Source organism: Choloepus didactylus, chromosome 4, assembly GCF_015220235.1.
Source record: "Choloepus didactylus isolate mChoDid1 chromosome 4, mChoDid1.pri, whole genome shotgun sequence".
NCBI lineage: Eukaryota > Metazoa > Chordata > Mammalia > Pilosa > Megalonychidae > Choloepus > Choloepus didactylus.
The window spans coordinates 56332265-56620504 of NC_051310.1; the positions used below are offsets into that span (position 1 = coordinate 56332265).

Below are 288240 nucleotides of genomic sequence, written 5' to 3' on the forward strand. Positions count from 1 at the left end.
TGCTAGAAGCCCAAAGTCAAGTTGTGGTTCAGGATGGTTTCTCCTGGGGTGACTTTTCTTGGTTAGGGTTCTTAAAACCTGTCTTTTGAATAGATATATATTTGGTTCTGTAGGAAAAATAAAGAAGGACATGAAATAAAGAAAAAAGAGACAAGGAAAAAAATCAGAGGAAGAAAATCTTCTGGATTGGTCTCCAAAGTACTCTCTGTTTTCTGATTGCTACATTTGCAGCCCAATGCTCCATCCCTTACAGTTAATGTTTAATGAAAATCTGCCTATACCTTTTAAAAAAGTAGGTAAATGGTGGCAACCACAAAATTACTTTTAAATATGTGCTCTTACGGCTTCTGAACATTTAAAAATGCATGTGTGACACCAACGTCAATAAGCATTATTTATAATAGTGCTGCAGCTCAAGAGTGAGTCCTTGCTCAATGCACACTGGAGTCAATTAAGTGACATCAGGATTTTGAGAAGAGAAAAGTTTATTTAGCAAAGGCTAGCCTCGTGAAGAAAGGAGGGCAGTCCTCAAATCTGTCTTCCTGAGTTGAAAGTGCTTAGGGTTTTTATGGGGTTAAACAAAAAGAAACATAGGGTTGTGAGGGAGTTTGGGTTGGCATATTTTGACTAGCTGTTTATGAATCCTCTGAGAGGGAGATTACAGTGCAATAGTGGGGAACATGGTAGATGGGCATCAAGTTGACTCAGGTGTCACATGACTAGAAAGTGAAGTTTCTAGCAGGTGGAGTTTTACCGGAGCAGACATCATTAGGTTATGGGGAGGCTTATGGGGAGTTGAAGGGAATATCTGGTCTTAAGAATTGGGGTGGTCAGTTCTGGGCTGACTCATGTAATCATTAAGGGGGCTATGTCTGAGGGCATCTGACTTCAGGTATGCAAAATAAGATGAGGGGATATAAGTGGGGCCAGTTATGAGTTGACTTGTTACTGTCTAGTTACTGGTTAAAGATCATGCAGTTACAAAACATAGCATCAGCATCAAAGAAACAAGGCATCCGGGTTACAGTTCAGTGAATTACAACAGTTACAGATAATTGCTTCTGGCTACGTCAGAAAGTTAGAAAGCGTTTAGATAATGATTCAGTAACTGTAATTATATTTGTTAGCTCTCGGTTACAGTTGCCAAAAGGTGGAAGCAACACAAATATCCCTCAACAGATGAACAGATAAACAAAATATAGTATACACATGCAATGAAATATTATTCAGCCTTAAAAAGGGATGGAGCTCTCACACGGATGAACCTTGAAGACATCATGTTGAATGAAATACGCCAGACACAAAAGGACAAATATTGTGTGATTTCATTCATATCAAATCCCTAGGATGTGCAAATTCATGGAGACAGAAATTGGTTATGGGCTTCGAGGGGTGGGGCAGAGGGGGAAAGAAGAATAGGAAGTTAAGGTGTAGCATTTCTGTTTGGAGTGATGGAAAATTTTTGGTAATGGATGGTGGGGATGGTAGCACAACATCGTGAATGTAATTAACACCACTGAATCGTATACTTAAAAGTGGATAAAATGGGAAATGTTATGTTCTATATATGTTACCACAATAAAAATAAATTTTTAAAAATAACATTTGTATGCACAGCTGCCATCATGGAATACACCTTGTGGCTGAAACCACTTTAAAATGAGGTCCTTTTGGTATTTCATTAACTACAACCATTTGGAAGAATGCAAGATGGACAGTGTCACAGACAGTACCACCAGGTTCCAGGGCAGTGTCATAAGAGACCATAAAGGTTAAAATAATAGTGGTTCTATTTTAAAGTGGGGAAATGGAGTCACAAAATAATTAAATAATTTTTCCAAAATTAAACTGAAAAAAAAAAATTGGTAGCAGAGTTAAAATGGAATCCTGGTCTCCACATGCTTATCATCTAGTCCTTTTCTCATTTAACTACTACAGAGTATCTTTTTTCTGCCACAATAAATAATATAAGCTCTCTTTTCTCCTGAAATGAAAAAGAGAGAGTTCATTCTGGGGACCAGACAGGGTGGCTATGGCTTTTTAATACTGCCCCTCAGTCCTGTGAGCTCTGATTACATTATTTTACATGCTGAGTTAAATAATTGGAGTTGCCTAGCTCCCGATCATTTGTTTGCCAGCTATAATGAGTGTCACTGTTTTAAGGGAATGACTGAAGGAGCAAAAAAAAAAAAGGGCAGTGAGCACCAGCAAACAAGGAATCCTATTCAGAGAATGTGAAGAATGAAAGGTCATGCTTGCCCAGCCTCCCAGGCACACCCCCACACTCCCACCCATCCCCATACCTACATGCTCATAAATTGCAAATTGCATTCATATCTCAACGCTTCAACCTTGCAAGCTGTGTCAGTAGTTAGAATGCTGGTAACAACAAAGCCCCTATCTCGAGTTTCCCATTTACCAGCCTAATCTTTGGGCAAGCTGCTTTATCTTTCTAACTGCAGTTTCTTCATCTGTAAAGGGAAGGGATCTAAGAGGACTTTGGTGGTTCCATCAGCTGTGACACTCTGTTGTTCATATTAGGCACATTGTTAGAGATAATCTAATGAAAGCCAACCATGGTCACCCAGGGATCCGAGTGAGGAACCAACCCATGAGCTACAGGGTGTTATTTTATGTATTTGGAAGGAAGAGGGAGGTCTCTACTAAAAAACAGACTCTATGTTTGCACTTAAAATCTTAAAATTTAATAGTGGCTCTAACACATGAGATTAGGAACAGGATACCAATAAAGGAGTGTAGGTATGATACTTATATTTTTATGTATTGTATAAAGGTAGGGTTTTTTGTTGTTGTTGTTGTTTAAACAGTGAGGCTAAAGCTGTAATTTATTTTTTGTGGTTTGATTCCTTTTTTTTAATTAGAGAAGTTGTAGGTTTACAGAAAAATCATGCCTAAAATATATAGTTCCCATATACCTCACCTATTATTAACACCTTGCATTACTGTGGTACATTTGTTACAACTGATGAAAGAGTATTATTACCATTGTATCATTAGCTATAGTCCATGCTTTACATAAGTCCTACGGGTTTTTTTTTTTTAATTTATTTTTATTCTAGTAACATATATATAACCTAAAATTTCCCCTTTTCACCACATTCAAATGTGCAATTCATTGCTGTTAATTACATTCACAATGTTGTGCTACCATCTCCACCATCCATTACCAAAACTTTTCCACAACTCCAAATATAAAGATAGGTTTTGATGTTTGAGAATTCATTAAAATATCTAGGGAATCTTCTGTGTATTAGATACATATAGAGTGCTTGAAAAAGAACAAGACACAACCCTCAAGGTGATCCAAATTTGCTAAGGGGTAATGGAGAGTAGAAGGTAGAAGGTGCCATCCATGAGGAATGCAGCCAGGGCTGGGAGAACCAGAGGAGGCTTGGCTAATTCCACCGGGGGTGAGTGGCCAAGGAAGGGGACCTGGAGCCTGAAAAGCAGGTAGGAGTTAGTCATGTAGAAAGGAGGTCAAGAATCCAAGGCTGAGGAAACACAATAGGCTAAGGAACACAGGCTAGAGATAGTGGCTGCAAATGGTTCAGAAAGGCTAGATCAGGGTCTGGGGGTGGGAAGGGATAAGAGAGGAGGCTGGAGAGGAGATATACCCCCTAGCAAAGCTCTGGGCCACCTGGAGGGTATTGAGAAGGGAGAGGACATGATCGTGTTTACATTATAGAATGTTCTGGTAGCAGAGGTGTGTGGAGGGAGGATGGGAGGTAAAATAGGGGATGCAAGAAGAAAGTGTCCTGGTAGTGGTGACATAACTGATATTAAAATAAAGAGTCTCTGTCCATTATGAGGAGGCAGCCTAAGGCAAGGATGGGCAAACAATCCTGCCCCACCCGCCTGGTTTGTACTAGCCCCTAGCTAAGAAGTTTCTACATCTCCAAACAGCTGAAAAATTAAAAGAAGAAAAATATTTCATGGCACATGAAAACTACATGAAATTCAAATTCCTGTGTCCATAGATACAGTTTTATTGGAACCCAGCCCCACCCATTTGTTTATTGCTGTCAACAGTTACTTTAGTGCTCGGATGACAGAGTTGAGTAGTTGAAATAGACCATCTGGCTGACGAAGCCAAAAATACTTCCTACCTGACCCTTTATAGCAGAAGAAGGCAGACCTTGGGCCTTAGGCTTCAAGATGAAAGGAAAGAGTGTAAGCCCCTCCAGGATAGGGCTGCTGTTTGCTCATCCCTAAATTCCCAGCATCCACCCCAGGCATACACCTAAGCGCTCAAAGATTGTCAAATGGAAACTTGAGGACCAGGTGAAAAGGATCATAAAATCATGACCATCTGGGTTAACCAAGTAGCCAACCCTGGCAGGATGATCTTCAGATCAGAGAAGGGCCCAGCGACCCCCTCCCCCAAATATTCTACCACCTTTGGTAGGGCAGGGGGGGAGGGGAAAGACACAGAAGTACAAGGTGTGGGTGGTTCAAAAAGACTTATTTTTTTCATTCTTTTAAAAAAATACTTATGAAGCACCTACTAATTGCTAGAACTGGGCTAGCACAGCAGTGATCTTCTCCTAGAGTTCCTTTTTCTTTTTTCCTCCAATTCATTTCCACATGGGCTCTGGGGTAATTTTTCTGACACATGGGAGAGAGAAGCTCCATGCCTTACGTTTCAATCTCTCCACCTCTCCCCTATCCAGAAAAATCCAAACTCCTGACCATAGCATAACGACCTTCTTCAACCACCTCTTGCCAAATTCTCTTTCTGTGCCACACTGTGAGCACACACCTATTTTCAGTTTCCCAGTCAGGCCAGGCTATTTCATGCCTTGAAGACTGTCTGCAATGTGGCCTTTTCCCACCCTCCTGAACATCTACCCATTCATCACAATACAGCTCAAGTGTCACTAGGTATGGGGTTGGCAGGAGTGGAGATAATACATGGGAATGGGACCTACAGACACAATGGCCCATAAGGGCACATAGGAAGCCTGGCTGCCCAGGTATGAGAAAGATTGAGTCCAAAGTTCCTGTTTGTTAGGGGCAAAAAGGATGTGGCAGGCTCAGAGGTGAGGTTGGGACTCAGGGTTTGAGTTGTTTTTAGGCTTTCAGACGCTATTGATTTTACTAGAGCTAGGGTTCTTAAATTTTGATGTCCATGAGAATCACCTGGGAGCTTATTAAAAATGCAGGTATCTAACTACCCACCAACTAGATTGGCTAAAATTTAAAGGACTGATAATAACAAGAGTTGGTGAGGATATGAAGTAACCAGTAACCAGAACTCTCAAACATTGTTAGTGGGAATACAAAATGGTATAACCATTTTGGAAACCATCTGGTGGTTTCTTACAAAGTTACACATACATGTACCATATGACCCAGCAATCCCACCCAGAGTTTTACACAGTTGTTTATAGCAACTTTATTCTTTTTCAAAAAAATTTTATTGTGGTAACATATATACAACATAACATTTCCCATTTTAGCCACTTTCAAGTATACAATTCAGTGCTGTTAATTACATCCACAATGTTGTGCTACCATCACCACCATCCATTCCCAAAGCTTTTCTATCACCCCAAATAGAAATACTGTACCCATTAAGCATTAACTCCCCTGGTAACCTGTAATCTACCTTCTGTCTCTATCAATTTGCATAATCTAGTTATTTCATAATCTTTATTCTTAATAGCTAAAATTTGGGAACAATCCAAATGTCCATCAAAAACTGAATAGATAATAAAATTGTGGTATAGCCACACAATGGAATGCTACTCAAAAATTAAAATAAATGAATTCACGATACATGCAACAAAATGGGGGAGTCTCAAAACACTATGCTGAGAGAAATAATCCAGACACAAAATAATATATACTGTTTGATTCCCTTTTTATGCAATTCTAGAAAAGGCACTAACTATAGTGACAGCAGATCACTGGATTCCTGGCACCAGGGATTGGGGGAGCACGGAGTGAAAAGTTCACGAGGAAACATTTTGAGTGATGGAAATATTCTTGGTTCTGGTGGTGCTTACCAAGGTTGTATTCTTTCATCAAAACCAATGGAACTTTGCACTTAAAATGGGTACATTTTATTGTATGTAACTTATACCTCAATTTTGCAATACCCTGACCCAGCAACAAAATTCCTGAATTAAAATCTCTATAGGCTGGGGCCAGTTTGTCTAACCAATGATTTCAATATGCAGATGGTTCCGCTTTGCACTAAGGTCTGAGAACCACCTCACTACCATTTTACCTGGCAGGCTGAAAATACAGCAGCCATCACTCCCTTCAACTCTATAGTCCCTGGCTTTTGGAGAGGAGTAGTGCTGTCAGTCTCTCAGAAGAGACTTCGTTAAACTACAAGGACCTCTGTAAAGTCATGCAGGCCACTTCTCTGCCGCTGGGCAAAATCAGACACAAATCTGTTCTGTCGGAGACAATGGTACCACATCCCCCTTGAAATGGGCTTTCGTGGGCTCAACACTTGGAATCCTCAGCATGGGCCATCTTCAAATCGCAGCCCAAAGCCCAGTCTCCCAAAAGTGGGCATACAAGTCCTTCCCATCCCAAAACTTTCATCTGAGTCAAGTAATAAATACTGCAATCTCGTCTGATTTCCAAAAGCATTAGTTTCTGAAGTTAGGTTATTTACATCTCTACTCACCCCTCCATGGGAATTAAAATAGTTATATATCACACATACATGCAACTATACTTTGAAAGAGAGCCTCAATTAATGTTAGTCTATAGAAAGTTACCATTTTTAACTAAATTAAATATGCCATTCTAGGAAAGGATGAGTAATTCTGTATCTGTGATGTTTCTCAAAGTGGGTTCAGGAGTTAAGAATATAATGCAATACAGGACACTACCGAGTATAAAATGCTACTTTATGTCAGTAACTGGCATTCTGGGATGTTTATACCTGTTTCAGTTGTGTAAGAGAATTCACTAGATGTTTAACATGCTGCAATTTGGAAAGCAACGCATGATGGGTTAAATTAAATTACCATCCAAACACTGCTATGACCAAGGGTAGACATGGATATTATGTTGTATTCAGTGGTGGAAATCTCACCCACCTGGAGGCTTACTGCCTTGTCTTGAGCAGACTGCTGCCTCCTCAGGCATCTGCATGAATGGAGCAGATCGCTGATAAAATACTGATAGTGTCACAAAATAATTGCTGCATAAATAACAGTTTTAATTACATCTCCTGACAACGTCAAAGAAAATTCAATACCTAAGCCAGAGAGACTTTAACAGGATTATTAAGAAGATTGTTTTTGTTACTGCTGCTTTTATTTTTATGCCTTTAAAACAATATGTTCCATTTTGAAGCAGCCTGATTCTATAGAACCATTCTTGATCAGTAACTAGTACTCCAGGTTGCTTAAGCCTGTTTCATTTGTGTGAAATCTCTTACCAGATGTTTAGCATGTTGTAATTTCATTAAGAGAACCACGAGTGGACAATGTAAGACAAGATTACATGTGCTACATAAACCTCAGAAAAATGAATGATGGAGCAAAGTATCCATCATTCCTGTGTATCTAGCACAGGAACAAAAAGAGAAAGGCTTTGGTGCCTCCAGAAAGCAGGTGAGAATATTTGTCACATCCTAGCAACAATGTCTGGAGTTGGGAATGAAAGAGATTTTCCTGTAGTAACAGGTGACAGCGGAGGTGGTAGTGGCGGCATTTATAGTGGATACTCTCTGTCATGATAGTGTATGCCTCAGAGAGTCAACCTGAAGAAGATTGAAAGAATAGACACGAAATCCTTACTACAATTCTTGGGGCATTGTAAGTGCTTAATTAAGGGTAACTATCACCATCATCATCTTCTTCATCATCAACCCCATTTTAGAAATGGGAAAACTGAAGATCAGAGAGACTCAGTAACTTGACTAGTAGGCATTCATAGAGTAGTAGTAGGTTGTAGAATAGTAAGTGGTTGATCAGGATTCAAACTCACATCTGAGTGACTCCAAATCCATGCCTTTAAACAATCCCCAGAATCTTCTTGATATGTAGCTGTAGGAACATGCTGAGAAAATTATTTCTCTCAATACAGAATTGCTCCCCTTGGTGCAGGTTTCTGAAGCAACTCAGAGGTCTATATTTATCTATTGCTAGGTCTTGAATTAGGGCACTAGAGCTGGGTGAAGAGGGTTCACAGGCTGATGTGTGCATGGGAGTGAGTGTGACAGGCTAAGGGAATGGCTTTGTAAGTCTTTATTGGAAGTACCTGGACTCCTGCACCTTCCCACACCTCCTGTTCTGAATCAGACTGAGCTCTCACAGGTACATAGGTAGAACACACTGACATCTGGGTAGTTGGGATTTGTCCCATCAGATATAGTGAATTTAGGATACACATTTAAGTCTTTTCTAATGAGATCTTTCAAATTTTTTCCCAAGAAAACACTCAGATGTCTAAAGTCAAGTATAAATAATAAGGTATTTTTTCACAAGGAAAGACATTTCAGCCCTGAGTGATGAAATCACTTACCTTGTCTATAGCTGAGGACACACATCCACCTATCCTCAGAAAATACTGCAGAAACCAGAAACCAAAAATGTTCATGGCCAGCATTAAGATAGGTTCTGTTGCTAGGGTACCCACTGATCCATAAATAGATAAGGACTCCACAAAATATTATTAATAAAGTTGATATGTTTTTGGTTGACTGGCCAACTATGGCTGCCTTCAAAGTCATTAAACTTCAGACCAGGCTCAAGATTTATTAAGAGATCTTGCTGCCTGATAGTATGTGTAGTGATGTTCTTACAGCAGTTGCTGTTATCGTATTCAGCCACTGGGTAAATTTCCAAAAACCAAGGTTTTGAGGAAAACCGAAATCAAGTTCAATATAATTCAACTATAACCAAAATGTAATAAGAAGCAAAATAGAAATCCCAGATACCATGATTTCCTCATAGACAATTATACATAATTGCCATTAAAGAATTGCTCTAGGAACCCAGGAATCCACAGAAGGAAATTGTTTTGCTTTATATGAGAGCACTATTGATTCTTTTTCATCATCATCATCATCATCATCACCATGAACATTTATTTACCATTTGCTATGCAAATGAGGCACTAGGTATAATGGCCATATTTCATTTTACAGTGAGGTTCCTGAGGTTTAAAGTAAGTAACTTACCCATGTTTACATACTTAACAAATGGTAAAGCTGGTATTCACCTAAAGCCATCTATTTCAGCGTCCATGTGCTCACTGAATTGCCAGGCATTGTGCTCAGAACTTTTCATGAATTTGATTCTCACAGAAGTCCTGTGAGGTAAGTTTCATTGTGTATTGGGCCCAAACTTTGTGTGGTTTCTCAGCATCCCTAGAATCCACCTGAGCCCCTGGGTCTGCATGGCTCTTACACTACACAGGCTGTGCCCTCCCATTTCCCTTGCTTCCCCTCCACTTCCACACTGGGAGAGAATACCACACTGCAGAATATTGGATCCAGATTCCTGAGCAGTCACCAAGGGGCTAGATGATGCAACCCAGAAGTTGGGGAGGAGTTAGTTGCCAACAAAGTAAATGTTGACCAAGGAGAGATATTCAATATATTCAATAGGAGGGAATTGAGCAAACATATTCCTTCTCCATTCTCCCCTCCATGAACTGCTCCAAGGTGTGGTTTCTCATTGCAAACTTTCTAGTGAATACGCCTGTTGAACAACTTGTTGTAAAGTGGTGGCCAGCACAGTAAGACATGGCATCACATTTTTTTTCTCATCTTTCCTTGCCTCATTTCCCTTTACCCTCATGACCCTGGGTTTGCACTTGTCAAAGAAAGCTTCAGCACCTGAATCCTTACCTTGGGCTTTGTTTTCTAGAGGTCTAGGGCTGACCCAGACCCTAAGAAGACCCAGACCCCTAAGAAGTATTATCCCAATTTCACCTCTAAAAAACTGGGGTCGAGGAAGACGAGGTAACATAACCACAAAGGCAGAACCCATTTTGAACTCATTCTGGCAAAGCCAATCCATTTCTGGTGTTTTGCATTCTGGCAGCATTAGCAAACTAGGACAGGTAGTGATCCCTGAAGAACAACTGTGGCAGTAGGGAAGTGAAATAGGGAAGGGAGAAAGTCAATACAGAGGGTCTTGATGACAGGATTATCCCTGTGAGCACCTGTGGCTCAATTCCCCTGGGGCCCCTCTGAGAAGGCATGTGGAACACACCTCAGCATCCCTGCGTTGCAGGACAGAGTCAGGGGCATTATCTGCCAACTTGCTTCCCCCACTGCCCAGGGGTCTGAACTCCTCTTCACTTCCATATTACACTTGGAAGGGGCTGGGGGGTACGGGAGAAACCCCTCAGGCAGAGAGAATGGAGCTGCAGTTGCTTGAGGGGCATTCTGGTTTGCTAATGCTGCCTTTTCGCCAAACACCAGAAATGGAATGGCTTCTATAAAGGGGGTTTATTTGGTTACAAAGTTATAATCTTAAGGCCTTGAAGTATCCAAGGTAAGTCATCAATAATTGGGTACCTTCACTGGAGGATGGCCAGTGGCGTACAGAAAACCTCTGTTAGCTGGGAAGGCACATGGCTGGTGACTGCTCCAGAGTTCTGGTTTCAAAACGGCTTTCACCCAGGACGTTCCTCTCTAGGCTGCAGCTCCTCAAAAATGTGACTCTTAGTTGCTCTTGGGGCATCTGACCTCTCTTAGCTTCTCCAGAGCAAAAGTCTGCTTTCAAAGGCCATCTCCAAAATGTTGCTCTCTCAGTTCCTGTGCATTCTTCAAAGTGTCCCTCTTGGCTGTAGCAAGCTTGCTCCTTCTGTGTGAGCTTATATAGTGCTCCAGTAAACTAATCAAGGCCTGTGCCAAATGGGTAGGGCCACACCTCCATGGATCCATGGAAATAATCCAGAGTTATCACCTATAGTTGGGTGGGTCGCATCTCCATGGAAACACTCAAAGAATTAAAATCTAATCAACACTAATACTTCTGCCCACACAAGATTACATCAAAGATAATGGCATTTTGGGGACATGATACATTCAAACTGGCACAAGGAGGTAAGCTGTTGGTGAACAGGAAACAGTCCTGCAGTTACAGGTGGACTCAGGTGGGCCCAGGACATAAGGAGCAGGACACCACAGTGGGCTTCAACTCTCTCTTTCAACTCTCACCTCTTTCTTCTCAAATATGCTTCAAAAGTTATTGAAAATGTTACCTTACAAAAGAATCTCACTTCTGGCCCTTGCTAGTCATGTAACCAAAGGCTGGGGTAACCACTGTGGTCTCAAATCCTTTACTTTAAAATGGAGGGGGGCATAGTACCCATGTCACATGGCTTTGCAGGGAACTAAATATGAAAAACATATGTAAAGCACTTAGCACGGCACCCAATACAGGACTCAATACAATGTTGGCCATTATTATTAGTTTCATTTCCTCTTATTTGTGTTTATTTTCTAAGAAAAAATAGTATGAGACTGTGAATTTTTAGGCCTCGGTTTTGGCCCTACCTCTGCTAGTAGCTAGTTGTGTGATCTTGAGAGACTCACTTAATGTTTCTAAGCTTCAATTCTTTCATTTGTTAAATAAGGGGCTTAGAATAAGTACCTTAAAAAAAAAAAAAAGAGTGTTTTTAGTTGAGGAATCCTGAATTCAAAGCCAAACACCCAAAATGTCAAAGTATGGAAGCTAGAAATCCCAGGTGGAAATGGGGCCTGGGAGTTCTACCTGTTTTTCTTAGACTCCCTCTGTGGGGACTTGGGGGAGCCCCTGGGCGCTGAGGAACACAACTTTAAAATCAATGGACTGGAGGACTCTTGGTACTGAATTTCTTAAATCTATTTCAATTATAAGTAGCAGAATAATATGAGCTTGCTCAAGCAGAAAACGGGAATATATTGACTTGTGAAATGAAAAAAGAAAAAACCTTGGGATATTGGCTTCTTCATGGCTGGATCTAGGGGCCAAGCAGTGCCACCTGAACCTCAAATCTCTGCACCCCTCCACTCCACACCCTTCTGTGTTGGCCCCACTCAGACAGGCCCTACCCATCTCACCTGGTGGTAAGAAAACCCCCAGTAGCTCTCAATCTACCTCTTTTTAGGAGCACTGAGCCAGGCTCTGATTGCTCAAATAAGGATGACACAGGCTCATGTCTGAACCAGTCACTGCAGTAACTGTGGAGTCATTGGCTTCCATCACAGATCCACTCTGGATTGAGAGGAAATAGGGGAAGTATCACCAAAGGAAAAAAGGGGGCTGTTGCCAGAGGAAGGAGAGATGGCTATTATGTGGCTAAAATAGTCAATGTCCGTGGCAGATCTTGCCCTCCTCCAACATCTCAACACATCAGCTCTACTGACTCCTTTTTGTCTTCTGGATGTTATGGCAACTTCTGGATCTCACCATCCAGTCTGTATTGTTTCACCATCCAGTCTGTATCCTACATTGCTGTCACACCCACATCCCTTAACCGATGAACTAATCTGTCCATGACTACAGGAGACACTCTGTGTCCAGACTCAGCTGAATTCTGTGGGAAAAGCAAGAGAATTCTGAGACTGAACTCTTAACTCTCTTGGAGTTTACCATCTAGCTGGGTAGAAGGACAGAACTACCCTGTTTATCCATACACAGTACAAGTTCATAAACGGAGAGTTCAGTGACAAAAAGTTCCAGAAAGAATGAAATGATGGTCAAACCGAACTAGACGAAATGTAAGAAGGATAAATGTAAGGTCCTATATTTAGGTCCAGGAGCACAAGGAAGCCACTGAGGGTTTTTAACTAGAGAAGTGATATGGTTACAGCTGCATTTTAGGAAGAATCATTCCACAGGGAAAGATGGGAATGTGGGGAACTGGTTGCAAATCCATTGCAATAAGGATAAACATGAGGTTACAAGAGCTAGACCTAAGATGACACTAGTAGAAATGAAAAGCAGATTGACATAAATGGGAACAAGGAGGGGATAAAGCAGAGCAAGTTGAAAAAGAGAAAGCTGTCAATAGTAACTCTGAAGACTCTAAGCTAGAAGACTGTGGAATGTTGGCATTAAAATTAAGGCTAGAGGAAGGAACACTGGGAGGTTGAGAGCAAGGATGGAAATAAACTCTGCTTTAGACATGGCATGTTAGAGATACTGGAAAGTTATGCAGGCGTTCATCCTCAAAGGGCAGTTGAAAATTCAGTTCAGGGTCAGGGAAGAGAAGTTCAAGGGTAGATAGAGATTAGGGAGTCACTCTCCCAGAGGTGAAAGCAGAAGAGATTAATGCCATTCACCTATCAAAACAGCAGAGCATGGAAGAAGAAACCCAGACCTTGGCTCCTCCATTTGTGGCTGAGTGACCTTGCCCTCAATCTCCTCCTTCATAAATCAGGGTTGATAAAAACAAATGCCTCGTTGACTGTAGACCCAGAGTCCACACCGTAGGCTCTCCTCTTCACACATCCTATCACGAGAAGTTCTGATCCGTCATTCTGGGTTGCTTCACTGCCAGAAAATGATTTAGTCGCATTAAATGCTCCTTGGCCCCTCCAGGGGACCCGACGCATATGGGCGCCCATTTTTATTTCGGCTAGACCACAGCAGATATGACTTGTGCATAACATACTTCACACAGCATCTAAAAATCTATCATTTTCAACCCTCACGCACTCCCCATTGCCTACTGACCCCTGCCCCAGGGAGCACTTTGAACACATTGCAAAAGACTTCCTTCTTCCACTTGGCCAAATCTCTACCAATTCTATTTTTGAACCTGTTAAAGATTTCTAGGCATTTTATTCTTCAGCTCTCTGTCTTAACATTCCCAAAATGCATGTTCTATCCATTGTTTCTGCCCAGAAGTAGGAGAATGAATTCTCATTGTTCCCTCTATCATTAGGACAGAGCATCCATTCTGCAGGCTTTTCTCACATTAGAATTTGAAACCAAGAGATAAGTTATTTGGGCAGAAACATTTCCTTCTACTGCATAGCAGTGGGCTGGTTTCCAAGCAAGGCCCAAGGGCTCATCTCCAAATGGCAGATGGTAAATAACTGGCCTTGTATAAGTAACTCAACCTGATGATTACATCTAATAATTCCAGATTTGATCCTGGAGTCTCTGCCAGTGCTGAGAGAAATCCTACTGCCCCATTTTCAATTATGAAGCTTCCTTGGCAGTAAGTATGTTTTACTTTTTAGAAAGTGTGAATGTATATAGGTATATGTGCATATATGTGTATATATGTATATGTTATGGTGTACTGTCCCACAAAAACTGGCATTAACTCTTGCTGGTTCATACATATTGCTCCTAATAAATTATCTTTATTATTTTTATGTATGTCCAGGCTCTGCAGCCAAACTATCAATCGTTGGAAGAGAAGTGGCACTTCCTGACATAAAATGATCATCATAATATATTTACTATTTACTAATCTTTATTACGTGACAGATACTGAAATTACTCTTCATTTTCACAGAAATCCCTTGAGGCATGTATTATCAACCTCAAATTACAAATAAGAAAAGTTAGTAACAGGCTCAGTGCTGAAGAGTAGGGAAGGGTGGGCTGGGAATTTGAATTTGGGACTCTTTTCTATCTCCATTATCCTTATCTCTCCAGCACCTAATATAATGCCTACTGTAGTTGGGGATCAAAAACTGTTTGCTAAATGAACAAATGAGCTAGTGACTCCAAAACCCACACCCTTAGCCTCCATGTTAGGCTGGATCAATCTATAGCCACACTAAAAAGCACAATGCCCTGGATATTGCCTATGCCCGCTTGATGTAAGTGATTTAAAATTATACAAAATTAAGAGTTGTCTTAAAAAAACGTAGCACCAACAGAACAATATCCACAAAGTTACACAAATAGAGGGGATCAATGAATGGAGAATCCCTTTGCTGCAACCTGGCCCATTTTTTTTTTCCATTCATTTTATTGAGATATATTTGCACACCATGCAGTCATACAAAACAAATCATACATTCGAGTGTTTACAGTACCATTACATAATTGTGCATTCATCACTAAAATCAATCCCTGACACCTTCATTACCACACACACAAAAATAACAAGAATAATAATTGAAGTGAAAAAGAGCAATTAAAATAAAAAAGAACACTGGATGCCTTTGTTTGTTTGTTTGTTTTTTTCCTTCCCCCATTTTTCTACTCATCCATGCATAAACTAGACAAAGGGGAGTGTGATCCATATGGCTTTCCCAATCACATTGTCACCCCTCATAAGCTACATTTTTATACAGTCGTCTTCAAGATTCATGAGTTCTAGGTTGTAGTTTGATAGTTTCAGGTATTGTCCTAGTTTGCTAATGCTGCAGAATGCAAAACACCAGAGATGGATAGGCTTTCATAAAATGGGGGTTTATTTCACTACACAATTACAGTCTTAAGGCCACAAAGCGTCCAAGGTAACACATCAGCAATCGGGTACCCTCACCGGAGGATGGCCAATGGCCTCCGGAAAACCTCTGTTAGCTAGGAAGGCAGCTGGCATCTGCTCCAAAGCTCCGGCCTCAAAACGGCTTTCTCCCAGGACGTTCCTTTCTAGCAAGCTTGATTCTCTTCAAAACATCACTCCCAGCTGCACCCTCTTCCCTCCGAGTCAGCTCATTTATATAGCTCCACCGATAAGGGCCCACCCTGAATGGGCGGGGCCATGCCTCCATGGGAACATCTCATCAAAATTATCTCCCACAGCTGGGTGGGGCACACTCCAAGCAAATCTAACCAGCACCAAAACTTCTGCCCCACACAAGACTACAAAGATAATGGCATTTGGGGGACACAATACACTCAAACCGGCACAGGTATTTACTGCTAGTTATTCCAATTCATCAGAACCTAAAAAGGGTTGCCTATATTGTGCGTAAGAGTGCCCACCAGAGTGACCTCTTGGCTCCTTTTGGAATCTCTCTGCCACTGAAGCTTATTTCATTTCCTTTCACATCCCCCTTTGGGTCAAGAAGATGTTCTCCATCCCATGATGCCAGGTCTAGATTCCTCCCCAGGAGTCATATTGCACATTGCCAGGGAGATTCACTCCCCTGGGTGTCTGACCCCATGTAAGGGGGAGTGGCGCATTTTTATAACCATCATCGATCACCACTATTCATCAGCAAGTCACACCTACCCACGCACTGGACAAAAGAAACCGATCACCTTGGCTTTGGACTGTCAATTTTCTCTGAGATATGGCCTCAGAGAATTGAAACAAATTTGCAGAGGATTTACTGTGAGCAAGGTCAGGTGCTAGATCCTGGGGTTGAGCTCCCACCTGCCCACTCACAGTCTGGGTTCTGGTGTATCTTCCTACAACGTCTGGGATGCATCACTACTCCTTTCCTTCCCTGGGATGTTAGTGATGACCCAATAGATGTTTATACACACTCAATCCACCTGGCGTATTCCATGATGTTACAAAGCTAACGAAGATGCAAATTGTGGATACTTGTCTTGTGGCTACTGCTCTCTGCTACCCAGATTTGTGCCAGCTTTTCTCCCTGGTTAATTTAAATGTCCACAGGCAAAGGATGTCCATTCAAACTTGGATTTTATTCCTCCCTCCCCCTTTTTAGATAGTTACATCGTTTAACTTCTCTCTCCTTCTAACAAGTGAATTTTTCTTTCTATTATAGGTTATCTCCTGAGTTCATTGTGGAGCCCATTTTAACTCCTGCTTTCACTTATGAGGTATTCATTCGCAGTGAATTGCTATCCTGTCAGTTACGCTGCTCGGCTCCTGGCATGGGAATTGCATTTCCTTAATGGCTTTATTCCTCTAAACATATTCTTTTTAGAGGTCTCCATTATCCTCCAGTCCTTGGAGGGAACCACCAGCAATTGCAGAATAGGGCGCTTTGCTGCCAAGAGGCTTGAGAAACAAATCTGAAATATTTTAAAACTAAAAGAGTTCCTGAACTGATGTGTGTCCTGGATTGACTGCTACTGGGCACCGAGCGCCAAACGCAACACAGAACAACAATTATTCTTCCCGGCAGTCAGGTTGCCAAATGAGTTTTTTCTGCACTTAAAAATGGACAGACATTTGCAGTAATTGAATGAAATAATGTACAATAATTTAAAATATTGTTCATTCAGAGAGGGATTAGGCTTTAATTAAGTTGTGTCATTTAATATACCATCCAGCAGATACTGTAATTGGTTTCTTTAGTGGAGAACACAGTAATATCTAAGCTTTACTGAAGTGATAATGATACTAATTTAGCCCACTGGATACATAAACAGCTTGGCTGCCTCTGCCACCCCCGGTGAACGAGAAGCAAGCTTTGATCGTGACATTGGCACAACTCTTAATCAGTCATGTCTTTCTGAAATAAAATTACTATTCATCTAGACTAAACAAACCCTGTTTACATTAAACAGGTACGATATCAGAGATTTTTAGGGGTATTAAGCTGTTCATTTCTATGGATACAAAAAGGTAGGGTTATCTACCAAGCAGTTATGAAATTACATTTCATTTAGGTAGGAAGAAAGGTATTTATTATTGTTTTAAACCTGGCATAAATGCAAAATAGCACTCACCAGTTGGATCAGAGAGAGCAGACAACTTTCTGGCACAGTAACAGTTGCATATTTTAACTCCTATCTTCTTTTGGTCATTTACAAGGACTTTTTCATTTCCAAGCTTAGCTCCTGTTTCCTCATTGCTCATTCCTGAAATGTGATACAAGAAGGCTCTCTTCTCATCAAGGCATCCTACTTGATAATTCTGAACAAAGCCAGAAAGATGGTGGCGGTAGCGGGCAAGAATTTAACTGAATTTAAAAGAAAAAAAAATTACCTTCTAAGGTCTAATGTCCCAGACAAATTACAAAGTAACCAGAGATTAGATTAAATTCCTTTACTAAATTCTTTGTTTTCAAAAACGTATGCACTGCCCCTAAGGATGGAAAACTTTCATTTCCCTGTTTGCAAATGACCAGCAACATATTTATTTTGGAAAAGAGTGGAATCATTGATTATAGCAAAAAGCTGGCTGGGTCATGATATCATCAAAACAGGCTTGCTCTCTCACTGGTTAGGGGCACAGAACTGGCAATCACAGGATCGTGGGCCTGGGGTGTAGCTCCACCTTGTAAAGACAAGCCAAAGGGTTATCAGGGATTTGTTATAGCCGTTGAGAACTCCTCCCTGCCCCATCAGGACCTAGGGAACATTCCCCAGGCTGGTCCCATAATGATGGGAAATGTGACTGGGTACATGGGAATGAATTGTTCTGCTTCCTATTTGTAAATGACATTCTGAAAACTAAAATAGGGATACTCCCTGCAAATTGCAGAGAGCTGACACTCAAGGGAGAATGGGAATCCAGAGCTAAAGAAAGGCTGCATGGGGCCTTACAGAGGGCAAACCTCATGCCAACCTGACCTCACACCAAAATATACCTCTCGAGAGCCACCACGGTCACTGACGTTCAGCATGAGGAGACTATCCGGACTCCTGTTCTCCTTGGGGTTTCTTCCTTGTGAAGCAAAATGCACTTGCTGTGGTGAAGAAAAACCACAAAAATGCTACTGTGCTTTGGCCAATTGGGCCTCTGCTCTGCTCCCCCGGGCTGTCTTCAACCCAGGGCCACACAGTTCCCCCTGGGCCCCCGACCTTCTAACGGCCAAATCCACTGACTGCTTTCAGAAACTGGCCCTTCTTGACCTTTCTGGAACAATCTGAATGGTTAAATCCTCCATCCTTGACTGCTCTTCTCTTCCTTAGGCTAGACTCTTCTTCCTCTTTGACTGCTAGAGTGATTGTTCTAGTATGTGAATATGCTCCAGTTACTCCCCTGTCTAAATCTTTCATTGCCTTCTAGCTCCCACAGGATAAAAAGCAAACTCCATGGCATGGCATACAAAAGCCTTCAAAGATGGCCTCAAACCTCCTGTCTCTTCTTGCCTCATTTCTGGCATCTTCCTCACGGATACCTTTCTATCTATCTCTCCCCAGACACACAGCCACACTCTCAGACACACACATGCCACATACATGTGCTGAAACGAGCTAAGGTGAGGTCCCCAAATATTTAGTCAGACTGTCCTTCATGTTCCCACTGAGCTTTCTACATTTCTCAACCATCACAATTTTTATTTTGTGCTTTGATTACCTGGATGGGAGTCACATCAACCAAAAATTAGGTTTTCCAGGCCAGGGGACGTATCTGAGCACAGAGTAGGCACTCCAGAAATGTTTGCGGGATGAAGGAAGAGAATGTGGAAAGTGGCCATGTGAGCATGGAGAGCTGGATTTCACTCAGAATACCCCTGCTCTCCCCCTTTCTCAGGGCAGGCATTTTCATACCTTCCAGCTCCAGGCTGGAGTATTTAGAATTCTGTCTCCTGGGTTCCTGCAGTCACCCAACAGTCACAAACAGGCGAAGACTTATTTGGTACCTCATCCACAGCCAACTTCCAGCCTCCCTCAGACAGCTCCGGAGACTAATGAACACAGGGATAAAGAAGGCTGTTCTAATCTAATCAAAGGGCTGCTTCAGAGGGCTTCGTTTCCCCAGATTCTCTGCATTCTCCTGCCCACTCCCTTAGACACCCACCAGGAAATCACAGCAGCATCACAAGCCTGCAGGATAAACCTGCCGGGATTACAGCCATTCCCCACCGTTGAGCAAACCACCTCTCCAAATGCCCATCCATTTTGCATTAAACACAGTGCATCAAATTAAAAATAAAACTTGAGTTGTTTGTTTAGTTAATGGGTTTCCCAGGCCTGAGGTTGAGACCAGACCACTGATGCGTCTCTTCAAGAACAGCAACTGGTTTTGCTGCTTGCTGCAGACACTGTTTAGCTATTATGTGGCACATGAAGCACTTTTATTCATTCTTAAATCTAATGTCCAATTAACTGAGAAAGGAGATTCATTAAATAATTTAAACTAGATCCAAATTAAAGGGCAGTTTTCTTGGTCACATTTGCAAAGAAGTTTAATTCGACAGAAAGAAGTAATCATTATTTTAAGCCCATGATGGTTTGGGATGCTTTTCAGTAGAAGTAATTTTGAATAGATTCCATTTATATTGCCTTTCTCTAGGCAACACCTACTAAAATTTACTGTATAGTCACATACAATATTTTCTCCTTGATAATTTTTTTTTGTTTCTTTTTTAAGCTTAATTCTTTGAAAAATTGCATGAGTTTTGGTCATAATTATACTTTCAGCTTTTCCTTGAGAGGACCTGTTAGACTAGAAGATGAGTCATATATATTGCCAGGATGCTAGGAAAAAAAAAACAAAAACATGAGTACCATCTAGAAAACTGGACTGTTGTAGGCATCATTCATGTCAGTTTATTCTTAGCAGAGCTGGGAAGAGAACTCAGAATGTTTGACTTCTACTCCAGTGTGTTTCCACCTCACCTGCTTAATGTTGTGCCAGAAAGCCCTCAAGCCCAGAGCTGAGTCACAGGAAATGCAGTTGAAAAGTTTTCAGCTGATTCACCAGCTATCTGCAGGATGCGTTGTGTTAGGGAATACAGAGGGAGCAAATGAATTCACCATTCCTGAACACTCTTCTTTAAGTTTTCATGAAGTTCTAGATGCCAATAGAAAATGCGGGAATATTACAGAAATCCTATAAGGATTTCCCTCAAGTCCAAGACTTGACCCAGGCCACTAGGACTTCTAGAACAACTTCTACCCACATATTCCACTATTCCCTTGCTCAAATGGTAGGTCCAAAGACCTACCCCTCTGGTGGGCCTTCCCTCAGATGACCTTAGACTGAAGTACACTCTCTCTGGGCCTAAGGAAGTGTTCCTATAAGCAGTCCTTTCCCAGATGCACTTTCCCAAACAGACTTCTGGGCCTTGAATTTGCCTTTTTCTCTCTTCAGTCAGTTTAAAACTACTACTACTACTACTATAAATCAAAACACTTATTTCCAGTTGTCCTCTTGGTGTTAAGCAGATAATTAGCACAGCCCTCCTCTCCCTCCAGTTACCAGTCAGGCCAGAAAGACAGAGCAGGCGTGGAGCCTTCAAGCAATCAGGCCCCCTCTTCGTGACACTCCACGCTACTCCCACTGCTGGTTTCCAGCGGCTCTTCCTCTAGTGGGTTGCCGGCAGCATTTTTTAGCTGCTGTTTCTAGTGGGGGTCTCCCATCAATGACAGTACGTTCCACCCATCCTGCCTTCCACCCCCAGCTTATCACTCAGGAAATTTCCAGCTGCTTCAGCCAGTGGCTCTTGCGAAAGCTCTGGCTTCTCTCACCTCTTTGAACAAGTCTGTAACCTCCTAGAAGCTCAACAGCTCCATTTACAGTCCCAGCATCACGTCTAGAGAGTGGCCCTTCAAAGTGTGCACTCAGAACCTTCTAGAAATAGCTACAAAGCTGTACAACCCTTTCAACAAACATTAAGTGAAAAAATTACATTTATAAAGAGGGATATAGCTATACAATCTCTCTATATGCATTAGATTTTTTTTTTCATTTTTACAATAATCATATAAAGTAGTTGGTATTTTACAGATGAAGATCATGACCCAAAAAAGCCCCAAGTTCTTCCTGAGTTCTTTTGCCCTCACTTTCACTTTTGAAAGGCAAAAGGAGACCTAATTTTTACTCTGCTCCTGTCATGTCTATGCCCCCAAACCATCCATGGTTCCCCATTTTTCACAGAATAAAGTCTTAAATCCTTAACCAATGTCACAAGGCCATCCGTAATATGGTTAAAGCCTTCTTTTACAATTTTGTCTCTCTTCCCCTCTATATGCATGCTTTAACAAACCAAAGTGAATTACTAATGCTGCACAGTTACCCAGTTCTATAGAAACCACATGATGCTGGGGGAAAAGCACCAGCTTTAGATACAGACAGATTTATTCAGATAGACAACTCTGCCATTAACCAGCTGGTTGAGGATGAGAAGGTAATTTAAGCTCTTTAATCATCAGTTTTTAAAATCAGTTCATCCATTCAAAAAATATTTACTGATGAACAAATAGACATGGTCCTTGCTGTTCTGGAACTTGTCCTCTAGAGGGTTACAGTGAAGGGATGGGAGCTCAACCTTGGTGCTGGTCATGGGAGAGGGGGACAGTCAGAAGGGAGGTGCAGTGGGGAACTGAAAGACATTCTAGTGACTGCAGTATAGAGCTGAGATGGGAGAACAGTCAGAGATAAGACTGGAGAGGGAAGTAGAGACCTGATCATGAAGGCTCTTCAAGGTTTCCTCAGGAATTTGGACTTTATTCTAAAGGAAATGAAGAGCAATTATAGGGTTTTAATAAAGAGAAGAGCATGGCCAGACTTGCACTCTAAAATGATCTCTCTGGCTGTTGTGCAGGGAATGGATTGGATGAGGATGGGGTGGGAGGACTAGATCAGAAGCACAAGTCCAGCTAGGAGGTGGGTGCATTTGTGCATGAGTGACGGTGGTGGCTGGACCAAGGCAGTGGTAGTAAGGGTGCAGGAATGTGGATGCATTCTGGAGCTGTTTAGAGGGTGGAATCAACAAGGCTCAGTGAAGCTGAGGGACAGAGGAAAAGAGGTCAAAAATTTTAACTTGTTCATAATACAAGCTTGGGCAACAGAGTAGATAGTGGTGGTATTTACTCAGACAGACACATTGGAGGAGAGGGGAAAGAAAAGGAGGTGATGAATTCAGCTTGAAATTTTTGAGTCCTGATGTGCTTGTGGGACAAACAGTAAAACCACCCAATAGGGAGCTTATAAAAATTAAATGAGATGTCATAGGCAAAATTCCTGGCACCTAGTGGGTACCCCCAAACTTAGTTTCGTTTCTCTTCCTCAAGCCATTTCCTTTGCCTGGAATCCACTCCCATTCATTTCCACAATTTCAGAGCCAACCCATATTGCAAAGCCTAGCTCAAAAGTCACCTTCTCCATGAAGCCTCCTCTGACCTTCTCAGGTAGAGGCTTTCCATGTTCTACCTCCCAGACCATGTGTGCTGCCTTGGATTGTAGTTATTTATACCTGTGTCATTGATCCTATAGCTATGGACATTTCATTAATGATAGGACCTATGCCTGATTGACCTGCCTCTCCTATATTTACATGTATTAATAAATAATGTAATTATTTCCATATTAATAAATTAATACTATTTAAGACATGTATAATATAAAAAACATTACAATATACTGCATGTAATATCAGTATAATATAGTAAAATATAATATTGTTTATGTAAGAATTCGGAAAGCCAATACATTCACTAGTGAATGAATACAAATATTTTACCAGCACCATTTCTCTCCCAAAGACAGAAAAGAGTGGTAGAGGAAAAATCTAAGGGTTCTGAATAAAAGTGACTTGAATAAATAGCTCTTTCACTTCCTGTATCTGTGCCTGTAAATGTATTAATGAATATGTTGAACCTTAGTTTCTTTATCCAGAAAATGGTAATAAAAATACCTGTCTCTCAAGGCGATCTTGAGAATAGATGAAATATAGTAAGCAAGCATCCAGTACAGTATCTGGCACTTGATCAATACATTCTGACTCCTTCCCATCTCCTATCTATAGCATTTACAAAATGTCAAGAAGGAATGGTGAAATAGACCCCAGCAATAAGATAATTTTTATATAGTTTTTAACTTTTCAGATATCCATTTTGCATTCTTGTTCATAATACAAATTTCTGGAATACAAATTTTCTGCCGTTGTTATTAAGGCTTTGTATTTCATTAGCCTGTTGCCATTTTTCATTACATTGTATGCCTTGCTTTCAATTACATTGTCATCTCTGCAAATCTGTACACTGTAATACTTACACATTGTAAATAAGAGCCCTTGCTTTGATCAGAGTCTGACAGAAATCACTGGTAAAAAGTTGAGCTGCCCATTGTCTAAAGTACCTTATAAGAATGGGAGATAATGAAGTAGAAAATAGAACTATTGACTGAGTACAACCACAGAAGTCAGAAAGCCATCCTATCTAATCATGACTTAAAAGTAATAGCAAAATGTTTCAGAGTGGACATTTAAAAACACAAAGGCTCAAAGATGAAGATTAATTTGAAAACGTCTACATTTGAGGATAAAAGGGCTCAGCTTCTAGTCACTAATATCCAATTATATTTTATGTTTTTTGGGATCAAACACATAATTAAAAACTTATCTGGCAACTGATGATGGCATAAAAGCACTTACTTATATTAGACCATATTAAGAGGTGTTTAAAAAAAAGCTTAAAATGAAAACAGGAATTTTGACCATGAAAGAAAAACAGACACATCATTTATGAGTTTTCCCTGTGTGTGTTATGAAAAGGCAAGATGATTCATTTTCCATGTAAAACATCCTTGAGATTGAGAAGATAGTTACTTGCAGCATTTCCTGTATCTTCTCTGAGTAATCAGTCATGGCACAGAATTTGGAACTTGGCAGCTGCCTTCCAAGTGGATCAACATCCACGTGTATCTCCTCCTGTCCAAACAGATTTAGTACGAAGTCAGAAGGGGAGATCACAGGTACTATTATAGGTGTGCAGAGTGGCATTCCATGCCCTGAGGTTTAAAGCTTGCCTCTGCCCTTGCTGTGTAAGTTGAGGAGACTATGACTTTTCTTCTCCTTGTGAGTATTACACAATCCAATATATGGCCCAGTGTACATCTCACACTAATGAAAGCTCTCATTGACTGAGAGAGTATGAACTGTGATCTTGCTGAAACCATCAGGAAACCCTATCAGAGGAGAAAAGCTCTAGAAATTGTCTTTAGCCCAAGGTCGGCCCATTCCATGTTCACGCCTTGTTCTTTCAGCTCCCCTTTGCGGTCTCAGTCTGCTTGGGGCTGAGCCCACTTGGGTCATGACTCTTGAAGAAGGTCTGGTGTTTTAACGCTGCTATTTCTAAAGAAACATCTTACGTTCTTAGAGGACAAGGTCCATGTCCTCACCTACTATGCACTCATCAATGTTCTTTCAATAAAGATAATTTAAAAGCTCACACCTATTTCTGGGGTAATTTAAGATAGATTTTCAGGAGTCTGGAGAGGAGCATAACTGAGCTTCTATTGGCAATCATCTTTTATCCCCATTTCCCCGTGACTGTCAGCTCCTTGCCTCAGTGGGTAGAAAGTTGGTTTAGGGTGCCGTTGGGGATATGGAACCTCCTCTCAGTCATTGTCTGTTTTCCCTTCAGGGTTCTGCACAAAGACGTTGAGGAGCTAACTGACCTTCAGCCCCATCCAGGCCACAGCTCCCAGCAGCAGAAGGCTCACCGGAGCCTGGGTTCACAGTTACTGTGTGGGCAAAGGAAGAGCAACCCGGGCAGGTAGCCATCTCTCTCCACCTTAGATGTTGTCACTTCCATAGGCCAAGCCGAACTTGTGGGGCTCTTGGACAGCCAACACTGTTGCCAACTTAATTTTAACTCCAAAATTAAGGTTGATGGTTTACAGACATCTTTAAACCTGGACAAGAAATAAAAGTTAGAATTTTCTGAAGAAGAAAGAATCACAGGTTTGGAAAAGGACTAAAAGATACACTGTCCAATCACATGTCTTCCATGTACCTGCCTGGAGTTAAGAATCTACCCTGGGTTCAGGGATTGAGAAATGGAAAGCTTTCTGCAGGACCCCAGCACCATCAAAGTTCATTTTTCAACTGTTCATTGAATGCCAACTCTGAGCTCAAAAAAATAATTAAAAAAACTTTATTAGACTGTCTGTCTAAAATTTTTTATGAAGGAACTTCAGCCCTTTGCTACTCTGGATAGATAATAGAATTTCAAAACCAGAAGGAACTCAAATCCCTCTTTTTATGGGTGAGGAAATGGAGTCCAGGGGACTTAATGTCACAAAAATGTATGTGACAGAACTAAGACTCAAACTCAGGTCTCATGGTTCACAGCCCAGCACTCATCAGCTTTTTCATAGCCTTCTAGGTAGGGTGTGCTTTCATGACCATGATTTATTCCTCATAAAGATACACTGAAACACCCAAATATTATTTTTCATCAATCAATAAGTATTTATGGAGTACCCACTCAGGGCCACATGGTAACTTCTGTGGACTCTGGACACTTCTGCCTTTGTGGGCCCCTTCCTCCATTAAAAAAAGGTTAAAAATTATTTTAGATGGCATTGATATAAAGATGAATGTATTAATATTATAAATCAAAACATTTTCTTTGACCTGAAAGTTCATTTTTTTTTCTTCTGCTTTTAAAGGAGATTAAAATATTTTCATGGGCCCCAAAAACTATTGTGGACCCTGAGAACTGGGCCTTCTGTGCTAATGGATAAGTTGGCTCTGCACCCCCTGAACACAAGGCACAGAACTCACTCCTGGAAAGGAGATGGGAGAAGGAATCGAGACAGTTGGAGAGAGAGGGATAAATGCACTTTGTTCCATGAGTAAGAGATCCTCTTCAGACACAGCAAAGACTGACATTTACCAAAATAGGAACTGTAGTAGTCGCAGGTTATTTTCTACCCCAATGTCTCTCCACCAAGAAAACCCACACACATGCGTTTTGCCTAAGCTCAATTGCTCAACCATTTCTACTAGGCAACCATTCCAGAGGCTGCGCCCACAGCTCATCTTCAGCAGGGTGATATCTTCTCTCACTCCATCATCAGGTAGATGATTAGTGTCATCTTTCTTAATAAAAAGCCATTGTTAGAAGCTGTCTCCACTAAATACTCTTGACATCACTTCCTTTGATAGAACTTAAAAGTTATAAAATATTTAAGCCGCAAGGTGTGATAGAGCATTTATTATGCTGGGTCATTTATTCAGCCCTCTCTCCCGGTATGCGACAAGATGCTGAAGGCTAGTCCTGCCCCTGCTCCTCTTGAAGCATGAGTGAGGACAAATGTCTCCTCATCAGGAACACTATTTTGTTACCAATATTGGTTTTTAAAATAATTGCTAGATGGAAAAGTGTCGTCACTAATGATAACCATGAAAATAAACTGCCCTTCAATTATGCCAATAGCTGGCTCTCTATCCTCTGATTTTTTTTGCCAGGCTGTAGTCTCTTTACACCAGTAGCCAACTACCTTATTTGACTGAGCCCCTCATAAGCCAAGAAAAAAAGAAAAAACTGTACAGGCCACTTAACACCACCAAACCCCCTCTTCAGTGGAGAAAGAACTGGATGGCCACACACATTGGACAGAAGCATAATAGAAACCATAAGCTAACTGTGCAGTGTTATACAAAAAGAGCTACAAAAACTAGCTGGTTAATACTAGGAGAACAGCAGGGAAAAACCATAACCATTCCAGACAACAACACCCATTCTTTATAAGGACACATTCCTTATTAACATTTTCAAGAATTCCAATGGTCTATAGGAACTTTTCAAAACAATCAAGACATTTTAGTAAATAACTGTTATGCCATTATCAATTCTCCTCTTGTGCTTATTTATGAATATTAAATTTCAGTGAGCCTTAATAATTCCTTTTATAGATTACCAGACAGAAGTCATTAATAGTAAGTAAAAAGGAAAATCTATAAAATTATGCATCATTTGCATGTATGTTCCAAAGGGAAGACTTGTACTTCGGAATTGGTTCTCAGCTCACACTTAAGAGCTACCAGGAGACTGTGCTTGGTGAAATATTGCTTTATTGAGTCATACCTTTCACATATGAGGTGCTCAAGAAAACATAAACGCTTGATTCTAAAAATTTCCATTATGCCCTCTATCCCCTTTCTTTTAAATGGGATCATAAATCATTATCTTTCTAAGACATGTTTCCTTGATATGATGTAGAGTCCAGGAGCCAGAATACTGAATCCAGATCCCTTGTTATTTAAAAGTGTCTTCCAGAAACACCCACAACTCTTTTGTAGGCAGATAAAATTAAATTTTAAAAATAAATTTTAAAAAATGAGTGGTTGAAGGCTTTGAGACATCAGATCAAAAATGGAAAATGTGGAGTAAAATGCAAGCATGTAATTAGGTGGCGGCACATGTCCTGACAGATGATTCCAGAGAAAAAGCCAAACAAAGCCTGCCATATGTTCAGCTTTCCATGTCAACCACTATAGACAGAGATCTGTACAGAATATTCTATAGCATATGTTTAGTCGGTATGTTTGTTCTACTCAACTTGTTGCCAAGATCCAAATGCTTAAAATAATTAACCTTTGCCACCTCTTTGGAAAGCTTTACATTGCATTCCAAAAGTGATACTTTACCCTGCCATCCTTAGAGAAAGTACCCCACCAAAATTCACCAATGATGTAGGTTTATTTACCTATGGAATTCAATCTCAGCATGTATGTTTACAAATCTCTTTTTTCTAGAATGCTATTCAGGTGATTGTACAAATAAATGCCAAACATTTACTAGTTTTCAACCATTTAGAAATATATATAAGAAATAATATTAATGAAACAAGCATGTTACTCAATATTAAGTTGCTATTTGTAGGCATGTGTTTTTCTAAATTAATTGTTTTATTGAACACTGGCTAAGTACCTACTGTGGTAGATGCTGCATATAAAATACATAAATCTGACACATTCTCTGCTTAAAAGAATTTTTAACCTAATGGTGGAAACAGACCTACAAAGATCTATTGCTATAACAAAAGGTAAATGTGGGGGTGTAATGGGTTTGTACTGTGTAAACTCAGCTAAGCTGGACCTATGTTTCTCAGAACGCCCTTCTCTGCACAATTCCAGGTTAGCATGGGACACAAGAGCTGTTTTATGTGAGATTTGGAAGGCAGAATGAAATAGCCACATTCTTATTACTCAGAGGGTTAAAGCAGGGCAAGAGACGCCATGACATTTCACGAATGTTGTTGCTTATTTGCTGGCTTACCTGGTTAGTGTGGGGTAGCAGCCAGGTCCACAGTGACTCCAGCTCCTGCTGGATCTTCCTGCAGCTTCTCTGACTCCTGGGCCATATACACATTAAGAATTATGACAAAGTGCACCAGCTTCTCTTGAAGGACACCTGCATTGTCAAAATCGGAGATTTGGAGGTGGTGAAAGACCAACATGGGTTCCAGTTCATCCTTGTAGGTTCCATTCCTCCCAAGTTCCAATTGGTCCTTCCTTCCCATCTTCCTTTTCCAACTGCCTGCTCTGAAAGCAGAAACAACAACCTCCCCTAGACTGTTTAACCAACTGGCCAGCTTCCACAATTGTATAAAGTCAAATCCCTATAATAAATCATATGTATCCTAGTGGTTCTGCCAGGAAGTGTTAAGAAATGTTTCTTACCCAGATAGCATTTCAAAGATGAAGAGGATTTCCCCAGTATAGAAAGCAGGGTAAGGACCCTCTGGGTATGAGGATGAGTGGATGCAAAGACTCAAAGACATTCAAGAGCATCATATGTTAAGGATACAGTGAACACCATATTTGTGGGAAAGGATCCTGAGAGAGAGGAGATGAAAAAGGGAGGCTGAGGTAGGTCTTAAAGACTTGTGGACCATGCTAAGAAGTTAGAATGAAATCCAGTAGTCAATCAGGGACCCTGAAATGATTTTAAGTAAGGGTGTGTGTGTGTGTGTGTGTGTACTGCACACATGTATGCATATGCATGTGTTTTTGTATGTGTAAAATGATCAGACTTACATTTGAAAGCTAACTCTGACACTCATGTGAAGGATGAGTTAGAAGGGATAGGACAAGTGTAGAATCAGGGAGCTTGGTTAGGAGCCTGTAGCAAAACCATTTAACAGAAAATAAGGGATAGTGGAAGTTGAGAAGAGTCATCTATCCTGAAGAGTCTATAATTTTATTTTGCATAAACAATTATATAAGACAAATTCAATCATCAAGCAGAAGCTGAGGAACAACCTTCTAAAACTGTCCCTCTTCACTTAGAACTACATCACACTGACCCCAAGTACCAGTTAAGAACCCTCAAGGTGAAAACATCAAGATACCTAAACTGGCCTAAACTACAAAGCAATTTAATACGAGGTTCAAAGATTAGTGAGGACTTGACCCAGAGGCTCAATACTGCCACCAAAATTTGGTATCTTTGGTCTCTCTGCTCTGTCAAAAGAAAGTTAAAACACACACATGAAACAACAAAGCCAACAAACAACTTTAAATGTATTTACTATGTCTTATCCTTGTTACCAGCAAGAATCAGAACTACACAATTCCTTCACTACAGGCAGCAGGAAATATCTCTCCCTATTACCAAACACTAGTCACCCCAAACCAATTGCTGTGGCAGTGAGGATGAGATTATACTCACTGACTAATGACATTTCATTTGGGGTGGAATCAGTGCCAACAGACAAAGGAAAAAAAAAAAAAAGGATTCTGTTAGAAATGAAAATAGGAGAGTAGCAAATCAACTGCCAATATCCATTATGCTCTGGTTTAGTATTAATTAGTCTACAGCCCAAGTTCTAGATCTGTCCTCTTCCTTTTTGTGTTCTGCTACTAAGCAAATGGATAACACGGTTTTCTTTTCTCAACTCTGAACTTTCCTTATTCTCCATTATATATAAGCACAAGCCTCATGTCTCAGTTGAGTTGTAAGCTAATTGAAGATATGGGCCTTGTCATATTATTGTATTACCTAAAACTGGTATATGTTGAGCACTTAATAAATGCTTTCTAACTGGAATTGGAATCATGGCGATGAAGACCATATCTGTATAATACCATAATGCTGGCATTTATCCTATTACTTCTGTCCATTTTTGCTCATGTAATTTGAAGCTCTATTATTAAACAATACACATTTATGCTTACTATGTTTTTCTGAGGAACTGACCCTTTTATCATTTGGAAGTCTTCCTTTATGTCTATTTTTTTCTGATATTATTATTACCTCTCCTGCCTTCTTAAATTTCTTATTTGCATGGTATGACTGTTTTCCAGTCACTCTCAACCTATCTTATTTTTATTTTTAAAGTGCAACTCTTATAGACAGCGTATAGTTGTGTCTTGCTTTTTAATATCCATTTTGATTATCTCTGCCTTAAAATTGAAGTATTTTCTCCTTGTGAATATGAACAAGTTAGGATGGTCACTGCTTAGACACCCCTGAAGATCAAGAAAGTGATTAAAAGAGAGAAAGGGATAACAACAGACAAGATAGGATTTAACAAAGGATTAAGAATACTTAATCTTTATATAAATATTTTTTAGATGCTCAGGTATTAGAATAGCTAGAAGGAAATAACTGAAATGGTGGAACTGTAACTCATAACATTCTTTGAAATTTTCTCTGTACCTACTTATTAAATCGTACTTTAAAAGTTATCTCTATTATGTATATATGTTAAATTTATAATAAAGCATTTAAAAAATTTTTAAAAATTGAAGTGTTTAATCTGTTAGTATTTAACATAATTATTCATATGTTTGCATTTAGGTTTACCTTTTTTTATTTGTTTCCTATTTGTACCACCTGATTTTTGCTCTTCTGTTCTCTTTTTCCTGAATCCATTTGACTTATTTTAACATGTTTAGAATTCCATTTTAATTAATTTATTGGTACTTTAACTATCTACTTCACATTATTTGTTACTGTTTTCCATAGTGATTACAGTATACTGCATCAATTTTTCAATAGACTAAGAGATATTGGGTATCAGTGTGCATAAAACATGGGAACTTTGCAACTGTGTAGTTCCATTTACCCTACGATCCCTCAATCCCAGTCCCACTGTCCTTTATGCTATAGTTTTCATATAAATTCCATCTACCTATATTATAAACCCTACAGAAAATGTTATAATATTTGCTTTAAACAGTGCTCTTTATTGTAAAGAAATTAAGGGGAAAATTAGTCTGTTATCGTTACCCATGTATTCATTATTTTAAGTATCCTTCATTCCTTCCTGAAGATCCAAATTTCCCTCGTTTCTTTTCCTTTCATCTATAACAGTTTTTGAAGTGCAGCGCTGCTGATAATGAATTTTCTTAGTTTTCTTTTATCTTCAAATAGCTTTAACTCATATCCATTCTAGAAGAATATTTGCATTGGATGAAAAATTGGGGGTTGATGTGTTCCCTCCCCTCCCCTCCCCTCCCCTCCCCTCCTCTCCCCTCCCCTCCCTTCCCCTTCCCCTTTAGCATGCTAAAGATATTCCACTGTCTTCTGACCTCTGTTGTTTCAGACTAGAAGTCTGCAGTCATTTAACTGATTATTTTCCTGTTTCTTCGACTTTTAACTAAGATGTGTCTAAAAATCCTGTTTGGGGGTCATTGGGCTTCTTGAATCTGTAAATTTATGTCTTTCACCAATTTTGAGATATATTTGGCTATTATTTCTTCAAACATTTTTTTTCTGCCCAATTTCCTTCTCTTTTCCTTCTGGGACTGCAATTACCCATATATAGGCCCCAAGCTATTTTCCCATATCCCTAAGGCTCTGGTCTTTCTTCTTTTCAATCTGTCTTCTCTTTTTTCTTTGAGATTCAAGTTTACTGACTTTTCTCTGCCATCTCTATTCTGCTATTAAGCCTATCCAGTAATATTTTTGTTTTGTTTTAGATATTATATTTTTCAGTTTTAGAGTTTTCATTTGATTTTTAAAATACATTTTGCATTTCTAGACTGGGTTTTCCTATCTCATTTATTACAAGCATATTTTCGACTATGTCATTAAACATAGCTATGAACATTGAACATAGCTCCTTATCTAAGAAGTCCAACACCTAGACCATCTCAGGGTAGGTATTCATTGATTATCTTTTTCTTTTCTTGTGTCTGGGTCACACTTCATATATAGAGTAATTCTAGACATTGAAAATGTTATGTTTGGAGGCTTTGGATTCTGTTATATGTTTCAGAAGAATGTTGATTTTTTTTTGTTTTAGAAAGCAATGAGCTTTGCCAACTCTGTCTCACCTGGAGCAGGTATCTGGTCAAATCTCGGCATAGTTATTTTAGCTTAATCTGCAAACTGCTTTGAGTATGCCTCACACATTCATGGTTTAGAGACATGAATATAATTTTTCACACAAAATTTAGGTTTTCATTCTTTGCTTCTCTCCTTTCTAGAATTCCACCTCATTATCCAGTGGCTGTGACTGTCTTGGGCTCTGTCTTCTGCTTTGACAGTATAGAAAGACAGCAGATTTTCTATCAGAGTTTTAGCCATCTTACACCATGCTGCAACTCAGGCCTATCTTCGGAGTAAAGCTTAAAACACCGGAACACTCAACCTATGCCAGTCCTTTCTCCCTCTTTTGATTTCCTTGAAAAACTTCAGGTAGATGATTTTTAATTTGTCCAGAATTTATAGCTATTGGCTGCAGGAGAGTCAGTCTGTTAAGAGCTTGCTCTGGCATACCAGAAGTGGAACACTGATATAATCATAAAATACTAATATGGCCATAAAACAACAGCAAAAATAACAGCAAATGCAGTTTTCTTTATTTATTTGGAGGGACAAGGGTATTATAGTTATTGGTGTGGTGGTCTTTGTAAAGCAAAACAATATTTTAAATATTTATCTTTTTCTCTACATGAGTTGATCCTTCTCTTCCTATTTATTTAAACGGATCTTTAGTCCACTCTTCAGGGAAGTATATGCCTTTCTATTTTTGATCTCATCTTTCACCTGAAAGTTTATTGAAGGATGTGTAAAAATGAAACATGGGGCAACCTGTTAGGAAAATTACTTGCTACTCTGGCTCACATAATAGATTTTCATTGAATATGTTCGTTCCAACAGCCTTATCATTATTTCTGAAATTTCTTTAAGATTGCCACACAATCACATTTCCCTTTGGAGTCACAAAAAAATCAGAATGAAATCATACCTAGCTGAGTGTGCAATTTAAAAAGACTTGAGAGCAAAACTATTTTAAATGGAGCACAGAAGAGCGTAAACCTGCAAAATAGTCTCCTATGAGATCATCTTAATTTTTAAATCTGAATATCAGAATAGCAGCCAGGGCCTCATAAGGCACAGCAGCTTTTTGTGTTTTACTGTGATTTTTACCTCTGATCATGAAATTCCTTACTGAAAGTCATTCTTCTCAGCATCAGCTTCTCCTCTACTGTTTTATCCAACAGAGAAAAATCTTGAAAAACTTCTGACCAGTTAGGAAGGAAATATATCCTCAGGCTGATACCCAAACCATTTATAAGCATCCTCAGTGCTATTAAAAACCTCTGGAGAACTAAAGACTCTTACGTGTGGCACCTTAAAAGTGACAAAATGTTTTCTCGCACATAATGAAGACTTCAAAGGAAAGGAGATCGGGAAGTCTGGTGGTTCTCTGGTAGGCAGAATACACATTCGCTGTCATTACTTTATTCTCATGCAAGCACACTTGGTTGAAAACATGTAGTTCACAGCAAAGCTGACATCTGGAAAGACGGCTGCCATCTGCACTTTTACTCTTACCCTCTCAGATCCAGCAATAAAACCCCAAGAGAAGTGCAAACTTTCAGTTACTCCAGGAAAAAATAAGGATAAAAAACAAGACAAAATATCAAAGCCTCTGATTTAGTCACAGACGCAAGGTTTGAGCTGTCTTTCCTGATTCTTTGTAAGAAGTCCAGATCTTATGAATGCTCTTGCATGTGCAAAGCCCACACAGACACACACATCTCAATTCAGGGCAATTAAGTTACAATAACGTATGCTCACAGGCCCACAATTCAGACCTCATTGCAGTTTTCAACAGAAAGGCACAAAAAAGCTATATATAAGTGGGGATATGCCAAGGAAACTAGAACAGACATCCTGCATGTCAGGTCTTTGAGACAAAACTCAGCCCCAAAAGTTATTCTTCTATTTGGTAGAGTTTTACCTGTATCATGGAGGTTGAATTCTTTTTAACTTACATTGAGTAAAACTGCTTTTTTTATTGTGATAGCCTATCAGAATCTCTTTCTTTTTAAAAGTAGCTTTATTGAGGCAATACACCATTGTGATTCAATTTTAGAACACTTCATCAACTCCAACATTTCCTCCTATTTCGCAGTCAATTCCCACTCCATCCCCAGCCCTAGGCAATCACAGAACCGTTTTCTGTCTCTATAGATTCGTTTTTTCTGGAAATTTCATATAAAGAGAAGCATACAATATGTGCTTTTTTATGTCTGGCTTAATTCACTTAGCATAATGTTTTTGAGTTTCATTCACATTGTAGCATGTATCTTCAGTTTGTTGCCCTTATTTTGTATGGATACATCATATTTTGTTATTCTTTCACTGTTGATGAGCATTTAGATTGTTTTCATTTTTTGTTATCAATATTCATGTGTAAGTCTTTGAACACGTTTTCATTTCTCCTGGATAAATACCTAGAAATGGAATTTCTGAATCATATGGTATATAAACTTTTCCAAAATGCCTGTACCATTTTACATTTCTATCAGCAATGTCAGAGGGGTCCATTTTTTCCATATCCTTGACAATGCTTGGTATTGTCAGTATTGTTTATTAAAGCCATTGTAGTAGGTGTACAGTGATATCTTGTGGTATTCATCTGCATTCTCTAATGACTAATAATGTTGAACATCTTTTCATTTATTAACCATTTGTATATCTTCTTTGGTGAAATGTCTGTTCACTCTTTTGCCCATTTGTAAAATTGGACTGTTTGTCTTCTTATTATTGAGTAGTAGTAGTTCTTTTTATATACTGGATACAAATCCTTTAATGATATAGTCTGTGGCTTATCTTCTAAAGAGTATCTTTTGATGAGCAAACATTTCTAATTTTGATGAAGTCTTTATTAACTTCCTGTGGCTGCCATAACAATTCCCACAAACTTGGTGTATTAAAACACAAAAATTTATTCTCTCACAGTTCTGGAGACCAGGAGTTCAAGTTCAGTTTCACTGAACTGAAATCGAGATGTCAGCAGGACTGAGCACCTTCTGGAGGCTCTAGGGAGAATCTGTGGTGGATGCCAGCATTCCTTGGCTTGGAGCCGCATCACTCCAGTGTCTGCCTTTGTATCATCTTCTCCTCTTTTGTCTGTCTATTCTCCCTCTGACTCTCTCTTACAAGGATCCTTGTGATAGCATTTAGGATCCACCTGGAAAGATCATTTTTTCCAAATAAGATCACATTCACAGGTTCCAGGGATTTGATGAGGGTATCTTTTGGGGGGCATTTTGTAGCCTATGTCAAATTTATCAATAGTTTATGGATTGTGCTTTTGGTGTCATAGTTAAGAAATCTTTGCCTACACAAGGTCACAAGATTTTCTCCTATGTTTTTCTCTAGGAATTTTAAGGTTTTAATTCTTTCATTGAGGTCTGTGAACCATTTTGAGTTGGTTTTTGTATATGGTAAAAAGAAAGGGTCTAAATTCTTTTTTTTTTTTTTCTTTGCATATGGGTATCCGATGTCCTTGCTCCATTCTTTTCAAAATGACTGTTGTTTTTTTTTTAATTCCTTGGTATCTATGTTAAAAATCAATTGACCATAAATGTAATGGTTTATTTCTGGAATTTCTATTCTGTTCTATTGACCTATATGTTGATCTTTATGCTAACCCCACACCACCTTGATTACTGTAGCATTAAAATTATATTTTTTAAATTTGGTAGTGTAAGTCTACTTACTTTGTTCTTTTGCAAATTTGTTTTGGCTAGTCTACATCCTTTATATAGTCAAATACATTTTAGGATCAACTTCTTAATAATTTTATAAAAATTTGTTGCGATACTGATAAGAGATTTCATTGACTGTATAGATCAATTTGGGAAGAATTGATATCTTAACAATACTGAATTTTCCTATCTGTGTACATGGAAGTTCTCTCCATTTATTTAGTTTCTTGGTTTTCAGTATATAGACCTTATACTTCTTTTGTTAAAGTATTAATATTTTTATGCAATTATGAATGAAATTATTTCTTTAATCTCAAATTCAGATTGTTTACTCCAAGTATGTAAAATACAACTGATTATTCATGTTAGTCTTAAATCCTGGAAACTTGCCAAACTCTTTTATTAGTTCTACTAGCTTTTTGTAGAAATTTTGGGACTTTCTACATACAAGATCATGTTATTGGTGAATAAAGAGAGTTTTACTTCTTCTTTTTGAATTCATTTGTCTCTGATTTCTTTTTCTTGACCTATTGCACTGTCTAGAACCTCCAACATGATGCAGAATAGAAATAGTGAGACAAGACATCCTTGCCTCATTCCTGTTCTGTGGGAGAAAGCATTCAGTCTTTCACTATTAAGCATTATACTAGCTGTGTGTTTCTCATAGGTATACCTTTTCAGGTTAAAGAAGTTAGAATCTCTCTTGAAACAAAAAAGTTCAGACATCAGGATAAGGACAGGATAAAACACAAAACAAAGTGGGGTCTCTAAGGAATCTAGAGGATCATGACTGGTGGGAACCAGCAGAGACTGCGGGCTGATGACTCTGAGTGGTAAAACGAGATGGTATCAGGTACTGCTCTTTTCTCTCCCTTAGGTACATGAGTAGGGGTGAGTCATCACGGAGCTCCCAGTCTAGGAGTCCCTTTCCAGGATAGCTTCTAGGGCTGGTGGCATTACCTGCAGACTCCAGAGCCATGGCTATATGGGATGCACAGAAGAAAGGTTAACAGAGAAGACAGTTGGCTTATCAAGTGGGGAAAGTCTTAAATACTAGTGGATGGAATTACTGTGGAATGCAGGTTTGAGTGAGCCAATAACATCATGCACTTTCATATGCCACCTCAGGAGCTGCTTGGTTAATGCAATATGTCCTTTATTAATTTCCTATATCCTTCACTACCTCACACCTGGGAAATGCCAAGGAAAGCTTAACCGTCCTGTGGAAATTCCCTCTGGAATCAGATGGAATTTAGGAAAAATGTCCTGACACTGGGAGCATCAAAGCAGTATAGTATCATGGAGCATTTGGAAAAATAGGTTGGAATCTGAGGTTTTGCATACCTTCAGCTGTGGAAGCTTTGTCCAACTTCCCTATTCAGAAGTGTCCTTCATACCAGAGATAAGATGGATAGAAAAGATGGATTGAAAAGGTAAGCTGAACAGGAAAAAATGCATTGCCAATATTAGCCCACTAGCCTGCAACTTGATTTAAAAAAGTGATCCTATCCCAGGCGTTTTGAAGAAAAGATTCTTTTCTTTATGGTTTTTCTATATGGTTTTCTATATGCTGTTATATTAAATACAATTCTGATTACTTAAAGTCAGCCATGGAGAAAAGGAGATCCTTTTCCAATTTGTGGTATCAAAATATAGATTTCTAAAGTAATTTCCTCTCATATGTAAAGAACCATTGGCAAAGATTTCTGGATCCCAAAATAGAAAGTTTAGGATCTGATGGTTCCAATAGAGAATAATTCTAAGCTTATCAGAAGGCTCATCTTAGACATAAATCATTCAAAAGGCACTTTCAAAAACTTGTGAAGCCTGCATCCACTTGAAACTTGCCTTTGATCTTTATTTTCTTCTATAATTCAAAATTACTCTAAGTCATATTTTCAGTGTCTTCCTCCCCTTCTTTCTCCTCTCTCTTCCTCTACCACGCTGACTCCAGTACACCCATACAGCATGCTATTAGGAATATTAGGTTTAGTCATCACAATCTATCAAAGTTTATCAATAGTCACATTCTATCAATAGTTAATGGGCTTAAATTTTTTTAAACCTATGCTTCAAAGGGAGATAATTTGCTTCAGTACTTCTTCCCAAACACATTCAAAGATACTTTAAATGTACAGGAACAAAGTAGGGTACAGATAAATTGACAATAAGTACATGTTGCTCTAAGAAAGTCAAGAAAATCAGATGGAAAGATAATCACTGCTCCAAAGAGATCTACTGGGACTCAAAAGAACAGGTGGATCTGTGTGTCCTGAATAAAAACTCTCCCGAAGAGCTATGGGATGTAAAATACTTCTACCACTAAATGGTTGAGTGTTAGAACCCCAAGGTTGGAAAGGCTCTGGAGCTCATTTAGTCCAATCTCCTACCCAGAGCATCTAGTACATCCCTTATAGACAAGCAATAATAATGATACTAATAAAGGTTAACACTTATGTGGAACTTACTGTGTGCTTTACAATATTTATTTATTCAATCCTCATCCTAATCTTGTAAGGTAGGTAGTATTATGATCCCCATTTTATAAATGGGGAAAACTGAAAACGAGAGGCATAGAAAACCATCCAACCTCTGCTTGAGCTTTCATTGCTTTACAGTTCCATTATAGAAGGGCTCTGCCAGATGAAAAGTTCCCCTTATGAAATTTAATCCTAAAGTTTCCTCTCTAACAATGCCAGTTCATTTTCATTTAATCTGAGCTATGTTTCTTCCTCCCAAATAATAAGAATTCCCAACCCAAACTCAGCAAGCGCTTTCAGTCCACTGTCCTTCCTGCACGAAGGCAGTTGTGATGGTTGGGTTCATGTGTCAACTTGGCTAGGTGGCCTAGCTGTCTGGTCAAGCGGGCACTGGCCTGACGATTGCTGTGAGGCTATTTGAGGCTGGTTAATAAACCAACGGGCTGGTTTGTCGGATCATCAGTCAATTGACTGCAGCTGACTGATGACTCATCAAGGGGCGTGCTTCCACAGTGAGAGAATGCAGTTGGCTGGATTTGGTCCGGGTGATCAGTTGGAGGCTTATAAGCCGGACGGTTAGAGAAACCTTCACTTCTTCTTCAGCTGCTCAGTGAAGCTTTTCCTGGGGAGCTCGTCGAAGTTGCCAGTTCGTTTCCTGAGGAGTTCGTCAAAGTTGTCGGTTCGTTTCCCGAGGAGTTCGTCGGACGTCTTCCTTGGAGTTGACAGCTTGTTGACGGCTCTGCAGAATTTGGACTCGTGCACTCCTGCAGTTGCTTGAGTCACTTTTACAATCTGATAATAAGAGACATCTCTCATTGATTCTGTTTCCAAGGAGAACCCTAACTAATACAACAGTGTTTTCCGGAAAACATCCCTTGGCATCACTCTAAAGGTTATTGCCTGAATTACAAATTTACCTTTGCCCTTTGCTTCAAGAAAGGCCCCAATGACCACATTGCTTCTTCCTAGAGTCCTGGAGTTCTGGGCAAGCAATAATTAAGGTCTCATTAACAAGCAGGCAGTGTTTCTGTTGTCCTGGGGACGGCACTCAATAAGCATGCGATGCTGCGAACCTCCCCAGTTTCCACTTACCTCTGATACTCATTTCCTTGCTAACTGGAGAGGCTGTACAGCCATGCTAATGAGCTGCTGGACGATGGCATTTTTTTTGCTCTCAGGAGAAAAGCCACAATGTAGCAGCAAGAATGGGAGCCTTGGGAAGCTCAGGTCAGCACTTCTGTGAGACTGAGCTCCAAAAATTCTCAAAATACCACTCATCAGGGAGATGGGAGACGGACTTAGACGCAAATCCCTCCTGGTGCTGAACACATCCATTAATTAGCATTCAGAGAAATAAAGAAAAATGAAGATTTAAAGGTCGCCACATTAGCATTTTACCCCCATTTCTGAATAGCTGTTTGCGTATACTAATTTTCTGTCCATTCCTTCTGTTAATCACCATCTCTTAGGAGAATTTGGCCAGAGCAGATTAACAGGCATGTTTCTTGATGACAATATTTTCCTCTGTAAATAATAATAAAAGAAAGCACTGTTTATTTTTTCAACTTTAACATTTTCATGTAAATGAGAGTCATGAAAGCAATTAAACTTTTTAGCTCCCACTGGAAAAAGCCCAGACAGATTTTTTTTATTTCTCTACAAACCAGGATCAAGGCCAGGCGTTTATTTATTTCTTATTTATTTATTTAAACACCAAGATCTGGCCAGTTATGATTTTTTCCCCCTAGAAATATCTCTTTTTACAAAAGACCATTCGTTTCAGACTTTTCATATATGAGCGGAGGAGTAGTCATCACAATCTTTCAACTGGAAACACAATATACATTATTTAGATTTTAAGTCTGTCAGAGTCAATAAGAAAGTTCTGGTTTCAGTGGCTTCTGGTCATCACACCATATCATCCCCCTCATTTCCCACAACTTGCAATAACTTCAAAGCCCTTTCCTCAAAAGCACTCCCTTCCTGTGAATATGTGTCATCATTTTGGTTGTTCTCACACTGTCCTGCTCCCCAAGAACCAAGAGGCAATGGGTCCCTGGAGGACAAGTTACACAGCAGGGCCTGAAAATTCCCACAAACTCACAGAAGCAAGAATGGCGTAGGTTTCCTTCCAGAGGTCTTCAGATAGCCTTAGGCTGCTTCTCTACCCCTCATGGGAAACATTTTACACCATTGTGGAAAGACATTCTCAGAGAAAGTCTGTCCCAGGCATTTTCCTTGCAAGGAGAACTCTCAGAGTCTGAGGGGCTGAGGGACAGGGACACTAAACATTAGGACCAGCAAGAGCAGCCTTTAGCTTCTTTACGGTAAGCAGCAAAGCATATGTTTTTACCTCACATTCACGTTGTGTTTCTTTAGAAGCACATGCTCACATACACTGAGTACAGAACGTTTCTAAAGCTGATGGAAAGAGGAGTTAATGCCCCAATGTTTCTCCTCTGCAGTCTTTTGTTTTTCTCAGCAAGCAGTCAAAAATCATTTTAAACCAGCAGCTGTTAAAGTCATATGGGAAAGTTGTTGCCATTTTCAGATAATTTCTTATGCACAAGAGAAGAAAATGTCGGAACAAGGAGAAGAATGGATGCTTCTCACAGGCGTCAACCTGAAAGGCATGAGTCAGTCTTCCCGAGGCTTGGCCAGCACCGCCTCCCCACCCACAAATCGGCATCACCTATTTAATGCCAAGGTTTATTATTGTCCTGACCATGAGAGCATTATTGATTCACCAGTTTCCATAGGCCAAAGTGATACCCAGCAAACTCTATTACTACAAATATAATAAAAGCAAGAAACTGGCTTCTCTTGTTAGTAAGTTTCAAGTTTTATTGAACCCATCACTTTTGTCTAATGGTACACATCCAGGAACAATCAATCTCAAAACGTGCTTGAAAGAAAAATCAAATACATGTTTTTTAGAATTCATAAGCCAGTCAGTTCTTCTCTGCTGAGAGGAAGGTGTGAACAAAGCATTACATTTTGACCATACATCAGCTCCAGAGGGCACACAGCCCCACTTACAGTTTAAAATAGAGAAGTTTAGGATCCAACAGAGAGTGGGAACGACTACATCACTGTGGGAAAAAGGTTTCAAGAATGTCTAGGAAAGGGGCTGTACAATTGGCCAACGGTCATTTAAGAGCAGAGTAATACACCATACATGACTCTAACCCAGCCTAGCTCCCTAATGGCCACAGACCTGCCGGCAATGGGATTCTTACTTGGAAGAGAGAAGACAGTACCTGGAGGGGCATTTAAGGACACCTGAATATACTCAACCCAATAGCAGAAGAAAGAATCTTAGCCACTGGCCGTGGCTCAATTTCCTTGGTCAAAAGATACATTTACACCAAGAATTATATACAGGACAGGCCGTCACTTAACTGAACCATATCTATGAATAAATAGGACAGGATTCATAAAATGTTTGAGCAGGAAAATTACAGTTGGCAAACTGATGCCTCTAATCTTTGCATGGTACTCTGAGCCTTACTTGACAGAAGGTTCCATGACCAGATGCCAGCAGTGGGTCCTCTGAGGTCCTGAGAAACCCAACCTTCCCCAGACCTAATCCACTTGTGAGTATAGCTTGGGTGGAAATAGCAGTGATATCTAGCGTGTCACTGGCTCTTGTCCACTCCCCTGCAAAATGCCTCCAACCACTTCCAGAAGTTCTCGGGCTGGGCACTGCACTCACTCTGCCCAGAGCTGCCACTCCACCAGACTGTTGCTGCCACTCCACTGCACCGCTACCAGCACCCTGACCCTCCAGCATGCCACAGCTGTTGGGTGGTTTATGGCAAAGTGAGGAAAAACTGTCCCCTCCCTTCTCAATGATATTTGCTAAAGCCTCACTTTTTTTAAATTTCAATTTTATTGAGATATATTCACAAACTGTACAATCATCCACAGTGTACAATCAACTGTTCACCATACCATTACATAGTTGTGTATTCATCACCACAATCAATTTTTGAACATTTTCATTACTACACAAAATAAAATAAGAATAAAAATTAAAGTAAAAAGAACACCCACAACATCCCATACCCCCCCATCCCTCCCAGTTATTCATTTACTTTTTGTCCTCATTTTTCTACTCATCTGTCCATACACTGGATAAAGGGAGTGGGAGCCACAAGGTTTTCACAATCACACAGTCACAGAGTGTAAGCTACATAGTTACACAATTGTCTTCAAGAATCAGTCAATTTCAGGTATTTCCTTCTAGCTATTCTAGTACACTAAAAACTAAAAAGGGATTTCTGTATAAAGCATAAGAATAACCTCTAGAATGACCTCTCGACTCCATTTGAAATCTCTCAGCCACTGAAACTACTTTGTTTCATTTCTCTCCCCACTTTTGGCAAAGAAGATTTTCTCAATCCCATGATGTCAGGTCAGGCTCTTCCCCGGGAATCATGTCCCACGTTGCCAGGGAGACTTAAACCCCTGGGAGTCATGTCCCACGTAGGGGAGGGCAATGAGTTTACCTGCTGAGTGGGCATAGAGAGAGAGGCCACATCCGAGCAACAAAAAAGGTTCTCTGGGGGTGACTCTTAGGCACAATTATAAGTAGGCTTAGTCTCTCCTTTGCAGTAACAAGTTTCATAAGGGCAAGCCCCAAGATCAAAGCCTTGGCCTTCCAAATTGGTAGCCCCCAATGCTTGTGAGAATATCAGTAATTCCCCAGGTGGGGAAGTTTACTATTTCCACATTTTCCCCCAGTCCCTTCCCCCAAGGGGTAAAGCCTCACTTTTGATATTCCAATATTTCTAGTCTTTAGCAGAACTGCTTTTTGGGGGGTTCTAACCAAACCTTCTGTCTGCTTAGGTTCCAGGGGATGTCAGAATCCAGCAACAGACAATACCTCATCCTTAGAGTCACTGCACCCCTCCAATGACTAAGGCTCTGCTACTGGTCAATTCAGCATCCTCCCTCCTTGTTTCCTTAGGACTAGCCCTCTCCCAGGGAGCTCCTTAGCCCACATGCACATCGCATCATCCCACAGGTAGCCAGTCTTGCCCAGATAAATGGGAACACCAATAGTGGGCAGAAATCAGGGAGGAGCAGTGACCCCTCTTATCTTTGTATAGGAAAACTATCCCACCTCCTCACAGAGGAGGTCTCACAGGGACATGAAGCTCTGGTCAACATACAACACGGAATCTTTTCTCTATTTGTTTTTCTCATCTGACCTAACACACCTATTACTGTCAGAGCGGCACTAATAGAAGCAGTAGATTTCTAGTTCCAGAGATGGTGCACAGTTTGGAATCATAAATTTGAAAGCTCCCTTAACTCTCCTAAAGGCAAGGATGAAATCAGAGTTTGGACGGTAGAATGCAGGGAAAGAATTTCCATCTTTTCTGTGGGTATTTCAAGTCCTTCCGTCACCTCTCAGGTTCACCTGCTTGCAGGGGCCACTCAGGAATTTGCTGAGCAAAGCAGAATTCTATTTCATTTCCCCTGCAGAGAGGAAGAGGGAGAAGGGAGAGGAATAAAAATGATTCTTGTTTATCTTATCCCAACGTCAGTCCTGAAACAAATCCACAATTCTCATCTCTACTAAAACAAGACCAACCTCTCTGTCAGAGCAGGCCTTTGCATCTTGCTTCAAGTTGGAAGATTGAATGCCCAGAACAGTCCTTGGTGACTGTTGACAAACACTAACTGAACATCTTTTCCATACTTTGAGTTGGTGGTTAAAGTAGAAAACAAATATTGTATATTTCACAAGGATTCTAGGTTTCAGAAGTATCCTTTAGCATTTATCTCACCTACACCAGGCTAGTAGATGACAGGAATTTTTCTTTCTACTTTCAAAAGAGAAAATATGGAGCCACTTACTCGCACCCTCACTCACTTGCTCACTCTTCCATTCATCCAACCATTTATCCATCCATCCTTATTCCTTCCATCTCAGATCTGAATTACATCCATCTTTCTACCTGAGTATTACAAAGAAGTGCCAAAATCACAACACAAGCAAAAGAAGGTTGAAGGTTACAATCTTTCTCCCTATCCTATCCTTTATCATCTCTTATCAGTCAGGATTCAACCAGGAAAACAGAACCACTGGGAGATAATATATTAAGAGACTTCTCGGCAGGAATTGGCTTATGTGTTTAAGGGGCTTGGTGAGGCAAGTCCAAAATCCACAGGGCAGGCCATCGGGAAAGGCATGCTGGGACTCTCAGGCACTGGGTAAATCTGCAGTCAACTGGCAGAATTTCTTCTTCAGAGGAGCCTCAGCTGTGCTCTTAAAGCCTTTCAACTGATTGAGTCTGACCCACCCAGATTATCTATAGTAATCTCACTCACTTAAAAATCAACTGAGTATGGACTCTAATCACATCTACAAAACGCCTTCATAGCAACATCTTGGTTAGTGTTCGACTGAATAACTGGAGACTATAAGCTAGCTAAGTCAACAAATAAAAAAGACCATGACACCATCTACAAAACACTATAAACCCACTGGTCTTAGTTTCCTCAGGCCATTCACTGTCCTCTTTACTCCACTTCAGTCATTAAGCATTACAATTATACTTTGGACCACATGATTATTGGCAATTGCTCACATTTTAAGATCTGGACATGTGGAATGTCTCTGCTAGCATTTAACGTTTCCTACCCCTCACTCCTAGCAAGAGTGACCTCCATGTTAATCACGTCCCAACCCTGAACCCCATTCCCATTCCACATGCCTCTGGTCCACCAATACCCTTTTGCTCAAACTTGCCTCCCTACTCAACCTGGATCACATTCTGCCTGCTCAATGATGCTTGGGAATCCCGGTCTGACACTTCTTCCTGACACCTGTCTTTTCAACAACCCCTGCTGAGAAACACCCATTATTTTCTCTCTCCTCCCCTCCCTTTACTTCCCCTTTTTCTTCTTTTTTTTCCCTCTTCCTCCTCCTCTTCTCTTTTTCTCCTTCTTCTTTTCTTCCTCCTCCTCCCCTTCTCAATCTCTCTTATAGTCTATTGAGGTATCTTAGAAAGTCATTGGATGAGGTCAATGATTGATGCCACAATAAATTCATACTCTCTATCCTAAGCCAGGCTTCCGCAGCTTCTTGGGTTTTTACTTACCTCCAACCGATTCCCTCCATCATTCCTCTAATATAGTAAATCCTTTCCACCCCAGTCTTCCTTCTCTGAAGATGGCCTGGTGTCCTAATGGACTGAGCTGTATGACATGAACTTTCATCCCTTTGCCTTCCACTTCTACATACCTCTGTATCTTCCCTGACTCTTTGCCTCTTCCCTCCCATTACAGAGATGTTTCTTTCATTCTCCTTTCTGAGGCTAACTCCTCTACCAGTATTAGCTATCCTAAGCCTCCTGCCTCTTCTTGAAGATTGTTTCTCATTTTATTAGCCTTCTCTTTTATATTTCAAGTTTTCTTTCTCACCATTGCTTTTCTCTCCCATCATTAAAAACATGTGCAGTATTATTCTGTTCTAAAACAAAACTTAACAAGGAAAATCCCTCTCAATATCCACACTTCTTCCTCAAATTAATCCTCTTATCAGTTGCCTTCCTTTTCCTCCCAGTATCCTTGAAGAGCCCACCTTGCCCACTTTCATTGCACCCCTGACTCCTGACTCCTCACTATAGAAATCATTCCTTGGAATATCAGCGACTTACCCATCACCAAATTCAATGGCTTTTTTGCAACATTGGATTATTAAACAAACCTTTCTCAGCTTCCAAGACCTTGCAATTTCCTGGTTCTTTTCTGTCTCTATTGACCACTCCTTTTCTGTCTCCTCTTACTAATGGTTCTCCTTTGCTGCATGTTTACAGATTATATGTTTCTGTCTCTCAAACTGGTATTCATATCCCTGGGGCATCACTGTGATACAGTAAGAGGATGTGCAGACAGGAAAACCAGGGTGCATCTAACTGGAGAAAATACATTAAAAAATATAATAACAAGGATACTTTATGGAGGATGCAAAACTCGCTATAAAGTTTAACATGAAACTTCAAGACTTCCAAGAAATAGTACATATGCTTTTTAGAAAGCTGCTGTAAGCCATGCTCTCCAGACCCCAGAGGTAAGTCACTCACTGTCCTCTGCTCCCCAGAGTGTTTTGGTGATAAATTTCAGAAATGCTGAACACATTTGTCTTATTTTAACCTCATGGCAAATCCATTATTAGGATGATACTATTGCTCAGATTTGCAGGCCAGGAAGCTGAGGGTAGGGTAAGTTACTTTATTGACTTGTGGTTTCACTTATCTAGTGCTACACAACAAACCAACCCATACTTAGTGGTTTGAAACAACAACCAATTTGTTAGTTAAGACAATTCTGGGGGTGGAGTGGGACACAGCGGGACAGTTCTTTTGCTGACTTCACTTGGGATTTCTCATGAAGCAGCCGTCAGCTGGTGGACAGAGATGAAACGTCTTAGATGGCTCCTTGCTGGGAACAGCTAAAATGCTGGGCTCAGCTGGCATGTGGGGGTCTCTCTCTCTCTCCATGTATCATTTCAGGGCCTCGCCCTCTCTATATGGGCAGGGTAAATGAACTTCTTACCTGGACAAAGTCTCAGGGCTCCCCAAAGAGCAAAGCCTTCTTAAGGTTTGACTCCAGAACTGGCACAGTATCATGTCTACCATATTCTATTGATTAAAGCAAGTCATGGGCTTAGGCCAGGTTCAAAGGGAGGAAAGCACAGTTCATTGGGCCGCCAACGTGACCAACTACACTTGTCTAGGTGAGGAAGCTGGGACTTGGACCCAGTTCTTTAACTCTGAATCTTTGACTCTTGTGCTTGTTCCACTGTCCTCCTTGTTGCTAATTCTATCCCTACCAGGTGTTTCCCAAGGTTCTGTCCCCTGCCTCTTTCTGTCCACTCACTCTTCCTTGGTAACCACATCCCATTTCAGGAATTCAGCAGCTTATTGTGTGGGAATGAGCTGCATACATTTTCTCTTTGATTCTCCCATTTCAGCGGGAGAATTTTGTAATTGTATTCGTTTTCTAGGGCTACCAAAACAAAGTACCACAAACTAAGTGGCTCACACAGCAGAAATGTATTCTCTTACGTTTCTGGAGGTTATAAGACCCAAACCAAGGTGTATAGAGCAGGACCATGCTCTCTCTGAAGGCTCTAGGAGAGCACCCTTCCCTGCCTCTTCCTGAGTTCTTGCTGTGACCAGCAGTCCTTGGTATTTGTCCTAGTTTCCCGGCTGCAATCACAAATATCACTCAATGGGTTGGTGTAAACAATGAGAAATTATTGACTCACGGTTTTGAGGTTAGAAGTCCAAAATCAAGGCATCAGCAAGACTATGTTTTCTATGTGAGGAGTATGGCAATCTGGGGCTGCCTCTGACAATCTTTGGGTTCCTTGGATGTCCTCTCCTTTCTCTTCTGGTTTACACTGACTTCCAGCCTCCTGCTCCTCCCATGACTTTCTCTTCATAAAGCCTCCAATAATGGGATTAAAGCCTATCCTCATCCAGTTGGGCCACACTGTAACTAGAAATAACATCTTCAAGAGGTCCTATTTACAGTGGGTTCACACCCACAAGAATGGACTAAGATTAAGAAGATGTTTTATTTTGTTCTATTTTTCTGGGTTACATAGTTTAATCTACCACAGCATTCCTTGGCTTGTGGCTCCGAAGCTTGAGTCTCTGCCTTCTACCATCACATTGTTCTCTGCTATGTGTCTCTTCTCCCTTTCTTATAAGGACAGTAGTCATACTGGGTTAAAGGCCCACCCTACTCCAGTATGACCTCATCTTAACTGTTACATTGGCAATAACCCTATTTCCAAAAATGCCACAATCTAAGGTACTAGGGTTTAGGATTTCAGTGTATCTTTTGGATTGACGCAATTCAAACCAAAACATCCACACCCTTTCCTTCCATGCTCGCTGCCCTCCTGTGTTCCTTATTTTTGATCATGGAATCGGCTCCTCCCAGTCTCCCAGGCTCTAGGTCTCTGAGGGCCTCCCTCCCCCATAATCCACACTTAATTAACGTGCCAAATACTATCCATTTGACCTGCTCCTCACCTCTCAATCCATGTCTCTTTCATTATACCCACTCTATTCTTGGACCCCTATAAGCCCTTACCTAGACTGCTTAAAACATTATAATTTTAAACAATTCATGGTTTAAAACCAGAGGGGGGAAAATGATTCATAACCCAGAAACACCATCACCCTCACACAATTACTTTTTAAATTTGGTTTATTTTTTAAACGCATATTTTTAAAGAATGACTATTGTTGACTACTTTATTCAGACAGATTATATTTTTTCTCAATTTTGCTATGTAGTCTTCATAACCATAAGATTTTAATGGCTGCACAATTTTCCATCCTGTGAATGTACTCTAATTTACTTAACAATTTCTCTATTATTGGAGCTTTTTCTCAACATTCCTTTTTTTAAAAAATTTGCTATTATAAATTGCTTTGTGATGAAAAATTTCATTTATATAGCTTTTTAATATTTGAGATTATTTCCTAAATATCCAAAACTGTTATTACTAAGTTTGATGACATGAATAAGTTTATGACTCTTGATACATATTGTCAATTACTTTCCAAATCAACTGAACTGTTTTATATACAGTTTTGTATATGAGGGTACAGTTTTCCTTGTACCCTTAATTAGAACTAAATATTATCATCAAATTTTTGCTAATTTAATTAGCAAGAAGTGATATCTCATTAATTCAGTTTCATTTCCTTGAATCATATTGAGGCTGGCCTTTTTAAATGTGTTTGCATACCAATTATAATTTTTTTAAAGAAGTATATGTCCATGTCTTTTGTCCATTTCTCCATTGACATCTTGCTATATTTCTTATTAATTTTATGGTACTTTATATAAAAACAATCCTAAAATCTTATTATATTTGCTGTAAATATTTTCTGCCCTTTTTGTGTGTTGAGGGGTGGGGAGTACTCCATCTATAGTCTATTTCTCCTTCAATCATTTAAACTCCTTCTAATAGGATTTAAAAAAAAAAAAAATCACAGCCCTAAATGTGACAACCCCTAAAAACAGAAGAAAACCACCAACCAATAAAACAAAGTCATTAGTAGTTCCCTACTGTCAGTCCTCCCCATCTTTTTCTCATTCAGAATATCCATGGCATATTAGTCACAAACCCAACACATCGCCATGGCACATCAGGGTTATGCACAACTTTCTGCACAATTGTTATAATTTCACCCCTTTCCCTTACATTTGAGAAAGCATAGAAACATTTTCTGTTTCTCTGCTGAGATTGCCTATCTTTTCATTTATTGCAAGCATATTTTCTCTTCTCTAACTGACATAGTTATAAAGCTACATAAGTGTTCTCTTCTGATAATTCCAATGTCTTCATTATCTTGGAAATGGCATCTGTTGATTGTCCTCTCTCATGGAAATGGGTCACATTTTCCTGGCTCCTCATATGCTGTCATTTTTTATTATGTCTTTGACCTATGGATACTATCTGTGGATACTCTCAATTCTGTTATATTCCTCTGTTTCTGTTTGCTAAAGCTGCCAAATGCAATATACCAGAAATGGGGATTTATTAGGTTACAAATTTACAGTCCTAAGATCATGAAAATTAAGACATTGAGAGGAAGATACCCTCTTGGAGAAGGTACATGGTGATGTCTGCTGGTCCTTCTCTCCTGGGCTCTGGTTTCAGTGGCTCTCTCCAAATATCTCTTGTGGGTCCTTCCTGCATCTATGGGCATTTCTTATCACTCTGCTCTTTGGGCTTTTACTTTCTTTTACCCTCTTCACAAAGGGCTCCAGTAATGGATTAAGACCCACCTTGAATGGGCTGGATCACATCTCAGTTGAAATAGCCTAACCAAAAGTTCCCACCCACAATAGGTCTGCCCCCACAAGAATGGATTGAAAGAACATAGTGTTTTCTGGGGTACATAACAGATTCAAACCAGCATATCCTCCAAAGAGTATTCATTTTCTTTCTTAGCAGGCAATTAACTTGGTCAGGCTCAAAATGCAAAACACAGACTTAACTTCCCTGGTGGCTCTGCATATGTGGTTTGAAGGTCAGCCAGAGTCTTGGGCAAGGGTTATACACAGAATTTAGCATTCTCTGGTTCTCTCCTTTCTAGGACTCCCTACCATTCTCCAGTGGCCATAGCTGCCCAAGATTCCTTTTCCTAAATCCTCTCACCAGAAAGACACATGATTTCTATTGATCTTTAAACCCTACCTCCACCACCACAATTTCACTGCCCTTAGGTTAAAGTTAGCACTGGTCATTAGCAATGGCTTTTCAATGTTTTGACTCCTTTTCTGCTTTACTAGGTTCACCAAAGCCCTCAAAGAGATTATTTGTGTGTGTGTTTTGTGTATTTTGTCCAGAGTTGATAGTTGTTATCAGACTCACTCTACCATTCAGGCAGCAGAACTCTTTCAGAATATGTGCTTATTAAGTGCACACAAAGGTCATAAAAAACATATACAGTGTTGGCTCAAAATTAGCACAAAGATGTTTTAATTTGGGGAGTCATTTCATTCATAATCTTTTGTTTAATTATGGCTGCAGAAACACAAGAAGTTACAAGTGTAATAACATTTCTCTAAATTAATTGCCTACACGCACACTTTCCATGAACATATAAAGTTTTTGTAATTTTTTGTCTGCTTTTTCTGATTGTATTCATTGAAATACAATGTGTATCTCTTCAATATATGTAGCATGCTAATATTTAATAGCTATTAATAACTTTTAAATATATATTATGTAATTTAAATATATTTTTTTCTGTGAAAATATTGACAAATAACTCATCTTTTGTTTTCCATCTACACTACAAAGGCTCCTTCCTTTATACTTCACCACCATAATAAGATCAGTTTGATAAATACTCTCATGTATATTTCAGTAATTCTTGTTTATTTTCTCCAGAACAAGAAAACTCTGACCAAATTGGCTTATACTGACTCCCATAAATATTTTGTACCTACTTTATAACATTGTTGCTTGTAGTACCTATGCTCTTCTTGTTTTGTTTTAGAAATCTTATACTAAATTTTGTAGGTTCCAAGAAAACCAGTAGTTCCAGTGGGAAACCTGGAATCAGTTCTCCTTAACAGACTTCTCCATATATATCCAAAGTCAGGTGGAACTTTTCTACTTGTTTGGGAAGGGTCAGTGGAATCTTAGTGCCTGGTGTGGGTTAGCAAATCCAATTCCTTCTTGATCAAACATCATAAAAACTTTGGCACTGTCACTAACACCCTATTTCTGATAAGAACATAAAAACTTTAATAAGAGCAAAGAACTTTGGCAATACTTGGGTTTTGTTTTATTTGGGGTTTTTTGTTTTGTTTTGTTTTGTTTTTTTGCTTTGTTTTTTTTTTTTTTTTTTTTCATCTCACACATTGGCTCAGTGCACATGGTAAAATGATCGTTGCCAGCAAGTCCCAGGACACCAGTGTGATCTCACTTCTGTCCTAAAGTCAATTTCCATGAGCCACTTTCACTGGTGGGTTTTCCATATAGAGAAGAAGGAGTAAATACTCCTTTCTCAGGCAGGAAATATTCACCTTGGGACTCCAAAGTGATGACCACTTTAGTCCATCATATGCAAACACAACTATCCACAGACACTAATATATAAGACTTGCATTGTGATCAAATGTCCATGTGGATGAATCTCTAAGGAGTAAACATGTTACTGCCATAGTCTCAGCTCAGCTTCTACTTCACTAAACCAATCAGTTGACTGTCCTACATCCACACTGCACTGTGTCTTACCAGTGACCTTTGCCTGGTCATCCTCACAGCCGCTTTCTTCCTCTTTTGCCTTCATATCAATCACCCTCCTCAACCCACATCTTAAAACTGACTCCCTTCTGCATTACTTTGTCTTGGCTCATTGTTTTATCTTACTTGCTCATTCATTCTACCTGCTCATTTTGTACTTGTACATTGGTTTATCTTATTTGTAGTTTTTACTCATCTCCCTGGCTAAACGAGATCATTGAGCATGGTTGTCATTATTCTTGCAACCTTTCAGGCTGGTCTGAAATTTTTTTAATACCCCAAACTGATAGCTTTTTTAAAAAAGATTTTTTTTAATAGTTTTCATTATATAAATAATAATACTATTGTGGAAACATTATAGAATACAGAAAAGCAAATGGAAAACAATAAAATTACTCATAATTCCACCAGCAAGCCACAGCAACTATTAGTATGTTGCTGTATAACCTTCTTGAGATCTTTCTATATAACTGCATAGATAGATATAGATACGGATATAGATATTGATATGGATGATATAGATAAAGATGTGGATATGGATGTGGGGTTGGATACGGATATAGCCATAGATTCTAAAAAAGGACAGCTTGTTTTCTAACTGGCTTTGAAAAAAACTGACCAGATTATGAAGGCTATGAATATAATGACATAAGGAAAAAACAACTTCAGTATTTTATGTCAGCATCGTGCTTTACCAGTTTTTAGGTTAAATTCCAAAAGACAGTTTCCATTACCTAGAAGAGAGGGGAGGATTATTGCCAATTCTCTGGTGGCCCTTCCTGGATATAAAGAAGGTTAAACATAAACATGGGTTCCTGGGAGAAGTTATGTAATCTCCTCTAGATGTCTTAATAAAAATAGTAACAAAACACCACAGGGTCTAATACCTAAGGGCAATGTCCATGTGGCCTTTTACAAAGACAAAAGTAAAATGGCAAAACACCCCTCCAGGTTGCCATACAAAATTCTACCACTCTGTACATCATATGGCAAGGTGGGCTGAGTCAGAAGTCCTGAAACCCAGCTTTAACTCTGTCATTGACGTGTTCTGTGACCACACATTTCATCTGTCCGAGCAGCAACACCCTGATTTTTTAAATAACCATGTTAGGGAGGACATCATCAATGAGAAGATTTAGCACATCAGCTGTGGTCATGATTTCTTTGCTTCTATTTATGGAAAATAAGGAGAAAGGAGTAGCTACTTGTTGATTTTTGTATTTTTTTCCATCCTTGTGGGATTCTGTAAGTAGAAACTACTCTCAAGTGTCAGTATCACTTGAGATTTATCAGCTTCTTGGAGATGGGTGAAGACTTTCTGACCAAATTTAGACACACATCCCCCACCCCACATCTTTATACTCATTCAATGATTTTATATGATTATATACCATTGCCTGTGTTTGGATGGACCAGAAAACACAATATAGGGTGAGAACAAGCAATTCTGGAGTTTTTGAAGCTCAAATAGAAGGATGAAACAATGCAAACTTTTAAAAATTTTTGGTAGAAACAAACTCAAGTAGTGTCTTCTCTCTAACTCTCTCTTTCTGGCATAATGATACCCCTGAAAACAAAGTCTTCATAGGGCAAAGTGGCCATCCCAGTGTTAAGAGGGTCATCACTTTCACACATAAAGGCAAACATACTCTTTTGTAACCCTGGCCTTCTTTGGATGGATTTTGTTAAATTGCATTGTAATGAGTAAAATAGTCTTCACTATGCTTAGAGTCAACTAGGGAGCCAGGCATTAAATAAATATTTAATTTATTTGAATAAATATTTTAAATGCTAGAGGGAATCAGTTTTCACCAAGGCTTTCCTGAAGATAAATGCTAGGAATAAGAAGTAAGGAGCACTTAGACTTGTCAAGGAAAGTTTTCCTGATGAAGAGATGTTGAAGCTGAGCTGGAAGGATGGAAAGGGGTTAGGCAGATGAGGCAGTGAGTATGCAGAAGTTCCTCCAATAGAGAAGTCAACATGGGAAAGCCTCTGAATGCAGAGGGAACTAGTCTCATTTGAGAATGTAAAATAAGGTGAGCATGTCTGGAGGGATCCAGGAGGACATAGTGGAGGAGGCTACTGAAGAAGTGGATGGATGCCAGGTCCTGTGAGTCCTTACAGGTCATGCTCAATGCCACTCATCTGCTGTGGCCAGAAAGTCAGACAAAGTATGAAAGGAATTCAGGCCCAATGAAATATGAAGGAATGCAGAATCCAATAAGGTAGTCAAGGAATATAGTTGCAATCTGGATCAGAGAGCATAGATTAAATCAGGTGATAAAGTTGGGAAAAATTTATAGGAGAACTGAGTAAGGATATAACTTGAAGCCATTGAATACTGGTTGGGAAACCATCTAAAGGATGTGGACTTGGAGTCCCCTGTTGATACATCAACATTACAAAGGGCCCAATATGTCCACTGTGGCTTGAATAGAGTCATCTTGGACAAAGCTAGCCCCCAAGTCCTTTCAGCCCTGAATTTATAACAAATAGACTATGTTGGTAACCTCACCCCAGGATGATTTAGAACTAAATTAGGAATAATAAAGCAAATCAAACCATCATTTTGTTTAGGAATAATCTCTATACTTGTAATTTAACATGTCATATTTGAAAGATTCTGATGTTAGACTTGTGATTTTAAGTTGAAATGTATAATAAGGAAATTAACTAAATGTGGAGATGGCATTGAAAGTTTAAGAGAATTCAGTTAATTAGATTTGCAAGAGCTGTTCAAATACTCGAACAGTTCCTATTTATTGGTGTAATTATTTGAAGATCTCAAAAATAAAGTCAAATGCTGTAAATGTGTTTAAAATGTTTAAGATATTTTAATGAATTGAGCTTACACATGGGACCATTTGGGAAAGGGAGTTTAATTTGTATAACTCAAGTTTAAAAAAACATTAATTTTAAAAAGTGAAAGTGGCTCTCATCATTTATAAATAGGGTAACAAGATTTGTAAGCTAAACTCCAAGACCTAAGGAAAACAGTTTCTGAATTTGCAAATTTAATAAATTGAATATTATTTTTCAACCACTCAACTGTAAATAGTCCATCCCACAATCAAAACTGGCCTTGAACATGTGAAAACAAAAACAACAAAAAACCTTCACATTGACTTTAAGGACTTGAGACTCTTAACACAATTATTGGTGATCCACCTTGGCATTCCAGATTTCTCAAGGTTAATATACTATTAGGTCCTTTCTGGATTTGTGCTTCTTATTTTTGAATCAAGAATGAGGTGGGAGAAAGAACCCAGAGATCAGCTATCAACACCTTTTCAACAATGGCAGCCATATCAGTCTTTGGCCAGATTAAAATTATGATCTGACATGAGAACTCTGGAAGCTCATTCATTTCTCTGGTTTTGTGCTTTCCCTTCATTTCTCAATGAAACTGACAGACTTTTATGTCTTGATTAATAGGGAATGTCAATCAGGTTAGAGAGTTTAGCTGGGAATGGGGGCAACAGGCTGGACTGGTTCACAGCCCATGGAAACCCATAGAACTGAGGCAGTCACAGAAGGGGAATCCAAGAGGGAAAGAGTATGGCAATGTTAACTGACAAGTCAGGATTTAAATATGGCATCCATGGCATACTGAGAGTGAAGAGGGAGGCTGGGCAAAGGAGGGGGTTGCTCAACGGGAAGGAAGAGCCCTCTAGACATCCAGGAGGCAGGCAGACTGGCCTCCACAAGAGAGATCTGATAGCAACACTGAAAGCTGGAGGGGCAGGTTGATGGCCAGTCATTGTGGGGCACTGATGACCATTTCCACAGTCCACTGGCCTGTGGCCAATATAATGCCAGCCCAGACCTAATGCAGGGGTAGAACTGAATCAGAGAGTAGGGTTGGAGGCAGGCTTCTTTTCTATTTTCCACCAATGAATTTCAAAAACTTTCATGCAGTGAAACCTTTTTTAAAAATTACAATTTAATTATAAACCCAATACATAATTGTTCTAGTTTGCTAATGCTGCCAGAATGCAAAACACCAGAGATGGATTGACTTTTATAAAAGAGGGTGTGCCAGTTTGAATGTACTGTGTCCCCCAAATGCCATTATTTTTGATGTAACCTTGTGTGGGCAGATGTTATCAGTTTTGATTAGATTTCTTTGAGTGTTTCTTTGGAGATGCGCCCCACCCAGTTGTGGGTGATGACTCTGATGAGATATTCCCATGGAGGCATGGCCCCACCCATTCAGGGTGGGCCTTGATCAGTGGAGCCATATAGATGAGCTGACTCAAAGAGAAGGAATTCAGTGCAGCTGTGAGGGACATTTTGAAGAGCAGCTACAGCCAAGAGGGACACTTTGAAGAAAGCACAGGAGCTGCAGATGAGAGACAGTTTGAAGATGGCCGTTGAAAGCAGACTATTGCTCCGGAGAAGCTAAGAGAGGACAAATACCCCAAGTGCAACTAACAGTGACACTTTTGAGGAACTGCAGCCTAGAGAGGAATGTCCTGGGAGAAAGTCATTTTGAAACCAGAACTTTGGAGCAGACGCCAGCCACATGCCGTCCCAGCTAACAGAGGTTTTCCGAATGCCATTGGCCATCCTCCAGTGAAGGTACCCGATTACTGATGTGTTACCTTGGACACTTTATGGCCTTAAGACTGTAACTGTGTAGCCAAATAAACCCCCTTTTTTATAAAAGCCAATCCATCTCTGGTGTTTTGCATTCCGCAGCATTAGCAAACTAGAACAGATTTTGGTACCTGAGAAGTGGGGTGCTTTTGCTGCTGAGTTTGCAAATACCAAACATGTTGGAACGGCTTTTTAAATGGATAAGGGAAAGATTCTGGAAAAATTGTTTGGAGCTTGATAGCAAAGGCCTAAACTGCTTTGAAGAGACTGTTCTTGGAAATATGGACTCTAAAGATACTTCTGACGAGGCCTTGAACAGAAATGATGAATGTGTTGTTGCAAACTGGAAGAGAGGCGACCCTTGTTTTAAAGTGGCAGAGAATTTGGCAAAATTGAGTCCTGATGTCAGATGGAAGGAAGAATTTGAAAGCAATAACCTAGAATACTTAGCTGAGGAGATCTCCAGACTACATGTGGAGGATGTACCCTAGCTTCTCCTTGCAGCTTATAGTAAAATGCGAGTGGAAAGAGATAAACTTAGAACTGAACTTTTGGGTTCAAAGAAACCAGAAGCTGATGGCTTGGAAAATCACAGGCTTCCAAGGGGTAGAATCCCAGAAGCTACAGCCCAAGGTGAGGATGTAACCAAACATGGAACCCAGCCGCCATTTCAGTACAAGCCAAGATTGGAGATGGAGTTAAACAGAAAGGATTTCTGGAAAGTCCTATTGTCTGATGGCTTTGACCCCTGTGTGCTTCATGCGAAGCCAACAGACTTTTTGCGAGATCTTTATAGACAGAGCCATTGCCAGTCTGGACTGGATGAGACAGACAAGGAACAAAATGAAGGAAAAACTTCTTCAAAGACAGAGCCATGGAGGTTGAGGTCTGGAGTCAAGAGGTCTCGGGCTGGGAGAGTGGAGCAGCCCACAGCCATGGAAAGGGTGAGTTTGCACTGGAGGTTGAAGGCGGGCCTTCCGCCTCAATGCTCAGGAAATGTCCTGCCACCCCAAGCCCCAAAGAGGGTGGAGCATATTCACAGGGAATTGGGGAGAGCCTGGCTGCCACCACACTGTTCTGAAGGGGTTGAGTGTGTGCCCCGGAGACGGAAGGGAATCCGGGAGCTGCCCCGATGTTTGAGGAGGGTGGGGCCGAGAAGGTGGTCTCCCCAATGTGTGGATATATTGGAGCACTCACCCAAGCATTTGGAGAGGAAAGGTCTGCCACAAAGGCCCTTAGGAAGGGTTAGACTCCTGCACTCTCAAGCCCCAAGGATGCAACATCATTCTGTTAATGACGCTCAGACATTGAAATCTCATGGAATTTGTCCTGCAGGTTTTAGGAACTGTTTTGGTCCTGTTAAACCTGTTTTCCTTACTGTTTCTGCTTATGGCAATGGGAATGTTTACCCTATGCCTGCCCCTACTTTGTAGATTGGAAACAGATAACTTGTTCTAAGTTTCACAGATAGAGGGGAATTTTGTATTAGGACTGACCACGCCTATAATTGATTTTGATGGGATCTTGTACTTAACTATTGTTACTGAAATGAGTGAAGTTTATGTGATATTGTTGTGGGATGAATGTATTTTGTATATGGAAAGATAATGTCATTTTGGGGTCCAGGGGGTGGAATGTGCCAGTTTGAATGTATTGTGTCCCCCAAATGCATTATCTTTGATGTAATCTTGTGTGGGCAGATGTTATCAGTTTTGATTAGATTTCTTTGAGTGTTTCTTTGGAGATGCGCCCCACCCAGCTGTGGGTGATGACTCTGATGAGATATTCCCATGGAGGCATGGCCCCACCCTTTCATAGAGATATGGCCTTGATCAGTGGAGCCATATAAATGAGCTGACTCAAAGAGAAGGAATTCAGTGCAGCTGTGAGGGACGTTTTGAAGAGCAGCTACAGCCAAGAGGGACACTTTGAAGAAAACAGAAGCTGCAGATGAGAGACAGTTTGAGGATGGCCGTTGAAAGCAGACTATTGCTCCGGAGAAGCTAAGAGAGGACAAATACCCCAAGTGCAACTCAGAGTGACATTTTTGAGGAACTGCAGCCTAGAGAGGAACGTCCTGGGAGAAAGTCATTTTGAAACCAGAACTTTGGAGCAGACGCCAGCCACGTGCCTTCCCAGCTAACAGAGGTTTTCTGGACGCCATTGGCCATCCTCCAGTGAAGGTACCCGATTGTTGATGTGTTACGTTGGACACTTTATGGCCTTAAGACTATAACTGTGTAGCCAAATAAACCCCCTTTTTTATAAAAGCCAATCCATCTCTGGTGTTTTGCATTCTGCAGCATTAGCAAACTATAACCAAACTAGAAAGTTCTGGTTACAAAATGGCTTTCTCCTAGGACGTTCCTCTCTAGGCTGCAGTTCCTCAAAACTGTCACTCTTAGTTGCACTTGGGATATTTGTTCTCTCTCAGCTTCTCTGGAGCAAGAGTCTGCTTTCAATGGCTGTCTTCAAACTCTCTCATCTGCAGCTCCTGTGCTTTCTTCAAAGTGTCCCTCTTGGCTGTAGCAAGCTTGCTCCTTCTGTCTGATCTTATATAATGTGCCAGTAATTTAATTCAGACCCACCCAATGGGCGGGCCAACATCTCCATGGAAATTATCCAGAGTCATCACCCAGAGTTGGGTGGGGCGCATCTCCATGGAAACACTCAAAGAATTACAATCTAATTAACACTGATAGGTCTGCCCACACAAGATTACATCAAAGATAATGGTGTTTGAGGGGACATAATACATTCAAACTGGCACAATGATAGACAAAGGAATGCGGCTTTAGTTGAAGAGGAGATAGGAGGATATTGGAACCCCTTAATATGGAAGATGAGAGAAGTCCATTTAGCCTCTCCTATAATCAGCAGGGATGGGAGTGAGGCACCCTTTGCTTCTCTCTTAACCATTGAGGATGGGGGTCATCACCCTTTCTTCTATCCATATGCATTTCCTGTGAACACCTCAGGACAACTCAGAGAGATCTGAGTTAGCAAACTCTTCCTTATGATCATTTGCTATTAGTCTTCTCCAAGAAAAAAGCAAATGTGAATGCTATGTATCATAAAGGATCTTGGCAATGTTAGCCAAACCCAGAGCCAAACTAGAAAATAAAAATAAATTTTCCATGATAGTTATCAGACTTGAAAGTAGATAAGGAGGCAAAATACATTGCTCGCATTCTCCCTGGCATAAAAGTAGGGTATAGAATTAAGCAATGACAGCCACCTTGTGAACATGTGTAGCCTCGGGCTTTGACTGCCTGTAATGATTGCCATGAGGCAGAATGTTCTGGATTGTTGTGGATCTGAAGGTGTGCCGGAGTGAAGTGGTGCTAGAAGAAGTTTCTGTGACAACAGCAGTAAGGGGCATATACATGCAAGCCCATGTGTTTGGGCTACAAATTCACATTATGCATCATGTAATATGAATAGCTACCAAAAAAAATCAGTTGAAGGTGTATAGCAATGGCCACTCACATATTAATGGTAGGAATACAAATTGGTCCAACTTCCTTTTAGAAAAAGTTGGCAATGTAACCATCATTAAAAGTGTGTATACACATCAACACAGCATTTCTACTTCTAGGACACCCTATAGAGTACTTAAACAGGCACACACAGAGATAGATATATGAGGATTTTTTAGCATAGGTTTTAATAGCAAAAAGGAAAAGAATAACGATAGTAAAATAACTATTAGTATAATGTGTGTCAACTATATTATGGGCTGTACTCTGAATTACAGTGGGACTTTTAAAAGAAACATACATATCTATATGTACTGACATAGAAGGATATTTATGTAGAAAGAAAAAAAGTGATTTTCGAGAGGTATGTATAGGATAATTCCATTTGTGTGTAAATAGTTCAAATCTATAAACATTAATAGAATCCATACTGATAGCTGGAGCCCTGGCTATTGGCATTGTTAGAAAAAGGTTGAAAAACATGAGATTTTAATGTTTCTTCCTTGAGAGCAGATGTGGAGGAAGAATTTTGGGAGTCTTCAATTTTAACTTTATACTCCAGTATTATTTGAAAAAATTTCTACAAGAAAGCAATAAAGTGGGTGTGAAAAACACATGGAGATAATAGAGTCAGTATTTGTGGCCAGGTTGGGCCAACACCACAGTCCATATTCTCTGCTCTACGCCACAGTACATATTCTCTGCTCTACGCACCATGTCTATAAAATGCCCTATCAGGCTACCACGTCATCTACCGACATCTAAGGATAACCCCCAAGCAGCCCCCACCCCTGCTGCAGGAGCTTGTAGCCAAAACTGTGGTTCAGAATAGGACTTAAACCATTTTCCCCAGAGACCCAAACCTGGAATCTCCCCATTTTTATCAACCAAAAATAAAGCTCCTTATTGGAGAGCTAAACACAAGCACACGTAAAGCAAACACTAGAGCACAGCATTTATCTAGAACAAACCTCTCCAGCAGACATGCTCCAAGGCCGGGTTGACTCAGCTGTCATTACTATCATTTAAAGCCCCGTTTTTTTTTTGCTGCCCTTAAACCCCATTCTTTTTGCTTGTCTCCTGGCTGCCTGGGGTGTGGATTTCTGGTGGGAGACTCTCACCCTCCTTCTGACTATTTCCTGATAAACTCTGCTGTCTAACGGAGAGATCCCTTGCAGAAAGGGCCTCTGGCTTTCCTGACCTTCAAGTGTTTTCACCTCTCTCAAATCAGGGCCTTTGCCTGCAGCCAGAACTTCTTTTATCAGTGCTGGTAAGTCCATGCCAAGGGCCCTGCTGCTCCAGGCCCTATCATCCTCTCTTTTGCTGACCCATATGAGGAGATTTTCCTGCCTTACCTTACACTTCTGCTTTTACTTTTTATTTCTGTCCGAGAATTATCTGCTCTTGAGCCCTCTCTTTGAGCATTTCATGCCTCTGATTGTATTTTTTCAGATATCACCAGACTAACAGTGACAAAATGTATTTCTCTGGCTCTTGCCTCCACCTCCCCATTGTGGGACCTCCATCCTCCCCGTATTTCTCTACCCCAAGTCACCGTCTGTCCTGTGTCATCTGGGAGAACCCCATCTTCCTCACTCTCCACAAGGCGGGCGTCAGCGTTGCCAAGTGCATTCCACATGGGGGGAGGCGGAATAACAGCCGGGGCATTTGATGCACGAGGACAGGCTGGATGGTGGCCTTTAAAACTCTGACCTTTCTGTTTTCTAAAGTCTGTTCAAAAAGATCCACCCAACCCTTCTGCCCCTCACCAGCTGTTAGAAACAAGCATTATACCTTAAAAATGCTCACCCGGTTATGGAGGAGAAAAGAATTTATTAATGATCTTGCAAGCACCGATGCACAGCCAGACACATGGCAGGCGCACTAGAAAAAGAACATGGCCATAGTTATATCCTACCCCTAATACACAGGTCCCTCCCCGTTTCCCCATTGGCTGGGTACTCCAGAGGTTACAGCCTATCCAAGAGAGCTAACTAGCCAGCCTTTGAGATTTTGAATTGTACAGCCTATCCAAGAGAACTCATCCAGTTTAAATTTCCCTCTGAGAGTTCCCACCTTTGATTATAGCTAGCAGCAACTCTGGGCTTATGTCGAGGGCTCACTCCTTCCCTCTAACCATGGAGCCCATTTGAGCCAGTCTTGTTTAGTTTCCATTTTCCCTACTCCACATTGCCTTTATGTGAAAGCTAAACTTAACCCTTTCTTATACCATCCTGCCATTATTCAACCATTAATAGTTCACCCCAAATGTTGGTTTGCCAAATCTTTCCATAAGAGTCTGTAAGTGGTCCCCAGGAGCAATGCATCTGGAATTTGGAGTGTGCATTCAATCTTGGAATTCAGAAATCTTTTTGAAACTCAGGTCTTATGTTTACCTCTCAAACAGATGTTTGCAACACCTGCCTTAGCAGTTGTCAGTTTATGAAAGTTTTTTCCCCTTGTCATATGAAGAAAAGAAAACATTTAAATCACATGGATGCCACCATATTTGGTTCTCTGCAGTTCACAAGATAATTCTTTGCAGATGGTTTTCCAAACTCAGAAAAGCTAGGGGAGTGAAGAAAGTTTGGGAGTATAGTCTTTTATTACTTGTCTCCAAAACAGCCCTGATTGACATGATAATTGTGCTTTCCCCCACCCCCACCCACCCCATCCAGGATCCCGGGTGGTGGGTGTATGCAGCAGATAAGGCCATGCTTTGGAAGTACTGGTGCGCCAAGCTTCAGTAAGTGTATTTGGGGGAGATTTCTGGAGAAAAACCTCTGCTTTGATCTAGCCCTTTGACAGTTCGCAAATGTTCTTGTCATGCCCTGCAGAAGTTTGCTCATTGTGCCCATCCCATCCCAAATTCCATCTCTGAAGTGCTTAAGCTTACTGAAGGGCTCATTTGGGGCAGCCCCTGGTTACAAAAGAAAAGTAGATAAAGAAAACAGGAAACATCTCATTTAATACTGCAGCCTACTTCCCTACCCCAAACTCTGAAACCCTCTTACCCAGCTCTTTCTTGGATTCCAAAGCACTTGTCTTTAAAGTTACTGTGAAATATATTTCCTTATTATTTAATGTTATCTCTTCCTGAAGAATGTAAATTTCAAAAGGCATGGGTCTTCACCTCTTTTTTTACTGGTTTATCCCATGTGCCTAGAGGAGTACTTGCCACAGAGCAGGTGTTCAAAAATTATTGGTTGAGTTGAATTCAAGTTGAGGCTGCAACAGGAGGCAAGTTTCCCTTCTCTGACTTCTGAGCTCTCTGATCTTCAAAGCTTTTCTTACCAGTGTGCTGGCACTCTCCTGGAGCACTGCCATATTCTCTCCTGCCCTTCATCATGACACTGATCTATTGTTTGTCGCCAGCTCCTCTGAGACACAAAGAGCATCTTCCTCCCAAGGGCGCATGGCTGAGCTCAGGCAATCCAGCTCAGGTGGGAAACCCTAGGCTTGGCAGCTGGCAGCCAGTCATGGCGAGCCATCCCCAGCTCTTTGCTGACATTTCCAAGCTCTCCTGGGTATGCCATGAAACTACTCTGAACTTCTCTGAGCATGTGGTTTTTCACTTGACATGATTTGGAGGGGAGTGAGCAAGCTCTGGTGTACTGCTCACCATCAGCTGCTTTTCATTACAGCAAGCGTTCTGCCTGTTCACGTGTTTGGCACAGCCCTGCCTGGAGAAACAGGCACGAAGACTGGGCCAGTGGCCAGCAAGGCCAGCAGAGGCCCCCAGATTCAGGATCTCTGCCAGACAGACCGGAAGAGGGCTGGCTGCAGATGATCATGGAGAGCGTAGAAGAACTGAAGAACAGACACGTGAGCTCACCCACCTACCGTCTTATGGCTGGATGGTGGCAAAACTGGGACGCAGCTCTTTCCCCTTCACTGCCCTGCCTCTTGCTTGTTTAGAGTCTTCTCTTACCCTTACCTCAAGAGACAGGGCCACCTGTCCTACATGCACCATGCACCTGTCCTGCATGAGTAAGGCTCATGCATGGAGGGTGTTTGAGGTCTTTCTTGCCTAGTGTTTCTCACACAGCTCACCTGGTTCTTTACTGGAAGATAACTGACTTCAGTGACTCAGTGCCCGTTCCCCACCCAGGCCACCATTCTCAGTCATTCAAGATTTGTTTTTCCTTTGGCAACAGCTTTATTGGGATATAATTCACCTACCATCCAATTCACCCTTTAAAGAGCGCAGTTCAATGGTTTTTAGTATATCACAGAGTTGTGCAACCATTACCACAGTTAATTTTAGAATATTGTTTTGGTTTGCTAAAGCTGCCAAATGCAATATACCAGAAATGGGTTGGCTTTTACAATGGGGGGTTATTAACTTACAATTTACAGTTCTTAGGCCATGAAAATGCCCAACTCAAGGCACCAACAAGATGATACCCGGACTCTGAAAATAGGCTGTCTGCATCTGGGGCTCCTCTGTCACATAACAAATCACATGGCAGTGTCTTCTGCTCCTTCTCTCCTGGGCTTATTGTTTCCAGCTTATGGCTTCAGTGACTTCCTCTCAGCTTCTCTAAGGCTTTTTCTCTAAATTTCTCTGGGGCTTTTTTGTGAACTTCTCTCAATTTCATCTCTTCGCTTCTGTATGTTTTTTTATCCTCTTATGAAGGACTCCAGTAAGCAGATTAAGACCCACCTTGAATGAGGTGGGTCGCATCTCAACTGAAATAACCTAATCAAAAGTTCCCATCTACAATAGGTTTACATCCACAGGAATTGATTAAAAGAACATGGCCTTTTCTGGGGTATATAACAGTTTCTGAACTACCACAAATATTTGCATCACTCCCAAAAGAAGCCCTGTCCCCTTTAGCAGCCACACTCCACCCCAGTTTATCCAGCCCCCCAGTCTAGATAACCTCCAATCTCTTTTCTGTCTCCATAAATTTGCCAATTCTGGACATTTTATATACAATATGTGGTCTTTTATAATTAGCTTCTTTCACTTAGCATAATCTTTTCAAGGTTCATCCATGTTGGAGCATGGATCAGTATTGCTGAATAACATTCCATTTTAAGGATATGACACATTTTTTTTTTTCCATTCATCAGTTGGCGGACATTTGGGTTGTTTCCACTTTGGGGCTGTTATGAATTATGCTGCTATGAACATTTGTGTACATATTTTTGTATGGACATATGTTTTCAATTCTCTTAGGTATATACCTCTTGGACATGTGTTTTCAATATCTCTTGGGTCATCTCTATGGATAACCATACAAGGAACTACCAGACTACTTTCCAAAGTGGCTGTACTGTTTTACATTCCCACCAGCTGTGTATAAGGCTTCCAATTTCTCCATATACCCACCAACACTTGTTATAATCTGCCTTTCTATTATGGGCATTCTAGTGAGTGCAAAGTGGTATTTCATTGTGGTTTTGATTTGCACTTCCACTGGTTCAGTTTTTTTTGTTTTGTTTTTTGTTTTCGCTTAAACAATGTGAATTTATTTGCTTGTGGTTTTTTTTTTTTTTTTTTTCATTTTTATTGAGATTGTTCAGATACCATACAATTATCCAAAGATCCAAAGTGTACAGTCACTTGCCCCTGGGTACCCTCATACAGCTGTGCATCCATCACACTTAATTTTTGTTCAATTTTTAGAAACTTTTCATTACTCCAGACAAGAAATAAAGTGAAAGATGAAAAAAGAAAAAAAGAAAAGGAAACTCTAATCCTCCCCTATCCCTAACCAACCCCCCTCAATTGTTGACTCCTAGTATTGATATAGTACATTTGTTACTGTTTATGAAAAAATGTTGAAATACTACTAACTGTAGTATATAGTTTGTAATAGGTATATAGTTCTTCCCTATATGCCCGTCTATTATTAACTTCTAATTGTATTGTCATACATTTGTTCTGGTTCATGGAAGCGATTTCTAGTATTTGTACAGTTGATCATGGACACTGCCCACCATAGGATTCAATTTTATACATTCCCATCTTTTGACCTCCAACTTTCCTTCTGGTGACATATATGACTCTGAGCTTCCCCTTTCCACCTCATTCACACACCATTCAGCACTGTTAGTTATTCTCACATCTTGCTACCAACACCCCTGTTCATTTCCAAACATTTAAGTTCATCCTAGTTGAACATTCTGCTCATACTAAGCAACCACTCCCCATTATTAAACCTCGTCCTATATCTTGGCACCTTATATTTCATGTCTATAAGTTTACATATTATAATTAATTCCTATCAGTGAGACCCTGCCATAATTGTCCTTATGTGTCTGGCTTATTTCACTCAGTATATTGCCCTAGAGGTTTTGTCATCAACCCATTTTTTTTTAATATGGTTTTGTTCACTCACCATACATTCCATCCCAAGTAAATAATCGATGGTTCTCTGCATGGTCATACATTTATGTGTTCACTGCCTTCACCACTATCTATATAAGGGCATCTACATTTCTTCCACAAGGCAGGAGGGAGAGTCAAAGAAGGTAGAGAGGCAAAGGAAAGAGGAAAAAAAAATGACAGCTAGGAAGTAGCAAAAGGAAAAATAACCTTAAATCAAAGTAGAATAAAGGATCAGACAATACCACCAATGTCAAGTGTCTAACATGCCTCCCCTATCCCCCCCTCTTATCTGCATTCACCTTGGTATATCACCTTTGTTACATTAAAGGAAGCATAATACAATGATTCTGTTAGTTACAGTCTCTAGTTTATGCTGGTTGCATCCCTCCCCCAATGCCTCCCCATTTTCAACACCTTGCAAGGTTGACATTTGCTTGTTCTTCCTCGTAAAAGAACGTATTTGTACATTTTATCACAATTGTTGAATACTCTATAGTTCACCAAGTTAACAGTCCCAGTCTTTATCTTTCCTCCTTTCTTGTGGTGTCTCACATGCTCCCCACCTTCCTCTCTCATCCATATTCATAGTTATCTTTGTTCATTGTACTTACATTGTTGTGCTACCATCTCCCAAAATTGTGTTCCAAACCACGCACTCCTGTCTTCTATCACCCTGTAGTGCTCCCTTTAGTATTTCCTGTAGGGCAGGTGTCTTGTTCACAAAGTCTCTCATTGTCTGTTTGTCAGAAAATATTTTGAGCTCTCCCTCTTATTTGAAGGACAGCTTTGCTGGATATAGGATTCTTGGTTGGCGGTTTTTCTCTTTCAGTATCTTAAATATATCACACCACTTCCTTCTTGCCTCCATGATTTCTGCTGAGAGATCCGCACATAGTCTTATTAAGCTTCCTTTGTATGTGATGGATCGCTTTTCTCTTGCTGCTTTCAGGCTTCTCTTTTTGTTTTTGACATTTGATAATCTGATTAAGTGTCTTGGCTTAGGCCTATTCACATCTCTTCTGTTTGCAGTACGCTGCGCTTCTTGGATCTGTAATTTTATGTCTTTCATAAGAGATGGGAAATTTTCATTAATTATTTCCTCTATTATTGCTTCTGCCCCCTTCCCCTTCTCTTCTCCTTCTGGGACACCAATGATACGTACATTATTGTACTTTGTTTCATCCTTGAGTTCCCGGAGACGTTGCTCATATTTTTTCATTCTTTTCTCCATCTGCTCCTTTGCGTGTAGGCTTTCAGGTGTTTTGTTCTCCAGTTCCTGAGTGTTTTCTTCTGCCTCTTGAGATCTGCTGTTGTATGTTTCCATTGTGTCTTTCATCTCTTGTGTTGGGCCTTTCATTTCCATACATTCTACTGGTTGTTTTTTTGAACTTTTGATTTCTGCCGTATACATGCCCAGTGCTTCCTTTACAGCCTCTATCTCTTTTGCAATATCTTCTCTAAACTTTTTGATTTGATTTAGCATTAGTTTAAATTCCTGTATCTCAGTTGAAGTGTACATTTGTTCCTTTGACTGGGCCATAACTTTGTTTTTCTTAGTGTAGGTTGTAATTTTCTGTTGTCTAGGCATGGTTTCCTTGGTTATCCAAATCAGGTTTTCCCAGACCAGAACAGGCTCAGGTCCCAGAGGGAAGAAATATTCAGTATCTGGTTTCCCTGCGGGTGTGTCTTAGAAAATTGCTCCAGACTTTGATGCCTCAGGTCACTGTGCTTTTCTGCCCAGCAGGTGATGCCTGTTAGCCTATAATTCTTGACTGGTATGAGGAGGTATGGCTGTGTTCCCCCAGGCTCTGGGGTCTGGTTCTGAATGGAAAGGGCCCCACCCCTTTCCTCCTAGAGAAGACAGACCCCTCAGGTGGAGGTCATTAGCATTTCAATGGTCTCGCTCTCTGCTTGTGCTGTCTCCACCCTTCCCCGAGTCGCAGCCCTGGAAACTGAAAATTACTGGGGCTTTCTCCACTGAGCCGAAAAAGAAACAGATAGTCCCCTTCAGACCCAGTCCAAGGCGACCCTCTGGCTCTCCAAGGTCAGTCGTCACCCAAAGCCTCTGTCTGTTTTTTGGGGATGCGTACCTGTAGTGAGCAGTTCACACTCGCTAATTAAAACCCCAGTTGGAGCTCAGCTGAGCTATATTCACTTGCTGGGAGAGAGCTTCTCTCTGGCACCACGAGGCTTTGCAGCTCAGGCTATGGGGGAGGGGGTCTCATGACTTGGATCCGCGGGTTTTACTTACAGATTTTATGCTGTGTTTTCGGGCATTCCTCCCAATTCAGGTTGGTGTATGATGAGTGGATGGTCTCGTTTGTCCCCCTGCAGTTATTCTGGATTATTTACTAGTTGTTTTTGGTTTTTTGTAGTTGTTCCAGGGGGGCCACTTAGCTTCCACTCCTCTCTATGCCACCATCTTGCCCCGCCTCCCCACTGGTTCAGTTTTATTCATCTCTGTTCTCCACAGCACCTACCATAGTTACTTGCATTTAATAAGTACTCAACAGGCAGTCAGTGGATAAATAAATAAATAATGTGTGTCATTCCCTGAGCTATATAAATTTGGGGTGAAGTTTCTTTCCATGATTATTGTAGCTTCAGCACCAACCTAGAGAAGCAATCACCCAGCTGACCACTCCACACTGGATATTTGAGGGGGCTTAGTGCTCTTATTTATGCAAAATCAGGGAGCAGGGAGCACAAAGCAGGCCTGGCTGCTGAGCATTGGTCCCTCTGGACTAGATCCTCCAAATCTGAGCTTCCAGCAGGGCCAAGTTGCAACCAGGACCATGAGGGCAGGTGTGAGACAGAAGAGACGCAGTGTTCCTGCCTTGGTCTTCTTCAGCATCAGAGGCGGACAGTGCTAGTCAAGTCCCTGCTAAGGCATCAGAAAGGATACAGACAAGTGAAACCATTTAAATTAAGAAAATGTTTTTTTAGGGTACTATCTGGGAGACAGCATGGCAGGGTGGAAATAGCACAGACTTTTCAGTCTGATCAATGTGGTTTCATATCCCTGCTCCACCATTTACCGGCTGTCAGACTTAGTTTACTCATTTGTTACTTAATCTTGTTACTCATTTGTATAAAGGGAGAAAGTAAATAGCTTGCAGGAATAATGTGAACATGAAAAGAAAAAAAAAGTGTGTGTTGTGTGTATACACACACATATATAATCAGAGTACCTGAGACACTGAAAGCACTCAATAAATGATATTTAGTTCTGTCATTGCTATTATAAATCTCATGTACATTCTTTCATTCATTCACTCAATAATTGTTTTTAAGTGCCAATTGTGTGCCAAGCAGCGGGTATTCAGTTCAAATTTTATTTTAAAGTAACATACAGTAAGAAACATTCAATTGAAAAAGTTTCTAGAAGTAGCAGAGGTATTTTGCAAAAGTTGCAGGTGAGCCATAATCATTGATGAGAAGTCACCAAAGAAGTTTTGGTATGCAAATTTGTTTGAACCAGCTCTCAGTTTGATACCTATTAATGAGCAACAGTTCACTCTTTGAATGAATAAGTGGGAAACTACTGACTTTTGATTAAAGAAGATATGGTCCTGAAAAATTTACCTTCTTAACAAAGGGATACCTGTATCGTTTCTCTCTCCTTTTGCATCTGCTCATGAAAGAAAGGTAGTGAGAGAGCCCCAGGTGCATCTACCTTTTTAAAATTAATGTGCTTCATGCATAGGAATCCATGTGTGAGTTGCATGATTTTTTTGCTGATAACAATTGTGAGTCAAGAAGCTCCTCAGTTGGTTTGAGTATTGGCTGTATCTCAAATACTAATTGAATCCACATCAAGGCTTTATTTCAAATTATTTTATTTTTGTCTCTCAGCCTTTACAATGCCCTCAGTATAGCTGAATTAAAATCAAATGGCTCAGAATTATGTAATTAATTACATTCAGCTTTAATTAGTTACTAATTTAATACAATCTGTTAATATGATACCTGATGAGAGTCAGTTACAAACAGCAGCAGTCAACTGGGGTCCCTACTGGTTCATTTGTGTTAACTAAAGAAGTTTAAGGAAATTATTGCTAATCAATTGTGGCCTGTAGATCACATATTGGATCTAAAATTACAGATGATCCAGACTGCTAGGCATGGAAATTAAGACCATCCTATATATACCGCTGATGGTTTGGACCGAAGTTGACAATTAATGGGCACAAGTGTTGCCTCTGATTCTTTATCCCTAGTACACATCACCAATAGATCACCGCACTCTCTCCTGCTGAGCTAAAACTCTGCTCCAGAATATTTCTCAATATAGCCATCACCAATTGTATTTGTTTTCTATTTTTGTATAACAAATTACCACAAACTTAGTGGCTAAAAGCCTTACACACTTATTATTTGATACTTTCTATGGGGGGAGAAGTCTGGACACAGATGACCTGGGTTCTCTGCTTCAGGGTCTCTTTAATAAGGCTGCAATCTAGTGTTGGCCAGGGCTCGGGTCTCATCTGAGGCTCAACTGGGAAAGATTTGCTTCCAAGTTCATGTTGTTGCTGGCAGAGTTCAGTTCTTCACAGATTGCTAGGCTCAGGGCTTCCATTTCTTGCTGGCTGTCAGCCAGAGGCCGCCCTCAGTTCCTTGCCACATGGCCCTCTCCTTTAGCAGCTCACAACATGGCAGCTTGCTTCCTCAAAGTCAGCCAGGGAGGGTGTGTCCTAACAAGACAGACATTACAATCTTATGTAATTAGATAAGAATATACTCTGCTGTATTCTACTGGTTAAAAGCAAGTCATATGTCCTGCCCACACTCAAGAGAAGAAGATTACAGAAAAGCATATATACCTGGAAGAGGAGCTCACAAGGGCCACTTTAGACTTTGCCTGCCATCAGTATTTAAGAGTTGGCAGGAAAGATGACACATTTTTGCCTTTCTTGGTTTAGGCAAGATTGCCAGAATGAGGAAGGTTTCAATAGCTGAATGAGACACCTTAAAAACATTTGAAAGCTCTGTTAGGAAGCCATTCCTGAGAGAATCTAACTCCAAGATAGGATTTTCATTTTGTTACAAAGATGCATTTCTAATGAAATTCCAGGGATGGGTGTCAGCCCCACCCCAGTGCCTGGCTGCACAAGCCCAGACTGCCCTGAATCTCAGGTACCTCCCAGCTGTAAAAAGGGAGCAGAGGGCCCTCAGCCCCAGGACCCCCGTGGGTACCTTCCAGTTGGCAAGTGCTCCAGGCACTTTGGGGGTTGCTACCAGGATACTGTGCCAGGAGCAGAAGTTTACTGGACAGATCCCGGGCATCAGGGTGATTATACATATATATATTATAATTACATATTTTATATTTATATAGTTACAAAGAAGCATTTCTAATGAAATTCTAGGGATGAAAACTAAATATATATATTCAGAGAAGATGGCAGAGTAGGAAGCTCCAGGAATCAGTTACTCCAACAAAACAATTATTGAACTGGTAGCAATAGACTAAATTGACTATTTTTAAATGCTGGTCTAGTGGAATGTTGCGGAGCATCCAGGGAGGAGCAGAAAGAAGAGGCTGGTATATTGTGATAAATTCCAGTGAGTTTCACCTTTTCTGCAGCAGCTACCCTGCCCCTTCCCCCAGACTCATGGCAGGCAGTAATGGGGACTAGAGCTTGGGCTTCTGGTGCAGCTTACCGGCTAGGGCAAGTCATAAAGACCTAGGCCACCAAACTCTGCAGGTGGAGAAGGGTGGTCTGATCACAAACCTCTACCTTTGATCAGCTAACTCAGATCACTAAGGGAGAGCTTTGAAGGTAGCTATTGTTTCAACCATTGTTTCTGCCATAGTGACAGAAGAATCTTAAAGAAAGTAACCTTCAAAACAGTTAAAGGGCTGCATTAACTGAGTAAGGGCTGAATCAGGAAAATGCAACTTCAAAAGCCACAGAAGAAACTCCTGGCACCCATGCTGGCCCCTGCCCCACTCCTCCACAACACAGAGTAGAGCCGGCTTGTACTTCCATTGTAGGACCCTGGCCCTGTTTGAGAGGGAGCAGAGTGGACTTTGTGCACATATTGGGGTGCAAGAATGTCAGTGCCAACCTAGCAGGTGGAAGTCTGAGAGACTGTCTTGGGCTAACCCTCCCAGGATTTGTTCTGAAGGCAGAGAAGCTTCTTGCAGACCACTAGGACAGTGTGCAAAACAATTAACTTGAAGCAGCCTGGGGCAAAGGACCACCTGCACTAAGTCTCTCAACAGAGCACCCAGGAGGAGAAAAGTTCTATTTCAAAGGGAGTGGATGAGGCGTTCAGTCAAATCCTTGTTAACTGAAAACAGGGAATTCCTCAAACCTCTAGCAAGCACAAGTCCAGGAAAAGAAGCAGGCTCTGAGGCTCCAGCTCCAGGCAGGATCCAATAAGACAGAGAAGACCCTTATTTCTCATTTGCCTTGGGATGATCTTCTTCATAGGAAGGCTAAGCTCTGAAGGAGAACACCAGCTCAAGCAGAGCCAGTTTGCAAAGGCAGTGAAAGGTACTTTATGCTGTGGTTTGTTTGTTTTGATTACCCCCTGGCATTCAGGAAGATGTCTATTGTATCACTATCTGGATACAAACTTAAGGAACAAACAGCTCAAGGACTATACCCCCGAGTTAACATTTTAAAATATTAAAATGCACAATGTGCCACAAAAGATTACAGAGCAAGGAAACAAGAAATGATGGCCCATCCAAAGGAACAAGACAAAAATCTGGAAACCATCAATGAAGAGGACCAGACTATGGAATTACCACACCAAGTGTCAGCCAGGCTTTAAAAAATGATCTTCAATATGCTTAAGGAGATAAAAGAAAACATGGAGAAAGTACTAAAAGATACATGAAAAAAGAAAACAATGAATGAACAACCCAAAACCACAAGATACCAATTTGCACCCACTAGAACGGCTACTATTTTAAAAATGGAAAATTAAAAGTGCTAGAGAGGGTGTCGGGAAATAGGAATACTCATTCAATGTTGGTGGGAATGTAAAACAGTGCAGCCACTGTGAAAGACAGTTTGGCAGTTCCTCGGAAAGTTAAGTATTGAACTACCATATGATACGGTTATCTCACTTTTAAGTATATACATAAAGCCATTGAAAGCAGGGGCTCAAACAGATATTTGCACACTGATTTTTATGGTGGCATTATTCACAGTTTCCAAAAGATGGAGGCAACCCAAGTGTCCATCAACCAATGAATGGATAAATAAAATGTGGAATATGCATACAGTGGAATATAATTCAATTGTAGAAAGGAATGAAGTTCTTGATATGTGCAACATCATGGAAGAAACCTGATTATCATGTTGAGTGAAATAAGCCAGACGCAAAAGGAGGAATATTGTAAAATCTCAGTGATATGAAATAATTAGAATAAGTAAATCCATAGAGACAGAAACAAGAATGTAGGTAAGCAGGGGCTGGGCTGGGGGTGGAGGACTGGAAGTTAATGTTTAAGTGGTACAGAGTTTCTGTTTGGGTTGATTGAAAAGTTTTGGTAATGGATGGTGGTGATGGTAGCACAACATTTTGAAGATAATTAGCAGCACTGAATTATGTATTTGTATGTGGTTAAAGGGAAAATTTTAGTTTGTATATATCTTACTAGAAAAAAAAATTTTTTAAATATAGGACTGTACAACACAGTGAACCCTAATATAAATGATGGACTATAGTTAATAATACAATTAATTAAAACGTTCTTTCATGATTTTTTTTATTAAATTCAGTTTTATTGAAATACATTCACACACCATACAATCATCCATGGTATATAGCCACTGTCCACAGTATGATAACATAGTTATGCGTTCATCACCACAATCTATCTCTGAACATTTTCCTTACATCAGAAAGAACCAGAACAAGAATAAAAAATAAAAGTGAAAAAAGAACACCCAAATCATCCCCCCATCCCACCCCATTTGTCCTTTAGTTTTCATCCCCATTTTTCTACTCATCCATGCACTAGATAAAGGGGATGTGATCCACAAGGTCTTCACAATCACACCGTCACCCCTTGTAATCTACATTATTATATAATTGTCTTCAGGAGTCCAGACTGCTGGGTTGGAGTTTGGTAGTTTCAGGTATTTACTTCTAGCTATTCCAATACATTAAAGCCTAAGAGGTGTTATCTATATAGTGCATAAGAATGTCCACCAGAGTGACCTCTCGACTCCATTTGAAATCTCTCAGCCACTGAAACTATTTTGTCTCATTTTGCATCCCCCTTTTGGTCAAGAAGACATTCTCAGTCCCACGATGCCGGGTCCACATTCATCCCCGGGAGTCATATTCTGCATTGCCAGGGAGATTTACACCCCTGGGAGTCGGGTCCCACGTAGCGGGGAAGGCAGCGAGTTCACCTGTCGAGATGGCTCAGTTAGAGAGAGGGCCACATCTGAGCAACAAAGAGGTACTCAGGGGGAGACTCTTAGGCACCATTACATGCAAGTTTAGACTCTCCTTTGTGGTAATGAGCTTCATAAGGGCAAGTCCCATGCTCGAGGGCTCAGCACATCAAACCGCCAGTCCCAATGTTTGTGACAACATCAATACCAGTCCAGGTGAGGATGTCCAACACATCCGCACCTTCCCCCAGATCCTCGGGGCTGGGGAGGGGGAGGCTGTAAATATATTTTTTATTATCTGCCCAAATTACTCTGGGATGTGTCACTGTTTCACTCCAGCCTATACTAACCTACCGTATCTCACTTCCTATTCAAAGTTCCATGCAATTGTGGTGTTTGAACAAATCGACTGTAGAGTTGTACCATTTAGAAAATTTAGATCCTGTACCAAATAGATAGCTATTCCCTCGGTCTCATATGGAAGTTGAAGTTTTAAAACACAATCAGTTTCAACCTTTACCCTTTGGCCTGGCTTGCCCTGGTCTTAACCAGACCTGCTTCATTCATATCACTAATTGAAGTCTGGGCTCTTTTTCAGCTTTTTTTTTTTTTTTTTTGACAGTGGCTGTATGCACTAATACTGACATTCATATCTGCCAAGCTCTAGCTCTGAGTTTCAGGTGTCTCAGAGATATGCATTGTTCCAGAGACCAATCAGGTTATACGCTAGGGGATCAGCATCTCAAAGTTTAGAGATAGGCCTTACAATTCAGGGATAGAGTTAACTGCTGTTAGAGCTTACAATCTAGGGACTATTACAATTATTATGTCCATGTTAGGCTATGTTCTAAGATTCAATTCTGAGTTTACACATTGTAGTTAGTCCCTATTGGTGAGGCATCATCCCTCTCACCATGTTTTCTCCAACACTTTTACTCCTATATATATATTTTCCTACAATTTTATAGAGTTATATTCACATCCCATACATTTATCCACAGTGTACAATCAGTTGTTCATGGTATCATCATAAACTTGTATATTTATCACCACAATCAGCACTTGAACATACTGATTACTACAAGAAAAATTGTTTTTTTTTAGCAATAAGAAAAAAATGATAAAAAGAAAGATAACATTTCATACAATACAATATACTAGTAAAGACAGCAAATAACACCGCTACCAAGAATCCCATATTCCTCCCCTATATCCCCCTCTCATATACATTTAGCATTGGCATATTGCCTTTGTTACATTTAATGGAGGTATATTACAATGTTACTGTTGACCATAGACTCCAGTTTGCTTTGATTATGTTTTTTCCTGAATACCATCCCCTTTTCAAATTTCTACATGGTTGACATGCATTTGCTTTCTCACATCTTTCATGATTTTTAACAAAAGTGCCACACTAATAGGGTGGTATATGGGAACTCTGTATTTTATGCATGATTTTTCTGTAAACCTACCATTTCTTGAATTTAAAAAATAGGAAAAAAATTAGGAAAGACTCTGAGATTCACCAATATGGCAGACAAGTTGCCCAATACAGAACATCTAATTTTGCTGGATAAAAATACAAGAAAACATCTTTTTGTGGCCCTCTCTCTCTAGCTAAGCCAACTTGGCAGGGGAAATCACTGCCCTCCCCCTTACATGGGATCAGACACCCAGGGGAGTGAATCTCCCTGGCAACATGGAATATGACTGCCGGGGAGGAATGTGGACCCGTCATCATGGGATGGAGAACATCTTCTTGACCAAAAGGAGGATGTGAAAGGAAATGAAATAAACTTCGGTGGCAGAGAGAATCCAAAAGGAGCCGAGAGGTCACTCTGGTGGGCACTCTTATGCACAATATAGACAACCCTTTTTAGGTTCTAATGAATTGGGGTAGCTGGTGGTAGATACCTGAAACTATCAAACTACAACCCAGAACCCATGAATCTCGAAGACAATTGTATAAAAATGTAGCTTATGAGGGGTGACAATGGGATTGGGAAAGCCATAAGGATCGCACTCCCCTTTGTCTAGTTTATGGATGGATGAGTAGAAAAATAGGGGAAGGAAACAAACAAACAAACAGACAAAGGCACCCAGTGTTCTTTTCTACTTTAATTGCTCTTTTGCACTTTAATTATTATTCTTGTTATTTTTGTGTGTGTGCTAATGAAGGTGTCAGGGATTGATTCTGATGATGAATGTACAACTATGTAACGGTACTGTGAACAATCAAATGTACTATTTGTTTTTTATGACTGCATGGTATGTGAATAAATCTCAATAAAATGAATATTAAAAAAAAAAGAAAAAAAAAGAAAGCATCTTTTTAAGGGCATGGCTGAGCCTATAAAAAAATGTAAGAGAAATCTTCCCATATCTGAATCAATGAGAATGCACAAATCTAAGAGGAAAGAGAGTATGGTAGCATTTGCCCTGGGGCATCTGTTAATCCCCAATTGCCTGAACCTTGGGTTTTAATGCACTGAAGATGTGGGAGCAGGAGAAAAAAAAGCCCAGGGCCCCAGCACAGTGGGAGGTTGAATTGGAGACCTCCTCACAATAAAGCCAGGCCATCTAAAAGACAAGACACTCAGAGGTAACCTAGGGGAAACAACATCACCTTTTATAAGGAAGTAATAGAAATACCTGCTTGTTTTGGCCTTGGCTATTAGTAAAGAGAAAATGAGGGCAAAAGGTCTCTCTTGAGATTTCCTAACTGCCATGAGCATCTCGCATGGTTTGGGTTAAGAATTTTCACTAGCAGCCCAAAAAATCTCAAGCTAAAAATTTAGATTAAAATTTCCTTGGAATGTAGCATCCTCAGGTCTCTGATATAAACAGTCCCAAATCCTCTCAGAAGGAATGCACTTTAAACCCAGGCTCCAAATAATTCCCACAGATAGTTCCAATAAATATGAGCTCACAACTACCACCACTACAAAATCACAAAATACACAAGGTAAAAAGCCAGGATGAGCTAGAGTCTTCAGAAACAAAACAAAACAAAACAAACAAAAACCAGAAACTGCAGAAGTAGATATGCAAAGTCTGCAGATACAGAAATTATAAGATATAGAATATAAAACAAATTTATTTAAAATATTTAACAAGGAAAAAGAATTTAAAGAATTCTAGGGAACAAAGTTACTATATTTGACTAGGCAAAATTGAAAAAAATACAGATACCAGAAACAAAAAGAATGCAACTGACATTAGAAACTTGCTGGGTGTTTTAAACAGGAGATTGGGCACAGCTGAAGTGAGAATTGATGAATTGTAATATAGATCAGAAAAAAAATTACACAGAAATCAGCCCAGAGAGACAGAGAAATGGAAAATTGGAAAGAGAGATTAGGAGAAACAGAGAATGGAATGAAAAGGTCTAACCAGAATTCCAAAAGGAGATAATAGACTAGGGAAGAGGAATAGATAAGAATTTTCCAGAATTGATAAAAGACACAAATTCTCATGTTTAAGAAACCCAGTGAATCCCAAACAGGGAAAATTAAAACATGAAAACTTATTGTTCTTAAATTTCAGAGCACCAAAGTCAAAGAAAACATCTTAAAACCATGAAATCGTTCAATCTGCTAAAGAGAAAATGCAGATTACTTACAAAAGAATGTTAGACTTAATTGTCACCTAACTTCTCAAAAGCAACAAGGAAGACAAAAGAAGATAGAATAATGTATTCAGAAGGCTGAGAACAAATAAGTGTCAACTTAGATTTCTATTGTTTAAAATAATACTGTCTAATTTGTGGAACATATAAAGAAATGGTAGGACAAACATACAGGGAAACAATCCACATAAGTTGGAAGGGTGTGATTGGAGTTAAAGTTCTTTTATTTTTCTGAAAAAGGGTAAAAATATTGGTTAACGTTAGACTTTTGTGCATTAAAATTTATGTTGAAATTTTCAGGGCAAACACAAAGAACAGAAATAAAGTAATTAACTTAGAAGGAAAAAAATGTAACAGGGGCTATAACTTCAAACAATCCAAAATAAGGCAGCAAAGGAAGAAAAAGGACATGCAAGGAAACAGTTATAAAAAATAGCAAGCATAAAGCACAAAAATAAGATGGCAGAAATTAATCCAAATTTATCAGTAAATTCAATGTCTCTAATTTAAATGAAAAGATCACACCAAAGGAATAAAATCTAGCTATGTGAAGAGAAACAAAACTAAAGCACTATAAGGTTTAAAATTTAAAAATAGGAAAAGGTAAACTAAGTAAGTATTAATGAAAAGAAAGCTATTCTAATGGTATTTATAGCAGACAAAATAGATTTTAGAGTCAAAATATATTTTTAAGTTAAAAGAGCATCCCTGTATATGAATAAATGTTCAACTTGGCAGGAAAATAGAACAATTCTTAACTTGTGGGCTCCTAATTAGATAACCTCAAAATATGGAAAGCCAAAAAAAAAGCAAAAAAAAAAAAAAAACAACAACAAAAAACAGAACTATTGGGAAAAATATACAAATTCACCACAAAAGTGAAAAAATGTTATTGCATCTCCTTCAATAAGTATAGATTAAAAACCTTGAAGGTTTAAACACTATTAAAAGCTTGATCTAATGGACATGGCACCCAACAATTACATTCTTTCCACAGATTTTTCCGAACACACATGGAACACTGTGGCAGAGACAGGCAATTGAGTCCCCAAAACCATTGTTTGCTTTCTCCGAGTTTTTGCCTGGTACATGGTCATTCTGAATAAGGAACTACATTTCCCAGCCTCCTTTGAAGGTAGGTGTGGCTACCTGACTATGTCCAGGCCAATAGAATGTAAGTAGAAGCCATATGTGCACGAAAGGGAGGGATTTGCTCTTCCCCTTCCCTTTCCTTTTTCCTCCTGCCTGGAATATGGTTATGATGGTACATGTGCACAAAGAGAGGAAAACAGGATATTTGTAACAGCACCATTCATCATGGCCTAAAATTGGCAATGTCCCAAATGTCCATCAATGCTAGAACAAATAAATAAATTTGGAAATGTAAAATGACACATTATAGAAATGTAAAACTATACATTATACAATGTAAAACTATTCTGAAATCAAAATGAATGAACAACAGCTACACCTGTCAACATAGCATGGAATGAAACAGGACATAGAGGAATATATACAGTATAATCCCGATTATATAAAAGTCAAAATTAAATAATAGATTTTTGACGGATGAATACCAATGTTGTAAAAGCTATAAAAAAGGCAAAAGAATGATAAATTCAGCATTCCAGCGGAGTGGATAACTCCTTGATGAGTGGGGGGAAAGAAAAGAAGCACCTGGGAAAGGGTTCATGGTAATGTTTTATCCTGGTTGTTTACATGAGTTAATTTTACCATCGGTCTTTAAATTGTACATATACACTATATATTCTCTTTTGCATATGTAACATTTCATGATAAAAAGTGAATTTAGAAGAAATAGTTAATAGGAAAAACAACAGATTGTACCCTGACATTTATATCTTTAAAAGCCACAGCAATTATGGCTTATCTATTGTTTAATGTTTAACTAATTTAGGAAGCACTTGTGATACAAAATAAGAATGCAGAGAATATTGTTATGAAGTGGTTCTTTGATAAACCTTGTCATTTGGAGCATGCAAAGAGGAACTAGCAAGAATTAGTGGCAGCATACTCTAATTACAGGATAAATACTCTGAATAATTCCCTGAATGAGACACTTTCAACCAGTCATTTTATAGTGTAGCAAAGATCCCCATCTTCCATTAATCTTTGTCTAGGAAGAGTAACAAGTCGCAAAAGCTAAAAGATTTGTTTTCAACCTCATATCTGCCCATACTCACCTGCTTTTGGAGCCATTAATTAGACCGCCTATATCAGCTCCCCTGAGTTGCTCCCAGGTTAAAATTTTCTTTTTCTTTTCTGAAGTCATTTTCTCTCAAAGGGTTAAGGTTTTTCACTCAGGGAACGAGCTCTCACAAAACACTCTTAGGCCTGGCCTTCCTTTTAAAAGTCAAAATTAATTTCTCTAAAACTCATATAGTTCTGTCTTCAACCATTCAATGTTCCTTTAAGGAAACAAGAGATCCTTTACCCTAAAGATACAGAAAATAACTATTTCTCAAACTTCCAGTGTAAATCACCGATTCTTAGCAAAGAGAGCAAAACGTGTTAAAATTCATTTCGGCTGTCCTTGCTATGTGAACTGTTCTGAGACAATAGCTCACTCTCAGAGTCAACTCCGACCTCTCTACACGGCCATGCTGGGCCTGACTGGCCACCTGCCCCCGACTCCTCCACTGCCCCCACCCCCTCCCCACTTCCCTCCCCCTCAGGTGCGGCTCCTCTCTCGGCAGCTTGCATAGTGTCCTGTGCAGGACCCTTCACCGCAGGAGCCATCACGTAAGAGTATATCTGTGACTTGGGTCAGGAATAGTCTATAACTAGAGGACTGATTATTACAAATGCATATGGAGTCATTCTGTCATTAAGGAAAGACATCTGGGAATTTACCATTTCCTCAAAATACCAAAATTTTCAAGATTTTGCAAACAAACAAAAAAGGCATAGTGATAGCATGTGGGGAGTCACCACTAAGGACAAGAAAACCACAATGTGTTTAGAAAATAAATGAATTATGACATAAATAAAAGGTAGGTGCAGTGAAGAGGGATAGTTATTCCTAAAGAGCCCATTTATTCATAAAATGCACAGCTGGGCCTCCTGAGAAGGCTTCTGGTCCAGCAGGGCAGATCTAATTGGGACCCTCGATAAGAAATTTTTAGCCTTTCCAGGAGAACAGCTGCTGGCATCAGAATGCCCTTTGCCCCCTGGCCTGTTTTGCATTTCTAGGTCAGAGGTCAGACTTCTCAATGGCCACCTTTGGTCCCCTTTGGTCTCCCCAGGACTCACGCCCTAGGGTAAGCCCTCAGAGCAGCGCTGGTCTTAACTCTCATCTGCATCCTTGTGGGGCCGTTTGGTCCTGTGCATCCTCCCGAAAGGCTGTGAATGCTTCTGAGTAGCCCCTCAGGGCACACAGCTCTTGTCAGCCTTTTTCTTCAAATAGGCAGCAACTTGGGAATTCACATGTCGGGTGTTCCTCATTTCACAGTTAGGAAGGACACAAGGAAATCTGGCCTTGTGTTAACAGAAAGGAGAGGAGGGTTATTCCTATAGAGTGTGGAATCCTTTTGGAGCAGAGCAGGTGTTCATTAACCTTGGGGGTGGGGGTGGGTGGGGGTGGAGGGTGAGTGTGAGGGAGGGAGTGAGGAGGTCACAAGATTTTCTGTGGATGGAAATTTAAAACCCCCAAAGCTGAATGCTGAGATCCATAGCTTCCATCGGATTTCTCAAAGTGCTCATCACTTAAGACCCCCTCTGGTAAGCACATGGGCTACAGAGTCAGGCAGGCTTGATTTTGAATCCCTGCTCTGTCATTCACTAGTGTTTTGACCTTGAAAATGTGACTTCACCTCTATGGGCCTCAGTTTTCCCACCTTTAAATAGAAGTAATAATACATACCTCAAAGATTTGTTGTGAGGATTAATAGAGACGTTGTTTATAGAAGCGCAGTCCCTGGCTCCTAAATAGGGGTTTGGTATTATAATTAAGAATACCCTGACTGAGACATTACCCCTTCTGTCACCAGGAAAGAACATTTATAAATCACAGTAGCACCATGTTCTCTGCATCATAGCTTACACATGGGCAGAATCCACTGTGAAGTGAGTGAAATTGGTCCATAGGTGCCCTGGCCCTCTGTTTACTCCACCTTCTCATAACTTTCTTTCTCTTGTGGGAGACTTTTGACCAGTGTCAGCTCCAGAATTTCCACACAGGAGTGGTTTACACAGTCTAGGCTGGTTGGAATGTGCTGAGCTTGAAGCCATGTTTGTACAGCATTAGTGTGGGAAAAATGACAACTGGCCATAGGAGAAAACATGGGAGTTGTGGGTAAGCAGCAGTGCTAAAGATTATGTGGACCATCCCCTAAAGTCACCCCTGTTCCAGGCACCCACTGTCTGCTCACTGTCTTAAACATGCTTCCACAGTTTTCTAAGAATGCAACTCCAAGCACCCTAGGTTTATCTGTTCCCTGTCCCTGACCAGAAAATACCTCTTCCCTTTCCATAGATTAATTCTCTGTGCAGCTAATCTGGGAATGTAATCCACCCTGGTGTTATAATGGCTGCTGAGATGTTATACTTCCCAGAGGAGAAATGTAGAGAAAATGATCCTATCCCAAGGAGCCATTCTAATGGTAAAAATTACGGGCACAGTCAAGGAGGGTTTCTAGATAGGTAGAGTGGAGTCAGCCTGGCACTTTTTTGTTTACTGGACAGCATATACTTTTTTTCTGGAAAGAGTTGAGGAGGTCCTGAGGCTGCAGCCAAGCTGAAGAACCAGATAAAAAAGAAATAAAATTGAAATGAAGTGAAAGAACTTCTGAAAGTACAAGGCAACTTTTAAAATGCAAAGTCAGGTGATGGCAACAATAGAGAGAATCAACAAAACCAAAATCTGGTTCTTGGAAAAGAGCAATAAAATTGACAAATCTTTAGCTAAGCTGACAAAGAAAAAAAGAGAGAGGACTCAAATAATTAAAGTCAGAAATGAAAAGTGGGTGATTTCTAATGACCACACTAAAATAAAGAGGACTATGAGGGATAATATGAAGAACTGTATGCCAACAAATTAGATAACCTAGATGAAATAGACAAATTTCAAAAACACACAAACTACCTGCACTGACTCAAGAAGTAGAAAATCTCAAAAGATGAATAACTAGTAAAACGATCAAATCAGTAATAAAAAACCTCCCAACAAAGAAAACCCAGGACCAGATGGCTTCAAGTGGGAATTTTACTGAACATTGTAAGAAGAACTGACAGCAATCCTGTTCAAACTCTTCCAAAAAATTGAAGAGGAGGGAATACTCCCTAATTCATTCTATGAGGCCAAAAATCACTCAGACCAAAGCCAGATAAAGATACCATAAGGAAAGAAAATTACAGACTGAATCCAACAGCACAGAATTTTACACCAGTATGAAGTGGGACTTATCCCAGATATGCAAGGGTAGTGCAACGTAAGAAATAAATTAATATAATGCACCACATTAGCAGAACAAAGGGGGAAAACATAAAATCATCTCAATTGATGCAGAAAAGGCATTTGACAAAATCCAGCATCCCTTCTTGATAAAAACACTTAGAACACTACGAACAGAAGGAAACTTCCTCAACACAATAAAGGGCATGTATGAAAAACCCAAAGCTAACATCATACTCAATGGTGAAAGACTAAGATCAGGAATGAGACAAGAATGCCCCGTCAACACTGCTCTGCAACATTGTGCTAGAAGTTTTAGCCAGAGCAATAATGCAAGAGAAAGAAATAAAAGGTATCCAAATTGGAAAAGAAAAGGGGAAACTTTCCCTATTTGCAGATGACATGATCCTATACACAGAAAATCCTGAAAAACCCACAACAAAGCTACTAGAGCTAATAAACGCATTAAGCAAAGTGGCAGGCTACAAGAACAACACCCCAAAATCAGTGTGCCTGTGCATGAATAATGGACAATAGGAAGAAGAAATCAAGAAAAGAATTCCCTTTACAATAGCAACTAAAAGAATCAAACATCTAGGAATAAATCTAACCAAGTATGTAAAGGACTTACACACAGAGAACTACAAAATGTTGCTAAAATAAATCAAAGACTGAAATAAATGGAAGGACATTCTGTGTTCATGGATTGGAAGACTAAATATTGTCAACATGTCAATTCTATCCAAAGCAATTTAAAGATTCAGTGCAATCCCAATCAAAATTCCAACAAAATTTCTTCTTTGCGGAAATGGAAAAGCTAATCGTCTAATTTATATGGAAAGGTAAGGGGCCCCAAATAGTCAAAGCCATCTTGATAAAGAAGAATGAAGTAGGAAGACTCACACTTCCCAATCTTAAAACTTATTACAGTGCCACAGTAGTCAAAACAGTATAGTACTGGCACAGGGACAGAAACAGAAATCAATGAAATGAAACTGAAAAGTTCAGAAACCAACCCTCACAGTTGAAGCCAACTGATTTTTTAAATTCAGTTTTATTGAGATATATTCACATACCATACAGTCATCCATGGTGTACAATCAACTGTTCACAGTACCATCACATAGTCATGTATTCATCACCCCAATCCATCTTTGAACATTTTCCTTACACCAGAAAGAATAAAAATAGGAATAAAAATAAAACTAAAAAAGAACAAATCTTGAAGAGGATTGTATAAAAATGTAGCTTATGAGGGCTGACAACGTGATTGGGAAAGCCATATGGACCACACTCCCCTTTGTCCAGTGTATGGATGGATGAGAGCAAAAAAAAGAAAAGGCACCCAGTGTTCTTTTTTACTTTAATTGTTCTTTTTCACTTTAATTTTTATTCTTATTATTTTAGTGCGTGTGGTAATGAAAATGTTCAAAAATTAATTTTGGTGATGAATGCACAACTATATAATGGTACTGTGAACAATTAAATGTACACTTTGTATGAATGCATGGTATGTGAATATATCTCAATACAAATGAATTTAAAAAAAAAAAGTAAAAAAGAACAGACAAATCATCCATCCCACCCTATTTTTTGTTTAGCTTCTGTCCCCATTTTTCTACTCATCCATCCATAAATTAAAGCCAACTGATTTTTGACAAGGCTACCAAGTCCACTCATTTGGGATTTTAACACATGGTGCTGGGAAAACTAGATCTCCATTTGCAGACAAACAAAGGTGGACCCCTACCTAATGGCATATCCAAAAATCAACCCAAAATGGATCAAAGACCTAAATATAAGAGCCAGAACTACAAAACTCCTAGAAGAAATGTACAGAAGCAACTTCAGGAATTTGTGTTTCTTAGACTTTATACTCAAAGCACAAGCAACAAAAGAAAAAATAGAAAAATGGGACCTTATCAAAATTAAAAACTTTTGCATCAAAGGGCTTTATCATGAAAGTAAAATGACAAGCTACACAGTGGAAGAAAATATTTGGAAACTACATATCTGATAAGGGTTTTATATCCAGAATATATAAAGAAATCCTACAACTCCACAGCAAAGAGACAAACAACAAAATTTTAAAAAGACTTGAATAGACATTTTCCCAAAGAAGATATACAAATAACCAAAAAACACACGGAAAAAATGCTCACTATCATTAGCCATTATGGAAATGCAAATCAAAACCACAATGAGATACTACTACACAACCACTAGAATGGCTACTATTTTTTAAAAAAAGAAAATTAGAAGTGTTGGAGAGGATGTGGAGAAATAGGAACACTCATTCATTGTTGGTGAGAAGGTAAAATGGTGCAGCTGTGTGGAAGACAGTTTGGCAGTTCCTCGGAAAGTTAAGTGTAGAAATACCATATGACCCAGCAGCCCCACTTCTAGATATATACCCTAAAAAATTGAAAACAGAGACTTAAACTGATATTTGCACACCCATATTCATAGTGACATTATTCACAATTGCCAAAAGATGGAAGCAACCCAAGGGTCCATCAAGCAATGAATGGATTTTTAAAATGTGGTATATACATGCAATGGAATATTAGTCAGCCTTGAAAATGAATGAAGTTCTGATACATGCAACAACATAGATGAACCTTGAAGACACCCTGAAATAAGCCAGACACAAAAGACCAACTACTATATGATCTCACTGATGTGAAATAATTAGAAAAGCAAACTCATTGAGTCAGAAACCAGAATATAGGTTACCAGGGGCAGGCTGGGGGTAGAGAATGGGCAACTAATGCTTAAATTTTACAGAGTTTCTATTCGGGATGATGGAAAAGTTTTGGTAACGGATGGTGGTGATGGGATCACAACATTGTGAACATAATTAACAGCACCGAATTATATATTTGAATGTGGTTAAAAAGGGGAAATTTTAGGTTGTATATATGTTACTGGAATAAAAATTTTAAAAGAAATCCATGAACTGCACAACACAAACTATGAACCCTAAGTTAAACTATGGACTATAGTTTATAGTACAATTATAAAAATATGCTTCCATCAATTGTAACAAATGTACTATACCTATGCAAGGTGTTTTAATAAATAATAGGGTCCTATATGGGAACCCTGTATTTTATGCATGATTTTTCTGTAAAGCACAACTTCTCTAATAAATTATACTTATATTTATAAATGAACTACCTCCTGGAGAACTGGTGATCAGTCTAGATATTTTATTTTGACTCCCAGATATTAGCCTTTAGAGTAGACTATTGGATGGTCTTACAGAGTTCTGGAACTGGGGTCTTCATTGCTAAGGCCATAAAAAATACAATTTTAGAGCCATCAAGGACCTAAAAAGTCATCAAGTCATTCATTTATTTAAAAACTATTTATCAAGCACCTACTATGTGCCTAACCCTGTGAGGATACAGGAAAAAATAAAAAATGGTCTTTAACCTCAAAGAGTTCATGTTTCAGTAAAGAAGAAAGTCACTTAAACAATGAATTGTGTTGTAGTGTGATCAACTGTAAGAGAGGGTGAATGACTGAAGATGCTATGGAAGGCTTCATGGAGGAAGCGATATTTGAGCTGGGTTTTGAAGAGGGATTTGAAGTTTTTGAAATAGATAAGCAGGTATAAAAGGCATTCCTGATGCAGTGACTGGAACATGGGAAGGTTGGGGAGTAGTGAAAGCATATGGTGGGTCTAAGTTGCACATAGACATCTGTTGCTGCTCACAAGGAAATGATACTGGAAATAAGCTAGAAAGGGAACTGGAAGCCCAATTGTGAAGGACTCTGTTTTAATACAAGAACCTGGTTGGTTTAAGCAACAGGAATTTATTGTCTCACAGTTTTGGCGTCTAGAAGTCCCAGTCCTCAGAGTCTGTAGCTCTCTCTCTAAGTCTGTAGCATTCTGTGCTGGCTTGCTGGCAATCCTTGGGGCTCCTTGGCTTGTAGAATCATTTCTGCCCATGTCCATGGTGATCTCTCTCTCCTTCTCTGAATTCTACTTCTGTGTCCAATTTCCTTTGCTTATAAGGACTTCAACCATATTGGATACAGGCCTACCTTCTTTTGGTTTGAGCACACCTCAACCAATAATCTTCAATGGATTTATTTACAAATGGGTTCACACCCACAGGGCCAGAGGTTAGGACTTGAACATGTCTTTGTAGGGGGCATGATTCAGTTCCCAACAGATTTGAGGAACTAGATTGAGGAATAAGTTCTTATTTCCTAGGCAAAGCCAGACCTGTGCACATGGACTCCTTGGGCAGGCTAATTTTTGGATGTCCCTTCAAGTCACCGGTCTTTAAATATTTTCCCAACATTTCAGTTGTTGAGCAGGGCTGGAGTGGGGGAACTGAAAGTCTATTATCAAAAGCTGTGTAAAACATACAAATTGATACCTATACTTATTCATTTCTACCAGGCAAAGCTGAGTTAAATTCTGAAAAGAACTCAACTAAATGTGTCTTAATTTTCTACAGTTCTTTTTCTCTCCTGTTTTCTTCTGGCATTTCCTGAATCAGACATCTTCTTGGGAACCATGTTAAAGGCTTTAAATTTCTAAAATAAAATAAATCACTCTTATCTGACAAACAGTAACCTGCCATGCATATTTGGCTTCTAAATTTCAGTTGCTTGCCTCCTTTCAGCTGATTGAAACCTTGCATGCACAGAGCAAAAATACTTATCAAAGAAAATGCAGCCAGGGAGGGATGTGGGCTACTGTCCCTTGCTATGGAGTAGGATCAATTTACCACTTCTCAGCCATGCCAGGACTTGAGTGTGGAAACCTGAGTTATCTGGCACCATTTAAATAACTCAGAGATGGACTTCTGGGCGGCTCCTGGGTTGGCCCACCCTTTATCAGGCTTTGCTCTGGGCCAATAGTTTCATACTTTAATTTTGACATCTTTTTAATTTTTAGTGTTAAACCCTTCTATCAAATGAAATGGCAGAGCTGCTTTAATTAGGGAAGAGGAGTACTTATGACCTTTCTTATTAAAACTTGTGATGCCTCCATGTAAGCCTAGCATATTGTACCAGCCAGAATGAAAAAACCATGTGGTGGTGAAGCTCAATATGTCAACTTGGCCAGGTTATGGTGTCCAGTTGTTTGGTCAAGCAAGCACCGGACTCTTTATTACAGTGAGGATATTTTGTCAATTTAAATCGTTAGTAAGTTGATTGCATCTATGACTGATAACATCTACAATCAACAAAGGAGAATGTGTTCAGCAATGAGAGATGTCTCAATCAATCAGCTGAAGACCTTAAAGAAAGAACTGATGATTTCAGCAGTCAGAAGGAAGAATTTCCTTCTATACTTCAACTAGATGTGTAGACATATTTCTCCTGGGGAATTCATCAAAAACTTATTGGAGTTCCCAGCTTGTGGCTTGCCCTATGGAATTCAGACTTGCCAATCCCCAAAGTTGCATGAAGCAATTCTATCTATCTATCTATCTTCACTGGAGAGGCTTCATGCCATCACTTTCTAATAATTATCTGCCAGACTCTGAATGAAACACACGCAAATACTTGAGACCCATGCACAGAGCTCGCCGTAAATGTATTAACCTCCTTAGTGTGGCTGCTTCAGAAGGAGCCAGCAGCTTTAGCAGTGGCATGGGGTGAAGCAGACTTTTCCTGCTGAGAATCTTTCTTACACACCTGATTTACCAAGTTAACTCCATCAACATAAGTTAAGGCAAGGTGGGAAATGCATGTTTGCTTGTATGTTTATGCAGATTTAACAAGAAAAGCCTAGCATAGGTAGGTGCCTTGGTCTCCTCTCAGTGGGTCACCCAGGACTCAGAACTAGCAGAGATCTCACCTGCCCTTGGCCCTTGTCAAAATCACGTGCAAAGCCAGCCATCTGGACAGCTGGTATTCCTAACAGGAATTCATTTGGGGCTGTGTTCATCCCTTCGTCCCTGTTAGCTTGTCTTTTTCAGTTGTAAAGATGTAAGGTCAGGGATCAGACTTACACAGCTTGCCTAGAAAAATGCCCCACAAATGTTTTTTATGTTACAGATGAATAAATATGAGTCTATATGTGCATACTTAGCTGTAGTGTTCAAGAGAAGACAAGTACCCCCACAAGTCATTCCACAGAGTCCGGTACCTAGAATTTCACCATTAAAATATTTGTGAAACTCCATTTGGAACGTCACCCTATCTAGGATTGGATCAGCCAGAGAATAGATCATTCTTATCTAGAATATTTGGATTTTAGTCTTCGGCCTCCCCAGATGGTGGGTACTAGGATGCCTTTGAAAACATGAGGAAAGCTACATACTTTTCCCCACAAAAATTCACAGAATTTTGCACACAATATCAGAGGGATACCTGAAGCCAAGTCTGAAAACCTTCCCTTGGCTGACAAGAATTTTCTTTCTCCACTTATAAGAGGAGTGCTTGTCAAAGAAGGAATGGAGCTTGTCATTATCAGCTACTATCAAGTCAATCTGTAACAGTCCATTCAATAAGCTAGTCAGCTTAACTGCCTCATCCCTTAGCTTTACTCATGGGGATATTGAGGTCTCAAGAGAAGATAAAAAAGAAAGCCAAATATTTGCTTCCTTTCCCTCTTCCATTTTCTCCCTGGGTTTTTCTTCCTCCATCTCCACCTTAAATGTTGGTTCTTGATCAGAACAGTCCCCTGCTTAAAACCCTTCAATTACAGACATAGGGAATGTGGCATCAGAGAATGTGGTATCTTTAGCAGTCTTCGGCCAGTTAAGTGTAAGAGGGGCCTGCCTTTGTGAGAAGAGCTTGATGCTGAAGCAGTGTTTGTCAAACTGTGCTCCACAGACCCCCTAGAATTCTATGCAACTAATTTACAGAGTCCATAAGCAACTGACTTAAATTTCTTCAATCTTTAGTTGCTGTAATACTACAATTGTCATCCATTAATAGCAGTTTCAAACATTTGTGTTTATTAAAAGTGTGCTCTTTGATTAGCTTTATAGTAAGAAAATGTTGAATGTTGCAAAGCTGAATGTATGAAATACATCTATGTTTAAAAACGAATTTAAAAAAATTTAAAACCCAGCAGTGACTCAGTGCCTCCTGCAGGGCAAAGTTCAAGTTCCCTGATTTAGCTTTGAAGGTCACCCATCTTCCTCCTGTGGCCTTGACTCTCTGCATTCTTAGTCTCACGTGTTGTTTGGTACGGAGAGCTCCTTGTTTTGTTCCTGCCATCTGCCTTGTGTCCTTGCTTATGTGGTCGCCAGGCCTGGAATGCTTCTCTCCCTTCACCTGGCTAATCTCTATCCATCATTTCACTCAGATGCCATTTCCTCGAGGGAGACTTTGCTGACTCTTCTGCGTGTCCTCTGTCACCTTGTGCTTTCTTCCCCCATCAGCGTACACATCCGTATTGCAATATCCACTTAATGGGTCTGTTTTTTGCACAAAATAGTGAGCTCCTTGGGAGCAGAGCCAGGGCTTGTTCACTTTCATATCACCAGTGGCTGATGTATAGCAGGCACTCAGTAATGTTAGAGGACGGAGGGCAGGAAGGATCTTTTGAATACACCCATTCAACTCAGGGACACTATATTCAGAACAAGTTCTCCCTGAAAATCTGTACCTGCAGAGAGATGGTAAATCACAGAATGAGAGGGAGTGGGGTCATAATTAGCATTTGGACCTAAAAAGATGCAAACCATTATGTTTGTTCCAAGCTGAGCCTGGCGTGCTTGCTATGTTCACCATGTTTTATTATAACATTGTGATTAAGGGTCCAGAATTTGGAATACAGTCCTCAGCCTTAGCTGCACATTGGAATTACCAGGGAACTTTTAAAAAATACTGATAATTGGCATGCACTCCCAGAGATTTGGATTTAATTGGTCTGGGGTAGATCCTTGGTATCAGGAGTCTTAAAAGCTCCCCAGGTGTTTCTAAGTAAAACTATGGCTGCAATCGACTTTCCAGAGGTGGACCTGAACTGAATTCTAGCTCTGCCGCTAACATGGCTGCAAATATTCTGCAAGTCTCTGAACCTCAGATTTCTCTTCGTCAGCTATTCATTTGGATGATATGAAGATTAAACAAGATAGTGAAGACCAAGTGCTCAGGCTGGCATACGGTAAGTGCTCAGTAAGTGTTAGCTGACACCAACTTGTCCTCCCAAAGGGAAAATCTAGAACAATGCTGGAAAAAGTGGTGAGCTAAACAGAACACCAGTTCCTACAGGACTAACTGGCCAAAATGACCCACAGTTGTCCAAGCATTCTGAGGCCTGTATGATATACTAACAAATGCAATCAGTATCCCTTGGTTAACAAGATAAGATTACTCTATACAAATTCACCAAAAATACATTGTAGCTATTTGTCAGTGATGCCTTGGAACTATTTACTGAACTTTATGAACTTTATAAAGTGATAACAGTTTTTTCCTTCAGCTCTTGACCTTGATGAGTCTGGGCAACTTCAATAGTTCAGCAGTCACTCAAAGACAGTTCAAAAATCCTCAGGGACCTGGGTAACTTTGTCAGAGGGGCTCAAACTGCTAAGAACATAAGAATGACCTGGGGAGTGCCTCAAGCACAGATACCAGCAATCAGTGGGGACACCAAGCAGTAGTTTGGGGGGCTTTAGCACACGCCTTATAACCTCCATGGGCACCAAAAGCCACCCTAAATTTTATAAAAATACTAATGTACTTTGGTTTGATATGGACAACCGAAATTGCATCATCATTGTTCTATGAAGAGTGGCTCTTTAGAGTTTGCTTTTTTTTTTAAATCAACTTTATTGAAATATAATTTACATACAATAAAATGCACCCACCTAAGTGTACATTTAATATATTTTGACAATTATATAAATCTGTGTAATCACAATCGCTTCTGAACATTTCCAAACATAAACATTCCCGTCACCCTAAAAATTCTCCTCTGTGTCCCTTCCCAGTTAACTCCATCCTGCATCCCAGATGCAGGCAACCACTGATCTCCTGTCTGTCCCATAGATTATAGTGTTTTTTTCTAGAGCTTCTGACAAATAGAATCAAACAGTATGTGCTCTTTTGTGTCTGCTTCTTTATGCTCAGCATAGTATCTGTGAAATTTACAGGCATCAGTAATGTAGTTCTCTTTATTGTGGAGTAGTTGTTGATAAAAAGGATATACAACAATCTGTTTATCCATTCACCTGTTGATGGGCATTTGGTTGTCTCCAGTTTTTGGCTTCTATGAATTTTTATTGTTCAGTTATATACACTCTAAGCCAAAAGAGTGCATTTGCTACTTAAATAGTTTTAAGACAAATCTTCTAGCTTCTTTACCAGATTGCTGATCCTAAGTCTCTTCTGTATGAAAATACTAGAATTGCCTTCTGATTAGGTTTGAGGTGGAGCCCAGGAACCTACATCTTTAATAATTATGCCTGGTTATGCTGATGCCAGTGGTCCCCAAATAACTCCTGGACAAATACTGTTCCAGGCATGTGGTTTAGGGAACTGGCTAACCCCATGTGCAACCCATTTCTAGTCAAAAGGATCTGCATTTTTCATCTGAGACAGAGCTAAGCAAGGGCTCTCTCTCTCAGAGTCCACAGGGCTGGCTGGACTACCACGATCAAATGGCCAAATCAAAGATGGGGAGCAGATGACCCAGTTGCTGTGGAAAGATCCTCGGGGGGTCAGAGGCTAGCAGGGAAGGCTTTTCCCACACTCTCCATCCCCAGTCCTTTCAAGACCCTGCTTTGAATCTGATTAAGGAGCAAGACATGAGGTAAAGCTGACACTGCTGAAGTCTGGAACAAGAACCTGTAATAATGGCTGGAAGAAATACATCACCAAAGGGAAAGAATCCCAGAGAGATGCTCTGAGTGTCGCTCAAGACAGAGCACAGATGGCCAAGATTTTATCTGAAGACAATGAAACACAGTGCTGACACCGTGACTCCTGCCTCAGACCTAGAGAGACTGGCCGGCTCGGCAAGGAGCCTTTAACAAAGCTCTGAAGGAGAAGGGGTGAGTTTCTCAGCAGATGAACACAAGATGTGTGGGCACAGGTTTGCCCAGGGCTGTGGAGTCTGAGTCAAGTTCAGCAACTCGCTGCCCTTTCTAACCACCTCAAAGATCACACCGGTAACCTTTGACAAATGGATTCTCATTTTTCTTGCAAGAAAAACTTGAATTTTATTTAGCCTTCCCTCCCCAGACCAATTTATCATTAGTTTTGGCCTTTTAGGTTTTTCCTTTGGGTAACACTGTTCAACCTATCAGATACAATAACAGATGAAGTGCATCCCTGTATTTGCACATGCACAGAGTTTAGGAAGCCCTAAGCATTTCCTTCTTTTCTCTTTTTTTGTGGGCAAATTTGATGGCCCATACCTAGTATTCTACACAACATGAGTGAGTCAGAGTCAAAGCAATGAACTATTATGGCATGTCAACCCAATCCATGAAAACCGGCCAGCCTGTCTCAGCCTATTAATTTGAACAGAAGTGTTTTCATTTTTATGGCAGCATTTTGATTTGGAGTTTTTCTTTGATTTATTCATCCATTCATCCCACAAAAATATAATGAACACTGATAAGTGCCAGGTGCTGGGTTGATGCTGAGGATACCAAACTTAAATAAGATTGGTTCTTCCCTTCCAAGAGTTTACAGTCCAATGGGAGAAATGGGTGTTGAACAGATGAATTACAAGATGGGAGAGAGATGGTAGCAAAAGTGGGGGAACACAGAGGATGCTACTGGAGAAGTTGAGGAGACACTGCAATTTATATTAGAGACTGCTCTGCTGTCGATGACCTCCATTCATGCACGATCGTAGCAAGTTTAGTGAAGTGGGGGGAAGGATCACAGGGCAGGAGTGGTGAGAAAGACTTTCATTATTTATCACCATGTGCATGCTGGAACCTTGATTTTCATCAAAATAAAAACAGTTCCTATCAGCCATTCTCACTCGAAAGTCAAGACTGTCCTCCTTTCTCGAGATGCTGTCAAGTGAATCTGTTAATGTGTGAAGCTGGGGGATTAGAGATGAAATTACTCAAGGAAGAAATGGCCATTTCAAGGAAAATAACATGTACTGAGAATCTCTGGAAGTTTGGCCAGAAGTTCATACCAACCCTGTGTGCTGGCTGAGTGCCTGATTTCTGGGGAGTTCAAAGCACATTATAGGCTTTGCCTCTAAGGTTGTCATAGAAACTCTCCAATGAGAATGAGTGGCTAGAGACACTGTACAAGTGGGAAGTAAACCATCAGGGGAAACATATACTGGGGCTCCCCTGGGTTCCTTTGGTGGTCCCTTCCCTTCTTGTTCTTCGTAGTAACCTATTGCCTTCCAGGACGTCTACCCACATCTAATCCTGGGGACCCCCAGATCTGTTTATTCAGCCCTTACCTCTCCCTCCAGCTATAGAGTTATACATCCAATGGCCACTGAACCTCTACTATTGACATCCATAGTCAAACTTAGCATCCACCCCTCCAGGCCTGTGGACTGGGAAAGAAGATATGTAATGGAAATCTATGGGAAAGGAAGATAGAAAACAAAGAGCTCCAAGAAATACAAAAGGGATGTGACAGAAACTGTTAGTTGCCTCCAGCCACCATCCTCTTTTTTCTGAATAACAGAGCCATCATTTTATTTCAAACAGCAATGCACACAGCGGAAAGGCATTTCCTAGCCATCTTTATGGTTATCTGTAGCCTTATGACTAAGTTCTGTTCAGTGAGATGTAATAGGCAATATTGTACAGGACTTCCAAGTAGGCTGTTTAAAGAGATCTGCCATTGCTGGGAAGAAAGCCCTATGTCCTTCCCCTCGTTCCTCCTTCCTGCTGTCTGGAATGTGGACATGATGGCTAGCCTCCTTGGATCATAAGATGACCTTGGGGATGGAAACTATGAAGACAGTGGAACAAAAAGGCAGAGGAGCGTGGGTCCCTAATGACTTTATGAAGCTGCCATACAAGCCTGGACTGCTTACCTCCAGACATCTTTCAATTGAAAGAATAAACCTTTTGTGTATTTCAGCCACTGTAGTCAGGTCTCTGATACTCACAGCAGAACCTAGTCCTTACTGATATATTAAATAATCAGGAGTGCATGGTAATATCTAATAATCAAGAGTTCACTGTAATGTCAGCACAGTTAAAGCCCAAAGGAGACTTAACACCTGTTTGGTGAGTGTGGCAACAAGTAAAGCATTAGCCTTTCTCATACTAAACATTATTGTGTTCATGCTGAATGTGAGGTAGTGACATCAGTGGGATACAGGAAATGAATGTTGGATCCATGGTCAACTGCATGGCCTGATAAAGTCAAATTTCCTGGTAGTTAATGTAGCAAATGTTCTTCTTCATCTTGTTTAACTGCTTCCCTTCAGGCCTGAATTTGACACCAGGGAGCTCAGGCACCACAGCCCGCACTGGACAGGACCCAAGTTAGCACCAAGCAAACTATCCTCACAGTAATAACCCTGTTCCAATTTACCTTACTAGAAAGCTGGTGACAAATCCATTCACAGCCAGGATCAAGGGTAGAAAATAGAAATCTCCTTTAGTGAAGAAAACAAGATATCTTCTGCCCTTCCCAAGCCACCTAGATATACATGCTCATCTCCACCAAACCCCAGGGCAAGAACCATCCCTATCCCCAGGACATACAGATGAGAGGCCAGAGATCCAATTTTACCAGGGGCACTTCTCCTTCACCACAGTCTCTCAATATCTGTTGGTTCAAGCCAGGCTCATGGCAGTCAATTCTGCACACTCAGGCAGACCCACTCACCTGGAATCAGCCCTGCCCGAATACTTCAACCTTGACCTCCTCTGAGGAGACTCCAACAGCCCTTGGCCAGGGGAGCGGACGGGACAAGTTTTTCCCACAGGTCAGCGGAGAGAGGTTTTGCTGTCTCATGTTTCTTTTGGCTCCCTGACATGAGCACAACGTGCCCGACATTAACAAGTTCTTCAGGATTTCCTGGAGGGCTGTTAAGGCAAGAGCTTAATTCCAAGCAGTCTAGGGTAAAGCCACTTATTACTGAGCCGGTCCTTTTTCACACTACAATCTTACACTCAGTCATTTCTTAATTTAAAATGGGCCTTTAAAGTCTGAGAAGAATTAGTCAAAGTCTTAACATCTTATCCAAAGCAACCTCATTTAGCATGGTGTGTTGGAAAGAGCCCTTTTCTGGGCTGCCAGAAGCTTGGGTTCAAGTGTGGCTTTTCCACTAATTAACAATGGGAACTTGGGCAAGTTTCATCCAACCATCCAGTCAAGACTTTTTTTTCTTGAGTGCCTTCTAAGTAGGTGCTACTTAGCACATTTATCAAAGTGCTGAGAATTTAGGAGTGAACAAAACAGACTGAAAATGTCTGCTTTTGTTTTGTTGATGACAGGAGATGGGGCTGCAGGTAGAGAGAATTTACGCATAGAATTGCACATATATGTACGTATTTACAAACTTCAATAAGTGCTATGAAAGAAAAGGGCACCATTCTCTGAAGGGAACCATTTAATTTAGGTTGAAGGGGAAAGAACATTTCAGTGGATGCTGGCAGGAGTTAGCCAGGCAAAGAATGGGGAAATCAGGATCCAGGTAATGGATCTACAACTCCATATTTCTCTACCACAGCTCCAAATAGTAATTATTATTATGATAGTCAACTGACCTGTGAAAACCTGGGTTGACTGAGACCAAATAAGAAGTGAGGACATCTCAGGAGATGCTGATGGGACATGTCAGTCACTAAAGACCAGACAAGCAGATTTGTACCATTTTGGACACCAGCCAAGGGTCAGACCCACTCCTCCACTCCCACCCCACTGCCACCCCCACCAGTGCCCTGACACTGTACAATCTCTGGCTCCTAGGTTCCCCTAAGGGGAAAAGCAAGGGGGTGGGGGTGGGGTGGGAATTATGAATCCACCAGAATTAAACCTGAATATATTGAATAAAACTGCAGTGACCAAGTCTATTTGGAAATAACTAGGTACAGTTTTCTGCCAGAGGCTTAAGATGGGAATTGTTTTTGTTGTAGGAAATAAAGGGTTTTTTGTTTTGCTTTGCACACCTGTTATTGTAACCTGTGGAGTGTATCTATGTGGGTATGAGTGGGTATTATACAAAAAGAGGGAACAAATGGAATGAGTCATCTGCTTGTTTTTAGGGAGTGCGAGTCGGGAGCAGGCATGAGCACATCGCTATCTCTTGGCAGATTAGTGCCAACACTCACCAAGCCCACGGCCTGGCACTGGCTCCCGGGCCCCCTCCATCCTCACTCCCACCACCCTGGACGGAGCTTTCCCAGCACCCTCCGGGAGGGCGTGCACTTTAACACGTAGGATGTGCAGTGGGCCCTTGGGCACATTTCCCAGCACACCCTGAGTTTTCTTCTTCCTCTCCATTATGGTGCCTGGCAGATTCCCTCCCGAAGCCCCCTTGTCCACCGAGCCCCTGACTGTCCTCTCCCAGGCGGAGGTGGTTCCAGCTCACATTGCCATGTGAGAGAAGGTGCTGGAGGCACTGATGTGGTAAGAGAGGCTCCAGCAGAAATGTAAACAACCATGAATAGATATGAGGCAGGCTGGGCAGAGTGAGGAGCAGGCTGGGCGAAAGCCTGGAGCTCACTCGACTCTGGGTCTAGAAGAAAAGCAGCCCCAGGGCAGAGAGCTCAGCTCCTGCCCAAAAGGCGTCCCCAGGTAGAACCTGGCCACTCAAAACTAAGATGCAACCTTGCGTGGATCTCTAATAAACAGTACAAGGCCTTCCCTAGGGAGCAAATGACAGCCAGTGCATCATTTATTCATTTCAGGGACTTGGGCTTCTCCTTGCTTCTGGGAGAAAGGGAGCTTGCAGATATGATAGGGGACTACACCAAGGGCTGACCAGCCATCTGGAAACACAACCACACAGCCCCCCAGTCGCCTTGGGGAGAGGGGAAGGGCGGGTGTGCCTTCCAGTGCCTTCCCACGTAGCAGAGAGGAAAGAGCACTGAACTTGGGGTTGGACAGACGGGGCCTTGCATCCAGCTCCCTGAGACAAGCTGTTTAATGTCTCTAAACTCAGTAATAATACCTATTTTCATGTCTTTTTTTGTTTGGGTTTTGATGTTGTTGTTGTTGTTTTGGCTGTTGTGGTTGTTTGGGGCTGATTGAGTGATTTTGCATGTGAAAGTGTCAAAAACAATACCTGACTTTTTCTCTAGCTCAACAACTTTTCTGGCATGGCAACCTATTGCAATTTGTCATTATTTTATTATTTTGTGTTTTTACTTCACTAATATTGTTGTTGTGTATATGTCTCACCAGACTATAAAATCCATAAGATCACAGATGGTAGCTTCTTTGCTCAGATATGTCCCCAACCTAGCATATAGTAGATACTCAAGAACAATATTTTTAATAAATTTTCAATTCATTAAGTAAAAAACAGCTTCTTTTCTTCTTTTAACCCCACATATAGTCAAATATTCCTGCACTAACAACCAAAGTTGAGTGGTTTCCTGGCATATTCATCGCAGCATTTATACCAAAAACTACTGAGACGGAGGAAACTAGTAAACACAGCTAGTCACTAGAAATGGTTCTGGTGCTTATCTAATGAAATATTACCAAGTCTTACACCCAGAAGCCACTTTAGAATGAGACAATCACATATCTCACTCCACAGAACCGAGCAGGGGGTGCTGCTCCAGCCAACCCCCCTCCACCACACACACACCCCCTCCTGGGAGACCACCCCTCTGGACCTGCGGGTGGGGTGCTGGAGAGAACAAAGCTTCCAGTAACTGCAATACTGTTTCTTCAGGAGAGGCAGTGAAAACATCTCAGCAATAAGCAAAGGAGAGGGAAAATCAATAAGGATGTGTCTGATGAATTTTTGTTTCCTGAAATAGCCTGGCAGGAGCCTTGCCAAGAAGGGTTAGGACTAATCAGTGACAAGATGAGAGACACAAATCCAAGAACATTATTCAGCTCTGCAGCTTCCCTGGGTGGAAGAATGGCAGTATGAAGAACTGCGGAGGAGCCCAGCCTATTGCCCAGAAAGACAGGAGGGTCTGGAAGAAAGTAACAGCATTTGTATCTATTTAGGAAGAAACTTGCACTTCACTGGCTGGCTGAGAATTTGAGGAAGGGTCTGAATAGGTGGGAAAAACTGTGACGTTTTCTTGAACACCCCCCCCCCCTCCACAAGATAAATAAGCACACCCCTCCCTCCCCACATCAATATCACATCAATATCTTACACACATTCTACTATTGGGTTATACCATAATGGCTATGAGCAAATGACTCTGCCATTTGCTACTCATTAGCTGTGTAATCCTTGGTATTCTATAAAACAGGGGGATAAATGACAGTACCTGTGTCACAAAACTGATGTGAAGATTACATGAAATAATGTATCAATTACAGATGCAGGATAAGCAGTTGTTATTGTTAGTGCACTAATCCACTGTGCTGTGAGTCCTTGTTAACATCCCTGGGTCTTTTGCTAGACTGTGTGCCCTTGATGGGCGAGGACCACATTTTCATCTTAAAACACCCTGTACCTGGCAGAACTAATAGATGTTGGCTCAGTGAAACTGTCAAACTAAAAACTAGAAATAATGACGCGGCATTTCTCACTTTCATTTTCTTCCTTCAACATCTCACTTTGGATGTGTGTGTTTCACCTGAGGAATGGAGGGAATTCCCTTACAGGGGTTTTAAGTGTCTAACAACTCACTCACTGATGACAGAGCAATTAGCCTTGAATTAGCACTTCTTAAAACCACTCTGTGAAGTATTTTACTTCTTGCCATAATTACTTGCAAAGTAGTGAAGTGGTTCTGAACCGCACTATCATCATTTTGCTAATTCCTGTAACTACATTTTTAAATCAACTTTATTGAGGCATAATTTACATAAAATAAAATGGACACACTCCAGTATAAAGTTCACTGAGTTTTGATAAATATATGCACTCATGTAATTATCACCTGAATCAAGATGTAGCATTTTTCCATCACCCCAGCAGGCTCCCTTGTGCCTCTTTCCAGTCAATTCCCACTTCCATCCCCAGCCCTAGGCAACCACTGGTTGGCTATCTCATTTATTGTAGATTAGATTTGTCTTCTCTGCAATTTTATTAGAATAGAAACATACCATATGCAGTCTTTTTAAGTCTGGCTTCTATTGCTCAACTAGATTATTTTTAGATTCATCCTTTTGTTGCATGTATCAGTAGTACTTTCCTTTCTATTGCTAAGTAGTATTACATTGTATGGATATACCACATTGCCTACAAATCCATTGACCTATTGATGAAGATTTTAGCTTATTTCCAATTTTTGATGATTAAGAATAAAGCTGCTATGACTATTCATGTACAAGTCTTTTGACAAGTTTTCATCTGTCTTGGGTAAACACCTAGGAGTGATATTGCTGGGTCATATGATAAGTGTAGAATTAACTGCCAATTGTTTTCTAAAGTGGCTATACCATTTTATATTCTCACCAGCAATGTTTGAGAGCTCCTATAACTCTTGGAATTGTGTGGCTACATTTTAAAGAGGTCAATGTTCTATTTCAGTTGGATTTTTCCAGAGTTTCTTCTTCTCTTCCCCTCCCCTTCTACATTTCAACTTAGTGTCCCTGTAGGGAAGCAGTAAGGTTTAAAATTTTATTATTAAATTCCATATTTGCTTTAAATATATTTTAATATAATTAAAATGATGAAGGGACTGTCATAAAATGATGAAGAACTCTGCCATAGAAAGTTCTTCCACACCAGAATTTCTTCTGTTCACTCCACCACAACCCACACATACAAACATACACACAGAGACTCTCCTTCCCTTTGGGCAAATGCAACCCTGAAATAATTTATTTACAACAAAGGGCAAGGAAACAGAAGACAAAACAGCTTTCTTCAGACACTAACCTATGAGTGTCCAGAACCTTCCAGAACTGCCCAGAAAGTGAAATCATCTGTCCCATCTTCTGTCATGTCTGTCACTCTTGACTTATTTCCAGACACTCTTCAGCCCTGTTTGGCCTCCACAACTTACACTGGTCACTAATTTCCCAGCAGCCATCTACTGATTGTACCTGTAAACAGATTCATAAGCGTAAATTGTCTGGGCTATGTTTCATTTCATGCTTTCGACACCTGTCTTAGAAAATAAAATCTCAAGCTGCAGCAGAATGAAGAAAGCCTTAAGGTATTTCTTGACAAAGATTTTGACTTTTCTAACCCTCATGACTTAAAATTTCCAAAATGTCAACATTACCAGGCTTTCCCTAGGATAAAAAAAATTAAACAGCAAATGCTTGTGATAGAAATGCCAAGCTCTTTTATAAAGATGTGTAAATGATTCTTTTAGAAAGGCAAGTAATGGAATCTGTCAGACTTTGAGTTTCCTGAACATGTTTGGATGGTCAGATCGTATTCCTTGAATAGATTTCAATTGTGTTCCAAACCCCAAATATAAGAAAATGCGAACCCTTTTCCTTGCCAAATACTTTTCCAGTTTTAAAACTAAGTAATTTTAAGGAAGATGTTTGTGCCAGTATTCCTTTCAACTTAAGTCATTAAATTCTGTGTGCCACAAACTCTTTGATACCTTTGAGATGCCTTTGGAAACTATAAGTCTTTCCTGAACCCTTTTTCTTAAAACAAAGTTTTTTATTTTAAGAGCAAATTAACTTGAACATCAAAAGTTTCCAGTTCAGGTGGAAATGCTGAACCCAGGAGGTTTCGGTCGAGTTACGAACTTGACAAAATGCACCCTCTGCCATCCCCAGCAATCAGTTCAACTTCAAAGCAATAGAAATGCAACAGTCAGAAACACACTTCAGAAGAGGAACAGAGCCACCCACCACAAGGCATGTGATCGATAATGTTGTCAGCCTCTTCTTAAGGTTTGGAAGGATAGGGGCCCAGGGGCTCCCAAACACTACAGTAAGCGAACAAAACCAAAGCCTCCACCACTGCAACAAAACACTACACACTCAAGCATAGGATTGCTCATAAATGTGAATGCTTTTTGCATTTAAGGAAAGGTAAGATAAGGAAATATTCATGGATGATACAAATATATAATTACCAAGAGACTCGTAAAATAATTATTTACAAAAGAGGCAATGTGTATGTGCATGCTATGCATTCATTAAAATATATATTCTACAAGGATGATTGATGACATGACCAGTCTTTCTCAAGTGTGGTCCATGGACCTCCTGCTCTAGAATCATACGAGGAACTTGCTAAAATGCAGAATCCTGGGCCCCACCTCAAACTTATGGCTCTTCACATGACTCTTATGCTCACTACAGTTTTAGAACCACTTCAATCGATGGATGTTCACACAGCTATTATGGAAGGAGGAATAACAACCCTTCCCATCCCAAAGACATCCATTTCTTAGTTATGGAACCTGTGAATGTGCTACATGGAAAAAGGGACTCTGCAGGTGAAATCAAGATTACAGACCTTGAGATGGGGAGATTATCCTGGACTATCTGGGTGGGCCCAATATAATCAAATGAGCCCTTAAAATCGAGAAATGTTCCCAGCTGCAGTGAGAGAGATGTCACAGAGAAGACCTTGACCTGCCATTGCTGGCTTTAAAGATGGAGGAAGGGGAAGAGCCAAGAGCCAAGGACTGTGGGTTGCCTCTGGATGCTGAGAATGGCCCTCAGTGTACAGACAGCAAGACGTGAGCTCACTGATCCTACAGCCACAAGGAACTGAGCTCTGCCAGCCTGTAAATGAGCAAGGAAATGGATCCTCGTGTAGGGCCTCCAGAAGGGAACCAGCCCCAGACAGTTTGGTTTTAGCCCAATGAGACTGATACCTTCTAAACTACAGAATTGTAGGATAATAGATTTGCATTGTTTTGAGCCACTAAGTTTGTGGTAATTTGCTATGGCAGAAATAGAAAAGAAAGATAGCTATGAAACAGCATATAAATTATATACACATTATTCTACTGAAATATGTATGGGGAGGGGACATACTGAAATGTTAATAGCATTTTTTTTCTTTGAGCTTTTAGTTTTCAAAAGTTTGTATAACAAATATGTATTATTTTTATAACTAGCAAAAAGTTTCTCAGAAAATTAAGTTAAAAAGCTAATGAGAAACAAAGACTAATATTACTCAGTCAGCACTGTATGCTGGGCTTGGCCCAGGAAAGGATCTTGAACTTGGAGCTCTGGACTCTTTGTTCAGCCTTGGGGCGTTCGGTACCCTGTGTGCTCCTCTTATGGACAGCTGTATGGAGACCAAGATTCAATTGTCACTTTTCTCGTATTCCAGGGACAAAGTTAGGGTCTCAACTACTCTACAACCCCTGTCTTAGTGGGAAAGCAGTCCAGGCCACCGATCAGATTAGTTTTAATCCCCCATTTAGAAAATGCCAAGTTGTTATAATTGGTGTTCTGTCCAACTGGATGAATACATTCAAAAGTGGGTTGTAAAAAGGTTCAGGAATTACTGTTTCTAGAATACATTAGTAACTCACAGAGAAGGATAACATTTTTAAGATCATGAAATTCATTGTTGACTATACCAAGCAGTAGAAAAAAAATATCAAGTGGATTCAAATGTCATTTGAAGGATAGAAGCTAAATAAATGAGTATTAACAAAAAAAAGTGTAATATATAAATAAAGTAAAATTCTGGTTGGAACTACTGAATTCTGCAGAGTGTGTTACGTCAAAGGCAGTTCTCAGAGAAGGTATCGCTACCTGTTCACTGAACCAGACCTCTCAAGGCCAGTCTGAGCATGACCATGACTGCCTTAAAACAACCATGAACCAGAATGGCAATTTGTTAATTTAGGTGAGAGAGTGCTTTTGTATGGGGACTGCAACACATCAAATCCGGGACTAGCCTGTGGAATAGTGAAGAGCCTGGGCACCTGAGCCAGATGCCCCTCCACAAGTCTTGGCTCTTCCACTTAATTGCAGGTTTAAGCCTTGATTATTCTTTCTGTAGAAGAAGTGATAACACTTCACCAAGGTGTTTGCATTACATTAGCGAATGCACACAAAGCACTTGGAACATTGCCTGCCATGTGGTGAGAGCTCAATAAGTATTAGCTATTATTATCCCATTTTATAGATGAAGCTCCAAAAGGTGGAGTAATTTGCCCACATTCCTAGAGCTAGAACAAGGATACAAATCCAAGTGGTCTGGCTCATCATACATAGATCAAAGAATAAAAGAGCATAAGAAGGTCCACGTAGTTGGAAGAAGAGTCAAATGTCTTCTCATTTCTACAATATTTATAATTAATCCTGTCCCATGGTCAGGGAGGGAAGAAAGGTCTCCCTTTTACAATTTGAAACTGCCCAAATCAAGGGCTTCCATATTCAGTTGTGCAAGTTGTGCACTGAAAAATTCCAGAGAGTATAGGCCATAGCCTGAAGGGTACCTGACTCACAAACTCCAGACCCACTGTTATGCACTAAGACTAAGAAGGGCTCTGGTATGAAGAGCTAAATTGCAAAAGTCGTATATTGTCAGAAATGTATGTAGATGTAGTCAAGGCTTTCTATGATATCCAGAAACACAGGAAATAGTGCTCAGTTCCACTACCACCTCTTTTTGCAATGCTAAACAGTTTCCCTTTGAAAAGGACAAAGGACTTTTATAAATATCTCCATAATACCAGTTGTCACCTTGGCAGTGCTTAGTCACAACAGGATTCATTGTTAAAAGTTTAAAATAGCTCCTGGGCCAAAAGCCTACAATAGGATTCTGAGGCATAAAAGAAATGCTGTGAGTGGCGAAACGATTTTAAGGAAATTCTTCCAGGAAACAATAATACGCCAGTCATCAACATTCCCCAGCCGCACACGACTGGGTGAGCTGTTGCACCTGCAGGTCTTCATTATGGCCAAAGCTCACTCTCCTCATAGTCGTGGCAGCTCCCATAAAAAGGCTCCTGCGAGAGCAGAAGGGCTGTGTGTCTCATGTCTGAATTTCCAGTGCCTGGCAGAGAGCAAGGCATCAATAAATATTCACTCAATGAATGGATGAGTGAATGAATGAATGAATGAATGAATGAATTTGCATATCCCTGAGGAGGCCTCTCTGATTATTAACAGATCTCATATTTGTAGAAAATTCCGTAGAGAATTTTGCTTTTTGCCAAAAAAAACTGAGAGTATCTTGCCTATGAAACTGTCCCAGAGATGATGCTAAAAAGCCTTTCCCACACCATAGCAAGGAAAAAAGCCCTGACACTAGAGAAAACTCCCCCTGAGACTCTCTGGAATTCTCCTGACATTGGGTTCACCCAATAAAATGTGGAGACGCATTCTATTCCACATTTAGAATAAGTTATGTAGTGGGTGGTCCTCAAGTCTTCTCAGAACTATGCTCAGAGAAGTTTGCCTTTCAGAACCGTCACCATAGCTATGTTCTTTAACGTGGGCCTCTTCTAAGAAGAGAGCATAATAATCCTGATTTCTCTGTCTCTTGCTTCCTCAAGTTCTGTCATGGTGCAATCAGAACTACTGTATCTCCATACTGTTTTCAGGGGTCTCTTCCTCCACTCTTTGGACCCCACTGCTGTTTGTAAAAAATATGTAGCAATTAGAAATAATTATAATAATAACAATGACAACTTATATTTTTGTGCCAGACACTATTAGGACACAGACATACACACACTCACATGGATATATATACACACACACACACACATGGCACTAGAATATATGTATGTGTGTGTATGTGTGTATAAAATCTCAATCAATCCTTATAATAACCATGATGTTAGTTTTATGATCCCAATTCAATTCAATTGATGGTGACTCTCAGGCTCAAGAATTCCCAAGGTCACCTAATAAGCAGTGGCATGTGGATCAGAACTCAGAACTGTCTATAGCCCACATCCCTATTATTTACACTATACTTCACCAATAAAGACACAAAGCTACCTACATCTTATTAGGTTCTTGTTCCATCTTTTAAAAATTATACAATCCCCTCCCAACCTTCTTTCCAGCTTCCTATATAATAAATAACCAAATAAGATTGTCTCTCAGGGTGAGATTTCATCTGAATGATGAAGTGTTCACACCTAGGGCTTTGATTTAATTCTCTTGGACTAAGCTGATTAAGTGCTGAGCAGTTTAGAATCTTTTACAGTTTTATTAGATTAGATCATTAGATTTCAGAGATGAAATGAATGAAAGCCTGACCAGAGACCAAAAGCACCAAATACAGCTACACAGGAGTTTCCTTGGGGCTAGCCTTCAGGATTCAGAAGCTCAGTAATAAATACAAAGTGTGGCTCTCCGGACAATAGGGGTAAAATCCCAATATTAAAATAACTTTTAAGATGCCAGGAAATACAGTGACATGATTTTGTCTTGAAGCATCATGCTTTTGCTTTAATGAAACCATAGATTATCGATTCTCAGGCTCGGGGAACACTGTCCTAATGGATATGGTCCCGAGTTATATTACTACACAGCCATTAACTTGTGCAACTAAAAGCAAATGACTTCACCTCCCTGTGCCTTATTTCCCTTAAACCTTTCTCTCAGAATTTAGAAAAATGAGGACATTCAATTAAGAAAACATTTGTGTCCATATGTAAAAGAGACAATAAAAATGGAGCATTCCCCCCATAGCACATTCCTTTCAAACAATCTTTAGGGAAATCCACATAAAACACATTCTGTATTCTAATCCCTTAACACAGAATTAAGAAACTTGTATTTGAGAAGTTTGAAAATTATGGAAAATACAAAAAACGATATAAAGTGTGTATTTTTTAACCCATAATCTAGAAATCTTTTATTTAAAAAAAAAAGGTATGGTAGCACAACAACATGAATGTAATTAATACCACTGAAGTATACAGTTAAAAATGGTTAAAATGGGTAATTTTGTGGTATATATATATGTGTGTGTGCATATGTATATATATATAAACACAATTTTTAAAAAATGTAATGTGTTACTGCTTCCTATGCTTCTTGCTGGTTTCCAGGGGACAAGATCCCTGAGCAAAGCCATCTTAGTGATATCTCGACAGAAACAAACACATCACTGATGTGCATGTCACACCTGGCTCTGGTTCAAGACAGTTATTCTTGTCTGTCTTTATACCCATTGTTGATACATTGCTCATTACAAATTTCAACAATTACTCACATGAAACTCTCTCCCAAGCCACTAATTTCTAGCCCTAATTTCTCACCCTCTTCCAAGTTTTTTATCTCCAGTAATCCATGGGGTAGCCCTGCTTGGATATGAAAAATTAGTAAGCCAACACTGCTTCACCACCTCCCTCTCCCAATCCCTCCATCAGTCAATGGCACCAGGTTCTCCAAGGCTCAGAAATTCATTCTTCTTCACTTCCCACATGAGGTCAGTCACCATGTCCTGCTCATTTTCTTTGCTATTGATGGCTTCCTTTCTATTTCTTTAATTCCTCTGCTCCCTCCCCACTAGCGAATTCTTCACATAGCTGCTAGTTCAATGAGACAGAAGTTTCCTCTTGCCTGTCATATAAATTCTGATTTCTGTAATTGTTACCTTTTTTCTATTCTTTCTACTTATTAGCTTCATAAACTTGTTCTTCATGTTACGCCCCTTACATGGACCCTGTATTCTGGCAAAGTTCATATGCATTCTGGCTCCAACACCCTGCTTGTTTATTCCCATTACTGGTATTCCAAAAGAATTCATTGAATGAATGGATAGATGGATACACTGATGGATGGATGAATGGATGCATACGCCCCATACCACGAGTCTCCTCTGCTAACTATCTCACACCACCATAATCAAAGCTCATTATCATCATAGTCTTTGGAAATTGTCTTCACTGCTTTCTGCTACTTAGAATTTGTGTGTGGCGTGGTGTTAACCTTCCCTGGGATCATGTCTTAGAAATGTGGTCTGCAGTTTCCTACATGTGTGTGTTCTCCTTCCCTGTGGCAGAGATTGCTGGCTGTTCAGCAAGCCCAGTTCCTCTTCTTCCTAGACCATTTTTTCCAACCTCCTTTGCAGTTAGCTTGATGTGGCCATGAGTCTAATGGACAATGGAAGGTGAGTGAAGAGATGTGGGCCACTTCCAGTCTGCTCCCTTAAGAACAGGGTGTGCCTCTGCCATGTTTCCTTTTCTGTCTCCCCCCTAGCTGGGAAAGACAAAGAGCAACGTGACCTTGGAAGTTAGGAAGTGAAGCTGGCAGAGTATTTGCCAATCTGGGACTCTGTGTAACTGAGGATGGGCAACCACCGGGCTGGGATTTCTCCCTGGATCAATATATGAAAGAGAAATAAACATCTTTATTTCTGAAGCCACTGAATTTTTGCTGGTTCTTGTTACAGCTGCTCAGACTTCCCTGATTCACTCTTCAACTGGACACCATTGCCCAGATTAGCTGCCGCTGCTTGAGTGGTCACAACCACAGCCGGATATGAATCAGAGAGAGGCCAAGTAATTCAGTGAAAGGTGGGAAGGGGGAAGGTAAGGTGTTCCGGTTTGCTAAAGCTGCCAGAATGCAATATACAAGAAATGGGTTGGCTTTTAACAATGGGGATTTAGTAAGTTACAAGTTACAATTCTAAGGCTGTGAAAATGTCCCAATTAAGGCATCAACAGGATGATACCTTCTCTGAAGAAAGGCCGATGGCCTCTGGGGTTCCTCTGTCACATGGGAATGCATATGGTGATGTCTGCTGGTCCTTCGCTCCCAGGATCTAGTTTCTCTCTTAGCTTCTCTGAACTCTCTCCAAAATGTCTCTGCCTTTTATCCTCTCATAGAAGAATCCAGCAAAGCGATTAAGTCCCACTTTGAATGGGCTGGATCACATCTCCTTGGAAACAACCTAATCAAAAGTTTCCACCCAACAGTAAGTCTGCCCACACAGGGCTGGATTAAGAGAACATGACCTATTATGGGATACATAAGAGCTTCAAACCAGCACACAGGGCTAGGCCGAACTTTGAGGGTGGTCATGAATATGGATGCAGGTCGAATCATGAACAAGGAGGAAGACATTCAAAGAAGAATAAATGTGTGGTCAGCACTGGAGACTGATGAAGCAGAATCTGGGGGAGTGGATCAAAATAGCACAGGGATCATTCTCACTGGATTTGATTCTGTTGCTAAATCTGGGTAACATCAAGCTCTATTCTAGAAGAGTTTAGGTTTTTCTTCCAATCTTACCTCAAAAACTTTTGAGTCTTGTTTCTGAAGGTCCCTCTCCCATCTCCTAGTGACAGACAGGGTGGGTTGAAGCAGTGTCTTCTGAGTCCCTGCAACAACCCTCTTTAGTTTTTCTCCCCTGGGTCCAAGGCTGGGGCTGGAGTCCCAACAGTTAGGCTTTTGGTCAGAACCTAAATTCCATCCCCAATGCCAAGGACAGCTCAGGCCAGGATAACATCTGTTCTGGATGTCCAGATTAAACCCCTTTCCAGGGGACGGAGTATGCGTGGAAATATCTCAGAGGCTGGTGGAGGGGTTCACTGGAGAAGTGTTTCAGGGTTGAGTTTGCCAAGGCAGAGAAGAAAGCAACAGAAGGTAGGATGGATATTTAGCATACTGGAGAGCTGAAATTTGTAGACTTCTGGTTCATTCATTCATTAATTGTAGAATATGTACTAAATTCCAGACATTATAGAACTAATTACATGGAATTTTGATGCTCTTGAAGAACCTAAGGAAGCAGTATACCCATTTTTTGGTAAAGTCAAATGGTAGCTAAGAGCATGGTATAGGGCCATATTCGATCTCCCCACCACAAGGCTGAAATTGTTGAAATTTTATACACGTGTTTGGACTGGACCATGTTGAGCTCCCTATCTTGCACAGTCCATGGCTAGGAAGGGGAAGGGAGAGGGGGCATGAAGAAGCACAGGTAAAAGCCATGATCTGTGAGGAAGGGACATGCCCAAGCAGGATGTCCAGGTGCAATTATCAGCATGAGGGTCTATAATGTGGCAGCTGGTAGGACAGCAGATCAGAGAGCTGAGGGCTGCTCTTGAAGGAAGAGTTCTATTACTGCAGCAACTTGATCAGCAGCATGAAATCCAGACAGGCTCAAAGATAGTATCATTTCCTGGGCATAAGGTCAGGGTGGTCAGGTTTCCTCAGGTCAAAGCTGAAGTTCCAGTTTTGATAACAAGGCCCTGGCCCTCCAAGCCAGGAGCTGGAGATACAATGTGTCCAGTAGTTAAGGGAGAGAATGAAGAGAAGCCAGAAAACATGACCAAGCCACCACAAAGGGAGGTCTGACTCCATCCATCACTGGGTCTCACGTGGAGCCTTCCTTGCCGGCAATGTTCCCATGAGGTCAAGTCATTCAGCTCTGTAACCAATTCATGTCAGGTTAAAATGTCATGGCCCCTAATGATCAGTTTGAAGCTCTGTCTCCACAGTGAAGGGCCATCTTGGACCCACAGTTCTGTAGGACCCAGGTCGATGATGCTTTCTTCACTTCTAGAAAAACTGTGCTTTTGAAAAAGGAACATTAAACTCAATCACTCTAAGGCAAGTGACTGCAATGGTTTGATGTGGTTTTAGTTATCGAGACATTTGTACTTTAACCGGTCGTAAGAAGTCTTTAGCCTAAAAAAAATGCATTTCTATCCATGGAGTGACAAGCATGATCATTCCAGTTAGAGGAGTAGTGGGGAAAAAAGCATAAGTCTAATAACTAGGCTTTCCTATATGTTCCCATCCTACTTGGTAGGCATAATGGAGCATTTGTGAGTAGGGCTTATGCGATATGGGGTATGTATTCAGAAGAGGAATGAAGTTGGAGTTAAGGACAAGGGTCTGTCCCTGCCTTTAAGAGTAACTAGCCATAGGACATTGGGTCTGGCACTTAGCCTTTGTGTGCCTTTACTCTTAGATAAAATCAGAATAACAATATTTTCTACTCTTACATTGTAATTATGGGGATTAAATGAAATGACTGATGTGGCAATTTTAACAAATACATAAAAATACAAAACATAATTTGGTGCTAATGTTACCAGCACTTGGGAGTGTGTGTGTGTGAATTTGTTAGAAGTAAGGTAGAAAGTAACAGTACCATCGGATCGTTCTCAACTTGAACCTCCAAGCAGCTGAAAGTGACTCTTCCCACTAAGGAAAACAAAGCACAGCGTACACACACACACACACACACACACACACACACACACAGAGTGCACAGAGCATGGATGTAGGGCCAGGAGGTCAGGTTAGAGAAAAAGCTGCCAGGCCAAGGTCACAGATAAAAGCTAACCCCATGGTATATGAGTAAAGCAGTCAGGCAGGGACTGACAGAATTTCTGTTGGAGGTTTTTAAAAACCAAAAAGCTTCCCATAGAAATAATTGACAAAAACTTGCTACTTAAACTTCAGAAAGCAGAAGTTGAGAATAATCTATCAATATTAACAAGTGCTCTAAAATCAGGATGCTAATTCCAGAGCCGACAGCCTGGTGAAGGTGTGATGAAAACCAACAGTAGGAAACAAAAATGTTTTGTGGCCTAAAATAAAGTGTACTTAAGGAGTGAGGTGCCCCTTCAGTTTCCCCAGACATCTGCCAGGGAGAAGAACAGTTACCCCTTCCTTCTTACAAGTAGGGTGCTCATGGTGTGAGAGGAGCTACATCTGCAGCCTATGGGTGAGACCAAGGCAAGGACTGGAGCATCTGCTGTCAGGACTCAGGGCACAAGGATGGGCCCGAAAAATGGGGGCAATGGAGCATAGGGCTACCCTGAGGTGGCTGGGAAGATGACTTCCTTCAGGAGCACCTCAACTGAGAGTTGGGGTTCCAGTGATTTCCTTGGGAGGGGCTGCCCCACCCACAATAATAATGCATTCCCAGGCTGGTGTGGCCTCAGGAAGCAGAGCTGCTTGTGCATTGTAATAAAGTAAGATTCTTCATTCTGGAGTTTAAGAAAATATAAAGAAAGTGAGAAAGACTTGCTTTCCATACCCCGCTTGAACTCTACATGTGCTTCACAACTTTAAAAGACAACTGGAATGCTGAACGCTTAAATGTAGGTAAAAATTCAGAGAGAAGTTGAGTTGGACTACTTGTGTTGCTAGGAATCTGGGTGGCCAGCTTTTGTCTGATATCTAGTGAGGGACAAGGGACCACAGAAATTGCAAGGGAAAATGTCCAGAGAGAAGTGTGTGGTGAGCTGTAATACGTTTACTTACGAATTAGCCTTTAATCAACAGATTTAATATTAATTAATAATTCATAAGCTGCTCTTTGCATAGAAATGACATAATTATGTCTCTGATTCAACCCGACGTGTCCACTGCAGAATGTGTAAAATGTTAATTAGTAGTGAAATGCAGTTAGGATAAAAATTATTTTAATTATGTAATAAGGCTCATTACAATGCGTAATCAACAAAGCTGCCAAAGCAGTCCTTCTGGTGGCATTTTTCTATATATAGCAAATAAACTTTTGTTTGTAGAAAATGTGTGTTTGAAGAGACAGATTTTAAATTGTTTTCAAGAAGGGAGCAGCAATAAGTCCCAGAAACAGTTACAAATGACCTTGTAATCTTTCAATTCTGTGAGGTAATAGAGATAGCTCAGTTAAAGGAAGAAAAAGTCCTAAGTATTTCAAATTCATAGTTGAACAAACACTCAAAACCTTCATTGGGTTTGAACCCATGTGGTGTTATCTTTTGGTGGCTTGAGCTGTTTCCAAAAGTAGTAAGAGTCCAAACAACAGGAACATTTAACAGGTATTATTAACCTACTACATAGTACTTCAAAGACAGAAAATACAATTCCTGCCTTTTATTGATGAGATTTCAAAAACTGAGTTCCATTCATCCTATGTGTGTGAACCTTGGGGGCAAGAGCTCATCAAATAAATATTCATGTACAAAGATACAACTGCAGCCATCATTCATTCATCATTCACTCATTCATTCATTCTTCAAATACGTATTGACTCTTTCGCAGGGTTCACTTTCCTCTGCCAGCCACAACTGTGAGACCATCATCTCCTCGCCCTAACAAACACTTGCCTGCAGCGGGCCTCAGCGGTAACTCCTGCCCACAATCGAACCCAATGTTGGGTTTGTACAGACTTACCATCTTAAGGTGCCAGCCTTCCTTGGACTGTGATCCCAGTGAACTGGACTGTGTGGGACACCACGCTGGCCTGGCAGAATTCAACGCATTGCAAAACCTAGAAAAAAATCTTTTCAATTAAGACTGAAATCCACCTACCATCCTATAACAAAACCAGGGCTTACATTTCCTCCCTTGTACGGGCACAAGTGCACGAGCCCTGACCTGTACTGGGGTATGCTGCATATGAGGTTTAGGGTGACTGACAGCAGAAGCTGTAAACGTAGACCAAGTTGCCCCTGTCTGTGTGGAATAGCTTAATGGAATTCATGATGTGGGGTAGCTACCCCTCAGAATTGTGTAATTTTACTGTTAAGCTACAAAAATCCCCAAAACAAAACTCAATAATTAAAGACAGTACCAGAAAGGTAAATTACCAAATGTCTTTCAGAAATATAGATACAAAAATTCTTAATAAAATATTAACAAAGTGAATCCAGAAACACACATGAAGACTAATAAATTATGACCCACTTTTAACTGGGAAAGCAAAGCTGGCTCAATATTGGAAAACTGATCAATATTTTCTACAGTCCAAATAAGAAAAACTAATAAGATCATATCAATTGATGAAGGAAAATATTTGGTAAAAATCATCATTCATTCATGATAATAACTCTCAGCAATCTAGGAACAGAAGAAAACTTCCAAACTTTCTCAAAGCAATAAAAAATCTAAAAAATTCTGAGTTAAAATCATACATAATGATGAAAGATTGGATGTTTAAACCTTTGGATTCAGAATGAGGAAAGGATGGTCATCCCCACCACTCCTACCCATTGTAATAAGTTATAAAAAAGTAATAAAATACAGAGAGATCCTGATTTTTTATGTAAATTTGTCAAGGAATCTTTACAAAAAAATTAAGCCCCTGAACTAATAAGCAAGTTTATCAAAGTTGCAGGATACAGGGACAACCCCCAATAAGCCATCATATTTCTATGTAATAGTAATGAAAAATATGAAAGCCAAAATGAAGAATATTATAACCACAATATTAAAGTAATGAAATACTTAAATCTAAAAACATTATGGACAGAGACTGTGTGCTGCAAACTAAAGGCTGTTTGATGAAAGATGTCAAGTATCCAATTAACTGTAGAAACATATCCTGTTTATAGACAACAAGAATCAAAATATTAAAGGTGCCAGTTTTTACACTGACTTATACAGCTATCAAATTTCTAGTTAAAATGCCAGCAGGCTTGCTACCAACCTAGACAAACTGGTTTTGAAACTTATATGGCCAAGGCAAAATATTAGACTAGACAAGACAATTTTGAAAAAAAAGAATAAATTTGGATGAATCACACTATCCTATTTTAATTGTCCTCTACGGGTAAGAGGACAGATAAACAGAGAATGAATATATATAGAAAGTTCTAGAAACACATATAGATATGGCCTTTTGATTTTTGGCAAAGATATGAAGACTAATCAAGGGAAAAAGAATAATATTTTGAAAAATTGGGATGGGAGCATTTGTACATCCTTATACAAAAAAGGAATTTCAACCTAAACCTCACACTGTACACAAAAAATGGGGATGTAAGGAAGTGTAATTTGAGGTATTTCATTGATGTTTAATTGGAATTAGAAGAATTGTTATGAACTCCTAAATTAGTAAAATATATATTTAAGCATGTGCAATTTTAATTTATATATAATTAATTTATAATCATTTACAAGGTTATAGGTAAGAGTGCACTGCTGTAAAATCAAGTTAGGAGTTACATGTTAAAATAAGGTTGAAATCCCACTCATTTGGATCTAAAGGTTTTAACAACACCATTTTTCATGTGCATGGTAAATAGACTTAGTAAAATAATAATGTGTAAAAATATATTAAAATAGGGTTAAAGTTTACCTATATAGCATGATGGTTGGATAATCATATTTTACAGGAATAATTGTTCTGGTTGCAGAAAAAAAAATATCCTAATGACATCAATTTATTGTTCACTTTTGTCTGGAAATACAATTCATGGAAAAAAATTGTTGTATCTTACTCAAGACCATTAAAAGAAACAAACTTGTCAACAAAAACAAAACAAAACAGAAAAACTGTATTGATTGCTTTCCATGTTCAGGCCCAATGCCAGGAGGCCAAAGATGACAGAGGCAAGATCTGCCCCCCAAGGGACTCTCGGGAGTGGTTTGAGGAGTAGATTTTGACTTTGAAAATCAGACCATCCTGGATTCCCATACCAGGCAAATAACGTCTCTGAGGTTCCATTTCCTCATCTCTATGGGGTGATCTTTTGGGCTTTGTGGGGTCCTTAAAGGTTTAAATGGGATAATAAATGTAAAATGCTTAGCCCGTGTGTGACAGAAAGCAGTGCTCCGTGGCTGTCTCTTCCCCTGTCCTTCCCATCTGCGAAGCTGGTGGTTCATCAGCTGAATTTGAAACACACTAAGATATAAATTTAGTGGATTTTAGGGAATTCTCTGTTAGTTAATTCAAATTAACTAACATCTGTAGTAGGTGCTGTGCTAGAGGCAGGGACTATAAGAGGAAATGGTTTAGCCCCTCCTGCCAGGAGTGTCAAAGCTACTTGTCCTTGCCTTTGGCCCAGCGCCCCTGCCATCTGCCCATCTTACTGGTCCATCTCCCACCTATGACTTTACCCCTAACACATCCTGGTCTGTGATTGGGTCTCTAGCCCTGAATGCATCTCTCTGGCCACTCCTCGAACATTCACCCCCCCCACCCCCAAACTCTGCTGCCCATCAGAAGCTCTGCTCAGGCCTGCTGAAGGCAGATCCTGAAATCTGAGCTGTAGGGGCTCAGATCAGACTGTCCTGATCCTGAATAAGAGAGTAGACATTTACACACCCCACTGCACCCCACCATTCCATAGTCCTTTTAATCTGGAAGCAGGAGAAGAACGCAGCTCTGCAGGCCCTGGAGCTCCAGCCAGGGACAGGTGCTACAACCCTTTGACCAACTCCAGATCAGCCTCTTGGGGTTTCCCGCCAGCTCCTTTCCCACTGAAGAAGTGCCTGATTAGCCCTGAAAGGGTCACGGAGCTTTCAAATCCACTCCTGATGATTGCAGAGCTATTGCAACCGACTAGGGGTGATCAGAGGGAGGGGTTTTGGTCACCTTTCTATTTTCAGGGGTTTGCTGCATTCCTGGCTGGCAGAGGATGCTTAATATATGCAGCATGTACAAATGCATGAATCTGATGTACAGGCTATGCATTGCATACAGTCCTAGCCAAAAGCTGGGAATGACCAGCACTTAATCAGGCATTCTGAGACCCACTCTGCAAGGAGGCTGCCAACCAGATTTCTCAGCTCTAACAGGACCACTAATCCATCTTGAAGCACATGCGTTCATGCTGCCTGCATGCCCGGAGCCTGAACTGGAATGAGGCTGCCCTAGTGGACATGGTACAGGAGGCATCAGGGATCTCTTCAGGATGAGCTTGCCTAGCCTGAAATCTATGGATTCTTGCCCTGAGTAGGCATCCACTGCTGTCATCATTTCCTTTCCATGGTCTCCTGTTGCTGGGATACACCTAGTTTAAAAAGGAGGGGCAGGGCCTATGCATAAAAACATGGGGTCAGGACCAGCCCAGGAGAAGGGCAGAAAGACTCTGAAGTGTGCCTTTAGGCCTCAGCTACTTCTACTTCCTCTCCTCACCCAGAAATTGCTTTTTAGAAAAGGACTTAATAACCAGTAAGGTTAGATGAGATAATAGACAGACAGACAGACAGACAGACAGATAAATGATAGATAATGATAGAGAACAAAACAGAGATAGAGATACAGATACAGATAGGTAGATAGAGATAGAGATAATAGAGATAGAATGTTTAAGGCACTTTCCCAGAGGTTCAAGCATTTAAAAAGCAAATACAAACCTTTACATGGGTTTCTGTGGAAAATCATGGGACAGTCCGGATTTGCCAGCTAAAAAGCAGCAGAGCCAGCCCTCAAACACAGGTCTTCTGACTCCAAATCATTATCTCAGGCTGCTCTTATACATGGCATTTTAGCCTTAGGGAAATAAATATGCATAACCAGTTGCTCTTGCTTTAAAAAATACCTCCCAAAACACAAAACGTGTTGTAGGACCAAAGTTGAGTTAAATAATTTGCAGGCTATGGCAACAGCTTCAGTCTGTTGAGATTGGGGTGACGCTAAATGTTTTTGATTCATAAAACCATTTCCTTATAAGCCAAATTCAGTTTAAATCTACACAACAGCTGCTGGTGGTATTGTGTAATTCCCTAGAGGCACCTCCTCCTAAAGATAGCACTTTAAATAACTGCATCGAATCCATGTGCTTCACCCACCAGCAGTGACCTTGAGGCAGTTCTGACCTCCATTTTCTGTATCTAACAACACCCAGAAGTGCTGACTCAGTCCTTTTGGTCTCCTAGAGCTGCATTCATTTTTTTTTTTTTTTTTTTGTTATAAAACCGTAGTGACAATTTCTATAAAACTTGGATAATTCCAGTTTGTAAACATGCTATTGGCTTGCATTATGATGGGTCATATTACGGAACAAGCTCTAAAACCTGAAAAGAGCAGCAAGGATCTTTGTTTCAATGGCAGACTCTTCCTTTCCACAACAGCCTCCTCAATACCCACCCCTGGGGTCACTGCAGGTGCTGAGTTTCAGTCAGGGCATTGCAGGAACAAATTTGCTGCCCATCCGTAATCACTAAAGCCATGAGAACTTGGGGTGTTGGTAGCTCTGTAACTCAGATTTTCACAGAGGGTCTCATGGCCACTTAAGTTCTAGATAAGGTGGATTCACGCCTGCCTACAAAAGCTCAAAGCACTCCTCAAAATTCTTCAGCTCCCCGCAGGTTATACTCTTGGCTTCCAATTCCTTGCTTTTGCTGATTTTTTTGTTTTTCGCTCTGCATCTTGTCCCTTGATCTCCACACCAGTACTCACTATCCTAAATTCCCACCTTCAAAACAAGTTCAAATAATAATTACTATTATTAACAACCAAGATTCACTGGGTGCTTCCTATGTACCAGGCATTATTCAAGCATTTGTGTGTATCATCTTATTTGCTCCTCCCAGCAGCCCTCTGAAAGATATACAGAACTGTTTCATGCGGCAGTTAAGATTTGGGGATCACAGGAAGTGACTTCACATTCTGCACAACAGAAAAGCAAACTAAAATTGTGTCCTTCGTTCCAGCTAATCTGGTCTTCAGTTTCTCATGTGCTTTCTCTATCCTATGTAGCAACCCCATCCTTTCACCCCCATTTTATTTGCTTCTACTCTCTCCCATCCCAAATTTCCTTCTTATTTATTCCTCTGGGATTAGCCTAGTAACCCCTTTATTATGCAGTGAAATTCTGCTCTCCAGAGCACCTACTCATACACTCACATGTGTTGAAACTTGTTCAGCAGAACAAAGGAACTCTCCACAGCATTGATTTTCCTTAAAAGGCAGTTGTGTTATAAATAGCAGATTTGGTTGGTGTCATTGTTCTTGTTCTTGTTGTCATTGTCATATCTGTAAGCACCAATATACCAAACCAAACACGAGGAATAGTGCTGGAAACGCTTGTGGACCATGCTGGTTTGGAGCTATTAAGTACCCAGAAAAGGTCATTTTCTTTTAATCCATTCTTGTGGGTGCAGATCTATTGTGGGTGGGACCTTTTGATTAGGTTGTTTCAACTGAGATATGAGCCAGCCCATTCAAGGTGGGTCTTAACCCTTTATTGGAGTACTTTATGAGAGGATAAAAGGCAGAGACATTTGGAGAGAGTTTAGAGAGAGAAATGCCCCAGAAATGCTAAGAGAGAACCCATAGATACTCAGAGAGAAAACCACTGGAATCAGAAGCTGAAAGCGTTGAAACCCAGGGGTGAAGGACCAGCAGATGCCAGATAAGTGCCTCAAAATCTAACAGAGAAACCCCAGATGCCAGCAATCTTTCATCAGAGAAGATATCTTCCAATTGATGCCTTAATTTGGACATTTTCATGGCCTTAGAACTGTAAAATTGTAATTTAATAAATCCCCATTGTAAAAGCTAATCCATTTCTGGTATATTGCATTTTGGCAGCAAACTGAGATAGGACAATCACTTTCTTTTAAAAAATTCAATTTTACTGATATATATTCACATACCATACAGTCGTCCACAGTGGACAATCAGTTGTTCACAATACCATCATATAGTTGTACATTCATCACCATAATCAAATTTTGAACATTTTCCTTACTCTGCCCCCCCCAAATAAGAATAAAAATAATAGTAATAAAGAACACCTAAAACATTCCATCCCTCCATCCCACCCTATTTTCCATTTAATTTTTGTCCCCATTTTTCTACTTATCCATCCATACACCGGATAAAGGTAGTGTGAGCCATAAGGTTTTCACAATCACACTGTCACACCATGTAAGCTACATAATTATTCAATCCTCTTCAAGAATCAAGGCAACAGGGTTGCAGTTCTTCAGTTTCAGGTATTTACTTCTAGCAATTCCAATACTCTAAAAAGTAAAGAGGGATACCTATATAATACATAAGAATATCCTCCAGAGTGACCTTTCGACTCCATTTGAAATCTCTCAGCCACAGAAACTTTGTTTTATTTCTCTTCCCCCTTTTAGTCAAGAAGATTTTCTCAATCCCATGATGCTGGGTCCAGACTCATCTCCAGGAGTCATGTCCCACATTGCCAGGGAGATTTATACTCCTGGGAGTCAAGGACAATCCCTTTTAATATTTTAAATATAATTCTTTTGCATATGTAGTACATTTTCATGGTTCTAAATTCAAAGAGTTCAAAAGACCTCCTTTCCCTATTCCCCAAGCCACTGAGCTCCTTTCCTCTTTCAGCAACCAATTTTATCAGTGGCCTTTCCCACCATAATAGGCCTCACTCCATGAGTCAGGAACCAATGTGAAGATTCTGCCAGTTGCTGAGTATGTCTATTCCAATTATGCATTCTGGAACTGGGGAAATAACCATAGAATGGGTCCAGGGACACACTGGATCCACTGTGAGATGGACTTGAGCTAAAACTCCATTGATCACCTGACCTCCATAAGCCCCAATTCTGACTGGTGGACAAGAGTGATATTTTGGGTCTCCTGGAATTAATGTCATTTCTGAACCACTGTCTAATAACCCCTGAAATATCTGATCATTTCATTTTCCCCAATGCACAGTTACCTTGGTAAAAGGCCACAGATCTCCCTGGGGAAGGATGGGAGGAAGATTAACAGTATAAATTTTTGGCAGTGTAACAGGGTCCTTCCCCAAGGGTCCTTCCCCTCATTCAAGGGGCTCTAGATCTGTAAACTGTCTCAAGTCTGGAAATTAAGGGGCCATGACTCTCTGTTTTGGTAATTCAAGGTAGACTTTTGTTCACTTGACCTACAATTTTTTTGCTTATACAGCTCAAATAATAATTTAGTAGACTGCCCATCAATTTTACTGCTAGGTACTCCATTATTTACTAACCAATGCCATAAGTCTCTGCAAGTCAGATTATTCTGACTGCAGCCTTGGGCCTGTCTTCCATTATGGTAGCTACACCACCTTGTCTTTGATGATTAACTGCTGCCATATAGCTTCTGCCGACTTGGGAACTGATTATCCCCATTGTGTTTAAGGATTCCAGCTCAGTGACAGCAGTTCCCACAGTAATATCTGACCTGCAGAGAAGGGTGACTACAGAGCTCTTCAGGGATGATGGAGATAGTCTCACAAATTTATTCTTCACAGTCCTGGTAAAAGGTGTGTCCTCTGGACATTCCAGGGATGTGAGAACAGGTCTCCCATGATAAATCCACTCTAACATTCCAATCTCTCTAAGCCTTTGAATCCCCTCCTCTACATTATACCAGGGCATTTCTGGCATTTCAACCTCAGGTAATCTTGGCCACCTTTTGATGCATGTCTCAGTCAACCACCCAAGCAAACTGTTAACGCCCTTTCTAACCCCTCAAGCTACAATACTGAATGCAGAATCTCTACTTAGTGAGCCCACATCAGTAAATTCAGCCTGATCCAACTTTATATTCCTTCCACCATTATCTGACATGCTTCACATCCATCGCCACACATATTTCCCTGATTTCTGTCTGCATAAGTTAGAAAACTCATACAGTTCTTTTGAAGTATAGTGTACTTCCTCATGGGTCACACTTTGTACTGCACCCTTCAGGACCTGTTGGGACTTTGGTCTAGTTATAGGTCTTGAAGCAAAGACCGGTAGTGGTGATGGGTCATGAAAAGAGTTAGAAGTATCCCTCAAACCGTTTACCTTAGCACATTCTGTTGCAGTTTCATCTGGTGATACAGAATTAATTTCTCCAGACTCTACAGACAGATGAGTGAGAGCTGCTTCCTCAGGGGAGATGATTACAGGTTTAGCAGGCACTGAAGGGTTAATCTCTTTAGGTAGAGGTTGGATGCTCCTCAGGGCAGACTGAAGGTTGAGAAGCTGCTTCCTCAAAGCAAGATGGAGGTTGGGTAGCTCTACTCAGGGCAGACTGTAAGTGGTGGGGGAGGGGGCTGTTTCCTCAGCACAGACCACTACAGGTTATAAATCTAACAAAGACTCAGAAGAATCCAGGGTTCCAATATCCTCACTGTCATTATTATCAATCCATAGGTCCCCATCCTAAGTTTCAGGATCCCATTCTTTTCCAATCAATGCCTTTACTTTAATAGCAGACATGCTGTGAAGTTGAGATTTTAGTTTACATTGTAAATCTGCTACTTGCACAATAAGACTCTGGGTCTGGTTTTCAGAAATCTCAAGTCTGCAGCCACAGAAATAAGATTTTCTTTCAGGGCACACATAGAAACCTTTACATCTGTCATACAGGGCTTAAGTTTTAAATTTGAAGCCTTTAGCTTGTCCCTTTCTCTTATAATTTTATCCAGTATATCTAAGAGCAACCAGCCAACATCATTATGCCTCTTAATTCTGCAAAACTTTGTTAAGGTGTCAAAAACACTGTCACCCAGAGCCTTGCTTCATACAAGAGTATGATTAGGAGAATCCAACGGTGATATTTTGTGTATCTCCACTGCCAAATCACACCATGGGCCGTCAGTGCCCTCATGATTATTGCAAATGGAGTCATTAGTGCCTTTAAATCTAATCAGAGTAGAAAGCAAATTATAAAAGCCCATTTTAAGATTCTGTTTCTCAAGAACCACTCCCAGTACCAAGTTGTATTAGTTAGGGTTCTCTAGGGAAACAGAATCAACAAGAGATATCTATAAATATAAGATTTTATAAAAGTGTCTCATGCACCTGTGTGTATGCACAAGTCCAAATTCCATAGGGCAGGCAGCAAACTGGCAACTTCAGTGAAGATGTTCGATGAACTCCTCAGGCAGCAAACTGGCAACTTTGATGAAAGTGTTCGATGAACTCCTCATGAACAAACTGGCAGCTTTGATGAACTCCTCAGGAAATGCTTTGCTGGTTAGCCTAAGAAGAAGTGAAGGTCCTTTATCTGTCTCACTTAAAAGTCTTCAACTGATTGGATTAAATCCAGCTGATTGCATTCTCTCATTGTGGAAGACACGCCCTTCATTGGTGTAATCAGTCACAGCTGCAGCCAACTGACTGATGATTTAATAAACCAGCCTTCTGGTGTATTAACTAGCCACAAATGTCCTTGCAGTAAAGGTTAGGACAGTGCTTGCTTGACCAGACACCTGGACACCATCACCTGGCCAAGTTGACACATGAACCTAACCACCAGAAGCACCATAGAGTGGACACTGATTCAGAGCATACCAGCCTCCTGAAGTACATTGCCTCAGCCCTGCAAGGTATTGCCACCTGGTTGGCACCATAATTCAGTCTTCAGCAGGCCATTTCACCTACTATCAACCCAGCTGTGTCTGGATGATGGTGAACATGGTAAGACCAGAGACTTCCCTGAGCATGTGTCCATTCATTTGCTGTGAATTGGATTCTTTGATCAGAAGCAATGCTGTGTGGAATACCATGACAGTGGATAAGGCATTCCTTAAGTCCACAGATGGTAGTTTTGGCAGAAGCATTGCATGCAGGGAAGGCAAACCCATATCCAGAGTATGTGTCTATTCCAATTGGAACAAATTGCAGCCTCCTCCATGATGGAAGTGGTCCAATTTAATCAACCTGCCACCGGGTAGTAGGCTGCTCACCTTGGGGGATGGTGGTAGGCTGACTGGTATCAGGTCATCTTATCCACTTCATTATTAAAACCTTCTTCTGCTGATGTATGTATTTACTGTTGGTGGGGAAGTAGAATGGGTAGACTATCTGGAGGACAGTGTTGTGGTTCCACAAGAAGCTAGGTATGTGGGCGTCACAAGGTCTTGCAACCCCACTATTGGGCATATGCTTGGAAGATCTGAGAGCAAGGACACGAACGGACATTTGCACACTGGTGTTTATGGCGGCAGTATTCAAGATTTGCAATGGATGGAGGTCCTGCTAGGGGTAAATTGACTGATGAACAGAATGGTGAACTGTGGTGTATGCATACAACAGAATATTGAGTGACTACAAGAAGGAATGAAGCTGTGAGACACGCAGCTAGGTGAATGGATCTTGAGTACAGCACTTTGAGTGAAGCACACCAGAAATGAGAGGACAAACATTATAATGCCTCACAATTATGGACTAATGACAATGTGTAAACTCTGAGAACTGAATCTTAGGGCACACCTTATCAGGGGAATGCTTATTGTAATGGTCCCTAGATTGTGAGCTCTTTTAGCAGCCACATCTATTCCTGTGTTGTAATGGTTATCTCTAAGTCCTGAGATGCTGAGCTCCTTGTGTATAACCTGGTTGATCTCTGGAACTTTGGGTATCTGTGTGACATCTGAGACTTGGAGCTAGAGCTTGGCAGCTATGAATGTTCATATTACTCCATAAGGCAACTGTTGAGAGAGCTGAAAAAGAGTTCAGACTTCAATTAGAGATATGAACTAAGTGAATATGTTAAAACTAAGGCAAATCAGACTCAAGGGAAAAGGACGATACTGACTAGGTTTTAAAACTACAACTTTTACGTGATATCAAGGGAAGAGATATTTATTTGGTGCAGGATCTATATTTTCTGTAGCACACTAGATGATTTAACCTGTGTGATCAGCTTGTTTGAACACCATACGTGCATGGAGCTGTGAAAGAGAAGTGGGACCTGATGAGTTTGTACAGGCTGGGGTCAAATCCCGATAATCCCAGAGTGATATGGGCAGAGAGTAAAAGTGTATTTGTGGGGCCCCCTGAGGAACTGGGGAGAAATGCAGAAATGTTGGACTTCCCTCCTGGGTTATTGCAGAGTTCATCACAAACATTGAGGACTGCCAATTTAGTGGGCCTAGCTCTTGATCTGGGGGCTATCCCTTGTAAGGCTATTTGCTGCAAGGGAGAGGCTAAGCCTACTTATAATTGTGCCTAGGAATCCCCCCACCCCCGCCGAGAGCCTTGTGTTGCTTATATGTGGCCCCCTCTCTCTCTAAGCCCACTTGTAAAGTGAACTCACTGCCTTCCCCTCTATGTGGGACATGACACCCAGGGATGTGAATACCCCTGGCAGTGCAGGAAATAGCTCCTGAGGATGAGTCTGAATACTGTGGGATTGAGAGGATCTTCTTGACCAAAAGGGGGAAGAGAGATGAAACAAGATAAGGTTCCAGTGGCTGAGAGATTTCACATAGAGTTGAGAGGTCACTCGGGAGGGTATTCTTATGTGCTATATATATATTACCTATTAGTTTTTAGTGTGTTGGAATGGCTAGAGGGAAATACCTGAAGCTGTCGAACTGCAACCCAGTGATCTTGATTCTTGAAGACTATTATATAACTTTGTAGCTTGCACGGTGTGACCATGTGATTGTGACCATGTGATTGTGGCTCGCACTCCCTCTATCCAATGTATGGACAGATGAGTGGAAAAATGGGGACAAAAATTAGATGAAGAATAGGGTGGAATAGAGGAGATGGAAAGATCTAGTTGCTCTTTTTTGCTTTTATTTTTATCTTGGAGTAAGGAAAGTTTCAAAAATTGATTCTGGTGATGGATGCACAAATATATGATGGTGCTGTGAATAATCAGTTGTACGCTGTGGAATACTTAGGGTGTGTACCAGTTTGTATGTATTATGTCCCCCAGAAAAAGCCACATTCTTTGATGCAATCTTGTGGAGGCAGACATATTAGTGTTGATTAGGTCGGAACCTATTAATTCAGTGTTTCCACGGAGATGTGACTCAATCAACTGTGGGTGAGACCTTTCATTGGATTATTTCTATGGAGGTATTGCCCCACCCATTCACGGTGGGTCTTTATTGGACCACTGGAGTACTTTAAAAAGATGCACAAAGGCCCAGATGTAGAGCAGCACCAAGCAACATTTTGGAGAGCAGCTGTGAGTGACATTTTGGAGAGCAGCTAAGAAAGGACAAAATGCCCCAAGAGCAACATTTTGGAGAACACCATTTTGAAATGCAACCTGGGAGCAAGCGGATGCCAGCCATGTGCCTTCTGAGCTTACAGAGGTTTTCTGGATGCCAATGGCCATCCTTCAGTGAAGGTACCCGGTTGTTGATGCCGTGCCTTGGACATTTTATAGCCTTCAGACTGTAACTTTATAAAAGCCAATAAATAAACCCCCTTTATAAAAGCCAATCTATTTCTGGTATTTTGTGAAATGGCAGCATTAGCAAACCAGAACAGGGTGGGTGAATATATCTCAATAAAACTGTATTTTAAAAAAGGTAAATGAAAATTGGGGGGAAGAATGAAAGGGGATGTTTTGGAAACTATTTTTATTTTTATTTATTTATTTTTTTTTTTGAGTAATGAAAATGTTCAAAGATTGTGGCAATGAATGCACAACTATATGATGACACTGTGAACAAGTGATTGCTCACTTTGAATGTTTGTATGTTATGTGAATATATCAAATAAAATTGCATTAAAAAAAAAAACTTCCTCTGCTGAAATCACTCTCTGGTGAGCATTCACATGGGACACAAACATCTTCATGATTTTGCCCACTCAGGTCTATCCACATACCTCTTCCCTAGACCATGAAATGTCCTTGCAGTAATGGTTAGGCCAGTGCTTGTTTGACGAGACAACTGGGCACCATCACCTGGCCAAGCTGACACATGAACCTAACCATTACACATGGATTGACTAATTTAATCCCTGAAAATCCTATAAGGAAGGGACTATCTTATCATGCCTATTTTACAAAAAAGGAAAAATGCACAGAGAAGTTAAGTGACTTGCCCAAAATCACACAGCTAGTAAGTGGTCAAGCCAGGGTTTGAACCAAGAACTCTGGCTCCAGAGTTCAAAAGCTTGATTAGTGCATTTCCCTCTACCCTGACACTTCTCAACAGAGCTTTCTACACCACTGTCTCTACTGCTTACATCTGACTCACTTCTTGCAGTGAGTTGAATAACGTTCCCCCCAAATTCATGTCCCCCTGGAAACTTAGAATGTGACCTTATTTGGAAAAAGGGTCTTTGCAGATGTAATTACTTAAGATGAGGTCACACAGTATTAGGGTGCACTTAACCGAGAGGTTGGTGTCCTTTACAAAGAAGAAGGACACACAGAGATACAGAGAGACACAGGGAATACGACCACTTAAAGACAGAGGTAGAGGCTGGATTGATGCAGAACAAGTCAAGGAACTTCGAGGATTGCCTGGACCTACCAGAAGCAAGGAAGGCTTCTTCCCTAGAGCCTTCAGAGGGAGCATGACCTGGGCAACACTTTGATTTCAGATTGCTAGCCTCCAGAACTGTGAGAGAATACATTTCTGTTGTTTTAAGCCTCATGGTGGTGGTAATTTGTTACAGCAGCCCTGGGAAACTAATATACTCCTGAACCCTCCATTCTCACTTAACCAACTTTTACCCTTGCTCTTCCACTCAGACTCTGCTGGAAAGCTACCAGTGACTTCCTAAGCACCAAACTTAGGGAATCTTATTTTCAAAAATATTTTAGTCATCATGCCAGGTATATTAAAAAACTACAAATAGAGTAAGACACAATTCTTGCTCTCAAAGAGTTAGCAGTATAGTAGGAGACTGTAAAAGGTAATCATGAATACAATGTGATCTGTGTGAAAATATAAATATGCACAAGAACAGAGTGTGCTTACCACACCCTCAGTGGTCTAAACATGCTTTGTGAAAGAGACGGCAACTGAACAGCCTTTTGAAGGGTAAATAAGAATTTTCCAAGCAGATGAAGGTAGAGACAGTGATCTAGGAAGACTGCAAAGGAGAGATTGTTTGAAAGACTGTGGCTCAATGTTGTGGGGAGTAATCATTAGCTGAGTCTAAGAAAAGGCTGGGAGTTGGGGGGTGGGGGTGACTGATGGAGAAGATGGTGAGAGTTGAGGCCGAAGAGTTAAGAAGGCAGGGGAATGTCATTCTAAGGAGCTTGGATGTCACACCCAACAAGGAAGGAGCCAGCATGCTATGCCCAGGTCCTCCATATTCAATTCAGAGTCCTCTTGAGAGCTCTTATGCCAGTCACCAGCCTTTATTTCTGCACCCCATGCTCCACCACCAGGTTAATCTTTCTGCTGATAGGGAGAATGCCACAACCCTGCTCAATTACTGCCTTGGTTTCCCATGGCTTAGTAATCCTGTGTTCACTCAAATATGGCATTCTTGACACTCCACGATCTGAGGCCACCTATCCTCAACCTGCTCCTCCACCCACCCTACACTGCAGGTACATTGGTCTCCCAGCTCATCCTTGTCCATTCCCAGAGCTTTTCTGCTTAAGATGCCCTCCTCAACCTCATTTCCTCCTGGTATCTTCTCTAGGAACTCTTCTCTCCAAAGCCCCAGCCCTCCTGGAGCTCTCATTCCTCTTAATGGACTCTCCGAGTGTTTTACCTTTACCTCTCTTTTGGTGTATTTGACATTACAGTTATTTGTGTATTTATTCATCAACAAATATTATTTAGGGTCTACTATGTGCCTGTGATGAGGTGCCCAAAACAGCCATGGTGACTGTCCTTGTGCAGAATATAATCTGGAGGCCTGCCTCTTCCAGAGCAGTGGTTCTCAACCAGGTCTGATCCCCCCAACTCCCACTTGCCTGGAAATACTTGAAAAGGTCTAGAAACATTTGGCTTGTCACAACTGGGGCAGGGGTGCTACTGGAATTTGGTGGGTGGAGGCCAGGGATGCTGATAAACACCTATAATGCACAGCACAAATGTCAATAGTGCTGAAGTCGCAAAACCCTGTACTAGATTCAGAAGTTCCCATTGGGGAAGGGGTAGTGTTTATTGTTTAGTATCTTCCAAAACATTCAGCATAGTGTCTTGATTCATGGTAGCTCCTAAATATTTGTAGGAATAAAAATGGTACCCTTAGGTTATAGTAGAGGGGTAAGTTTTAATTAGGAAAAGCAATAAGAAATATTAGTTAATTTCAGAGGGGAAATCATAGCCTAAACTTCTTTGCTATGGGTATGGTAAATTAAGTTAGTATTTTATGCTCCTTTGTTGTGTTTTCTTCATTACAGTATTTATCATATAAATCCACCGACTTACATAACTCATTGGGAAAACAAGGGATTAATTAGGCAATTTCAAGATGCATAAATACATTAATATTAACAAAATATGTTGGGTGGTCAAGGGAACACATTAAGAGACATAAATAAAAGATAATATAGCAGAGTAAACTTACCAGTGGGAAACAGGCTTACAATGTCTAGAACTGTTCTTTTGTATTTAAGAATGTGACAGCCGCTAGCGCTACCCTCCTATTTGTTATAGGGCTATTAATTTCATCATTTGCACCTTGCGTGAACTAGCTTTATTGCATTGGTGAGCGTAATATGAAGGGCCATTAGAAGTCACTGCCATGGCAGTGGCTTGGCATCCACAGCTTTTGAAATGGTTCCTGTGTGCACAGCAAAGTCAAACATCTGACAACAGACCAGGTTCAATACATGAATAGGGGCCTGCACGCAGACAAGCATTTCAGCTTCAGACTAATTGGAACTTCCAGCCAAGCCCAGACTTACCATAGCAATGGGGGATTTTCCACTCTAGTTATCCAAGGAAGATTTTACTGAAAGTCTTAAATCCTTAAAAATTTCTGGCTTAGAAGCATACTTAGAGTCGACGTAATCTGACCCTTTCATTTTACAGAGGGGGAAACTGAGGCAGAGGGACTTGATCTGGATTGCCATAGGCAGAGAGCTGGTTGGTAGATGACCTGGTATGGAGGCCTTCTGATTCCACTCTATCTCACTTCATTTTCTTACCGTTTTATTCTTCTGACTGTAAAACTATCTCCCACTATTGAATGGAGATTGCATGTAATATACCCGTTGCTAGTAACTTACCTCTTTATTTACACATATGTGATTTCAAACTACGTTTTATGGTTGAAAGAGATTTTGTATATATTTAACCAGACAAGAATGCAAACATATATTGACATTCATTTGTCCGGTTCTAACTGTCAGTGCCTGTGTAGCAGGTTCTAACCAGGAATATGGAAAATGTTCCAAATATTTCAAACAAAGGGAATTTAATACAAGTAATTGATTACAAAAGTATTGGAGAGATTGGAAGCACAAGAAGTAAGAATGCAAAATCGCTCAAAGATAACTGTAGAAAGCCGCTAGCAGAGCAAACTGGAAACAATGCTTCCCAGGGCACTTGGGAGGCTGCTGCTATTGGACCCTGGCTGCAGGAGCAGGCACCAGGAGACGCACTTGCTCCCACTGATGCTGCTCTCGTTGCTGCTACTGCAAGAAGAGCTTCTCCCTTGCTCCCACCTTTTAGTCTCCCATCAGTACCTCTCATTGGCAGAATACGATAGTAAGCCAGCTCACTAAAACGGCCAGGAAGTGTGGTTTATGGGTTTCTTGCCCCAGAGGTAGAGAGATGGGTAAAGAAGGTTAAGTGTGGAGCTGAGAATCACAGGCCATATATGGCATAGCCTTCAATTCAAGATTCTTCGTACACCTTGTGTAAGAGTAAGCTGCACATGTATTAAAAATGTGCCCATCATCATACCCATATCTCTTAATCATCATTGTCTTTTATCCCTATTTTTCTTACTTCTTTCCTCCCTCCCTTCCTTCCTCCTTTCTTTCCTTCCTTCTTTTTTCACATATCAAGGGGTGGACTGTGATGGTTAGGTTCATGTGTCAACTTGGCCAGGTGACCCAGCTGTCTGGTCAAGCAAACACTGGCCTAACAATTGCTGTGAGGATGTTTGAGGCTGGTTGATAAACCAACAGGCTGGTTTATCAGATCATCAGTCAGTTGACTGCAGCTGTGACTGATGACTCACCAGAGAGCGTGCCTTCCACAATGAGAGAATGCAAATGGCTGGATTTGATCCAATTAATCAGTTGAAGACTTATAAGTGAGACAGATAGAGGACCTTCTTCTTCAGCTGCCCAGTGAAGCATTTTCTGAGAAGTTCGTCGAAGTTGCCAGTTCGTTTCCTGAGGAGTTCATTGGACATCTTCCTTGGAGCTGACAGTTTGTTGACAGCTCTACAGAATTTGGACTCGTGCATACCCACAGTTGCGTGAGTCACTTTTACAATTTGATAATCAGAGACACTGATCATTGATTCTGTTTCCCTAGAGAACCCTAACTAATACAATGTGCTAACCCATGTGCTTGGCATTGGGAATGCAGAGTGAACCAAACAGTGCTCCTTCCCCATGTTGGTTATATTCAGGTGGAAGGTAAAATAAATAAACCTTTGGAGTTCTCCCTAAATCTTTCATTTTCTTTTTCTTCTCTTTTCTCTCTTTCCATCTTTGTTTTTGTTTTTGTTTTTCCCATTCCTAACTTTCCCAGCCTAGTAATTCCATTATTCAAATGACATACAGATGCTACTTAATATTCATGAATTAGAATGCTGTTTACACTTCTACAGTGAATTTAAATCACTTGTTTTAATAGGATGCTATTCCAAGATTAAGAGAAGATACTAGTTAATGAGAATGTGTGAGTTCCAGAAGTACGCTTGAATTGCATAGTCTGATCCTCCACAATTGGAATTCAGATTCAGTGAAGGATTTTAGTATTTTCATTGTAATCAGTCTGAGGGGTTTTAATAAATAATACGCTTTGTCAAAATAAAAAAAGAACCATAATTTATAGATTTTTCTTATAGATCTTCCAGCAAAATGCTTTAAAATCTGTCTGCTCATGTACTCAATTAAATGTATTAATGGTTAACAGAATCATGAGCTTAGGGCTGAGTACCCAAAAAAAAACAAGAAACAACACCCATTCTCAAGTAGCTTGTAGCTGAATTAACAGTAGCTACATTAACAGTGACAGCCCAGGGTACTAAGCACATAATGATGAGGTAAAGAAAACCCTGAGAAGGGGTGCCCAAGTCAACCTGAGGACTCAGGGAAGGTTTCCAAAAGAAGAGAGGCTTCAGTAGAATTTGAAGGGAGCATACAAGTCAAGTGAAGGAGGGGAAATGAGTAGAAGGCCTTTCAGCTCTGGGCACAAAGCACAAGAAAGGGCACAGACAGGTATTAAGGAAGGTACAGAAACAATGTCCATAAAGGGTGAAATGGGGAGATGAGGCTATGGTTGTTGTCAGGAGTTGGGTCATGGATGATTTTAAGTTCTGTGCCTAAGGCTTCAACCTGAAGGAGGTGGCTCCACCTAACAGCTTTAGTGGGGAGAATAAAATCATTCTGGTGGTAGCATGGGAGATGGGTTGGGAGGGACCAAGACCAAGACAGAAGGAAGTGTTGGGGGGTATAATAGTGCTCAGATAAGAAATAACAAGGACTCGAACTATGCAACTGGAGGGAGAAATGAAGAACAGAGGACTGAGATAAGAAATATAGAAACTATAGAGTCAATAAAATGTAATGAGCAGAGGAATGCAGTGAGAAAGGAAGAACAATCTAAAATGATTTCCAGAAGGCCATGGGGCCAGTGGTCCGATGACAAAGGTAGGGAAACAGAGGAGCAGGACAAGTTCGGGGACAGTAGCAAGGTAGCGAGAGATTGCTGGGAGAGAAGAGAAATTTGGTTTTTAGCTAGTTGATTTTCAAATGCCTAAGAAATAACCAGGCAGAAATACTGGTATTAGGTGGGAACTCTGGATGTGAAGCTCAGTAGACAGGCCTGAGTTGTCTATGTGGCTTTGGGAGTTATCTGCTTTATAAATGGTAGGTGAAGCCATAGAAGAGGACAAAATAACTCAGGGAGGAGAGAAGGAAGCCAAGGATAAATCACTGGAGAATATCAGTGTTTTAAGGACTTACAAAGTAAAAGAAGCCCACAAAGAAAACTGGAAAAGAATAGTTAAGACACCAGGAGGAAAAAAAATCTGTTTGCCTCATCTCAGTAGATGGGTCTACATCTTCCTAACTGTTTTGGTGGGAAATTAAGGGAACCTCCTTCCACTTCCAATTCTTCAATGAGTTCTATGATTGTATCATCAAAATATATCACAAATCTGTGTAACTCTTGGCACACTGGTAGCAGCCGGATCCTAGCGTAAGCCACTATCCATCCGCTGTCCACTGGACTATGCAATCGCCTTCTCCCTTACTTCCCATCCTCCCTCTTGTCCAGCTGTAATCCAGAGAATCTTCCTCTTTTCTTCTTATAGCATAAAAATAGCTTATGGAATAAATGAATGAAAGTAGCACCGCCTGATGGTACAAGGCAGTCAGGAAAACTCTTCGCTTTCTGCATTGTGGAACACATTGGTGACAGCTATTATCTTGGAGGGGTGGAAGGCATCAGCAGTTATGTCTTTAGTTCCCATGATGTTAGGGACAGTGATTATTCTCTGTGATCAGTGGTTGCTTCCCTGTCCTTAGGCAGAAGAGTTGAAATTAAACTATTGCATAAAGATGAGAATAAATCCTTAAATATAGATTCTCCCCTTCCCTTTGAGAAAGGGAAATTGTTAGAAAGTGGACAAAAAGTGTCTACTACACTCATGCCTCATGCCTTTAAGGAAATCCTAGCTTTAACTGTCCAAACCTGGAAGCTTCCTTATTGTTCTTCAATCTCCCACTAAAATTTTGATATGCCATGAATATCAGTGGCTCCTAATGAAATACCAGTGCTGATTCCCTGGGCTCCTGATATTCTGTTTCTATGCCACATCCTAGCCAACGTTCAGGAAGTCAGGTACAGGATTCCGTGCCCTCTACCTTAGAGCTAAAGTGAGGAGCAGTAGCTTTCACAATGGAAAATCTGTCTCACCGAATAAATGTCCGCCAGGCCATTACTGCACCTTTCTTCAAATTTTACGAGGTGTGGAGTGAGTGTGTTTTAAGAGAGAGGGGGAAAAAAATCCCCTAATAGGATTTCTCATGAGTCAATTGTGGAATTGGCAGAGAGAGAGTGAAACTTTGAGTTGATGAGGAGGGCGGGCTGGAGAGCTTTGCTACAGGGCTCAGGCCTCATTAGTGCTTGGCAGCACAGCCCTAATGGACGGGCGTCTTACAGTATTGTTGGGAGGATCCCTGGTTTCCCGGGTCCAGGGAGAGTCTCCAGAAAAAGATGAGTAAACAAGTGCGGCAGCCCCAGTGTTGGAGGCTGCATGTCCAGGCAAGAGCTGCAGCCTGATATTTATTGCTCTGCCGCTGCTTCCCATTATGGATGTCCCCCAAAGGCTTCAGCACTGGGCAAAATTTCTCAGATAGAAATTTAGTAACTCAATTGGCAGCCACCTGGGCCCCGTGGCAAGTGGGAATAAAGCTTGTTTTCCCTTAAAGTGACAACACCGTGATAAATAGGCCCAGGTCTCTCCGTCTGTTGTATTACTCGCCCTCCGGCCCTGCCGGATATGAAAACTGTTTTCAGTAGCACCTTGCTAGAAAGAGGCATGGATTAGCCTGTTCTCCTAAACCGAGCTTTAATCTGAGAGTAGTCAGAGAGCTGGATTTGGATTTGGGTGACTGTTGGCGACACCCGATCTTCCTCAAGGTCTCTCAGCCAGGAAAAAAACTCAAAAGATTGTCAGTGTACAATTTAACTCACCCCCCCTGCTGTCCTGTGAGGTGGGTAATTAGTTTGGAGGGCTGTCAAAGTCAGAACAGCTGTGGAGGAAACACAACGTGGGAAGGGTCCCAGACAAGAGAACAGGGAAAAGCTTTGCCTTGTAGATGGGCATTGAGGATGTCCTCAAGCTGACTTTATCAAAGGGATGTGTTTTACATAGGGCCATTCCCCATGCTGGAAATGGATGGCAACGACAACCTGTCACCCCAAGACCTTAAATCTGCTCCAGGCTGGCTTGCAGGGGCCACAGAAATTAGCACGGGCAATCAGCAAGAGAATCCTGGAGTCCTGGGTGGTGCCTTCAAAGAAGCCCCATGCAGAAGTTACCCTCCAAAAAGGACGCCCCCTGCCTCTTCCTTCCATCCCCTAATATGCACATGACTCAAGACTTTTCAGACCTCGGGCTTCAAAGCAGGGCTACCCGAAAGCTGAAAACAAACCAACCAACAAATCAAAGAGGTGCCTCCCTGGCTAAGCACCTGCTCACTCTTAGGAGGCCTCCAATTTCCGGCCTAGATCTTTTCACTTGAGTCTAGAATTTGGAGGGTTAAGGTGGGGAGATGTTTTCTGTGCTCCATGGTTCAACCCTGACCCAGCTTCAGAATCATTTGGGGAGCCCTTAAAGAAGTACTTTCAGACCCCACCACTAGATCCATTGAAGGTGGCACTCAGGAATATTTATTTATTATTTTTTTTTATTAAAGAAGTTGTGGGTTTACAGATCAATCATGCATAAAATACAGGATTCCCAAACACCATCCCACTACCAGCACTTGCATTGGTGTGGAAAACTTGTTACAATTGATGATAGCACTTTTTTTAAAATTCTACTATTTTTTTAACAGTAGCTACATTTGTTACAATTGATGAAAGATTGTTAAAATAGTACCACTAATTATTGTCCATAGTTTTTGTAGGAGTATTTTTCCCCATTTTCCCAATCTATCATTTATTTTTTATGCCTGTCTTTATGTCATTACTCATTTACCCATACACTGGATAAATGGGGTGTCAGTCCCAAGGTTTTCACAATCACCTGGTCACAAGATAAAAGCCATATGGTTATACAATCATCAAAGATCAAGGCTACTAGATTACAATTCACCATTATCAGGAATTTCCTTCTGGCTATTCTAATACACTAGAAACTAAGAAGAAATATCTATACGATGGGTCAGTAATGATAATCATTTTTTAAGTCCTAAATTCTCAGTTACAATTCCTCCCTCTCAATCTTCAGGAATATTTTGGCAATAACCATGCCAGCTTCTTAGTACTGAAGAGGGGTGTCAACATTATGGAGTAAAGGAATGAAAATGGTTGATGTTCTTGGAGAGACTGGTACTTCTGGGTTTCAGGTCTTAACTGGCATAGAAACAACCTGGAGGCTTTAAGTTTCTGAAAAAAATAAACCTAATAAATAAAACTTTTATAATCTTAGAACCCAGGGTATTCTTTAGGGTTTTCAGGAATACTGTTGGTTGGGGCTTGGCATTCTGTGGCAATTTGCAATATCTGGCTGAAGCTTGTATAAGAGTAACCTCCAGAATGATCTCTTGATTCTGTTTGAAATCTCCTAGCCACTGAACCTTTATTTTGTTTCATTTCTCTTCCCCTTTTGGTCAAGAAGGCTTTCTCAATCCCATGATGTCAGGGCCAGGCTCATCCCTGGGAGTCATGTCCCACATTGCCAGGGAGACTTACACCCCTGGGAGTCATGTCCCATGTATGGAGGAGCGTAGCAAGTTTATCTGCAGAGTTTGGCTTAGGATGAAAGGCACCCAGGAATTTTAATAATTTTTAAGAGACTCAGATGATTCCAATGCAGCCTTCCCTGGGTTAGTTTTGAAACCACAGTCTTGTAAAGAGGATTGGTTTCAGACTTGCATGCAAATTCCTGCCCTGCTGCCAATTATCTAAATATTTAGACAAGTTACTTAAACATCCCCAGGCCCTAATTTCCTTACCATTATGGTACATGTAATATATTGAAATTATTAAACCAGTGATTTTTATTTCTCTCCTAAATTGTACTTTCTTGTTGCCTGCTAAGTCTTAGCATTTTATATGAGGTTTATTGTCTCAGATAAGGAGAGGATAGGGTCAGTATGACAACTTCTATTTTAATACATGGAGAGCCAGGCCTGGCCAACAGTGGTCTTCAAACTTCCAGAAACTTCTCACTTCCCAAGACTCCCTGGCAGGAATGGTTATAAGGGGATCAATGTCCTATTCATCCCGTGCAGCCTTATCCGTTACACTGTCCCACCCTCACAATTGCTCTTCCCCCACTGCACAAAGAAAGGCAGCCCCCTCAAATCTTACTTAGGTGTATTTTCCTAAGGTGCAAAAACCTCCAGACACCAGACAAGAGGACATTTTGAAATATTGGTATCTACAAAGCCTATTTAAATTCCCATAATAGCCCTCCCATTCATTTTATTAAGAGATATATTTCCAGCACAATTATTTTTATGTTTAATAATTAACCATAAAAATCTGTAATATGTATACATATATATTGCTTTGATCAATTGTATACTAATAATAATTGTAATGAGAACTTAATCTGTAATAAATTTTCTAACGGTGCTGTGGTGGCAAAAAAAACACCATAATTTAAAAACTTCTATTTATACACATACTTTAGTGAAGAGAAGAATGACAGGGTGATTAATAAAAGACTTTCAAGCATAAAAATATATTACATTTTGGATAAAGTACTGCAGGAGAAGTGAAATGGAAATACAATTTCAAGGGGAAAAAGAAACGTTGTAAAACTTCCAACTGTTAAAAAAGAGCTTGTTCATGTGTTTTTTGAACCATGGATATTAAATCACTCTGATATTTAGATTCCACTGGATAAACTTAAAAGAGTGATATAACTGTTTTATTTTTAAATGTCAATATTTACAATATGCAGGAAATTACATCCTTTGCAACTATTTAATTTAAATGAAAAACATTTTATATCAATGTGAAAGGGAGATCAGAACATTCCAGAATTTTTTTGAGGGAGTACAAAGAAAAAGAGTTTGGAGATCACTGGACTAGATCATAGAGCTCTAGGGGGACAAGAGGGAATGCACCAAGAGGGGGCACTCTCGAGGTGGCAGAGAGACAGTGGGAGCTATGGCTCTTTCCAGCATGGTGGAGGGGAGACATAGAAAGGGGAGAATCCAGACAACGTCCTCCAGACAGGGGGGCCAAGGCTGCTCTCCCAGCTCCCCGTGGCCTGTGCACAGCATGTGAGGATCCAGAAGCTTCATGCACTGCAGCACAGAGACACAAGGGTGCTGAGTGGCCTCCAGGTGCAGACTTCAGGTCCTGGAGGATGGACACACTGCAACAGAGCCAGTGATGTGCAGCCAGAATGACTGGATGGCTCCATTTACCCTCCCTGGCCACCCTGCCATGGCGGGGACCAGATCAGCTGCCCCTGGCAGAGAACAGTTAAGTGTCCAAAAGTCCCATCCACAGAGTCTGTGGAATCCCAGTGCATCCTGCAGGACTCTCTTGGGGTGAGAACGGAAATGTGGCCAACACTGAAGTGGGCAGGATCATCAGGGACGCTGAGTCATCTGAAAGAGACAAAGAGACCATTTAAAAACAGCCCTGATGGCGAACTTAGGAAGCCTTCAAATATAAACAGGAAAGTGGCTATAAAACAGAAGAGACTGAGGTGTTGCTAATTGGCAAGCCTAGGTTTTGTGCTATCCAGTGGGGCAGGGGCAGGGGCTGATGAGAATGTTTGAGTCAGCTAGAGTAAGCAGAGTGTGCATCATGCTTCTACAGCTGAGTGTTGTGTGAGTAAATTTACCATCCTATTCCACCTGCAAAGCAGGGTTAATGGTATTTACCTTTGCGGGGTTCCTGTGAGAATAAGAGATAACGTATATAAAGTTCCCCAGCACGTCTGTGCCCCTCAAACAGCAGCTGTTGTTATTACCGAAGTCTGTTAGCCTCCACCACTGCCTGGCTGCTGGCAAGGAGGGAACTGGAGTATAGTGTTGGGGCCAGTGTTAGGCTGTCCCCACCTTTGGGTGACACTGGCAGTCTCTGAGCACGGAAGCCCACCCTGGAGATCCCCTGATACAGTTAAAGCCTGGAGAGTATAGAGTGTCTAGACCCAGAACCCCAACTGCTGTCAAACTACTGAGACATAAGCATCCATCTTCGCCAAGGACCAGGCTGTTTTCCAGACCCTGTGCTTAGTTTTGTGATCTTTTTATTAAAGAGGGCCACCAAAATTGTAAATAGAGGGCCTCTGCCTTGGGCCTAGTTCTTACTCTCTTCTGGTAATAAAGAAAGATGTGCCTGGCATGCAGCTCTTGTGAGAAAGCCCTAACTGTGCCAGTGGTAAAAAAACACCTCGACAGATGAAAATGCACTTTCAAGTTAGATTTTCTCACGAAGTTCTCTCATATAATGAATTCATTGATTGAAGATTAATTAAGCGCCCCCCATGCACAGGCACGATGCCAGTGCTCTAAATCCGTGCCAGGAGGGCCTCACAGCCAAGTGAGGGGTATGTGGTTCTGACACTAAAAGAAATCTACCTGCACACTGGCTGAGCAATCTGCAAACTCCTCCACCCGGGCTGGTGTTCAGCTGGGGTGCACCTGTACCTGCCACCCTGCAGTTTCAGTAGCCCTGGCATCCCTGGATCTTCCCAAGATCCATCAACCAAGGGGTTAACCTCTGGCACAGCAGGAGATGGAGGCCATGCTGATTGTTGGATATTTTAATATCATCCCTCCTTCCAACTAGTATGTCCCCTCAAGTCCTTCAGCTCTACTGGTCTTCATTTGGGGCCAATGAACATGCTCAGAAATAGTGACCATGGGATCATGATGTCATCTATATGGAAAGCCCAGATGAGTCTGGGTGACTTTTGGAATGGCTCTTCATCAGGCATATAGCCATATACAGGTAGATCTCACTTAAAGGAAAATCTAACTCTAAAATTTGTGACTAAGCAAAAGGCCAACTGGGAATTATAATTGCTTTTATAGAAGAATTGATTAAAGAAGGAATTCATTTGAACAATAGTTCCATCTCTAACAGTTAACTTACACATACTTTCTCAGGAACATATCCATTGGGTAATGCAAGTTCAATGATTCATTGATTAATTCAGCAAATATGTATTGAGTTTCTACTGTGTGTCTGGCACGGTCTAAGTGCCAAGGACACAACAGTGAACAAAACAGACAGTTGTTATTTTCATGGGGCTGCCATTCTGGTAGGGGTGGAGAATAATAAGCAAATACACAATATGTTAGGTGGGGATAAGTCTATAAATAAAGCTGGGTAAATGGGGTGTAAGAGTAACTGGGTGGGAGTGGGGTGCTATTTTTACGGGGAAGGCCACTCACTCTGCAAGGTGCTTTCTGTGCTGAGAAGATCTAGGTAGCAAATGCCTTGAGGTCAGAGAATGCTTGGTGTGTTGGAGGAATGACAAGGAGACTGGTGCAACTAGAGACAAGATAGCCAAGTGGAGAACGGAAGGACATGGAGTTGGAGAAGGAGCCGGGACTTATGTTTGAACTGCCTGAAGCAGGCACTTATTCTTAGACAGCTCTCGATATGCCCAGCATGTAGTCAGGACCCAGAAACTACCTTATTCTTCTAGAAAATCCAATGATAAAACACTAGACCAAGTTTAGAAACTCAAAACACATTTTAGATTAAAAAACAATTTCCTTCCAATATCCTGTAACTTTATACCAGGATATCCATGACAAGCTGGATATGGTATACAATGTTTCCTTGTTGCTGAGTAAATGTCTTTTGGCTACCCAAGCTGAGGGAGAAGAGGATGGTGCTCTCACATACTTAATTCCACTCTGCTTTTGATTAGGTCTTTGTGTTGCACCACCAATTCCCGGAAGGCTCTCCGAAACACCAGCTGCTGACAGCTTGGCATGCAATATTCATTGGAAAGGTTATACTCTTGCACTGACCTCCAAATTCCTGATAATATATGTGAATGAGTTAGGAAGCAAACTAAACCCATCCTGTGTTATTCCTTACCCAAAGAGCAGGATGTTTCGAATTCTCACCTCTACCTTTACGAGTCATTCAGACTTTATCTTATACTTTTAAAAAATTAAGATGATATTAACGACTTTCATATGTTGGTCCCCACCCTCTTTTGCATTTCCTACGAATTCGGCTCCTATTATATGAAAGAGTCAGTGTCTTAGGACTCTGTAGAGTATCTGCCCCAATAATGTCAAAGAAAGATATTTTTCTCCTATGGGGAAGTTATAGGTCACATATCACGCTTGACTGTGGGAAGTTATTAGGAAGCATCACAGCGAAAGATTAAAAAAAAAAAATTGGTTATGGAGAAACTGTTCAACTAGCCATGAGTCTCTCCAAAGTATTTTGGCTTCCTAGCCAAGCAAAAACTAATCCAGGGGGAATTTAGTAAATAATGACCCAATTCCTAAAAGTTACTAGCAATTTTAATTTTGTTTTACAAAGTGAAAACAGCTTCTATACCAACCAAACATTCACATTGTTCAAATACATTGAGCCAATCCAGAGAAGTATGAAAAAGAAAGTAAAAAAAAAAAAAGTCACCTAGTATCAACAGCCAGAGATAACCTTTGCTAACGTTTTAGTGAACATATTTTCAGACTTCTTTCTATGCCTGAGTACACACATACACACACAATTTTGCATAAGCAGAATCAAATTATACTTACAGATTTTTAACTAGCTTTTTTCGCTTTCATGTATCATGGACAGCTTTCTAAGCTATTAAATACAGACCCAAATTGATATTTTAAAGCAATGCATAATTTTCCATTAGACAAATTATGGGATTACAAAATTACTTTACACTCATACAAAGAAGAATGGTTTCCTTATTTTGTCTATTATTTATCTCATCTTCCTCATGAGTGGTGTCATTCACCAGCTACCAGGGAAAAATAATTTAGCCTGATCCCATAATCTCAGTCCAATCCCATAATGTGAACAATCCCTTAGGGATAATATTCTTTGTTAGGCAAAATGCTCAGTCATTCATAGACATCTCCATTCTTCAACTTATTTCTAAGAAGGCAGCTGGCCATATGGCAGGAAAATGTACTGCTTATATGACCTTGTGGTGGCAAAGCAGAAGGAGTCCTCACTTGCCTTTTCCCTACAGGGTCTTCTGAACCCTTGCTGGGACTTCCAGAGGTGTGGGATGTCATCTTACCTGCTCCCTGCTGAGGTGCAACTGGTCATCTGGTTTTGTTCAGGAAATGAGCAAAACCCACCCACTAATGGCACCCTCTATTATACCACTATGGTTAGGAGCATCCCCGGAAAGTGTGGAGCTCTCAGGCAACTGGTGTTAGTTGCTGCCCATGGGTATCACATTTTAAAGGAGGTTGTACTGTTGCTATCTTCCATTGGATCCTTGGGATACTGTTAAAGACAGAAATTTTGCAAGCCTAAGATGACTGCCCAGTTACCCCACCCAAGGGGCAGGACTGCTGTGGTCTCAGCCAGTTGACCTGGTCTCAAAGGTCCCACCTCTGGCAACCTCTGAACTGTCCTTGGGTCCCTGCTCGCTCATTAGGGCTCTCAGCTCATCCATAGCTCCTTGCAGTTTTAGTGGCCTATACTTCCTTGGCCCATTTCCCTCTGGACATCGGTGCCTGTGATCAGTAAAACATTCTCTAGCTGGGTTTAAAGCTCCCTTAGGGGAATCAGGTGTCCCATCGCCTGCCTCCCATCTTTCATGGAGTCAGGACTCCCCATCATTGGAGTCTTCCTCTGCTCTGGGTTTCCACTGTATTCTGTACTCCCCTATTGAAGCATGTAGCATATTTCCGTTACTACTCGCAAGCTCCAGGAAGCTAGAGACCCTGTCTGCTGTGCTCACTAGTGAGTTCACAAGTTTCTGCTCAGGGCCTGAGATGTTATAGACGCTCAAAGCGCATTCAAGGAATGAACAAACAAAAGGATGAATCAACGAGTGAATGCATGAAGGAGGTTCTTGCACCAGCCTGGCCTGGGAATGGAATTTCTGGCTGGACCTTTGCAGTAGTTCAGGGGATACTGTTCCTTTCTCCGTGGTCTGCCAAAACCAGAGAGGAACCATATATGAGGATCTCGTTCTTACCCTGACAAACAGCTTCACTGTGTCTGAACACCAGATTAGATACTAAATAGTAGGAGACACGAGGCAGGCTAGGCACGCTGTTTCTTGACACCTGGAGACAGAGGGAACAGAGCAACACACTGGCTGACGGGAGACCTGCCACACTCCATTTAAGTCTTGCTTGCATCTCAGTGTCTTACACTTATTAAGAGGTGAGATCTCCTCTTTGTGATATCAAGCATCTCTAATAAGTACATTTTATGGGCCAGGTCATATCCTTTCATGAGCCTCATTATTGTCAACCAGTTTTATAGCAGTGAAAAATAAAATGTGCCATAAACTGTTTTTCCACTAAGTGTCAATTAGCAGTTCTGTTTAAGCACTGCTTCTAAATCTACAAGAAGAAAATCATGCTAAGTAATATTGTTGCTCTGATACGTAAGTGTCTATAAGGTAAGTTCCTGTTAATTTCAATCCACTGAGATCAACTATAAAGGTCTTTTTTTTTTTCTCCATTTAAAAAGCTGCTTTCTGGCCAACTTCTGAAAAAAAAAAATGCATCTGGATTTTTGTTGTTTGTCTATTTATTTGTTTCCCTGATTTTAAAAAATAGCCACTGATCTTTTTCTATGAGGTAAAAAGGTAAATGTAATTAGCTCAACCCAACCAATAAATTCAGAGCAGAAATTAGGATTTTCCTTACGCTTATGAATGTTACCCAGGAAAATTTGCTCATTATTTGCTTTACTACAACTGCCTCAGCTGTTTATTGAAAAATTCCTTAAGGTACCTCAGAGGTCTACTTCTACAGCAAGAGTATTTTTTATTTCTACCTTTTCGCTAGAGTAAAATCCTGTCTCCTCTTTGCTGGATGGAGATGGGGAGATGCTGTCCTGTCATATGTGGTTATCTCTGACCCAGGGCAAAATCAGTGCCAAACTCATTGTCTTCCTTGGCTGTCATCAATCTGTGGTGCTCCAGCCTGACACGTCATTCCCCTGTTCCCCAGGGGGTCAGCCAGCGCTCTCTCCTGGCCACCACCTTTTAAAGGCAACCCTGTTGGAAATTCTGTGCTGCTGTTAACCTTCTCTTTCATTTGAATCGTCCTTCAAGCTTTACTCTAATAAAACCTCGCCCATGTCTCCTTCTCAGCTAATGACCCAGCGTGGCCGCCTGGTAAGATTGTGCTACAATTTCCCTCCACCAAGATCATCCCCATCCTACTCACGGGCTATGTAAGAATCAGTGTTCTGCTCACTCAGGAATAAAAGATAATCATCAAGAGGCATCCAACTCTAAGAGTCTATTTCCAGGCTTATAAACTCAAGTTATGAAAGAAAGGTTCATCCCAAATTAATATTAATAGAGCAGTACTTCGAAAAGGCATTAATTAAAGCAGCCCTGAAAACTTAGTTTAAGGCTGGTCAAGATAAAGTTTTCATATTTAATAACACAAACAAAAATATGGTGGCATTAGGAAGCCAAGAAGAGGTATTTTCTGAAAAGGGTTCTGATCTTGGAGTTCATGGAAGTTTCCCTATGCAAGTCCCAAGTGTGATAATACCATAGGAAGTCTTTCACGGCCAAGAGGAAATCACAGAGCAATGTGTTACATGTTTCATAATTTCAAATTGCAATGGGGATTTCAGCATTTACCCCACAAACCTCTAAAGTCATTACGTAAGGATGTAATCACAATTTTCCACTTACCACATTGTTGGAGGTATTTTGGTGTATCTAAAAGTTTTGGGATCAGTGCTTTCAGACAATGTTACTTGATTAAAAGTACAAAATTTTCCATGGTGAGTACCTAAGCAAGTGATGCAAGTTTTAAGCACATAATACAAAATGCATATTGTCTATTTAGCTTTCTATCAATTCTCCTAACTCCTCTATTTTTATTTTACTTTTTATAAAATGACTTTCTATTACTTATTCAGCATCCTCATTCCTAACTTGAAACAAAATAATTTTTCTATGACTTCATTTTCAACTACCCCTTGTAAATATATTGCCCTGCCAGCCCCCACCTTGCTTTGGTGGTGTTTTTTAGTAACAATTCTTGGTAGTAGTGTCCAATATCCTAAACCTTAGCACTGATTGGCTGCTTCCTGGGTGCCAGGTACTACATTACCTCATTTAATTTGATGAAAAGAGTTGCAAATTCTCCTGTTACTTTGACTTGGTAGTGTTTATTAAACCACTATTCATTAGTGTGACAATTAGCAGCAGCTTTGCTGCTTGGAAAAGACTTAAAAACACAAGCTACTCTGTATTCGAGCCTGGGTATGATCGGAGCTGCCGGGTCCATCCGGCCACAGGAAGGGTCTCGGTGATTTCATTTAACGCCTTTAGAAATATTTCTCACTGGGCTAATTCAAGGAAAATGGCCTGTCATGGATGATATCTGATGATAATAAGCAGCTGAAGTGCTTTCCCAATAAATATTGTAAAATGAAACAGGTGTAAAGCCACAGTTAGCACTGCAAAGATTAGGAGCTGATTTTCCAGCAAAGTTCTGGGTCCCCGGGTTGCCGCAGGGATCTGTGTTAGGGAGACATGTCCCTCTCCCCTCCATGCTTTCAACACATTCATCATTTGTTCAATCATCATTTAATAAATTTTGATGTGTATGAAGTCACTCTACTGGGTCTTAGCTGAATACAAAGGTGTTTCTCAGCTTCAGCTTTAAGGAGCTTCTGGCTAGTGGGAATAAGGCAGGATCGGAGTGACGACGGCCTCCCCCGCCACCCCCAGTGTATGTAAAGAAGGTGCCCTGCTGTGAGAAGGAAAGCCCAAGTCCCTGAGTTGTAGGAGGTTCAGAAGGGAAGTGAGTCTGGATTGGTTGAAGAGGAAAGCCCTCCAGGGGACACAGAAAGTGAACAAGGTGGTGGATCCCAGTGACAAGAAAGAGCAACCCTCCCCCTGGAGAAAACAACCAGCGCTTTAGGGACATGCAAGTTGAGAGCCCAGCACAAGCTGGGTGGCCTGTGATGACCGCATGTCCTGCGGGTTTGGGGGAAGGGAGGAAGTGGAGCAGATGGGGTCACAGACATCGGTGAAGAGCTATTACCCAGGGCACACCTTAAAGGTTGGTTGACTGGCTTCTGTTGCCTCCAAGACACATGAGGTGTCTGCAGGGCCAGTCCTGATGTTCATCTTATACTGTTTTTATAAAGATTAAATGAGATAGTATGTGTAAAGCACCTAGAAAAATCCTGGCACATAATAAGTGCAGAGTTTGGAGGGACTGGAAGTTAGTGTATTCAGTAGTATTCCAGGGAATGGGAGCTGTGGGGCTGGGTTGACTTGCTGCCTGCCCCAAAGGTTACGTGTCAGCACAAAGAAGAGAGAACCAAGATTGTGGGGAAGCAAATGGTCCTTAAAGGTAAAGAACAGGCCCTGTGACTCTCCTGCATTTCCAATATATGGATGATGATGATGATAATGACAAATATAATGTATCATGCACTTATTATGTGCCAGGCTTTTTTCTAGGAGCTTTACACATACTATCTCATTTAATCATCATAAAAACAGTATGAGATAAACATTATTTTTATCCTCATTTGACAAATGATAACTCTGTGCACAGAGAGGTGATAGACCTTCCCACAAGGTCCCACTGCAAATTCCCAGCAGAGCTGGATTTAGAACCCAGGCCATCAGGGTCTAAATCCATAGCCCAGATTATCATTACTAATCACACAGTGATTCTGCCCCCCTAAAAGTGTACTGTTTTAAAGAAATAAAAACTCATATTCACACAAAAATTTGTACATCAATGTTTGTAGCAACTCTAATAATAACAACCCAAACTGGAAACAACCCAGATGTCCTTTAACAGGAGAAGGCTAAACAAACTGTAGCACATTCTTACCATGGAATACTACTCAGCCATAAAAAGGAAATAACTATTGATACACACCAAAAAAAGTATGCATGCATGTACATATATACGTATGTATGTGAATATATATATACACACACACATCTACACAGTGCTTACTACTCGTTAAGCTCCATTCTTGTGAGGCTGATCACCTAATCTGCCCTTCATATACTTTCAGGAATACTGGGAGAAAAGAGTGTGCAAATTCTATAATAGTCTGGGAAATTAAGTACCTAGGGCAATTTGTGTTAGGGGTAGCTGTCTCCAGTTTTGTGGTGTTACGTATAAGTAGGAGTGTTCTGGAGCCAAGTGGTACCATTCATGAAAGCCAATTGTGTACTTCCTTTCCCAACTCCATGTTCAGATGTATCATGATGGTAGCTTAAAGTCAGACTTGTTGAGAATATTTATATCATGGAAATCAACAAATGCTACAAATCAACACCCCCCCCGCCCCCCACCCAAGAGCTGGCTATGAAACCTTCTTCAGCACACCACTGTGAGAAAGTCAGCTGAGAGAGTGATCCTAGAAGACTCCAAAGGTGAGCAGTGGGGGTAATCCAAGGCAGGGAGGTCTAGATTAGTTCATGCATCCTACACAACCACCCTGAACCAAATATTTTTAGTGAACTAGAAATAGGACTTGAGTGGGAAAACCTGGGAGGTCTAAATATGGAAAATATTTTGAGCTTTAATGAAGAAATTCCTTTTGCATTTGCCAGAGAAAATTGAAAATACACCAGTTCCTGAGAGGCTGAGAAAATAAAATGACACACAATGCAGTGAGACAGGTTAATGAAAGGGAAGAAACCCAGGCAGGTTGCCGCATATCCTCCTTGAGGGAAGGTGATTCAGAGTCTACAAAAACCATTGCCTGACACCCTTTAGGAAAAAAAAATTATGATCGAAGACCTATATCTTTTAAAAACATTTAACAAAATCTAACATACATACATCCATGATAAAAGTTCTTAACGAATTAGGAATAAAGGGAAACTTTCTCAGCTTGATACAGAGTATCTACAAAACAAACAAAAAACCCTACTGCTAACATTATACTTAATGGAGAAAGACTAAATGCTTTCCCCGTAAGCATTTTCCCCATAAGGCAGGGATGTCTATTCTCACAAATTTTATTCAACACTGTACTGGAAATTCTGGCCACTATAGTCAAGAAAAAGAAACAAAAGTCATACAAATCGGAAAAGAGGATATAAAACCATCTCTATTTGCAGATGACATGATTGTCTATGTAGAAAATCCTAAGAAATTATTTTCGAAACCTGTTAGAACTAATAAGTGAGTTCAACAAGGTTGCAGGATACAAGATCCATACAAAAATCAATCACATTTCTATATGTTTAATAGACTATCTATATCACTTAACCCAAAGTTCCTGGAAGATGCAGATGCTTATAGGGTGTGTGGTTGTAGCAAATCAGTGGCCCCTCTTGGAGCTGCAAGACCCAGCATAAACAGCAAGTGAGTGGGTCTTGGTAACACATTTACCTGTTAAATACAGCAGGTACTATAAAACATCCACTGGCAGAGTCATAGAACTTAATAGCATCAAAAGCAAATACTTTTCACCTGCTCTTTATGGAGCTTTATGATCCAATAAAACCAAAACAATAGACCGTTGCATCAATATACCATCTCAATTCAAGAACAAGTCTCAAAAGACACTGGAATGCATCATCTTAAACAAAAAGAAGGGGAAATCAACAAATAAATATAACTAAACTGCATAGAGTAGACCCAAACTAGTAGTATGATATTACTTAAAGGTGGAGACAGAAAATTGCTAGGGAAATTTAACTAGACTGTTGTGAGTTATAAGTTTCCTGAAAGTCTTTCCAACATTAGGCATGAAGCTAATGGAAAATGGATTATCTTCCATAATACAAAATGTGCATTAAATTAATTATGTTTAAAGTCAAGTAATTTCATAGCTTGAGCTATGAGAATTAGTAAAACTCTGTCTCTTGAAGTCTTCTGTGCCAAAATTTGTGAAAGGTGTCATGGAAAGAACACAGCCTTTGACACCGGATGGGACATGGTCTTCTGACTCCTCCCCTTGCCATTAAAGTGAACTTTAGCAAGTCATTTAAGCCCCTCTAAGTCTCAGTTTTATATGAGCTGTAAATATGAAAAGAAAAAATTTATTTCCCTTGCAGAATTCTTATGGTCATTACAGATTATGCATGGAAAGGGCACATATCAGTTGCCCACCAAATCATAATTGTTATTATTATTATTCAATCAAGAGGGGTGAAAACTCTTTAAACATCAACAATACATATTTTCTGTGAAAATATTTCAAAAAATTTCACCAACATCACCATCTTCAAAAGCAAAAGAATTAAAATGGAGAACTAAAAATGTTCAAATAACCCAAAAGAAAGCAGGAAATGAGGAAACAAGTTGCAAAACATGGGCAACAGACAGAAAACAAATAACAATATGTGGACCTGTGATGGTTAGGTTCATATGTCAACTTGACCAGGTGATGGTACCCAGCTGTCTGGTCAAGCAGTCACTGGCCTAACCATTGCTTCAAGGATGTTTGTGGCTGGTTAATAAACCAATAGGCTGGTTTATTAAATCGTCAGTCAATTGGCTGCAGCTGTGACTGATGACATCAATGAAGGGCGTAGCTTCCACAATGAAAGAATGCAGTTAGCTGGATTTAATCGAATTAATCAGTTGAAGACTTTTAAGTGACGCAGATAGAGGACCTTCACTTCTTCCTTGGCTCAGCAGCAAAGTGTTTCCTAGGAGTTCGTCAAAGTTGCCAGTTCATTTCTTGAGGAATTCATCGAACACATTCGTTGAAGTTGCCAGTTCGTTTCCTGACGAGTTCATTGAATACATTCGTTGAAGTTGCCAGGTCGTTTCCTGAGGAGTCCATCGAACATCTTCATGGGAGTTGCCAGTTTGCTGCCTGCCCTACGGAATTTGGACTCGTGCATACCCACAGTTGCAAGAGACACTTTTATAAATCTTATATTTATAGATATCTCTCATTGATTCTGTTTCCCTAGAGAACCCTAACCAATACAGGACCTAAATCCAAACATCAATTATTACATTAAATGTAAATGGTCTTAGTACACCAATTAAAAGAAAGTGTTAGAAGTGAAAAGAAAACAAAAAAACTATCCAATTATATGTGGTCTATAAAAAAACTCACTTCAAATATTATAATAAAGGTAGGTTAAAAGTAAAAGGATGGAAAAAGATATATCTTGTGAACACTAATGAAAAGACAGAGCGACTATATGAATATCATACAAAGTAATGGCAGAGAAAAGAAAATTACCAGGGATAAAGAGGGATATTGCATAATGTTGAAAGGGCCGATTCACCATGTTAATGTAATGTTCCTAAATGTGTATGCAATTAACAACCTAGCTTCAAAATACTCGAAGCAAAAACCTGCAAAACTAAAGAAGAAATAGAAGAATCTGCAGTCATGTTTGGAGACTTCAGCATTCTTTCTAAGTAATAGATAAAATTAGTAGGTTGAAAATTAGCAAAGATAGAAAAGCAGTGAACATCATGAACTAACTGTATCTAATTGACATTTACAAAACACTCCACTAAAAAATAGCAGAATACACATTCTTTTCTATTACACATGCAACTTTCACTAAGAAAGACCATATCCTGGGTCATAAAATAAATCTTCACAAGTTCAAAAGATTTGAAATTGTGTGAAGTATGTCCTCTGACCACAATAATGTAAACTAGAAATCAGTAACAGAAAGATAGTAAGAAAACCTCCAAACACTTGAAAATTAAGCAATACACTTCTAAATAATCTATGGGTCAATGAGGAAGTCTCAAGGGCATTTAGAAACTATTTTCAACTGAAATAAAATGAAAGTAAAATACATCAAATTTGTGGAAGGCCTCTAAGGCAGCACCTAAAGGGAAATTTATAGAATTAAGTGCTTCTATTAGAAAAGAAGAAAGGTTTGAGGTAGACAATTTGAGGTGCCACCTTAAGTAACTAAACAAACAAGCAAAAAACCCTAAAATAATCCCAAAGCAAGCAGAAGGAAGGAAATAATAAAGAGTAGCAATCCATGAAATTGAAAAAAGAAAAACAATAGAGAAAACCAATAAAACCAACAGCCAGTTCTTTGAAAAGATCAATGCACTGATAAACTACAAGCAAGACTGACGAAGGAAAAAAAAGAGAAAACACAAATTACCAATATCAAGAATGAAAGAGGAGATATCACAACAGACCAAGCAGATATCAAAAGGATGAATAACTCTATATACATAAATTTGACAACAGAGATGAAATGGACCAATTCCTCAAAAAATACAAACTAACAAAACCCATTCAAGGTGGAATAGATAACCTGCATAGTTCTATAACTATTTAAGAAATTGATTTCATCATTAAAAAACCTTCTTAAAAAGAAATCTTCAGACCCAGATGATTTCACTGGTAAATTCTACTGAACATTTTTAAAAGAAATAATGCCAATTACATATAATCTCTTCCAGAAAATAGAAGAGGAGGGGACACTTCCCAACTCATTTTATGAAGCCAGCATTAGCCTGCTACCAAAGCAGACAAAAAGCACACAAGAAAAGAAAGCTAAAGACCAATATCACTCATGAACATAGATGCAAAATATCAACAAAATATCAGTAAATTAAATCTGTTAATTTGTAATTAGAATATGTAATATAGTATATCAATAGTAATATGTAATTAGAATAACACACCATAACCAAATAGAGTTTATCCCAGGAATGCATGGTTGATTCCCATTTGAAACTCAATGTAATCCACCGTACTAAAGTTGTAAAGAAGAAATACCACATGATCATGTCAGTTGATGCATGAAAAAGCTTTGACAGAAATCAATACCCATTCCTGATTTTTTAAAAAAACTCACAGTAAATCAGGAATAGAAGGGCCTCTACAAAAATCCTATAGCTAACATCATTCTTAATGATGTAAGCTGAATGCTTTCCACCTCAAATCAGGAACAAGGCAAGGATGTCCACTGTCACCAGTCCTATTCGATATCAGAATGAAAGTCCTACCCAGTGTAACTGGCAAGAAAAGGAAAAGACATACCAATTGGAAAGGAAGAAATAAGAATGGTCCCTACTCACAGGTGATATGATTGTCTGCATAGAAAACCCCAAGCAAGCTGTCAAAGCAAACAAACAAAACTTCTGGAATTACTAAATGAATGTAGCAAGGGCACAGGGTACAAGGTCACCTCACAAAACTCAATCATATTTCTATATATTACAATGAAAAATTGCAAATAACAATTTAAAACTATAGTACTATTTATCATTGCTCCAGAAATGATATATTTCAGTATAAATCTAGTAAAACACATACAGGATCTGTATGCTGGGGTTTATAAAACACCAGTGAAAGAAATTAAGATGTAAATAAGAGACATACAGTGTCTATGGATCGGAAGACTCAACATGGTAAAAATGCTAATTCTTCCCAAATTGTTCTAGATATTTAACACCATTTCCCACCAAAATTCCAACAGGACTTTTGTAGATGAGCTAATTCTCAAATTTACATGAAAAGGCAAAGGAACTAGACTAGCCAAAACACTTTTTTAAAACACAATATTGTAAGTCACTATGTAAATTTAAGACTTACTAAAAGCTACAGTAATTGAAAGAGTGTAATATTGATGCATGGATCAACAGAAAAAAACTAAGGGTCCGTATGTAAATGCATAAAAATATAGTCGTTTAATTTTTGACAAAGATAAAGGCAATTCAATGGAGAAAAGATACTCTTTTCAACAAATGGTATTGGAAAAATTGGTCTTATGCAAAAATATGAAACTTGGCTTAAACTCCTAACTTATGCAAAAATAATTCAAAATGGTTCACAGGTCTAAATGTAAAACAAAGCTATAAAACTTGTAGGAGAAAACCTTTGCAATCTGGGATTAGCCAAAGAGTGCTTAGATATAAACCAATAGTATGATTCATAAAAGAACAAAATTGATAAATTGGACATCATCAAACTTGCCAACTCCTGCTCTGTGAATGACACTGTTAAGAAAATGGAAAAAATAAACTGCAGACTGTGAGAAAATATTTGCAAATCACATATGTGACAAGAGGCTTGTATCTTGAAAATATAAAGAACTATCAAAACTAAACAGTAAGGAAACAAAACTCAATTTAAAAATGGGCAAAAGACTTGAACGAACATTTCACAAGGAGTATATATGAGGTCAAACAAGTACACGCAAAGATATTCAGCATCGTTATGCATCATAGAAATGCAAATTTAAAATATTAGGTATCACTATGTACTCATTAGAATGACTAAAATTAAAAATACTGACAATACCAAGTGCTGACAAGGATGTGGATCAACTACAACTCTCATATGCTGCTGTGAGAATGCAAAATGGCACAACTTTTCTGGAAAACATTTTAGCAGTTTCTTATAAAGTTACAAATGCACTTACCATGTGATCCAGCAACCCATTCCCAGGTATTTGCTGCAGTGGAACAAAAGCTTATGTTCACACAAAAACCTATACACAGCCGTTAATATTCATAATTGCCAAAATTGGAAATAACCCAAATGTCCTTCAGAGGGTAAAAGGATAAACAAACTGTGATGTATTCCTATAATGGAATACTACTCAGCAATAAAAAGGAACAAACTACATGCAACAAATTGTATAATCTCAAAGGCATTGTGCTGGATGAAAGAAGCCCATTTCAAAAAATTATATTCTGTATGATATCATTTATGTGACATTCTCAAAAAGTCAAAACTATAGTGATGGAGAATAGATCAGTGAATGTCAGGGGTTCAGGTGGGAGGAATCAGTGACTAAAAAGGAATAGCACAATGGAGTGTTTTGGGCTGATGCAAGTGTTCTGTATCCTGATCATGGGGGTGTTATGGGAAATTTATATGTATTAAAATTCATAAAACTATACACACAAAAAGTCAGTTTTACTCTATGATAATTTAAGACATATTTTTTTAAAAAACAGAAATAAGAACACTAAATTGGTGGCCTTTTGGTCTGAAAACTGTATTACAACAAAAATGCTACAAGTATCTAGAATCAAAATGCAGATCTGGATGCAACATGATACAATGCACATGAACTTTTCTGAGTTGTATTTACAAGCCTAGCTTAAGGAAACAGATCACAGTCATCACTTGATATTCATTTACCTTAGAGAATTTTACAGCAGAAGCCTAATTTATCATAAGTAAGATTGACTGTCTGGAGACATTTATGAGGCTATCCTTGAAGGTATAACTAGCCAAATTAAATTGGATCTTATGATCAATATTCTTCATAATAAAGAGACTGAAGCCAGGTTGGCTCAAAGAGTCAGTCTTCCTCAATCTACTAAAGCTTATTTGCAATATCTTATTTACCAAGAACTGCCAGTTTATTAATAGATAGATATAGATATAGATATATATAATACAAATGGTCAGAAACTCTCCTTCCAGATATTAACTAGAGCCCACTGTCTCCATTGGTACATTTACTATGTCAGAATTCACATTCCTTGACAGCTTATATTTGCCTACTTTTTCTAAATTTAGTACTTTTGAGATTTATTCAGAAAGTAACCCTTGGGCACTGGGTACTTTGCCTTTTCTTGTTTGGGAAATAAGTGACAGGTGTGGAAGGAAAGTCTTTGAGCAAGGAAAAAGCAAATTGCTGTTGCAGAGGCTCTATAATACTCTTTCCAAAGACATTCATTCATTCATGTATTCATTCATTTACTCCAGAAATATTTACAGAGAGTTAACTGTGCGGCAGGCATCATGTTGGTGAACAAGACAGACAAGCACCCTGCTCACACAGCTTGCAATCCAAAGGGGGTAGTGGAGGACAAAAGTAATCAAGTAAATAAATTAATAAAGAAAGTATTTGCAGATTATCATAGGTGCTGAGAAGGAAAAGCCAAGTGAATTGATGGAGAGGAACTGGAGGAGGCTACCATCGAGAGAAAGGTCATAAAAGGTCCTCTCACAAGGTCATACTTGAGTTGAGAGCTGAAGGATGAGGATGAAGTGGCTATGCAGAAATGAAGAAATGGAATTCAGAAACAGTGAAGGGAAATGCCTGAAGGCAGGTGACAGCTTAGTGTCTTTGAGTAAAGAAAGGCCAGTGTGGTTAGGGAGCAATGAGTGACAGGAAAGCATGGCATGGGATGAAGTCAGAGAAGGACGGTCGCCATATTAAGCATTGCTTTACACGTCAAGGTTAAGAGTTCAAATTTAATGCTACAAGCAACAGGGAACTATTAAAGAATTTTAAGGAGAGAAGTAACATATCTGATTTATGTTATTTTTGACCCATAGAGAATGGGTTAGAAGGGGCAAGAGTGGATGCATGGACACCAGTTAGGAGGCAGTTGTAGAAATTCAGGTAACAGGTAATGGTAACTTGGACTAAGGTGATAATAGTGGAGATGAGGACAAGTGGACAGGTTTTGAACTTATTTTGGAGGTAGAATTGATAAGTTTGCTGATGGATTAGATGTGGGGAAGAATGAAGGAAAGGGGAAAAGCAAGTGTAACCCTTACACTTTTGACTTGAGCAACTGAGATTTCGGTCATGCCATTTATTGAGAGGGTGAATACTGGAGGAAGACTAGGTTTGAGGGAGGAAAAAAAAACCCTCTATTTTTAACAAAATGAGTTTGAGAAGTCTGCTAGACATTCAATGGGAAGAGATGTGAGGGAGATAACTGGATATGAATAAGGAGCTCAGAGTGAAGTCTAACTTAGAACCAACCAGAGAATAAATTAAAATATTGGGGAAGAATGTGGGTGGGAAAGAAAAAAGAGCTCAGGACTGAGCTCCAAAGTGTGGCAACATCCGGGAATTAGGTAGAGGAGGAGTAGCAAGTGGAGGCCAGTGATGTTGGGAAGGAAAATCAGGAGAATGAAGTTTTTAGAAGAGATGAAAGTAAGTGTTTGGTGGCACTGAGGATGGCTAACTAGCCAACAGCCAGAGTGGGTGATGTTGCTGAAATGCCAAACTGGGGGAGGGCAGAGAACAGTCCTTTGGACTGGCTATACGGAAGACAGTGATACCCTTAAGGAGAACAGTTTTAATGGAAAGAAATCAGTTCTAGTACGAAGACTGGAGTTCAAGTATGAATGAGAAGCAAAGAAATGGAGGCAGTGAGTATAGACAATGCATTCCAAAAGTCTGGCAATTCATGGAAACGGGGAAATGGGGTCAATGGAAAGTTTTTAAACATGGGAGATCTTAAAACATATTTAGATCCTGGTAGAAAGCATCAGTAGAGCTGAAGACACTGATGATGTAGGAGAGGGTGGATGCAAAGGTAGGAGCTGAGTTCAAGAGAAAGAGGCAGGTGATCTTTGATAGAAGGAAGGGCAGAGAAAATGAGCCCACATGTGTAGTTAATTAATATGGCACTGGTCACATGACTGCCCAGTTAAAGACCAGTGTGTAAGGCCCAACGCAGAGAGGCTCAGCACTCCTAATCTTATGAGTGCCCTGCCATTGTGTTACCATGAGGTCAGGGTCAAACAAGTAGACGTAGCCTGCCTCCAAAAGGAATTGGGTGAGGGGGGAGCCACATTCAAGGAAAATTTCTCATCATTGCTGTCCCACTTAGTGTATTCTGTTCCATGCAAAGGATGAGTCAGTCAACTGATTTTATTAATTAAGTGGTGCTGTCAGAGTTATTTCTTCTCAGTCAGGCCTGTAATATATCCAGGTATATGTCTTCTTGTATGGCTAATGAAACCTATTAGCCATGCAAGAAGACATATGAGAGTAAGAATGTACACTTTCAAACATGGTGGTATGATGGGGGCTGGCCATGGTGGTATAATGTGAGTGCTGACTAGGAAAAAAGGCTACAGCTTCCTGGACACCCGGGTTACTAAAAGATTATCCCAAAATGCACCAGATTTGGGCCTTCAGGTAACAGACTAAACCCAGGCAACACCTCCTGACAACTGAAATTCCTGCTGATGGAACTCAAAACTGGTTCCCACTGGCTATGCTAAACACTGGGTGGGACCAAATCTGCATGAGGAAAGCCTTCAGTATCCTCATCTGAGTAGGGGTGCAGCAGGCAGGAACCTCAGTAAGCTAAGGGCACAGAGTGTCAAGACTCAGGGCTACAGGATCCATTCACTTCCAAGAAATCCTCTGAGATCTGGGTTGTAGATCCCTGAGATACTGGTAACTCCTGTACAACTCCCCAGGACTTCTGAACCAGATAAGGAAAGAGGTGGTGGTGGGAGAGAGAATGCAGGGAGGCCAGCGAGAGAGATGGGCAGAGACTCTTGATGAAGCACTCATTAACTCACTCCCAGGGAGAGAAAAAGGCTGTCCAGACTGTGGGACTGTGGGACTGTGGTGTAATAAAAAACATGGCTGCTGTTTGTCCCCAGTTCTCGGGAAGCAACCTCCAAATCTTTGGAATTTCCTGTGAGAGGGATGTCTATTTTTCTTCATGGTGAGCCCAGGACCATACCTGATGGTTACAGGGTGGGTTCAGCCATATCTGCAGTCTTAGGTTACGGGCTGGCTACCCCAAAAGACTAACCAGGTGAGTAAGGGTTGGAACTTTGAGCCACTTCGTATCAGCCCACCTCTCTGACCTCAGGGAGGAGAGGGGGCTGCAGATTGAGTTCAACCGAGTGGACATTGAGTCTATCAGTCAGGTCTACATAATGAGACCCAATATAAACTCAGAACACTACAAGCCCAGTTCAGGTTCCTTGACTGATACAATTCATCTCTGTACCAGGAGCATGACACATCTTGACTCCACTTGGACAGGACACAGAAGCTGGCTTTTGAGATCCTCCTAGACTTCTCCCTGTGTCTTTTCTTTTGGCTTCTTCTTATTTGTAAACTTCTACTGTAAAAAAACTACAATCTTAAGTATAGCATTTTCAGTGAGCTATGTGAGTCATTCTGGCAGATTATCAAACCTGAGAGGACGGTGGGAACCCCCGAATTTGTAGCCATCTGGTCAGAAGTTCAGGTGGTTTGGGCTGCTGAATTTGAGACTAGTACCTGAAATATTTTGTAAAGGATTGTCCTTACCCTGTGGAGTCTGTTCTAACTCTGGGTGGTTAGAGTCTAAATTGAATCAGATTGAGTTCTTGCAGTGGTAGAAGTTTTTTGCAAAGCTTTATGTGAACATTTTCAGTTCCTTGTAATTACCAAGAGGAAATCACCAACCACAACGTAAACATCAGAGATTTTAAGGAGACTAAGAAATTTGTACCAGAAAATGCAGAGACATTGGAGTGAAGACAAGAACAAGTAAGTGCAATCAGAGGGTGAGCAGAAGAGCAGCTGGGTAACATGGAAATGCCATTGTGGGTAGAGTTGTGCTAACATGCTTCTCTCATCCCACTACACCACCTCTCTTATCCCCTTGAGGGGCCTTATGCATTCCCATGGCTTCAATACCACCCAATGCTGATGATGCTAAATTTATATTTCTATTTCTGATCTTTCCTTTGAACTTCAGAACTTAATATACAACTGTCTACTTCTCATTTCTACTTGGATGATTCATAAATCCCCTTATCACCATGCTAATGGGGAGAAAATGGTTGGCAAGACAGAAAAATAAATGTTTCAACAGTAAACTGAAATACAGTATCAGAAAATGTAAACCACATGCCAACATCCAGGGCAAAGGGAGGCTTATTCTGAGAAAAGAGTGAGGTGATAAGACTGAATCTCAAATAGGGGCATTTCCTGCTGATGGTAACTGTAAGTAAAGGCAGTTCTTTTCTAAACACACCACAGACAGAATTATTGGCCAGGCATCAATCTTCCCAATTATACCTGCATACATGAATAGGAGCATTGTAAAATAATGATAATTAATAATATTCTCAAATCTGGAAATTTGAAGACTGAAGGAAGTTCATGTATACTTACAAATCCTTAAAAGCGTTGATGAAGTTATCAGGGTGCAAAGCCCAAGAATTCGAGAATTGAAGCTTGATGGATATACTAGAGGAAATAAACCTAGGTATTATTTTACACAATGGGTAGTAAACTTATGGAATTCTTATCTCTAAAGGTGGCAGAGGTCAAAAACACAAATCATGTTGAAAATCATTGAGCCCTTCCTTGGTGGAGGCTCCATAGCAGATTACCAAGGTAATTAAATTTTTGCGAAACATAACTACCTTTGAAAGACTGAAGCCCTCTAGAGAAGATTCTCAAATGCCATCCTGGTCTCACTTTCACCTCCTGGAGAAGCCAAAACTTCTCAAGCCTTAGAAGAATGCAGAAGCAAGACAAAAATGTCCACAATTTACAAAACATGAAGCTAATAGAGATCTGAATGTCAACATCTTGGACTAAAACCAGAACTGAGGTAACTCAAAAATCATTTATTCAGCAACAGAATGGAATTTAGAAAATAACAGACTAAGCAAGGTCAGAAGAGAGAAGGAGGTGGAGACTGGAGCAATATCCCAAGACAGACATAGGTACTTGTTAGTGGGGCAAGGACTCAGCCGTGGGTGAAAAGCGGGCTGTCAAGGGCGTGGAGCCGGTGTGCTCCCTTTCAGAGCTGTAGCCTGGCAAATGGACCTTGGGTCTGATCCTAGGTGACCTTTCTTATGTCCTCTTGGAACCTTGGAATATTAAATGCAACACATACACATTTTATTCATCTTCTAGGAACATACCCTAGTATGAAGACAGGAGGGAAGCCTGAGCAGGCACACACATGCACGTGCATTCCCATAAAGTGGTTAGTGGTGCCAAAAGGCAAACAAGGAGGGAAGGGATCCTTTGAACCAAGAACTGAGCAAATTTCTTCGCAATATGTCATGCACATGAGGATTTAATGAGTCAGAAATTCCAGTGGGTATTTTTTCCCTCAATTTTCCAGTTTGGTTCTATTTTGCAAATATTTGTACTAAAATGATAATGTGACTTTTGTTGTACAGCCATACTGACTCCCTCATGAAGAGCTTTATTTTGAGCCAGAAGACATCTGCTAAATTGAGATTTACGGAGAACTTAATAAATACAAACATAAATAGATCAGCTTTGAATATTATATTCCAAGCTTCTACTTCCTTATGTACTTGCAAATTATACACTGGCATGCAAAGCATCTCAAAAAGCAATGCATAAATCTCCTTAGAATTTCTTCCTTCTGAGCACCTTGGAGATGTTCTTTCATCCAAAGCTGTTAATTAGGGAGGTTAAACACTACCTGCCTCATTTTCCTCATATGCAGGATTTGTCTTTACAGGCTATTGATGCAGAATGTGGGAAAAGACTAAGTAAGTACATCTGAGGATTATGACAATGGATGATTGACATCAAGGATCCATAATATATTCCAGACACAGATATTCTACAGTACAAGCCCCCATCCTTGGGTACATCATATTCTTGGGGAACAGGGTATTTTGTGTTTTTCAGGCTCATAAGTGAATCAGAAATGCAGTCACTGCTTTGCTTTTGAAACTGTTACTTGGCACCATCACAGTGACAAACCAGTGGCCTAAAATGCAATTAGCTATTATGCACCCTTGTTAAGCAACAGCCTGCTTGCCCCTGGCACTGCATGTGAGATCCAGTTAATGTGGCACGCCTCACTGTCAGGCAAATCCCAGTGCAGAAGAGATAAGGAGCTCACTTTAAACAAGGCATCTCTTTGTAGACTCCAAAATCTATATAAAAAAAAAATTTCCTGTCCCATTAAAGAGAAATTTTATAACATGATATATAAATGCAGTGCTAAAGAGGTTCTGGGCTCCATATGGAACTGTGCAATATTTTTATATTTATCATTTACCTCCCATGGTTAGAAAAGGTAGAAGCGGCTCGAAAAGCAAAGCATATAAACTGGTTTCTGTGGCTTTGATAAAAAACTGTTTGCATTACATCATTTTAGTGGCTGTTGAATTTCGACTGAGAACATTATTTGGCTCTCCAAAACTGATGGCATCTCCTTAGGGGGTGAAGTCATAACATGGAAAACCTTACACTCTCTGTGGTAGTTTGGAACTGTATGTACCACAGAAAATCATGTCCTTAAAGCTGAGGAATTCTCGTGGGTGTAAATCTATTGTAAGTAGGACCTTTTGATCAGGTTACTTTGATTAGGGTGTGGCCCAGGATGGGTCTTAATCCTCTTACTGGAGTCCTTTATAAATGGGATGAATACAGAAAGAGAGAAAGCCATGGAGGCAAGAAGCTGAAAGCAATGAAACCAGAAAGAGAAGGTAGAAACCAGCAGACACCACCATGTGCCTTGCCATGTGACAGAGGAGTCAAGGATCGCTGGCAGCTGGTCTTCAGAAGAAAGCATTGCCTTGGTGATGTGCCTCGATTTGGACATTTTTCTCAGCCTCAAATCTGTACGCTTGTAAGCTAATAAATTCCCATTCTTAAAAGCCAACCCATTTTATGGTGTCTGCTTTGAGCAGCTTAGCAAACTAAAATACTCCCTGTTCTTCCCTTCTAAATTCGAGTCCCACCATCTGTCTACAAATGCATGACAATGCATTTGGCTGACAATGATAATGACCAATTCCTCATTACCTAGTGGGAGCACTCTTTTAACTTAGAGGAGCCCAGGGCCTCAGACCCAAATGAAAGGAGTATCTAGTGGTTCCATTTCCTTCTCTGGGTCTTATCTCTCCTAGGTGATTCCCAGTCTCCCACAAAGAAACCCTAGCAGTCCTCTGAATGTATGGCAACAGAATATAACTTTCTTTCCAAAATAAACTGGCTTCTGAGAGAATGGGTCCTGATCATCATAGAACTTTGGTTTTGCACTATGGGACATGCCAGCTTCGGGCCAGTGGGAGATTGATCTCATGAATGCCCCAATGAATGGCTTCACTGTATCTATGCTCTTTGCCCTGTAACTTTGTAGGCTCCATCCAATCTGATGCTGGGCTGGACTTACTTTGGCCAATGGGACAATAGCCAGTCTGACACATGCCGAGGCTTTAAAGTGTGTTTGAGCATTTCTGCTTCCTGTCTTGTTTCTCTGTGATAGTCATAAAGCCTGAGAACATACCTGAGCTAACCTGCTAGAGGAATCTCTGGGACGTGTGTATGTGAGAGACCCGTGGGAAAGATCTAAGCAATCCCAGCTGAGACCCTCTGCCTCCAGGTGGTCCTAAGCTGACTCACCAGCTGAACAGATGTATGAATGAGCCCAGCTGGGAGCAGCCAAGACTAGCCAGATCAGCAGAACTGCCCAGCTATCCCAATGACTCATGGGAAATAAGAAATGGCTGTTGTTTTAAGCCACAAATTTTGGAGTGGTTTGTTACATAGCACTATTTTGTCAATAACCAACAAGAGCTAATTCAGCCAGGAGGAGTTTGAGTACTACCATCAGTAATCCTGCTTCTCCATTCTTCCCTAAGCCTCTCCTTTAAATATGTGTTGAACAAATACTTAAAGAATTGCTTTGAAAGAGCACTGAATTATTAGTCTGTCTGAGGTACCCACAATTTGGGGAGGCATCATAGACAAGAGGTGAAGCAAGAGCTCAGGAGTTGGGTGATTGTAAGCAGGTCTAGGTAGTTGGGACTCAAGGATAGGTGGGATTCAGGACCCCAAGATATACAAGCTCCATAAAGCTGAGCACTCCACTGTTTGTTGGCCCTGAGGCTCAGGAATCTTTCAGCAGACTTAAAGGTACAGGCTCTATTTTATTACCATCTTTCTCAAAAGAAATTTTAGGGAATCTCAAGGGTCATCTGATATGTATACTCCTTGTGATACTTGATAAATGTGAGTTGTCACCTGGTCCGACTTGTTATAAACTGAACAAATGACTGTGATTTGGAGTGGTTTTAAATGACCAACAATCACTGGGGACGTTTAGACAGGTCTGAGACTTTGAAAAGACCTCAGTGAGTTCAGATTTCCAGTCTGGAACCTCCTCACATGACTCTTGTCAAGGAAAAGAAACCAATTTAGAGCTTTAGATTTCTCTAAAGCCTTTTAATGCACCAGTTAAGAACACAGTCTGAAGAAAATATAAACTGGTTGACTTAAACAGAATTTCACAAAATCTCCAATCAAAAATTCAACTAAAAATATATTAAGTTCCTGGTTCTGTGACCTCTACTGGACACTAGGGTTTTACAAAATAAGAAGGCCACAGTCCCTTATCCTGAAAATTTTTACACTTTTTGGTAAAGTAAGAAGAACATGCTTGAAACACTAACAGACTAGTAGAAACTGATTGTGGTAGCCATTTATATGTTTACAAATACTCAGATTCTCCAAAGTTTGGTGTGGCCATGTGACTTGTTTGGACCCTGAAATGTGAGTAGAAATGAAGAGTGTCATTTTTTATTTAATCAGTGTTTCTCAACTCCAACCTTCCTTCCTCTTGTGGGATTGATCATGGAATCGATCATGTTCAAATTGTAAGATAGAACTTCTATCAGCCTGGAACCCTGAGTTGACTACAATGGAGGCCCCTGGTTAGCCTACATGGGAGATGTAGTATGAATGAGAAATACATTTTGTTATGTAAAACCACTGAACTGTGGAAGTCGTTTGTTACCTCGGCATAACCTAGCCTATCCTGACTGATATGTTAAAATTTTTAAATGTTGTCATCTGAACTGTAAGAAGAAAATGGACATAAGAGGGGAGAAATCAGTGCAGGCTAGAGTAGTCTGGAAAGATAGTTAGGTCATAAAGAATAACATAAGTTATAGAAAGGAGTGGGTAGAGAATTAAAGGCAGAAAAAAACAACAAAGGCATAAAACTAAGAATGTATTTTGTTGCTTTTATTATGGGACTTAACATAACATAGTTGCTTGTGTACTTGGTGGCCTCCTCAGGATCAGAGACCTGGGCTTTCCATCTTGATACCCCCAGGGCCTGGCGCACAGTAGGTGCTCAAGTAATACTTGTTGAATGAACTAGCAGAGTGTTTGAGAACAATGGGATGCCCAGACTAAAAGTAAAAGAAATGTAGATTTGATTGGCATAAGGCACCACTTTAAACATCATGGGCAAAAAATGTACAGTAGGAGTGTCAATGTCAAGAAAATCCCAATCGTGGTGAGACCTCAGTTTCCTTGTCCCTAAGATGAGGGAATCAAACCAGATGACCCCAAAGCTTTGCTCTATTTCTCACAGCCAGGGATGCTATTATTTGTGTCTTCTTGGTCTAAGAGCTGGATTGCTTTCTCCATTTAATCACATCTTTGGTCTAATCATGTCCTTGGACTTTAATAATATAATTGTTCTTTTAAAAGGTTCAAGGTCTTATGCAATTAAAGGTCTTATTCAGCATTAAACCACGAGTCCTTTTAAGTGGAATCGCATAAAGTTTTCTAAAGAAGTATTCAACTTGTGATAAGTTCAAACCGGGCCCAAATTGCTTCAGTGCATGTGTAATATACATACAACAATTTCATTTTTGCTCAGCAATTCAATTCTTAGTGAAGTTGTTGGGTGGCATGAGGGATGAAGGGGAAAAGGGCGAAGGACCTCTATGTTGGGAATAGAAGCAAACTCTTAGCTACATCTGAAGCAAATGAAAGTTTTACAACTATGATTTATTCATGCATGACTTGGGTGATTAAAAAATCAAAAGAAAGAACAAAAACATTTTTTCTGTAAGATTTTCCAAAAATTGTACTTTGAAAATTCCTCTCCTTTCCTTTTTTTTTTTCTTAAATACTTTTAGGTTTCCCTGCTGGTTTCTGGTTTGTCTCATTGTGTGACCCCTACCACACTTCACATCATTTTAAAAAATACGTGCAAAGACAGAAATCAAGAGCACCCTGTCATTCCTATTTCTGTCCACTCAAGACAGGGGTCAGTGCCCTTAGGAGCTCCAGCCCTCAGGCCAAGCATGAAAGCTTTACAGGGAGAGCAGGCCCGGTGGGGTTGAGCGACATCGTCCATTCAGTTCTCCATTCTCAGGAGTGTCGTCCTGCTCTGGGCTACCAACCCCCCCACTTCCTCCCGACAGGGGCCTCAGACTAGAGCTTGCTGTCTGAACTGTCTTTGCCTTGGCCTTGGACAGCCTTCTTCCTAGGTATAATGGAATTAAGCTATTAAGCAATAATGATGGAGACTATGCTTATTAGAAGATAATTGTACACTCAGGATGGTATTAGCAGCAAAGCCCACCCAGAGGGCCTTAACTCTCTCAGGAAGAAGATTAACTCATGATGTATACTCAGTGGGTTTTCCTTGCTTGGGAAATTAAAACAAAAAAAATCTTTATTGTGGAGAAAGATGATAAGACAGGGAGGGAAAGAGGACTTTTGAAACAATTTCAATTGCAGTATATTCAGATCCAGTCAATGGCCCATTAATCAATTTTTACAATAAAAGCAGAAAATACTCAGAACAAATTTCTCTTATTATGAAAAATATATAAATGTATAGCCCAAAGGCTAATCTTGGAGAGACTCAGTGTGGGGATGATGGAGGCAGGGAATTCACCAGCTCTGATTACACATGGTTGGTTTGAATGATTTCTCATTTATTTGCACTTTCTTGAGAGTGCTCAGGGGGGAAAGAAATGTCATCGATTTTTCCCTCTGGTTTCAACAAGCTCTAATATGCCAATTGCACATCAAAGAGTAGTCTGTTAACCTCATGGAGGAGGTGTGCTGTGCCTGTGTGTCATATACCACACAGGGCTGAAGTAGTGTCCCTGATACAGCTGGTCCTCACTTCTAGAGAAGATTCCAGGGCATGATATGATGAAAATAAAGTGACCAAAACACAAAGCTCTCAAATGTTTTCCCAACCACATGGAGCCTAAAATTCTAACAATGTCACAGCTGCATAATGGCTGACAATATTTTACTGCACATACACAAAAAATTCAAGGGGTTCTAGATACATAAAGGAAGAAATTCAGCTGGAACACCCCAAGAATGAATTCCTGCCATTTCCCTTTGCCTCTTTATTTTGACCCAGCTTGGGCATCTAGGAGGTGTGTCCCTTGTATTAACCTCTATCTCTGGCTTCCATCCGCTCCTTTCCACCTTCATGGCCACCATTATTTTAGTCCACGCTGTCTTAATTTCTCACCTGGATTATTGCAATAGCCTTGAAACTTGCCCATTATGATCCATCCTCCACATTGCAGAGTAGTCTTAAACATAAGCGCGCACACACACACACACACACGTGCACACACACACACACCCTTAATCATGATCTCTACTCCCTAAATAGAGGATGGGAGGAAACCAGGAAGGCCAAAGAGACCTAGACCAAAACAACCCTCAGCTAGTACTGGTGGAGGGCAGAAGACTGTCATAGCAGCTGGGTGGAATTACAGAAATAAATTTCTAAAGAGTCCTGTGAAGCTTGTAGAAGTTGGGACAGCCTACAGCTGTTGAGCCCTCACATTTCACAGGGTAGAGGGGGAATGAGGAAGAAACTTAGTCCTCTCCAATCTGGAATCTTCTAGCCAAGGCCTTCCATGGGCTGCTACTTCCCAGACCTTAAGGGCTACCCCCTTCCTTCTCACAAAACAGGGCTCTCGTCAACCAAAAGAAAATAAACCAGCCAATGGGAACTGGCTGAACATCTGTCTCAAGTCAGACTCTGGTTTCTGCTTTCAGACCAGTCATAAAATCAATAAGCTTCCTGGCAAACCAAAAATGGAGAGAGACTTCTGTTTCAATGGGTTTTTACAGGCAAATTTACCCAGTCTTCTAACTGTATGCCAGTATGATTAACGCTTCTATGCTAATATCAAGCCAGACCAGTTGCAAGCATTTTACTCATTGGAAGGCATCATTTTTCATCTCTTATCAGTATATAAATTAGATTCTGGCTCTGTGGTCACCTGCTCCAAAGAAACAACCCCCAAAAATTCAATTAATGTAATTTACATTCCAGTGTGACACTTTAGGCTGTCAGGACTTGATAGGACCTCTAGCTGAGGACAGGGCAGGGGTCTCAGGAAAGCTGCCCTTTTGTTCTCCCACTCCTGGCAGAACCAGGACTTGCTAGGCCTTTCTAAGGTAACAGCCTCTAAGACTCGAAACTCCAATATTTTCTTTTGGGTAGTGTTTTTAGAAATCACTAACACTAACCTCCATCTTTGACAAGTCAGGAAACGAAGGCTTCTGTTGTAGAGATGGGAGGGTTTTGACACAGATGTTCATCACTGGTTAACTGAACATTGGGTAAAGGCCTGGAGTGAAAGCCAGATGCAGCTATAAAAAGGAGAAACTATCCAGCTTGTAAAATCAGAGAAATGTGTTTTCCATCTGCAACTAGTCCTTTTTCTTTTTTCCCACCCTTTTCTTCTCCCGGGTACCCAGAAGTCTCCACCATGGTGTTCCATCTCTATCTTCCCTCCCTCTCCAAATACTGCCTTATGGCTTAAATGTTTTCCTTTCCTTTCTTCTCTCTTTCTCTTTGGAAGATCTATTGAATGCAATGGACTTCCCAGAAAAAAAAATGCCTGTGCACACACAATTTTGCATGCAATTTTGGAGAGTTCACAGACCACTTGAAGCCTGATCCACCTATCCCAACTTAAGAACCCTTGCTTTCTGCCTTCTCTCTCACCAAGCAATCATGGAGGAAAGTGATCATAAAATTTAAAGTTTGCACTGAAAGAGATTGTCCAACCCGGGTTCCCTGAACCTGAGACAAAGGCTTAAAAGTGAGTAATTTTTTTGGAAAACATGACCCCAGGGAGACAGAGTGATGAGGAAGGGGAAGGGGAGGTAGTATATGGAAGGATGCATTGAGGAGTTGGCCAACACGAAGAGTGGGACATTAACTCCTCTGCAATTCTGGATAGCATAAACCTGGGCACCTAGAGATATCTGAAGAATCCCAAGCTGAGAAGTCAACAAAGTAACTGTGAGATGGGTCTTGAGACATGGATCCGAAGTGAGTCACCTGCCTGAAGTTGTCCCTATCTCTCCCTGAACTGCTGCCCACAGCAGTGGCCAGAGTAAGAGACAAATGAGGCTAAAAGGATCTTAAGTGGTGCTTAGGAGGTGTCTAATACAGGGATCTTAGAGACTGTCTCATTCATTTTCCTCTTTTATCTGAAAAACTAACAATTATCCATCAGTTACTGATAAGGATTCTTGAAGCTAGAAAATTTGATCAGTTACACCTTGGGAGCAATCCAAATATCCAAAAATACTAAATTACTTAAATATCCAAAGTCAGTGGTTCCCAAAGTTTGGTCCCCTATCAGCAGCATCAGCAGCACCTGGAAATTTGTTAGAAATACAGATTATTGGGCCTCACCTCAGGTTCACTGAATCAGAAACTCTGGGTTTGTGGCCCAGCAAGCTCATTTAACAAGCCCTCCAGCTGATTCCAATGAAGACTAAACTCTGAGAACCACTGTACTAAGGTATATCCATATAAATATGGATATTATACATATATATTTCACAGAATTCCATGCAGCCATTAAAATTGATCTTATAGATAAATATTTAATGATAGGGAAAGGCATGCCCAGAACATAATGGGGTTTTTATAAATATTGGCTAAACAAAAAATAGCTAATACTTACATTGTACTTATTATATGCCAGGCTTGTCTTTGAGAACTCTATATACATATATTACCTCCAAAAACCTTATGAAGTAGGAACTAATATACCAATTTTTATACACAAGGAAACTGCATGAAGAGGTTAAGAGCCATTCCCAGGATCCTACAGATATCAAGTAGTGGAGGTAGACTACACACCCAGGAATCTGAGTCAGAGTCCATGCTTTTTTTTTTTAATTCAATTTTATTGAGATATATTCACATACCATACAATCATCCCCAGTGTACAATCAAGTTGTTCACAGCACCATTATACTGTTGTGCATTCATCACCACATTCAATTTTTGAACACAAAAAAATAAGAAGAATAAAATTTAAAGTGGAAAAGAACATCCAAAACATCCCATCCCCCCTCCCTCCTTATTATTCATTTACTTTTTTGTGTTTGTTTGTTTTTTGTTTTTTTTATCTTCATTTTATTGAGATATATTCACATACCACGCAGTCATACAAAACAAATCGTACTTTCGATTGTTCACAGTACCATTACATAGTTGTACATTCATCACCAAAATCAATCCCTGACACCTTTATTACCAAACACACAAAAATAATAAGAATAATAATTAAAGTGAAAAAGAGCAATTGAAGTAAAAAAGAACACTGGATGCCTTTGTCTGTTTGTTTGTTTGTTTCCTTCCCCTATTTTTCTACTCATCCATCCATAAACTAGACAAAGTGGAGTGTGGTCCTTATGACTTTCCCAATCCCATTGTCACCCCTCATAAGCTACATTTTTATACAATTGTCTTCGAGATTCATGGGTTCTGGGTTGTAGTTTGATAGTTTCAGGTATCCACCACCAGCTACCCCAATTCTTTAGAACCTAAAAAGGGTTGTCTAAATTGTGCATAAGAGTGCCCACCAGAGTGACCTCTCGGCTCCTTTTGGAATCTCTCTGCTACTGAAGCTTATTTCATCTCCTTTCACATCCCCTTTTTGGTCAAGAAGATGTTCTCCATCCCATGATGCTGGGTCTACATTCCTCCCCGGGAGTCATATTCCACATTGCCAGGGAGATTCACTCCCCTGGGTGTCTGATCCCATGTAGGGGGGAGGGCAAAACATCCTATCCTCCCTCCCTCCCTATTATTCATTTACTTTTGTCCTCATTTTTCAATTCATCTGTCCATACACTGTATAAAGGGAGTGGGAGCCACAAAGTTTTCATAATCACACAGTTGTAGTGTAAGCTATATTTATACAATCATCTTCAAAAATCAAGGCTACTAGGTTGCAGTTGAACAGTTTCAGGTATTTCCTTCTAGCTATTCCAATACACTAAAAACTAAAAAGGGATATCTATGTAATGCATAAGAGTAACCTCCAGAATAACCTCTCAACTCTATTTGAGATCTCTCAGCCACTGAAACTTTATTTTGTTTCATTTCACTTCCCCCTTTTAGTCCAAGAAGGCTTTCTCAATCCTTCAATGCCAGGGCCAAGCTCATCACCACGAGTCATGTCCCACATTGCCAGGAAGTTCCACACCCCTGGGAGTCACATCCCATGTAGGGGTGAGGGCAGTGAGTTTACCTGCCAAGTGGGCTTAGAGAGAGAGAGGCCACATCTGAGCAACAAAAGAGGTTCTCTGGGGGTGACCCTTAGGCACCATTTTAAGTAGGTTCAATCTCTCCCTTGTGGTAACAAACTTCATAAGGGCAAGTCCCAAGGATGAGGGCTCAGCTTTCTAATTTGGTAGCCCCCAATGCTTGTGAGAATATCATTAATTCCCCAGGTGGGGAAATTTAATATTTCCATGTTTTCCCACAGTCCCTCAAGAGGGCTTTGCAAGCACAGCTTCATTCTCTGCCAGAATTTTTCTGGGATGTATTGGGGCTTCACACTAACCTGCACAAACTAACCAGACCTCACTCCCCAATCAACGCTCCATATAATTATGCTGTTTGAATAAACTGACCATACAAGTAAAATTATATAATGTGTTACAAAAAATATAGATCTTGCACCTAATAAACATCTCTTCCTTTGGTCCTACACAGAAGCTGAAGCTTCAAAAACACTGTCAATGTCATCCTTTGCTCTTCAGTCTGATTTACCTTAGTCCTAACCAATTCCAATTCATTCATATCACTAATTGAAGTCTGATCTCTTTTTTCAGACTCTTTAACATTTGCTGTATGGGGTAATGCTGACATTCATAGCTGCCAGACTCTGGCTCTGAGTCTCAGGTGTCGCAAAGATGCCCAAAGTTACAGGGTTATACACAAACAGCTCAGCATCTGAGAGTTTAGAAATAACCATTACAGTTCAGGGATAGGTATAACTGCTGTAAGAGCTTACACTCTAGAAACCTTTGCAATAAGCTTTCCCCTGATAACCTATGATCTCAGACTCAATTCTCAGAGTTTGCACATTATATTTAGTTCATATTAGTGAGGCATTATAATATTTTTCTTTTCATTTCTGGTTTATTTCACTCAACATACTCTCCCCAATGTCCATTCACCTCACAACTTCACTCCTTCTTGTAGCAGTTCAATATTCCATTCACAGATTGCCATTCCATTCATCAATGTACCCCTAAGTCACCTACATCCATTGCAAATCGTGAATATGGACACCATAAACCCCACTGTGCAAATGTCCCTTCATGTCCCTCTTTTCAGTTCTTCCAAGTAGATGCCCAATAACCAAGTTGCAGGACCATATGGCAACCCCATGTTTACCTTCTTGTGGAACCACCACCCTCGCCTCCAGATGGGCTGCATCATTCTACATCCCCACCAGTGGTGATTAGGTACATCCCTTTCTCCACATTTTCTCCAGCATTTGTATCTCTCTGTTTGTTTTTTAGATGGTTTTATTCGCACACCATACATTCCATCCTAAGTAAACAATCAATGGTTCCCTGTATAATCACATAGTTATGCATTCACCAACACTATCCATACAAGGACATTTCTGTTTCTTCCACAAAGAAAGAGGAAGTGGTGAAAAAATTAAAAAGAAAAGAGAAAATAAAAATAAAAAAAGGTGACAACTGCAAAGCAACAAAAGAAAAAATAAAATTAAAATACAATACAATAAAAAAAGTCAGACAACACCACGAACACCAAGAATCCCCATACCCCTCCCTTATATCCCCCTCTTATAGACATTTAGCTTTTGGTATATTGCCTTTGTTACAACTAGTGGAAGCATATTATAATGTTACCATTAACTATAAACTCCTGTTTGCATTAATTGTATTTTTTTCTCCAATACTACCCCATTTTTAACACCTTGCAAAGTTGACATTCATTTGTTCTCCCTCATGTAAAAACAGATTTGTACATTTACTCACAATCATTGACCACTCTAGGTTTCACTAAGTTATCCAGTCCAAGTCTTTATCTTCTGTCCTTCCCTCTGTCATCCTACCTACCCAAACCTTTCTCCCTCAACCTTACTCACAGCTGTCTTTGTTCAGTGTGCTTGCGTTATTGTGTTACCCTCACTCAATATTGTGCTCCAAACCTCTCTCTCCTGTCTTTTCCTATCTGTGTAGTGCTCCCTTTAGTATTTCCTGCAGAGCAGGTATCTTGTTCACAAACTCTCTCAGTGTCTGCCTGTCTGAGAATATTTTAAACTCTCCCTCATATTTGAAGGACAGCTTTGCCCAATAATAGAATTCTTGGTTGGTAGTTCCTCTCCTTCAGTATCTTAAATATATGATACTACTGCCTTCTTGCCTCCATGGTTTCTGCTGAGAAATCCGCACGTATTCTTATCGAGCTTCCCTTGTATGTGATGGATCACTTTTCTCTTGCTGCATTCAGAATTCTCTCTTTGTCTTTGACATTTGATAATCTAATTATTAAGTATCTTGGCATAGATCTATTTGGATCTATTCTGTTTCGGGCACACTGCTCTTCTTGGATCTGTAATTTTACGTCTTTCATAAGAGACAGGAAATTTTCAGTGATTATTTCCTCCACTATTGTTTATGCCCCTTTTCCCTTCTCTTCTCCTTCTGGGACACCTATGACACATACATTCATGCACTTCATGTTGTCATTCAATTCCCTAAGATGCTTCTTTTCCCTGTCTGCTCCTTCATGTGTAGGATTTCAGATGTGCTGGCCTCCAGTTCATGAATCTTTTCTTCTAATTCTTTAAATCTGCTGTTGTATGTCTCCATTGTGTTTTTTTAATCTCTTGTATTGTGCCTTTCATTTCCATAAGCTCTGCCAATTGTTTTTTCACACTTTCGATTTCTTCCTTATGTTTACCCAATGTCTTCTTTATATCCTTCACTCTTTTGCTATATCTTCCTTCAACTCATTGATTTGATTTTGGGATTGATTTAGGAGATTTGTTTGATTAATAATCAATTGTTTCAATTCCTGTATCCCAGTGGAAGTGGAAGTTTGTTCCTTTGACTGGACCATATCTTCATTTTTCCTAAGGTGACTCAAAATCTTTTGTTGTCTAGGCATCTGGTTTCCTTGATTACCCCAGTCAGATTTTCCCAGACAAGATGGGCCCAGGTCTCAGGAGGAAGGTGTAATCCATTTCAAGTTTCCCTGAGCAGCAGGTTGTCAGACTTTCCTGTGAGGCCTCTTAGACTCGGTGTTTTCCCTATGCAGCCCAGCAGGTGGCACTTGTCAGCCTGAAGTTCCCCCCAGCATAAAGAGGTATGGTCCTTTTACTTCACAGTGGACCAGTCCTGGCCAGGAACTGAGGGTGTCAGAAGCCGTGTTTAAGTTGTTTCTGCTTTATTTGTTTGTTTTCCGCCTGGCACTAGGGTCTGAGTTCCCTGAGGGAGGGCCGTCACTTGAGCTGGGCCCTGCCCCTTTTTCTTAGGGAAGATACACCCCCTATGAAGTTATCTTCTACACTTGAATTCCTCCTTTGTCTCTCTGACTGTCTTAACTCCACCCTTGCCTGGGTCAGCCACTGACAATTGAAAATGCCTGAGGCTCTCTCTAATGAGCTGCTTAGAATGAGAGAAAAAAAAATGGAAAAAGAGCCCTCAGTTTAGCTGGTCAACCAGGGTTTGTACCCAGTTCTCTGTGCCCCTTTCTTGGAGGCAGCTCTCTTGAGCTTAGCCATCTCCAAAAGCCTCTATTTTTATTTAGTTGTGTGTGTGTGTGTGTGTGTGTGTGTGTGTGTGTGTTGTTTTCTTTGTTTGTTTTTTTTTTTCTTCAGCCCTGCCTCCTCACCGCCAGGAGGAACCACAGATTCCTGTTTGCTCAGGGCCTACCTGTGCTTGTATGTTGTATTCAGTAGTCCAAATTTGTTAAATTAAAACCACAATGGAGCTTGGCGGAGCCACCCCTTCCTGCTCCAACAGGAACTGCTTCTTTCTCACACAGCAGAAGTTTTGCAGTTCGGCCTGCCATGCCAGGGGGAGGTGCACTGGTCCACAGTTTTTACTGACAGATTTTATGCTGTGATCTTAGCCATTCCTCCCAAGCCAAGTTGGTGTACGATGTGTGAGCAGTCATGGATGTCCCCCAACAATTGTTCCAGATCATTTACTAATTGTTCCTGGCTATTTACTAGTTGCTCTAGAGGACTAACTAAATTCCACACCTCTCTATGCTGCCATCTTGCCCCACCTCTCCCAGAGTCCATGCTTTTAACCATTATGGATGCATGGATGGATGTTGGTTCTCCCCAGCAACATATTTTATATACTTTTCTCTACAGAACCACACTACAGCAGGGCATTTTGTGCCAGTATTTCATAAATACACAGAATTCTACAATCACTAGGTCTTGGAGCACAGAAGCAGCTCTTTGGAAGTCAATAGTTTCCTTCCATGTGAGGTGAATCTCATTTTCCAAGTACCAGTTAGTAATGGATTTTTTCTGGTTCTAGAGGAAACCCTTGACTTTAAAAGAGTAGTATTTTATTCCCAGAGAATAAAGACTTTTTTTACACCATAACCACATCATTACCCAAGCCTGAGGGGCAATTTCAAATGCTCATTTTAATAATGGTATTGCATTAATGTTGGTGCGTTAACACAAGCAGAGCTCAGTCTGGGGCAGCCTGTTCTGCTTCTCATTTTCTTTCATTGTCCCTTTCTTTCTCTTTCCTTCTTTCCTTCCTTCCTTCCTTCCTCCCTTCCTTCCTTCCTTCTTTCCTCCCTTCCTTCTTTCCTTCCCCCCTCCCTTCCTCCCTCCCTTCCTTCCTTGTAATTCCTGGAAGGAAAAATGAATTCAAGTTCAGAATATGTGATTACGTTCAACACAAATTCCTTTTGCTTTGGCAAATTGCTTTGTACTTTGAAAGTACTACTGTGTATTATCCCATTTGAGCCAAGTAAAAATCCCATGAAACAATACAAAATATATCAGTATTTTGCAGACTAGAAGACTAGAGTTGCCAATTTCTTTAGAGACAGGATTGTTCATTCTTTGAATTCATTCAATGTATTTATTCAATACTGTGTGCCTTATACAGTTCTAGGTGCTTGGAATGTATTAGTGAACAAAACAAAGATTTCTGAGGTTGAGGAGCTTACATTCCAGAAGGGGAGACATACGATAAACATAATAAATAAGTAAAGTAAGTTATAAGGTGATAAAGGATATGGAAAATGAAGCACAAAGTAAGAGGGATAGGAAGTGCAGTGGCAGGGCTGGTGAATGTGTTGCAGGAATAAACAGGTAGTTGGGGAAGGCCTCACTGAGATGGTGAGTTTTCAGCAAAGCCCAGAAGGTGAAGGTGGAGGGAATGTCAGCCATGCAGCTGTTACGTAAAAGAAAATGGCAGTCAGCATCAGACCTTGTGAGAGAAGACCCCTTTCCAAGAAGGTGTTTTCCAAAAATGAAACAATTAACCTGCAGGGGCTTTATGAGAAAATGGAATTCACCCTATAGAACTGCAGATAAGCAACACCTGATGATAAAACTGGTTTTGGTCCAGTAGAGATGGCCTATCAAAATGGACACGCATACCATACTAAGCAACATACATTTGCTCCGCACTTTGTAAAGAACCCCCCCCATGTAGATACTTACTGTCAGCCGATCAGAACACTTCCTCACTTGCTTCCATGTTCACCCTGTATGAGCTCTCCCTCAGCAGAGCTCCCTTCTGCTTTCTGAATGGGATGCTGCCTGATTCATGAATTGCTCGATAAAGCTGTGAGATCCTAAATTGCATGAAAAGTACTTTTATCACTGCTCACTGGGAGAAGAGCATGCCAGGCAGAAGGAGATGCTTGGATGGAAACCCTGTTCTCCCCAAGTCTGGTCCAGAGCCTTCGACACCTCACCCAGTGGAATCTGATATAGGAAAAGGAAACAGAAGAAAAGGACCTTTTACATAAAATCTGCTGCAAAGACTAATCCAGGCCTCCTAGCTGTGATAAAGGAAACACGTTCTATGGAAACGTCTATGATTCCTTGGTAAATGTTTAACAACCAGCACTCTGGAGAGAAAAAGAAAGCCCTATAATGTGTGTCAAATTCCATGATGTAAATACTTCCCTCCCAACAGATTTCTGGCTACCAAAATGATATCTCTGAGCGCTGAATTGGAGCCAGCTCCCACACACCCCTGATTTTCACCCTAACCTAGAGAAAATGCCAAAACTTATCCTCAGTGTTTACAGATTTCTCATCACCCAGCCCTTCCTTAATAGTTCTTTATTCTGAGGTGGGGCCGTCTTTCCCCCACCTTCACATTATCCCAGCACCAAAAGTCAAATTAAGAATATGTCTTTTCCTTTCTACTCCACAGGAAAATTTCTGAAGAAGGGCCTGAATAGAGAAAGAAAACTCCAGGGGAAACAAACTGCAAAACGACCAAGGAGCCAAGAGGCAAATGCTGAGAGGAGGGGAGAGGAAAATAGCTTCTAACACCCCTTTCAATGGATTGAAATACTAAGAACTTACGTGAGTTAAGAGACCTATCATCTCTAGCACATGGTAGGGGTAGGGGTGATGGGGATAAAAAAATGTACTTGAAAGCATATGTGCTTTTTTAATTGAGGAAATGGTGTGAGTCCAACCAAAACACAAATCTGAGCCCAGCTGTCCCTACTAAGATGGATTGACAACAAAATCTTTAGAAAGAAGTTGGTGTGGGGTTAGGGAAGTTGTGCAACTTGAAAACCATGTTTGTAGATCTGTCTTAATCATGACCTTTCATAGGAACAAAGGCAACTGACTACACTACCAAAGCCACCTGCTTCTCTTGGTTTCTTCAGCAAAAACAACCAGGACGAAGAATGAGATTAAGGGTCCAATTAAGGCAGCCTGGGGTAGTTTGAGTGCCCCACACCCCAAAGAAGCTCTGAGTTGATGAACAAAGTGCCAGGTAGAAGCAGCTCAGACATGCAGACAAGCATGCTCTGAAATAGGCCCACATCCTTTAGCTAGGTTGTCTCAACTCGATTAACTCCAAGGGAGCCTCTTTCATCTTTGTATCCGCTGAGCAACACTAAACTGAAACTATTTTGGAAAGCATTGTGGGATATAGCCATTAAAAGTATTTTTAAGTCTTTGACTCTGGAATTCCTTTTCAACTTGATTCAAACAGCACTAAATCTGTCCAGCCTTCTACATGCCACACTCAAGACGTTCTTCCTCTGTGTACTTGGTGGAGAAGAGAAACAAGGGACACCCCTCAAATATTTTAGAAGTTTTTTTCCAAAGCTGTGCCAGTTTTATCTGCTATCTGAAACATTTTCTACCTAACTACCTCATTGAGTTCCTCCTGTGAACACTGAGCTTTAAATAAAATTCAAAGCACTTTGAGCCTTTGGATCAAAGAAGTTTTGATAAGTGCATTTATTTTGCATTTCTATCATAATGGACATCATTGTTTTGTTTTCTGAGAAATGGGCCTTTCCCTGAACTCTAAAGAGTCATTTTATACACCTTGCCTCCCTGGCCAGAGGGATTGGTCTAGCGATGGCACTTGACCCTAGCAGGAACAATCACAGTAGCCCACCCTCTTGGGGCCAAAATGGAAAGTGTGTAAGCTTTTGGGGGCACCATATTTCAGAAAGAAGCTCAGTTGCACAGGATGTTCTATCTGGAACCAGCCAGATTTGAGTTCCAGTCCGAGTGTATAGAATACTTCTTGGGCACAACTTCAACCCTTCTCTGCCTCACCTCTTATTTGGCCACAGCTAGAGGGACAAGTTCCACATAGTTTTCATCCAGCTCATGCAGGTATGACCTAACAGCACCTCCTCTCTATAAACTTCTCACGACCCACCCTGGGGGTTCCCTAAACAGGAAAAGGGATGCCCCTGGGAACCTGCTCAGCCTCTGCAAGAGCAACCCAAAAGTGCAGGGGAATTAGCATCCCATGAGCAACATTTCACCACGGGGGATAGAAATCAATGGACAGATGCCTCATCCTTCCTTTCTCCAGGGGGACCATTCTGAGAGGTATTTCATAAGGCATCTGAGATGATCCTGTGAGACAAAGAACTAGTCACCTCTAGCAGTGACCAACTCATAGCTCTGTGACCTTAGGGACTTTACTGAACTCTTCTGAGCCTCCTTTACCCCTCCAAAAAAAAAAAAAAGCTGGGAACACTATTATTACCTTGAAATTCTGTGTTAAGCCATGTACCTGACTCATGGTTAGTTATTGTGAATAGCAGCTATAGCCCTTGCCACCAATAAGTGAATACATTCTTCTATCCAATTCCTCCTTGTAATCAACTGAAATGATTATAGTTCATCTTCACTTTATGTACTGTTACTTCAAATTCTTAATGATGATTATGATCATGCACACTCTCTTTCTCTTGGCTAAGAATTTCTGCTTTCCCTTTTCCCAGGAAGCTCTCACTTCCCAAATTTTATCTGATCATGGCATATGAAATTTCTCCAAGTCCTTCACACTCTTCTAAGAATGTGAATCAGTGTTTAGTGGAAGGACAGTGTTCTAGTTTGCTAACACTGCTGGAATGCAAAACACCAGAAATGGATTGGCTTTTATAAAAGAGGGCTTATTTGATTACACAGTTGCAGTTTTAAGGCCATAAAGTGTCCATCAACAAAGAGTAGCCTTCACTGGAGAAAGGCCATTGGCATCCTGAAAACCTCTGTTAGCTGGGAAGGCACGTGGCTGGAGTCTGCTTGCTTCCAGGTTGCGTTTCAAAATGGCATTCTCCAAAATGTCTGCATCAGCTTTCAACGGCCATCTTTAAAATGTCTGTCTCAGCTCCAGCTAGCTAGTAGCTCCTTCTGTCTGAGTTTGTATACTGTGCCAGTAAACTAAACTAGGCCCACGCTGAATGGGCGGGGCCATGCCTCCATGGAAATTATGCAATCAGAGTCATCATCTACAGCTGGGGGAGTCACATCTCCATGGATACCGAACCAATAGGTTCCAACCCAATCCACACAATACAACTGCCCCCACAAGAATGCACCAAAGAACATGACTTTTTCTGGGGGACATAATGTATACAAACCGACACAAACAGAAAAAGCTCCAGACAAAAAATTAGGAGGATGCACTTGCCAGCGTCTGCCTTAGTACCTTGGGTAAGGTCTTCTACGTCTCACAGGTCAGTGTCCTCAAATGTAAAATGAGATGGTCAATAGGGTCATCTCCAAAGTTCCCTCTTGTACAAACATAATTTCAAAGCAAAACTTATAGACTGATAAGATGATCTCAAGTCAATTACTTTGTTTTGAATTAGTTAAGTTCTTAGAATTTTAAATTTGGGTCTGGGTGAAGGTCTGGTGGAACACAATGAGAAATCAAGGCCATAATGAAAGGGAACAGAGTTTATTACTCACAGGTCCCAGAGAGAGAGGGGTGCTATGAGGGGTTGACCATAAGCGTGATCAGCTCAGGTGGCTCAAACAGCAGGTGGGGAGCACACAAGCAGAGCAAAAGGGACGTGTGGGCTTGTGCCTTTATTGTGGTCTGGGGTGGAGGTCAGGTTTCTGTGGGAGTCAAGGATTGATTAGTTTAAAGCAAATGCACATGAAAAGGGAAAGAGACTGGGAATCCAAGTGCAGTGGGGAAGATTAGCTTATCATTTGGGACCAGCTGTGGGTTTGGGGAGAGGGATGTGGGTGGTGTGGTTGGTGGCTGAAGATGCTGGTTTGGGCTCTGGAACAGTTTATGTCCAGAGCTAGAAAGTTGCTTATTAACTAGGCCAAAAAGTTTTGTAGCAAGTGGCTTGGCCAAAGTAAGATGGATGCTGCGGCAGCATACACACAAAAAAATTTGATAGTTACGACACATTCAAACCTTAATGCCTCCATTTGCCTCATCATTACCATCTTCCCCATTCATTCATTTCTAAACCACAGGAGGTCATACCAATACAATGTCTAAAGAGCATCACAATGACTATTATGATTCCATGAAAAAATGGTTTGGAGGAAGACTGTTCCATAACTTAATAATAGGGAAATATATATACATCAAAACTCATACATAGTATGATCTCATTTTTATAAAGAGAAAACTGTGTGTATGTGTGTGGGAGGGGGAAGTGAATGAACAGAAAAATGTTTTGAGTTTTATACACTAAAATATTAACCATGGTGGGATTATGAGTGATTCTTTTTTCTTTGTGGTTGCTGAATATTCTAAGTTCCCTACAATAAATGTGTATTATTTCTTGTAATAAAGTTTGAATAGGGCTATAAACTGAGCCTGCTCTGCCCATAGGCCAGGCAGGGAGCCTCTGACACTGTGAGCTGAGCCTACCTCCCATGACACACCCCAACCCTCAGCCCCAAATATCTCTCTGAGCAGCAGCTCCTTTGTAGCCTTTCCCTCCTTTCAGCCCCAAATTCTTGCCATTCATCTCACTTACATTGAACAACAAACAAGGTAGGGTCTCCAAGAGGCCCCTGTTAAATGCCCACATGTTCCTTTGGAGGAAAGCAAGAATCCCAAGAGCCTGGTCTGGCCCACTCCCATTGGCACATAGAAACAGATTTGCTTCTTAGATTAGTTCATCCTCACCTTGGATGGCAGCTATAGGTGACTCTCCAATGGCCTGAGGGCATTGTGGCAATTTGGGGTCATGAGCCACAGAGGATGGGCCCTAGTGGTGGGGTGCCCAGAAGTAGCCTCTGGGAAAAGGGATAAGGAGGGGAGAAGAAAAGGGAGGTAACAGGTGGTGAGAAGGAGACATGATCCTAAAGGACCTGGAGGAGGGAAAGACTCCCTCCAAATGAACTTAGAAAAGGAGAAAAGACTATGGATCCTGGGGACAAATGGCTCCAATCCTACTAGCGGTTACTCCTTAAAAAAGTTACTCACCCTCTTTCAACCTCAATTTCCTTAACACCAAAATGGGTAGAGAAAATCTATCTTGCTAGGGTATTTCTTTTTCAAATGCAATTTTATTGAGATATATTCACACACCGTATAATCCATCCAAAGTATACAATCAATGGCTCATAGTATCATCATTAGTTGTACCTTCATCACCACAATCAATTGTAGAACATTTTCATTACTCCCCCCCAAAAAATAATATAAATAAGTAGATATAAAAAAGAACACCCAAAACACCTCATACCCTTTATACCCCCTATTATTTATATCTTTTTTTAATTTATTTTATTACTCATTTGCCCATGCACTGGATCCAGGGAGTGTCAGTCACAAGGTTTTCACAATCACACAGTCACACAATTAAAGCTCTATAGTTATACAATCATCATCAGGAACCAAAGCTACTGCATTACAGTTCAACAGTTTCAGGTATTTCCTTCAAGCTATTCTAATGCACTAGAAGCAAAAGGAATATCTCTATAATGCATAAGAATAACCTCCAGAATGACCTCTCAACTCTATTTGAAATGTTTTAGCCACTGAAACTTTATTTTGTTACATTTCTTTTCCCCCTTTTGGTTAAAAAGGCTTTCTCCATCCTATGATACCAGGGCCACACTTATCCCCAGGAGTCATGTCCCATGTTGCCAGGGAGACTTACACCCCTAGGAGTCATGTCCTACATAGGAGGGAGGAAAGTGAGTTAATTTGCAAAGCTGTCTTAGAGATAAAGGCCATATCTGATCAACAAAAGAGGTTCTCTGGGGGTGACTCTAAGGCATAGTTATAAGTAGAATTAGTTCACCATTGGAGAGATAAGCTTCAAAAGAGCAAGCCTCTAGATAGAGCGCTTTGGCTTATTCAATTGGGAGCCTCTGTTGCTTAAGAGAATAGCAGGACTTCCCCAGGTGGGGAAATTTAATAGTTCACATTTTTTCCCAGTCCCTCAAAGGGATTTTGCAAATACTTTATTTTGGCCAAAAATATTCTGGGATGTATTGGGGGTATTACATTAGCTTGTACAGAATAACAAGAACTCATTCCCTCTTCTAATTTCCATGTAATTATGTTGTTTATATAAACTGACCAGGCAGGTTAAACTAGATAGTGTGCTACAGAAAATATAAATTTTGTACCAAAAACCCCCTTTTCCTTTGGTCTCACACAGAAGTTGGAGTCTTAAAATACAGTCAATATCATCCTTTACCCTGTGTTCTAATTTACCTTAGTCCTAACCAATTCAATTTTATTCATACCTCTAATTGTAGTCTGATCTTTTTTTTAGCTTCTTTAACAGCTGCTGTATGGAGTAATGCTGACTTTCAGAGCTGCAGAACTCTAACTCTGAGTCTCAGGTATCACACAGATACCCAAATTTCCAGGAACTACAAGATTATACATAAAGAGCACAGCACCTCAGAATTTAGAAATAACAGTTAAAACTCAAGAATAGATGTGACTGCTGTAAAATCTTACAATCTAGCAGGCTTTACAATAAGCCTTATTGAATAATATTCTGTACTCCTTAATCATTGATTGCCCAATCTCTTCCCCCATTCTATCCCCTGATAACCTATGCACTCAAATTCAATTCTCTGCATGTGCTCATTATACTTAGTTTATGTTAGTGAGGGCTTACAATATTTATCTCTTTGTTTTTGGCTTATTTCACTCAACATAATGTCCTCCAGAGTCATTCACCTAATTGCATGCCTCACAACTTCAGTCATTCTTGTAGCTACTCAATATTCTGTTATATGTATACAAAACAGTTTGCCCCTCCAGTCATCGATCAATGTACCCTTAGGCCACCTCCATCCATTGCAAATCATGAATAATGCCACCATAAATACCAGTGTGCAGATGTCTATTTGTTTCCCTGCTTTCAGTTCTTCCAAGTATTCACCCCATAAAGGGGTTGCAGGATCATATGGCAGCCCTACACTTTGCTGGGCTATTCTGAAGATTAAAGGCAATAATGACTCCAATATGCCTACAATAATACCTAGATAAAGTTGGTGCTCCTATATAACTCCTTACTACCAGTAATGCTATTAATTTATTATGATAACAATAAGTAACTTTGCCTTAGGCTTGTATTCCAGTTGAAATTCACAGGTACAACCTACCATTCACACTAGTGCATACTTAAGTTTGTTCAACAGAAAGTTATCAAGCCCCTGCTAAGTATCAGGCTCTGGGGAAATAAGGAGAACAAGACCCAGTCTGTGCCCTTCAAGAGCTGTCAGTTGGTGAGTGAGGGAAACAAGCAAACAGAAAGGAGGGTCCCAGTGTGATGAGTGGGTGAAACATATGAAGAGAGAGCCACCTGGTCACTGGAAAGGAGGTTCACTGCCTGGGGGAATCAGGGAAGGCTTTAAAAGGAGACAAGCCTTACCTTGATCATTGAGGAGGCTTTTTTTTTTTTTTTTGTAAAGAAGGGCAGGGAGAACATTTCAGTGAACCCAGTCTGGACGAACAGACAGAGTTGTGGTCAAGACATGTTGTGTTGGGGAAATGGAATGACTTTCAGTGCATCCAGAGGGCATTTATGTCAAAGTGAGGAGAGGTGAGATCTTAAATTAGAAAATGGAGCCATATTGTAAATGAACTTGCATACAATGATAAGGAATTTGGCAAGGTGAAGTCAGCACAAATCTTTAAGCAGGTATTGAGGAACATGCCACAAAAGGCATGTTCAGGTCACAACCCCTGCTCCTGTGCGTACAAACCATTTGTAAATAGAACCTTCCAAGATTGTATTAATTAAGGTGTGCCCAAACTGAGCGAGGGTGAGCCTTAATATAATATGGCTGAAGTTCTTATAAGCAGAGGAAATCAGACATGGAAGGAGAAGCCACAGGGAGCAGCCAAATGAAAGTCAAAAGAACCCAGAAAAGAAAGAAGACACCACCATGTGCGTTGGCATCTGATGGAAAAGCCAAGGACCATGGATCACCAGCAGCCAGCCACAGAATGTAACAGTCTTCTGGGAGAAAGCATCAGTTCTGGACTTCTAGCTTCAAAACCGTGATCCAATAAATTACTATTGTTTAAGCCCACCCATTGTTTGGTACTTGTTTTAGTAGTCAGGAAGCTAAGAAGGCAGGGGAATGACATGATCAGGTTTATGTTTACTTTGTTAGGAATCTGGAGGTTGGACTGAAGTGAGGAAAACCTTGAGGCAGGAAGAGCAGAAAGGAGACCAATGTAATAATCCAGAAAAGAGATGACTATGCCCTAATAAAGATAATGACAGGTGATTAAGAAGAAGGACTGGATTCAGAAGTAATTTCTGTGATAGCATTGAAGGTATTTGGGGACCAATGGGGACCACTGAGGGAGAGGGATGAGTTACAGATCACAATAAGGTATCCAGCTTAAAATATTGAACAGCTGACTTTACTGGAAGACAGGAAGGGAGGAGCTGATTTTGAAGGAAAAGTAATCCAACTTGAGTTTGGGGTTCCTGTGGGGTTTCTGGGTGAATGCTTGGCATGGGGTTGGAAATATGGATCAAGAACTCAAGAGAGAAGTTGGATACAAATTTGGGGATCATTAGGCTGTGGGTTATAGTTGATACCATGAAATGGATAAGAACGCAAAGGAAAAATTTGTAAATTGGAAAAAGGTCAATGACTAGGGCACCATCCATCTTAGTTTGCCCAGGCCAGTCCTGGTTTGCACCTGTTTTCTCTGCAAAATTATCAATAAAAACCTGATCAAGCTCAAAGTGTCTCAGTTTGGACAATAAATTATATAGTCCCCCTACCAATGACCCAACTCTAGGGCCACTAAAAAAGAACAAAGGAGACAGGGAAGGGATGTCAAGAGGTGGGAAGAAACCAGGAAAAGGAGCATCTTTAATGATGTGGGAACTAGTACCCTAAATAAATGTATGCATTCCATGGTATCAAATAAAAAAAACCCAACAATTAGTTATTGGACTTGATAAATTAAATTAAGGGCATCTATTAAAAAACAAACATGAGACAAGTCATGAAACTTCTCAAACAGAATCAAAAAGAACAAGAACTAACTTTACCAGGTGTTAAATAGATTATAAAGCTACCCAATAATAAAAGAAAATAGTAATGATATACGAATTGACAGAAACATCAGTGAAATAGAATTAAGAATATAAAAATAGAACAAAACACATATGGAAGTTTAATACAGGATAAAGCTCGCATTTCTAATGGATGAGGCTAAGATACATTAATCATTAAATGATGTTGGGACAGCTGGCAAATCATCTAGAAGAAAAATAGGCTGGATTTTTATACATGGCTCCAATTCCAGATGGATAAAACATTAAATGTTTAAAAAGATACCATAAATGTACTGGAAAAAAGCATGGCTGCTTTTTATCAAATCATCTGGAAGCCAATGATGGGGGTGTTCTGGTTTGCTAATGCTGCTGTTATGCAAAATACCAGAAATGGATTGGCTTTTATAAAGGTGGTTTATTTGGTTACAAAGTTACAGTCTTAAGGCCATAAAGTGTCCAAGGTAAGACATCAACAATTAAGTACCTTCACTGAAGGATGGCCATTGGCGTCCGGGAAAACTCTGTTAGCTGGGAAGGCACATGGCTGGCGTCTCCTTGCTCCCAGGTTGTGTTTCAAAATGGTGTTCTCCAAAATATCAGCTTTCAACAGCCATCTTCAGAATGACTCTCAGCTGCAACTCCTCTGAAGTCCTTCTATTTGTGAGCTTTTATAAGACTCCGGTGAACTAATCCAGGCCCATACTGAAGGGGCGGGGCCACACCTCCATGGAAACATTCAGTCAGATGTCACAACCTAACCAAAAGTATCACTCACAGTTGGGTGGGTCACATCTCCATGGAAACAACCTATTCACAATATCCCTCGAGACTGGATTAAAAGATTATGGCTTTTTCTTGGAGAGCATAATATATCTAAACTGGCACAGGGGAAAAGGAAGCCCTTACAACTATGACATAAAACCCCCAAATCCATAACAGAGAAATTGAAAAAATTACCTCAATAAAAATTGGTATTTTCTGCAGGGAAGAAAGAGCATAAAGTCAAGAGTCAAATAACAATATGGAAATATATTTACAACATATATAATAAACCAAGGGCTACTTTTCCTTGTATAACTTTAGTGCTCATGAATCAGTAAATAAAAAACTAAAAACCATTTTTTTTCCTTTAATAGAGAAGTTGTGAGTTTACAGAACAATCATGCATAAAATACAAGATTCCCATATACCACCCCACCACCAAGACCTTGTCTTGGTATATAACATTTGTTATTGTCAGTGATAGCACATTTTAATGATCAAACTATTAACTAAAGTCTGTGGTTTAACTTACAGTTCACTGTGTGGTGTGATTCCATGGATTTAAAAAAAAAAAAAAACATTTAATTCTGATACCATATATACAGTCTAAAATTCCCCCCCTTTTAATCATATCAAATATATATTTCAGTGCTGTTAACTGCATTCACAATGTTGTGCTACCATCACCACCATCCTTTACCAAAACATTTCCACCATTCCAAATAGGAACCCTGTACAATTTAAGCCTTAACTTCCCATTCCCTGTCCACCCCACCCTCCCACCCCACCACCACCACCGCCACCACCAGTCTCCTGGTAACATATATTCTAGATTCCAACTCTATGAGTTTACTTATTGTAATTGTTTAAAATCAATGAGTTTACACAATATTTTCCTTTTGTGTCTGCCTTATTTCACTCAACATGTTGTCTTTAAGTTTCATCCATGTTGTCACATGTATCAAGACTTTATTCCTTTTAACAGTTGAGTAATAATAATAACAGAAAATCCAAGGAAGAAAATATGCCTTTTTAAAATTCCTAAATTGTTATTCCAAGAGAGGTTCAAGAGGATATTGCATTCATAAAATAAGAGCATTGACATGAAAGGGAACTTCAGAAAGAGTATATGGAAATTTAAAATATGAGTGTTGTGCCGGTTTGGATGTATTATGTCCCCCAAAATGCCATGTTCTTTAATGCAATCTTATGGAGGCCGACACATTAGTGTTGATTAGGTTCGAACCTTTTGATTGAGTGTTTCCATGGAGATGTGACTAGTAACACCTTTGATTAGGGTGTGACCTGTTGATGGGATTATTTCCATGGATGTGTGGCTCTACCCATTCAGGGTGGGTCTTAATTAAATCACTGGGATACTTTAAAAAGAGCTACACAGATGCTTGCTGCAGCTGAGAGACACATTTTAAAGATGGCCATTGAAAGCTGACACTGACATTTTTGAGAATGCCATTTTGAAATGCAACCTGGGAGCAAAAAGATGCCAGCAACATGCCTTTCCAGCTAACAGAGGTTTTCCGAATGCCAACAGCCCTTCTCCAGTGAAGGTACCCTATTGTTGATGCCTCACCTCGGACACTTTATGGCCTTAAGACTGTAACTTTGTCACTAAATAAAACCCCTTTATAAAAGCCAATCCATTTCTGGTATTTTGCAAAATGGCAGCATTAGCAAAATGGAACAAATGTCAAACTAAAATTATGCAACAGAGGAATGAAACAGTAATACAGAATGGCCAAGACTGAATTAGTGATCTGCAATGTAAAAGCAAGGAAATTTTAGAAACCTTCAAGCCGAAAGAACAAAGAAACTTTGAGAAAAAACCTGAAACTCAGAAAGAACCAATCCAGGAGGTCCAGCATCTGTCCAGTAGGAGTACAAATGAGAGAGAATAGAAATTAGCATAAGGAAATAATAATAAGACAAGCAAATATAAGAATTTTCTGAGCTGAAGAATCAGGTCTTTAGATCTGAAGGATCTACAAACCTCAGGCAGGCAGATTGGAAAAAAACTGATACCTAGACACACACTCATGAACTTCAGAACTACAAAAATAAAGAGAAAATACTAAAACATCACAGAGAAAAAAATTCAAAACAAAACAGGTTACCAGTGAAGGAATAGTAACTAGGATGGCATCAGACTTCTCATCTTCACTGCAAACTATCAGAAGACAATGGAGCAAAGACTTCAACATTCTGATGAACATGCTTCTGAACCGCAATGTGCCAGTTATCAATTTATTGCCTCTTGGCTCCATATTCTCCCTTTCTGCTTACTCTGTGAAAATGGATCTGGGCCCTTTAAATATTTTTTCTTGCCTGCTCTGTCAGTGGAGGGCACCAGAGAGACATTGTAGAAAAGGACTTTTGCTTCTTGGTTTTGATTTACTCAGCAGACTCCTGCAGTATGGGCTACTTCTCCTGCACCAGGCTTCTGCAGTACAGGCAGCTGCTCTAGCACCCATCTCCTATAGTGCAAGGCTGGCGGCAGCACCCAGAGGCCAGACTTCCCCTGGCATCCCCCAATTGAGCAGCCTTTTTAGTGGAGTGCTCCTGGTGAGACACTTCCTCTTTTAGTTTCCTTGACTCCTCAAGCAAATACTTCACAATGGGTTGGCTTAAACAATAGGAATTTGTTAGCTCACAGTTTAGAGGTAGGAAAGAGTCCAAATCAAGGCATCAAGGCAATGCTTTTTCCCTTAAGACTGGCATTCTGGGGCTGGCTGCCAGACATTCTTGGTCCTGGGCTCCTCTGTCACATGACAATGCACATGGCCGCCTCTCCTGGCTTCTCCCTACCCTTCTGGTTTCTCTTAACATTCAGCTTATTGCTTCCCATGGCTTTCTTTCCCTCTTTCTAAATTTCATTCCTCTTACAAAGGACTCCAGTAATAGGATTAAGACCCACCCTGACTGAGTTAGGCCACACTATAACTGAAGTAGCCTCATCAAAAGGTCCTGCTGACAATGCGGTCACACCCACAGGAATGGATTAAGTTTAAGAACATGTTCTTCTGAGGTACATACAGCTCCAAACCACCATACTTCCCCAGGAACATTTTCCCCAGCACCTTAGACAGTGGATACTAATAAATTCTAGAGGGTAGATTTCCAGCTGGCATGGCCCCATGGTGACTTCTCTGCTATTCAGTGGGCCACAGTTTTGCCTTCTCCACCTTGATCTGGATCTCAGCTCTGGGTATGAGGGGTGAAGGAGGAATCTTTCCCGGGGGTGCTCTATCTTGGCTCTAGGGTTAATGGCTGCTCCTTATATCTGTTATTCCTATATTCTTTATAGTTCTCTATACTTCACACTAGACAGTTCTTCATTACTCCAATCTTCTGTTAGAGCTAATAATTCTTTATGTTAAACTTTCCCTGATCAAATTGCTGTGAGGTTTCTGTCTCCTTATTTGACCCAGACTGATGCACTAGACTTCTGGATCAGTATCAATCATGTATGAGTCATTTTCAGAAATCTAGCAATGCAGAAAATTCTTCTACGTATCATTTCCAGTCATTATTTAGCAATAGTCTTCACCAAAACCAAAACATAATTTAAGAAAGAAAAATATATGGGTCCCCCCAAAATATATAATTAACACGAGGATCCAATGCAAAGAAATTTTAGTATGACAACTTTGCAGTCAACTTAGAAAGCAATGGATCCAAATTTATACCAGTTCAGAAGTCCCTGTGAAGGAGGTCTTCAGGAATAAGCAGTTCCATTTATGATTAAGATCCTCAGAGTACACAGAGCACTTAAAGACATTTCTTCAGTAAACAAGAAAAAAGAAAGATAATTAGAAACTCCAGGAAAACAAAGCCTGTACAAAAAAAAAAAGAGTCGCTTCAGATATAATGCAAACTAAAATGTTAAAAAAGAAGGTTGAGCAATTATCACATTGTAAGAAAAAATAATCCATTTGGCTTAGAACATTCTTCTGTTTGTAGCAAAAGATGACATTTCTTTCTCTGAAGCTTCAATCATGCTACTTGGTTCTATTGGAAATAATACATAATCATAATATTATAAATATTATTTATTGCATTTTTACTTTTAGAATCTACCTACAAGCAGAAAGCTTGACTGCAATTACACAAAAGAATATAAATGCAACTAACAAATGTAAATCTTGACAATGTAAAAGTAATATAATGACCAACCAAAGAAAGCTAGAAGGGAGCAAGGATGACCAAAGTGGAGAAAAGTCTGGTGTTCTAGGTCCTTCACTTTACACAGCAGGGGATCAATAAATACTATCTAGAGTTGATGACTCAAGAAATAAATGTATATGTATATAATGTATATGTGTATATATGTGTGTACATATAAATCATGTATGTATTTTTTAAATTATGATGGTAGCCAAAATAATTAAAAGAAAACTTCTTTTTACACCTCTGTAGTGTTTTATAGATTGATACATAGGTAGGTAAGTAGGTAGGTAGATAGATAAGATAGATAGATAGATAGATAGATAGATAGATAGACAGACAGATTGGATATATAGAGAGATTTAAAATATGCACCTGTATTTCTTGAATTATAAATAAACAAATATGATCTAAAAATGATATGTGCTGATATAAAAATATGTATTAAGTGGTGAAAGTAGTATGTGTTGAGCATAATCACTTTTTTTAAAGGTTACATCTATAAGTATGCTTATTTATGCACTGGTAGAGCATAGTAAGATGCTATTAATGATTTTTCTAATTGGGAAGTGGAAATAGTTGCAAAAGAGAAGCAGGAAGAATGGAAAGGAAAGAGATTTTCAGTTTTCTATTTACACCCTTATGTACTGTTTGCACTTTTTAGCATGACTATGTATGAAATTTTTTTAAGTTTTTCATAAATTTTTTAGCTTTAGCAATAAACACTTAATAAATCTCAAAAAGTAGGAAGTTTAATATAAAGAATTATTAAGCCATGATAGGAGAGTAACTATAAAATATAAAGAAAACTCTAAAAAGTACCTGTGCTGGTTTGGATGTATTATGTCCCCCAAAATATCATGTTCTTTGATGCAATCTTGTGCGAGCAGACGTATTAGTGTTAATTAGGTTGGAATCTATTGATTGAGTATTTCCATGGAGATGTGACACGATCAACTATGGGCAAGACCTTTGATTGGATAATTTCCATAGAGGTGTTACCCCACCCATTCAGTGTGGGTCTGAATGAAATCACTGGAACCATATAAGAGAGCTGACAAACAGAAGGAACTCAGAGCAGCTGTGAGTGACATTTTGGAGAGTAACTGAGAGAGACATTTTGGAGACAGCCATTAAATGCAGACTTATGCTAGCCCAGAGTTTGCTCCAGAGAAGCTAAGAGAGGACAAAATGCCCCAAGAGCATCATTTTGAAGAATGCACAGGAGCTGAGAGAGGAGCTGGAACACAACCTGGGATCAGCAGACACCAGCCATGTGCCTTCCCAGCTAACAGAGGTTTTCCAGATGCCATTGGCCTTCCTTCAGTGAAGGTATACTTGTGTTGATGCCTTCATTTGGACATTTTCATGGCCTTCAGACTGTTGCTTTGTAACCAAATAAACCCCCTTTATAAAAGCCAATCCATTTCTGGTGTTTTGCAAAATGGCAGCATTAGCAAACCAGAACAGTACCCTAGGGCTGAGGGAGGGTCCAAGAAAGGATAAACTTGAAATGGGGCTGAGGCTGAGGTTTGGCCCACAACAGAGAAGGAACAGTTGCAGCCCACTGCAGGGAATTCAGAGTTGCTTGGGTCAGAATTGGTCCACAGTCACCAAGCAGGCAGGAAGCAACTCTCTAGAGAGCAGACAAGGCAAGCTGGTAGGAGGATGCAGAGAGGAAGCTGGGGAGCCACTGTGGGTAGAAGATCTGGAGTGCACAGTGTCCGCATTGGGAGGACTGCGGGAGGACGGTCACCAAGCCAGGCCCGGGCCCCAAGGTTGCCAACAGACCACATGTGGCTGGAGCAAAGTACCACCAGATATCCTCCCACCCATACCACTGTTCAACTGTGCAGCAGCCAGAACCTGCAAGAAGCCCCTCCTTCCTGCAGTGTCCCTCCAGCACCCTCTAAGGAGAAAGCTTAAAAGCATGCTCACTGTAAAGGAGAAATGATTAAAGGAATCCCATCTGTAATTGCAGAGTAAATATTGATTGAAATTGTGCAGCAATAAATTGATCCCTGGCATAATGACATTCATGGAAGGGGCAAGTCAGATTGAAATAGATGGAGTAGTAATCGGAGGAGAAATGCCTGCAGAAAATCCTGCTCGCCTCACAGCCAAAGAGCCTGTGTGATGAAGGAGCTCTCTGAGAAAGGACTTTGAAGTTCAATTCAGGAGCAGCAGAGAACTGGAAATGCGACAGTGATAGGGTAGCATACAGAGCCAAACTGCTTCCCACCTCCTGTGCCTCTGTTAGTGTTATTTCTACATATAAAATTTGATGGGCAACTCAGTGTGGGAATTGCAAGAAACTCGTTTCCTTGCTACGAAGCAGCCTTTGAGGCAGCCATAGCTGCTTGGTCGCAAAAGCTACCTCCTCCAATTCTCTCATTTTGCTTGAGGAGTGTATCTCTTCAGCTGTCCTGGAACTTATACCATTCCATTTAGGTTGTTTGCAAATGGTGCTTCAGTCATTATGCCCTTAATGACACTCTTTCCATAAAGCCGATAGCTTGCCATTCAGCTGAGAAGCATCTGTTCATCATCAGAAATTTACCAACTTTCCCCTATTCACTTCTTCCCTTCATGAATAGAGTGACCCTATAATTTATCTTCCGAATGGGACACTTAGGAGAGTGAAATAGTTTTTACTCCCAATTAACCGGTATTAATTGATCGACAGCAAGCATTGACTAGGTCTGCCCTGGCAAACCAAAATGTACTACTCATAAGTCTGTAGAAATTCTTCCATGAGGCTGGCTCAGAGTACTAAAAAAGAGATTACCTTGAAGCTTACCAAATTCTTCATTATCTGCCTGGCAAACACACAAGGAATAGATGTGACTACAAATCTGGGAAGACAAATATAGCCAAATTTAAATAGATATTCAAATAGTTACAATGTACACCTTCTCTAATCTCACATGTAGGCATGAGGATTTGCGTTTGAATTCATCTGCTTTTCCAATCAGTATAGGAAATCTTCCCTTCTTCAAGCACAAAAGCAGAAATACAGCTCACCAGTGTGTCATGAGCACTGATTCTGTGCTGTCCTTTAAACTTTTTGACCACTGTCAGATCCATCTGGGACAAACAAAAATAAATGTATTTTAAGTAAATAAAATACAGTGGTAGCTGCTATGTTTTTGGTGATTATCTGGATCAGGATGCTTCTAGTTTGTACACATCAAAGAGTTAAATGAGAAAAATAAAAACAAGCCATCCTATCTGAATGTAGATGAACTAATCCACAGCACCTCAAAATGTGAGTGAATTGGAGGCTTCTCTCAGCTTCCTGACCTTGGGAGACCTTGAGAAGTTGCTCTTCTTCAGATTTTCCAGATGTCCTCAAAATATGCACTGTGCTGGAGTCTGAACTGGCCTTCTACTGAGCAATTTGCTAACTAGCTGTGGACAGAGCAGCAGCAGATTTGTGCTAAAGAGGCTGGAGCTTACCTGCTAGATAGGCCCTTTTTACCCTTCAAGATTATATGTCTTCAAGGTCAGCAGGAGAACTGTGGTCCATGGGTCCAGTTAGAAACTCCTTAGTCCTTTATGAATTTCTTTCAATCTGATAGTGACTCTAGTTGGGAACCTGGGAAAGAATAGGGACATGGAATCTCCTGACCTTTTGTGTTTATTTTGTGTCAGAAGGGAAGGTCACAAACGTGTCCCCATATTTGGAAGACTCGTGTCAAAGAATTTATCTGATATTGTCTGGATGGTCCCTTAATACCAGCAAACTTAAAACTTCTGGGGATTTTTTTCAGGATGAACTCTGGTTCTACTACCTCTTCCTATTCTTTCTTGAATGGTAGCACATATGAACCATTTCGGTTGTTCATAAGGGTCCTAGCTATGAAGGATATCCATCCTATTAAACCATGAGTATTTGTGAAAGGCTCTGTGCTAAAGGCTTTGTGTATCCTTAAATATTCCATTATAGCATGTAGAAAAGTACATTGTCTCTTTCACCAAGGAGGCCAAGGCCATTGGTTGACATTTGTGCTGATTCATCCCCATTTGATAATACAAACAATGTCTTGCTCCCAGGGCAACCTTCTGAATAGAAATGAAATAACAGTGTTAGAGTGCTGTTCATAGAACGCTAGACCTCCAAGGTGCTTCCCTGATCACAAACGGTTGAGAATTTCTGCTTATCACAACCACCTCTGGGAGGCTATATGTTAAATTCTTCTCAGAAATCTTTAAATTGTAAGAAATCTGTTTGTGATTATCCCGGCATTTCCCAAACTTATTTTATCACTGACACAAGTCACTTTGGGAAATGTTGTTTTATTTAAGAAGTGGGGAACATAGAAGGGAGAAGCATTTTCTTGATGACAAGGACTCACACAATAACATCTGTGTGGAAATTAGAAACCAATTAGCCTGCTAGAAGAACCAGGTTTTAAACTGTGTCTCTTCCTCAGGATGACACAGCCCCATACTGGGACAGTTTTGCCAATGAAGCTGGCTAGAATTCAGCCCCCATGTGCACCCTTTGGCCAAGCACTTTTGTGCAGGGTACAATCCGCACCACTGTGCATGGAGGCCCTACGTGACCCCATACCAATCCTTGATACATTGCCTGCTGTCCTTCCCATCACCAGAAACATGGAGACTAGGAGAGCCCCTCCCACTGAAACCATAACCTCTGCCCAGATGGCAATTGTTTTGTCAGAATATCTTAAGACTCAAACATAAAGGAAAATCCAGGCTTACCCCAGGACTAGTGTGAGCATGACACTTTTCTGAACCTGCTTCTAAAGTACCCAAGGAAAATGATGGTTAGTAAGGAGCTCTTTACAGCCTCCACCCCTATCCCAACAATGTCCTTCCCTTTTCTTTGGTCACTGGTTCTACACAGCAACTCAGAGAACCTCTCTCTGTATCTTTTGGGTCAGCCGGATCCTTCCTAGCATGTGGTATCGTTGACTGAATGCGCTACACATCCCCACCCTTCATGGCACAGAATTACAGCCCAAGATCGAGATGCTGAGCTTTGCCTCAGCCACGTGATCCACACATGTCATCAGGAGTGTTTTTCTTAATGTGTGAAATGTGTTGCTTGTGGGTGGCTGCAAATCTCCTTTTTCTAGTTGCTCACCTTTTCATGTTGGGTAACCAGTGGTTCAGAAGAGCTGATCTCATAAATCACAGGGAGGAGAAAGGCTAGAGGATGGGAAGAAACAAGGCATGTGGCATATGGAATTCATCCAGAATGACCCCAGATGCTTAGAATACAATCTTGGATCTCTCTCTCTTTCTCTCTCTCTCTCCTACCTACATTATTAATTTGCCTTCTGTTATTGTTAGTATTTGTTCTGGGTGGTTTTCCTCTTAGTAGAACATCTGGCACTATAGCTTCACACCTTGGGGTTTCCTGGAAACACTCTCAGGGAGGAGTTTGAACCCTCATTACTGGTCTTGGCCTGGCCCTGAAATGTTACGAGCTACAATCTCAGCCCACACTCATTTTCTCCCTCATTTCCTTTGCAAAACATCATCGCAATCAGTGCACTGTTTTTCAGGGAGAGGCACTGGCACCAAGCCCAGGGACAGTCACACGGGCCTTGTCCTACCAGGGACTAGAGATAGGGCAGACCTGATCCCGAACCCTCCCACCACATCTCTGGGTGGTCCCACCCTGCTGCGTTGCCCGGCTTCCTGGAGGAGGTCAGAGTGCACCCAGCAGGGGAGCAGGCGGGGTGTGCCTTGCAGCCCCCACTCTGGGAGCTCTGTTTCTAGCCACGTGTATAACCACGAGCCCTATCCATATACCCACAAGAGGAGGTGAAAAGTCCCTTTGGCCCACTAATTCCTACAGGGGAGCCACAGGGCCACTTTGAGTTTTGAAGGAGCCTGATGAAATAAAGAATGGCAATCGGGAGGCTCTGGTAGGAGCCTGTCCCACACCTCCCACCTCTCCTGGAACCCTGCTCCATCTCTCTTCTATTCTTGCCTTGGCCATTCATCTGCACTGGCTGTTTGCAGAAATTCTTTTCCCCATAGTCTTTGGAAGCTGGATCTTGTCCTTGAGATTGCAGCTTAAATGCCACCTCCTCTGAGAAGCCTTCCCTAGTCTCCCCACTAAAAGTAGCCACCCAGTGGCTCCTTTACAGTAACTTATTTTAATTCTCTGCATTGCACATGTTGCTTTCTGAGAGTTGGTTTATAGACTTGCTTCATGGTTTTCTACCTGACTTTCCCCCCAGAAGGGGAACAGGGACATTGTCTGTCTTGTTCATCTAGAGCAAGTGCCTAGTACATAGTAAGTACTGAATAAATATTTTTTGAGGAAATGGAATTCATGTTCTGGCCCCACTACTTACTCACTGTGTGACCTTAGGAAAGTTACTTAACCTCTCTGTGCCTCGGTTTCTTACCTTAAAAACAGAAATGTTTATAGGGTCTAACTCATGAAATTGATGAGAGGGTTAGAAGAGATTCTCCTTGTATGGTCCTTTATAGAGCACCTGGCACAGAGTGGGTGAACAATAAACAGTAGCTATTATTATTATCAATATGATAACCCATTACACTTGACCACTTTGTAGTACTCACTAGTTCCTCAGTTTAGCAGGTCCTGGAAGGGTGAAGAGGAGTCCAGAGCCCAGAGCTTGGGGGGGCAACAAGCACAGGTGAAGGGGGGGAATCATAGCAGAAAGGAGAAATGGTGCAGAGGAGCCCATGGAGTCAATGGAAAATGATTTTCTCTTTTTCTCCTCCTCTTTCTCTTTCTCAAATAAGAACTATGCCACTCTGAAGGGGTCTTCCTTTCTCCCTTTCCCCTTCTCCACCTGTTCCTGCCAACACCACACAATGGAGTCTGCCCCTATACTTGTCATGAAGCAGCTGGGGTGAAAGCTGTCAAAGCGATACCCCATGAACTCGGCAGCTTAGTGCTCCAGCGGGGCTGTTCCACCACCTTGCCCCAGGCTGGGCAGACAGCGATGTCCGGGAAGTCACGTTATCCAACCCCGTATATGAGGAGAAGAGAAAGGCCAGATTCCCTCACTGGCTGAAGGTTACTCCCCAGCACTTGGAGCCCATCCCCAGGAAGTGTGGTCAGAGAATGTTCCCAGGCAGAGAGCCCCCCAGAAAGTGTTGAGCCTGTACAGGAGCTGTCTGTGAGGGATCTTCAGAGGGGTCAGCGGGCTGTGAGCAGGGCCCTGACAACTCCCGCTACATCAGACCTTCTGATCTCAGGTAATGAGTTTCTTAAAAAAATGTCCCATGGGTGGAAGTGTTTTAGAACATTCCATTTCAGATTTTTATTAACTTCCAAGAAATCCTTTCAACAACCCTTAAAGAAATGTCTTTACATAAAACAGCCTCTGTACTATTTCTTTGAAAGAAAGATTCAGGGACACAAAACAAAGCTCCCCTCACTAGAGGCCTGACTTCTGGTCCACCCTGGGTTCTTCATCCAGGGCACAGAGAGCTCTTAGTAGAGACTTTGGGAGGAGGTCAGATCTCATCAGTTTTCCATGGAGACAAGTTGGAAAAGAGATAGGGTAGCCTGCTTTGCAACGCTTTGAAATCCAGATTAAAAGCACAGCAGGGAGGCACACACCCTTCTGTCAGCACCAAGTACATGGGGAAAGCCAGAGCTCAGGAACTGCTGGGGTACACTGGATCCTAATGAGAAAAAATGATCTCTCCTCCCCCATGCCTCTCCACACACCCATCTGGATAAGCTTACTTTTGCAAGCTCTGGGTGGGGACAGGCATACTTTGAACAATGGGACCATATCAGGGAAAGTTTTCCTGGAATTCAGCCATGGAAAAATTCACCCAACTAACATTCAATACCTAGATCCATGGAACTCTCCACTCCCTTCAGGCTCTGTGTAACCCTGTAGGGTCTCTGGATAATATTCTCTTTGCAAACAAAGAGAAATTTTCCACAATGCCTCTGTTACAGTGGCAGGTGATTCTATATGGAAGGTTCCAAGAAAAAAAAAATGCCTTGCTCCTGGGCTGTAGCCCAAGTTGATCAAAGCAATGGAAGGAGGTCAAGGGTTTTTCTGCAACTTATATCTTTAAAATGCAAATTGCTCATAATCAGCTCACTCAGGTGATGGCAAGAAGGTGGACATCTAGGAACGTCCACAGTGTGGACAGCAAGGAAGTCAAGAGTCCTGTGTTCTAGCCAGCTCTCTCACTAATTCCATGACCTTGGACAAATCATTTGACCAATCTAGATCTGAAAAATGATGGGTCAGTCAGGGTTGGCAAATAAGGTCATCTCCTAGAGCAGTGCCCCTGTACCTGGAATAGAACCTCAGCAACTATAACAGTGACATAGCCCATAGAATAGTGCCTGGCGTGTATCTGGCCCTCAATATGTGGTGATTAAATGAGTGAATGCATGGGGTAAACATGTCAGCACTCAGACCTCCACTCCCATGGCAGAAATTATTAATCAATTGCCATAGTTTTTCATTTTGAAAGTAGATGCAGTATCAGAATTCATCTCGGTATAACCAATTTATTGGAGCTTGATTGTGAAATGAAATCTAGTTGCCATAGCCAGACAAGCCCTAGGATTTTTCCACATTCAACTATTTTAGTAAGGTAAATAGTAAAAGGTATTCTAAATATAAATATGTCTGTATATTTTGATCTTGTATATGTTCGAATCTGGATTTTTATTATGCTGATTGGGGCAAGAAATGCATTTGATTAGTGAAGACTCCATATGATCAGGCCACTTAGAGCCCTTGCAGGCAAATCCACATTTCTAGACCCCTGTGGAAACCATCCAGTTTCCTACCCCAACCACTTAGAAGAAAACACGCTCTGAAGCATACCCTCAGCCAAGCAGTTAGACGCTGCTGGTCAGTGCTAACTCTGGTTAGCAGGGTCTGGTTCATCATCTGGGGGCCGTATTCCCCCACCAAGTTTACAGAGAGAGATCACGCAGGGAAATGAATATGAAGGACAGGAGTGAAAGAGAAAAGAAGTCACCAAAAGGCAACAGAGAGAGAGATGGAGATTGGGTTTTCAGAAACCTTCAGACCTTCCGGAAACCTTCAATGTTTTCTGCCCCCACTGGCTGAGCAGCTGGAAATACTCAGTAGCACTGATCCATGATCCCTTTGGGGAAGCTAAAAAGTCTTTGTCTCAAGGCACAAATATTAAAGCTCACCAAACAGCTTTTGGGATATCATTAAAAGAACCCTGTGTGTGTGTGTGTGAAGTTGTTGCTCTTCACTTTGAGCACAGATCTGCCGGCCATCCTGGAGGTGGCTGGAGACCCACACTCTCTGCATGTGCTCATGCAGGCAGTTCATAGCCACGACCCTTCTCTGCCACCTTCTATCACCATCCACTTTCTTGCCTGGTGATGCACCTGATGCGCATGCTGATTTTTGCATGTTAAATTAACTCTTTACTTTTCTGTCAGATGAGAACAAATCTCTCCGACCAAAAAGTCAGTTGTCAATGTGTTCATCGTGTGTTCATTGGATCCTAACTGAACCAGGGAAAATAAGTCTTCTAGGACATTCTGGGCATGAAAAGAAATGGATAAGGTTTGAATTCTTGGCAAGTGGCTTTAGTTGTTGGAGGGAAGGGGGAATTTATTTGCCCAATAATTGCCAGGAACCCTTAACTGTTATTCATGCTGGCTTCAAGTAAAACCCAGGACAGTGTATTAATAAATTCATGAATTTATGAAGAGCCCAGGGATCTATGAACTAGAGCAGGTGTTATGGAAGGAAGAGTAGAGGGCCTCCCCACCGCCGATAAGGTCATACCCACGAGAACTGTTGTCCTCAGAAAATAGAGACCCCATGCAATTCCTGGTGCCCTATTGGTTTAATATAGTACCATGATTTCCTCTGGAAAGGAAATGTATAAGACAAAATGCTAACTTACCCAGCCTATTTAAGTAGATATTTGTAACAACAACAACAACAAAAAACTGCTTGTGGAATATTATCCAGCCATAGAAAGGAATGAAGTTCTGATACATTGAGACAACATGGATGAACCTTGAAGACATCATGTTGAATGAAATAAGACAGACATAAAAGGGCAAATATTTTATGATCTCACTGATATGAAATAAATTGAATAAACAAACTCAAAGAGTTAAAATCTAGAATACTGGTTACCAGGATCTAGATTGGGGAAAGAGAATGGGGAGTTAATGGTTAGTTGCTATAGAATTTCTGTTTAAGTTGACTGTAAAGTTTTAGAAATGGATGGTGGTGATGGTAGCACATTATTGTGAGTTTAACTGACAACACAGAATTATGCATGTGATCATGGTTAAAAGAGGAAATTTTAGGTCAAACATATGTTACCAGAATAAAAATTAAAATATAAAACATAGGACTGTATAACACAGTAAACCCTATTGTAAATGATAGACTATAGTTAATAGTTCAAGTATAAAAATGTTCTTTCATAAATTATAACAAATGCACCACAGTAATACAGAGTGTTAATAATACAGTGGTATTTGGAAAAAAATACAGCTAATGTAAACTATGGGCCATAGTTAATAGTACAATTTTAATATTCTTTCTTCAGTTCTAACAAAGGTACCACACTAATGCAAAGTGTCAACAATAGGGGGAATATAGGAATGCTATAATTTTTATATTATTTTTCTGTAAATCTACTTCTCTAATTTAAAATAAATAACGACAGGAAAATGGTTTGTTTAGCACCATTTTGACCACAGAATTGTTCCTATCATCTTTGTCAGAGAGAGCTTTCTGTCCACCAAAGATTTTGCTCCCTTCAGTAGCATAGAGTGGTTCTTGAGAAGTAGCTGCCTTGCCACTTATTACTTAATGATCTAAGAATCAGAGAACTTGCCATAAATGTAGAGTGTCTTCAATTATTCTCACCCAGTTTAAGAAAGTTCTCTTCTTGCAAAGGGGCAACTATCTGACTAATTCCAAAGACATGAGAGTTGAATGGATGTGGTGTAAAGACAGAAATGACATCTCTACTTACTTGCCCTTCCCCCATCTTCTGGTTGGGTGTTGATGGCAGGGATACATTGGAAGCCATGGGTTGAAGATAGCAGAGCCTTCATCAGCCTAGATCCCTGAACAACTATGTGAAGTAGAGGCAGCCCACTTGCAGCCAACCAGGAACTCCTGTGTTGGAATGCCATGTGAGGAAGAAATTGATCTCTTGTATTAAATTACTGGCATTTTCTTGTTATAGCAGCTACATCACTCTAACTAGTCCATTGTCCTCTCTGGTTAAACAGCAGCATATCTCCCCCCCCCCCCCACATCCCATCCTGCAAGCTGTAAACAGCTCCAGCTTTCATGATTATCTTTCATAATCATTTCAATCAATATTTGCTTTCCCTTCCAGTAACATATTCTATCTGTAACCTGCCACCCAAAATGAGATAGCCTAGCCTGCCAGAGGAGTCAGAGCTTAATTTGGATTTTATAGCCTGTTTGTAAGGCTGCGAACTCTCCAAACACCTTTGCCTTTCTCCTTAGCATACATCCTGTGATCGTTAGACATTAATTATATGATTCTGACCTTGTCAAATATGCATATACTCGAATCATCCAGGCTACAAGTAATACTGTCCTATGCTTTCAGAGTGGCCAGAATGTGCTACCCCCATGCAACTTCCCACATGATTAAAAAACACATTCCGAAGTCATGCTTGCTTTGGACTTTCAATCACCCCCTTCTCCTACCCTCCAATAAATCCCTGTGCAGATTTCCAATCCAAGCTTCAAGCCTATAATTTTGTGCCTCACATGCCAAAGTTTTAGGAAGCAGAAGTTCCATGAGAGGTGGTGTGCTGTGCAAAATCATGCAGGAGAAGTCCTTGCTGCCTAATCAGTTGCTCTGAACTGCCTAGACTCTCTGCTGAGCAGTGATGGTGTAATTGCCTGGGAAGGCAGATCAGCTAAGGGAGCTGATCGTACATCTCTCTTCTTAACTCTACATTCAGTGATATCACATTGAGAGTCTGAAATCAGCCGTGGTGAAAGTGTTTACACCATGGAAATTGGCATGCACTACAAATCCAGGCTTTTCTGTGTTTTTGTTCCAGAGAACATTGTCAGACATTTACCAGCGGACCACTGTGTGAAAGGGAAGGCTGCAGAACTGCCGAGCAAACAGGGATCAGTGGAATGCATGCGTTCTGTCTGGCTGCCTCTTTCCTTCTCCAAGAGGGCATGGCCACAGCACCCATCTCCAGGGTGACATAAAGGCCCTGTTGGGTATGGTCCATGGTGGTTGTCAGGACTTTGTTCTGGATTTGATTACAAAAGAAACCAAGGGACAGTGACCTTCCAAGGCATGGTATAGATGCAACAATGCTGAACCACTGCAGACAAATGAGCTTCAAGAGGTGGATGCATCATTCTGGATGCCACAAACTAGATCTGACCTCAGCAATCAGATTCTAATTACTTGCGCTGCCACTCACCTGGACATGTCACAGGCATTCTGAGGTAGCAAGAGGACAGGAGACAGACTAAGCTCATTGTCAGGCTGTCAAGCATAGCGCTGGGCATTTTACATGGGTTAATGCAATTGACCCTCCACCCAGTGCTATGCCTTTCATATCAGCATACCCATCCTTCAAAAGAGGGAAAGAAGGCTCCAGGAGATCAGCAGAGCCATTTGCCAAAAGTTACATGGTGGTAAGGAATCCGGATGCAAATCTGGGGTGTGTCTGACTCAAACGTCCACACTATCTGCCTCATACCACATTGCCTCCTAGCCTGGTTTTATTTTATTTATCTCTGGAACCAAGATAAAAGGACCAGTCACCCCATCCCCTCATGGGAAATTAATGACAAATCAGTTTTTATCCATATACCAACTTCAGTGAGATATAATTCACATCCCACGAAGTTCACCCTTTGAGTTTACAACTCAGTGGTTTTCAGTGTATTCGAAGAGTCGTGCAGCCATCACCACCACCTAATTCCAGAACTTTTTCATCAACCCAAAAAGAAGCCGTACCCACTAGCAGTCACTCTCCATTTCGCCCTCCCCCCAGGCCCTGGCAACCACCAATCTACTTTCTGTCTCTATGGATTTGCCTATTGTGGACATTTCATATAAATGGAATCATGCAATATATGGCCTTTTGCATCTGGCTTCTTTCCCTTGCCCTAATATTTACAAATCTCTTTTAAAGTTCACAGAGTTCTATAGATGAAATCCACTAAGTCTGAAGGAAAACATACGCAGTTTCATTTAAATACCAGCAAGCAATAGACTCAAGGCAACAAACATGAAATACATACTGGTATCAATGTGTTCTTTAATCAATTCTTCAACATTTAGTGAGAGCTTATTATATGCCAGACACAAAACAAATAAAATCCCTGCCCTCATGGAACTTACATTATAGTGGGGACAAAACAGATAAGCAACTAATACAATAAACAAGTAAATTCCATAGTCTAGTAGATTTTAACTGCTGTGGGAGAAAAGGACAGAGCAGATTTGGGGGACTCTGACTCCCCCCCTCTCTCTCTTCCTCTCTCTCTCTCTCTCTCTCTTTCTCTCTCGTTCATTCCAGCTCTAGCTCCACCTCTAGCTCCAGCTCTCACTAAATGCCCAGCTGTGGCCAGGCTGCTGGCCTTCTGATGCTCTCTGTTTCCAGCTCTTTGGCAGCAGAGGCACCGAGGGGTCCCCTGCCATCACCCCCTCTGAAGGTTAGTGCACATCTTCCCACCAGAAGGCAGAGAGTCTCAGTCATTCTGTGTCAGGTTCGTCTTCCACCAGGCCAGGCTCCCTTCCTCTCTGAAATCCTGAACTGAGAAGAAGAAAAGAGAGAGAATTTCCTCCTCCTCCTCCCCTCTCAAATCTCATCTCTTCCCCCCAGAGTAGGAGTGCAAACGTAATCACCCCCAGCCCCAACTCCGCAGGCCCCCTCGTCCTTCCCCCACCGCCGCATGCACACTTACCCGCATTTATCAGGGCTTGCAGGATTTCTTGCCAAATGATTCAAGGCATAATATTTGCCTTGGTCTGAAGCTTCCTGGAACCTGGTGAGGTTTCTCTCCCCTGGCCTCCACCTCCCGCCATTTCACAAACAAATTATTGTCTAGTTCAGCCCTCGTGTCACTGCTGTAACAGTTTTGAAAACACTACCTTTTTTTTTTAATCCATCATTTATTCTTATAACTAGAAGCATTCCAACTTTTCTTCCCAGGTAACGTCACCAAGTCAAACACCAAAGAGAGTTAGTAAGCCACGAAATCCACACCTATGGGTATGGATGACACCCACAGACATCCCAAGTTGCTTCCACCAACGCCAAATATATAATTAGCTGGGTTTTTGTAACAGCTTTTTGTTATTATAAAACTACTATGTGTTATTAAGAAAGAAAATAGACAATGCAGATGAGAAAAAGATGAATCACCCTCTGTGGTAAGCAGCCTCTGAGATGCCTCCTGGGGTTCACTTTCCTGTGTCATTTGCTCCTCTTGCCTGTGGCTGGAGCTGGTTTCTCATTTCTAACAGTAGAATACGGCAGGAATCAAGGGATGTCACTTCTGCAATTAGACTGGAAAGCCTGTGACGTCCATCTCTCTCTCTCTCTCTCTCTCTCTCTCTCTCTCTCTCTCTCTCTCTCTCTCTCTCTCTCTCTCTCTCCTCCCTCCTCCCTTCCCCCTCCCTTCCTCTCTCCCTCCCTCCCCCCTCTCTCTTTCTGTCTCTCTGCCTGTCTCTCCTCCACTCTTCCCCTCCAACTGCCCCTCCATTTCTCGATCTGGGGAAATCAAGCTGCCCTGTTGTGTAGCGGCCCCATGGACAAGCCCATACTATGAGGAGCTCGTGTCTCCATCCCACAACCTGTAAGACCCTGAGCCCTGCTAACACCACGTGAGTGAGCTTCGAAGCACATCTTTCTGGCTTGAGCTTTGAGATGATTGAAGTCCAACCAATGCCTTGCAAGACAACCTGAACCAGGGCACCTGACTAAACTGTGAGATAATAAACTCTTGTTTTAAACTGCTACATTTTAGGTACTTTGTTACACAGCAAAAGATAACTAATATACCTTCCTTCTAGAGATAACTATAGTTTCTACTTTAGGGTATATCTTTTCAAGGGTTTTTCTACACCTGTATATGTATAGAAGAAATGTTCTAGTTGAAACAGTATTTTATTTTTTAAAACACTATTGGCAGAAAGCTAAGGCATAGGGCAGAGGTACAATTTTCCCTCTTTCATTACAAGCAGTTTTTGCTTTCCAGAATATCTCTTACTTCTTTTTGAGCCAAATTGTCCCTTTGTTCTTGGAGATAGGAAAAATCTCTTAAATGGCCTTCTGGTCATGCAAACATAGGGTAAAGATCTCATTCTAAAATGGGGAGGTTTCAGACAATAAGTTTTAACCCTCAGCATAAAAATGTTAATGTTATTCTCAGTGTGGATTGAATTAATTTCTACAAATTATGTTTCTTTTTAGGAAAGCGATTTTCCCCTTTCTGGGATCTCAGAGGAATTGGTGGCCAGGATTCCTAGGAGGGGAGATAAGCTTAAGGACACTCTTGCAAGAGGATATTAAGTTAGTCCTTACAAAATGGTGACCGGCTGCAGGATAAAGAGGGAAAGAGCCAACAGAGGACACCAGGGGTGAGAATGATATAAACCTAAATTATCTGGGGGAAAACATAGCTAGTATCCAATTTTAGGCTTTCCTTTTTGGCTTTGCAATTCCCATAGACCTTACCCGAGCACTCTGTTGTATTAAACACAACAGTTTGGTCTTACCTGTGTTTGAGGAATTAAGGGAACCAGTGGATGTCTGTGTTTCTTCAAAGCTGCATGAGGAGAGAGACATGATCCTGAAAAAGCTGGCTTTAAGAGGGCACAAGGGGAACCTGAATAAGAGTAAAGTGCCAGGCTGATGAGAAACAGCATACGGATGTGTGGGATATGTGGGCATTCCTTAGGGATTCCCAGAAATATTAAAGGAGGGGAATCTGCTAGAAGAAAAGTCTTGCAATCAAGCTACATGGGGGGTAGAGCCACAGGATTGGAACTTAAAGGCAAGTGCACCCCCTTGCAGCTAGAAGAAGCTGAAAAAAACAAATTACATACATTTTTTTTTAATAACAAGGTGCATGCAAGGTGAACATACTGTTCATAGCCTGCCTAATTCACTTAGCAACACACTGTGCCAACAAAAATTCTTCTACAGTGCAATTTATACTGGCTGCTAAGTATTCCATCATATGGGAAGACCATAATTTATTTTAACAATTTCCTATTTGGGGACATGTACACCACTTCCATATTTTCACCACTAAGATAAACAATGTTGTGATGAACATCCTTGTAGCAAAATCTCTGTCCAAAACTGTAATAATCACTTTAGAATTCATGACCAGGAATGGAATTGTTAGCTCAAAAGACACATACATTTTATGAGTTGTTTGTGCATTTTGCCAAATTGCCTTCCAGAAAGCTTATACTAGTTCAAACTTCTTTTAACAGGAGCTGAGAATGTACTTTGCCTCACCACTTAGCTAAAACTGGACAATTATCTTTTTACCATTTTTACAACATAATATATGTGCATGTTCTTATACTTGATTGAACAAACTGTAAGAGATACATGGTTGGCAATTGCCTTTTTGTCTGATTGTTTTATGCAGCCCAAGAACAAACAATGAATGTCATTCTGGGAAGCCCTCAGAATTAATGAAGCAGGCAAACAAGGAAGGCACGTAACCAGCAGTTTCACCTCAGGTAGCCATTTTAGAGGTGAGTACAAATGTAGGTTATGCTAGCTAAAAAGGCTCATTTATTTTGAGTTTAACATTGCAATTCATTCATACCCAGTAAAAAAGGGTATCGCCTTTTTTCAAAAAAAAAAAAAAAAGAATGGTAAAATGGATGTAGCATATATGCAGTTTAGAGATCTAAGAAAGGGAAGAGAAAATGCTTTTCTAGCTAGGGGAAGTGATTACTGATATTGGCAAGTAGGAAAACACAGTTTTTAAAACTAGGCTTTTGTGACAACAGAACCACAATGGAAAATGTTCCCATTGTCACATCTGAGATTGTGTGCTCCATTCTTTTGCCATGATCAATCACTTTAAAAACTTATCTAATATTCAGTTATGTGTAGAAAAGAGGGAGTTCCCAGATAGCAAACAGTATTAGAACTGCTGGATATTATCATTTCCTTGTTTAGTGATGAGCCCCATCCTCTGTAGAGAAAATGTAGACCATGTTCGAATATAAAAGATCATTAATTTGATAATCTTTAAATAAAAGGTCAATTTTGCAAAAGTGCATTAAACAAATGAATATTAAGTGCCTTGTTGGAATAGAGAAGGGGGCAGTGGAGGTGACAAAGAATGAGGAACAGCTCCTCAGGGAGCTTGCCATCTAGTGATAGGGTCAACACACACAGAACCAACACCACCAGCCAGAGTGAAGAAGTTGCACAGAGGGTGGGAAACCTTGCTGAGCAAGATCAGATGGGGAGTGATAGTGTTGACTGAAGAATAAAGACAGGCTCAAGGATGAGAAGTCTTCTGATCCCAACTTGGAGAGAAGAAAAGGATTGAAGAAGGTGGAGAGCAGGCAAGGAGAAGGAGCACTGGCAGACCAAGAAAACAGCCAAAGCCAAGGAACTGAGTGCATAAATGTACTCACAGGGCCTAGACCCAGCCACAGAGAGGGATATATTGGAGAAGAGCTTGAAAGAAGTTGGGGATATGTAACTAAAATCTTGATGCAGTGCTAAGGAACATGAACTTGATTCTGTTGAACATTATTCTTCAAACTTTTGATCACAGGCTCCATCCACTGAGAATATCTCTGAGCAAACACCCTAATAAAGGTATATGCATTTATTTAGTCATAAATTATATGCATGGACTGCTGTATTAATATATTTTATATTATATACATGTTAAAAGATACAGGATAAGATGGTGGAACAGAAGAGGCAGAGCACACTTCTCCTTCATGAAAGGGACTAGAGAAGGGGCAGAAGGCACCCAGAACCATGGTTCCAGGGTATGTCCGGCTGGAGAGGGAACTGTACAATGCATAGTGGGGACTTGGATGGGGAAGTGGAGAGACTGTGCCTGAAAGGATAGGGAGAGTGTTTTCAACCGTGGACTATGGCAGGGGACAAGCAGCTGGAGCCAGATGTCAAATGCAGGACAGAACATCTTTCTGTGCCCTGTGCACCCATTTCAGCAGTTGGTGGGGAGATAACCCTTCAAGTCTCCACAGCCAGGAGCTCCCATGAGGAACTTGGGATTCAGTGGACTTCTGGTGACTGCATTTGTTCTTCCTCCACAGAAGCCCATGGTGTGCACAGGCAAGAGGCAGGGAGAGGTGAAAGCCATGCTTGGAAGCACCAGGAGCCCTTCCCCAACCCCAGAGTCTCACGGGCACGTGGCAGACAGGGTCCGGGGTGCATGTGACTTAGGGGGTGGGATACGCAGCCCTGTAGTTTGAGAGTGGTTCCCTCAGATGCCCAGGAATTACCAGACTCACTGCACCCTTAAGGAGACTCCCTGCTGAGCTGCACAGACTCCAACCCTCACCACCAAAGCTGTTAGTCCCCAGTGCACATGGAGAACTGGTTCACTGATTGTATTTCTACCTGGTTTGGACACCTCATAGTGCTTAGGCAAAGTTGGGGAAAAGCTGGCTTGAAAGTAAGGGGTGGCTCAAGAGTGACAACTGCTGGAAAGACAGGGAAAGTGCACTCCATCAAGCTGTAGTTCTGAAGAATCAAGTAAATGTTCAAATAATCCTGTGTATCTCAAAATAACCTTATCAAGATAAGTAAATGCCCTGAAGCCAACAGAAAAATCACAAAACATATGAAGTCCCAAGTAGATATGGACAAGCCAAACAACCAAAATAAAAAGCCAAAGGAATCAGAATCTGAAGCAATTAATCAAAGAAGTACATACAAATATCCAAAACAACCACAATGGGTTGGCTGAAGACATAAAGGACATCAAGAAGACTCTAGAAGAGCATAAAGAAAAATTTGAAAGAGAAAATTAAAATAAAGTGTACTACATATCAAATTAAAAATATACTAGAGACACAAAAGAGCAAATGTGAAGCAGCAGAAGAAAGAGTAAGTGAATTAGAGGACAGATCAATTGAATGAAAACGGACAAAAGAACTAGTGGTGGAAAAAAATGGAAAAATTTGAAATGAATCTCAGGGAAATGAAGGATAACACAAAGCATGCAAATATAAGAATCATTGGTGTCCCAGAAGGAAAATAGAAGAGTAAAGGGCTGGGAAGAGTATTTGAGGAAATAGTTGGGGGAAATTTCCCAACCCTTCTAAATAACATAAGCATGCTAATCAGAGAATCCCAAAAAACTCCAAATAGAACAAATCCAGCTCACTCCAAAACATATACTAATCAGATTATCAAATGCTGAAGAGAAGGAGAAAGTCCTGAGAGCAGCAAGAGAGAAGCAATTTACCACAAACAAAGGAAACCACATAAGACCAAGTACTGACACTCAGCAGGCACTATGGAGGTGAGAAGGCAGTGGTATGACATATTTAAGATTCTAAAACAGAAAAATTGCCAGAATTCTTTAATCAGCAAACCTCTCCTTCAAAATTGAGGGAGAGGTTAAAATTTTCACAGACAAATGCTGAGAGAACTGTTAACAAGAGACCTGCCCTGCAAGAAATACTAAAGGGAGCTCCACAAGCAGAGAAAAAAAGAAAGGAGAGAGATATTTGGTGAAGGGCACAGAACTGAAGAATATTAGTAAGGGCAACTTAAAGGAAAAAAAAGAGGTGAGGGAGAGAGATCTGACAAATAAAAACCAAAGGATAAGATAGCTGGTTCAAGAAATGCCTTCACAGTAATGTCTTTGAATGTGAATGGATTAAACTCCCCAATTAAAAGAAACAGACTGGTAGAATGGATTAAAAAGTATGACCCATTGATATGCTGTTTACAAGAGACTCATCTTAGACCCAGAAACACACAGAGACTGAAAGTGAAAGGATGGTGTGCCGGTTTGTATATATTATGTCCTCCAGAAAAAAGCCATGTTCTTTAATGCATTCTTGTAGGGGCAGACATATTAGTGTGGATTAGGTTGGAACATATTGGTTCAGTATTTCCATGGAGGTGTGGCCATGCCCATTCAGCGTGGGCCTTGATTAGTTTACTAGAGCCTTATTAAGCTCAGACATGAGCTTGTGTGGGAGCTGAGACAGATGTTTTGAATCAGAAGATGATGCAGACATTTTGGAGAACACCATTTTGAAATGCAACCTGGGAGTAAGCAGACGTCAGCCACATGCCTTCCCAGCTCAGAGATTTTCTGGATGCCAATGGCCTTTCTCCAGTGAAGGTACCCTTTGTTGATGGACACTTTATGGCCTTCAGACTGTAATTTTGTAACCAAATAAACCCCCTTAATAAAAGCCAGTTCATTTCTGGTATTTTGCATTCTGGCAGCATTAGCAAACTAGAACAGATTTTGGTACCAGAGAAGTGGGGTGCTGGTGCTGCTGAGCTTCCAAAAACCAAACATATTGGAGTGGCTTTTTAAATGGATACGGGGAAGATTTCAGAAGAATTGTGAGGAGGTTAAATGACACACTCCTAAATAACCAGTGAGTCAAAGAAGAAATTGCAAGAGAAATAGGTAAATATCTAGAGACAAATGAAAACAAGAACACAACATATCAAAACCTATGGGATGCAGCAAAGGTGGTACTGAGAGCAAAATTTATAGCTCTAAATGCATACATCAAAAAGGAAGAAAGAGCTAAAACCAAAGACCTAACTGAACAACTGAAGAGGCTAGAAAATGATCAACAAACTAACCGAAAAGCAAGTAGAAGAAAAGAAATGACAAAGATTAAATAGAAAAAAATGAGCTAGAGAACCAAAAAACCATAGAGAGAATAAATAAAATTGGTTCTTTGAGACCAAAAAGATTGACAAACCCTTAGCTAGACTGACAAAGTCAAAAAGAGAGAAGACCCAAATAAACAAAATTAGAAATGTGAATGGAGTCATTACTATGGATCCCAAAGAAATTTTAAAGATCATAAAAGGATACTAAGAAGAACTATATATCAACAAACTAGACAATCTAGAGGAAATGGATAATTTCCTGGAAACACATAAAAAACCTAGAGTGACCCAAGAAGAAATAGAAGACCTCACAAGCAAAGAGATCCAATCAATCATCAAAAATCTACCCACAAATAAAAGCCAGGGCCAGGTGGCTTCATAAGAGAAGTTTACCAAACTTTCCAAAAAGAAGTGACACCATTCCTGCTCAAATTCTTTCAGAAATTTGAAGAAAAAAGAACACTATCTAACTCATTTTATGAAGCTAATATCGCTCTAATACCAAAACCAGATAAAGATACAAAAAAAAAAAAAAAAATACCTACAAGCCAATCTCCTTAATGAATACAGATGCAAAAATTCTTAACAGATACTGTCAAATCAAATCCAAAGACACATTAAAAGAATTATACATCACAACCAAGTGGGGTTCATTCCTGGCATGCAAGTGTAGTTCAACATAAGAAAACCCATCAATGTAATACAACACATTAACAAATCAAATGATCATCTCAATAGATGCTGAAAAAGCATTTGCAAAAGTCAGCATCCCTTTTTGTAAAAACAATTCAAAAAGTAGGAATTGAAGGAAACCTCCTCAATATGATAAAGGACATATATGAAAAACCCACAGCCAGCATAGTACTCAACAGTGAGAGACTGAAAGCCTTCCCCCTAAGATCAGGAACAAGACAAGGATGCCCACTATTACCACTATTATTCAACATTGTGCTAGAAGTTCTAGCCAGAGCAGTTCACCAAGACAAAGAAATAAAAGGCATCCAAATTTGGAAAGGAAGAAGTAAATCTGTAATTATTTGCAGATGATATGATCTTATATTTGGAAAATGCTTAGAAATAGATGACAAAGCTACTTGAACTAACATTGCTCAAAAGTGGCCTTTGTCTCTCTAAGACCAACTCTGCAAATAAATTCATCACCCACTCCCCAACATGGGACAGGACTCCCAGGTGAATGAGTCTCCCTGGCAATGTGGGACATGGATCCCAGGAATAAGCCTGACCTGACCCTGGCATTGAGTGATTGAGAATGCCTTTTTGACCAAAAGGGGGAAAAGAAAGCAACAAAATAATGTTTCAGTGGCTAAGAGATTTCAAATATAGTCAAAAAGCTGTCCTGGAGGTTATTTCTATGCAAGCTTCACCTAGATATGCCAAATGGCCACAGTATGACAAGCCCAAATCAACAGTTGTCTGAAAAACCCTAAAGAATACCTAGGTCTCTATCTGAGACTCTCTAAGTTTCACTCACTGAGTTCATTTTTCAGAAACTTAAATCCTCCAGTGTGTTCCTATGACAGATAAGCCCCCAAACCCAGAGGCAACAGCCTCTTCAAGAACATCAACCAGATGCATCCCCCTTTCCCATAATGTCAACATCCCTTTTCAACATGAACAAGTTAGGGTGGTCACTGCCCAGACATCCCTGAAGATTGGGAAAGTGATTAAACTAGAGGAAGGGGTAACAACAGATAAGATAGAATTTAACAAAGGATTACAAATACTGAATCTTTATATAATTTTTGTTGTTTTTTAGTTGCTAGGGTATTAGAATAGCTAAAAGGAAAGAACCGAAATGGTGGGCCTGTAATCCATAACATTCTTTGAAATTTACTCTATAGCTACTTGTTAAATGGTACTTGGAAGGTAATCACCTTTCTGTATCTATGTTGTATTTCATAATAAGGAAATAAACTGAAACTGTGGTTCTGTAACCTGTAACATTCTTTGAAATTTCCTATATAACTACATGTTAAATTGTACTTTGGAAGTTCTCATCTTTCTCATATATGTTATATTTCACAATAGGGAAATAACTGAAGCTGTGGAATTGTAACCCATAACATTCTCTGAAATTTTCTCTCTACCTACTTGCTAAATTGCAGTTCAAAAGGTATCACTGTTTTGTATATATGTTATATTCCACAATAAAAAAAAATGAAAAAAAAAAGATACAGGTATGTATAAATAAGAGGATGAGATTATATTTTAAATGTCTTGCTGACTGTGATGGCTTCATACTGCACCGTATACACTTACTTAACAAGAATTTGCATTTGAAACTTGTATTTCAAAGAATCTTCTTGAATAATTTTGAATTAGTTTAGCCAACTTTTTGGCAGAGCTCCTTAGATTGTCATCATCGTCCCCTCATTAAGTGGTGGACAAGGGGCTTAAACAGGTTCCACAAGAGTCCACTTAGCCTTTTCCTCATTTTTTTCTGTGTGTGCTTCACCATGATAATCCTTTCAGCCCTTGCAGCAGTTTTTAAGTCATTTGTCCATTGGATGAGGGTTTTTTTAAGTTAAAACTAGATATAAAACCTCACGTGGGCTTGCATATATTGCAGCATGAGGTTGGATTCCATGGCCTCCCCCTTTCCACAGTGGAACTCCAGCTTCTCCTCAGGTTACCGAGAAGACACAAAGTATGGGATTGCCTCACAAGGGGACTGAATTGCAAATCATTGCTAATGCACATGATAAATGTTGGTGAAACTTATTTTCCATTTTTTACATGTAAATACTCATAAACAGATGTTCTAGAATTTCTCTCTTCCCCTCTTGTGCACATCCTAGTGTGTGTTTCCCTCACTTAGGGGCCAACTGCCACTGTAGATCATGGGAAGCCCTTGGATGTTTTGGAAGAGGGAATAGCGGCTTCCAACCTGTAGTTTAGGAAGTTCTCTCTGTCACAGGTGGAGATGGCAGAGCATTTAGTTAACTATCACTTTTATCCAGACTGGAGACAATGAGGGGCTGAATCAGGACGGCAAAGGGAAGAGTGAGAGCCTACAAAGTGTTGGGGAATGGTGGTGGAACTGAGCTGAAGTACCTTTAGATGAAGCCTGCTTTTCAGTCTCCAGAGTCCTCACCCCTCCTATTCTGGTTTGGTAAAGCTACTGGAATGCAATATACCAGAAATGGGTATGCAATGTGTATTTACTAACTTACAATTTACAGTTCTTAGGCCATGAAAATGTCCAACTCAAGGCATCAACAAGACTATACCTGGACTCTGAAGACAGGCCGCCGGCATCCAGGACACCTCTGTCACAAGGGAAGGCACATGGCTGACATCTGATGGTTCTTCTCTCCTGGGTTTCGTTGCTTTCAGCTTCTCACTTCAGTGGCTTCTTGTCTTGTTTTCTGTCTCATTTCTGTTAGCTTTTGGGGAGTTTTCTCTAAACTTCTCTTAACTTCATCTCTTGGCTTCTTATTGTTTTATTGTCTTATAGAGGACTTTAGTAAGTGGATTAAAACCCACCTTGAATGAGATGGGTACATAACAGCTTCAAACCAGCACACCTCCCTATTGTGTCATAGCCCCCATTTCAATGGTTTACACTATGTCCCCGGCCCCTCCAAGCATCTGAGTCAAAACTCTGTACTAAGGCAGTGGCTATGACAGTGAAAAGAGGGGCTGGGTGTGGAAATGGCTGGTGTAAGAGTCAAAGGGGCTGGCAATTGATCAATGTGGGTGGGGAAGAGGTTGAGTAGGGAGGGAGAAAAATCAATTAAAGATGATGCCAAGATCTCTAGCCTGAGTTAGTGGAACCATGGTGACTTCATTAATCCCTACAGAAGGAGTAAGTTCTGTTTAGGGGAGTACTAAGATAATGAGCTCATTTTTTGACACACTGATTTGGAGACACCAGTGGAACATTCATGAGGATGTCTCTAAAGGAAAATAGTAGTAATACAAATCTAGGGCAGATTCCCAATTGGGGTCAACATATGAGTTGAAGTAGTGAGAGGTGTATAGTCATCCAGGGAGAAGAAGACCCAGAGGTGGAGGAAAGTACCAAGGCAGAATGGGGGAACCAGCCATAGGTGAGAAGCAAGAGTGGGGCAGCAGGCAAGGGGTCAGAAAATGGGAAGGATCCCTTGGCTTGAGGAGATGAGAGTGTGGTAGGGATGGAGAGGAGATGGCTGAGGTAGGTAGTAGGATGGAAGTCCATGTCGTGAAGTCAAAGCAGGAGAATTTTATAAAATGATGAAGTAGTCAGTGTTACAGATGCCCCCAAAATATCCAACAAGATGAGAAATGAGAGAAACTTGTAAGAGGCTGGTAATCAATGCACATTTTTAACCACTGTATTCCAAAGGAAAGCAACTTGGGATACTAAACAGGTCAAGTGACCTCCACCAAATCAGTTACAAAGTCATTGAGTCTAAGATTCATTAAGTGACAAAATGAAGTTCCAAGACAGTATAGAGACAATCTGGTGGAATATACACTGAACAATTAAAATGGCTATCACTGGAGGGGACATTCACATTCTGTATCATATATTCTGAAATGTTTGGATTTTTTTATGCAATGTTTGTTATTTTCAAGTAGAAAAAGTAAAGACTGAAAAGGGAATAGGATACAAACCAGAATGTGCAGTATCCCATCTTTATAAGATGATATACTTCTATGTGGATATATGAATGAGAAGAGATTCCAAAAGATGCCAAAATTCTAACAAGCGCTTGATCCTGAAATTTGCAGGAATTTTTACTTTCTTCTTTCTTTGCATTTTGTGTTCTCCAGTTTTGTTTTAATCTTTTAAATTGAGCAAATATAATTTTCTGCAAAAATAAGGGCATTGACATTAAAGTCTAAGAATAAAACCTCCTATGCTTTGGTAACATCTTTTTCTCCCTGTAGGCCAATACCACCAAATGAACAAACAATTATGAAGTCGAGATTCATCTTCGATGCCCTTAATACTTTTCCACGGTGTAAAGCTCTTACTTCATTCCAAAGAGACCCAAGCGATGCAAAAGAGCTCTCCGTGTAAAACAAGCACATTCTGGACATTTTTTTACTATTGAAGAGTTCACCCTAAAATTACACAACCCTGACTGTGCAGGGCAGGCTAAAAATGTCTCCAACTCTCATTCACTTACTCACAGTTCCGCTCTGCTTCCTCTCTCCCTAGGCTACTTCAAATTATTTCACTCCTACCTCCTTGAAACCTAAGCTAACTTTTTACCAACAATGACATTTTCTGAAGTTTATTTAATTTTTTCCTTACTGGCACACAGAAGCATAAATATCTTTGTTTCTTCACTCACCTTCAATTCTTTTTATTACATCCAATTTTCTTCCCAAAGAAAGCTGTGCCTAACCAGAGGCCGTGGACATATATATTATTTATCATTTTTGGACCCATTTTTATGAGAGATTGTACAACTTGTTCCTAGATTTCTTTGACTCCCTCAGAAGAGCACCCACGGGCTAGGAAGACAAACTTCGTGAAGGAAGTGCTGGGAAGGTGAGCAGAGCGGGCAGGTTAAGAGACGCTGCTGGATGGTAGAGCATAGTCCCCATAGCTCTCAGTCTGGATGGAGCTTCATTTCTCCTTCATTATTGCTAAAAACTGTTCATTCCTAAAATGGGTGTATGTTCTTTTTTTTTTAATTAAATTCAGTTTTATTGAGATATATTCACATACCATAGAGTCATCCGTGGTGTACGATCAGCTGTTCACAGTACCATCATATAGTTGTGCATTCATCACCCCAATCTATTTTTGAACATTTTCCTTACACCAGAAAGAATCAGAATAAGAATAAAAAATAGAAGATAAAAAATAACACCAAAATCATCCCCCTCAACCCACCCTATTTTTCATTTAGTTTTTGTCCCCATTCTTCTACTCATCCATCCATACACTAGATAAAGGGAGTGTGATCCACAAGGTCTTCATAATCACACTGTCACCCATTATAAGCTACATTGTTATACAACCATCTTTAAGAGTCAAGGCTACTGGGTTGGAGTTTGATAGCTTCAGGTATTTACTTCTAGCTGTTCCAATACATTAAAACCTAAAAAAGGTTATCTATGTAATGTGTAAGAGTGTCCACCAGAGTGACCTCTCGACTCCATTTGAAATCTCTCAGCCACTGAAACTTTATTTCGTTTCATTTCGCAACCCCCTTTTGGTCATGAAGATGTTCTCAGTCCCATGATGCCAGGTCCAGATTCATCCCAGGGAGTCATATCCTGCATTGCCAGGGAGATTTACACCCCTGGGAGTCAGGGCCACATCTGAGCAACAAAGAGGTACACAGGGTGAGACTCTTAGGCACAATTGTAAGCAGGTTTAGCCTCTCCTTCATAATAAGAGCTTCATAAGCGCAAGTCCCAAGATAGAGGGCTCGGTATATCAAATCATCAGTCCTCAATGTTTGTGAGAACATCAGCAACAAGCCAGGTGAGGAAGTCTAACACTTCCTCATTTTTCCCTAGCTCCTCAGGGGGGCCCTGCATGTATGTTTTTATTCTCTGCTCAAATTACTTTGGGATGTATTGCTATTTCACACTAACCTATACAAACCTACCAGATCTCACTTCTTATTCAAAGTTTCATGTAATTATGGTGTTTGAACAAACTGACTATAGAGGTTATATTGTTTAGATAATATAGATCCTGCACCAAATAAACATCTCTTCCCTTTGTCTCACATGCAATTTGAAGTTTTAAAATGCAATCAGTATTGTCCTTTACCCTTCGGCCTGATTTGTCCTAGTATTAACCAGATCTGCTTCATTCATATCTCTAACTGAAATATGGCTCTTTTTCAGCTTTTTTTTTTAACAGTTGTTGTATGCGCTAATACTGACATTCATATCTGCCGAGCTCTAGCTCTGAATTTCAGGTGTCACACAGATACCCAACGTTCCAGAGATCAATCAGGTTATACACAAAGGGATCAACATCTCAGAGTTTGGAGACAGCAATTACAATTCAGGAATAGATTTGACTACTGTAAGAGCTTACAATCTAGGGACCATTACAATAATCGTTCCCCGATAGGCTGTGCTCTAAGATTCAATTCTGAGTTTACACATTGTAGTTAGTCCATATTGGTGAGGCATTATAGTGTTTGCCTTTGTTTCTGGTGTACTTCACTCAAAATGCTGTCTATAGGATCCATTCACCTCCTTGCATGTCTCATAGCTTCACTCCTTCTCATAGTTACTCAATATTCCATTGTATGCATACACCACAGTTCACCATTCTGTTCCTCAGTCGATGTACCCTTAGGCCACCTCCACCCATTGCAAATCATGAATACTGCCTCCATGAACACCAGTGTGCAAATGTCCATTCATGTCTCTGCTCTCAAATCTTCCAAGCATATACCCCATAATGAGGTTGCAGGACCTTATGGCACCCACAAACTTAGCTTCTTGTGGAACCACCACCCTGACCTTCAGAAAGCCTACACTGTTCTGCCTCTTCATCAACAGTACATTGGTACATCCCTCTCTCCATGTTTTCTCCAGCACTTTCATCCCTATTTATATTTTTTCCTACCATTTTATAGAGATACATCCACATGCCATACAATTATCCACAGTGTACAATCAGTTGTTTACAGTATCGTCATATAGCCGTGTATTTATCACCACAGTCAGAACTTGAAAATAGAGCATATGTTCTTTTAAGGTGCTTTTCTGGGGGGGTGGGGGAGGGATGCAAACTTTGAATCTGGTACCACCTTCTATAATGCCCTGAGAAGGGAACACCACCAACTTGGCGGTATTCTTGCCAAAAATAAATATACTGAATTTTACCATGAGGAAAATGTCAGACAAACTCAAACTGAGAGGCATTCTGCAAAGTAACTAGCGAGTTGAGAATTTGAGAGCACAGGTTATCAGGGGATAGAACAGGGGCACGGATGGGGCAATCGACAATGAAGGAGTACAGAATGTTCAATAAGCCTTATTGTAAAGATTCCTAGCTTGTAAGCTTTTTGAGCAGTTACATGTATTCCTGAGTTTTAACTGTTATTTAAAAGATGTTTATTTTGACACCACAATTACATGGAACTTTGAATAGGAAGTGAGATACGGTAGGTTAGTATAGGTTAGAGTGAAATAGTGACACATCCCAAAGTAATTTGGGAAGAGAACAAAAAATATATTTACAGGCTCCCATTTCTGCCCCAAGGAGCTGGGGGAAGGTGCAGAAGAGTTGGACTTCCTCACCTGGACTGGTGTTGATGTCACAAACATTGGGACTGGCGGTTTGATGTGCCGAGCCCTCGATCGTGAGACTTGCCCTTATGAAGCTCGTTACTGCAAAGTAGAGGCTAAGCTTGCATATAATTGTGCCTAAGAGTCTCCCCCTGAGTACCTCTTTGTTGCTCAGATGTGGCCCTCTCTCTTTCTAACTGAGCCACCTCGGCAGGTGAACTCACTGCCCACCCCCCTACGTGGGACCTGACTCCCAGGGTTGTAAATCTCCCTGCCAACACAGTAGATGACTCCCAGGGATGAATGTGGACCCGGCATCGTGGGATTGAGAATATCTTCTTGACCAAAAGGGGGATGCAAAATGAGACGAAATAGTTTCAGTGGCTGAGAGATTTCAAATGGAGTCGAGAGGTCACTCTGGTGGACATTCTTATGCACTATATAGATAACACCTCTTAGGTTTTAATGTATTGGAAGAGCTAGAAGTAAATACCTGAGACTACCAAACTCCAACCCAGTAGTCTGGACTCCTGAAGATGATTATACAATAACGTAGATTACAAGGGGTGACAGTGTGATGGTGAAAACCTTGTGGATCACACTCCCTGTATCTAGCATATGGATGGATGAGTAGAAAAATGGGGATAAAAACTAAATAACAAATAGGTGGGATGGGGTTATGGTTTGGGTGTTCTTTTTTTACTTTTATTTTTTATTCTTATTCTGATTCTTTCTGATGTAAGGAAAATGTTCAGAAATAGATTGTGGTGATGAACGCATAACTACATGATCGTACTGTGAACAGGTGATTGTATACCATGGATGACTGTATGGTATGTGAATATATTTCAATAAAACTGAATTTAAAAAAAAAAAAAGATGTTTATTTTGTACAAAATTTATATTCTCTGTAGCAAACTATCTAATTTAACCTGTATGGTCAGTTTATTTCAACAACATAATTACATGGAACCTAGAATAGAGAATGAGGTCTTGTTATTCAGTACAGGTTAATGTAATACCCGAATACAGCCCAGAGTATTTTGGGCAGAGAATAAAAAAGTATTTGTGAAGTCCCCCTTCAGGACTGGGGGAAAATGTAGAAATATTAAACTTCCCCACCAGAGAAATTTCTGATATTCTTGTAAGCATTAGGGACTCCCAATTTAATAAGTCAAGCCCTCAATCTTGGGGCTTGCCCCTATGAAACTTATTTCTGCAAAGGAGAGGCTAAACCTACTTATAGGTATGCCTAAGAGTCATCCCCAGAAAATGTCTTCTGTTGCTCAGATGTTGCCTCTCTCAGCCAACTCTGCAAATAAACTCACTACCCTTCTCCTACGTGGGACAAGACTCCCAGGGATGAACCTGGCCCTGGCATCATGGGATTGAGAAAAATTTCTTGACCAAAAGGGGGAAAAGAAATGAAACAAAATGTTTCAGTGGCTGAGAGATTTCAAATGGAGTTGAGAGGTCACTCTGGAGGGTATTCTTATGCATTATATAGATATTCCTTTTTAGTTTCTAGTGTATTAGAATAGCTAGAAGTAAATACCTGAATCTGATGGACTGTAATCCAGTAGACTTGATTCTTGATGATGATTGTATAACTATATAGCTTTTATTGCATGACCAGGTGATTGTGAAAACTGTGTGACTGACACGCCCTTTATCCAGTGTATGGACAGATGAGTAATAAAATAAATACAAAAAATAAATAAACAATGGAGGGGATAAAGGGTATGGGATGTTTTGGGTATTCTTTTTCATTTTTATTTTATCTTTATTTTGGAGTAATGAAAATGTTCAAAAATTGATTGTGGTGATGAATGCACAATTATATGATGATACTGTGAACCATTGATTATATACTTTGGATGGATTATGTGGTTTGTGAATATATCTCAATAATATTGCACTTAAAAAAAAGCTAGTACTCTTCAAAAGTCATGAACGACCAAGAAAGATTGAGGAACTGTCGTAGGTTAAAGACGATTAAGGAAATACGATATAAATTTAATGCAGATTCCTGGATTAGATCCTGGACCAGAAAAAGGACATTAATTGGAAAACTGAAGAAATTTGAATGAGGTCTGTAGATTAATTAATGGTATCATGTCGAGGTTAATTTCCTGTTTTGATCACAGTACTATGTTTCTAAGAGGTTAATATTTGTAGAAGCTGAGCAAAGGGTATAGGAAATTATTTGCACTGCTTTGCAAAATTTTTGTTCAGAAATGATTTTAAGATGAGAAGTTAAAAGAATTATTAACAATGCAAATGTTCATTAAGCAAAAGTTGACTATCTTTTCTTTTTCCATTTCCCCTTCTTCCTCCTATGTATCTCCTCTCCCCAGCTGTCCCCTGGCTTCTCAGGACCACATTCTGGTCATCCAAGCAGGATTCCTGGGTTTGGAACCAACCTCACCCTCTTACTCATCAAAACATGTCTATCCTGCATCCCATTCATTCAGGGACCTGTGCAGCTGATGGAAGTTACTCTGATAAACCAAACTGAGCTGGTGTATTAGCAGTTAATGATGGCTCTCTGGACCAGCCATTTGAAATGGTTTTGCCTTTCAGGCAAAGGTGAACACCTCACGGGAATTTCACAAATTTTGCAGAACCAGAGGAGCAATATTTGAACAAGGGACAGGTGACACCCTGTTCAAACCATACAAAAGGCTGCAAAAATCAGAATTTTCATGTATAGCCTGAGGCAAAAGTGCTGACACCTGGCTATAAATCAGAATCACCTGGGGAATTTTTCAAACTTCTGATTCTTGGGCTCTACTGGAGGCGTAAGAATCAGAAGCTCTATGAGTGGGGTATGGGAATCTGTGCTTTCAAAATTCTCCTGAACATTCTAATGCAATAGGCCTAAGGAGAAAGGCTTGCAATCTGCAGAAACACGACCTCCTGAAGATTCCTTGGGACAGAACATATTCAGAGAAAGGAAGCAAGAAAATATCATGAAAGAATGGTTGTATGAAACAGATTCCATATTTTTGAGTATTAGTATTGACCTGGCCTGTGAGCATACACGCTACTGTTTCACTGAAACCCCACAAAAGTTGGTAGAGGGGTCTTTTGCCCATTTTATAGATGTCAAAACTAAGACTCAGGAGATTTCAGTAACTGTCTCAAAGTCTCTAAGTTAAAGGAAATTTTTTTTTACCTGCCCAAATAATGCTCCCGAGAATGAATGAAGGCATGCTTGGGGGTCCCTTTTCCTACCCTCCAAGGGCTGTGGAGAACAAGTTAGGATGGGAGCTACTCTATCCTCTTGCCAGGAACACTGCCCCACAATCCAACGATCCCAGTGGGCCTCCTTCTGGCTTCAGTTCTCTGCAGACAGGTGTGGGCACCAGTCTTTACGTCCAGGTTCCCCTTCAGGGGACCCGGATTGCCTTCCCCTAAGACTCCCTCATCATGCTGAATTTCGGAGTCAGCACTGGGCATGCCTAAATGTTCTGCAGTTCAGCAAACCTCCAACCAGTCAGCCTCCCTTCTTATGGGTCCCCAGTCTTTGTACATGGTGTCAAGGGAGGGAAAGCATCTCCTCTTCCCATGGTTAGAGACTGGCATGTCCTCACATGCTCATCCTGGGTGCTAGAAGACCGACCCTCTCCTGGCCTCCCCATTTCTCTTCCCATACGAGGGTAGTGGCCGGCGGCTTGTCCTGCGACTTCTTGGTAAGTGTGGCCAAAATCTTGGCAGTATGTTGGCAGTTCTCTTCACTATGTGGCAGGACTTGGAGCTTAGCTTCTTGTTTCAGATTTGGGGCTTAGCCATTGTGGTAGGTTGAATTATGTACCCCAGGAAAAAAGCATGTTCTTAATCTTAATCTCAATCTCACCTCTATAGGTGTGAAATTATAAATAGGTCCTTTTGAAGATGTTATTTTTAGTTACCCTGTGGCCAGCTGAATCAGGATGGATTTTAATCCTATAATTGGAGGCCTTATGGAGAGAAAACTATGGAGAGGAGCCAGAAGCAGGAAATCAGCTGAACGCAGAAGAGAAAAGAGAGGGCCTCGCCATGCGATGGAAAAGCCAGGGAACCCAAGGATTGCCAGCCAGCCAGAATACTGCTGACCGTGGGAGGAAGCAAGGCTTCCAGCACCCAAATCTGTTGTTTAAGCCAACCCAGCATGTGACATTTGTCCTGGCAGCCTGGAAACTAAAACAGCCACCATTTAAGACAACAGCACAAGTCCCACCTTACTATAAACGAATGAATGAATGAAGAAGCTTTGGCATCAGACAAGCCTGGGTTCAAAGCCTGCCTCCTTCATTTACTAAGTTGCTTAACTTTTTAAATATGAATTATGTTCCTTCTGTGTTAACTCCTAGGAAGCCTAGACCCAGATTTAAGGCTGCCTCTAACAACCCTACCAGCATGGTGTGCGTTTCATGGTGGCTTATCATTCCTTTCATGCTTTGCCTTCACTCTACCTCCATCAAAATCAAGTTTTTGTTTTCCTTTTGAAAGGTAGGGATTTTTATTAAATACCTCAAATCCTCCAATGAGCAGCAGGGGATGAAATAAATAAACTTAACTTAGCTGAGACTATGTTCCTTCACTTAGAAAATGATGATCATAGTCCATACTCCACAGGATCATGGTGGGGAGGGATAAATTAAATCAGCCTGAATCCCATGCTGGACAGACGGTTTGGAGCAGGGCAGGGGCTGGCCAGGGGCTGGGTCCCTCCCCACCTTCCTTGTCTCCTTCCACTCCAAGTCTAAGGGCTTCAGGGCCTCAGACCTCATATCACAGGGAAATATTGCTCTTATATCAATTCCTTTTGTCCAGAATGGACCATTAGAGTGTGGTTTTGCTGGGCAATATTGGGCCAATGGTCTGTATAAGACAGGCACATGGGGTAGGGGTGGATAATACTTTCACTGTGAACCCAGGGTGAGGCCCCCACAGGTACATGACTTCCCAGCATAGATATCCTCATCTAATCATGCCATTGAAGCAAAAACAAGTTTCATTTCCACCTGTTTATTGGCTGAGGCCCCCACCCTCTTTCCAATACTAGTTAACCTTTTTGCATCAGCCTGGGCCCAAGGCCCCACATTCCTTCCACTCCAGGTCCCAGGGTAGAGTGACCTGTAAAGCAACTTGCCCTGAAATTCTTGGACCTGGCCATCATGTTCTTTCTGGAAAGGTGCCCTGGGATTGACATGGAGGGAGGTGGTGGGTTAGAATGTTAGCTTGGTTTTGCTTTTAAGCAAATCGAGGTGAGGTACTGATAGGAGGGGTGGACAGGAATGGAGTGTCACAAGCAACATAGTTTTGGAGCCAGAGATTTCTCTGAGTTCCTTTTCATATAAAAACAACACAGAAATTTGGGGTGAAAACATTCCTGTCTGTCCACAGGCTCTGGGCTAACAGGCATTGTCCTAAAACACACTGACCCAGATGTCACCTGTGTTCATCCCTGAGCACCTTCTGTCACCCCCAAACATGTCACTCACCCCAGCCTCAGGAAAAGCCTGAATAAACAGATGAGCCAAGCCCCATAACAATAGGAAAACTTTACAGGTTTTTGTTTCAAATTAATTAGGCACATTTTGGTGGGGAGGGGTAGGATAAACTTTTCCTTCATCCAGAATAGAGATGAAACTTTTTCCTTTCTGGTATGATCGTCTGTGTCTTGCAATGCTGCAGATACAAACTAGAAGGGGGCATATCAATGACACAGTCAGCAAGAGGCTGTTGAGGCCCTCAAAGATGCTGTGCACCTAGTAGTAATTTTCCCATATGTCATCATGGCCTGTTAGGGCTTCATGGTAGAAAAACATTCTGCACATTTAAAGAATTATCACTTAATCATGTCAGCGTATTAGGGCTTTTAAATGTGTAAGGTCACTTCTGGGTGATCCTAAACTATCTCTACATGGAAAATAAGCCAAAACACATATCATTAGCCCTAAGGACTGGAGGTACAGAGGAACGCCTTATAGGAACACTTTTGATGCAACTGACAGAAAAGAATTCTTAGGCAGCTGTGGGCTGTAACACCAACACAGGTCCTGGGGACATTATGAAACTTAAGACCAAGATTGAATGACTTGTGAAGTCAGCGGAACCCCAAACCAGAATTATATAGCCCATCATTCAAAGCCTAGCTGGGCTGCAGTTATTTATCGCCATTGGCCATGGGGAGCCTAACAGCTGAGGTATTTTATTTATTTATTTATTTTTTAATCACACTCACCTAGGCTTTCCATGTTGCATGTAATTTTTTAGCACTTTACAGTTATAAAACCACAAGGCAGCTTAACATTCTCATGGGCTCTGCTTTCAAGTTAGGGAAATTAAACATCAAAAAGAGCTGGCCACTTTCCTGGGCTTATATCATAATAGCTTCTAAATCCTAGTTCTGTGCTTGGAGTGTGGGAACCTCTGAATTCTTAGAGAAATCTGAGATTAATGAAAATAATAAAAGGGCAAGTTTAAGGGACAGGAAAGACAACATACAAGAGAGATGGATTACCATGCAGTGAAGACAACACTAAGTCATCTGGGGCTGTAAGTCCTAATGATACAGGAAGAGCACCCCTGTGGGCAGGTGACCAAATGAGAAAAAGGCCTGTAGAAGAGAGACAGGCAAACACTTTTCTGGGACTGTTGAGGCTCAGACCACCCAACGTCTAGAAACTGAGAATGGCACCTGTGGTGGTTAGGTTATGTGTCAACTTGGCCAGGTGATGGTGCCCAGGCATCTGATCAAGCAAGCACTGGCCTAACCATTATTGCAAGGACATTTGTGGCTCATTATTAAACCAGAATGCCTGTTTATTAAATCATCAATCAATTGATTGCAGCTGTGACTGATTGCATCAATTAAGGCATGTCTTCTGCATTGAGAGAATTTGGTCACCTGGATTTAATCCAATCAGCTGAAGACTTTTAAGGGAGAAGAGAGAGAGTCTTCACTTCTTCAGCCAGTCAGCCTCTCCTGGGGAGTTCATCAAAGACCTTCACCGAGTTGCCAGCTTGCTGCCTGCCCTATGGAATTGGGACTCATGCACACTGCCCTACAGAATTTGGACTCGTACATCCCCACAGTTGCATGAGACACTTTTATAAAATCTCACATCTCCTGTTGGTTTTGTTTCCCTAGAGAACCCTAACAAATACAGCACCTTTCAAGAGTCTCATGAGTCATGATTAATGATTTTAGCCTGTAGTTCTCTCCCCTTTGCCGGAAGTAAACAAAGAAAAAAGTTATAGCAATTGCCAACAGGTGGAAACAACCCAAATGTCCATCAACTGATGAATGGATAAACAAAATATGGTATATTTATGCAATGGATGATAATAATTATAATTCATCCATAAAAAGGAATGAATGACTGATTCATGCTACAACATGGGTGATCCTTTATCATCTTCAGTATGCTAAACAGAAGAAGTCAGACACAAAAGGTCACAAATTGTATGATTCCATTTATATGAAATGTCCAAAATAGGCAAATCCAAAGAAACAGAAAGCAGATAGATGGTTGCCATGGTCTGGGGAAGGTGAGAATGGAGAATGACTACTAATGGGTAGAGGATTTATTTTTGGGGTGTTTCAGAACTAGGTAGAGGTCTTGGTTGCCCAACATTATGAATGTACTAAATGCCACCGAACTCTACACTTAAAAACGGTCAATTCTATGTTAGGTGAATTTTGTCTCTATTAAAAAAAAAAAGTCATAGCATCATTGAAATGGATGTTCCCCACATCCAGTGATTGACAGATGGGCTGAGGAAGGCGTGGGAGATGAGGAAGCAATTAAAGCAACTGATGGCATTTGAATTCATCAGAAGGCAGGGCTGCTAAGAAGGGAGACGCTCAGCACAAACTTTGCAGTCTCTACAGTCCAGAAGAGAAGCCTGGGCATATCCCATGAAAATAATTTTAGTAGGTCTACCTTTGCTTGGGTAGGGTCTGGGGGGGGGAGAGTAGTTTGAGAAAAATATACATTTACCAAGGCCCAAACCCTTTCTTGTCTGCCCCGTCAAAGAAGGGGTGGCCCTGCCTACGCAGTCACCTAGGAGAGCTTTGCTAGACAATGGCCTCCGTTTACATGTTGCAAAACAAAAAGACTATGCCCAGGGTGGAGCAAAGACCAATGGTTCCAGATGAAGCTCAGCCCCCTTCTCAACTTCACGATGTGGGAAGTGCCACACCACCTGGATGGGGTCTCTCCCAACATAGCACATGACTTAAGCAGAGCCACCACACATCTCCACTTAGTAGGTCAAACACGGTCCACAAGTCAGGATCCTCCTTATCCTTGCAAATTCCCAACACGGGTTGGCCTCTGTCGGCCCTGCAAGCCATGAGCACTATCCAAAAGCACCAGAGAACAGCAGCAGGAACTGAAAACAAGTTAAACAAGTTAACAAGTATTACAAGTTAAAAATAGTCCGTCACAGTTCTTTTCTGTCTTTATTTGATGCCTCTTAATGAATAAAAACACTTTTTATGTAGAAAATGTCAAGCTTTCCATTCAAATAAGAAGTAAATAGATTCAGTTACTTTAAGAGAAGAATGTTACATAACATTTATAGCTCTAAAAAGTATTTAAAATATTTATAAATTTTGACATATTCATAGTCTCAAAATATCGCGAAGAAAAACTGATTTTTTCTATGTGTTTTTCACAGCCAGGTCTGGGAAAAAAGCATTTAAATAATGAATATAAATGTTTGAAAAATCGATTTTATGTCCCCACTAGACTAAATTTCATAAATGATTGGAGTTACTTAACAATTCTCATGAGTATGGAGTTTAGTAACTTCAGTGTTATTGCTTCTTAGAATCCTATCTGAGGGCTTTAAAATTATTTGCCAGCTGAGTGGATGTGGTTTTCTACTGCTAGTATAGCAAGGAATGGATGGATTGATGGTGATGATAACGACAGTGAGGACAGCTTTAATTTTTTATGTTCTTTGAAGTTTTTAATTCTTGTCCTTTTCCAATTGCTTTTTTTCTCCCGCTAACATTAAAAGAACACAAGTTCTCTTTAGAGTGAATTAAATGATAAAATGCAAACAAGGAAGTAGAGTACCTGAGGTGAGGTCAACCCAGCCACTTTACCTCGGGTGGCAGATACTGTTGACCTCCCTCCCAACAGCCTTTCCTCTTTTTTCTCAGCTTATTAACTCCTGTTATCATCCAGACAGCTACAAGCTCAGAAAGGGAGCATCTCTCTGGACTCCAGGAAGGAGCCATGACTGGGCTCAATCAAAATGGTAACTCCATAGACCTTTCTAGCAATTGGTTCAGAGGTAAACATGTTACTCAGCTCTGGCCAAACAGAAGGAGAGGTGATCTCAGGAAGCTTCTGAAAAGGAGTTTTCTCCTGGGTGAAAGAGGGAGGGGGAAGGGAGAGAGGAAGAGGGGGGAGATTGAGATGTAGAGAAAGGAAACCTACCCCTTTCCTTCTTATTTGGAACATGTTGGGTGGAATGGAAACCTTGGAGTTCTGATTACTGTCTTGTGATCTTGACAAAAAAGGCTAAAAGAATTAAAGAATCACTGTCTTAGTTGCCAGAGCTGCAGTAACAAATACCAAAGATTTGTTGGCTTAGACAACGGTAATTTATTGTCTCCATTCAACATCAAGTTATGGGCTAGCCATGCTTTCTATGAAATCTGTAGCATTCTGCTGGTGGCTTGCCAGCAACCAATCTCTGCCTCCATCACATGACCATCTGCTTCCTCTTGTCTCCTCCCATGGCTTCTAGTCCTCCTGCTCAGTCATCCTCTGTCTAGATTTCCTCTCCTTATAAGGATTCAGGTCACAATCAATTAATGCCACCATGATTCAGTTTTATCTAATCTAAATAGGATCTCCAAAGATCACATTTGCAAATGAATTCACACCCATGGGACCCTGGATTAGGCTTGAACATGTCATTATGGGGGACATGATTCAATCCCCAACAATCACCAACCTGGAGGGTCATCCTGCTGAACAAAGGCTAGAACTATGAACCACCAGCTCCTTGTTAAGAGTGAATCCTATTTTAGTTTAAGCCACTCTTAGGCTGACTGGTGATTTGCAGACCAACTACTCATTACACCTGGACTTCATGCTTTTCCACAGGCTTTGAAATGACGTCTTCAAGGTTTCTCTTCTAGCAGTGCCACTGATCACACCAAGTAGACAAGAGAATCAGGGTTGGCAAATTAGAGGGAAGTCTTGGTCTCTGCAGTTGCACAGAGTTTAGATTTTAAAGTATATTCTTTTTCAGCTACACTTTTATTGTCTGGCTATTTCTGCTCCTGTTCTCTCCTGCACACATTTGTGCTATTATAGAAAGTAAAAATCTCTAATGAGGACAACAAAGTTTGTCTGCTACAAAATGCCTTTAATGTTCCTGCAGTGGAAGGAGGAGGCAAGGAGGGTATTTTTAAGGTTCCCCAGCTTTTGAGTGTCAAGACAACATTTTTCTTTCTGGGAGCTACTTATGAGGCCTACTTGGAAGGTCTTTGCTCATAGCGTCCCTCCTCCCCCATATCCCATTATTAACACCTTCAGTGGCAGGCATCAGCTGTTATTAAAAACTGTCCTCTTGATGCATCCCTGTGGTTTTGCTATGTAGTTGTGCTATGACTATTATTAGAGATTGAATCATGTACCCCACAAAGACATGCCCAAATCCTAATCCCCTGGTGCTGTGAATGAATTAATTTGTAAATAGGATCTATGAAGATCCTATTAGTTTAAGATGAAGACAAACTGAATCAGGGTGGACCTTAATCCAGTATGATGAGTCCTTATAAGCAGAGGAAATTTGGACACAGGAGGAGTAGGAGACAGAAGGAGACAGATGGCCATGTGATAGGGGCAGGGATTGAGTTATGGATCACCTACAAGCCATCACCAGAATGCTACAGACTTCAGAAAATGTATTGCCTGCCCATTCCTTGATGAACTTCTAGTCCCCAAAACTGTTAGACAATAAATTCCTGTTGTTTAAGCCAACCAGTCTATAGCATTTTTTACAGCAGCTCTGGCAAATTAAGATAACTGTGTTAGACTGATGCCTAAATTCCAGGTGAATGCCAGTCCTCAGGAGGTAAAGTTTGGTTCAGTAACTCCCTGGAATCGGTCACGGTCCCGGACCTCATGAACTTTATAATCCACTAAGAGAAAAACATTTAAAATGTAATGAGCATCTGTTGTGTACCCTGCACTGTTTAAATACTCCTAAGAAGTTTAAATACATCATTCGTTTATCCACCTGTGCTGGTTTGGAGCTGTTATGTACTCCAGAAAAGACCACGTTATTTTAATACATTCTTGTGGGTGCAGACCTATTGTGGGTGAGACATTTTGATTAGGTTGTTTCAATTGAGATGTGACCCAGCCCATTCAAGCTGGGTCTTAATCCTTTACTAGAGTCCTTTATGAGAGGATAGAAGGCTGAGACATTTGGAGAGAGCTTAGAACAGGGGCTGGGAGCAACAAAACCCAGCAGCAAAGGACCAGCAGACACTGGCCATGTGCCTTGCTATCTGACAGAAGAACCCCAGATGCCAGCAGCCTTTCTTCAGAGAAGGTATCTTCTTGTTGATACCTTAATTTGGACATTTTCATGGCCTTAGAACTGTAAATTTGCCAACTAATAAATCCCCATTGTAAAAGCCAACCAGTTTCTGGTATATTGCATTTCAGCAGCTTTAACAAACCAAAATACCACCTAAGCCAATATTATGAACCTTACTCCATTGTTTGTGTCAAAGACATAGCACAGTTGCCTAGAAAGTTCACCTAAGCCAAAAAAAATCTGCACAAGGCATCTTGGCCACTCAGTGAACTTGTGCAAATACAGAGCAAGACCAAGCAGTCTGATCCAGGCACACTGTTCTCAGGAGCTCCAGAGAAACAGCAAGAATCTGATATGGAGCAAAGTGGATGCCCCAGTGGTCAGGAAACTGGAAGGTTAGAGAGTGACATGGGAGGTAAGGAGCCATTCGTGTGGGGCCAGGGAAGAAGGCCATTTGCATGGATGGAATTGGAAGGAGCCTAAGCTGGTTCAGAGAAATTTCTTCTAAAGTTCTGAAAGCCATATTCCCCAGAGCAGTTTACTTTCTCTAGTGTGTGAAGTCCACAGTGCATCAAGGTATTTGTTAGTAATATGGATTCCTGGAAACTTCTCCTGACCTACCAAATCAGAACTCAGGAGACTGGAGCCCAGAATAACCCTGTTAACAAGCCATCTTGGTAAACTTCATGTGGGCTAAATTGGGGACCACTGTCTCAGATGGTGGCTGAAGTACAAGTCAAACATTTATTCATTCAACAAGCATTTATTCTACATCTCTATGAGCTAGGCCCAGTGCTGAGAGATGAGTAAGACAATCCTAATTACCATCAGCAAGAAGAAAGAGAATATTCTGGAATATTCTATATTTCCAAAGTCACCAAAGTACCTAAGAAAAACTATTCTACTAATTATGGCTTAATTGACAGAAGGAAGAAGTGGGAACCTCGTGGTCTCAGATTTGAACTCTGAAGAGCAATGAATAGGTAGCTCTAGAAGATGATTCTGAGCTTCATTAAAAGATGCTCCCAGATCTATCCTCAAAAATGAAGCATCTAGAAAAAGAAGAGCAAACTAAACTCTAAATGAGCAGAAGGAAAGAAAATAAAAGATTAGAGCAGAGGTAAAAGAAAAACTGAATAAAAGAAACAATAGAGAGAATCAGCAAAATCATAAGTTGGTTCTTTGAAAAGATAATAAAATAGACAAACCTTTAGCAAGACCAACAAAGAACAAAAAGGAGAGGATACAAATGACTAAAATTACAAATAAAAGGGGAAATTACAACCAACCCTACAGAAATAAAAAGGACTATAAGAAGATACTATGAACAACTGTATGCCAAAACATTAGACAACTCAGATGCAATGGACAAATTCCTAGAAACCCACAAACTACTTATACTGACTCACAAAGAAATAGAATTTCTCAACAAACTAAAACTAGAAAAGAGATTGAATTAGTAATCAAAAACCTCCCAACAAAGAAAAGCCAAGACAAATTGGCTTCACAGTGAAATTTTACCAAACATTTCAAGAATTAACCTCAATCCTGCTAACATTCTTTCAAAAAATTAAAGAGGAGGGAATCATTCTATGAGGTCCACATGAGTCTCATACCAAAACCAGATAAAGATACTACAAGAAAAGAAAATTATGGACCAATATCTCTTATGAATGTAGATGCAAAAATTCTCAGCAAAATACTAGCTAATCGAGACCAACAGAATAGTAAAAGAATTATACACCATGATCAAGTAGGAATCATCCCAGGTGTACAAGTCTGGTTTAACATAAGAAAATCCAGTAATGTAATACACCACATTAACAGAATGAAGAGGAAAAAAAAAAAAAAGTATGATCATCTCAAAGGACTCAGAAAAGGCATTTGACAAAATGCAGCACTGCTTCTTGATAAAAATTCTTAAAGCACTAGGAATAGAAAGAAATTTCCTTAACATGATAATGGGCACATATTAAAAAACCCACAGCTAACGTCCTACTTAATGGTGAAATATTGAAAGCTTTCCCTCTAAGATCAGGAACAAGACAAGGGTGAACACTGTCACTACTGTTATTCAACATTATACTGAAAGTTCTAGCCAAAGACATAAGGCACAGAAAAGAAATAAAAGGCATCCAAATTGAAAAGAAAGAAATGAAACTGACCCTATTTTCAGATGGCATGATCGTATGCACAGAAAATTCTGAAAAATCCTCGAGAAAGTTCCTAGAGCTAATAAACAAACCCAGCAAAGTGGCAGGATACAAGAAATTCAGCGTAGTTTCTATACAATAGTAATGAACAATCTGAAGAAGAAATCAAGAAAATAATTTCATTTACAGTAGCAACTAAAAGAATCAAATCTCTAGAAATAAATCTAACCACGGATGTAAAAGACTCATACAAAGAGAACTACAAAACATTGCTAAAATAAATCAAAGAAGACCTAAGTAAATGGTAGGGCATTTGATGTTCATAAAATGGAAAGCTAAATATTGTCAAGATGTCATTTCTGCCCAAAGTGATTTACAGATTCAGTGCCATCCCAAGCAAAAGTCTAACAACCATTTTTGCAAAAATGAAAAAGCCAATCATCAAATTTATATGGAAAGGTGAAAGACCCCAAATAGCCAAAGCCATCTTGAAATAGAAGAACAAACTTGGACTCACATTTCCTGATCTTAAAACTTATTACAAAGCCACAGTAATCAAAACACCATGTTGCTGGCACAAGGATAGACATATAGACCAATGGAATCAACTTGAGAGCTCAGAAATTAACCCTCTTGTTTATGGCTAACTGATTTTTCACCAGTGGGCAAACACCAATCATTTGGGAAAGAATAGTCTCTTCAACAAATGGTGCTAGGAAAACTGGATCTCCATTTGTAAAAGAATGAATGTAGATACCTACCTTACATCATATACAAAAAACAACTCAAAATTAAAGACCTAACTATAAGAACCAGAACTATAAAAGTACTAGCAGAAAGCATAGGGAAGCAAATACAAGACCTTGTGTTAGGCAATGATTTCTTAGACTTTATAGCCAAAACAAAAGCAACAAAATAAAAAATAGATAAAGGGAAACTCATCAAAATTAAAAATGTTTGTGCCTCAAAACACTTTACTGTGAAAGGAAAATGACAACCTACACAATGGGAGAAAATATTTGGAAACCACATATCTGATAAGTGTTTAATACCAGAATACATAGAGAAATCCTCCATCTCAACAATAAAAAAAAGCAAACTAATTTAAAAATTGGCAAAAGACTTGTATAGACATTTTCCAAAATATATATACAAATGGCCAAAAAGCACATGAAAGATGTTCAACATCATCAACCATTAGAGAAATACAAATCAAAACAATGAGATAACATTTCACTTCCACTGGAATGGCTACTATTAAAAATAAAAACAGAAAATTACAAGTGTTGGAGAGAATGTGGAGAAGTATAACCCTCATTCATTGCTGGTAGGTATGCAAAATGGTGCAGCCACTGTGGAAGACAGTTCTATATGACCCAAAAGAATAGATATTGGCCCACCAAGCTCATAGCAGCAGTATTCACGGTTGCCAAAGGTGGAAGAAACCCAAGTGTCCATCAATAAACAAAATGTGACATTTATACACAATGGAATATTATTCAGTCATAAAAGGGTATGAAGTTCTGATACATGTGAAAACATGGATGAACCTTGTAGACATCACATCAAGTGAAATAAGTCAGACACAAAAGGACAAATATTGTATAAGCTCACTGATATGAAATAATTAGAATAAGCAAACTCATAGAGTCAGAATCTAGAATATATGTTACCAGGGGACAAGGGTTGGGCATAAGGAGTTAAGGTTTACAATGTACAGAGTTCTATTTGGGACAATGGAAAAGTTTTGGTAATGAATTGTGGTGATGGTAACATAATATTGTGAATGTAATTATCAGCACTGAAATATATATTTTAATGTAGTTAAAATGGGAAATTTTAGGTAGTATATAAGTTATTAGAATAAAAAAATAATTTTTTTAAGGCCATGGAACTGCATAACACAATAGTAACCCTAAGTTAAACCATGGACTATAGTTAATAGTGCAATTATAAAAGTGTACTATATATATATAAATATGGTGTGTGTGTATATATATATATACACACACACATATATATTTATAGTAACAAATATATCACACCAATCCAAGGTGTTCATAATAGGGTGGTATATGGGAATCCTGTATTTTAGACATGATTGTCCTATAAACCCACAACTTCTCTAAAAAAATTTTTAAAAAGATGTCTGTGGGAGAAAGAAGATGGTAGTATAGAGAGGAGTGGAAGTTAGTTAGTCCCCCTGGAAGAACTAATAAACAACCATGAACAACTAGTAAATAATCTGGAATAACTGCTGGGGGACAAACATGACTGTCCACACATCATACACAAACCCGGATTGGGAGGAATGCCTGAAATTGCACCATAAAATCTGAAAGTAAAGACTGTGGACCCGAGCCAGGAGCCTGAACTGCAAAACCTCGCTGTGATAGAAAGCAGCACTCTCTGAACAAGCGAATATACCTCAGTCCAGCTCCAACTGGGGTTTTGATTAACAAAGTGGGCTGCACAATACAGGCAACAAATCCCCAACAAGCAGACAGAGGCTTTTAGTGATGATTGACCTTAAAGAGCCAGTGGACTTCTCTGTGCCAGGAGGGGAAGCCCAGAGGACTGGGTGCTATCTCTGGCCAGCTGGTGAAGCTGGGGCGGGGGGGGGGGGGGCCGGGTGTGGACTGACCTTGAAGGGAGGCTTTCTGTCCCTTTTCCTCTCTCTCAACCTGGGCAGCTCAGTGGAGAAAGCTACAGCCATTTTCAGTTTGCAGCTCCCTGACCCAGACAAGGGTGGAGATAGCAGAGTCAGAGAGATAAAGAACCTATTTAAATGCCAATAAAAATGCCCTAGGGGGGTCTATCTTCCCTAAGAAGAAAGAGGTGGCACCAAGCCCTACTACTGGCCTCCCATTCAGAACCAGGCTCCAGATCTTGGGGGAAAACAGCCAAAACAGAAACTAAGGACTAAGGGGGCCACACTTCCTTACACCAGTCAGGAGCTACAGGCTGACAGGTGCCACCTGCTGGGCATATTAGGAAAAGCACAGCAACTTGAGACCTCACAGAGTGTCTAAATATTCTAAGACACACCACCAGAAAGACCTGATACTGAATATTGCCCCCTTCTGAGAATACCTGATTGGGGTAATCAAGGAAACCAGATGCCTAGACAACAGAAAGCTACAACCTACACTAAGAAAAACAAAGTTATGGCCCAGACAAAGAACAAACTTACACTTCAACTGAAATACAGGAATGGAAACAATTAATGCTAAATCAATTCAAAAAGCTTAGGGAAGATATGGCAAAAGAGGTGAAGTGTATAATGAAAACACTGGGTATACATATGGTAGAAATCAAAGGTTTCAAAAAAACAACTGGCAGAATCTATGGAAATGAAAGGCACAACACAAGAGATGAAAGACACAATGAAGACATACAACAGCAGATCTCAAGAGGAAGAAGAAAACACTCAGGAACTAGAGAACAAGACACCTGAAATCCTACACACTAAAGAACAGATAGGGAAAAGAATGGAAAAATATGAGCAACATCTCAGGGAATTGAATGACAAAATGAAATGCATGAATGTGCATTTCATGGGTGTCCCAGAGGGAGAAGGGAAGGGAAAAGGGGCAGAAGCAATAATAGAGAAAATAATCAACAAAAATTTTCCATCTCTTATGAAAGACAAAATTACAGATCCAAGAAGTACAACATACCCCAAATAGAATAGATCTGAATAGGCCTACACCAAGACACTTATTAATCAGATTATCAAACATCAAAGACAAAGAGAGAATCCTGAAAGTAGCAAGAGAAAAGTGATCTATCACATACAAAGGAAGCTTGATAAGACTGTGCAGATTTCTCAGAAACCATGGAGGCAAGAAGGAAGTGGTGTGATATATTTAAGATGCTGAAAGAGACAAACCGCCAACCAAGAATCCTATATCCGGCAAAACTGTCCTTCAAATATGAGGGAGAGTTTAAAATGTTCTCTGACAAACAGACAATGACAGAGTTTGTGAACAAGACACCTGTGCTACAGGAAATACTAAAGGGAGCACTACAGACAGATAGGAAAAGACAGAAATGAGAGGTTTGGAACATAATTTTCGGTGATGGTAGCACAGCAATGTAAGTACACTGAACAAAGATAACTATGTATATGGTTGAAAGAGGAAGGTGAAGAGCATGTGGGACACCAGAAGAAAAACGGAAAGATAAAGACTGAGACTGTATAACTCAGTGAAACCTAGAGTGCTCAACAATTGTGATAAAATTTACAAATATGTTTTTACATGAGGGAGAATTAATGAATGTCAACCTTGCAAGTTGTTAAAAATAGGGTGGTATTGGAGGAAAAATACAACCAATGCAAACTAGAAACTATAATTAACAGAAACATTGTATTATGCTTCCTTTAATGTAACAAAGGCAATATACCAAAGCTAAATGCATGTAAGAGGGGAACACAAGGGAGGGGTATGGGACTCTTGGCATTGGTGATGTTGTCTGACTCTACTTTAGTTTAATGCTGTCTTTCCTTTTGTTGCTTCTTAACTGTCATATTTTGTTTTGTTTTTTTCTTTCTTTTTTCTTTTCCTTTTGTCTCTCTACCTTCTTTGACTCTTCCTCCTTCTTGGTGGAAGAAATGGAGATGTCCTTATATAGATAGTGGTAAGGGTGGTGAATACATATACAGAGAACCATCAATTGTTTATTTAGGATGGAATGTATGGGGTGTGAAAAAAGCCATCTTAAAAAAAATAGGGTTGATGAAACCTTGAGGACACTATATAGAGTGAAATAAGTCAAACACATAAGGAGAAATACTGCAGGGTTTCACTTATATGAACTAATTATAATTTGTAAACTCATAGACATGAAATATAAGTTATCAGGATATAGAATGGGGCTAAAGAATGGGGAGCAGTTGCTTATTATGAGCAGAATGTTCAACTAGGGTGAACTTATGTGTTTGAAAATGGACAGAGGTGATGGTAGCACTGTGTGAGAACAACTAACAGTGCTGAATGCTGTGTGAATGTGGTGGAAAGGGAAAGCTCAGAGTCACGTATATCACCAGAAGGAAAGTTAGAGGTTAAAAGATGGGAATGTATAAAACAGTGAATCCTATAGTGGGCAATGTCTGTGATTAACTCTACAAATATTAGAAACCTCTTTCATGAACTAGAACAAATGTATGACACTAAAACTAGAAGTTAATAATAGAGGGGCATATGTGGAGAAAAGTATTCCTACTGCAAACTATATATTACAGTTAATAGTATTTTAACATTCTTTCATCAACAGTAACAAATGTACTATACCAATACTATGAGTCAATAATGGAGGGGGATGGTTAGGGATATAGAAGGATTTAAGTTTCCTTTTTTTTAGTCTTCATTTCTTTTCTGGAGTAATGAAAATGTTCTAAAAATTCAAAAAAAAAAATAATTGTGGTGATGGATGCACAGATGTAGGATGGTACCATGGGCAATTGATTATATAGTTTGGATCTTTGGATAATTGTATGGGATGTGAACAATCTTAATTAAAAAAAAAAAAAGATGTCTGTGCTGCAAAGAGTTTTGTCTCTTTGTCTCTCCTACAAATGTGTGAAAACAAAGATAAATCAAGGCAAAGTGACTGGGAAAATAAGACTGTTTTAAAAAGTCATTTGCAGAAATTGACAACAACAAAAGGAAACTGCAACCTAGTCTCCCCCTTTATTCTAAATCCCTACCCATTTTCCTTTTCATCTCTTCCTCAGAGGCAATAGTGTGAGGTAAGGACAGAGTCAGTCTTGCCGTAAATGGTGCTGGTGTCAGCCAGGATCACACACTGCAGCAAACAAGAGAAGTAATCAGGCAGGCACAAATGAGTCCCAAGAGGCGACCTTCACAGTAGGGAACAAGTCTGACTAATCTAGTAAAAAGAAATATCTAACCCAAAACATATGCATTTAGATATAACTCCATAAAGCCAAAGCTAATTAATCCTCCTGCTCATATAAAATGGCAAAGGAATTAACACTATTGCCAACCCTCAGAAAGTCTTTTAATTGCACTGCAATTCTTTCCAAACAGCAAGCGTCTGCAGCATTCGTGGCTGTGCACCGTACACCAGCACTGTTTTGCCCTACATGCAAAGCACTGGGCACTTAGTCTCATGACGGTGTTTTGCTGAAACCTGGTACACAATCCCCCACAAACTGCTCAGAAGCCATCAAGCTAACCACTGTTTTACCCTAGTAAGAGACCAACTACTGAACATTGAAAGTACCCAAAGAGCCCTTTATATCGCCCTCTGGCATTCACCTTCCTGGGAAGTTATTTTTGTTTGTTTTTCATGCTAGCTAAGGAATTGATTTGTATTAAAGTTGTGGGCTATGGGCACATTCGGAAAAGGTCACTCAGTATGTTTTTGATTCAGAATAGACAGTCCTTCTGAGTCAAAAGGCTGAAAACGAAAAGCAGAGAAAAGTAGGATTTCCCTTTGAAAAACAAATGCTTGGATAGGATCCTGGCCACGCTGGAAGGGTGAAGCTCATGAGATGTCCAGAGCCTTTCCACTGGTGGTGAAGAGGAGTCTCAAGTATCCCCCATCCTAGTCTATCACCCCAACTCAGGCAGAGTTCCTAGGGCAGTCTGTTTCCAGCCTCACCTGACCCTGGCGCTGGATTTTTTACTCAGCCAGCTGGGGGCCCCCAGATGGTTGCCAACTCTGAGATACAGGATTGGTTTGCTGGATGACCCGGAGGCAAACCTTTCTGAGAGGCCCCAGTTGACGAAGCTTGACTCATGGTCACATGGGTTCTGGGAATTGCCGTTTCATTGATGGGATGGACAGCATTGAGCACCTACTATACGTAAGGCTGCGTTCTAGGGGCTCCGAAAGTCTCGAATGCATCAGAGCGTCTGTGCTTAGGTAGCTTCAACTTGGAGGAGAAGAGGGGGAGGGAAGGCTAAGGTCATGTGAGTAGATACATATTATCACTAGGTTGGGGGTAGGAGGAAGACCCTAATGATTTCAAAGCTTTCCAAGTTATCCATACTAATTAGAAATGTGTCAACAGCATGAAGTTTCTGACTTTATTCTGAGAGAAAGAGCTGGTAAAGAGCCCCATAAGGCATTCAGACTCCAAGTTCAGCACTGATGATTGTGTTTGGACACATAAGAGCTAAAGTTCCTGAAACCTGAATGTCCTGGTGCTCCCTCCCTGCAGTCCACCAAGAGAGTTTAACTGGAGGGAAGAGATTAGATGAAACCGAAACAGAATCTACCGTCTTCCTCAAATCCATGTCCTCTACCACTATTCCACTCCCACCACAACCCATTCTATTTCATACAATAAATTAAAGGGGAAAAATCACAATAAAATAAAACTTTGTTTTGGTCAAAGTCAAACAGTTAAGGCCACCATGTACAGTTTTGTTCAATTTAGTCTATGTGAACAGTGACCCTTACAAGTTGTGCCGTGTACAACCTAACAACCGTCCATGCAACCCTGAAAATATCCTCCATATTCTTACTCCAATCTTGGTTATTGTCTCCATAACCTGGGCCATGCTGAGTTGGTGACACTCCCAGTAGCTCAGGGAATCACTGACCTGAGAAAAGTTAAGACAAGAGAATAACTCGAGGATCTTCCCCAATTTCCAGACCTGAATTGTCCCCAGGGACTGAAGCAGAAATGTTTTCAGGGGCTAGAGCTGAACCAGGCCTGTTGAGATTTTTTCAGATTGCCTTGAGTTAAACCACTTGAGCTACTCATTCTTCTGAGAATTCTTCTTTCTTATCTAAAATAGTGCCTATCTGTTTCTCATGAGTTTATACCTTGTTTGGTTTCCTTTATTAATACTCATCAACAATTTGTAAATTATTTATTTGGTGATTAACTTGAGTCTTTTCCATCTCTTTGCTCTAGACTCTGATAGCAAACACCCTATCTGTCTTGTTCACCCCTGTATTATCAGACAAAGAGCTCCTGATATGCCATAGGTACTCAATAAATATTTTTCATCCAGACATGGACATAGCATTCAGAGCAAATGATAGTCTCAAATAGCCATATAATATATACTGAGAGATTAAATAAGTCTTCAAATGAATATGTAATTTTGTACCTAGAATTCTACTTAAGCCTTTATGCACCATCATTAAATTGAAGGATAGGACTGAATAGCCTTTGAGATCGCTTTTGGCTCTAACATAGCATGACCTGCAATGTGGTATTTGGTAAGACCAGTCCATTTCCCATCTCTGAACTCTGATCTTTAAACCAAAAGCAGGGCTAGTCCTGCCATCAATTTGGAAAGAGAAATGACTTCTTTCTAAAATGAATTGAAAAAAAAATCAACACGGGCATTATTTTTTAGAAGCTTCTGTTCCTTGGTAGAACTAGCCCTGACTTACCCACATACCTAAGTATGTGTCCTTAAAGATGTCTAACTATAAATAAGCTCAGAATAGATTGTCTATTATCATGTTCACCCAATAATTGATCTTGGGTGTGTCATTGTTCATGGACCACAGGTGTCCCAAAGTACTTTACTTCCTGCCTGTGTCTTAAACATGCTGCCGTTCTCCCCTCATCTGCTGGATATTTTTCTGTTCAGACCACTCAGACCTCAGAGAACTTTAATTTTCATTGAGATATCTACCTACACCATGTGCTTTGGGAAGAACCAGTCCTACTCTTGGCTCCATGGGTGGACCTTGACAGCCTTAAACTGGAGATCCGTTGAGTGTCCCCAGAGTGGCTGGGGTCATTCCTGGTTATGTCAAACTACAGTGCCAGTGAGAGGATGGAGGTGGCTTCCTGGTGAGTTGCTGTAACTGTATCCCTGACATCTGTGGTTCCACAGATGATCCTAAAGATATCGTAGCAAGGAGGTTATACCTTGGATGATCAGTTTTGGTAGTAAGGTCTAGCTCTAGTCCCAAGGTCAATGGGCCAGGATCAGGCAGGTGGCAATTCCTAAAAGAGAAAAAAAAAATCCTCACAAAGTCAGAAAAGTAAGAAAGTCAGGATTAGCCAAAGAAGGTATGAAACTAGGATATATAAAGGGAGAGAGCAGAAAACCTTTCCGGGCCACACTCCACCCTACAATTATGTTAGGTGGCCAGCTGTATACTCCCATTGCCCTCACTTCTCATCCCACACAAACAGGCTATCAATAAATCCTGTTGACTTTATTTTAAAAATATATTCCAAATACAGCCATTTCTCAGTAACTCACCACTACCATTCTAGTCCAAGACATCACCATTTCTCACCTGGACTAACATAACACCCTCTTAAATATTGTCTCCGGATCTACTCTTAATCCCTTTTATTCTCCAGTAGAAGGCAGAGTAATTATTTTAAAACTTATGTCAGATCCTTTTACTTCTCTGTTCAAAGTCCATCAATGAATGCATGACACTGAAAGCAGAATTTAAAGTCCTCACCATAGCTTATTAAGATTATTTGCCCCAACCTTACTCTCCTTTACTCACTCTGCTCAACTCATATGGTCTTTTTGCTTTGAGTTTAGAATGCCCTTCTCCCAAATATTTACATGGCTTGCTCCTTCAAATCATTTATATCTGTGCTCAAATACTGCCTCCACCAAGAGGAGACCCCTGATCAGTTTAGATTTAGTTTATCTAAAAAGGTAATTTCAGGTCAGTCTTGAGAGAGCAAGCGAGCAGGAGGCAGTTAGGCTGCAGGAGCAGAGCAGTGCCTAAGTCAAAGGAACTTGTTTCTTCAAGCTCATCTGGCAGTGATTCTGATAGTGAAGTTGACAAAAAGTTAAAGAGGAAAAAGCAAGTTACTCCAGAAAAACCTGTAAAGAAGCAAAAGACTGGTGAAACCTCAAGAGCCCCGTCATCTTCCAAGCAGAGCAGCAGCGGCAGAGATGATAACATGTTTCAGATTGGAAAAATGAGGTATGTCAGTGTCCTGGACTTTAAAGAGAAAGTCCTAATTGACATTAGAGAATATTGGATGGATCCAGAAGATGAAATGAAACCAGGAAGAACAGGTATTTCCTTAAATCCCGAGCAATGGAGCCAGTTGAAGGAACAGATTTCTGACATTGATGATGCAGTAAGAAAACTGTAAAATCAGAGCCATATAAAACCTGTACTGTTCTAGTTGTTTTAATCTGTCTTTTTACATTGGCTTTTGTTTTCTAAACATTGTTTTCCAAGCTAATGCATATTTGGATTGCAGAACAATTTGTAAGGTGAATACTTTTTTTTGATGTGCATTAAAAATGTTCTGAGTGAAGCTAATTGTCAGCTTTATTAAGGGGTATTGTTTCATGCCCACCACCTACTGTAAAATAAAATCAAGTAATACAATCTTAAAAAAAAACAAAAAATAAAACAAACAAAAAAAGATAATTTCATGTGTTTTTATCCTTCTACCTTCTACATTTTTCTTGAAATACTTATCATGTGCCTGTTTATTGTCTATCTCCTACCCTTAGAATGTAAACCCCATGAGATCAGGGACCAATATCACACCATGCCTTTTCCTAGTAATAATTGAGTCATAGGGAAAAATGGTTTGAGATCATGGGCAGTAAAATGAGTTCTACTCCTTCCTAAATTAACCTCTTTGACTCTGTGTTTCCTCTCTGTAAAGTAGATGTGATAAAATTTATTTTAAAAAACAAAAAGATAAAGCTCTATCTTCCTGGCTTCATTATTCATGGTCTGGAATAGAATCTATTATTATTTCATCCATCCGAAAGACCTAATAAACTACTAAAATGTAATTTGGAAGGTCAGAATAGTTTTATTTTGACTCTCTATTTTCTTTTTCTTTTTGTATGCTAATTTATCATGTGTGTTTTTTCTGTGAAATACCTGTTCATGCCTTGTGCCAGTTTGAAATTGTTATGGACCCCAGAAGAGCCATGATCTTTTAACCCAATCTTGTTGAGTGGAACTTTGGATTGAGTGTTTCCATGGAGATGTGACCCATTCAACTGTGCGTGAGAACTCTGATAAATTATTTCCATGGAAGTGTGGACCCCACCCATTCAGGGTAGGTTTTGATTATTCACTGGATTATTTAAGAGAACTCAAGAGCCGACACTGAGACTGACACTTGGAGCCACTTGGAGATGCAGACAAAAGATCTCTGGAGATGCTAAGCTAAGAGATGAAGCCCAGAGTTTGCCCCAGAGAAGCTAAAAGAGAATGCCCAGATGCTTAGAAAGAAGAACTCCAGGAGGAAGAAGCAAGGACACACAGAAGTTGAGAGAGAGGAGTAAAGACAGAAACCCAGAGACATTTTGGAGAAAGCCATTTTGAAACACAACCAAGGAGCAAAGGACCAGCAGGCACCAGCCACGAGCCTTCCCAGCTGACAGAGGTGTTCTGGATGCTATCGGCCATTCTTCAGTGAAGATATCATCCTGTTGATGCCTTAATTTTGACATTTCATGGCCTTACAACTGTAACTTTGTAACCTAATAAATCCCCTATATAAAAGCCAATCCATTTTCTGGTATTTTGCGTAACAGTGGCATTAGCAAACCGGAACATGCCTTTTAACCAATATTTGAAATTTTGTTATTTATCTTTCTGATAAGGATGCTTGGTTCTTTATTTATCTGGAATGTCTTTTTCTTCCCTAAAATTTTGAAAGTTTTTTTCAGGATAAAATTCTGGTGTGACAATTGTTTGCTTTCACCATTTTAAAGAGGTTATGCCATTGTCTTCTGGATTCCATCATTCCTGTTGAGAATTAGCTGTCAGTCTTATAGTTATTCCTTTAGAGATATCTTTTTTCTCTGGTGACTTTTAAGAATTTTTCTCTGCCTTTGTTTTTCAGCAATTTTATTATAATACATCTAGTTGTGACATGATGTCTTTCATGAGTTTGGAAAATTTCTTTACCATTATTTCTTCAAATATTCATCTGCCCATTCTTTCTTATTCTCTTATGGAACTCAAAGTACACATATGTTAGACCTATTCACCATGTCCCACATATCTCATACTCTTTTTTGTATTTGCCATCTTTTTTCTCTCCATACTTCGTTATGGATATTTGCTACTTACCTACTGTCCAGTTCACTAATGCCCTCTTTGCTTGTGTCTTATTTGTGTTAAACCCATTTATCAATTCTTAATTTCAGTTGTATTTCTCTAATTTCTAAAATTTCCATTTGATTCTATTCCTTTACAGATTCTTATTCTTAGTGAAACTCCCCATTTTGTCATTGATTTTAAGTCAAATGTGTGATCATTCCTATCTGGGTCACTTCTTGGCCTGTTTTTCTAGAGAGTCTGTTTCTCTTGGTATGATTGGTAATTTTTTTGAACGCCAAATATTGTGCATGAAAAATTGTAGAGGTTCTGGATAATATCCCTCTAAAGAAGATACACCCTCTTCTCTGCCAGGCAGTATAAAAGCTTCAACCCAGTCAGGATCTGCTCTGCTCAAAACTTGTTTTGTCTTTAAAAGTTTTGATCTAATTCTGGTTCACCTCCATTCCTAGAATGTAGGCCTCCCAGGAATCCCAACCAAGATTCTAGGATATTTCCTAGTGTGCCTTCTTCCTGAACTCAAATTTTGGTCTCCCCAACATGATCTAAGACTCTGTATTGTTTTCAGCAGCTTTCTGGTTGCCTTTATAGCCTCTTATTGTACATATATTAATCGTAAATGTTTTGAAGGAAAAACAAGTACAATTTCAGGTCCACATCTCTCCAAGATCTTGGATTCTTTAACTCCTGATTTTCTTGAACAGCTGGTCTCTAGTTTGTTTCTCCAGCTTCATGGGACTGCCAAAAGCTCACATGTCTTCTCTAGCTCCTAGAATCCAATTCTCGGTCCAGATTCTAACATCTTGTCCCATGCCCCAAGGGGGAAAAGAAGCATGTAATAATTAGCTTATTTAAATGAGTCTTCTTTCTTCCCAGAATTTGGCTCTTCAAATCTTAGCAGACTTAGTGTCTCTCTGATACTTGCAAACAAACTTTTTGTGTGTGTGTGTATTTTATCCAGGTGTTTTAGGTGTTCCTGGCAGGAGCAATGGTTTGCTACAGGCAAAAGAAGAAGCATATTTTCCCTCCAATAAAATAATTTCTTAAAGAACACAAGCTGATTGGATATGAAATAACTGTCTCAGACTTTTTTTGTGAAAACACTGGGAAATTCTCCACTGGTGGCAAAGCATTTTCTTTGAATAGAAAGCTTCTCTGAAAAGTTATCTTTTTTCATATTTTCTCCTTTAGAAGGAAAATAAAAACATTCTATTCAGTGTACATATTTGGTAAGGGCAGGTTGGAGAGTTGTTATGCAAGAAACAAGCTATAATATCAGAAAATTGCATCAGAACGATTCGTATCTATTGAAACAAAACTACAACTCCAAAACTTCTTTTGAAAATCACATCTTATTTTCTCTGAGGAATTTATATGGGGTTGATTTTCATGTTATTGTTTTTAGTTAACAGCCTCATTTTTGCTTTCTCAAAAGACAGCATTCAGGCTCTAACCTTGGGAGCACTATCTCTGCTTTCATGTAAGCACTCTGCTACTTGTATTTTGCTGCTTTTCAAAGTGCTTGGGTTCTTTTAAAACAAATTAAGGGGCAGTGCCTTTTCAAGCTGGGAGCAACACAGCCATCCAACCTTGTGAACCTACTTTCTAGGCTTCCTGAACCTGAAGATGTATGATAAGAATGAGAGGTAAGGGTTGTCATCAGCATTGGATGAAAGAACAGCCTTCTATTCCCAAGGGGGAAAGGAGCACAGGGAAGTTTTTCCTGAAACTCACAGCTCGGCTTCTTCTCATGGCTTTTCCTAAGCTCCCTTCACAAGTTCCATGGGTGGAATGGAATGCTGGGAATGTAGGCAGAAGCTAGTCTATAGTGACTATTTTTTTTTTCATTTTCTAATAATCTAATTTTACTGACCTTTAAATATTCATTGAGCCACAGGTCACCGAAGAGAGAAAAACCAGTCTCCTGGCCTGGAGATCTGTTCAATAGTATGGAAGCTATTAAATAATACTCATACTGGGACCCCAATAGGCACCTCCTGTCATCTTATCCTGGGATAGTCTTCTATGCCATGGCCTATTCCCATTCCCTTCCAGGTTAAAACTCTGATGATAAAAACAGAAAATTCTCACTACCCAACTTGCTTCCCTCTCATCAAAAAACCAGCACTTAAAAACATTGTTTTAGCTCAAAAATATTGAGTGACCTACCCAAGGGCACCCAATAGGTTAGGAGTAGAATCTAGACTAGAAGCATTCAAACCCCTTGGTGAAGTGTTCTTTCCTCTGAACCATATATGGCCACTGACCTATCCAGAAACAGATATAGCAGCCAGAGAATTCATTCATTCGGAGAAAATTGCTGAAAAACAAAGACAAAGAAAATTCTTAAAAGTCACCAGAGGCTGGGTATACATGGTGAACTCAGTGGCGCTGCACTGTAAATACAAAACATATTTAACAATTTCAGATGGTCATAAGTGTTATGAAGTCAATAAAATAGGATGATGCAATATGGAGGGAAGGAATGGGGTCTTACTATTTAGTGATCAGGGAAGGCTTCTGTGGGCAGGTGTCATTTGAGCTATGTGAGACAAGAAAACAGTCAGCCATGCAAATATCTGGGGGTCAAAGCATTCCAGGCAGAGAATAGCAAGTACAAAGGCCTAAAACAGGAAAGAAGGCCTGCATCAGGAGAGTATAGTGATTGGAGAGAATGATAAGTAATCATCAGATGGGTAGTCAGGAATCAATAATGTCCAGTCTTGTAGGTCATTGAAAGGAGTTTGCATTGTTACTCTAGGTAAGAGACTGAAGGACTAAGTCTTTTCACCTGCTCCCCATCCTCTAACAGCAGATACATGTGGTCGTGGTCAGAATGCATTCCTTACTGATCATTAATTAAAAGATAATACTGTTGTACTCGAACACTGTCACCAGGTGATAGCTTCCAGCAATGATAGAAATGCATTTGTTTTTCCAAGTCAAAGCAATTGATCCTCCTGGCAACATTCAACGGTACTGACAGCACTTGCACTGGGCCCTGTGATTAATGCAGATTTAATCGGTTTATCTAATGGATGTTGGTACAGAGCTGTGGCAGTGCCACTGCAGACACCAACACACAGATTGGTGTACACAACAGAACTATTGTGTGGCTAAAGCCAATCGAACACAGGACCAGTTCACTGAAAGGTACTGAACTGTTATAAATAAGCTGCCTTCTGATTGGCTCCATTCACAGTGACTGTTTATTAATTGTGCCAAATAAAGCTTCTCTACATTGGCTGGACCCCATTGGTTGGCCCAGATCCCATACCACATAACTAATGCCATATTTTGTTGGAATATTTCTGAACTGACATGTAGCAGGCAGAGAGATTCTAAATGAGTTCATCACCACTGGGGCTCTGACAAAAAATAAAAGTCAAATTAATGCAGAACAATGGGTCGGCTAAACAACAGCCAGCTGCTGTCTTCCTGCCCCAGCACGGCATTCATCACCGGAAATTGTGTTCAACCAACTATGATAGGGAGGGTCTTGAAATACCCCCACTGTGTGTAAGAACAAGAAATCTTCACTCCAGCACCTTCCTTGGCCACCTTCCATTTTTGGGTAATTGTATTCTGTATGTCAAGAATTTCCTCTGCCTTAGTTGTGCAGGAATATGATCAGCACTCCCAATTTCAACTCCTCGCCCTAGAAGAATCTTTACCTGTGGTAGTATTAACTAAAAAAGTTTCTCTCTCTCTCTCACACACACACACACACACACCAGAGTCCAATAGGTTTTTTCCATACACATGGTACTTTTATATCTACCATTAGAAAGGTATGAGCATATTAAAAAAAACAATACTCAGTTAAAAGAAGGAAATGTATAATTTGGTTCACTGTTGGGCATTCCTGCCAGAGGTTTATTGGTTTCTGCATCACAAGGGAACTCATTATGATTGAAGCTTTGCTTGAAGTGCAGCACAAATAGGGGATTGGCCCCATTTCCTGGGCTTTGGGGAGAGGGTGGGGAAAGGTGAGCTGTAATGCTATAGGAACAAGGCAGCTAGAGAGAAAGCAAATTGAGGAGACAGAGGTGGCCCAGCTATAATGAGCAGCTCATTTAAAAAATACATATATACACATAAACACACACGTACAAACATACATATACTTATACACACGTACATGTATTCAGCTCAGGAAAGCCCCTCCCCTTTGTACCCCCATCTTCCTTCATGCACTCTCCTGGGCCTTTTTCCCCTTCACAGTAGAGCTTTGACAAAGTCTAAACTTCCTTAGGTCATGTGACTTTGGTGATGCTGATTGTATTGCCAACACAAGGCTTTGCCCTGGGTCTGATTTGGAAATTCAGAAAATATGGCACCCATTTAACTGGAAGCTCTTCTTAGTCAAATTTTATCAGCAAGGAAAGGTTAGTGGGGCAGGAAGTCAACTATGTTATGTGACTCACATTCTCCTTCTTTGTGTCTCCTCCCTCCCCACAAGAGATGACCCAGGTTTTTATAGTCAAATATTTTACCCTTAGCATCCAGGTACCCTAAATGGGTAACATTTAAAATGCCTAAGCACTCTCTATCATCATAATGATTCAACATCCTATTTGTACAACGATAGTATAACATCATTCATACTCCTGGGAAAATGTTTAGTAAAGATCAATCTCTATCATGGCTTGAGGATGGACTTTTCTTTTTTCTCTCCTGTTTTGTCTCTCTCACTCTCTTTTTAATATCCATTTCCTCTAGCTCCCCTGAAATTCTGATCATAGTCCCTGAAGATAAAATGGGGTTAGGTAATATAAGAAAGGAATGTTTCGTTTTCACATAGAGACAGCATGGAATAAGGGAAATGGAGGCAAAACCAGTTTAAACAAGCCCCAGACAAAGAGAAGAGAGAATCTGCCTGATGTAAAGAGATATGAGGTAGTATCAGAGGCGGGAACTCACAGCAAAAAAATAAAAATTTGGGAGGGGATTGGCTAATCAGTTCAAAATCTCAATAATGAGCTAGTTGGCTCTCTGGGATTGGCTGTACAAATTAAAATCTCAAAAGATGAATTAGTTAGTGTTCTCAGATAGGCTGTAACCTCTGTAGTACCCAGTCAATGGGGAAACAGGGGAGGGACTTGCGAATTAGGAGTAGGAGATTTAAAGATCGCCATTCTCTTCCTCTGGCGCGCCAGCCTTCCGCGTGTTTGGCTGGACGCCCCATCTTGCAAGATCATAAATAAATTCTTTTCTCCTCCAGAACCGAGAGAGCGTTTATTCCCTTACAGGTACCACTTTATTTCCGACAGGTAACCAGGAAAGAGAGACTTTCTCCTTTGAAGAGGGATCTTTCTGGTCAAACTAGAGCCAAGAAAGAAACACAAACTCCCTAGATCTTGGCTAGACACAAGTTTTAGGAGTCTTAGGGAATGATGTTATGTGGTAAAGAGAAATATCTACAGGGAAAATTGCTATAATCAGAAAAAAAAAAAAAATTCCTCCATATCCTGGCAAATGAGTACAATAAATCTGAAGCACAAAGTGGCACTAAAAGTTCAGTAAGTGTATAGACATCACAGGGAAAAGAGAACATACAGACAGAAGAAGGGAGCTCGGGGGAGTGCAGAAGCTGCCTGTGGAAAGGTATTCAAAGACAGGAACGAAGAGCGGGCCTGAGCACGTGAGGACAGCATGCATGACGCTGGAGTCAACACAGTATGTTTGTGTCACGATGCAAACTTTCCCAGATTACAAAGAGAAGGCACATTTATTTTACTTGTTTAGGTAAAAACCGCTAGAGCAGGTCTTGCACTCCATGAATTTCACAGAGCTCTTAGGAAAAGAAAGTGCTAACTACAGTAGGTAATTATCTCTTACAAACGTGGTTAATGATTATGTTCAGAAGATGGTAACAATCAAGCTTACGGAAAAGCCTAGCAGAGTTTCAAAGGGGTCCCTCCAGGCCACATGACTGTAATGTGGTCTGAGGAGCAGGCTCTTAATGCAAATGCCTGTTGTCATGGTGACAGGATAGCACCCGCCTGTTCACTGACACACACAAAAGCCCCCTATTTTGGTACAATGAGCTTTGATTTCTTGATAGACTTTATAAGTAACTAATTATGGAAAGGAATAACCCATATGATCTTATCTACCAATTGCTCTATAAGGACCTAGAATTCCAAAAGTGAATCAAATCCTAGGAAAGGTTTGGAACAGAATGAAAAAGAGGAATTTAAGAAGCCTCACTCTCCACAACACACACACAAGGTCTCCCATTTCCTGAAATTTGACAGCATTGCTCACAGAATTGTCCTTGCACTGACACATCATCATTGGGTTTTTTGCTCATCTCTTCTATTTCATTCATAATAAAGGAGATAGTATTTTAAATATTTTGTGATGGCTTGGAGATAAGTGCTCAGTGGGGTGAGTGATGATTTATGGGGGTCAAATAGTAAAGAATAGGAATTTCATTTATTTTATTGCCTGTTTACCTCCTAGGGGAAGAGACAGCCAGTAAATCATTTTGGTGGGTTAGTAAATTGGGGGGCTTTTGTTTGCTAAACCCAAGAAGAAATCACAGCTTGGAAAAAGATTCAGAGGGCCTCCTTCACCCACGCATTTCTGAACAGGATTGCTTACAGAGTTTATCAGGAAGAAAGCTGTTAATTCTTCCCTTTAGAAATTCCAGGGGAAAAAAAGGAACTTTGAGCTTCTCTGCATTGTTTCAGTGCCTTTTAGTCCTCTTAATTTCTAAATACTTCCTTATATCTAATCTAAATCTCTCCTACTTTCCCATCCTTAACAGTTAATATTAGTCATAATTATTTCTCTTCTACCCATGTAAAATCTACCTGGATGCACACACAGACATTCTTTGTGCTAGCCTCAGTTCAAGAACTGGATTTCTTTGGGATTTCAGGTCAGTTCCATTAAAAGAAAAACTTTTCATTCAATAGGATCTCACTGTTTTATTGAGCAATTCAGACAGTAGAAGGGAGCTCTGCTGAGGAGGTGGAAAGGGGAAGCTTATATAGGACAAATGTAGATGCAAGCAAGGAGATGTTCTGATTGGCTGACGTTAAGTTTCCATTTTACATAGGGAGGTATCACAAAGTGGGGAGCAGATACACATTGGTTAGTATGGTATGTCCTATCTGATAAGCTATTGCTCCTGTACCAACACTGGTTATCACCAGGTATTTCTTATCTGCAGTTCTGTAGGGTGCATTCCATTGTTCCAATTTCTCAGAAAGCCCCTTCAGGTTGACTGTTTTTGTTTGTTTGTTTGTTTGTTTGTTTTTAATTTGTTGAGGCTTGTTTTATGTCCCAGCACATGGTCTATTCTGGAGAAAGATCCATGATCACTAGAGAAAAATGAGTGTCCTGGTGATTTGGGATGTAAGGTTCTATATATGTCTGTTAAAAGTCTCTCTCTCTCTCTCTCCTTTCTTTGTTTCTCTGTCAGTAGGGCTCCCTTTAGTATCTGAAGTAGGACAGGTCTTTTATTGGCAAAATCTCTCAGCATTTGTTTGTGAAAAATTTAAGCTCTCCCTCAAATTTGAAGGAGAGTTTTGCTGAATAAAGTATTCTTGGTTGGAAATTTTTCTATCTCAGAATTTTAAATATGTCATGCCACTGCCTTCTTGCCTCCATGGTGGCCCCTGAATAGTCATTACTTAGTCTTATGTTGTTTCCTTTGTATGTGGTGAATTGCTTTTCTCTTGCTGCTTTCAGAACTTGCTCCTTTTCTTCAGTATATGACAGTCTGATCAGAATATGTCTTGGAGTGGGTTTATTTGGATTTATTCTATGTGGAGTTTGCTGGGCGTTTATGCTTTGTGTACTTATATTGTGTAGAAGGTTTGGGAAGTTTTCCCCAACAACTTCTTTGAATACTCTTTCTAGACCTTTACCCTTCTCTTTCCCTTCTGGGACACCAATGAGTCTTAAATTTGGATGTTTTATTTTATCTATCATATCCCTGAGATCCATTTCAATTTTTTCAATTTTTTGCTCCATTCTTTCTTTTGTTCTTTCATTTTCTGTTCTGTGGTCCTCTAGGACACTGAGTTGTTGTTCAACTTCCTCTAATCTTGTATTATAAGTATCCAGAGTCTTTTTAATTTGGCCAACATTTTCTTTTATTTCTATAAGATCTTCTATTTTTTTATTCACTCTTCCAATTTCTTCTTCATGCTCTTCTAGGGTCTTCTTTATGTCCTTTATATCCTGTGCCATGTTCTTCTTCATGTTCTTTATATCCTGTGCCATGCTCTCATTCTTTGATTGTAGTTCTTTGATTAATTGCACCAAGTACTGTGTCTCTTCTGATATTTTTGATTTGAGTGTTTGGAATTGGGTTCTCCATATCATTCGGTTTTATCATATGCTTTAAGATTTTCTGCTGTTTTTGGCCTCTTGGCATTTGCTTTGCTTGATAGGGTTCTTTGAAATTATAAAAAATACAAATCTAATTTTTCAGATTTACAACTTGGTGGCATACACTTTAACTAACCAGCAGATGGCGTCTGAAAGTCACCTATTGCCCTCAAGTCATTTCTCCTCAACTTTGTCTTTGTGGTCTGTGGGGAAATTATTCTTGTGGGGTTCAACTGATGAACTCAGTTTGGGTATGTTTTTGGTGCTGTCCACCCTGAATGTGGGGCGTGTGTCTGTGTGGTTAGGGTGAGAGGGCAGTTTTAATAATCAAACCTCCCAGGTGTTCCCAGACATTCAAGACTGTTGCAAGAGTCTAAGCCTTCATTTCAGTTTTGCCCCAGATTTTCTCTGCTGCTGACCCACTGTCCCTGGCATTGACGTAGCATCCCTGGGTTTTCCGAGCGGGCCCCCCTTCTCAGCTGTGATCTTCTAGGACCTCTGCTGAGGGAAGGCTGTGCTATGTCACAAGTGCGCGCCGTCCCTCAAGGGAAGCCCTGGGCCGCAAGATGCAAAGATGGCTGAATGGGGCGTCTCAACCCCTCCCCCCTTTTCACACAGCTCCACCTTCCCAGCTCTGAGACTACTAGCTGTGTATGCACCCAAGGACACTGTCCACAGCCAATATTGTGGCGTGTGCGTGGTGCCATGGGATACACTCCCTGTCACACTGGGTTTCCTGGCGCGGCTCTGGGCTGTGGGTACGGCCCCGGGCAGGAGTGTCTCCAGCCTGCCAGGGAGCCAGCTGCAAGCAGCATGGCTTCTTTCTCCTTTTGGCTCCCCTCTGCCCCCCTGGCCCTGAGGGAATCAGCAGCAGTCTGTCCTCCACGCCAGACACTGAGAGGTTGGCACAGACCGTTCCTGCCATGCTTCACTGCGCGGTTCTCACTGTCATAACTGCAGCTGCTCCTGGGGTTTTTTTTGTTTTTTTTTTAAAAGAACTAGTCTGTCTCCAAACGCCAACCCCCAGTTTCCCCACACCGCAGCGAGGCCGCGGGACTTTCAGCCGGCTTACTCACTCATTTCAGAACGCAGACTCCCAGTTTCACCAAGTGCATGGTCCCTGTGGTTTTAGCAGACCTTGTCCACCTGGTGCATCGCTGAAACTGGTGTTCTGGGTCACTTTCTGGTTTTTATCTAGTATTTTTCGCCAAGGTGTTTTTTTGCACTTTCTCACCTAGCCGCCATCTTAGGTTCTCCAGGTCGATTGTTTTTGTCTTCTAGAAAATCCTTTCTAGGAAAGGGGTCCCTCTCGGCAACTCCCAGTGCAGGAGACCATTTTATTTTACTTCATTCCTGAAGGAAACTCAGTGCATCTTTATTCCTATTTTAATGAGGAGAACACCATTTGCTGTCAAACAGTCAGTTGATAAGATATGGACATTTCTTTGCTCTTTTATGCAAAACTTATTAAAATTCCTGCCAGCACTTCTGCAAGGTGACATCATTATTTTGGTGATTAAATAGGTAAGGATAAATATTTGTATTCTTTTTTGGTATGATTTCCCTCAAAACATTCCATAAATACCTGGTGTCTCATCCTGCCCTTGTTCTATTTCTTTTGTGTTATAGTTCCAAAGCTAAAACAATAAGGAGAAGTGTTGCTCAGGAAAAGTGTGCAATCCCTTGCCTACATCTTTTGCAGCTCATCTGCTGGCTGCATCTGCCCCACAGATGTGTACATGCGTGTGTGTGCACATGTGTGTGTTTTTAATGGGCTCACACAGTGCTTTTAAAATTCTCAAATTTGTTGCCAACATTTCTTAAACGGAAAATTTCACATAAAAAATATGGATTTCAGGTTTTTCTTTAAAAATATGAAAATCTAGCAACAACTTCCCAAATGGTCACAGGTGAAGGCACACGGTGGCTTTGCCCTTCCATGGTTCCTTCACTCTCCAGTTTCCACAATGCTCACCAGTTCTTACTGAATTACGCCCTGCCACTTAACTCACCTATGTTGCGCATCTGTTACTTTATTCTAGCTTGAGATAAGCCTTCACACCGAGTTGGAATCAGTCTTCCCAATATGACCCTCTTTTTCTTTTACTTTGTGAAATCTGGGGGCTGCATGTTCTCAAAAGGATGTGTCTTAGTGGGTTAAATAATAACCATCATTGCCCCATCCCTCTCCTTCAACTTAGCCAAGAGCCAGATTGCACAGAGGGTCTCCAATAAGTGGAATTAGTAGAGAGGCACTTCCTCTGTTGGGAGTCTGTTTTGACTCTGTGTACCACAGGCTGGGACCTTTTCTGTGGCCAACAATCTGTGTCTCAAGGCCCTAGACCAGTCAAATCATCTCAGGGCGCCCTCCTCTTCCACCCACTTCTCTTCTTCCTGGGCTTGTGGAAGGGCACTTGATTCCTGAATGGAGCTCACCGGGCCTGCAGGGCTGTTGGAAAACTAGAGAGTTAGGAGATCCAATGTAGGAAACAGGTAAACAATGTAGAGAAGAGAAGAATCCTACTCGGACCTTCCAGCAACAGCCAGCACACTCTTGAGAAACACTGGCTGACTAAGCAAAGATGGGCAATAAGCCCTCATGGGCAGAACACAAAGAACAAGGCAAGAGGGTTTCTGCTTCCTGATATTAGTCATTAATACACATTGCTTATTGTGGTCCAGGCACTGTGACAAGGACTTCCTGTGATTTAATTTCATTTTCTTCTATGATGGCTGAAAGATGGTTGCAAATTTTTACCACTCCTGCTCTTGAATCTGAGCCAGTCCTAGGACTTGCAGTGGATGTAACGCTGGATAGCTGCCAAGACTGAACCTTAGGACATCTACAGCTTCTGCTTGTATGCACTTGGAATGTTCCCTCTTAGGGAACGTGTCATGAGAAGGCCACGCTGTATGGAGAGGACATAAGGAGGAGAATCGAGATGCTTCTGTTGACAGCCCAGGTGAGCTTCCAATGGACAGCCAGCACCAGCACCCAACCATTTGGGTGACAAAGTAAACTGTGTTGGATAGCTCCAACCCAGTCCAGCCTCCAGAGGACACCACTTGGAGTAGATGACCTGCCCAGCTGCTGTTGCTTTGAGCAACTAAATTTGGGGGTGGTTTGTCAGGCGGTAGTAGATAATCAGAAGAACTCCTGATAACAGTATAGGGTGTGTAATATTATCTCTTTCACAGATGAGGAAACTGAGGCCAGAGACGCTAAAAGTAACTTGCTGTGTTCACAGAGCTGGTAGGGTAGATTCAGGTCCTGATTTCAAAGCCTGTGTTCTTCACCTCTATCCTATAATGTCTCAAAGAGCTTGTGATTTAATGGGGAGCCACAAAAAAAGTCAGAGACTTCAAGCATATGCACAACCCATCAATCTGAGTCTTGGTAGGGAATTAGTATCATCTCAGACTAGCCTGGCAGAAAAGAGAGAAAACAGATCGTTGCCTAATAAAAATAGAAACATGGCAATAGTTCCATCCTATTCTGATCACACAAAATTTCCCTGATACTCTAATGCAAGGGTGAGCAAACTTCAGCCCCAGAAGCCAATCCCACCCACTGCCTGATTTTATAAAATTTCATTGGAACGCAGCTATGACCATTCACTTATATATGGTCTGTGACTACTTTCCCACTACCTGACAGAGTTGAGTAGTTGGGACAGAGAAAGTATAGCCTACAAAGCCTGAAATATTTATTAGAATATAGAAATGGTTTGCCAACCCCTTCTCTAAGGCAATAGTTATCCACCTTTATCATGTATCAGGATCACCTAGAAATCTTGTTAAAACAGGCTCCTGCCCTGCCTCCCTCCCAGAGTTTCTGATTCAGTAGGTCTGAATCAGAAACTCTGCATCTCTGCAACAATTTGCATCTCTAACACGTTCCCCAGGATGGTAGCAGCCTCTAACAGGGCATGGAATCATCCCCACCTCCTGCTACTCACACCCTTAGTAATCCTCTCCCCTTGAACGTAGGATGGGCTTACTGACATGCTCGAACAGAGAATATGGCAGAAGCAATGGGATGACAATTCCAAGTTTAGGTTATATAAAGCTTGGTGTTCTCAATGTCTCTTGGATGGCTTGCCCTGGGGAAGACCAGCTGCCATGTCACAAAACAGCCCTATTTCAAGTGGATCCTTTCCCCAGCCCCACTGAGTGATGCTTTCAGGCCACAGACCCTGATGACAGCTTAATTGCAATCTCAGGAGAGATCTTGAGAGGAAGGGACCCAGGTAAGCCACACCCAGATTAGTGTTTGTAGTTTTAAGCTGCCAAATTTGGGGGTGATTTGTTAAGCAACAATATGTAACTAACATACCAAAGACCATACTTGGCTTGGCTATAATGGAAGAGCTGTTTCTTCAGTCTTCTAATTTGGGTAGGCAGGGAAATGCTGTTCTGTGATAGTTCTATGTTCTAGAATGTTCTAGAAGCATCCTTCCAGACTCTTTTCACCATATTGATGGCAGGGTCAAGTTTGCCTTATCGGCCCAGTCATCAAAGAGACCCACCTTCTCCCACTGCCTCCTGCTGCCCACAGCGAGGGGAGATTGTCAGTTCGGAGCTCTCATTTCCAAGGAAAGACATGGGAGGTAGAAAAGTAATCCTTTGAAAGGCCTCATTCCATCCTGGTGAGCAGCAGTATCAGGGGTTGCCCTGTGCATTCCTCTTTCTCTGAACTTTCAGTGAATTCACAAGAAACTGCCATCCAGCTGTTCATACACATACTCCACAAAAGCCAAGATCCTTGCCTATTTTATTGACAGTGACTGGCCTAAAGAAGGCTCACAGTAAGTATCTGTTGAATTTAAATTTTAGTACCTCAGGGTGGGACTTGACTCCTGCCTATCGGAGTTCCTCCTGCTTCCCCTTCCTCTCCTCCTTGCGTCCCTCTGCTTGACCCTGGGAGCCTGGCTCTGAGGAAGTATTTGGGGGACACCCCAATGGGGCTGGCACAAGCAAACCCTTCAGTCAGCAGGGGAGAGGACTGACTTCTGTCCCCTGGAAGGAAATGGGTATGAAAAGACTACAGGCCACCTCTGAGAAGTTTCAAGTCCCAGGCCTCAGATATGAACTGTCTCGATTTAAGGAACAGAAGGGACTAAAGAGGATGGACTCAGTGACGGTCCAGTAGCAGGAACCAGGAAATACAGCATAGTATTTTTGTGTGTCTGCACACCACAGCTGGCCTCGGGCCTCATTCTATTATCTTTAGAGGGAAATAAACTGTATTTGTTTAACAGACACAGTGGAAAAATGTGCTGGCACAGTGCCTGACACCCAGTAAGCACTTAATAAATATTTATTAAATGAATGAAAGTGATCTTGAGTGCAGCAATAGATTTCTTGACTGCAAAAGGGGAAAATTAAAAATCAGATTTGTGAAGTCACGTGCCCCCTTGTCTCCACGAGCCACATACACACAAGAGTAGAAAGGAAAGCAAAGTATCATTAGAGCCATCAGCAGAAGCTGAAGAAGCTGTTGCCGCTTTGTGACTTGGGTCAAAGCACTTAACCTCTCTGGGCCACAGCCCTCTCATCGGTAAAATGGAGGTGCAGGGTTTGATGATCTCCGGGCTTCTTGCAGCGCTGAGTTCCAGTGGCTCTGTGCTTGTTCAAAGCCTGGTCCTTCAATCCTAATTACAGGGTTTGCCTGTAAGAAGAGTGCTGTCCTGACCTTAGCCAGAGCAGTGAGGAGGCACCATTGTCATTCAAATCAGGGAACTGACCTTTTCCTCAACTTCCAGCTCTGGGTGAGGAGCTCTGTTGCTCATTTTCAGAACAGAGCAGATCCCTGGCATTAGCTTTAAGAGCATCTGGAAAAGGCTGAAGAGAAGATTCCGGTGGAAACATGCCCCTTCTAAGGCATTATGTTTTCACACTCACAACCGTGGGAACTCCAAGGGAAGGAGAAGAAAAACAAAGTGGGCCAGTCTCACCGGTTGCACATTCAGGTTTCCACCTGTGTAGAACTCTTCCCTGATCTCTAGCTGCTGGGGGTGGGAAACAGAGAGTTTGAGCTGCTGTACTGCTTTCCCTGTCTGGTGAGGAGGAGGAAGAGGAGGAGGGGAGGAAGAGAGAGTGGATCCAGAGAAAGCAGTTTTGCTTGCCTCCAGCTCCAGTGTCTTTTCTAGTTTGACAGACAGTGAAAAATGTCCTTCTGAAAAGACCGAAAGGAAAAGGTGGGAAAAGAAGTTCTTAAGTGAAAAAAGCTTATTAAATTATTTTTTGTGTAAAATAAAGCACTTATCTCCAATGTCCATAGTATTTATGGTCAACACCAAGAACCTTGTTGTAAAAAGGGTGAATAAATCAAAATCTGTGCCAGAGAATTGCAGGGATATTAATAGATGTTGCATGAGGAAAGGATTTCCTGCCGAAATGAGTTTGGCAAGCAATTTATTGCAGGACTTCTCAGAGCCTTTAATGTATAATGGGCCTAGAAATTCAAAAGACAGACTTTTTTCCTCTGACTTAAGGATGATAACACACTTCTCTCATTTGAAGGCAAATCTTACAAATGAAAAAAAATTATCATCTAGTTTCAGAAGGAAAAACAAGATCAATACATGTGTTTAAATTATTCCTGAGGAAGAACAGAATTTATAATTTAGTTTAAATAGTGAACCTTTGCATGGAAGTTAGGAGACAAAAGATCTGGGCTTGATAATGTTGAAGTGTTTGCTAGCAATAGCCGCTGTTCACGAATGAAGAAGTTCACCTTCAGGGAGATGTAACAATCTGTCTCTAGCATAACAATAATAACGAGTTTGCCCTTTGCTGGGCAGAGTATTTGCTATTTGCTAAATATCAATATCTGTATCTATACCTATTGATGTTTGTAGATATAGATGTGTAAATATATATTACATGTGTATGCATTTATTTATATTTATATTTTTACTTTTTTTCTATTTAATCCTTATGCCCTCATCTGAGGAGATACTATGATTATCCCCACTTCATCAATACGAAAACTAAGGCTCAGACATTACCTGACTTGCCCAAAGCGACACATGTAGTGAAAGGCTCAGCCAGGATCAAAGCCCGCAAGGGTGACTGCACAACTGCACTTGTCACCAGGACACCACAGGGCCTCTAGAAGTCTCTGGGCAACGGCTGGTGACCAGCAGTCACAACAGGGGATCAGTAGAAGGAATTTTGGCACTAAAAAGTTGTGTTCCATATGACTTACTGGGTCCTTCCAAATGTCTATGATTCTAATTCTTCATCAGCCGATATAGACTAATAATTATAATACTTATAAAAACACTGAGTTCGACTATTAAAAGTATTAGTGACTGCTGTGTGCCTAGCATTATAAAAAATGCAATTGGTAAGGGACAGTGTCTCCATCTACTGGGGCTGCCTTAACAAAGTATCACAAACTGGATGGCTCAAAACAACAGAAATTGATGCTGGAGACTAAAAATCCAAAATCAAGGTGTCATGGTGTCCTGCCCCCTCTGAAACCTGTAAAGAAGAATCCTCCCTTGCCTCTTTTAGTTTCTGATTTGTGACAATCCTTGATGTTCCTTGGCTTGTAGCAGCATCTGCCACCATCTTCACACGGCCTTCTCCCCTGAATCTGTCTGTCTGTCTGTGTCCAGTTGTTTCCCTCTCAGATGGACATATTATATTGGATTAGGGCCACCCTCATCCAGTTTGGCCTCTTTATAATGGATCACATCTTCAAAGACCCTCTTTCCAGGTAGGGTTATAGTCAAGGGACCAGCAGTTAGGGCTTAAACATATCTTTTGGGGGACACAATTCAACCCCAAACAATAGGGGAGTAAAACCATCTAAAACAGGAAATTTTTGGTGGTCTATGTATTGCTAGAATAAAAATTTAAAACAAAAAAATCAACTAAGGTGGTAGCTGTCTTCAAGAAGCTTGTGGTCCATAAGAGATGAGAGGATACATGGGAAGCATGAGACACCTCAAGCCTGCACAGCCTCCACTTCTAACAAGTGGCCAGGCCTCAGTTGCTGGGGGCACCTGGAGGGCGCAGGGCTGTGTGGGGCCCCCCACCCACAGGGTGGCTGCCTACTTGACATGATCTTACTAGGGCCCTGTGATGGAGGTTGATCATTTTGGCTGCCAAGGTCATCAACTGTCTTCCTATGTTTGTGTGAATGAAGCAGCAAATATTGGATGGTAGAGCATGTCCTACTTCCTGCAGCTACTCATTGCCCGAGGGCTTTCTCTGGCACAGGAAAAGCAGCCCTCAACCAATGGCTATCAAGAGTTGATGGGGAAATAGCCCAACTCCCTTGTTCCTCAGATGCGATAAATCTGGGGTGCATAATCTACACTGTTACCCCGAGTTCCCCAACAGGATTAAGCTCTAGTTGCCCATGGGGGTAACTTGCTTGAGAAGAAACCCTTTATTGCTTCTTCCTCTTCCCTGTCTGACTTCCCCACTCCCCTACTAGTGTTTCCTTGGATCACCTCACACATAAAGTACTGCACTCAGATAGCTATTTCAGGGTTGCTTCTGGGGGAACCCAACCTGAGATGCTTGGTGTCCTGGCCCCTGGCAACCAGGGCATATGACTTAGGTCCATATGACCAAAATGCTTCCACCTGTGATTTTTATCCCAGAGCAAGTGAAGAATTAAAGATGGTCCAGAATTCATCGTGAGGACTCTTATTGCACATTACTGAGGGCAGTGGCCATGTTCTAACTTGTTTTGTCTACTCCAAAGCAGCCAATACAGTAAACACTTACTCATGTGGTCAGACAATCAGGAAAGGAAACGGCCACTCTGGACTTTCCCTAGCGAATGCAATCTTGACCCTCAATGAAAATCCTTCATCTTTCAATTTTTTCACCTGGAAAATGGACTGCTGCCTTGATATACTAACAGGGAAAATAAACTGAGGGCCTCCAGTGTCCAGCAAGGTGGGAACACAGTGCTGGCTGCAGAATCTAGCATGCAGCCCAGGGGTGGCAGGGACTTCCTCACCAGGCTGTTCTTGGGCATGACTTTGACCGTGAGCCACCTGATATGTTACAACAAATTTCTTTTCTGCTCAAGTTATCCAGAGTTGATACACACCCCCATTCTTGCACAATGATGCCTGGACTTGGTCCCCAAAGGGGACCAAGAATTTTATGGTTGGAATTTTTTTCCTAGAATTTCAGATTTGGAGAGGACATTTGGGATCATCCAGTCCCTTTCTTCACAGATCAGAAAATTGAGACCCAGCAAGGTGAGGGGCCTACTTAAGGTCCCAGAGGGAGGTAGAGGCAAAGACAGAGTTTTGACCATGGTGGTTGAGCGCCAGTCTCTCTGAAGGCAGGTGTCTGAATTTGAGGCCCCCCACTGGCTGTTGTGTGACTTTGAGAAAGGTGTTTAGGCTCTCTAAGTCCTCATTTCCTCATCTATATAAGGGATTAAGTAAGATGATCTACATAAAGCATTTAGCACAGTATGTCAGGATGCTTTCAGCTCTAAATAACCAAAGACCACAATAAAAGTATCTTTTTTAAAAAATAAGAAATTTCTTCTCTCACAGAACAAGAAGTTCATGATTTGGGTGGTTCTAAGCTGGTTGAGCTGTTTTGATGTCATCGGGGACCCAAATGCTCTCCAGAGGTCTTCTGTGCCATCTTTAACATGTCTGTCCCATTGGTTGCAAAATGGCCGAAGATGCTCCAAGCAGCACAACCTCATGTGAACATGACCAGCTGGAGAAGGGGAGGGCAGATTCTCTCCTGAGAAACTCTTTATACAAGAGAGGGAAGTCTTTCTCAGAAGCCCCCTTACATCTCATTGGCCAGGTTTGTGCCACATTCCTTGTCTAAACCAATCCCTGGCAACAAGAATCCACATAGCATGATTGGCTTAGATGAAGGTAGTGTGAACCTCCTGGCACTGGGATACAGTCACTGTACTGGTTTGAATAGTGATCCCCCAAATTCTTGTCCACTCAGAACCTCAGAAGGTGACGGTTATTTGGAAATAAGATCTTTGCATATGTAATTGGTTAAGTTAGAATGAGGTCATACTGAATTAGGGTGGGCCCTAAATCCAATATGACCAACATCTTATAAGAAGGGGAGAGGCGACACAAAGACACACACAGGGAGAAAACCACATGAAGGTGGGGGACAGAAATTGAAGTTACAGTGCCATGGGCCAAGGGATGCCAAGGGTTGCTGGCACCACCAGAAGCTAGAAGGGGCAAGGAGGGATTATTTTCTAGAGCCTTCAGAAGGAAAGAAGCTCTGTCATCACCCAGATTTTGGACTTTTAGGCTTTAGAGCTGGGATAGAATAAATTCTGTTGTTTGAAGCCACCCAGTTTATGGTATATTGTTAGAGCCACTCCAGGAAACAATAGAGCTACTTTTCTGGAACACACAAGAAGGGGGACCAACCAGACACCAGGGCTCTGCCAGCAAGAAGGAGGGGTTGGCAGTGGATGACTGCTGGGTAAGCAAGCAACAGTCTTGGGTACACAGAAGGTGCTCAATAAATGCTAATTATTTTTATTGTCATGCACTCTTCCTTCCACTAGCCAACTGCAACACTTCCTTTGGTTTCAGGCTCAAAATGCAAAATGATCTAGAAGTATAAGTAACTCTGTCTTAAGTCATTTTTTACTTTACTATATAGGGGAACTTTGTAAAGGGGAAAAGTGGCTTGGAGTTGGGGCAAAAGATGGAAAAATAGAAAAAGAATGAAAAACAGGCAGAAAGAAGAGCCTAGTAGAAATAGAAGGCAAACTTCACAGACATTACAGTTTTGCCTAGGGCCTGCTCCAAGCTGGGCTTTAAAGAATGGATTTTACACTTGCACGAAATCCAAATTCCCACTTGTACTAAGCAAAGAGCGAGTCAGAAAACAAATCCTGTTAGAGTGTCTTCTAACATCTTTGCCTCTTTTTGCACATTACTGAGGGCAGAGGCCTTGTCTTAACTTGTTCTTTCTTCCCCAAAGCAGCAGTACAGTAAACACTTACTCATGTAGTTTGAATGAAGTCAGACGATCAGGATAGGAAATGGCCAGTCACACAAATGCAAATATTGACCCTCAATGAACATCTTTCACGTTTCAATTTCCTCACCTGGACTAGCATGACAAAGTAAGAAATACTTGCTATGTCAAGGAAGAATCAGATGATCAATTTCTAAAGCTCCCAACTCAGGAGAAAGCACTGGGTCTTCTACTTAGGGTTCTTCCAGTCAGTCATGAGGAACCTTCTCAGCCTAGCTGTAAAAATGGCTTCCTTGTAAGGATATGAGAGGACCCTTGGACTCCCTTGACAGTAAGTCAAGTTCTGCTGGGGACAGGCTCCTAGGCTGATCTTTCCTTCTCTCAGGGGCCTTGGGATGGCTTGTCCTTTCAGCCTAGCTTCCTCTGTGTTCTCCTCAGCTTGACCTAATGCCCACATCAGCCCCTGAGTTGACAGGATCTTTCAGCCTTGGTGTTCTCTGTTCACCAGCAAGTTCCCTGTGACTTCTAACTCAAATTTTGCCCACAGAGGGAAACTGACCTTGCTCACTATCCAGTCTATGAATAAGTAGCCTCCACCCCCTGCCACCCCTTAGATGAGGAGTAACCCTCAACCTGCCAGCTAGGTTCTGACAGCATCGGGTCATGTGATCCTTGTCTATGAAACAGGGCCTGTTAACAGGGAGAGATTCTGAGCAGGGGATTTGGGGGTAGAGCAGGTACCCCAAAGAATATCTAGCACAGAGAGAAAGAGATAAAGCATTTGCTCAGGGTTTTTGAGCCAAAAGAACCAAAGCGTTTCCTTGGGACTTCACTAAGAGAGAGAGACATCCCAGGAAGCAGAGAACATGGAGTTGGATCTAAGGCATGGTAAGTTCTGGGGGTCCCAGAATCAGTCCTCCTCCTTCCTCCTTGTTCGCACCCCACTTCTGGAGTTTTATTGCTAATCAATAAAGATAAAACAAAATAACAAAGGTAGGGAGGTGTGAAGGTCACAGAGGCTCACTAAAGTCTATCCAAGAGAACCCTAGTCTGAAGTCTCTGCATCCCTCTGATTTGACAAATGAAAATCTCTTTGGACTTCTCCCCTTGACTTTTATTCCTTAGATTGGAACTCAGACTTCTCTCTGCTTTGAGCCATAGATTTCTAGAGGTAGAAAAGTACAAAGAGTTGCAAAGAGTTCACCTCCTCATTTTCAGATGCTGAAAGCAAGATCCAAAAAGAGCAGGGTGTCACGTCCATTTGCTGGAACATACCTTAGAATCAATATCTGGCCTAGCCACCCAGAGCTCCATGGGACCTCCTCATGCTGCCCAGAGAAGCCTCAGGGTCACATCAGATGGTGGGTGACAGGAGCCTGCTCAGGCACCAGACACAGGCAGCCCAGAGCATCCCTGCGCTGCCCCTGCTCACAGCTGATGTGGATCAGAGCAGCAGCAACCTGGCGCTACGAGAAGCTTCAGTCCTGGAAGTATCCAGAGCAAGCCACATGCAGCCAGCCACGTGCAGCCCACCTTCTTCAGCTAGCCTGCAATTTGAGAAATCCAAACATGTTCCTCTGCTCATTGTATGAAATGATTTTGCTGTTCCTTCTCAAAGGGTACTGGCCAAAAATCTCTATTTATGGAAAATATATCAAGGTAGCATTACAAGGATACAAAGGTGAAAATGAATCCAGCTACAGGCCACCTGAAGGAGGTAAGACCGGCTCATGGACAAAATCTGTCCCAAAGTTAAATGAAAGAATCCAGACTCTTAGCCACTGCCTTTCCTCTTGGTTTTCTCAGGAATGGACAGCCCAGGCTCTGGAGGAAACAGATTTGTACACAGACGCTAAGTCCTTTTCTAACTAGCTGTGTGGTCTTGGGCAGGCAAGTAAATTTTTCTGGGGCTCCACTCCCTTATCAACATAATTCAGGACTGTTGTGAGAATTAGATGAGGTGGTGTCTGAGCCAGCATAGACCTAGCAGATCTCAAGAGATGGCACAAAGTTATCATCATCATGATTTGGCCACAGTGTGCCCAGATGCTACCTACCACAATCACTGAGCTAAGCAAGCTGTTTCAACAGAAGGGAGCTGGGGTTTGGTTGGACAGATCCACCAGAATTCACATCCCAGAGCCATCATAGAAGCAGCTCCAGACACTTGTTTGTCTATTGCTGGGTTTCTCAACTTTGACACTATTGATGTTTTGGACCAGATAGTTATTTGTTGTAACGGGACTGTCTTGTCATTTTAGGATGTCCAGCAGCATCCCCGGCCTCTACCCACTAGACGCCAGTAGCACCCTCCCCCTAGTTGTGACAAAAAACTATCTCCAGGCATTGCCAAATATCCAACATGGGAGCAAAAATTATACCTGATTGAGAGCCACTGCTCTAAGGAAATACTTGTAATGGGTTTCTAAAACAAGGTCAAAGAATCTATCTATAGTTTCTGGTTAAAAATCATATGCCCAGGGTTACCCTTTACTAGTAAATCAGTGAAGAAATTAATTTTACAAGCCATGCATTTCTAGGGAAGAGAACTCATTTATAAGGCTGCCTCAACTCCAAGCTAATACATCTTTAACTATTAAGTCCTGCTTGATAAAATGGGGGGAGGGGGAGGAGGTTTAAAACCTCAGGGCACAGCCCAGATGTTCACTGGAGCCCCTTGCCCCTGGTTAAGCATTGTGTGGTCCAGTGTGGACAGAGGCCCCCAGGAGGGCCCATCCACTTACACAGAAGCTTTGTTTCCAAGGGTATTTATCACTCACTAGTTCAACATGACCAAGGCATTGTTCCAATCCTGGGAGCCTGCCTTTGCAGGGGTCCCTTTAAAAAGAAAGGAACTTTAAAAGATAGATGAGTGAGGAAAGAATGGGGTCAGATGACCCCATGTGACCCGGGCTGACAAGTGTCAGCCAACTATCTTCCAACCCATTCAAAACAACCACCACCACCACAAAAACACAGCAGGGTGTGCATGAGACCCACCATGGCCAGGAATGTGATTGCTTGCTCCCTGGCAGGCTCTCTGATGGCTCCTTGGGTTACTTTCTCCAGAAATACCCTGGGAGAACCCTCCAGCTCCTATCACTGCTTAGTGTCTCGAAAATATGTAGAAATGGGTCCATTCCAGGAGCAGGAAACTAAAATGTCTCTTTAATGAGTCAAGAGAGGTAACCCCACATCAGCCACAGGAGATACTGTAACCAAGAAGTTAGGATTTAAGGACTGATTATGATTACTGAATCACTATATAGATATTCTTTTTACTTCCTGGTATATTAGAGTAGACAGAGGGAAATACCTGAAATCTCTGAAACCAGCTTCCTTAATCTCTGATAATGACTGTATACCCTTCATCTTGTGCCCTTGTGATTGTAAAAACCTTGTGACTGGCTCTCACTAGTACCCATTTTATCCATTTTTTTTACTTTAAATTCTTCCAATCGCTAAAGACAGCCCCTAATGTTTATTAATGAAGGGTCTTGGGTCAGCCCAGAACTAACCCACCCAAAGTCCAAAGTTATCTTGATAACCCAAACTGGATCTAACCATAATGAGCCCACAACATGTGCAGTAGCTTAGACTTTAACCTATAAGAGACCTATACCTCATTATAATACTAAAAATCATGCCCATCATCATATTAAGGCTGCCATTTTCTTATGTAAGTTCTGTGACTAAGCATGTAATCAGTCTGCGCATGCTCAATATTTAGATCACCTCTAATTACATCATCTGGGGCCATTGTGCTCATTATCCTAAAATCTGCCCATCTATTAATGCTATAAAACTATCAGAGTTACTGCAGTTGGGGGAGACAGGTTTTTAGACCAACAGGCCATCTGATCTCCTGCTTCATGCCTAGCAATAAACTCTCTCTTTGAAACCCCAGTGTCTCAGGAATTGATCACTTGAACGCATCAGGCAGAGAACTCACCGCTTTTATCTGGTATCAATACTAAAAGGTGATTTTAGTCAGCATCCAGGGTCAAGAACCCCTGCTCTGCACAAGGAATGTTGGAAGGGAGGAGTGGACAGGACAGATGTGGGCATGCCGGATGGACATAGCAAGCTACACTGTGCTGCAGGTGCTCTCCTCAACCCACGTCCCATACCTCAATCAGCAAGCAAGAAGAGACGTTGAGCAATTTTAATATGTGCAAAATAAAGTGTTTGGGGATGGTAAATCCACAATCCCATCGTACTGTATGGTCCATTCCGGGAGGAGCTGCTTCTGCATGATGGACTTTCCCAAGCAGCTGGCACTGCTGTCCCCCTTTACCACAGTAGAGCACTGGTTCTCAACCAGGGGCAATGTCACACCCCAAACCCCCAGGGACATTTGGCAATGCCTGAGACATTTTGGTTCATCATACTGGGGGAAGGTGTACTAGCAGAGATGCAGCTAAACATCCTACAATGTACAGTACAGTGCCCCACAACAAAGAATTACTCAGCTCCAGTGTTGATAGTGCCGAGGTCAAGAATCCTTGCTATAAAGAATCAAGAGCCACTGCTAGGTAGCCCCAAAGCCTTGAATACATGCCACAACCCTTCTCCATGTCAGAAGTCTGTCCTTGACCAGGCATAGCTCAAAGAATCACAGAATCTTAGAGCAGGGAGAGACTTCAGAGACAATCTAATCTGAACGGACCCAGTAGGGTCTTTAGAAAAATCTTAGAACAAAGCTACAAAATGTTTACCAAACCACAATAATGTTTTTTGTTGGCTTAACCTCCCTCCCAGGCAGTGCATATGTAAGCAGTTAGGTGAAAATGGTATTCCTTACTGCAAGTGCTTACTCACAGATTTAACAAATACTTGTTGAATGCCCAGTATGTTCAGGGCCTGGTGCCTGCTTTCCCTGATGAAACTGTTACCCATCCTACGATAACCCCCATATAAAATCCAGGCGAGACAGGCAGGCTCAGAATCCAGCAAACCCACCCCCTGTTGGGTTTATGGTGGTTTTATTGTTTTCCGACTCATTGGTAACCGGGTAACCCTGGGATCAGGTCTGCAAAGAACTGAAGGAGACAAGGGCGACTCCCCAGGGCTGCTCAGGGTGGGGGTTCACACAGTCTGCAGCATGCCTCCTCGCCGGAAGTCGCCCCCTTGCCCCTACCCCTGCCCCAGCTCCCTGCTCCCTCCCACTCGGGGCTTGTTACAGGCTGCAGTCACCAGCCACCTCCTCTCAGCTTTGCTCCGCTGTCACTGACAAGAATAAGTGCTCCATTGTAACTTGCCACGGAAATGGAAACCGCTCAGGGGAAGAAATTGGGAATGTTTTATACTCCAGGGTCACAAAAGATTTAAAAGTCATTCTCCCTACTGGAGATCTCATTTACACTGGGCAGAAACAACAACAAAATAAAAACCTGTCAAGTGGATTGAGCGATAAAGGGAGACATGGCAGGGGCGAAACTAGTGGGGGCGAGGAGGAAAGGGAAAGGAAGAACTCGACACCTCCACGGGGAAGAAATTGAGGCCTGAGGTGTGGGGTGAGTATGGGGGTTTCTGGGGTGCTGGGTATTGCGCGATGCTGGCTGGGGGCGCAGGTGCAAAGTATCTCCCACACCCTCCCCTGCTCCTGCCGATGCCCCTAGTGCCTGAGGCCACTCCTCTCCACACCAAGAAACACAGCTCCCGGGCATCTCCTCACAAAACTCCAGGGCACCGCTGTGGGAGCGAAACCTGCCCAGAGACACCTGTCCCTCATATAAAGGGGAGGGCAGACCAAAGCCATCCAGCACGGCGGGGCTGTGATCACAGAGGACGCTACCAATATTTCACTTGAACCTCTCATTCTAATTCTTCAGGACTCTGTGTAAAAGTAATTTCTTCAGGGAAGCCTTCCCAAACCACCCAGATTCATTCATTCACTTGACAGATAGTTATTAAATGAATAATATTTATTGAACAGTCCACAAGGGGTGGGTGCCCTAGTTATATGCTGTCATAGCAACCCCTTCTCCTTTTTAACGCTTGATCATAATGGTAATTAATTAACCACTTAGGTAATCATTTGTGATTGTCAGTTCCCACTACCCACCCACCTCCACCTTTCCAGAATATGAGCTACGTAAGAACAGGCACCTAATCTATTCTGTTAACCACCCTACCCCAAAGCCTAGCACACAGTTAGCATCTATTAGGTGCTGGTACATATTGAATAAATGAGTGAGCAAATGAATGGGCAAACTGTCTAAGCCAGTGCTGTCCAAGAGAAATGGAATATTGGCCACAAAAGCAAGACACATGTGTAATTTTAAATTTTCTAGAAGCCATATTTGAATGGCTGAAATTAATTATCTATTTTATTTAACCTAATATATCTAAGAGATTATCATACCAGCATTTAATCAATTTAAAAAAATTTTAAGAGATATTTTACATTCTTTTTATCATACTATGTTTTAGTTTCCTGGGCTGCTTAAGCAAAAACCATGAAATGGTTCGGGTTAAACAATGGGAATTTATTAGCTCACAGTTTTGAAGCTAAAAGAATGTCTAAATCAAGGTTTCATCAAGGCGATGCTTTCTTCCTGAAGACTGGCATTCTGGAGCTGGCTGCTGACAATCCTTTGTCCTTAGTCACATGGCAAGACACATGACAACATCTCCTGGTCTCTCCCTTCTCTTCCAGATTCCATTTAGCATCTGCTTCTGGCTGCATCCTGTGGCTTTTTCTCTCCCTGTCTGAATTTCCTTCTGCTTATAATTATAAAGGACTCCAGTAATAAGATTAAGACCCATCCTAACTGAGGTAGGCCACACCTTAACTGAAGTAACTTCATCAGAAAGTCCTACTTATAATGCTTCACACCCACAGGAATGGATTAAGTTTAAGAACATGTTTTTCTAGGGGTATATACAGCTCCAAACCATCACATACTAAGTCTTCAAAGTCTGATGTGTATCTTATAGTGACAATATATCTCAGGTCATACTAGCCACATTTAAGTGCTCAGTAGCCACATGTGGCTACCATATTGGTCAGCGTAAGTTGAATTCCATCAGGGCCTCACCACTGTGTTTGTTTTCTGATAAGGTAGGAGAAAAATTATGCCACATTATACCAAGAGACAGTATAGCCACTATTCTTAAGTGTATGGTCTCGAGTTAGAAAGCCTGGTTGGAATCCTGGCTCTACCACTTACGACTTGTGAGACCCTTGGCTAGTTGCTTGACCTCTCTGTTCTCAGGTTCCTTTCCTGTAAAGTGGGGATTATAACAGTATTGACATTAGGGGAGACTTTGTTAAGAACAAATGAGTGAAGACCCTGAAGCCCTCATAACAATGCCTATCACAGAGTAAGTTCTTCATAATATGAGCTACTAATATTTTAATATATTATATGTTTGTATCACATACAGATACTTATGCTCCACCTGCTACCACAAGAGATGGGAAGTACCTCTAGTCACAATACGTTCTGCTAGTAGGACAAAAGGAAAAGCAATATCCATCTTAGAATTTAATGGACATGGCAAGATATATCTTAGCAAAAAAGACTATGGAGATACAAATGGTACAGACTAGAAAAGAAATTTTCAAATTCACTTAGAGACAGAATTTAGACTCTGCCATACTACATACTGTCATTGGTAAGAAAGGGAAGTTCTGATTTAAGAAAAACCCTTTGTGAAAAAATAATAATAATAAAATAAAAAAAATAAAAAATAAAAACACTTTTGTGAACCCCCACTCACAGGAATATACTCACCAGTTTCCACAACAGTCTACAGGTTGTTTTAATACACAGCTCTCATTTGTTAAACTCAAGTTCTACTGTACAGGACACACAAGTTGTCTCTTTTTCAATCTATCATGTAAAGCAAAATGACATTTGTACTCTATTTCCTGTTCTGGGGCATAAAGTCTGCTCAGGGAAGCTGAGCACTCGGCAGGTCCCAGCCATGAGGCGGATGCCTCTCTCATCCCTGGTTGCTGTCCTTGTGGCACTGGAGCAGGGGGATGCCACATCTGGAGAAATGCCAGGGTGGGCACAGCATGGCTGAGCAAGACAGCCTACATCTACTTAGGGCCAGGGGATCCCCACCAACCTGGGGTGGCTCGAAGCCCACTCTACCTCCACTCTAGTCTAGGCCGAGGGTCTCATGTCAGTCCCACACTAGGACAGACCCAGGCTGGATAGGGACTTTCCTGTCCGGGGCCACTGAGTCCAGTGATGTCCACATTGCTGAGCCTGGGTGGGAAGCGGAGTGAGCACTGAGGTGAAATGGCGTGCTGTTCTTGTGTGGGTGTCTTCACAGAGATGATTATATAATAGGGAAAAGCTCCAATGAATCATTATGTATTGCACTCCCACAAGCACTCCTCTGTGTGTGTGTGTGTGTGTGTGTGTGAATGTGAGTGACCAAGACACCAAAGTGACTGTGAGTCGAACCCCCATCTGCTGGAATGTACTCACCGGTTTCCACAACCATCTAAAGGTGAGTGTTCACTTACCTGGGAGATAAGATCACAAAAAGGAAATGAAGGGTGGGTTGCGAAGACTGCTCTGAAGATTCTGGAAACTTTTTTGCCATTCATTCTTTCAATATTGCCTCTTGCCCATTCTCTATATCCTTCTACTCAAAATATGGTCTATGCACTGGAGCAATTTCACCACTCTGGGAGCTTTTTAGAAATGCAAAATATTAGGACCCTCCCCAGACCTACGGAATCAGAATCAACACTTCAACAAGCTGCCAGGTGAGACACACTGGTGTACATGCTTTCCTTCTTGGACGCCTATTAAATGTGTATTAGACAAAGCAGCCAATTGCTATAAGAAACAACCTCTAAATCTCAGTGGCTTCCCACAGTAAAGGTTTATTTGCAGTTCATATCACAGTCTGATGCCAGCAGAGGAGAGGGAGCCTCTGCTTTGGCCACCCAGGGCCCCCGGCTTCTTCCTCTGTCAGCGAGGAGACAGTAGGAGGGTCCTAAAAGCAAGCCGGGCAGGGCAAGCCACCCTTCCTGCCACATCCCATTGGCCGGAACTCAGTCACGAAGCCCATCCAACCTCCAGGGCTGAGATGTCTGGTCTAGAACTGTGCTCTGGCAGTAGGGAAGGAATGAGACACTGGTGACCTGGCATTTTCTGCTTCTCCTCCTGTGCCTCAGTGCCTCACATCTCCACTTCTTCATCCCATGGTACATTTGTCTGTCTCTTGATGCTATGTCCTGGGTGATCTTTATGGCTCTGTCTTCCAAATTTACTCTTAAATTCAAACTAAACCAAGGGTGACAAACTTTTTCTTAGACGGCCTGACAGTATTTTAGGCGTATGAATCATACTGTCTCTGTCCCAACTGTTCAACTTGGCCACTGTGGCTCAAAAGCAACCATCTGCAACACATAGATAAATGCACATGACTGTGTTCCAATGGAACTTTATTTACAAAAGCAGGCAGCAGGCCCATTGGCCATAATTTGCTGATCCCTGGTCCAGACCATGGTTTAACCCAGTCCATTGGTTTTATTTCAATTACTACATTTTTCATTTTAAAAATTGCTACTTGCTTCTTTTTCAAATCTACCTATTCTTTTTCATAAAGACTTGTCTTTGCTTTATGGACTCTATTTTTCCCTTCATTTCTTTGAGGTTTTTAAACATTCTTATGTTTAAGTCCATTTCCATCCTTCTATTATCTGTGATTCCTCTAGTGTACTATATTCCCCTTGTTTGTGACAACTGCTGACTAACTCTTGTGGGATGGATTTCCCATGGGTTGTAATTTGGGCCTGTGTGCTCATCTTCTGCAGGAAGTAGCACCTTCGTTGGGTTTTCCACACCAATTAGTTAGTGCAAGCATTCTGGTCTTGCCCTTGCATATAAAGCAGCCTCAAGATTCTAGTTCCTCTTTCTTGACGTTTTCCTTCCATATCCCCAGGTAAGTGACACCCCCTTCCATGCCATGTTCTTGGGTCAAAGAGTGGACCTTTTTTGGGTACGGTGGGGACAAACTTTTCCCAACTCCTGGCTTTGGCAAGGAGTTCAGTTCTGATTTACCACTGCCCATTGGGCCCGTGACCTCAACTCCTGCCCCTGTGTGAGCATCAAAACCCAACTCCCAGAAGCGTGTATCTGGTTCTGGCACCCTTGAAGGCTCCGTGGCCTCACTCCCTTGCCACTCCGTGTTTCCTCTTTACTTCTGACACTTGCAACCAGAAACTCAGTCACATAGTCTATTGTTTTCAGTATATTTTACCTGGTATTTCTCAAAATTTGAAGCAGGAGAAGGGGGCTTCCTTGAGCAGCTCCATCTGCCATCTTACATGAAGTCCCCAGCCAGCCTGTTGATGATAAGTGCCGAGCTTATCCTGAGCTTATATCCTGAAAAAAGACTAGACAAACAACATGCAGACAAACAGGCAAAAGCTAGAATTTTATGAGGAAAAATGTAACAGGAAACTGAAGCTGCTGGCACCACAGAACTCCCCTTCATTAGGATATTGGAAATTGCCCCTAATCATATAATACCTGAATGTGTGTAAGGAGTTATGGGACCATGCAATGTTTTACTCGTAATTATCCCACTCTTTTTTTCACCTCTCCCTTCTCACTCAGAGGAATTTCTACATGCCTTTCAGTGGTCATTGCTCAGATTGTCACCTTCTGTGTGGTTGCTTAGGTATTTGGTCAAAGCAACCGCAGACTCCGCAAAGCCAAGTGGTCATCCACGTGTTCTCTAATTAATCCTCAACCCAGTGGTCCAAGGCAAAGCCAATAACAAGCTTCCACTCACCAGGAGAGCCCAGCAGCACTCCCCAAGACCAGCCTGCACTCTTTGAATTGCAACATGTAGGATTTGCAAAGGAGCAATGTGTTTCAATATAGGGAAAAGTTAATTGCCTATGAGAAGGATCATGTTTGAGAATAGCCCATGGTCCACCACCTAGAATCAAACCCATTCCAGGAGGAGGACAACTTTTTATTATAATTTCCCTTCCAGCAGGAGTTTCTGTGTACTGTTGGCAGCTTTCCCTTGCAGACGGATTTTTTTGAAGTCTTCCCCCTTAGACGACTTTCAGTCAGCACCCTCTTCAATTGAGAAGCTTGGTCCTATCACCTCCATACTCCACCTACGTCTACATGGAAGGCAGGGCCATCTTGAGGGTTCAAACTATCCGACAGACATCTGTTGGTAAGACATCTGTAACCTGAGTCTACAGTCTTCTGAGAATGAAGTTCAGGTCTCTATATTCCAAATCCTGAATGAAATGAGAGTAGAATGGGGAATTTTTAAGTTGCTGTCTAGAATGGCAGGCTCCTCAAAGGTGGAGGGAAAGGACAGTTACTTTGAAATGTACCTATATGGTTTAAATTGGGTTTTTTACAAGGAATAAAAATGGCTTTTTTTTTTAATGTAAATAGCAATACACAGTAATGATCTAGGCCAGGAATGACAAACTCTTGGTGTTTCTGGCCCTCCCTCACTCCCTCATCAATCACAGCATCCGTGCAGGTGGAGCCCAGGTGTGGCTTCAGAATTTCACTAATCCCAGGCTCCAGGCAGCCACTACCCCTGATCAATCTATCTTCTGTCCTTTTCCAGATGCATAACAATGGGGTGGACAAACTCAGGAAAATAGAAGAAATAATTATTTCTGCCCATATGAAGGATACCTTTCGACTTGGAGGCTGTAGACTTCGGAATGAGACATACCAGGATCCAATCTCACCTCCAACCTTTCTGTACAACTTTAGGCAAGTAACTGAGCTCTCAGCTTCCTCACAGTAAAACGTGGACAAAAAGAATAACTACTTTGCAGGGCTATTGTGAGGATTAAATGAAAATAATATATGTCAAGGGATTGTGCTCATTAAATGATCATTATTGTTGTTATTATCAGTTAAAAAAATAAGACAGGGAATTAGCCAGCTATATACGCAAGTACTATGGCTAAAGTCCAAACAGACTCTAGCTCAGTGTTTCCAAATTGAGCTTCTCAGAGTCCTGAGGACTGTGAGAAGACCCTCAGGGACCACCTTCATGGGTAATGACCAGCAGGCAGCAGAGACTCCCCATGCCCACCCCAGACCAACTCTGCTTTATACAGCAGGGCTTCTGCTGCTGAATTGTCCTTTTGAAGGAAGGAACAAGAGAGTCTCTGCTTTAAAAAGAATTTGAAGTTCGAGAAGCAACAAACAGTCTACATGACTTCTCTTTGGCCAGATGATTTTAATATCGAAACCTAATTTTTCAGTATCTTAGTCACAAAACAAGCGCAATTATAGAGTGGTAGTTACTAGCTTGTTGAGATGGCTGACGATTCTCAGTCTATACAGCCCAGTGACTAGGAGCTTCTCCCCACAGCCCCAAGTAGTCTATTTCCGAAGGTACTAAACCTCCTTGAGTCTCAGTTTCATCATCTATAAAAACGAGATAATATCCACTTTACAGGAATGCGATGACATTTAATTGAAATAAGTGGTAGAGCTTGGCCCAAAGTAGGTCCTCAATAAATATTTCCTTAGGGAACACTATCTAATGCCTGTGTCTTATTAATGAGGCCACAGTCTCATCAAAAATGTCTTCTGTATATTGGACTAAAAACTTGCCCTAAGTCTGACCTTTTGGGTGAATTAGAGAGTTGGTCTAACTCCTTTTCCAAAAGCCCTAAACTACGTGAAGATGCGTTGCCACGTCCTCCCCACAAAACCACCTCTTTTCCAGCCAAATACCCCAAGCTCCTCCAGCTAGACTTGGTTGCCTTGAAAGTAACTAGATGCTCTTAGGAACCAGTGGGTCCCAAGACACATCTCAGCCCCAATAACACAAGCAACCCAAATCTGATTTCGTGGGATATAGGTAAAGTTAACCTCATGATTAACCTAATGCACTCTTCATTACGCGAAATTCAAAGAACTGTTTCCACATCCTCTCCCTTCCCCCAACACTGATGGCAAACGCTATTTTGTTTGAAGGAGGCTGTTTTAGGATTAATACGTTCTTCACAGTTGAAAGCCAATTCTGAACCTTTGAAGTGACATTTATTGTGGTCTTTGGAAAGGTTCAGTGGAGGTGAAAAGTGACAGCTGAGGGTGATAAATCGAGTGCGACTCAGTTTTAATTTAAAGGCAAACTATCATCAAGTCAGCACGGCTCAGTCATCAGCCAGCTCTGGCAGCTTGCGATTTCTTATGTAAATGGTAAACAGAGTGCTGAATGGTGACAATTTCTTCAACTGCTGGGATGAGCCGTCAGCTTCTGTTCTCTGCTTAAACTTGACATCTTAAGCTGCTGGTTAAAGGAGAGTCATGTTAACAAAAACATTTCAGGGCTAATCATAATCACAAAGCCTCTCTTGGAAATGATGCCATTTGTGCAGTATGTTACACAACACTCCTTGTCTCTTCAGCTCCTCGGACACTGAATTTAGGGTTGCAAGAGTCTAGAACTGCCCTGTCCAATCTGGCAGCCACTAGCCACAGGTGGTTACTGAGCATCTGAAACCTGGCTAGTCCAAACTGAGAAGTGCTGTAAGCCTAAAATAATACACACTAGATTTCAAACACTTAGTTCCCCCAAAATGTGAAATTTTGTATTAATAATCTTTTATATTGACTTTATGTTGAAAGGATGATATTTAGGATATATCAGATTAAATAATTTGTAAAATTAATTGCACTTGTTTCTTTTTACCTTTTCCCAATGTGGCTACTAGAAAATTTGAAAATTCATGTTATTTTCATCTGTGGCTCCCAGGATACTTCTGTTGGGCAGCACTGTCTGTAATGCAAAGAGAGGAGCTGGAAATCCCATTCTTCTCTGGCTCTTCCTCTCAGTTCAGGCTCAGGGACGAGGCAGCCTACCATCAGAAGCTATCACTGGCTTTTCTGTTTCTTCATTAGTTAGACTACAGCAGTGGTCCTCAAACCTCCAACAGGAGAATCCCCTGGGGAGCTTGTTAAAAAAATGCAGGCTCCTACGCCCTGTTCCTGAGAAATGCTGATTGTATTGATTAGCCTGGGAATTTGTGTCTTTTTTTTTCAACAAGCACTCTAGGCAGTGTGTATCCATGGACCATACTTTGAGAAACACTGGACTACAAAAAATAATAACAATTATTCAAAAACTCCTGTTGGCCCTGCCACAGCCAGAGTTGGGAGCCCTGCATTGGAATCTTAGCTCTCCCACTCCACTGGGGTAACCAAATTAGACTGATTGTGAGCGCTCCCTTGCTGTAAAGCATTTTTTTAGCATGCAACCGCCCATACCTGTATATTTATTGATAAATTAGATGCACAATGGTAACTCATATATTACATATGTACATATATTACGTATTTATTACATATTAATAAAGGGCATTTTTACACATGAAATTAAATATAGGTAAGAAGTTATGCCATTTTCTTTCTAGATCCAAAATGGATCATCCTTAGCCCCTCACTGTAGAGTCCTCTCACTGAACAACAAATCACACAATATTTCCTTACCTTTGCACATGCCATTCCCATTCTGCCCTCTCTATGCTTAGAAAACACCAATTTATTCCTCAGCATCCAGCTCATAAATCTCTTCTGTGCAACTGTTCCTTCTCCCTCCGCCTCCCTCAGGCGAAGTTGATCCCTGCCCCCTCCCCAACTTTGCAGCAACTCAGTGCTCTATGGACTCATCATGATGTTCTGCAAATATTTGTTTAACCCGTCAGCTCCTTGGAGGCATGGATTGTGCTTTATTTATCTCTTTCGCCTGTGCATTGCAGACAGTTCCTACACATAGTATGTATTTTAAAAATGTTTGTTAAATGAGCAAACAAATGACTGAAAGGGGAATTAATGAATAAGCAAATCATCTCCCTTCTCTGTGGAAGCAGCAGCACTCAAGTGCATCGTACGTAATGACCCACAGAAAAGAGCAGAGTGCAAAAAGCTATCTAAAGATGTACTGGGTTTTAACTCTGAGTTTGCAAAAACATGCATAATTCACACCCAAGCTGAGAATGAAAGCAAAGAGAACAGCCGAAGCAAGTAACACCATAAAGAGCAGAGGAGGAGGATTTTTGTTTTTTTAAACTGCTCTTTTTTTCACTGTTTAAGTGCCTTAAGGTCAGGATCCTCCTGGCAAAGTCATAATGGATGGTTTGTGAGAGGACTCAGTGCATCTTTGTGGGGCAGGACAAAGATGGATAGGGTAAAAAGAGAACATGTTAGGGCATTTCAATATGTTATCTATGTCCAGGTCTGCACTGCACAAAATAAAGGAATCACCTGGTCGAAGCTCCAGAAATTTTGCAGCCCAAAGCATCACCTTTTGGAAACCTAGACCTGGTTTGAGGTGGGTAGTAGCAAAGATCTTCCATCCACCAAATCTAAATAGACTCACTTCTTACTAGTTTGTATTCCCTGTTCCTTCACATGCATCTCGCTCTCTCTGTCCCTGAGCTTTTCATGTGTGTGTCATAACCAGCAGTATAGCCCTGGCTAGAAGCATTCATTGGGTGCTCCCTCACATGCAATGGGGCTCAGGCTGATTAAATAAATGCTTTGTCACCTCCCTGTTTACACAAAAGCTTTCCCTCTCACTAGGAACTTGAAAGAAACTAAGTTGTACATAATCGGTTTATCTTCTTAGACCCACTTAAAAGGATTGACACGTGATATATTGGAAAGTAAAATACAAGTCTGTTTATGAATCACTTTTCAAAGCGATTAGCCAGGAACATTAGCAAGTAGAAAGGTTTCCATATTGTTCCCCTAAGAGTAGGGTTGCCAGATGTAGAAAATAATAAACATAGGATGCCTAGTTAAATTTGAATTTCAGGTAAACAACAAATAACCTTTTAGTATTAAGTATGACCCGTGCAATATTTGGGACATAATATATCAGAAAAGAATTTGTTGTTTATGTGAGATTCTAATTTAACTGGGAGTTCTGCATTTTATCTGTCAACCCTACTGTGAGAATTAGATTAAGTTTAGCTTTCACACAGGGTGGGGGCAGTTAAGGAATTGGCAGAAGGTTAAAAAGACAAACTGTAATCCACAGTCAGTCCCCCTGCTTATCCGCCCACTATCCACAGTCAGTCCCCCTGCTTATCTGCCCACTATCTACTGTCCTTGCAAGGTGGAGACTCGGGGTGGAGTTTCCTTAAACAGCTTCATAAGTTGTTACCAAACTAGCTCAGACTGGCTCTGCAGCTCAAGAACAAAGGAAAGAGGGGTGGAGACTTGTTTCAAAGGTTCCAAGTTTGCACAGGAGACTTTTTTTCAAATGTTTCCAATTTGCATGGGCTGCATGTTTCAAATTTGGGCGGGCTAGTTAGGCTTGTCGAATAGAATGCAACCTCTGAAGTATCCAGCCAGTGGAGAAACAGGGGAGGGACTTGCGGTTAGGTATAGGGAATAAATACTGCTGGATCTATTGTTCTGGGCGCCAACCCCGACATTTTGGTTGGGCGCCCATCCTTGCAAGACCATGAATAAATTTGTTTCTTCTGCCCAATCGGGTGAGCATTTATTCCTTTTTAGGAATAGTGCTTGTTTCTCACACTACCTATGAAGGAAAGGCTCTTTGTAATCCTCAAGGAGAATTTCTCTCTGGGTCTTTTTGGATATGTTTCCCCCATCAGCTCAGAGGTCTGTTTTTCATAAAAACACAAATCTGGGAGTTGAGATATTTGAGTTCTCTTCCAGCTCACTCACTCATTGATTCATCAATTTTTCATCCCAAATAATTCTCACACATCTACTATGTGCCACTTATTGGGTTAGTTGCTGGGGGAAATAAAAGTGCTGGCAAGTAACATGGTCCTTGACTTCTTGGAGCTTATAATGTCACTGTGTGACCCTTAACCTCTCTGTGACTCATTTGCCATCTGTAGAATGAAATGGTTGATCCCCTTGGGACTATGTTTCCCAAAGAGTATTCTGTTGCTAACAGATATTACATCAAAGAAGATTTCTGCAGTCAAAACATTAAGAAATACTGAGTTAAAGAGTTGGTGACATTTTACTGTAAATCTCAACATTTCAATGTACTAATAATCTTAGTGCTCTCTAAAATGTTGCCTTACCTCGGAACTATCCTTTCCAGGAAGCCCTCTGGGAATAGTGTTCTATGAAACACCCTTTAGGAAATGCTGCCCTTAAATTATGCCTAAAATCTGTCATAATTTCTGCATTCAGTGATTCTGTACTTGCCGGCTTTCCCTTCTCTACCTAAAATCTCCTTCATCCTTAAAGAGTCAACCCAAATTTCTTCTCCTTTTGTGAAGCCTTCCTCTCCAACTTTTCTGTAAACTCCACTCCTGGCATCAACACACACACACCATAGGGCCAAGACCTCATCTGGCTGGTTCTCTTCTACATCCCAGCACCTGGCACTAGGCCTGGCCCATACAATGAGCTGCATCAATCAAGCTTTCCTTCTGTGAGTGAACAAGTGAGTTAACACAGAGTCCAGACAGCATTGCCCCATCCCCTGCTTCCCCATAGCACTTTTTTGTTGTGAAATAATTATTCTTTAATTAATGTATATTTTATATATATATATATATATATATATATATATATATATATATATATATATTATACATGTATTTCTTACATCTACTTCCTACTTGTAGTGGGAAAATTTGAAGACAGCAAAGAATAGTGTAAGTTTTTCCATTCCTAGTAAATAAGCACGGCACCTGACATGTGATTTGCACTCAATAAGCAATAACAAATGACAACGTTGATTGCATGGTACTCTCTACCAGGCCCATGAATTACTTCATTTAATCTTTACAACAATCTTATGAAGGGTTTTGTGGTGGACACTGTGGATTGGCTCGTCAACCTCTATGCTGGAAAGTTGAAAATGGTGTTTCCCAGATTCCTCTGGAGCGACAGTTTTGCATGTAAATTAGGTTTCACCAGTTATGAGTATTTGCATGAGTTGGGAAGGGTGGAAGTGAGGCAGAGGCCACCTCCCTGCCCCTTTTGGAAGTTTCACTCAGGCGCACAAGGATGTGGAGGTGTGTGGTTTATCTGCTCCAGCACTGTAGTCCTTCTCCAGCTTCCTGGGCGTTGGACGCAGAAGCGGTGGTAGTGCAACGCCTTGATCCTGGCTTCCTGACTCCGGGAGAGCTGCTTCAGCTGTGTGTTCTTGAACTCCTGGTGGCTTCAGAGGCAGCAGCTCCTCTAGGGGCTCTGTTCTGTGATAGGAAATCATTCTAGGAGGTCCAGACTGGTGTTTCCTCCTTCAGCCCTTCCCACAATCATGTAGATGCCTAACTCCCTATATGAAATCCTTTTCTGCTTAAAATACTGAGCTGTGATTGCTAAAGGTGTACTATCATTATCCCTACTCCCCAGAAGAGAAAACTAAGACTCAGAAAGATTGATTCATTTCCCCCAAGAGCCCAGTGTAGTAAATGTCAGAGCCAAGACTTGAGTCCAAAAGCCGAGTCCCCTTGCTATTTACATCCCTCTCAGCAAGATTCCCCAGGGCAGAGTTGCAGGAGAACTTAGGTCTCTCTCCTGCCTTGAGAAAAAAGTAGCCACATTTAACAGTCAACAACTGCTTAAAAGTGCTAATAAAGTGTGTGCAAAGATTGACCTACAAGAATGTTTTACACACCGGTTTGCTAATGCTGCTGTTAAGCAAAATACAGAAATGGATTGCCTTTTATAAAGGGGGTTTATTTGGTTACAAAGTTACAGTGTGACAGCCATGAAAATGTCCAAATGAAGGAATCAACACAAGTATACTGTCACAGCCCAAGGGGGTTTTCCCAGTCAAAAACCAAAGAAGACGCCAAGCATTTTCTAAAACATGAACTTTATTTGGGGCTTACTCACAGGGAGGCAGAAATCAGCAGAAGCCAAACAGCTTGTTTCTCGCCGGGTGGGTACAGCTTTCGCAGTGAAGTTGGCTGCATGACTGAAAGAGGACAGCAAGCCAGTTATAAGGGTTTAAGACAAAGACATTCCTAAGGGTGGGAGAGCACCCTGTGACATGGGGGTGGTGCAGGAAGGAAAGAATTATAGGATGGGGCTTTGTAAATAACCACAAGAGTGGTAATACTTGCAGACCAGGAAGCAGGTAGACTAGATTAACATTCTTGCTATTTCGTGAGACCAAGAGTTTCTCACCTCCTGCTTACTTCCCATTTAAAGTTACAATTTACCCTTTTTCTCTTTACTGGCTTACAATGATGATAGGTTAAACATTAGCTGCCTAGGTCATGCAGACTGCTGTGTGCCAAGGTCCATAGGCCTGTTTTGTTCAGGCCAGGGGCTGCCACATATACCTTCACCGAAGGAAGGCCAATGGCACCCAGAAAAACTCTGTTGGTTGGGAAGGCACATGGCTCATGTCTGCTGATCCCAGGTTGTGTTCCAGCTCCACTCTCAGCTCCTGTGCATTCTTCAAAGTGTCTCTCTTGGCTGCAGCACCTCCTTCTGTCTGTGAACACTTTTATAGGACTCCAGCGATTCAATTAAGACCCACCCTCAATGGGTGGGGTAACACCACCATGGAAATTATCCAAAGGACTTGCCCACAGTTGATTGAGTCACATCTCCATGTAAACACTCAACTAAAGGATTCCAACCTAATCAACACTAATACATCTGCCCCCACAAGACTGCATCAAAGAACATGGCATTCTGGGGGACATAATACATCCAAACTGGCACAGTCAGAAACAACCTCAATGTCCAATTGTAGAAACTGGTACACGAATTATGGCACATTCCTGTGATGGAATATTATGTAGACACTAAAAATAATGTTGCACCAAAACAATAATAAAAATATCACAAACAGCTCTATGTTAATAAATTTGAAAGCCTGAATTAAATGAAAAGTTTTCTAGGAAAAAACAATTTATCACAATTCACCAAAGAAGTGATAAAGGGAAAAAAGGATCAATAACTTTGAGAGCAAAATGTTAAGTTGCAAATAATTTTCCCTAAAACAAAACAAAACACACCTGGCCTAGAGGAATCCATGAATGAAACCTTTTAAATTCTCACAAAACTGATCATTTCAATGTTACCAAACCTCATTCCAGAGCATAGAGAAAGAAGTAAAGCTTTGCAATTCTTTTCAGAAAATCTAGATACACACAGACATCAAAACCTGACAAAATCTTAGCAAACAGAATCCAGTAAAACATTAAAAGAATAGTATGTCAGGGGAGTTTTATTCCAAAAATACAAAAGTAATTCAATCTTAAATCTATTCATTTAAATCCCCACATTAATAAGGCAAAGGAGAAAAACCATGTGACCATCTAACATGTGATGTCTTAGGTTTCCTAGGGCTGCTGGAACAAATAACCACAAACCGGATGGCTTAAAACAAAAGAAATTTATTTTCTCACAGTTCTGAAGGCCAGAACTCTGAAACTAAGGTGTCAGCACCAGTCGAATTGGAATGGGCCTACCCTAATCTAATTGGGCCTCCTTTTAACTAATCACATCTTCAAAGACCCTATTTTCAAATATATCATGGATTAGCTTTTGAACATGTCTTTTTGAGGGACACGAATTAACCCACAACACATGCCTGAAAAAGAATTTTGTGAACTTTGATACTCATTCCTTACTAAAGCTCTAAGGTAGAGTGATAGGGATATTGGAATATGTGGCCACATCTGTAACATAATAAATACCTTATGTATATTGGAGAGAGGAGGACAAATACATAATAGATAAATATGCAGATCTCAAAGCAGCCAGCAAACACTTAATGGTGAAGTACTGTAGATAGATTCCTGTTGAAATCAGGAAGAAGGAATGTTGTCCACTGTCTCTGCTATTGTCTAGCAATATTCTGGTGGTTAGTGCAATCAGACAAGAGAACAAATGCAAATTTTAGTAACTACACGGCTTTTCTAGGGTAGACCACACAATGGAAGTAGCACAACGTCAACTAAACTCCTCAATGGCCAAGCTCCCTCCAGACTCCCCCTCTTGTCCACACCTGACAGAGCCTCTTAGTGCAACCATGATATGAACAATTTTTTGATACTTAGCCCAGCCTTCTCCGAGTCTGTGTACCCCAAATACCAGGTCCTTCATGTTTCCCCTGGGATGCCTGGCAGCCCCCCTGAACCAGCCAGTCCTATGCAGTACTTCCAATTTCCTGCCCCATCTCCATAGGAATAAACTCTCAGTCTGGCTAGCCAGATAAACACACCCCTTCCAGGCCCTTACTAAGTGCCAGTGACTGAAGTGTGACCCTCTCCAGAAGCATATTTTTTTTAAACCAAGCAGCTTCTAAAGACAAGATGCTAGTGCCAGATACTTGGTATTCTCAAAGAGGAATTTCTATCCTAGCTGGGGCCTTCACATGTTACAGTTATCACTTCAGCCTATGTTTAAAAGCTGTTCTCTATTGGATTGGTTTTTGTTCATTTATTAATTATACATTCCAAGCTTACTTCCAAAATGGAAATAACTTGCAATAAACAAAGAATAAAAATCAAAAGGTAATTATCATGTGAGGACCGAGCTTCCTGGAAGCTAAGGCAAAAAGGGAAATGCAACATGTGATTGCTCTTATTGCTTGGTAAACAGCACTGTTGGCTTCTCATAAGAAACAAAGTTCTTCCTGGCATTAAATTCCTCACACATGCACACATGCACGTGCACACACACACACACACACATGTCCAGATGCTCCTTCAGAACTGTCCTATGCAAAGTTATTTGATGTGGATCCCGCAACAAAGAGAAAAAAACTCTGCCCATAAATTCAAGTCCTTTCATTGGGAGGGGCCTCTTTGAGGAAGGTTGCTGGCATAGAGCAAAGACAAAGGCAGGGAGAAGAGAAAAACTAGCTAAACTTGGTCACCGATGCAAAAGGAGATTTAATTAGCTCTTATGTGAAAAGCACTGGAGAGCCTTAATAAAGGCCCTAGACAAAGTATTCTTCATTATTATTACTCATCAGTGTAAATGTATAGCTTATTTTAAGTTTTTCTGTATTAAAGCTAGTGAGACATGATGATCAAGTTCCAAGGCAACATTAAATTACTAGTGCCTCTTATCAGAAAGCAGCATTTTTCTTTTCGGGGTTACATACCTCCATTTTTCTTATTCATTACTGATGCAACATCAAGCTGTGAACTTCTATGAGGCTGGAAATAATTCTTGCAACCCATCTTCTTTAACAAACTAATCATCTCTCCTCTTCAGGAAGTACAAGATATTGAATGCTGGTGATGATTATGAAAAATAACAGTATCTTTAAGAACCCACTGGCTCAGTGTTATCTTCAGTATATCTAAGGAAACTTGAACTGTGTTTAACAATCTTTCCAACTAACACCATCATTGAGACAGGCAGGGCCTGGCCACAATCATTTTAGGACAGAAGTTCTCAAACCTTTTGCTCTCAGAACACCTTTTCACTCTTAAAAAATGTATTAAGGACCCCAAAGAGCTTTTGTTTAGATGGGTTACAATTATCAACATTTGCCATATTAGAAATTAAAACTGGAAAAAATTTGAAGATGTATTTACTGATCTTGTAAAAAATAATAAACCTATTACATGTCAACATTTTTATAAAACACAACTCTTTTTTCCAAAACAAAAACATTAGTGAAAAGAGGCATTGTTTTATATCTTCAAAAATCTCTTTAATATCTGGCTTCAAAGAAGATAGCTGTTTTCTCATATCTGCTTTTGTATTCAACCTTTTCCAATATCACATGTCATCTAGCATCTGGAAAAGCCACTGTATGCTCATAAAAGAATGAGAGTAAAAAAGAGACAAATAACATCTTAGCATTATTAGTAAAATAGTTGTGACCTCCAAACCTCCACGAGTGCCCAAGGGACTCCCAGAGATCCCCTGACATATTTGAGAACTGCTGATTTGGGATAAAACTGACTCCCATAAAAGGGAAACTATTTAAGTTTGCTACCTATTGAAGAAAGCATTGGAATTGGAAGAGTAAATGTTCCATTCGAGCAAGGAGGTTACACTTTATTTTGCAGTGGGGTGGTGAGATATATTGCATTACTGTTCAAAATATAGACTGCCCCCTTCTATCAGCTGCTCCTTCCTGGGTCCTCCCTACAAGGGATTATAGTCTTCCCACCCCATTGTGTTTGCATCTGGCCATCTGACTCACTGTGACCAATGAAATGTAAGTGGACGTGGCATGTGCTACCTCAGTGCAGAAGTGTGAAGTGTCCCATAAGACTCAAAGACTTCCAGGAAAGAGCTGCTTCTTCAGCCTGGGTCCCAAAATAGAGCAGAATGGCAGTCAATCCATGAAGTACATGTAACAAAATAATCAACTGAGATTTGTGGAGGTGTTTGTTACTGCAGCATACATTAGCTGACTGGTACAAGTAGGGTAAGATAGATACAGAAAAACTTACACATGAAAGAAAATATAGTAGTAAGTATACCTACATATTAAAGAACACAAAGCAAGGGGTAATCTATGTCAATGTCCTCAATTTTTTCAGCTGCTACATGATTGAACGTAACAAGCATTATGGTGTCAGTCTCTGTCAAGCTCCCATTCAGGAATGAATGGGACATGGTCTCAGCAATGAATGGGACATAGTCTCAGCACACAAGGGAG

The 288240-nt window shown here is 40.8% G+C and overlaps 1 protein-coding gene across 1 annotated transcript; it reads left to right on the forward strand.

Annotated features, from left to right (window-relative positions):
• Positions 1–99123: 99123 nt before the first annotated feature.
• Positions 99124–243438, forward strand: LOC119532632 (activated RNA polymerase II transcriptional coactivator p15-like). The gene is made up of 2 exons (XM_037835043.1): positions 99124–99248; positions 242971–243438. Exons 1-2 carry the CDS (start codon positions 99124–99126, stop codon positions 243407–243409), a joined length of 564 nt encoding a protein of 187 aa, XP_037690971.1. The 3' UTR covers positions 243410–243438.
• The last annotated feature ends 44802 nt before the right edge of the window (positions 243439–288240 follow it).

Coding starts and splice junctions, on each gene's coding strand:
- LOC119532632 (XM_037835043.1), top strand. CDS start 99,124: ATGAGGCAGGCTGGGCAGAGTGAGGAGCAGGCTGGGCGAAAGCCTGGA. Junction 99,249..242,970: donor TGCCCAAAAGGCGTCCCCAG/GTAGAACCTGGC, acceptor AGGTAATTTCAG/GTCAGTCTTGAGAGAGCAAG.